Below are 288358 nucleotides of genomic sequence, written 5' to 3' on the forward strand. Positions count from 1 at the left end.
ACAAAAAAGTAATATGACAACACAAAGACACAGTCATTTTATCTTAAGCACTTGATACACCCTCTTTACTGCTACTGTAGTTAGAGATATACAGAGGTTTAATTAGTGTTCAAATAAAACTACGTTTTTCAATTGTAAAAAACAAATCTGCAATATTTATGAGTACAGTACGGTATACACTGATGTCATCTACCACATCTTTACAAAGACAAGTTTTAGTAAAACTCCTCCATATTCATTCACATTCAGCCTTGTTACTATGGATTATAGTGTAGGACAGGGGCGCTCAATACTTTGATCGCGATTGACCAGTCGATCTCCAAGTACGACTATATTGGTACTTCGCATGACAAGGTGATGTGAGATTGTCTTGAACTGACGCATATACAAATAAAGTTCAGTTGTTTTGAAAATTAATTCGACATCAGCCTATCAGCCATACCGTTCTTGATTGATACACCGGAAAACCAATCAGATGACATGTCATTATCACGTCGTACACTGTGGGTGCTCAAACAACACCCCTGAGCGTTGCAAAGTTAACAATTAGATTAGTCGTTAGTTACAGCACATCGTAATTTTTCGCTCGTTTTTTCCTCTTAAACAAAATATAAGGTATAAAATGCGTGGGGGAGCTGGACCAAGTACGAAAAAATGGGATGGGGGGAGGACTTTTTTCACGATGACATTTTTCGAAGTGAATTTGTCTCGTCTGTCAGTTATCAGAGTGTTATACTATATCAACATACATCCACAGTTGCAATAATCCTAAATATATTTCACCATGAATATAATTGGTACATCGTTTTGACTTGGTAATTTTAAAAGTTGCTTCCAAACTGAAAAAAAATGTGAGCACCCCTGGTTTAAGGAATGAGATGACGAGTGAAAATGAACTTCCCACAAAAACATTCCCACGTGATTGTATTGGCTCCTCCCCCTTCTTCCCTTTCCTCCTCTTCCTCCTTCCTCCAGTCAGTGTGGCGTACAATAGCGTCAGAGTATCCACGCTGTTTACACGCACTCCCGTTCCAGCCCGACCAAGGACATTTTTGGACACTTTTACGCACCACTCGTTGTCTTCCAATGGAAATTAATCGCGTGCGTGTAACTTTTGCGTCGATTCCTAGAACGCTGTGATTTGAATTTTTATTCCTTTTGTTTGCGGGGGAGAAACTTTCGATGCAAACATGCCGGAGAGAATCAGCATTTCTGATTTTGTGGATCTGACCAATGAGGATCTGTCGTCACCGGCCACGTCCACTTTTCAGGCCAAAATGAGTGACTGCCGGAGCACAGTGTCCGCCGTGGAAGAGGTGAGTGACCCTTGTGAGTTGGGAGTCAGAGGAATACAAGAGGTGTTTACCGGCGGCGTGACTGTTGTGGGACTTTGCTGCAATACAGTACTCACCTTTAGACTGACCTACTTTTTGCTGGCCCAATTACGCTCACAATCTACGCTCATATGCCACGTTGGGCTTTTGCATTGGTAAAAAAAAAATGCACAGGTGTGTTGCCATACATTACAACTTAAAGGACAACCGATGTCACTTTTTTGTTTCTTAACAGACATCAGAAAAACGTTTTATAGCATCTAAAATACCCAAAACACGCGGTATGATATTTGTATTCAAATGCAAAACACCAATAAAATGACTTAAACTGTCCAAAATCTGCAAAAAAAATTGAGCTGCGAATTGGGAAAATTGCATTTCAGAAAGTCCAGCCCCCAGTTCGTGAAGTCACGCCAAGACGTCTTGCATTGCTGGAGAATCAAAACAATGGCTTCAGATTCGGAGAAAATGCTTTCTTGTCACACATCCAGTTATGAATATGATTCAAATAGTTCTGAAGAGGAAAGCATACATGTTTGCAATCGATTAAAGAATTTATTCCGTGCCATTTTGAGGCAACATTGAGGAGAAATGTCTCACCGAAAAGACGCACAAAATGGCGACCTCCTGTGGCCACCTCCTTTTCCACAGGCTGATAAATTCCTTAGATGGAGCTTGGACGCCCTCTTCTAGCGGCTTTTGGGTGCAACACGAGGTCCCCAGACCAAACAAGTACAGCAAAATACATTGACATGATGGAAGGACTGCTACAATGCGTGTATTTTTTTTCCGTCAGGGGCGGTCCTTTAGTGACGTCACGTACAGACTCGTCACCAACTTAAAAACAAGACTTCCTGAATATTCAGCGCGAGTCTTAAAACGTAAAATATCGCTATATGCGGTGGAATCTTATTAAAATCCGCTCAGTAGAAGTCATTTGAAGCCATTTTACAAATTATGGACACAACTTGTCCGGAGACGTCGGTTGTCCTTTAAGTGTTAATGAATGTCTGTCGAAGTAACTTTATGTTAGGTTCATCGAGCAAGCTGACTGGTCTTCAATGTTTCCTGACGTGTAATCGATTTGACAACACATTTACTAAGAATAATAAAAAAAAAAAATAGTCCTTATTGTTGTGGGATGGGACTAACAACAATTTTCCCCAAAAAATATTTTTGGTTAATTGATCGGCTGTCAAAATGTAATCATTCTGAGCCTATTTGAAATGTTATCTGTATCATCCATACGTGTGAAAGTTGGCCCAGGGTCGATTTGTTTGTTTATATTTATGTATTTTTGTGCCGTTTGGTTTGGTGTTAGTGACTGCATGTTTGGACTACGGTGGGATGAAAGTAATTTCATCTGTGCTGTATGTTGCACATAGACTCTATTTGCTCTAGTAGAGCATATTTGACAAGTTTGACTTGACTTGTCTGTCATCCAGTTGAACTAACCTCATCACATGTACAGTATGTTCCGTTCATGAAATACTACTGTAAATTTTCTTCAGTGTTAACAAATGCACATGTTCATCATTGCATTTTCTGTCATGTTGCTAAAACTAAGATGGTTTAGGTCGTGTGAGGACTGGAAATAGTCTTCAATTACGCTTATAAATGAAATGTATTATTACAAAACTGTATGCTAAGTTAATTTCCAGACTGCCTTCATTGTTAAAACATGTCTGTAATTGAGGAGCAGATGGCATCACTGTCTATAAGCAGTTAGATTTGGTTCTTTGAAGACATCAATGTTGCCAGAAAATAAAATTTTTATTCTAACTGAGGACACAAACACTGTGTCTAAAAGTGTGGTTCACTGTTTTTAATGTCAGCTTTCTAGCTTTATAAATTGACTTTGGTGACCATGAGAATGTGTGTCAGCATAATCAAAGACTAAAAGAACTTCACTGATTACAATTATGTATAGTTTAGACAAGTAAATTTATGGCTGATTGCAACCACGACACACCAATTTAGATGATTCTTTAAGATTAATTTTAGGATAGCTGAAAACTCAAATAGTCTTCCAATGATCATACCAGACTCCGCCTCTTTCCCTAAAATGTCACTGAAATCTGACAAGTTTTTTCCCCTTCATTTGTATATTAGTCTAAATGCTGTTCTTACAAAGCTTCTTTGGCAAAGGAAGAGAGGCAGGGAGGCTGCCGTGAACTTTGCCATAAAGTAAATAATCTGCACCAGTTAGTCCTTCCTGTCCTATCTTGTACAAAACAAGGAGTCAAGATGAAAGATTCAGGGACATCATTACATTCCTGATGTGTCAGCAAAAATATCTTGGCATATGTTATTGAAACACGTGAACATTTTGTTTTCTTTTTTTTGCAAAGCATCTCTGTAAATAACATTTTTATGGCTCTGAAAGTAGTAGCTTCTGGGTTGATAGTGCATGTTGAAGGTAATGTCCTTCATATACTGGTTATATTCAGTCTGGTACATATTGATTGACTGTGTTTGGCAATTCTTGCTCCCTTCTCCCTCTCTCTTGTACACTCTGTAGCTTGCTTTCTCACCAACTACATGATGATGCCTGCTATTCATTCTTATAAATATAACATACGAAATGTGTCGCTATCGTTTCCAGCAGCTCCTCTCAAAAGGAGATAAGTAATCGTGAAATAGTACACTGTCAAGGCTTAAAATAAATGGTTTTGCATAAAAGTTTGCGATATTTTCTCACTCATAAAAACGCATTGATGAGCAAAACTGAAAATTAACCACCAAGACACTCGTCAAAATAAAGTACAGGAAGAAGAAGAACCACCAAAATTGCCTGGAGTAGATTTGCTCGGCACAAATAATCTGCTGGGGTTAGTCAAGAGAAGTCCTGTGCATTTTCACAGAATTAGCCAGCTAGTATCAGCTTTGGCTATCAGTGCACTGAAAAACATTGCCTATTCACATCACCTTCGTAGAGGTGAATGAACTATATTTCTGATATGTGTCATACTTTTGAAGAGATACTGTTAAACCTGTACCATATTTTCACAACCATTTGGCGCACCGTGATAGAAGTCGCACACGCTAGCTTAATAAATATGGTTGTATGCATGGATACTATCATATGTTTTTAAACAAGCAGTGGGAGCAAAACTGAGTTTGGTTGTACTTTATCGAAGTATTTAACTTATACTTCTGATCTGGAAGCCAAATTAGGCCGGCAGAACAGCAAAATAATGGATTAAAAGAAAGCGCCTTTATTGAATGTAATGAATGGGATGCTTTTGAATGGGAGGCCAATGTTGAATAAATATTTTTTAATTTATACTTGGGCACCATTTAATTCAGGTTGGTTTACTCATGTGCCAATCTGGGCTCAAGCACAGTAGTACACCGATTTCACCCAACATTTTAAATTGTAATGATTGAATCCAAAGATGGATGAAAATCAAAACATAAATCAAATAAAATAAGCATAGAAATACAAAAAGGATGAGCAAATTGGCGTAAGGGATACCAATGTCTGAAACTCATGACAAAAAGTTAGCGGACACCCGGGCAGACATCTCTGAAAAGTTGCCTGCCCGGCCATAAAGTTGCCTGCCCCATTTTTCACAACTTGAAACACAAGACGACTAATCGCAAAAAAAAAAAACATTGTTGCGAAGTATAAAGGAGTATGCAAATTGAGTATGCAAATTGCCAAACAAATGTTTGTTTGTAAATTTGCATACTGTTTCGCCTGTTTCGTGCTTCGGACTATACCGTGACTGTAAAGTGTACTTGAGAGTTTTGAAAGGCGCTTAGAAAGAGGAGTCCACGTGGCTTGTAGCGGTTTGCATGTAGCTTTTGCTTTATTGAATAAAACAAACCTTATATTTGAAAAAAATATTATTTTTTTCTTTAAGAAGTTGTTGGCCACCCAGGCTGAGATGGGACTGGTGATACACACCCAAATGTGTGTTACAGAGCGGCGTGCCCTGATTGATTGTCTGCCCACATTGGAACCAAACTATAAACACTGTACAGCTTCTTCCTACTGTGTTTATCCGCTACCACACAACAACCCCCACAGTCTCCACACTTCCATCACTTTCCCATTCACAGAGTCACATTTTACAGCATCCATTTAGCCTTTTATTTAGCGGACCCACGCTTGAGGGTTGTTGGGTGTGTGGCGGGAGCAAAAGGCCGCAAAAATGGCACCACCTAACAACACAGTCTCTCTTTGGTCTGAATTTCGGCCTCATTAAAACTGTTTCTGACATGTCGAGGCAGAGTAGTACCTCATGTGTGGCTCAGTGGAAAAACCGAGTCTGTGTGAGGTCCAGTAAATAAGGAACCATAATTGTTGGGGGAGTGGCGGTGGTTCTGGGGGGAACAAAGCTCTTCCACATTTGCCATCCCGTTGGCTACCTGTATATCAGAAGACTGTGTGTGTGTGTGTGTGTGTGTGTGTGTGTGTGTGTGTGTGTGTGTGTGTGTGTGTGTGTGTGTGTGTGTGTGTGTGTGTGTGTGTGTGTGTGTGTGTGTGTGTGTGTGTGTGTGTGTGTGTGTGTGTGTGTGTGTGTGTGTGTGCGTGCGCGCGTGTGTGTGTGTGTGTGTGTGTGTGTGTGTGTGTGTGTGTGTGTGTGTGTGTGCGTGCGTGCGTGCGTGCGTGCGTGCGTGTGTGTGTGTGTGTGTGTGTGTGTGTGTGTGTGTATATACACCAGAATCAGAATCATCTTTATTGCCAAGTATGTAGAACACACAAGGAATTTGTTTCCGGTAGAACACGCTGCACTAGTATCGTTGTCAAAAAAAACTGCTAAGTGGCACTATACAGTTCCATTTTGGCTACTGTTGAAAGAGTTCAAAGAGTTAATGGCTTGGGGGAAGAAGCTGTTTAAATGTCTGCTGGATTTGGTGCGCATGGATCGGTAGCGCCTGCCTGAGGGGAGTAGCTGGAAAAGGTGGTGGGCAGGGTGCGGAGGGTCCAGTAGGATTCACCTGTATATTTATAAAAATGTGACCTGAGTTTTCTTCTTAATTCGTTTTCAAATGCAATTTCCATGACGCTAAGAATGCTGGAATCTTTTGTGGTGGAGGATGAATGTAGAAGACTGATACATTGTGTTGTTTTGACAGTCTCTGGAGCTGGATCACACGACCCTACAAAAGATTAAAAAGATGATCAAAGCCATCTACAACTCTGGAATCAGTGAGTATGTCGTGTCTAAAGTTCACTGCCTCCTGCTTGTGCGTTTAACGTCGTCACACCGTTACGCGCATGCCAGACGTCGCTTCGCTTGTTGTGTGTCATTTTGTTGATGTTGACACTGCGCTTATCATCTGTGCTGACTAAGTGTGAAATAGAAGAAAAAAGACATTTATGACGTCAAGTCATGCAACAAGGTCTCTGGAGCAAGAGAGGGGGCAATAAAACATTGGTTGTTTTGTGAAGTAATGGCAGATAGCCAAGGTCAATACTAGATATCACACTGTCCATTGGGGTGATTTTTGACTCTTGCCAAGTACATCAACATAATTGTCTATGAAATTACATACAATGCTACAGATGTTTCAAAATGCACATTAATAGAAGTATGATTCACTCTTCAATCATGTCTGAGAAATGCTTGTGGATATTCTCATTCTCATTTCCGAGAAAAGGGTATCAGTATTTTTATTTTTTTGCAGCCCCTTGTTTTTCCACTTCCAGATGTCAAGGCAAGGTTGCATCAACGCACCCTGTGACCTCAATATGACTTCTATTCCTTATGTTTAAGATGTACGATTATACACATGCTGGTTTACACTTGCCGTGTTTCAATCACGATTCCCCACGTTCATTCAAAAACAAATAAGTGCGTGCTCCTGGTGGATGTTGCTGGCATTGAGGGTTTGCCCCCAGACCTTGCTTGTTACTGTATTACTAACTTGTTGAAAAACCCTTTCACGGTATCTAAAGGCATTGCGCCAAGTTGGACGGTATGAAATAATGTGTGAACATCGATCCATCGGGAGGCTAACTTGTAAATGGGATGTGATTCCTTCAACTGTGAGTCATTGTGTCTGCATCTGTGTGTGTGTCTGATCCACTGGAAAGGAGGCTTTCACCCTCTCCTCTTTCATCTAGAACTGCGTCTTGTAATAAAGTAGTAAAGTCAAACGTCATAGAGTACATGGGGAAAGTCGTTAAGATTGCACAACTGTCTGTTTTTATGTTCCTGTTGTGTTTCATCGATGAAAAGGTTTCTTCTTACGACTGAGAGCTTACACAGACGGACTGTTGTGTTTATTATTTTGCTTTGTGTTTACTATTATGTGAAGCGCTTTGTTAGAGCTGCAGCTGTAGTAAAAGTGCTGTATAAATTAGGATGTCTTGTATTGTTTGTGTGTGCGCATGTGTACGCATGCGTGAATGCCTGTCATTGAGAAACACATACCATCCTCAAGGAAGTGTATGCTTGACGCTCCTCTGAACTTCCCATTCTGACCCAGAAATGAGTGAGTCACAGATCTGCTGCCCAGAATTTAGGCAAGCATCCAGCATAAATTGCAGATGGAGAGGGCTGATCGTAACAGCCCGCCTTTGACTACCATGGGGTTTTTTTTCAGTCTTTAATCACCCCCGATAGAAATCCTACATCAACACTGAGTCACTTCGCCTTCTTGACACCCCCCCCCCCATGTTCCCAGTGACTTCCAAGCCGTCACTGGATCTCATAAGGCACATATCTTGCCTCACTGTACGTGACTACCAAGTTGCTGTGTGTGGCTGTGTCTCAACCGATGAGCTGTAAACATTTGTTTTAATTAGTGCACAAATAAAATTTGTGCACGTTGTGTGATAGTCGCACGCGTCGTCTGTTTTCAATTTTAGAACCGCCATATACCCACTACCAGGAAAGGAGACCACAAAATGAATTTTAACAGTCAATTTATAAAATAAAAAATAAAAAATGTGAATGCGTTTTAACTCCTTCACTGCCATGCTCGAATTTATTTGGGAATTGAAAATATGACGTGGAGCGCCATTCCCGAATTTGTTCAGGTTTTGTTTTTTTTTTCTTGCAGGGGGTACCGATAAAGCGCCGATTTGACCTCTGGCAATGTTTTTTCCTTTCTACGAGAGGGCAGCATTTGCCTTATGTACAGCACGCCCCCACTTGCACCTCATGTTACTCCGGAACCAAATAAGCTAGAAATGAACTTTTTTTTCCGATGAAGGAAGAGAGTAAGGTTTCTTATGCAATATTGAATGTTTACGTAGTCCTAAAACTCAATATTCTGTGGGTCCTCCAATTTGAGTGAAAATGACAAAAACCCTGGCACTGGAGTGACACATTTTTGCTCATCGTCTGGCAGTGAATGAGTTAAAAAATTTACAAAACACAAGCTTTTAATTCATTTTATATTGTACAACAATAATGTGTACAGTGGTTCTTTGAATTATAAGTTTAGCTCATTATGTGAAGATTTCAAAATCATCTTTCCACCTTCGAATGAACATAAATGTCATAATCTGTTTCCAAAATTGGTTTGTGTTCCCAAGTACAAAAAAAGTAAAACTTAACCTGCATCTAAACCAGGGTAGCTCAATATGTCAATCGTGATCGACCAGTCGATCTCCAAGTTACTATTGGCCGACCAGTGACAAGGTGATGCGACATTGTCATGAACTGACACTATACCAATAAAGTTGAGTTGTTTTGAAGAAAAAAAAATTGACGTCAGCCAATCAGCCATCCCTTAACTTGATTGATACACAGGGCAACCAATCAGATGACATCTCATTATTTTGTACACTGCGTGTTCATACAATGACCCTGAGTGTTGCTAAATTAACCAGCGAGTCGTTAGTTACATCGTAATTTTTCGCTTGTTTTTCCCCTCTTAAACGTTAGAAGGGGTATAAAAATGAGTGGGGGAGCTGGACTAAGTGAGAAGAAAAAAAGTATCACTTTCATCCATAATGGGAGAACTTTTTTTCACGATAACATTTTCAAAGTGCATTCGTCTCGTCTGTCAGTTATCAGACTGAACTCAGGTAATAGCAACAAATGAACCTCATTATTTTGCGGTGTACAATATGTGCGGTTATACATCAACATAAAATGCAAGAATCCTGAATATATTTATCAATAAATAAAATGGGTAGATCATTTTGACTTGGTCATTTCAAAAGTAGCTCCTACGCTGTAAAGGTGTGAGCAGCCCTGATCTAAACATTCAGATTGTTATCCCTAAAAGATTTGTCTGAAAAAAAGGATTCTTCCTGACCTCATCCAGAAAAAAATTCCCACAAAATGTTCACTTTCTACAGTTCATTCCCTTCCCTTCATTAAATCCAAACCCTTTTAAGTTGCCTTGTGTTCTATGGCGGGACAACTAATGGAACGCACATGCTGCTTCGAATGACACCACATCTATCCTTGCAGCTCACGTGGAAGCTAAGGAGCAATACATAGAGGTCCTAGAGAAACTGGGCAACAGCCACCTGAGCCAAGACAACAATGAGGTCTCTACGGGTTTCCTCAACCTTGCCGTGTTCACCCGAGAAGTCACAGCCCTGCTCAAAAATTTGGTGAGGAATGAGTGGGGATGAGGGGTGAAGTTCACTTGACGTTTGGGTAAAGAAGTAAATCATTTTGATAGCATGTTGCCAGGTGAACTGCAAGCTGTCGGACATTTTAGCGGCTTCACCAACGTAATCATTTGTCCTTTGCTGATTTTAAATCGTGCATGGCTGTGTGTGAAACATCTGCACAGGGAAGCTTCCCGTTGATCTTTGGAGATTTTAATTAAGAACAGAACTCTGTGAGTGATTCAACACAAACATAGATGAGAGCACTTTATCTCACTCCGCTCTCTTATTCATATGTGTCAGGTCCAGCCATGCAGGGAGAGCTTTCAACGGGTTTGTTTGTTTCCAAGCATTACTCCTCGTAGGTAAACTTGCTGGCTGAAGAATTCTACTGTGATGACTCAACAGAAACAGTCCCAATAGCACACTGGGTTATATAACCGTGAACCAATTCAAATGCTTGGCAAATGCACAGCAGCGTGAATAGAATAATTGTTATTCTTCTTTGAAACAGAACATATTTCAGTTGATTTCCCCTTTTGTGATAAAAAAAATCTGCTGGTTGTAGAACATTATGGAGATGGCAAGTTACATCGTCTTTAATTTTATAGATAAAATGTTAAAATTTTTGGGTTCTTTTTGTATTTTTTGACCTCTTCGGAAACTCTTCGTAATGCAGACACACGTGCGTGCAGACGCACACACACAGAGTCGAAAACCTGATATATTGTGATTGTCTTGGGCTCTGACACGTTCCAGGTGCAGAACCTCAACAACATCATGGCGTTCCCTTTGGAAAATGTGCTGAAATCGGAGCTGCGCGACAGCAGATTGGTGAGCAAAAAGTTCTCTTGATAATCTCCAAACAAATGTTCAAGCCTCTTACTGTTAAATGAACTCTCATGGGACAAAAGGCACTTGAGGAGCCGTCAACGTGTTTCCTCCCAAATCAGTGAGTTGATTTTGCGAACAAAAATATTGAAACAAAGCATAATACAACTTGATTGAACAGTATTTTTAGCCATTAATTTAGCATAGTTTGAAACAAAAGTGCTTTTGTGAAAAAAATGGAAATTTTATCATATTGCATGGATGCAACTGGTCCGCGCCTTTGTGCCATTTACGCATCTTGACAGCCACCGGCGCAACTTTGTAACTCCACTGCGCCAGCACCAAAACTGCCGAAAGAGATATTTGAATACTGTACAGTGAGACCTCAGTTTACGAACCCCTTGGCTTACAAACCTTTCCGCTTACGAACGTTACATTTATGAAAATTTTACCTTGGCAGACGAACTATTTTTCGGGATACACACGGAGCTGCCACAATGAGTGATGTGTCATTTGAGAACGAGCCCGTTCTCCTAACAAGAAAATGGTGGGCACCGTGTTTGTCCTCTATTCCCCACCCCCAGTCTTCGGTTAAAGCCACGTGATTGGTCAAGAACGCAGCAGTGGGAGATCGGGTTACAAACAGAGAGAGAGTGAGGCCTTCTCCAAAAAACAAAATAGCATCTTCGGTTAAAGCCACGTGATTGGTCAAGAACCCAGCAGTGCGGGGGGGGGGGGGGGGGGGGGGGGGGGTGGAAGAGACAGGCAGACAGAAAGAGTGAGAAAACGCACATACACACACACACGAAAGGGAGATGACAGTTTGATACAAAAAACAAAAGTGTGAGAGTGTGAGAATAGTGACAAAATGGATAGAAAGCAGTTAAAATATATGGGATATTGTAACTGTTTTCTATCCATTGTGTCACTATTGTCACACTCTCACACTTTTGTTCAGGCTCCACAAATAACCCGCACAAGTCATCTGTACACTTGATGCAAAAAGCTATCAACCCAGCTAAACAGATCACAATTGATGAAGAACTAGATACAATTATCACGGAGAAAGCACCTACAAGGGATCATTCCTCAAGATGATGAAAGAAGCCAATGTTCCTCATCAAGTGTTTAATGCTGAGGAAACCGGACACTCCATTCCATCAAGCCATTAACGACCATCACAAAGGTAAATAAAATTACTTTATTGTACAGTACAGTTTATTTCTTTAATCATTATACTAAGGCGCATTTATTATACATAAAATAATGTATATTTTGTGTAGTTTTAAAGCTTAGACAATTAGAAAGTAGAAAATTATGTTTTATGGGGACCTGGGAATGGATTATTCTCATTTTAATGGTTTCCTATGGGAAATTAATTTTCAGGATACACACTTTTCGCCTTACACACTGTCTGGGAACCAATTAAGTTTGTAAGCCAAGGTCCCACTGTATTCAATTACCCATGGTGCATTGCAGTATTTACATCACATCGCGGATGGCAGCAGTCTGGAGCGTGAGAACTGGAGTAAAAATAAGAGACATTAAAAACAGGCAGCGAACCAGCATATTCTCGTTTTTTAAAGAAACAATTTAAGTCTGCCGTGGGTAGTGACAATTTATTGCAGCAAACTACTGTTCATGATTTGAATTTAGTGGATGATGGGAATGATTTCAGAGCTGTTTCAGTACATTGAAAGTCTTCAAAGAAAATAAATTTAAGTAGACACAAATAAGAAATATTATGCAAAGTCTGTTCTGTTTGTCTTCTCTGTTATACCATACAATATCAAAATAGCACAGGATTGATTGTGTTGGACCTAAAGAAAATGTAAAATGTTTGCTTATTTTATGTATAAATAAATTGTTTCACTTGAATTTAAATTGTTTAATATATTATTAGAAAATATATTTTACTCAAATAATTATTTTTCATTTGCAATTTAGAAAAAATCTCATGAATGTATTTTGGTTTATTTCAAACAATTTTGTGTTCTGCGGCAATCTCGTAAAATCGGTCCCCATCAATTTTAGCATTTGGCCCCCTTTTTTAATTTCCCACATGCATCCCTGTATTTGGATATAATCATTCAAACAAAACGCCTAAACCCAAACTATAAATGCCCCTCAAATTTAGTGGAGTTCCCCACATGCTACTGTGAATTGGGAATTTCTCCAATGTGGGACGAATAAAGGTTATCTCATCTCATTATCACCTCATGAATAGTCATACTACTTGTAAAGATGAATGGAAAAATAGCCATGTACCGAGCAGATCTACCCTGCTTATTGTTTAACCAAGATTCACCATGGGAATAGACAAGCAAACGAGTTACCTCACAATTCTGTAAGCTACTGTCACTGTGTACTGTATTATTCAGACAAACGATGGCAACCGGCATAAGCCGGTTTGGCCAGATAGCAGACAAGTTGTGTTAGCTGAAGCCCAGTGACGCTCTGTGCAGTTTTTTGAATGTCATATTAAAGCTGTGCATTGTATTGTGTTTTTCTTCAGGAGCTGAAGAAACAGATGGAGAGGAGCTGGAAGGAGTATGACATAAAAATGTAACTAATGTGGTCTTAGCCTTCAGTCTTCAACTTAGCTTGCTAACCACTATGACATTAGTTAAGTTTACTAAGTAGCGTACCGTTTTGATTTGTGGGGTAATGACCACAGCATTATAAGGTGCCGCTGTTTATTTTAAAATGATTCTAAGACATATTGGGCCTTGGGTGTTATGAGACAAAATCACCATCGCAATTACAGTGATACCTCAGCTTACGAACTTAATTGGTTCCCAGAAAGTGTGTGTAAGGCGAAAAGTTCATCTGACAAACATTTATTTCCCATAAGAAACCATTAAAAGTGACAATAATCCGTACCCAGGTTCCCATAAAATATAATTTTCTCCTCAAAAAGCTGATGTAGTTGCCTCTTGGCGATAACACCCTCATTCACACTGTCCCCTGCTAGCTGCTTTTCGTTAATCCAAATCAACAGAAGTTTTTCAATCTCTTCTATTGCCTGAGACCGTTGCTTCGAAAACACAGAAACACCCTTAGCCACACATAGCAATGGTCGATTTAGCATACTGGTACTGAGACGCTAAGTCACCTTGCTCATGGTTTTTGATGATCTCCTTCTTCTGCTCGACCGTAATTTTCTTTTGTGTCCTCTTCGGCTTAACACTAGCCTGTGGTGGGGTCTTTTTCAGTCCCATAATCGCAAAAATACTCCACTCGATAACAAACGACATCTGCACTCAAAGAAAAGTGGTGACGAAAACTAGTCCGCCAGCCACCGTGGCGCTGTTCGACCGTGTGCTTTGGTGTCCATCCGCCAAAAACTAGTTCGTATGCCAAGATTATATTTATGTTCGTAAATTGAAATTTTTGTGAGCTAAAGCGTTCGTCAGCTGAGGTATCACTGTATTTTGATTGATTTTGAAATAACAATGCTGTACGTAAGCAATAAGCTAACAGCGTGTCTAAAGTCCGGCTTATTTCAATATAAAATTCAATGTATGGAATTATTGCTGTTGTGTCTTTAGCTTTATCCACAAAAGAGCTTAGCTCTCGTAGCATTGTTTTCAAAATAATACACACACAACTCGCACAAATTTCACTTTCATTCCCCTTAACTGGCTGGAACTTCATATTTTGAGTCCTTACTCTATGTTCGTGTTACTCGTCTGCCATAGATCAAAACTGGAGAAAGAGCGCAAAGAGAAGAGTCGACAGCTCATCCGGACAGAGGGATCGGACAGTGGGGAGGACATGGAGAGGGAGAGACGGACCTTCCAACTGCAGATGTGTGAGGTGAGTCACCAGCACAAACAACACCTTGCACATACCTGAATTGCTCTTTACCTACATGGACATGGGGGTTCTTCATTTCTTATTTTAAGCTTCCAAATGAGGCTTCCAAGTTGTTTTATGGGGAAAATATGCACTGAGGGGAGTCTGGCTGAGTTCCAATAGGCTGAATTACTGTCATCCATTCCAAAGAGTGTTTTGCTGTTTTATGGTACAACTTAATATAGAAGGATTTCATTTACAAAGCACAGATGGACCTGACTGTTCAGTATCTCAAATGTTCGATACACTACAGTGAAGGTTATCTAGCTAGCAACTAGCTAATTATTATGCTACATAGGTTGGTAGATAGCTATTTAGAAACTTACCTGTCCATTCACAGTTGTTTTTTTTCTAGTACCTTTTAAAGATTCAGGAGCTGAAAGTCCGCCAAGGCCCCGATCTCCTCCAGAGCCTCATAAAGTTCTTCCAGGCCCAGCTCAGGTCAGCCATTTTCTCAGTTTTGTGTACTTTTTACATGTATGAAAGGGGAGTCACATATGCTGCTGGGGCTGAAGGAACACATTATCTCATGTTCTTCTTGGCTTGGAAAAGTGACATATGCAATTTTTATCCCCGCTGTTGGTTAACTATTTTGCCAATTGGAACCAGACCGGCGGTTTGAAGCGGACTGCTTGAGCGTGTGATGTTGTTTGGACGGTAGTGACACCATGACTCAGCCTTTCTTCTTGCCTCCCCCCCTGGTCTCAGTTTCTTTCAGGACGGCCTGAAAGCTGCAGAGAATCTTGCTCCCTTTGTGGAGAAACTGGCGTCCTCGGTTCACACGGTAATAATCAGTCGCTTTGTGCTTGTCCCTTTTTTTAACCCCTGAAATGCTGATATGAGAAATAGATTAAGGATTGTAACTTTGTCACATCACAATACGTATTTGTAATGTGCAAGATGGATGTCGTCAGTGTTATTTGAATAGATGCCAAGTTTTACATTTCACCACAACATGTGTGATGTTTTTCACTCAAAACGGCCATTGTTTTTCTGTTTCACTTGATGCGAACTGTAACACCCTGTAATCCTGCACGTTTTCAATTCACTATTCACAAATTCTCTTATTTGCTTCCCCTACTCCCCTAAAAGCAATCTTTTCTCCAATATTTGTGCGAGTATATTGAAATAATGGATAGGGACTGAGCTTTGCATGTTAAGTCAAACAATGCCAAAGAGTTTTGTTTTTTTCTCAAAAAACGAACGAAATCCATCCATCCATCCATTCATTTTGTAATCTGCATCTCCTCACAAGGAACGTGCTGGAACCCATCCCAGCTTTCTGTGTAGGCATGAGACACCCTGAACTGGTTGCCAGTCTATACTAGGGCACACATAGACAAATTGCCGCCCTCATTCACACTCACTAACATCAGGGGACAATTTAATGTCTTCCATTAACCTGCCATGCATATTTTTGGAATGTAGGAGGAAACTGTTGCACCCAGACAAAACCCACGAAGGCCAGAGAGAATATGCAAACTCCACACAGAAAGGCCCAAGCCATATTCAAACACTGCAGCTGTGCACTGTGAGGTTGACGCGCTAACTCACTGCGCCGCCGTCAAAGTAACATACAAAAAAAGAAGAAAAAAAAGAACTTGAGGTTGATAATATACGAAAGGTTTGAACCGTTTTGTGATCAGTGTCTGTTGTATTTATATTTACAGTTTAAATTATTGTTAATTACTGGGTGTGCTTTTAAAATGGGGTGCGTCAACCACTCAAGGTTTGTTACCATGGGAAGAAAAGCTCGAGAGAGAATTCACACAATATGAACCAAATTCACTTAAAGGATCACCACCGGGAAGTGTTTCCCTCGTTCTTTTCCACTGCAAGCCAAAACTCTTCCTGTGCAAGCACAAGCAAAGATTGTTATTGGAAGACATATTTCCCCTGTCATCACACGATGAAAAACCAAAACTTTCTCTCATACTTTTCCACCAAACTCTCCCGACTTGTTCCGCTCTGCTCAGACCTGCCTTGGCCCGATGGCCGAAGCAACAAAAAATAACGTTGGAGGGTTGGCGCGTTTTTCTGGTTTGGCACAGGTGGCAGAATGTGCCTCCGCTCAGACTCGCAGTCGAGTTTCTAGATACCATCATGTCACTCATCGGCCATCCCGGAGGGCTTTTCAGTTAAATGGATTTGTGTTACGCTCCGGATGTCATGCACTATTGTTGTTTGTTGTATTCCAATATAATGTGTGACGAGGTCAGCGTCGGCCTTTTTTTTGGCTGGATTCTGTAAAATCCAAATCTCAGTTTCTGATTCACCTCCTTTGATTTGATGATGATTTGTGGTACTTTCGCGGTAGGTCCGGATCGACCAGGATGAGGAAGTCAAACAGCTCACTCAGTTGAGGGATTCTCTACGCTTGCTCCTGCAAGTGGATGGCAAAGAGGTGAATCTTGAAACGCACCAGCATAAATTGAGGCCTGTTTTGAGACATGTGCTTTAGCCTTTTTAGAGCACGGTGGTGCGAATAAAAATTGTTTCTTATTGTAGTTTTTTTTTTGTGATAAACTGCATTTTTTTCCATAGCTTTCATATCCTCAAAAGTACACAAATTATACTTGCTTGTTTCTTCTTTTTACATAACCTTACGCAATATAAATACACATACGGCTATACAACAACAATGAAATCAGTTTGTTTCTCATGCCAGGAATACCTAAACAGGAAGAACTCAGGCAACGGCTACAGCATCCACCAGCCGCAAGGAAACAAACAGTATGGAACAGAGAAATCGGGCTTCTTGCTGAAAAAGAGCGACGGGTGTGTGAAAGATCATCGCCACATGTGAATTTTATGTCATGTTGGAGCACAAAGATGAATGCATGGAGCAATAATGGGGGAGGTTGTGGTAGTAGGGATGGGGGGGGGGGTTACGGAGGGTCTCATACTTGCCCCCTTCCAGCTGGTATCCATTACCCTGACAAGAAGATTCAACAGGGGGCCCTCCTCTAACTTTTTTTTGGGGGGGATAAGTGGTTTTGTTGAGTGGACCCAGATTTTAGAAACAAACACATGAAACACGCACGCACCTACAGACCATATATAGCGGGGGGTTCACATGTGACCACGGCACTTTTAAGGTTTGAAATGTGAGGCTTGTTAGAAATGCTCATCAATGCCACTTTTTCCCCCTCTGGCAGAATCAGAAAAGTGTGGCAGAAAAGAAAATGCGGAGTCAAATTTGGCTGCCTGACCATCTCTCACAGCACGGTGAGGACCACAAATAAAATCAAAGCCTTTACTTGTCCTGCAATAATGAAAGTCATGCTTTACAACACCAAGCAACAATGACGATGCTGATAAGGGCAATGTAAAAAAAAACAACTAAAAGCTGTCTGTCTGTGCCTGCGTGTTTTCAGATCAACCGACCACCAGCCAAGCTCAACCTCCTGACCTGTCAGGTGCGAGCAAACCCGGAGGACCGCAAAGCCTTTGACCTGGTGACGCGTGAGTTTTATCTTTGACCTTGACTTCCTTGGCGTTCTATACAGCGTCTTCACTTTCAGGAGTTTTCCGACTTCTCATCAAGAACTCGTCAACTCGGCGCTTTAACTTTGGCAGTTGGAAGCTTTGCTATCAGATTTCATCTCTTTTTCATTAACACCACTCCTTTTTTTTCAACAGATAACCGGACATACCATTTCCAGACAGAAGACGAGCAGGAATGTGTGATGTAAGAATTAGATTTTGCTTAAACGTTGAGGTCCTTATCTTGTACTCGCTGCATGGGTAATTTTCAATCTAGGTGTGGGTAAAATAACAAAAAAAAAAAAACGAAATGAGAGCGACAAAAAAGGCAGATTATTTTTGTAGTTTGTGTTACTCATTAGGTGCATTCAGGATGTCATCAAGTCTGTACAACAATGGTGGGAAAGTAAAAAGGACATTGAAAAGAAAAAGAAAGTGATATTAATAGGATCACTTTTGTACAGATGCTTTTTCGGTGGGAATTCCCTCTGTGCTGATCATGCGAGGAAGCTTTGTGCATTTTAATGTGGAAATGGAGAAAAGTGCATGATGGGTTTTTAGGACGTTGTGTAACAGCATAATTACTTTCATGTTTTCTGGTGAGTCGTTGAATTTTGATTCCCTGCTCCACCCACGTGCACTGTCTAAAAAATCCCCATGATGTGATTGTTCCAAATGTTGATAAACTAATTATCAGAGTGGCAGCTCCACTTCAGTGTGGGACGCGGCAATGTTAATTTAAGAAATGAAAGCCGTTGATGACTCAAAAATAAAGAAAAGCAATTATTTCTTTGTGAAGTGAAATGTATCAAAAATATGGTTGTGTATGTGTGTTGGTCAGATGGGTGTCGGTGCTGCAGAACAGTAAGGAGGAGGCCCTTAACACAGCGCTGGGAGGAGACCAGCTTCACCTCCAAGACAGCGGCCTGCAGGAGCTTTCCAAAGCTATCATCACAGAACTTCGCCACATGCCCGGCAACGACGCCTGCGCTGACTGTGGCGCACCAGGTCAACAGACTTTTATTTGAATGCTTGTTTGTACTTTTTTTAACATGCAGGCCACACATACAGTATATATACCATATATATGTTGTATATATGAAATTGAAAATGTTGACCGTTCTTTTCATCATAGATCCAACATGGCTGTCTACAAATCTCGGCATCCTGACCTGCATCGAATGCTCGGGGATCCACAGAGAGCTGGGTGTCCACTACTCCAGGATCCAATCACTGACCCTGGACCTGTTGAGCACCTCTGAGTTACTGGTACGACTGTTTTTACAGTAAATTGAGCACACACCCCGAGTGGAACATTGGAGTTATATTTGAGCCATCTTGATACCGGGTGTGCTTGGGAGGGCTCCGTTTTTGTACTCAAGATGGCGTGAATGATGTCAGATTTTTATTTTACTAACCGTCACGCTTCTTTATGTCGTTACTCATGATAATGCGCCTCATGCTAACCTTCCCTTTGCACGGTCGAAATAGAAGGATTTTAAGTTATCCACAATCAAGACTAGAATGTGAGGTCACGTGCACCAGTAATGTCCTTCAATTAGTACAATTACTTTTTTATGTTAACCAGCACCTTGCGCAGAAGAAATAAACGAGTGGTGGAAATGCCCCAAGTCAAAAAAAGCCCGCGCAGGTTCATATGCATGCAGAATATCCAGTACATGTATTACAAATGAAAATGCTGAATGGAAATTAACAGCAGGACTTAAAATAATTGACAGTCAATACATTTCACGGTATGCTTGTCCCACATTCATCGCAGTAATTAATAATAACTGCTTCCTGGCGGAACAGAAATAAACCAGAATTGCTGGCAATGTCATATCGGAAAATGAAACGATGGTGTTGCGTCACACGAGTGTATGATTTTGAAGTGCGCTTTTCAACACTTTCATGTCTTTCAATTCCTTGATCTCCTTGATGTGCGTATCACCCTGACGCATAGCACACGCTTGCAAATTGTATAAAAGGAGCTGTCGCGGGACAGAGAGATCGGGCGAACCACGGGCCAGAATCATATCAGACTCATCTCGGACTCACGCCCGGCTCACGCCGGGCTTCGGACAGACATCACGGCACGACTTGCTCAACTCCACGCCACGATCAATCTCTGCGCGTCACCTGCCTGGGAGATCTGACAACGAACCTACTTACAAATAAAGAGAAACATCAAACTCTTTAATGGCTCCTCTTGCTGCAATAGAAATAAACCCGATGCTGCAAGTAACCCTCCACCAAGGAAGTCCCGGGCATACTCAAGTCACGCATGTGCTTACTTATGTACCATCAATCTCTTTCAATTTATTCGTAACTACCACCTTGCACAGTATTCAAGACACGGCTCAAGTCAATTCTATTCATAGAGCACTTTAAATAAACCACTGCAGCTGAAAAAATAAACGTTGAATGAACATGAGACAATTAAACATAATTTACAGTAGAAAAAAATGGGACAAATGTAAAGACATTAAAACACTAAAATAAGGGCTAAAGTCTTGCGCCATGTGGAACACCAAATTATTGAAATGGCTTTTAAGGTGCGTTTTAGAAATGGGGTTTGCGTAATGTGCACCTACTGACAAATAATTTATCTGTGAATGTCTAACAATCTGCGCCTAGTAAACTGTTAGCAATGGTTTTGTGTGTGTGTGCCTGTGCGTGTTTGTGAGGCAGCTGGCAGTCAGCATTGGCAACACAAGATTCAACGACATCATGGAGGCGGGCCTTCCAAATGACACTGTCAAACCTTTGCCACAAAGTGACATGTAAGTCGTTTGTTTTAATTTTCAAAATAAAAATACATCCTGAATCTAATTTGAACCCGGTCTTCCAGGAATGCCAGAAAGGAGTACATTGTGGCCAAATACGCCGAACGCCGCTATGTCGTGCACAGGGAGACGACGGAGTCCGGCCAGCTGTACGACGCCGTGAAGAGTCGGGACCTGACGTCTTTGCTGCAGCTCTTCGCTGAGGGGGCGGATCTCGCTAGACCGCATTCATTGGCTGATGGACAGGTGAGGGCTGTTGACGTCACGGCACATCATGTGAGTGGTGCTGTGATAGCGTCAGAGGAATTTCAAGAAACTCTCCTGGTAAAGTAAATTTTGCAAATCAAACTGGTGTCGCCAATCAACAAGGGTTTTAAGCTTGAGTTATGGTGTGTCACAAGGGTCAGGATTTCAAGAGTTCAGGTTAAACATATTAAATTGGCTCAACACCAATTTAATTGAACTCATTCACTGTCATGCATGTGCAAAAATGTGTCAATAATAATAATAATAATAATAATAATAATAATAATACATTTAATTTCTAAGTGCCTTTCAAAACTCTCAACTCCAGTGCCAGGGTTTTTGTCATTGTAACTCAAATTCCAGGACCCACAGAATATTGAGGTTTAGGACTACATAAACATTCAATGCAGCGTAAGAAACCTTAGACTCACTTCTCTCATCAGAAAAAAAAGTTAATTCCTAAATTCTATGGGTCTGGAGTTATATGAGCTTGAAATGAAGGTGGCTGTCAAAAATACAATGCAGTATTGGTTTACTGTATATAGCGCTTTAACATCAGCTGGAGCTGGAACAAAGCGCTAACATCGATGAGAAGGACTAAAGTAAACTTTAGTTCGCTGAAGAAGCATCTTGGATAAGAAGCGAAACGTCCGACACCTTCAAAAAAGTACAGATGACGGCTGAAGAAACCTTCTCATCGATGGACCACTCCTGTATGACTGAGAGCTTACACAGACGTAAAGCGCTAACATGAAAATAACATGGAAATGCTGCCCCCTTGTGGAAGGGAAAAAAGCATTGCCAGAGGCCACGGCCAGCGCTTTGTCAGGACTCAAACAAGACAAAACCTGAACAAATTATGGAAGGGCGCTCTATGTCATATTTTTAATTCCCGAATAAATTTGTGAATGAGTTAATGTGTTAATTAGAAATACTCCTGACATGTCTTCCTTTTATTTTCTCACCAAGGCTCTAAAAGAAACCGCTCTTCATCTGGCCGTGCGTCTGGAAGAAAGAAGCTCACTGGCCATCGTGGACTTCCTCTGCCAGAACAGGTCAGACATAAACAATCGTCAGACTCAATGTCACAATTCACCAAAACATTCTGTCATTTCAACAAGAGGGAGGGAGGTTGCGGTTGGAATCTTTTTTTTTAACGTGTATTTGGTGTACAACCCAGCAAGACATTTGCTGTCCAGTGAAATTCATCCGATAATCTGGGTTGCGGTTGATGCCGCAGCTCTTTGCCCGGTGGGGCAAGATGCACACCAGCCTTTGCCAGCCATCGTCCACTCCTTGTCGCATTTTATTTCTTTCTCTGTTTTTCTTTCAATATTATGAAAATCTGTATCAAACAAACTCCCATCGGATTTGTGCTCCTACAGCAACTGCTTGGAAAAGAGGACAGCGGAAGGGAATACAGCTTTGCACTACAGTGTCCTCCATCACAAGCCCGAATCGCTCAAGTTGCTTCTGAAAGCCAAGGCCACTCTTCACATAGGTACCAATTACTCAATGTCTTCATACAGGGACATTGGAAATGAAATGATTGATTTCTGTTTAACTGTTGTTTCTAGTCAACTCTGCAGGAGAGACTGCCCTTGATATCGCCAGGAGGCTGCAGCACACGCAATGCGTTGACTTGGTAAGACCTCACTGCATGACATTTTGACACAGGCCCTGTAAAAATACCCACACTACCCCAAGGAAGCGTACACCCATAGTATCAGTGCACGTAGTATTGGAGCACATATGTTACAAGAATTTTCACGCACTTGATCTGCACCACTGTCTTGTTAACATTAAATTTAGTGCAGTCAAATAAAGTGAAGCAAAACCTCAGGCATGGACTCCTCATCGATGGCAGCCCAGATTTGTGATGCATTATTTGGGAAACACTAAGTATGGCGGCCGTACTCGGACCAAATATACTATTTAATGTTACAACTTCAATTTAAAGTACCATATTTTCTGGTGTATAAGGTGCACCAGAGTATAAGTTGCACCTAAGTTGCGATGGTGTATTTTCAAACTTTTTCCATATATAAGGCACACCTTCAATGAATGAAAAAAAAACATTATATAATATAGAAATATAGAAAAGTTTTGCAAATATAAGGAACACCACATTATAAGGCACTACGGTAGAGGCTGAGTTTATGCACTACTTCTTCTACGGAGGCAAATGGAGTCGGTGGCTGCTGACAGTATTTGCGAGACCTGCTGTGGCTCAATATTACTTCGTAAAATGAAGGCTTTTGGGTGTGCCTTTTACACTGAAAATACAGTACATACGTGCATGTGCGTGTGTGTATGTGCGTGTGTAGTTGGAGCTGGCCCACAATGGGAAGTTCAACTCTCAGATTCACGTGGAGTTCACATGGGACACTCAAGCTCAGGATATCTACGACAGCGAGGATGACCTGGACGAGAGGGTAAACATCTTACCACACTTTGCTTTTACTGCTCAACAGATTTTACATTAAAAATGTATTGCCACAAGAAGTAGCTGCATTTTTGGGCCAGCAATATTTGTTGTTTTTTTTGCAGGTGAGCCCAGTACCTAAAAACCGCTCGCCGGTGTCGTCCAACGGAGGTGTAGTAGCTCGCTGGAGTGTGTTGAGCAGCACCGGCGGTAGTCCAGCTAGCAGACCTTGTCAAACCTATGAGAACCTGGAGTTCCTCTACAGAAATCCCCCGGCCAACAGCGCCCCCTCTGGCATATCCATGCCACCGCCGCTGCCCGCTAAATCCGCCCCTAAAGGTAACAACTAAACGGAGTCACAGTGACTAAGGAATCTGAGCATCACAACCACCGCTAGGCTTCCGATGCCTTCCTCACACTCAGCATATGAAGTGTCCAGCAAAATTGTCATTTTGTATTGATCTTCTAAGGTCGCTCCGACCCTCAACTGTCGCTCACAACGCCGGACGTTAGCCTCCAGCCTCCCAGACGTGCTTCCAACCCGTCCTCCAGCACGCCCGGTTCCCAGGCTCAAGCCAGAGAGAGCCCCCCATCCCCAGCCACTGAGAATCAGGTGCCGGCTGGAAAAGCAACCAGGGGAAGTGGGCTGTGGCCTCATAGACATTCCGGGGAAGTGCAAGTCGGCACTACCTGTGCCTCTCAAAGCGCCGCCACGTCATTCCAGAACCACATTGGGCCTGTTAGGTAAGTATTTAAATAGTTTTTCGGGTATCTAGTCATCCTTTAAATATTTATTTTTATGAATTAGTGACCTTTATACTCATGTCAATTTCAGTCTTTATAGACGCTCCCCAATTTACAAAAATTCGAGTTTCAAATAATGGTCCATACGAACATTTTTGTGGGTACATGTTGTAGAAAAATGTTCGGACAGAGATGCTGTCAGTTAGATTTTGTATTGGGCGCCTTTTTCTGGCCAAACTTGCTTGCGGTTGGCTGTGTACTGTGCTTCACACGCACGAACACAGACACAGGGGTTTTAACGGTTTAAAAAGTGCATAACAAAAACGTAATTACTGAATTATGTGCCAGCAGCTTCAGTAATGGCTTACTGAAGACCAAAAGATATATGTCGCTGTACTATAGCCGGTGTGAATTTATCTTACGGCTGTTAGAGCATCTGTGTTTTATACATCCCTGTTCAGTGTTTGACTTAAATATACTTTCCATACAAAATATAGCACTGAAGCAACTGACCCACAAATTCACCTTACGAACGACCGCTCAGAACGTTTCACGTTCATAAGGTGGGGAGCGTTTGTACATTTTTTGCCTGCTGAAATTGTGACTGTCGTCAAACTTCTTTCCAGTTCCGAGAAGACCACATCATATCGGCGCACCAGCAGTGGAGGAAACAACCATAGCAAGTGTGCCGTGTTGCCTCCCACCAGCAACCAGGAGGAGCCATATTGTACTGTGGGTGGAAATTGCGCCGGCCTCGGCCCGGCACCCACCACAGTTGCCCCGTCTTCTTCACCTGGCGTCACACCTGCTCTGCGGCCACGACGGAATGCTATGGTACAATTAAAATTGGCCTCTTAAGCCTTTGATCCACTGAAAACGTCTTGCACTACTCCCAAAATGTTTGGGATAATTGGCTTTTAGGCGAAATTTCAGGATACATAATTCGGTTTCCCATGTCCAACGGTTCAATCCTGCTTGTGATTCTTTCCTATTCCCCAAAAAGAAGTAAAATTGCAAATGTGATAGCATATTGAATATCTGAGACACTGTGAGGTGCTCTTAACCAATTGACATGATCATTTTAAGTTCACCCTGAAATTTCACCAAAAAGCCAAATATCCTTTTTTTAATGGCTTTAATTCATCCCATGTGACTATCAGATGTCAGGCAACAGACACCACCAGAAGCGGGTAAAGGCCATAGTGGATGGCAAACCCACCAATTCAGAGCAGCTGACATTTTTTAAAGATGAGACAATCGTTGTCACGGTCTCTACTGACCCCCACTGGTGGGTAAGTGTAATTTCCTTTTTTAACAAGGTTGTATGCAGTATTTGTCGCACCAAAAGCTGAGATGATTGCTAATGCACTCCTGAACTCATTCACTGCCAAACGTGCAAAAATGTGTCCACTCCAGTGCCAGGGTTTTTGTCATTTTCACTAAAATTCCAGGACCCACAGAATATTTAGTTTTAGGACTACATAAACATTCAATTTAGCATAAGAAGCCTTAGACCAGGGGTCTCCAAAGTCGGTCCTCGAGGGCCGTGGTCCTGCCTGTCTTCCAGCTCTCCCAGGAGCAACGCACCTGATTCAAATTGTCAGGGCCATTTTAATGTTGTTTCAGAGCTGGCTGATCATTTGAATCAGGTGTGTTGCTCCTCTGAGAGCTGTAAAACAGGCAGGACAGCGGCCCTCAAGGACCAATTTTGGAGACCCCTGCCTTAGTATCTCTTCTTTCATCAGAAAAAAAAATAATTAATTCCTAAATGATATAGGTCTGGAGTTATATGAGCTTGAAATGAGGGTGGCTGTCCAAAATACAATGCAATATATACATATTGGTTTATATAGCGCTTCAACAACAGCTGAAGCTGGAACAAATCATGGAAAAAAGGGAAACGATGCCCCCTCGTGGAAGGGAAAAAACATTGCCAGAGGTCTGGCCAGCGGCAACCCCAGCAAGAAAAAAAAAATTGGGAATGGAGCTCGACATCATATTTTCAATTTCCGAATAAATTCGGGAATGGCAGTGAATGAGTTAAAATAAAAATGTGTATTTTCTATTTAAGTGTCTTCATGCGATCAATGTGGCCTTACTCTTGTGCCCGGAAACTCTATTGGTTCTTCAATGTCAAGATTAAGAAAGAAAATGTCATGACTTTGCCTAAAAATAATAATACTAGCAATAGCAAGATGACCTTACCCACCTTCTCCTTTATTTTAATTCAACACAAAGCTAATCAGTCCGCTTTTTTGAAATACGGCATGAATCTACTCATTTCTGCTGTTAGAAAGCTACACAACTTTTTCTTAATCATGTCACATTAATTTTGTAACACGTGCCCATCTTTTAATTTTGGTACAGTAGCTTATTATCCCTGAATATGTGAGGCGATATTTGCATTTTTCTCCCCTGTTTTCACAGGCTGGTTACATAGAAGGCGACTCGTCGAGGAGTGGAACCTTCCCTGTCAACTACGTCCAGAAACTGGCAGATTAAACATTGGATGTGCATGACAAACTGAAGCAACATCACATGCTCGTTGGCATTTTTGACATTTTTAGCATGCAGGTGGACTTTTATGCTGTTGTCCAATACGGATTTACTCAAAATGGAACACGGTGAGCGGATTAAGGACATTTGCCGCCAAAGACTACACAAAGTGATTTAAAATTGCTGAAAAGGAATAACAAACTTTTGATAATCTTCATGAGGTCATCCATCCTTATATTGAAGTTTTCTCATGTTTTTAAACATTTTTGTTGACAGGTACGGACGACATTAGCCATTTCATAATTTTTCCAAACCAATCGCTTTTAAAAATGCACTTTAACCCCATGTGGAATAATTCCATTTAAATGCATCTTCATATGTCAAGGCCAGGTGTTGTCTCAAGAAGTTGTTAGTTGATGTCATGGATTTAAATCGGAAAATATGTACTTACATCAGAAAAGATCTTCAATAATTAGGATTAGGCAGAGACTATCCGGCTAGATTTACACAATAGTTCCAAGTGTCCAATTCCAATTAACTCATTCACTGGCATGCGATGTGCAAAAATGTGCCCATTCCAATCGCAGGGACACTCGAATTCCAGGACCCACAGAATATTGAGTTTTAGGACTACATAAACATTCAATGCAGCGTAAGAAAAATTCATCAGTTATTTCCTATATTATATGGGTCTTAAACATTCAAGAGACAGGCAGACAGAGAGAGAGTGAGAAAACACACACACACACACACACACACACACACACACACACACACGAAAGGGAGATGACAGAGCTTGAAACAATAAAACAAAAGTGTGAGAATAGTGAGAAAATGGATAGAAAACAGTTAAAATATCCCATCAATCAGGCTCCACAAATAACCCGCACAAGTCATCTGTACACTTGATGCAAAAAGCTATCAACTCAGCTAAACAGATCACACTTGATGAAGAACTAGATACAATTATCACAGAGAAAGCACCTACAAGGGAGCATTCCTCAAGATGGTGAAAAAAGCCAATGTTCCTCATCAAGTGTTTAATGCTGAGGAAACCGGACACTCCATTCCATCAAGACATTAACAACCATCACAAAGATAATTAAAATGACTTTATTCTACAGTACAGTTTATTTCTTTAATCATAATACTATAACACTTTTATTGTACATAAAATAAGGTATATTTTGTGTAGTTTTAAGGCTTAGAAAATTAGAAAGTAGAAAATTATGTTTTATGCGGACCTGGGAACTGATTATTCCCATTTTAATGGTTTCCTATGGGAAATTAATTTTCGGGATACACACTTTTTGCCTGACACACTCTGTCTGGGAACCAATTAAGTTCGTAAGCCAAGGTCCCACTGATAGCGTTACTTCCTTTTCTTTATGCCGACAAATTTCAATGATGCGGTGCACAACTGATGCATATCTCTTTAATGTGGTTGAGTCCTGATGATAAATTTTTTAAGATATATGCTCCATTAATTTTTTTACGCCCTCTTTTCGCCTCAATTGTCCCATTTGAGAGACACAAGTATTTGGTCATTGGTGTAAATCCAGCCTTGCGCATATTTGCTGATTGGAATGATGCGTGAAAATACTTATTCTAAGTATGTGCACATCATGGACACGCGATTGCACTTGCTTTACATATTGTAACTAGCGCCTTGTATTTCGAATTTTGTATGGACAGTTCCCGAAAAAATATCATTGGGGCTTACTGTACATGCGAATTGATGTATATAATGGTCTAAAATGCCAATGGTGCGTTTGTCAGTGAATATTTTTCCCTCAGCGGCCGCAATATTAGACACACTTGCATCTTGTGTGTTTGTTACTGGACTAAACTTTACATTTGTTGTCAATCATGAAAATTTAATGTGCCTACTTAAGCGTCCCACTGTTACATAGTGGACATTTTATTAAGGACATGTTCACACTGTCTGAGGTGTTGATGGTTGATTGTTTCTATCTCATTTTGTTTGCAATGGTGTTGTTTCTGATTGCGGGTGTACCGAATATTGTGGCAGTTGAGCGTAGAGTGCCAAAGAGGTCGCCGTCGTTACGTACCAGAAGCAAGAAGACCCGAACGGCATGGAGTACAAAGCTGCTAAGTGCTTCTTTTTGCTTGGTACAAGAACAAATCAATTCAATTATTCAGTGCGGCCGGCGCTGGCTACATGGGTTCAAAACAAAGCCGTCTCTCTTTTACTTGTGAGCGTTGCAGAAAGCTCAGAGTAAAATAAACACAATTTCACGCCTGGAATCTCCCAAAGTATAGTAACATTAACTCATTTGCTCCCATTCTTGAATGAAAAGTGTGATGTGCAGCGCCATTCCCGAATTTGTTGGGCTCCTGGTTTTTCTGGCGGGATGTGACAATAAAGTACTGGTCAGACCTCTGGCAATGTTTTTCCCTTCCACGAGGGGGCAGCATTTGCCTTTTGTCCATGTTAGCGCTTTGTTAAAGCTTCAGCTATTGTTAAAGTGCTATATAAATCAATATGTATGTATTGTATTTTGTACAGCTGCTCCCATTTCAAGCTCATATAACTCCAGACCTATATAACTTAGGTTTCTAACGCTGAATTGAATCTTTATGTAGAACTAAAACTCAATATTCGGTGGGTCCAGGAATTTGAGTGAAAATGACAAAAATCCTGGCACTGGAGTAGACACGTTTGCACATCGTCTGGCAGTGAATGAGTTAACAATTAGCCTCTCCGTACTTTACTTGAAGAGACACAATGAGGAACTTAAAATGCAGTTGCTGAATGTTTTATTTTTAGTCCGCACAATGTCCCCAATGCCAACAAACTGACCCCAGCTACAGTGTGTTGAAGCCACCCGGTTTTGTTAATTACGGAGATTCAATCCAACTTTAAAGGACAACCGATGTCTCCGGACAAGTTGTGTCCATAATTTGTAAAGTGGCTTCAAATGACTTCTACTGAGCGTATTTTACAAAGATTCCACCGCATATAGCTATATTTTACGTTTTAAGACTCGCGATGAATATTCAGGAAGTCTTGTTTTTGAGTTGGTGACGAGTCCATACGTGACGTCACTGAAGGAACGGCCCTGACCGAAAAAAGGACACATTGTAGCAGTCCTTCCATCACGTCAATGTATTTTGCTGTACTTGTTTGGTCTGAAAACCTCGTGTTGCACCAAAAAGCCGCCAGAAGAGGGCGACCAAGCTCCATGTAAGGAATTTATCAGCCTGAGGAAACGGGCTGATTAATTCCTCACAAGTCGCCATTTTCTGCCTCTTTTTTGGTGATATATTTCCCCCCAATGTTGCCTCAAAATGGCACGGAATAAATTCTTTAATCGATTGCAAACATGTATGCTTTCCTCTTCAAAACTATTTTAATCATATTCATAACTGGATGTGTAACAAGAAAGCATATTCTCCGAATCGGAAGCCATTGTTTTGATTCTCCAGCAATGCAAGACGTCTTGGCGTGACGTCATGAACTGGGGGCGGGACTTTCTGAAAATGCCCAATTCGCAGCTCAATTGTTTGCAGATTTTGGACACTTTAAGTCATTTTATTGGTGTTTTGCATTTGAATAAAAATATCATACTGCATGTTTTGGGTATTTTAGATGCTATAAAACGTTTTTCTGATGTCAGTTAAGAAACAAAAAAGTGACGTTGGTTGTCCTTTAAATTGCTCCTTTAAGCACAGACACATGCTCCTGACTTGTTCAATCTGACATCTGCCGTTGCCTTGTTAATATTCCCATCATACCTCCGTAACCTCCTCTCCGAGCGCCGCTGTCTCCTGGCAGCTGCGGTCCGCCGTCCAGCACGATGGCATTCCAACCTGTCACTTATGTAACATAGCTGAATAATATTAACAGCAGCTTTTGTAGCAATACGAACGGCCCCTTAACCCTGTATGGAATTATGGCATTAATGTGTGCATGTACAACAGCACAGTGCTGGTTGCTGCACTAATCTGCAAAAAGCGAGAATGAATAAATCTTGGTTATATTTAAGTGTCGCTTGAATACACGATTAGCGACTGTGTTTAAAAGCCGTCTGTGATGCGTAACCAACATAATGGAAGTGAGAAGATTCCCTTACGTGCAGCCCGAAATGCACCCTTAGTAAATCCAAACAATTAGGAATTCGCAGAAAAAAGCTCGGTATCTTATGTAACATTTTTAATCATTAATCCAGTTTAATCCTAACGATGTTTCCTCTTAGTCTTGTACATTGCAGCGCTGAGCTTAAATAGTCAAAAAGTAACATGGAACAAAATTCAGCCAAAGGAAGCAGAAAATGAAGCAACAGTCAGTCTTTGCACTGTGCCATCGAAAGCTTGTTTTCCAAAGTGATAATAATCATAATAATACATTTCATTTATAAGCGCCTAGATAAAGGTTGATTCCATTCAAAAAGTGTGGCAGTAAGGCTCTAACGTGTTGAAATGTACATGAATAAATGTACAACCACCGCGAGGGTCAGACGAGAGCAAAACATTCAATCATGTACAGCAAACTGCTTTTAAACAACCAAAAAAGGAAATCGGTGCTTAATATACAGCATATCTGAATTATTGTTCTCCCAATATGACAACATCTTGCCAGCTAGTGGCCCAAATGAAAAATAAGAACCCCAAATCATATGTTCTCACAGGAAAAAAATCTGAAATATTAAAGGTTTCAGTACATTCACAGGCTCTTTGGGAAACATAGTCTTAAAACTTGAGGAAACAAACAGTGTCCCATTTGGAAGTTTCATTCCTTCAAAATGTGTCGACTTTGTCAGCAGTTATCATTGCCAATGCACCAACATTGCATAAGGCATACGAGAAGCGATAGAGGCCAGATTCCAGAATGCAATTTCTACACGCTGCACATACAGGACCGTAATGTCACATACATTAAGGCCTAATCCTGCGTTAGCTCTGCATTCAACATAATAATCGCTTATCGTTTGGTAGCACAGAGCCGGCAAGTGGAATCGAGAATGAGTCAAGCATAAGGTCGTAATGGCTAACGTTCGTGTGACAGACAAGAATTGGTCCTCTCCGCCCTGCTCAAACATGTTCTCATGTCACAGTCTTGATATGGAAAAATACATTCCCATTCTCTTTTCCAAATCTGTGACATGAATTTGAAGTGTTTAAAACAAACCAGTCTGTTCGGTGTTAAAGCAAATGAACAGAAAGGGCACTCAGGTCCAATTCTTTTCACATTCGAGGACTTTCTGTTCCGTTTCAGGTGTGATGTAGTAAAAAAAAGTGACATAAACCACTTTGTTCACACTGCGGTGAAGATTAGATTTGACTCAAGATTGAAACCAATTTGGTTCATTTTAAAGTACAAATAATCCCCACAAATAGATCAAGACTCCAAGGGTTTAGCCACATTAAAAATTATTTTGAAAGATAAACCTGTTCTCATTGTTCACATCTGATGCCAATCCAAACTCAAGTGAACCTTGACCATTTTCTGTTCATATTGCCCACACGTTGTTTAAACCACGCTGATGACTTGAAGCGGATTGATTTGGTTTGTTTAAAAGTGCTCTGGATCATTTTTGGGACCATTTACAGTGGTGCAAAAAATGCTGACTTAGGTTCGATGCAGCGTAAGTCAATACTGTATAAGGTCCACTTAAACCAGACCACATTGGATAAGAAACCCCTCTGAGGAATTCAAGCAAATCAAATGAAGACCAGTTTGGTGGTCGAAGCCCTTTTAGACCGTCCATGTATACGCAATAGAAAACAAACAATTTCAAGATTAGAAAGAGTTCACATAACAAGTAGTTTGGAAAAAAAGCATGAATCTTTCAGAATTATTCCAGGTCTGATTAGATCCACAGCAGGACATAGTAAAATAAACATGCACCAAGTTGTTGTTACCTTGACTGTATAATTCCATCCACTGTGAGGACTTGACGCAAAAAACAAAATTAAAAAAAAAAACCGAGAGCAGTTGACATGAAAAATTCTTTTAAAAGAGGAAACTGTTCTATTTCAGATCCAACTTGGACTGATAACAACACAAAGCAAACGAAATCTGAACTGCTCTTCGTTCACGTTTAACTGCGCTGTGGCGTTGAAGCAGAACCAGATTGAGATCAAATGGGTTTGCTTCAATCTGGTTTGAGGGTTCACATATGCACACATGTGGAATACACCCCATTAAACACCTGACTATGCATCGCATGTCCCATTCCTGACATTTTCACTATGCAGGTTCACCTGTCACATATCCCATAGCCAGTGGCGGACCGTCTAGGCCTGCAAAGCCTTCTCCGCCGGCCTAAAAATATCTGAATCACGGACTAACGTTAATTTATTTTGTCCATGATTTTTTTATGAAATAATTCCAAATTGTCTTTCAGTTTCCTTTCATTACTTTCCCCCTGTTGCTCTGCTTCCGGACATGTGTTTTCGCATTGAAGCATTTAACCAATCACATTTCAACCATCATTTTTTACCAAGGTCAGAAATCTACCTGGATGCCTTCCCAATCAGTTCTGCAGGCCCTGTCGCATCAAATGTGTCAATCAAACTGTTGCTTTAGCCAATCAGATTTCGAGTTGGCAACCCAAAAAGGGTACCAAAGCTTTCTTGAAGGCACTGGTCAGCGTCAGAGTTTTTGCAAACTATGATGGGCTAGACACTAGTCCGTCATAGTTTGCGAAAACGGCTCTGATCACGAGTCGACAGTGACAAGAGCATACTGGCCAGAGCTAGCATACCGTATCGGTAGTGAGCTGCAGAAGCAAATATTTTCTGTTAATTTAATAGCAGTTTTGTCAACCCACAATGGCCAAAGGAGGAGAAAAAATTATTTGGTTTGAGATTTCCTGTTAAAACCATTTTCAAGACGGATTTTTCAAGAAAAACTGGACATCATTAGGTAAGGTCAGTAAATTATTTCCTGGCTAACGGTACTCTCTAGTGGACTTGTGGTAAATCACACCACACTTTTCCTCAGTCTGAATTGATTCACACGGAGCACTGCTGAAGGCAAAACAATGAAATCCACGGCCCGCCACTACCCATAGCAGTGACCAACGCGACTAAAATATTGATGCTCTAACACGGTCCAGTTTCTTGTCTCGCTTGTGTACTTGACCAACCCCCATATCGAATTCTGAAAGCTGAGAGCTTGCTTTGCATTGACCTTCGAATGCCAGGAATAGACGTTCCTGGCGCATCCACTCTGCTTCGTGTACCCACACTCGCCAGCCATAACTTTAGGTACACCTGCAACGTTAGGACCAAGATGAAAATGCAGTATTCATTTTAACACTCCAACCCGAGTTAAAGCTAAAAAGTTCTGCTTGATACTTGAAATGAAACAAATGACGATTTTGAAAGGCTGAGACATGTACAATGGGGACATACATACATTCCGGTAGCTTTTACACTAATTGCGCATGTGTTGCCTTTGAAATCCAAAGCGTGTTTGTTTTCATTCAAAGCGTCCATTGCCTCCCGCCTGGTAGGATACATTCTGTGTAGCTGTGTGAAGACAAGCGAAGAGCAAACAGTGGTTGTCATGGAGACAGGAGGCAACAGGTGCAGTCATCACCTACTTGTGTCGCATCTCCTCCTCGACCTCCAACGTGATAAATCAGAGACGTCAAGGCACATCTTTTGTCTCTGTGTTGCTAAGTCCTGTTCCAAAGATGTCTCGAGTTGGCATTTTACAATATAGTGAACCGCTGTTATATCGCAGTCAGGTGGGTGCGAAGGAAAGGGGGGCGGGGGACTGTCATTAACTAAGCCCCTAGTCATCAACTGTCCAGGAGAAGAAGAAGAAGCCGAGAAGTTTCCCTACTAAGCAAAAAGAATATTCATATATTTATTTTGTAATCATTATTATTTATCCGTTTCGTATTTGGAACCGTCGCGGCTTGGAATTGAAGCGGATTTACGTGGGACAGGAAATTTCAGACAATCTTTTTTCATCAATGGATGCTACAGCCTTGTGTTTGTTTTCAAGATTTCGCTTGTAGCAGACGTACACATTCCACCATGACGTCCGTGATCCACTGGTGAAAAGGATGCTTTTGATCCTCTCCTCTTTCATCTCAAACTGCTTCATATTACAAACAGGGTGCCGAAAGTGCTTAAGATTGAATGACTGTTGCTTTGCGTTGTCATATTTGGTATTTCGTTTTTTTTTTCTTTTGACTTCAAGAGCGCCACGAGAGTGGCTGCCTTGACAGCAGCATCTGTTTTTGTTTTTCTACTTCTTTTCCTTCCCTCTTGCTTTCATCACTTTGCTGCTGTGTAATGTAAATGTAACCAGTATGAGACTAGGCTAATCTAATCTATTTCTATGTTGTAATACTTTCAAATGGAGTTTTAATCGATTTAAATATGTTTAAAGCGTGTGGGAAGGGAGAAATATTTTCATCTAAAAATGGATTTTTATATGGTTGCTCTCTTCATTGTGTTTGTTTAACCTATCTCGGGTGCACCTGCACCGTAAATAAATCAAATAAAATATTAAGAGATAACCAGGGGTTCACTGCACACTATGCCGGTTAGGAATTCGATCATACGTGACTCATCCATGCAGCACCGTGCAGTCTCTTCCCATTCTCGCCTCAGTGTTGAAAAAGAAAGCAGCAATGTTTCCATGACAACGAGGATGAGCATCACTTTGATTGATTGACTCCTGAGCTCCTTTGTGCAGGCACTCCAAAGACCTGAAGGACCAGCCTCAGGATACTAGAGAAAACACGCATACGCACAGATGGTGGAAAATAGTTCATGTTCTTCGGCCTTACTTGAGCTTCACAGGCCAAGGCAGGCACGTTCGGAGTCCCAGCATGGAGGAGAAAACGATGGCGGGCCGGTGTTTCTTGAACTTGAGTCCCTTCTTCAGACGCTGGCTGCCCTCGGCCGCGTATATTTCGCTTTGCTGGGCGGCACCAGATATCCGGGCCAGCTTCTCTCCATGCAGAACCACCTCCTGCTCGGAGCGTACAAACACCTCACGGAGCTCCTCTAATCGCCGCTCCATCTCCCGTACGACCCGCTGACGCTCCTCTACCTCCAGGAGGCGTCGGCGAGCCGCTTCGAACTCCATGCTGGAGCTCGGCGTCACCAGTTTGGAGGACGGCGCCGTGGCCGAGGCGGATGTCGGCTCGGAAGCAGCGAGCATGGCCCCCGTCACCCTCCGGAAGTCGCCCATGGAGATGGAGCGACGGGTGGCTGGCGAGGCCAGAGCCAGGAGGGCGGACGCCGAGGCTGGCATGGCTGATAGAGGCGAATGAGATGAGGAGCAGGAGGATGGAGGCGAATGTGCACAGAGCGGTAGGATGTCCTCGGTACGGTCTTCATCCTGGTGGGTGATTTGTCGTCTTTTCATGGCCGCTTGCGGTTCGCCTCCGATGACGAGGTGTCCCTGGTGCGGCTCCATTCATCAGTGATGAAGAATGTGAGTCTGTCTCACCTCACGCTGGGATGGAGGGTGTGGCCGTCGGAACCTCATCGCAGCCGATTGGCTATGGGGAGAGGGAGAGGCCTACCTTCGCCTACTGGTTTCTGATTGGCTGGCCGGCCTCTGTGCTGCTGCTTTCCCCTTGCCAGGTAGTGTTGGCGAAAGATCTTTTATTACTCCTGATATTTGATTAGTGGTTATAGGTACATTTGTCTTAAAATAAGATTAAACTGCCATTGTCATCAAGGCATTCTACACGATTTATAAATCTGATTCCCCAGCCAGTATTTAATTTTATTTATTTATGTTTTACATACAGTATGTATACAAAAACATTTATTTTATTTTTATATTTCCTATTTCTATATTATGCCTTGAACGGAGCAGCTCTAAACTGATTTCAATGCGTCGAACAGTTTATTGCAATGAGAGAAAAAGTATCAAAACTGCAAACTAGACAGCTCACTTTACAAGAACAGATCATTATAATTAATTTGCCTATCAGTTACATTAAAGTGATAAACACATTTCCATGTCTTGTAAATGTTATTAATTTAATTTATACGTCACACGTACTGTATGAGGGTGGCCCGGAAGTCGAGTGGTTAGCACACCGGCTTCATAGTGCAGAGGTCGCCGGTTACCTCCCGGTCCGGCCTCCCTGTGTGGAGCCTGCATGCTCTCCCTGGGCCCGCGTGGGCCCCCTCCGGGTCCTCCGGCTTCCCCCCACACCCAAAAATCATGCATGGCAGGCAGATTGACCACCCTAGATTGTCCCGAGGTGTGAGTGTGAGAGTGACTGCTGTACGTCTTTGTGTGCCCTGTGATTGGCTGGCAACCAATTCAGGGTATCCCCCGCCTCGTGCCCGAAGACAGCTGAGATAGGCTCCAGCACCCCCCCCCCCCCCCGCGACCCTAATGAGGAATAAGCGGTATGGAAAATGGATGGATGGATCTCCTGTATGAATCACCAGCTAAATTAGCTTTGCCGCTTCCACAAATAGTTTTTAAATCACACAAAGGCTATGTTCCAAGTATGTCAAACAACATTCTAAAATAACCATGACACACACTAACAACCAGATAGAGCAACTGTGGCTTTTACCAAATTCTTAGGGAGAAAGTAACATAACCGCTGTTCGTATATATGCTATAATATTGCCTTTTACGGAAGGAAGATTTGTTTGGTTGCGCAAGATAACCTCTCGCACCAAACTAATCAACATGTGGAAATATCACTGACCAACGTTGGGCACACAAGCGACTGCTTTGCCTACAGATGCATGCCAATGTGTGCTCACAAGGGTAAAAAACATGCACGGTGCATTAGACATTATAGTATACTGTAATCGTAATGTATTGTGTTGTGTTGAATTGTATGAACCACCACTCAGTATTTTTGCATCTGTAATTTATTTAGAAAATAAGCGTGTCTTATTTTGAATAATTTGCACCGGATATGACGTTTATTTTGAGGTTGTTATTCAGGTGTTGTGTCAGGAACGACAGAAAGGCGATGTCATGTTACGTCTTCGATACATTCTAGCTTCACTAACATGAGAATAAACGGTAAAATAATATATTGCTTCTTTTTACGTATTTTATTGTTAAAACCTGTTTCTGGTAGCTGTTGTTATTTCGTCGTGAACGTCTATTTTACGATGTTAGCTTGCTCGGCTTTGTATACAAATAACTTTCGCGGTAAGACAAGGTGGCTTACAATATTTGCTCGTTTCTGCCTGAACCCAACTCGAGCAGATGTTTCACACCCCTTTGGAGAATACTTTTGTTTGACTCGTTGTTGTTGTTTATATTTAGGCTGTCATGCATGATGTCGCTGTTTGAGAGCCGCTTGGAACTCGTCGCCCGAGAACGCAGCGGACATAGTGCGGTGGTGGAGGGCGATCGGCTGTATGTGTGGGGCGGCTACATGGTAACTCAAGGCGCAGGTTACAATACGTACTTTCCTTATTATTTCATTTTTACCAGTGTTCTGTTCATACGTGATCTAACTTGAAATTGAGGACAAGTAAGAGCAAAGAGAATGATTTAGCTAAGCAATGCGAACCCTGTGCCTTTATTAAAAGAGATTTCTGCAGTGCGACCCCCGTGAGGAAAAAAAGGGGGCGTGGAGTATACTGTACGCACCGTAATTCTTGACACTTGGGGTATTTTGATATTAGCAATCAGATGTGTTATTAAAATACATACAGTGTTCCTGCAAACTTTGAAATAGCCAATACATTGTGTCCTTTAAATAAAATGCACAAAAACGCTCATCATACAATTTTGTTCGTTTTTTTGGTCATATGTCATGCTCGCTTGATGTCAATGAGTCATGTTGTTTTCCACAGACTGTTGAAAATGATGAAGTGTTCATACCCAGTGATGAATTGTGGGTGTATGACCTGGTACAAGGTGCATGGTAAGAATGTTACATCTCTATAGTGGAACTCACAAATCAAACACATTCCTTTGACTTCCAATTGTAGTTAAAAAATATTGTTCTAGAGTCAAATGATAATGTAACAATGTAACGACTTTATTGAAGCAGCACTCACTGTTTTCGGGGCTATCTTGCCTTCCTATTGGTGGTCTGCAACAAGAGTGGTTTCCCAACTTTTTAAGAAAATGCTCAGCTCTCAAAATGTTAGCATGAGCAACATTAAACTACAGTAGCGTAGTAGGCCCAAGTGTTCATCAGAAAATTTCATTTTCAATCTAATACCATCATAGACAACTTAAAAACTTTAACATCATGCTTGCTTTGCATGAACACTTTTCATCATTTTTTCATCAGTAAAACATTGCTTTAACTGAACTACTAATTTTACAATTTTTACACTTTTTAAGTTTATATCGGGATTTAATTAAGACTGGGATAGTGACTTTTCAGCCAGATTTCCCAGGGTTTTTATCCGCTTTTACGCGTTTTGTTTCCACTGTGAAAAATGAATTGAGTGAATCACTCAACCACATAATTTTTCCTTTACTCAAAGGCAGGTGTTCCACATGGCAGGTGAAGTCCCGCCCTCCATGTCTGGGTCCTGCAGCTGTTCCCTAAATGGTCACATGTACATATTTGGAGGTTGTGATGACAACGGTCAGACCAATCAGGTGAAATTTCTAACACAAAGTAGATGTCACAAATACTTTGCATTGGTTATCAAAAGTCTCCACACCCCTGTGCGAATACCAAGTTTTTGTGCTTGTACTCTCACACCTATTTTTGTGATTATTCATCCATTCGTCTATTTTCTGACCCGCTTATCCACAAAAGTGTCGCTGGACCACCTGGCTGCCTTTTATGATGATGATGATATAATACTCAAGTCACATCAGACAAAAATCATTAAAAGCTGTATATCCACCCTTAAAAAAAGTCCGCTAAAGGTAATAAACCGTGTGACTTTCCAACAGATCTATCACGTAAAGCTGACAGGTGATCATTACGCATGGACCAAAGTCGTGCACTGTGCCGGTTCGGCACCATCGCCTCGAGACAAACTGTCCTGCTGGGTTCACAATGGAAGGTAGGCACAGTAAAGAGAGGTGACCACTTCACTTTCAATTTTTGAATGCCTGCATCTATCCTGCATTAATTTAAAAAAATCTGCTTTAGGATCATCTACTTCGGGGGATATGGTCACAAATTGGTGGAAGAGGTGGACAGAAGAAACAGGAGCTTCATTGTAGATGATTTATCAGAGGTAATTTTAAGGATCAGCCTTTATTAGTCTCACAGTGGAGAAATTTACAATTCACAGCAGTAAAGTGATGAAAGTAAGAGGAAAGGAAAGGAAAAAGTAGAAAAACAAAATACAGGACCTGCTGGAAAGGTTGCCATTCTTGCGGCACCATCTTGAAGTCAAAACAACAAAAAAGATAAAATAACAAATAATGTGACACAATACAAAAGACATAGACAGTCATTCAATCTTAAGCACTTTCTGCACCCTCTTGAAAGAGGAGAGGGTCAAAGCGTCCTTTTCACCAGTGGATCAGGGACATTATAGTGAAATGTGTACAAGCTAAATATAGAAAGCAAACACGAAGCTGTATCATCCATTCACAAAAAGAGACTCACATCTCTTGCCCACATAAATCCGCTTCAATTCCAAGCCGCGGCAGTTCCACAGTTCCTTTCTTCTCATCGCGGGCTCCTCAAGTCATGCATCCTTCCGGCCGCAGACCTTTTCTCTGAACAAAGTTGGGCTGTGAAAATGCTGCCTCGGAGCTGTACAATAATGACGGTCAAATGGCACTGACATTCATCCAGAATCAAAAACAGTGTTGGAATATTCATGCTGCCGAAAAGGCGCAACCGTTCAGCAAAGTGGTTCATCCTTGACATTCATCTTTGATGAATGTCGTGGCCAAAAATGCTGAAAAACAATCCATATCCGTTCCACACGATGCACAACAACTCAAAGTGACAAAAGAAAACACAAAAACAAGAAAAAAAGCCAGGCTCATTAGAGCACATGCTGACGGCCGCCTACTCGGGCGCCATCTCGGACTTCTTTGGACTTGAATGAATTAACATGTGTTGGTGAGTGTGTCTTGATTTATTTTTCTTTCTTGAGCTAAACATTCCTCAGATGGTTTTGGTCTTGTTTAAGGGCGTCATGTGGGGATGGAACAACGAGGTTCACATATTTGACCCCACGCAATCCAGTTGGGGTCAACCTCAAACACACGGCCACGCTCCGGCCCCCCGAGCGGCCCACGCCTGCGCCATGCTCGGAAATCGAGGCTACGTTTGTGGCGGGAGAGTTAAGGTGTGAGCCGTTGTTCAGTTCTCGTCTCAATTTGGAGATAAAACGTGTATGTGTTCCAACATCATGTTTTTTTCGTGTATACAGGAAACCCGAAAAAATGACATTCACTGCTTGCACCTTGACTCTTGGACGTGGTCAGAAATGTGAGTCACTGTGACATGTCACTCTTTGATGGGCATCCACGTGCTGAAAATGAGTTTTGTCCAGAGTCCCTGTGTCCAACGTTCCAGTGGGCCGGTCATGGCATTCACTCATAGCCGTGTCGGACAGCAGCTTGTTTTTATTTGGAGGTCTCAGTATGGACTGCAAACCTATGAGTAAGAATGTTTACAGGAACACGTTTGTTGAAGTTCCTTTTTTTGGGGGGGGGGGGGGGGGGGAATGCAAAACAACGATGGAGTTTTTATTCCAAGGCAGCATTTTCCATAATTTTGTGAATCCTATTCATTTGTGTTACAAGGTGATGCTTGGCTCTTCGATGTGGAGACAAAGACATGGGGGGAAATGGAGCATCCTTTTAAGAACAAACCAAGGTAGAGTTGCTTTAGCCATGATATGTAAAATGTTATGCTTGGGAAAAAAAAACAATCATCCTCTGCTTTTTAAGGTTATGGCACACGGCTTGTCCCGGCAAGGACTCTGATGTCATTGTGTTTGGGGGCAGTTGTGATTACATCCTCCTTGTTGACACTGTGAGTACCAACAACACGAAAATATTTGTGGCAAGTGTCAGTCAGTCGTATATATATATTTTTTTTACCCTAAAAAAAATGATGTGATAGCAGTGTCTCAAACTCATGACCTAAAGTAAGCGAACACCCGGGCAGACAACTCTGAAAAGTTGCCTGCCCCATTTTTTACAACTTGAAACACAATAAGATGACTAATCACAAAAAAAAACATTGTTGCGAAGTATGAACGATTTTCTTTTAATTAAACAAGTACCTACTACAAATGCTCCCTTGCTTAATTTATGGTAAATATCCCTTACTGAAGATTTTGCTCCAGTTGTCATTTGTTGTCATGGTGCACAATGCAATGTTTGCATTGCGTTGTCTGCTAAAAGCCACATGGACTGCTATTTCTAAGCGCCTTTCAAAACTCTCAAGTACATTTTACTGTCACGGTATAGTCCAAAGGACGAAACAAGCTTCTGATTGGCTGCAGTGCCGAGTTTGCAAATTGCCAAACGAACGTTCGTTTACTTGAAAGTTTTGAAAGGCGCTTAGAAAGAGGAGTCCACGTGGCTTGTAGCGGTTTGCTTGTAGCTTTTGCTTTATTGAATAAAACAAATGCTTGATTTGAAAAAAAAAATCATATATATTTTTTAAATTTTCTTGAAGAAGTTGTTGGCCACCCGGACCGAGACGTTTTGAAAGTTGTACGCCTGACGTAAAAGTTGTACGCCCCGGGCCTCCGGGCAGACGTAATTTCAAACACTGGTCATAGGCATCTCCACATAAGGGGAACGATTTGATTTGGTTTGATTCAACGCACTCACATTTTGAAAGTCCCACCCACTTTTATTTCAACACTTCAAAGTCAAAAAGTCAAAGTCAGCTTTCCACTTTTTGTTGTTTTTGTGCAAAATTCACCAAGCACTAACCTCTGCAGTGGAGGTCAAAAGGAATGTCACCGCTGCTCTGGACCTCATTACGGAATAAAAATTCTGATCATCCCGCTATGGATTTTCTATGACGGAAGTCATTGAGGTTCTTCCGACATGTGCCTTCATGAGCAACGTGTTTGTAACAAGTACAATGTCTGTTTTTTTAATTATGGCAGTGACAAAACACTGTAGTGCCGACAATGGGTTTCTCTTTAGGCCAGTGGGGGGGAGGGGTTCTCTCGTTTCGAATTACTGGAGCCAATAATACCAACGTTGAGGCAGTACCGTAGACAAAGAAGCAAGGTAATAGTGGTAAAAACAAAATAACTTTATATTGAACATAAATACATGACAGTAAAATTGTTAGCACAAGAACACAGTAAAAAAAACTCACTCTCGTAGCTGTTTCTTTTAAAGTAAATTAAGTTCATGACAGTGACGTGCGGTGAGGTTCATGGCTGGTGAGGCACTGACGTCATCACAGTCAGATTTACAAACATATAAACTTTACAGAGTCGTTTATTCACCATTTGATTGGCAACAGTTAACATGTTTTGTTGAAAATATCATGTCAGCATTCTTTATATACTGTATACAAACTGTAGCATAGAAAAAATTAATTACAAAAATGTTATTATCGTGTTACTTTTACTTATAAATGAAGTCCATGTGCCGCTCTTTCTGAAGAAAGGCATCGATAACTTCTTTGTAGAAGCCTTCCTTATCTTTCTTCAGTTTCAAAAGTCTCTCTATTTCTTTCAATTTAGATATGTAATCCTCCATTCTGACAATAAGGCCAAGCAACACCAAAAAATGACTGGATGGTTGCACATAACTTGCTAACTGTTTACTGTAACTTGCTCTCATTCTATTATTCTGCAGCCAAAGAGGCGCAAGAAGAATCTGTAATCACCAGCGCCCCCTGTCATGAGGCAGGAGAACTGTGTGCCTCACCTAATCACACAGTTTTGGTAAAAATTAAATAAAATAAACACTGTAGTACAGTGTTTATAATGTAAAGTGACTCTACATTATATACACCAGCTAAACTGTAGAAATTTAGTTCATATACTAAAAGTGTTTGAACACTTTAATAGCGTTATGCAGAGGGACAGCAATGCGGTCTCACTGCAGAGCAAGCCAGCACAGTTCGCAGAGTCATTGCGCAATCCATGGTGAGGCTCAGCCGGCTGCTGCCTCACCGCTCGTCTCTACTTGGTATTTGAACGGTGAATGTGCAAATTCAGCGATTTTGAAAAAAAATCCAAAAAAATGGTGAAGTTAAATGGAAAAGAACGTTAAAGTACAAATCACTAAATAAATATAACTGTTTACTTTATTTTTTCATTTGATATTTCCATGATGACAGGTGAGGCACGGCCTCAGCTGCCTCCCCTGACTGCACGTCACTGGTTCATGATCACCCTTTTCAACACCGGTGTAGTGTGTTTTTTTTTTTTTTCTTCAGTCTGACATATCTGAACAAAATTGTGCCTTGCTAATCCCAGCGTTATGTTGTCTGGGTCGGAAACTCAGCATAAAACCCGGCCAGAATAATGTCGAAATGAGCTGGCTGGAAATCTGGGCATATGGAAGCTAACAGCTATGTTAGCCAGGAACAGTGCTCGACGTTGCATAGAACGACTCTCTCGCTCTCCCGAAACACCTCTTTAGAATATCCGAAGAGTACGTCTCGTCAGAAAAAGCGCGACATTGGTTGCGTAGCCAGCTCTTGATGTCACAAAGGTGAAATAAAATCGCCACCTCACTAATATTCTGTGCCCTGATTCGCCAAGGCTACAGCAATACTTTTCTGTTCTCTTGTTTTTCTTTCAATCTCTTTGGTAGTATGAAACATATCCTCTTCTAATTTATCACGTCTATTCCCCCCATTTCCTCATGCCATAACCCGGGCTACATGTTGATTCGGAAAATAGACTAAAAGTAAAGGCGTTGTCACTTTGTACAGGGCCACTGCAACGATGCACTCGTCTTCCAGATGGCGCCATATCCACTTTTCAGGTAAATATTCTTACCTTGACAAAAAAAGTTTGAACTGTGCGGCAGGGCGCAGTCACTAACCCGCAAAGATGTTAAAGGTTTTTATCATACTTTGTTCCTTCCCTGACATAGATATGAAAAATGTTGCTTTTTATGCTTCCCACACACAGAATTTGCGAGGACTACATCGCAAAGAACGCACACGAATATGAGGTGCTCGGAAAACAGCTTCCACGTCTTCCTCCCAAACTCTGCGCATCAGTGAAGAGGAGAATGTCTTTCTATAGGCCTTCAAAGAAACAACACACGCAAGTTTTCTGAATGCCGACAATAATGCAGTTTATTATGAGTATCATTATTGCATTTTTCAAATTGAAATCTTGTGATGAGTCTTGTGATGTATTTTTAACATTCAACCAATTCTATGTTTTTTTTTTTTTGCACAAATGTGAAATGATCTCATGCTGGCTGCCTGCTGTCATGATGATGAGGATTAAAAAGCACGTGAAAATATTGAGATACAGTTACATTTTTTGGAATGAAAATCCCAATATGCGTTCTGGTGGAAAATTATTGGTTGTTAATTAGAGCTGAGGCAAATGAAACGCTCAATGCAAAGAAAGAATTGAAGTAAAATAAAAGACGTGCAAAAAGAAGAAAAAGTCAACTGAGTATAAAACAAGTATTCCCACTCACATAGGAAACATTAGATCACATGTGTCAAAGTCAAGGCCCGCGGGCCAAATCCGGCCCGCCACATCATTTTTTTCGGCCCGCGAAAGCAAATCAAACTTGTTAAATTCCATGATGATTGCTAAAATCTGAGCCAAATGTTCATATTTTTGGATGTCAACCACAATAAAAGTCATTATTCTTGACTTCAGATTTGATAACGAGTTATTCATTAATTTGCTGTGTGCTCTATATGTAATATTTGAAGGGATTTAAACATTCTAATGGGTTCCCCAAATTCATAACGGCCCTCGAGAGGAAACCATAACTACAATGTGGCCCGCGGCAAAAAAATGACTTTGACACCCCTGCATTAGATGAATAAACCTATATTATAACTTACTGGTGACTTTACATGACATGACGGATTGGTTGCTGAATGAAGCCAATCACAGAGCAAACAAACTGCTTATCACATTCATTATTCGCACATGTGGACAAACGAAGATGAACGTTTTGGTAAGAAACTACACTTTGGGGATTATGAGCGTTGTCATCAAATGGTGAGTACAGTTTTGCTTTTTTGAATGTTGCTGTGCCGATGACCATTTTGTGTTTGGGAGCCTTTTACTGAGCCAGTTGCTTGTTCTGTAGCCACAAATGGACAGAAGTCTCCTTGTGCCGGTCCCAAGCTCGGATAAATAGAGAGGATTGTGTCAGGAAGGGCATCCGATGTAAAAGCTTGGCCAAAACAAACATGCGGATCAAACCTCTCAAGATGGAGGTCACTGATTCGCTGTGGCGACCCCTTGACGGGAAAAGCCGAAAGCAAAAGAAGATAACTTACTGGTAACAATTCTTGAAAAGTATTGACTTCAAGGATGAATTAATGAAACATTTATTTTTTTATTTACCAAACTGCTTGACCTGACACAATTTGATTTTTTTCATAACTTTTTCCACTGGAACCATTTTCACCACCACTAAGTGGCAGCACAGCCCAATGCCCAAACAGAAAAGCCATGGATGCAATTATGAGGCATTTTATTGGCACACATTCCTTTCTTCAATGGGTGGAGAAGTGCTGCTTTTACTGTGGTCAGGAAGGAAACCTTAAATAAACACGGCGAGCGGTACACGCCTTCCTTTTAGCCGCCTGGCCTTGCGAATAATACCCCAAAAAATCCCTTCCACTGCCGTCTATGCTGTTCATGCTGCAAGACTTCATTCTCAAATGCTACTCGGCTAATATCATTTTATTTATTAGCAACAGAATGGTTTTACATTAGCTTCCTATTTCCAAAAGTACACAACAATATGGCGAGTGCTACAATACAAGTTGGCTAAGTGTGCAAAAAACAACAAACAATGAACTTAGCGTTCAGTGGAGGTGAGGGTGGGGGTGGTCAACTAAATTCCCTCTCAATGGTGTCCATCAATTCTTCCTCAGAGCCGTCGTACATTATGACTGGTGTGCTGAGGGGAGGCATTCTGGGGCCAAAAGTGCTGATGACAAAGAGAAACAAAAGTGAAAAACATTTGCCATTGTAACATGTGACCTGCAAAAAACATTTCACCAGATCCTATTGAATGTGTACTGTCAAGAATTGTGTGACAAAATAAAGCATAGTAATCCATGGTGGGCAAAGAAGATGACAAACTGTGTAATGTTTGAATCGTTTTCACAGTGATCGCCATTGAGCATAACTGACAGCAGCAACCAGCGTAGCACTGCTGTCACTGTCGCACAAGGAGGATTCAGTCAACCCGGGAGTGACATGACTTACGCCTGCGTTTGAGATAAGGTGCCATCTTCTTCTGCTGACCTTGTCAAGAAGGCCTGAGTAGAACACTGACCAGGAAATAAAGATAGAACAGTGTTAAGAGGTTTCAAATTGTTTTTTTCTTTTTCAGATTAAAGCGTCACGGTCATCCAGCTGCGTCGGATCATCATTGCATTTTATATTTTTGGATTCCATACCTGTCAACCTTGGCTAATAGCCACCCTTATAAATGATTACAATTCCGGTATAAAAGTTGGAGTACGCCGTACATTTTTTGAAATGATAAAAAAAAAACGCTAACACAAGCGGAAATGCAGACAGTTTATTGCACATGCGCACATTATGCTTTTATCAATCTGACTGTAGCGATAAAAAATATACGATTTACTGGTTTGCTGGTTTGCCGTGACAATAGTAGCGATCGGTGGCTGCATTGCCGTTGGCTACCAGCAGTTGAGATGAACTGAATTTGAGCCTCAAATGGTCTTTGCAAGATCAGATATATAAAATAACTCAAATTGATAAAAAGCTAGCTGGCTAAGAGATAGCTAATAATAATAATAATAATAATAATAATAATAATTGCTATTATACATTACATCTACAAGCGCTCTTTAAAACTCTCAAGGAAAGGCGCTTATAAATGAAATCCATCCATCTTCTGTACCGCTTATTCCTCAGTGGGGTCGCGGGGGTGCTGGAGCCTATCTCAGCTGTCTTCGGGCACGAGGCGGGGGACACCCTGAATTGGTTGCCAGCCAATCGCAGGGCACACAGAGACGTACAACAGTCACACTCACACCTAGGGACAATTTGGAGTGTTCAATCTGCCTGCCATGCATGTTTTTGGGATGTGGGAGGAAACCGGAGGACCCGGAGAAAACCCACACAGCAACCGGCAACTGTGAAGCCGGTGTGCTAACCACTCGACTACCGAGCCGCCTATAAATGAAATGTATTATATATTTTAGTCACCGTACGGTTGGATTGACAAGCATAACGTGCTCATGCGCCATTAACTGTCTGCATTCCCGCACGTGTGTGCGTTTATTATCATTTCAAATGATGTACGGCGTACTACAATTTTTATATGGGAATTGTAAACATTTATAAGGGCTATTAGCCAAAGGTTGACAGGTATGGAAATATCTAAAACGGACAGAATTGGGGGCCGAACTTGAGCACTTTGACCTTACAAAAGTTTGACTTGAACTTGACACTTTAACCTAAAAAAGGAAGCCGTCCTTAGTCCTTACATGAGGCGGAGGTGCGAAGGCGTGATGGCTCCTGTTGTTTTTGTTGCCTGCTCCCCGGGAGCCATGTGGCCCCTGTGCCCCACCGAGGCCGGAGGTGGTAGAGGAGGAGGAAGAGGAGGACGCCCCCTGCTGCTGCTGCTGCTCATCTTCCTCCCCGCTCCTGAAGTGACACAGTCCGTATGTCCTGGTCCTCACGAACGCCTTCTTGGACGCCGCCTGGTTCTTCTTCCCCTTACGGCACACCGCCGCTGCCGCCTCGTCGAAGCCGCCCAGCTCGGCGGCGTCCGCGCCGTCGTCGTCCCCGGAGAGCTCCGAGTCGTGGCCGGCGCTGTGGCACTCCACCGGGGCTCGACGGCGGGAGTGGACCCGCAGAGCGTCGACCCGATCCCATCCCGACCTTTAGCGTCTACTTAAGTCATCTTCAAGTCATCGCCAGAGTCGTAGTTCAAATGAGATGTGACATAAAAGTATCAAGTCAGCCTTAGTTTACACTTAAATGTCACTTTGTTGAGCGCATGACCCAAACGGAGCTCCTCAAAGGACGTGAAGCGTCGGCTTGGTTACATAACGCGACTTGGACCCAGCAGCAAAAACCCACTCCGCCTTCTCATAAAAAGACAAACATTCATCGTTGAGTTTTCCAACTTTTTCTCTCTCTTCTTCTTTGGTAGCGAGAAAAAAAAACTAACGTTCTTCCGAGATAAAAATAACAGTACCAGGATGAAGCCACAAAAGTCGTAATCTTACAAGACTGGTGTTTAATATCGTTGCTCATTTCCAAAGTCGAAATTGTTTTAGGATAAAAAGAGATTTTTTCAAAAAGACAACGGAATTCATAAGAAAATTGCCATATTTTATGGCAAAAAATGACAATCTCTCTACGTTTACAGTGTGACTTTTTTCTTGGAAAAAAGAAACCTCAAAAAGTCAGATTCATGAAATAATGTGACAGCTTTTATCTTAAAAAATCACAAATTAAACCAGAAGAGAGGAATAATTTTTGGATGAGAAAAAGTAACAAAATGTACACTTTTTGAAGTTTTGTCTGCAACAATATTCATGCCAGTGATTTAAAAAAAAATGTTTTTTAGAAGAACAAAAATTGTGGAAACGATCATTTTCATTTAAGGCAGGGGTGTCAAAGTTATTTTTTACCGCGGGCCACATTGTAGTTATGGTTTCCTCTCGAGGGCCGTTATGAATTTGGGGAACCCATTAGAATGTTTAAACCCCTTCAAATATTACATATAGAGCACACAGCAAATTAATGAATAACTCGTTTTCAAATCTGAAGTCAACAATAATGACTTTTATCGTGGTTGACATCCAAAAATATGAAATTTTGGCTCGGATTTTAGCAATCATCATGGAATTTAACAAGTTTGATTTGCTTTCGCGGGCCGAAAAAAAATGATGTGGCGGGCCGGATTTGGCCCGCGGGCCTTGACTTTGACACCTGTGATTTAAGGGATCTGGCCATCGGTGAATCTCCAGAATTAAGAAAATTGGCACAGATTTTTAATAATGACAGGATGAAGCCACAAAATTCATAATAAGACTGGCGTTGAATCTTGTTTCTCAGTTCCAAAGTCGAAATTGCCTTAAAATAAAGAGAGATTAAAAAAAAACAATGGCAATTACAAATTTTATGGAAAAAAATGGCAATACATATCACGAAAGTTTATATTGTGAATTTCTTGGAAAAAGACACTTTAATTCCTCAAAAAGTCAGATTTATATTTATTATATATTTTATATTTTATCTTTTTTTCATCTATATATTATTTCTTTTTTATCTTTCTTTTATCTATATATTATTTATATTTTATCTTTTATCTAAAGCAAAAAATTTTGGATGAGAAAAAAGTAACAACATTTTAACATTTTGAAGTTTTATCTGCAAAAATATCAGTGGCAGTGATTACAAAAAGGCATTTTTTTTAGAAAATAATTTTTAGAGAAAAAAAATTGTGGAAAAGATTTCACTGAATTCCCAGAATTAAGGTAGAGGAAGTCATTTTTGATAAAAAAAAAGTGCAATTTTGTGAACACTGAAATGTTTTAAGCAAAATTAATATATATATATATATATATATATATATATATATATATATATATATATATATATATATATATATATATATATATATATATATATATATATATACAGTAAAGTCTCGTTATATCGATACTCAAGGGAGTCCGAAAAAATATCGATATAACCGGGACTATCGATATATCCGACCCTGTTTGCATGTAATTTTCTCAGTGCGTGCATAGAAATAGTATCGATATAACCGGGACTATCGATATATCCGATATCGATATAACGAGACTTTACTATATATATATATATATAAATAAATTGTAAAATAAAGATACATTTGGAGGCAATCTCAAGTGACATTTCTACCAGAGTAAAGGTGCATAGCTCTAACAAAAATATTATCATCAGGGAAGAATACCGTATTTTCCGGTGTATTAGGCGCACCCAAAAGCATTGATTTTCTTCAAAAGATGACCCTGCGCCTTATACGCAGGTGCGCCTTATATATGAAGTAATATTGAGCCACAACAGATGTCGCAACTACTGTCACGAGCCACTGACTCCATTTCCTCCTGTAGAAGAAGTCGTAATCCCAGGCTTCTACTGTAGTGCTTTATAATCTGGTGGGCCTTATATTTGGAAAACTTTTGTATACTTATATATTGTATTTGGAAAACGTTTTTCATTTATTTAAGGTGCGCCTTATAGTCCAGTAAACCTTACATATGGAAAAAGTTTGAAAATATATCATTCATTGAAGTTGCGCCTTATACTCTGGTGCTCCTTATACACCAGAGAATACGGTAAATAATGTTTTGAGACTGGGAATTATAATAGTCCTAAAGCCCGAATGGAAAAAAATCAAAAATTGCTCTGGTTTTGTTGGAAAAAAGTATCTGGAGATGGCCCATTTGGGACCTCTGCTTTATCCTGTAGCAAGCAAAGCAATGACATCATCCTGCAGTACTCAAACAGTCAGTGTGATTTACAAAGCACCAGATCATCTGCAAAGAGAAGCCCCTCGCCAGCCTGTGCTCAGCTAATAAGACTTTAGTGAGGTCAACTGTGAGCCCCCATCCACTCGCCTTGTTTTTTTTTTTTTTTAATTTAGAGAAAGAAGCAACATTCCTTACTGACAGTATATTCATCATGAAGCTTTTTTTTTAGGGGGGCTCTATGTGTTCGGTCCACTTGGATATACAAAGGACACAGCGGGGGCATAAAATGGGCCAAATAAAAAGCCCTCACCCCCACCCTTACATCCCTCCTCCCAAAACCGGATCAGTCAAAGATGTTTGCTATGTTTCATTAGCGGGCCCCTGCGTTTTGTCGCACATGTATGCGCGTTATGAACCGTGACCGAGTCAAAGGCACCTGCACAACCTGTTCAAATGTTCCCAAATTGTGGACAGGGAAGCAATTTGAACAAAGAAATTGTGGCGCAAAATGTCACTCGAGGGAATGGTCTCGTACACTTATTTGGCTTTTAGAACCAAATGGTTGGATTTACAACCAAATATGTAACAGTCTTTGTCTTTTGTGGTTTGATGCTGGTTGTAATACAGACATTCCCCAACTTGCGAACTTTAGAATTCCAAATAACGGTACATATGAACATTTTTGCGGATACAGTATGTCGAAAAATGTTCGGACCAAGATGGTGTAAATTAGATTTTGTATTGCGCACCTTTTTAAGGCCGAGCTCACTCCCGATTGACTGCGAACTGTGCTTCCGGCACAGACACATTGGAGGTTTCAAGGGAAGGATGTTTACACGACGGACACCAAGGCTGACCAATTAGCGCTGAATCTATGCTGAAGCGTTGCCAATGAGTTCATGCACCCAACAGCCGTGCTCGCTTATGATTGGCTGTGTAGAGTATATGGGCGGGGAAGAAATCCCTCTTCCCAGTTGACGCTCCAGGAGGACGCGATGCATAACAAAAAGTAACGACTGCTGGCACCTATTTCAGAAATTTCCTGCCAGCAGCTTTAGTAATGGCTTACTGAAGACCCAAGGATATATATATTGTCATACTACAGTAGGTGTGATTTTGTTTTACGACTGTTAGAGCGTCTGTGTTTTATACTTCCCTGTTCAGTGTTTGACGTAAACATACATTCCATACAAAATTTAGCACTGAAGCAACTTACGACCAAACTCGTACGAACGATCGCTCGAGAATGTATCTCATTCGTAAAGTGGGGAGCGTCTGTAGTACCTAAATATGCGGACTACACTGTTACTTGAAAATACAACACACGATACCACATCACCAAGCTGACAACTTTGTTGGTCAGTGGCAAATTACGCTTAGGAAAATGGAAGGAGGCCTCGATATGTGACGGTGGGCCGAGTTGTGACTCTTTAGGTGAAAACTGAATTCAATACTTGCTCTGAACACGCACTTTCTTCCATAATCCGTGTCAAATCTTTATGTCACTTTCATTTGGGCAGCGCATGTTTGCTGCTTTCTATGTGGTCGTGGTTGTGTTGTTTCTACACTCCCCCGTTTTTGATTGTGGCTTGTTATAAAGAGATGAGGCGCACATCTGGACAAAACGTCAACAGCTTCCAGACGAGTGGGGTGGAGCCTTTGGAACAAGAGGAACACCATAACCCTGCGCACTGCATAACTGTGGCTTTTTTTTTTTGGTCAGCCTCACTCTGCTTCCTGAACACAAGACTCATTGCATTCAGGAAGGAAGATTCAGCATCCACATGGATTTCTATGCGACTTATTTTTATTCCATAAATGGCAAACAGTATAGGTGTCGTATGGGTTTATGGTGGAAGGCGACATTTGAAGCTCCAAAATACGATTGCTGTGAGGAATTCAGTTGGCAGCGGGACTCCATTAGGACTCCAGTTAATGTGTTTATACAATACCATTCATTTATAATCTGCTGTTGAGAGCTGTTGTAAACAGGTCAGAAAGAAGCTAACATGTGGCTAGCTCAGTCAGGCTCTTGTTTGGGTTTGTTTTATTTGTACGGATTGAGAAGGTTACCTTATCTGTCTGAATTTTCCAACTTTTTGGTCAAATTTATTCCAAGTTGACGCCCAACAAGCTGGAGCCAACTTCATCCGGCTAACTTCTTTCGGCTGTCGGCCTCTGACTATTGTGGCAGAACGCCAGTAGGTTTCTTGGAAGCGTCAAACTGCCAATGTGGAGTAAACACATGAGTGGAAACTTGTTTGAAGGTATTGATTAAGCCATTTGAATAAAATGTCATGTTTTAGCATTTAACTTACTATGTTTAACCAATACAAACAATGTTAGTAAATGCTTTCAACCGACTTCACACACAGCAAACCTTATTTTAGCTATTTATTTATTTATTTATTTATTTATTTATTTATTTATTTCATTTTAGCTAATTATTTAGCTAACTTTTACTGGCTAATCTAACAAGGCTAACTTAATCATGTTATACTTACAAATACTTCATTAATCGTATACGTGGCATTCCACTTTGTCCTTTTCTCGGGGGGCTTGATGCTTTGAACCTCTCCTATTTCATATATAACTGCTTCATGTCACAAAGAGGGTACAGCAAGTGCTGAAGAATGAATGACTCTCTGACTTTGTGTTGTTATATTATTTCTTATTTATTTATGTATTTATTTATTGTTGTTTTTTTTTTTTTAATTGAAGATGGCACCGCGAGTGTGGCTGCCTTTCCAGCAGCTCCTGTATTTTGTTTTTCTACTTCTTTCTTTCCTTTCCTCTTCCTTTCATAACTTTGCTGCTGTGTTACTTTCAGGTAGAGTGAACGCTGGCGCAATATCCAGCTAAATTGATTGAGGCTATTGAGGCTAATTAAATCCAGTTATACTCATCCATGTATGTATGTATGTATGTATGTATGTATGTATGTATGTATGTATGTATGTATGTATGTATGTATGTATGTATGTATGTATGTATGTATGTATGTATGTATGTATGTATGTATGTATGTATGTATGTATGTATGTATGTATGTATGTATGTGTTATTGATTTATATAGTGTGTATGTAATCGTGAATGCATGAACGAATTAATAAATAAAATAAAATCATGCATGTATGTGTTAGTTTATTTATTGATGTGTTTATTTATTTCACGTTGGCTGACTCACAGCTATTATTGGGTTTCTATTTGTTTGTTATGGAATTATTACATCAATAATTTTAATTAAATGAGTTGGATTATTTTCAGGTACAGAATGTTTTGTGAAACTAAAGCAGAACTCAAGTATACGACTGGACTTGTGTGCACAAAATGCTTCATTGCAGACAATTTGGACTCACAAAGGCTGACACGAAAAGACGTAATGGAGAGACTTGCCTGGAAAAGAGATGTTAACTGGGACACAGTTGCCACGGTAACAGGCAATGAGTCCATGGGGAAAAATAAGTCAGTGCCAGCTTTATTTATCTTCCAGGTCATCCGTATTTATTAATCGCCTACCTTACGACATATAAATGTACACTTCTGACGTCAAGCAGATGAACCCGTGACCTCTTGCAAGCTTTATTTTTATTTTTTATACTTGTTGTGGAGCTGCTAATTCATTGCGTTTGACCACCAGGAAACCGGGTGGTGGCGCCATAGCTCAGTGTAATTGAATGTACGTATTTGAGTTGAACATGGATAATTTTCTACTTTTTCTACAAGAGTCCGTTTTGTGTAAACGGCCATTGAGTCATTATATTTGTTTTTAAATGTGTTATAAGAGCCATATTACCATCACCGGCATCAGAAAGTATTCAAAATTCGAATGGCTATTTTTAGTCATGATAGGCATTGATTGCATAGTTATACTGTGACTGTAAAGTGTCCTTGAGAGTTTTGAAATGCGCTAAAAAAATATTATATAGTATATATTCTTCTTCTTCTTCTTCTTCTTCTTCTTCTTCTTCTTCTTCTTCTTCTTCTTCTTCTTCTTATTCTTATTATTATTATTATTATTATTATTATTATTATTATTAGTAGTAGTAGTAGTAGTAGTAGTAGTAGAGTACACTGTTTTTCCCTCCCATGTTTTTGTGACGTTATACGCAGAACCGTCATCCTCTTCCATCAAAAAGGCCCAGCAATCCACACAAAGCAACAGGAAAGCTTCTCCAGCCTCTGCGATTAGTAGCGTGTGCTCACATACTAATTACTTACCAGGCGAGAGAATTCATTGTGAGGGCTGTTGGGGAAAAAGTGGCTACTAATCAATTTGTGTATTACACCCAAGCCTGTTTGGTCAGCATCCAAATGTGTCGGACCGCTCCGTTAAATTAGCTTCCTGCTTTCACCTGCGTGTCTATCAATGTCGTCCAATTACACTCCTGTAATTACTACTCCGATGTTTCGTCGGGCTTGATCGGAATGATTTGAAGAAGCAATGCTCTCGCGACGTACAGTCTTGGGAGATGATGAATCAAGCCTATTTTAGTGTGCATGTGATGCTAATTGTTTTTAAACTTTCTTAAATTTGAAAACAAACTGCTCGAAGTAAATCAAATGCAGTGTATTGTGACCTTGATTTTCTTCAGTGGATTTTTCACAGTTGTGGCCCATCAGGGCCTGCAAAGCTTTCTCTGCTGGCCTAAAAATATCTAAATCACAGACTTTGTCGATGAATTCTTATGCAATAATTCCAAATTGTCTTTCAGCTTCCTTTCATTGTTTTTCGCCTGTTGTGCTGCTCCAGATGTGTTTTTTCGTATTTAAGCATTTAACCAATCACATTTCAGCCATCATTTGTTACCAGGTTCAGAAATCTACCTCCAACTTCACAATCAGTTCTGCAGGCCCTGGAGCATAAAAATACATGTCGATGAAACAGTTGCTTTAACCAACCAGAGTTTGAGTTGGCAACCCAAAGCCTGCGGGCAGGCACAGGAAACATCAGAGTTTTCGCAAACTGTGATTAGCTAGTCACTTGATTGGCTAGTCACTAGCTGCTAGTGATAAGCACATACTGGCCAGAGCTAGCACACTCTATCTGTAGCGAGCATTTTTGTGTTGATTTAATAGTGGTTTTGTCAACCCATAATGGCTGAAGGAGGAGAAAAAACAGATTTTGTTGCGGATTTACTGTTAGAGCCATTTTCAAGGCGGACTTTTCAAGAATAGATGGACATAATAAAGAAAAGGCTGGACAGTTGTGAAGCTAGTAAAAATCGCAAATAATAGAGAAATTTTATATTATCATTCATAGTAAGAATTCGACCAGTTTAATGACAGTATTTCGTAAGTTTCTTCAAGTCACCAAGTTATTTCCTGGCCGATGACATCCTCTAGTGGACGTGGAGTAAATCACACCACATTCACAGCTGCAGACACGCACGGGCCAGCCACTGATTTTTCCAGAAGAGTGGGAACTCTCTACTGTCCCCTGCTGTCCACTATTGACCTCAGGCTTGCATTGCGAACATTGGCTTGATTTCTATCTTGTTTGCGTTTGTTTCGCATAAATAAATAAATAAATAAATAAATAAATAAATAAATAAATAAATAAATAACCTCAACCATGATATTGGGGTGGGGGGCACCATTTAATGATTCTTCACTTCACGAGCTATCATGAATGTTACCACAGCTTGACCATGGAAAGGATTACCATTACAGTATTTTCAATACAAAACACACACACACACACACACACACACACACACACACACACACACACACACACACACACACACACGCACACACACACACACACACACACACACACACACACACACGCACGCACGCACACACACACACACACACCGACTGGCATCATAGGTGTTTTCTTCCCTGGTGCTTTCTACTATCTTTGTGACTGATTTATTTTCTGTATATGATGTTGAGCGCTTTGTTCCAGCTTCAGCTGTTGTTAAAGCGCTAAATAAACCAATATGTATTGCATTGTATTGTATTAGTGAGCGTATGAGCTCAAGACACGCAAACAGCCCAAGATGTTGGTGAGGAAGACAAAATGTTTCCATGACAGCCAAGAGACAACATGACTTGTTTGTGTTTTTCTGTGTCAATGTGTGTGTTCCAGAGAAAGCAACTGCGTGGGCAGCGGGCTCACCTCTATTATCTTGCCCGTAATGAACACCTCTGCACTGCTCCCCTTCAAGGAGACATGTATACTAAACAATATTACCTACCTGAACAGCCACATGACATGAAGACTGAACATAACGTGAATTTTGGGGAAAATTGGGGGAAAATAGAGAAAAAAAAGACAGAGAGAAAAAACAGAAAAGAGATGGAGGAAATAAAGAGAGGAGAGAGAGAAAAAAGTCAGAGAGAAAAAAACGAGAAACGAAATGAGAAAAAGGGAGAAAGACAGAAATAAAAGAGGGAGGAAAAAAGAGGAGAGAAAAAAGACAGCGAGGAAAAAAACAAAAGAGGGAGGAAAAAAAGAGTACAGTGATACCTCATTTTAAAATGCTTTAGCTCACAAACTTTTCGCTTTACAAACATTAAATTTGCGAGAATATAATCTTGGCATACAAACTATTTTTCGGCGGACGAACCAAACCACACGGAGCGCCACGGTGGCTAGCGGACTAGTTTTCCACAGCCCCTTTGAGTGCAGACGTGGTTTGATATGGAGTAGAGTACTTTTACTGTTATGGGATCAAAAAAGACCCCACCACAGGCGAGTGCAGTGGTTCGTAACCTGGGTTCGATCGAACCCAAGGGGTTCAGTGAGTCGGTCTCAGGGGTTCGGTGGATCCTCCGCCACAGAGGTCCACCCCTCAGTCTAGTCTGCAGTTAATCGGCACAGTAATTGGAAGAAGGGTTCTGTGAATGAGCATATGAAACTGGTGGGGTTCGGTGCCTCCAACAAGATTAAGAACCACTGCGCTAGTGTTAAGATGAAAAAGACACAAAAGAAAATTAGGGTCGAGCAGAAGAAGGAGATCATCCAAAAACACAAACCAGGTGTGCGTTTGTGTGACTTGGCGTCCTAGTACCAGTACGCTACGTGTGGCCAAGGGTGCTTCTGTGTTGTCTCAGCAACGGTCAAAGGCAATAGAAGAGGTTGAAACGAAACGAAGTTGATTAACGAAAAGCTGCTAGCAGGGGACAGTGTGAGTGAAGGTATTATCACAGATAAAGCACGGCAACTTCACTCGGATATCATCAAGAGGCAACTACATCAACGGCCATCACAAAGGTCAATAAAACGACTTTATTATATAGTACAATTTATTTCTTTAATTACAATACAATAGCACATTTATTAATGATAATACATTTTATTTATAAGCGCCTTTCAAAACTCTCATGGTCACTTTACAGTCATAAAATAAGGTATATTTTGTGTAGTTTCAAGGCTTTTTTAGGAGGAAATTATGTTTTATGGGGACCTGGGAACGGATTATTCTCATTTTTAATGGGTTCTTATGGGAAATAAATTTTGGCAGACAAACTTTTTGCCTTACACACACTTGCTGGGAAACAATAAAGTGTGTAAGCTGAGGTATCACAGTATATAATAAAGGCACAGAGAAAAAACAAACAAAAGAGGGGGAAGAAAAAAAGAAAAAACAAAAAAAAAACAGAGAAGAGAAAAAAGAACAAAAGAGAGGAAGGATAAAAGACAGAAGAGAGAAAAGAGCGAAAAAGACAGAGAGAAAACAGATAAAAGAGGGAGGAAAAACAGAAGAGAGAGAAAAGAGACAGAGAAAAAGAAAAGGGAGTGAGTAAAACAGAAAAAAAGAGAGAAAAAGTGAGAGTGAGCAAAAGAGCCTCTTTTTCTCCCACTCTTTTCTTTGTCCCTTTTTTCTCTCTTTTTCAGCCCACACATTTTTACATCTACCTCATTAAAAACACACAATCTTTAACAAATGAATGTTAGTTTTATCATTCCATACTGCCACATTCACATGTAATATTTTACATTGATGACAGCGAGGTTTGCTGAGCAATCACAATCAGAACATCCTTGAACACGAACATCACTTTATTTCTTGGATGTTTTCTTTTACAAAAAAAGTCACAAGTCAAATTTCATATCAGACCCTCGACCGAAACAGCAGGATAGCATCAACACATTTCTGAAAAATAGCTTTAAAGGACAACCGACGTCTGCGGACAAGTTGTGTCCATAGTTTGTAAAATGGCTTCAAATGACTTCTACTGAGCGTATTTTACAAAGATTCCACCTAGCTATATTTTACGTTTTAAGACTGCCGCTGAATATTCCGCAAGTCTAGTTTTTGAGTTGGTGACGAGTCCTTGCCCTACGTCACTGATGGAACGCCCCTGACTGAGAAAGAACACATTGCAGCAGTCCTTTCATCACGTCAATGCATTTTGCGGTACTTTGTTTGGTCTGAAAACTTCCTGTTGATCCGTGTTGATGGCGAAATTAGAAGGAAAACATAAATAACGCGATGGTGAATCCTTGTGTGTTGTGACAAACATTTTGAGCCCATGTATTATTATTACACACAGAGCTTTGTCGCCATTTTCTGCCTATTTTGGGTGCGACATTTCCCCCCCTATTGCCTGAAAATGACACGGAAGAACTTCTTTAATCGATTGCAAACACGTATGCTTTCCTCTTCAGAACTATTTGAATCATATTCATAACTGGATGAGTAACAAGAAAGCATATTCTCCGAATTTGAAGCCATTGTTTTGATTCTCGAGCAATGCAAGACGTCTTGGCGTGACACCACGAACAAGGGGGTGGGGCCTTCTGAAACTGGCCACTTCCTGTTTCGATTTTTTCGACTTTCATCACAGTTTTAGTCATTTTTATTGGTGTTTTGCATTTGACTAAAAATATCACACAGCGTGTTTTGGGTATTTTAGATGCTATCAAACGTTTTTCTGATGTCAGCGAGGAAACAAAAACATGATGTCGGTTGTCCTTTAAGCAAAGAGAAAATCAATCGCGGTGATCCTTCAAGAATACATTCAGAGTTTGGGATGCGTCTGTGTGCTTAACGGAGGCTTTCCCTTTTTCAATGAAAACCCTTGATTGATTCCCATTAGAAGTCGTGCGGCAGTCGAATCAGGATGCTGCTTTCTCCCGTAAACACGTCCCCCTGGTTGGTGAAATTGTGCCTCCTTGAGAGTTAACCTTATAGTGAGAGACAAAAGAGGCATCAGGCACTTTTTGAATTCATGAGTTTTTGTTTTGGGGGGATGGGGGGGGGAGGTGATGTCACCTCCATGACCAATTTAGGCTTTTTGCTTTAAGCCGCTAGACTTGCAGTAAGACTTCAAAGTCAAAAAGCCCCCAAATATCGATGCAATTAGGAATCCCAAAATATGCCTTGCTGTTCAAGAAGTCATTATGGAGTATGTCAGAATATTTCACGAGATTTTCTCACCAGTTTAACAGTTAACTCATTCACTGCCATTCCCAAATTTCTTCGGCAATTGAAAATATGACGTAGAGCGCCATTCCCGAATTTGTTTGGGTTTTGTTTTTTCATGCTTAGGTGCCGATAATGCGCTGGCCATGGCCACTGGCAATGTTTTTTCTTTTTTCAATAAGGGGGCAGCATTTCCTTTTTTTTCCATGTTAGCGCTTTGTTCCAGCTTCGCCTGTTGTTAAAGCGCTATATAAAAGTTAATTCATAAATTATACTGTATGGGTGTGGAGTTATCTGAGGCAAATGTTGCCCCCTTGCCAGAGGTCTGACCAGTGCTTTATCGGCACCCCCACAAGAAAAAAATAACAAACAAAAAAAACGAACAAATTTGGGAATGGTGCTCAACGTCACACTTTTCAATTCCCAAATTAATACAGGGATGGCTGTGAATGAGTTCAATAAATGACAATAAAATGTAATAAATGAATAAAAATATGAATAGAGGAATTGGCTCACGAGCCTTGACTTTGACCTGTGGTATACACTGTTGAGAGATGAACGCGCACACACGCACGCACGCACGCACGCACACACACACACACACACACACACACACACACACACACACACACACACACACACACACACACACACACACACACACACACACACACACACACACACACACACACACACGCACACGCACACACACACACACACCCACGCACCAGCCACAGTTCTTCCTGAAAAACAATTTAAGGAAACTTCAAATATATTGAAACTGAACTGCTCTCTTTCCACAAGTCAATTCAGAATTACTGTAAACTCCTCGAGAAAAAGTCTGTTTGTTTGACATTGTTCATTCCGCACAATAAAATGCGAAACACGTAACAATATATCGTGGTATAAAATGTATTTTTATTTCTTTTCCCACAAGTCATTGCGAATCTTCGTGATGCATCCGAGGAGAGGCGCTATTTTTAAAACATTTTTTTAAGTCACCATTGGCCTCGTCCTTTTCATACATTCAACCCAATAATCCGCATATTTGCACTCCCAGTCTTAGAACCCCCTCCCTGATCCTCTTCCCGATGTTCATCCGCCGACCGGTCGCCCCCACCTGGGCGGCCATTGGCTACTATTGATCTGCGAAGGGTTCTACAAGGTGGTGTAGATGTAGACAAAGATGATGACCAACAAGTTAAGAACGGTCCCGATGATGCCCAACATGGCCAAGATGGTCTCCTCCTTGCTTTCTTTGTCTTGGCTTCCTCTTTCCTCATCGCTGTAGACTGAGTTGATCATTTTCCCCGGAAGCATCTGGAGTTTGCGCCTCACACCGCTCTGCAGTCAACACACAACGTGTAATATCCCATTTGATGTTTTAAATAGAAACATTCTGCCGACAAAAAAAAAACAACAAACCCAAAGGTCAAAAAACCATGGTGCAGATATCATGTATACGACAATATACAATAAAACCATAAATTAAGAACATTAAGAACTTGACTGGTACTCGTAAGAGGGAACATTTAAATATTTGACAACAAATAAAATGATCTTAAAAAGAAGTGTAAAATATATCGGGAGCCAGTAAAGGGATGACAGAGACCAGGGGTGTCAAAGTCATTTTTTGCCGCGGGCCACATTGTAGTTATGGTTTCCTCTCGAGGGCCGTTATGAATTTGGGGAACCCATTAGAATGTTTAAATCCCTTCAAATATTACATATAGAGCACACAGCAAATTAATGAATAACTCGTTTTCAAATCTGAAGTCAAGAATAATGACTTTTATTGTGGTTGACATCCAAAAATATGAAATTTTGGCTCAGATTTTAGCAATCATCATGGAATTTAACAAGTTTGAATTGCTTTCGCGGGCCGAAAAAAAAAAATGATGTGGTGGGCCGGATTTGGCCCGCGGGCCTTGACTTTGACACTTGTGCCATAGACGGAGTTATATGCTCCCTCTTATGAGTACCATTCAAAAGGTGAGTCGCAGCATTCTGAACCAACTGGAGACGCTTAATGGAGGATTAGCTGACGCCAAAGTAAAATGCATGTCACAAAACAAATAAAAGAACAAAAAATTGGGGCTTTTCGGGGGCTGAAATCAACAACTTTTCTTTTTGTTTTTATGGAACAGAATTAAATAACCTGGACAGACACACGCCACCCCAATTTGCAAGTAGCAAATAACTTCACCGTCGTTTTGCCTCTCGCATGTTAAGCCGCCGCCTTAGCGCCGTCATGTTTTATTCACAACGGCGAGAAATATTTTCCCATCAAAAATAAATTACGGTGAGGCGTTTTTCTTGAATAGAATATCAGACATTTTCTCCATTGAGGGTGTGGCTTTGACATACGATTTCTGCTGGAGACGGTTTTGCATGAAGCACCGTTTGTAGCCACTAAAAACGACGCCAGGCAACAGATTTTCAAATAGTTCTGCATGATTTTTTTTCATGGAGTCTGCAGTGAGGAGTGTACAAAAGGTATCTTTTGTATGCCTTTTTTTCTTGTTCTATCCCAGAGGCGCAGCAGTTTGTGCAAGTCGACATCAGAAAAATTCTCCGGAGATTCGTGTTTTCTCTTTGCAGGTCAGTGGGTTGCACACGGCGACTGTCGGCGGCAAAAGCTTGTCGGCTGATAGCGGACTAAAAATAGGCTTGCTGACAGCAAGTGGAACAATAATTAAATAATCGGCAATACATATGCACCTCAATGCTCGCAACCACTCATTCGATGACAATGAGGTTAAAATCTTAGCAAAAGAAAATAGATGGTTTGAAAGGGGAGTAAAAGAAGCTATTTTCATAAGACAGCAAAATCCTTCCCTAAACCGCCATGGTGGGGTGAGGTTCAATTTGATCGTTCGTAGAACAGACTGCTTAAGCAACATAGGCTTAGTTATGCTGATAAGGTGATACCAGAGCAAATGGGGCAATCAGGCCAGTCGTAGACCTCATACTCAGGCAGGACAATAGAAGTAATCAGTGGAGCCGCAGGGAGTAGTCCTCTGCTCCCCCAAACCTGAGAGCAGGGACTAATCATAGCAGAGTCCGGCACCACCAAGTCTGTACAGAAGAGATATATATAGGGCCAAAACTACCAGTAAGACTTTGCTGACGAAGCATCTTGGATAAGAAGCGAAACGTCCGACACCTTCAAAGAAGTACAGATGACGGCTGAAGAAATATTTTCATTAATAAATAATGAAATAATAATAAAAAAAGATAAACTAGACATATTTTGGCCATGAACGCAAGGACTGTCCGTATTTGCCATATAAAAGTCTTACTTTCTCCACATGAAGCTTTTAAATTAACTTCGAAGTACAGTGATACCTCATCTTACAAACTTAATTGGTTCCCAGAAATGTGTGTAAGGCAAAAAGTTTGTCTTGCCAAACATTTATTTCCCATAAAAAACATTAAAAATGAGAGTAATCCATTCCCAGGTCACTATAAAACAAAATTTTCAACTAAATAAGTCTTAAAAGTACACAAAATATACATTATTTTTATTTATTTATTGTAATTAAAGAAATACATTGTACATTGTTTTTTCTTTGCACGATTTTCTCATGCAAAGTATGTGCTTTTTGTATGTCACAATTTTGTGTGATACAAAATATTTGAATATTTTTTTCGATATTTAATATATGAACATGAAATTGATCCAGTCTGGAAAAAAAAAAAAAACCTTAGGCGGGTGCAAGATCGTTTTCCTCCTCTGGCAATCACTCCGATTGATTTGACTTTTCCCCATCCGGAAGAATTACGGAGGATTCCGTTATACTCTCTTTATTGATTGCTCCCTGTCAATCATCAGCTCATTTGAACACTCTCATGCCTGATTAATCCGATCGTTGTCAAGGCCGCTCAACTCTTTCTTTTTTTCCCTGAGTTATTATCCTTCCGAGACTGTGATGGCGCCTGTGCAGCAACAAGCTCGCAGGCATTTCAAACAAAAACAAGATTAAAAAAATAAGAGAGAGAGAGAGCAGACACAAAAAGTGATGCCAAACAACAAATCCCAACACTACCGTACTAGTAGTACCAACTACTACCGCTGGCTTGCGCCTAATAGAAGCTAACATCCGCAGATCAGTGGAGAGTGAAACCGTTTGCCACGTGAATAATCGCCCGCATGTCAAACAAGAGGGGGGTCCCAGATGCTAACGCGATCCGACAAGGCACGCTCGCTCTCGGCGTTGCGAAATGCGCATGCAGGTGCACGTCCACGCCGACACACTTGAAGATTCGAAAACATCTCTTACTGTCAACCGGAATCAAGAGCTAAGACGAGATAACATTTGAAAATGATTTTTGGAAAATAAAATACAACTGGCTAGGTGTGGATACGAACATGGCCAAGTGAACATCTCCACTAATAACCCAGGCTTCATTTAGCTCCTCGGCAAGATGCAAAGATTGTTTCTCAGTCAAGATGGGGTACATTAATTCAACACTTTACAAGATGGACCACATCAATTTAACAATAACTCTGTTTTTTACAAAGATCTTGTTATCTTCAAGGATTCTCTCAGAAAAATAAAAAGCTAACGGATACATTTGTAGTTGGTGAAACATGAAAATGGAGGGCATTACAAGATGTGTCACCAAATTTGGATACTGCAGATTGCAAAAGGGCTAACTGGAGTTTGATACACACTTGTGAAATGACCAGTGGTGGGCCGTCAGGGCCTGCAAAGCCTTCTCTGCTGGCCTAAAAATGACAATCACAGACTAATGTGAATTATGATTTGTCCATGAATTCTTGTTAAATAATTCCAAATTGTCTTTCAGTTTCCTTTCGTTACTTTTCCACAGATGTGTGTTTTCGTATTTAAGCTTTTAACCAATCACATTTCAGACATCATTTGTTCCCAGTCTCAAAAATCTACATTGACGCCTTCACAATCAGTTCTGCAGGCATAAAAATCAATGTCGATGAAACTGTTGCTTTAACCAATCAGAGTTTGAGTTGGAAACCCAGGGCGTGCTGGAAGGCGCTGGCAATGTCAAATTGTGATTGGCTAGTCACATGATTGGCTAGTAACTAGTTAATCATAGTATCACTAACCACTAGGTGATTAGAGCATACTGGCCAGAGCTAGCACACCTGAACAAATTCGAGAATTGCACTCCATCTCACATTTTCAATTCTCGAATTTGGAAATGGCAGTGAATTAAGTTAAGATAGCTGAAATAAAAAAAAAAATAAAAAATAAAAATAAAAATAAACGTGAAACACAGAATGGCTCTGTGAAATTTCAATTCATTGCTGTTCTACTATATGTGAAGAACGTATGACAAGGTTGGCCCCCTACATTTTTAACGTGAGTCTTCAACCTTCAGTCACGTCTGAATCAGTCTGATTCTGATCAGCTGTGAGTGTGGTGTGATATTACTACATGTCCACTAGAGGGTGTCGTTGGCCAGGAAATAACTTGTGATCAAATTTTTTTTGATTGTAACAATTCTTAAGGTTCTGAATTTGCTTCATTTATTCCATTACAGATTGAGGAATGTCTGTGATTATAATTATCTTCTTTTCCTTTGTGCTTTTCCCTTCAGTGGTCGCCACTGCGAATCAGTGTCTGCCGTCTTCAGAGGTTTGATTGGCATGTTTGTTTTGGCCAAGCTTTTACGATTTTCAAATATGCTGGTGGGTAGTGCAGTGCTCCTTTGGAGGGATGTGGAGTTTGCATGGGTGTACTCTGGCTTCATCTCATTTACCATTTTTTTTGCCTTACAGAACAACCGACACCTCCAGACAAGTTGAGTCCATAATTTGTAAAATCACTTCAAATGACTTCTACTGAGCGTATTTTACAAAGATTCTACCGCATATAGCTATATTTTATTTATTAAGACTCGCACTGAATATTCAGGAAGTCTGTTGAGTTGATGAGTTGATGACGATGCCTGACGTCACGTCACGTCAGGAACGCCCCTGATCGAGAAAGCGACACACAATGCATTTTGCGGTACTTTGTTTGGTCTGAAAACGTCGTGTTTATGCGTATTGATGGCAAAATTAGAAGGAAAAACACATCAATAACGCAATGGTGAATCATTGGGGGTCGCACCAAGACTATCAATTGCGGAAACACCATACACAAGTGGACACAAATTTCCAGCAGACAAATCAGACCATTTCCAATGGAGCTTGGGCGCTATCTTGTGCATTTTCTGGGCGCTACATTGGAGTCCAGACGGCTTGAATTGATACGGAAGAACTTCTTTAATTGATTGCAAACATTTATGCTTTCCTCTTCAGAACTATTTGAATCATATTCATAACTGGATGAGTCGCAAGAAAGCATCTCCAACATCTCAACAGTAGGCAAAATGGAACTGTATAGTGCCACTTAGCAGTTTTTTTGACAACGATACTAGTGCAGCGTGTTCTACCGGAAACAAATTCCTTGTGTGTCCTACATACTTGGCAATAAAGATGATTCTGATTCTGATTCTGATTCTGATCTCCTCCGAATCTGAAGACATTGTTTTGATTCTGGAGAAGTCCTGGCGTGACGTCACAAACTGGGAGCGGGACTTTCTGAAAATCGCCAATTCGCAGCTCATTTTGTTGCAGTTTTAGCACACTTTAAGTAATTTTTCTTGGTGTTTTGCATTTGACTAAAAATATCAGCCTGCGTGTTTTGGGTATTTTACATGCTATGAAACGTTTTTCTGATGTCAGTTCGGAAACAAAAAAAAATGGTGTCGGTTGTCCTTTAAGTATCGATATCTGACAGCTCTGATAATTACTAGTATGGCTACTCACTCAAACCTAGTTATTAACAATAATTAAATTACTATTTCTTGAATCACCCCGAGAATAACGACCTACTTTTTACACAATGCAAAGTTGTTGTGCGTTGAGTAATTCAGGGCAATAGAAATACAAACAGAGAGGTTCTTGTAATCCACTGACGTTGGGCAGCACAGTGGAAGCATGCTTAGCACAACTAAGGTTCCGGGTTCAAATATCGGTCATAGTTTTCCTGATGGGAGGGTGACGGGGGGTTGAAACTGCATCGTCCATGATGTAGCAAAGGTAATGTGGGAAAAGTCATGGAGCCCCCCTTCCATGACTTTAATTGACGTCAATCCCCCCCCCCCCTCCCCCCTTGATTCAGGAAAGAGTAACTTTAACCTGTTAAGAGCAATGAATGACACAACGGGCACCACTCCCCAGGCTCCTTTTTCATTTTTTTGATAATAATAATAATCATTGTCATAATAATAATAATAATAATAATAATAATAATAATAATAACAACAACAAAAACAACAATACTAATACTAATACTCATACTCATACTAATACTAATCATCGTCATAATAATAATAATAACAACAAAAACAACAATACTAATACTAATAATAATCATCGTCATAATAATAATAATAATAATAATAATAATAATAATAATAACAACAACAAAAACAACAATACTAATACTAATACTCATACTCATACTAATACTAATCATCGTCATAATAATAATAATAACACCAACAAAAACAACAATACTAATACTAATATTAATACTAATATTAATACTAATACTAATACTAATACTAATACTAATAATAATCATTGTCATAATAATAATAATAATCATTGTCATAATAATAATAATAATAATAATAATAATAATAATAATAATAATAATAATAATGAAATTCATTTATAAGCACCTTTCAAAACTCTCAAGGATACTTTACAGTCACAGGTAAGTTTACCCTCATGAACAAGTTAATCCCCAAAAAAGCTAGCCTGACTCATGGTGTCAATGTTTCTTTTGTGAGGTACACAGAACCTCACACCATACACAAATTCACCCCCCACGACGATTCAGTAAGCAGACCTACCTTGCAAAGTATCAGGAAAAAGACGGACATGCCGGAGGCAGCCACTTCCCACGAGCGCTCAGACAACTAAAGTGACAGCGGACCCCTGTCATCCTTCAGCGCAGGTGGGGAGCTCACAGATGGTTGGAACGCTCCCACTTGATTGTTTCCTCCCTCAACTCGTCTTTTTTTTGTCTGAGTGGAAGGATGATGTCGAGTTGACAAAAAGGACGACGGTTTCGTGTGGGCGGTGAGAAAGAGAGTGAAAGCGGAGATGTATTGGCTTTCAACACCCCCCTCGTTTTTTTGGTGTCAGTTCTGTAAAACAAACAAAGGACCTCAAATGAAAGACTTTTTCAATCAAACTTTGAAGCACCTTTTGTCAAGAGTGCTACGAAAGGCACCCGTCACTACATGCTGCTTTCAGACATGAGGCATGACCCCCCCCACCCCTATATTAATGCAGCTGTGGTTGCCGGGCAACGCACTCGAGGGGGTCTTTCTCTCTCTCTCTCTCTCTCTCTCTCTCTCTCTCTCTCTCACACACACACACACACACACACACACACACACACACACACACACACACACACACACACACACACACACACACACACACACACACACACACACACACACAGCCTGGCGACAAGAAGTGATTGTGACAGAGGCCACGATGAGGAGCGCAGTACTCTGGTCTGTTTGGAGGATGAGTGTGTGATGTGATGCGCAAGGGATGAACAAGATTGAAAAGGTAATCTAAATGTGGTTTGTATTTATTTATTTTGCAATTGAGATTTTTTATGTTATTATTATTAATATTATTATTATTATTATTATTATTATTATTATTATTAGAATTCTTTTTAATTTAATGAAACTAATTCACTGCCATTCCCAAATTTATTCAGGAATTGAAAAGCATGACATGGAGCGCCATTGTCGAATTTGTTCTGGTTTTGGTTTTTCTTGCGTGGGGGGTGCTGATAAAGCGCTGGTCAGATCTCTGGAATCGTTTTTTTTACCTTCCACTAGGGGGCAGTGTTTGCCTTTTGTACAGCCGCCCCCATTTCAAGCTCAGATAACTCCAGACCCATATAACTTTGGAATTCACTTTTTTCCTGATGAAAGAGGAGAGTCTGAGGTTTTTTAATGCTGCGTTAAATGTTTATACAGTCCTAAAACAAGGGAAGCCAAGACTTCCCTCTCCTCAGCCACTTCTTCTAGCGCGCCCTGGCGGATTGCGAGGCGTTCCCAAGCCAGCTGGTAGGCATAATCTCTCCAGTGTGTCCTGGGTCTTCCTTGGCGTCTCCTGCCAGTGGGGCATGCCCGGAACACCTGACCAGGGAGTCGTCCAGGAGGCATCCTAATCAGATGCCCGAGCCACCTCATCTGGCTCCTCTCAATGTGGAGGAGGAGCGGCCACTCCCGGATGAACGAACTTCTCACGTTATCTGTAAGGGAGAGCCCGGACACCTTACGGAGAAAGCTCATTTCATCCGCTTGTATCCGGGATCTGGTTCTTTCGATCACGACTCATAGCTCGTGACCATAGATGAAGGTTGGGACGTAGATCGACTGGTAAATTGAGAGCTTCACTTTTTGGCTCAACTCCTCCTTCACCACAACAGATCGGTACAAAGTCCGCATCACAACAGACGGCGCTCTGATCCGTCTGTCGGTCTCTCACTCCCTCCTCGCCTCATTCGTGAACAAGACTCCCAGATACTTAAACTACTCCACTTGGAGCAAGATCTCCTCCCTGACCCACAGAGGGCACTCCACCTTTTTCCGACTGAGAACCATTGTCTCATCCAACCGCTTCACATTCGGCTGAATGTGAACAGATGTATATACAGTTTATATTTTCACTTAATGCTTGGTCATCAGCTCCAAAATGCTCACATTGTGAACGCTTTCAAAATTTCAATTGCCACTCATTACCTCACTATAGCGCCATCCAACGCCAGCAACGTCCCGGGATATTTTACAAGGCAATGAAGTCCTCGGATGAATCGGCCGTCCTTTTCTCCTTTGCCTCACTTCACCTCTGCCAGACAAAAGGACGCCGGCTTTCAATGTTGTCTCTCAAGAAGAAGAAATGACTCACACAAAGGCCAGACTGAGCATTTCTCATTTGAAGACACTTTCGCGCCTTGAATATTTATTGTTCTTCATAAGCTCACACAAAACCGAACAGCGGCATCTTAGTGAGGGCACTTGCAGACGATTTTGTTCCAGGAGAATCTAATACGATCCAACACAAGAGTAGGATCATATTGTGCCTTGACAGAGCTTTTTTTTGTGTATATTTCAAGAGACATGTTTTGTTTTTGTTACCAGCAGCTATGTTTGAAACGTGAAACCGAACATGCGCTTTGTGCGCCAAATTACATGCAATGTCCAACAATTAAAAATAAAAAATAAATAAATAAATAAAATGGAGATGTAAAAATTGCGTCTGTGAAGTGGCGCCGTCGGCGTGCATAATGCGATATCTCACGGTGTCACGTCCTGCAAGGACATTAATGGCAATTAATCTGGCTTTCCATCAAATTTTGGGGACGAATCTGCAGTGCTCTGAATACATGCAGATAATCCATCGTGTCACAACAAGGTTGTTCCAACAAGCCGATATCGAAATAGCAGTGTGGAAACAGGCACTGGCACTTGTGTACATTTTTTTTGTTGACTCAATCATTTTCACTCGTTCCAGCTCATGATTTTCAGTACAGTGGCAAAAGAAAGTGGGAGGCCAATTTTCGGTCTTGGGACTGGACTCGCTTAGCTAAAACTTGTCTTAAAACTGAAAATTGATAGCTGACAAATGCGATGCAAGTCATGGCATCACACGGTGTAAAATCCGACTACAAAAGAAGGACCTTCCTTCCAACATCAGAGGAGATCTATTTAGAGGGGGTGACAACAAAAGCTCAAAATGTATGCTTGATAAGTGCGTTGAAGCAACCACGGAGAAAAGTGGCGAGGAAAATCCTTTGTTGTATAGAAACGCAGTGCACTGGGGAAAAAAAGGATTTGTCAAATAATAATAAAATACCTTGAAAACTCAAAAATTGGCCGGAGCTTCGTGCTGGTAATTCTAAAAAGCATCTGTGTCAAAGTCAAGGCCTGGGGGCCAAATCTGGCCTGCCACATCATTTTAATTCGACCCGCAAAGGCAAATCAAATTTGTGATATTCCATGATGCTTGGTAAAGTCCAAACCAAAATTTCAAATTGTCCCAAGTAAACCACAATAAAAATCATTAGTTTGACTTCAGATTTGAAACCTAGTTATTCATTCATTTGCTGTGCGCTCTATATGTAATATGTGGAGGGGATTAAACAATTTAATGGCTTCCCCATATTCATGATGGCCCCTGAGAGGAAACTAACTGCAATGTGACCCACGGCAAAAATGTGTCTAAAGCTAAGGTGCGAGGTAGCACATACCACAGGTCAAAGTTTCTAAAATGTGGAAAAATCATTCCTTATAATTCTATTTTTGGCAATGTTTAGCACATTGTGATCGTCTCCCGCCAGGCTCCTTTCATGACATCCACAAAACATGTAAATAATTCCGCTTATTTTTTCCCCGCATCTTACAAGGAATAAAGGTGTGTAATCGTTCTTTTGACAACAACAAAAAAACATTCAAGGATAAAAAAAATATTAAATACTAAATATAGCAAGCAAAATCCCTTCTGTTGGCAATGTTAAATTAGCTCATCTTTCAGCAGTGCCAATCGAATCTGGTTTAGTTCCTTTCACATGGACAAGCCGTGAATGTGTAAACACTCAACAAAGAAATTTAAAATGTCAATCAAGCATGAAGATAATACTTGGGAATAATTGTTAGCAGGATGATAAGTGGCTCCTGAGAAAAAAATCTTATCCCCATAAGTAATCCTTGAACTCCTTCAATTAGCTACCCTCATATATTTTCAGGATTATTGTACCGACAATTGGATGAGGTCTCTGAGGCATTTATTCTTGCTCTGGCCATCTTCATTTTTGGCACCCTTGGCACACGTATGAATTGAATCGATTTCAGAAGGTAGAGTCACATGTAGACTAAGATTCTATTAGAACAAGTTAACATTTAAAAAGTTTGAAGACATCGTTAGTTTAGCTGAAAGATGGTGACGAAAAACAGCTTTCTTAATCTTCTTCTTAATGCTTTTCGATTCTTGAATAAATTTGGGAATGGCAGCGAATGAGTTAATCTTAATTTTAATTTGCAGTCACGGAGACGGAAAAAAAACACTGCAGGTCAAACTGCCAAAAGTGTTTTGCAAAACACTTTAAGTAATAATAATAATAATAATAATACATTTAATTTACAAGCGCCTTTCTGAACACTCAAGGACACTTTACAACAAAGACAACACACAAAACAGTAAAATCATGCATAAAGCAATAAATAATAAAACAGCATAATAAATTAGACCATGTAAGCAAGTTTAAAGAGGTGGGTTTTCAGGTGAGATTTGAAAGTAGGAAGGGAGTCAATGTTGCGGATGTTGGGTGGAAGTGAGTTCCAGAGTTTAGGAGCGGAGCGGCTGAAAGCTCTGCACCCCATCGTTGTGAGACGGGCAGAGGGCGTGTAGAGGTGGAGGGAGGAAGAGGATCTGAGGGCCCGAGTAGGAACGGAGATTTGAATTAGGTCAGACAGATAGGGGGGGGCAAGGTTATGGATGGCTTTAAATGTAAACAGAAGTATCTTGAATTCAATACGGAGTTTAACAGGGAGCCAGTGGAGCTGTTGGAGGACAGGAGTGATGTGGTGAAATGAGGGGGTTTTTGTGATGATCCGGGCTGAGGAATTTTGGACTAGTTGGAGTTTATGGAGACATTTTTGATTGACCCCGAAAAGAAGTGAATTACAATAATCGATTCATTGGAAAAGATAAACTTCCCTAAAAGACTTTTTGTGGAGTAAGTGGAATTGGTAAACATCTCTTGCAAAACCCCAAAGAGGGATTGTCTCGGAGATCCAAATGAATGACCATGTAATGAGCAAGAAACACACATTTGCTCTTCTTCCATTTGTCTCTAAGACCGACCGTCCTTTCTTATTTGTCCTTCAGAAATATTCCGCCCTAAAAAAAATCAACTCCAAGGTTGTAACGTTTAGCACAGTGATCCTTGTATTTGTATTACTGGAGGAAATAAACAACAGTGCTTAGTCAGGATTGCTAACTGACTTTACAGACGCTCCTATACTTACGAACATTCGAGTTACAAAATACAACATACGAAGTACTCTCTCCAGTTGTCCATGTACATATCTTTATAGAACATGTATTTTATTCAATTTTTATTTTTCAGAACAAACCAATACAGGTTACTTATACAAGCCTGGAACATATTTATATAAACCTTAAACATACTTATACTGTATAAGCCTTAAAGTACAACCGACGCCTCCGGACAAATTGTGTCCATAATTTGTAAAATCACTTCAAATGACTTCTACTGAGCGTATTTTACAAAGATTCCACGGTATATAGCTATGTTTTACGTTTTAAGACACACGCTAAATATTCAGGGAGTCTTGTTTTCGAGTTGATGACGATGCCTGACGTCAGGTCACGTCTGGCACGCCCCTGACTGAGAAAGCGACACACAATGCATTTTGGGTACTATATTTGGTCTGAAAACTTCGTGTTGATGGCGAAATTAGAAGGAAAACACATATAACGTGATGGTGAATCGTTGTGTGTTGCACCAAGACTACTATTTGATACTAGTTGACACAAATTCCCAGCAGACAAATCAGCCCATTTCCAACGGAACTTGGGTGCCATCTTGTGCATTTTCCGGGACACTAGATTGCTGTCAGTGACGGCTCGAATTGATATGGGAGAACTCCTTTAATCGATTGCAAACATTTATGCTTTCCTCTTCAGAACTATTTGAATCATATTCATAACTGGATGAGTAATAAGAAAGCATCTTCTCCGAATCTGAAGCCAATGTTTTGATTCTAGAGCAAGGCAAGACGTCTTGGCGTGGTGTAACGAACAAGAGGGCGGGACCTTCTGAAACTCGCCATCCTGAGGTCATTTTGAAGTAGTTTTGGGACACTTTAACTTATTTTTATTGGTGTTTTGCATTTGACTAAAAATATGAGCCTGCGTGTTTTGGGTATTTTAGATACTGTAAGTTTTTCTGATGTCAGTTAGGAAACAAGAAAATGGTGTCGGTTGTCCTTTAAACATTCATTCAATACAAAATATAGCACTGAAGCAACATACGAACAAATTCACCTTATGAACGACCATTCGGAACGTATCTTGTTCGTAAGTTCGGGAGCGTCTGTATTTCTAAGTGGTTTGACTGAAAAAATTAATTCCATTCTTCGTGTGAATACATTCCAGACCAACTCCTATATCTTCAATATGTGTGGCATTTTATTATTAACATATTTTTGAAGATTCCCAGCTCAAATCAAGATGTAGTTGGAGATAAAGTGTGCCTGACATGGTCCAGCGGCATGACATCACTCATTGTAATTAGCCAACTACACGAGGGCAGAACGGAGGAAATGGACAAGAGTGAAATTTAAAGTCAACAAGATGATTTTTTTTTCAGTGGTGCCAGGAGACGGATGAGCTCCTATCGCAGACCGCGCCGTGCAAAAGCATTTTCGTCGGATGCGTCGCTCGGAATGCGATGCTGAGGAATTGGGGGGAAAAAGCGGGAATCCAAGGAAAGCCATTTAAGATTGACATTTGATTAAAGTCTCCTGATATTTGATCAAATAATACTAAATAAATAAACAAAAATTGAACCGCCGGACACACTGAAAAGGCAAAATCACTCAAAATGACTTGAAGTAATGCTTTTAGTCTCAATTGGCTAATGTCTGCAGCGGGCGCGCCCAGGACCAGGCATTTTGTTTTATTCGATTACAATTATTAAATGTGCAGCTTGGTAATCAAATAAGACACCGCCTGTGTACTGGAAGTTAGATTTGACTTCAGTTCGGGATTGTAGCAGTCCGCGATATTTGCCAGAAATTGCCGTTTACTGTAGATATACTGTATTTTTACATCAATGACTTGTTTCAATTATGAAGTGAACCTCACCTTTGGAAGGTTTTCAGCAGGAGGTGCACTGATGCCTGTCTGCCAAAGTGACAGAATAAAATTAGCCCTCCCCCTCGGAATTTTGTTGTTGCTGTGAAATTGATTACATTTTTCAAACATTCTTGGTTTATTATTTAGGCTTTTGTTAATATTTCTCATCTGAGAAAAATAATCTGGTTATTGATCACAAATTATAAATTTACATAAAAGTTCCTGAAAATAAATGTAGAATATCAAGAAAAAAGACATTAAAAACTTTTGTATGGTCTATAATATAAATATATTAACTTAACTTAACAAAAATGTGTCCACTCCAGTGCCAGGGTTTTTGTCATTGTCACTTGAAATGCAGGACCCAAAGAATACAGAATTTTAGGACCACATAAACATTAAATGCAGCGTTAGAAATCTTAGACTCTCTTCTTTCATCAGAAATAAGAGTTATGTAAAATTCATCTGAAGTTATCTGAGCTTGAAATGGGGGCAGCTGTACAAAATACAATGCAAGATATTGATTTATACGTTTAGCGCTTTAACAACAGCTGAAGCTGGAACAAAGCACTAACTGTCACGATTTGCAAGGTGGTGGGTGGTGGTGGTGGACCCCAAAAGTGCAGGCAGGAGGAAGGAACAGGGTGTATTTGACAAATTGAATTAAATAAAGTCGTCGGGAACAAAATCTTCAACAACAGTCATCAGAACAAAAAGGTCCAAAGTACCAAACAAAACCATGAGTAAAACTTGACAAGACGAAACAAACCTGACAGGGTGAAAGAAACAATGACCCGACACTGAATGGTCGTGCCACAAGTACTTTCAACTGCCACTGATTAAAACAACCAACACCTGTGCAGCTGCAGGCAGGGCTCTACAGTGCCACCCGTTGGTCGCAAACCAAAACGTGACATTAATATGAACAAAAGGCACATGCTGCCCCCTTGCGGAAGGTAAAAACATTACCAGAGGTCTGACCGGCGCTTTATTGGCCATTTATTTGGGAATGGCAGGGAATGAGTTAACTCTTCTCCACAGCCGCCATCCATTTGCACCAACGTGCCGAGAAAGCCAGGTACGATGCATCCCTGATAATGAGGCCCCACGAAACACCCGCACGTTCGCAGCGTCTCGAGGGACACATTGGGCGTAACGGCAAATGCCGCGCTGGAAAGAGAGACACCCTGGCGGCGGTTGGAAACTAATGAGAGCTTTGAAGGCGTTCAACATGAAAGCGTACGACAACGATTCGAATAGCTTGTACGGCTTTGGTGTTAAGCTACACGTCGAGATCATAAAGCGAAAAGGATGCTTCCAACTCTTAATGCATTCAAATGTCTTCGAGTTAGTGGAAAGCAAAGACAAGGCGTAGAAGTTTGGATTCTACGGCCTTGTTCATGATTCAGAAGGAGGTTCTTGGGGATCATCTTTTGTTCCCCGAGAGGATGCGTCGCTCAAAGCGCTCTCGCTAGCTTGCGGTAAACAAAACTTGAAATGTTTGTCGTTTCTCGCTAATCAATGGAAATCTGTTAAGTTCTTGGTACCCGAGTTCTTTTGTGAGTTGTTGAGTCTATCTGGCAACTTTTACAGACAAATGGGAAACGAGGCTCCCAAGTGAGGTATTGTTTAGGAAAATACCTTCACCATAAGCATTTATTACTTTTACTGTCAGTTTTTTTCATTGTCCGTCAAGTTTCAATGTAACTTTTTTTCCCCTATATTTATTTTTACCCCCACGTCCCTCCAACGGCAGTCTTGCCACCCGCCCCCATAAAACACAAGGTTCGAGCAATATATCACGTGTTATACAAAAACAAGGCCCTCACAGCTCAGGGCTACACAAAAATAGAGACGTCGGGAGCTCCGAGTTCTACCCCTTTTAAAATCTTTCAAAAATTATCAATTCGCTTATCCTTCCATGCACATCGTCTACAAAGACTTTTTTCCCCTCTCCATCCTGATGCAATAAAAAAGTCTCCTTCCTCTCTAAACAGACACATCGCTAATAAATAAAATATCTAATAATGAAGGAGACAACTGTTTTAGTTGGCAAGGTGTACAAGCGGTTTGCCCGTCCACCTCACATTGCAGAGGCGCGAGGTTTGATTCCAACACACGAAAGCCTCCTTGAAGTACTGTATTTTTCCGGTTTATAAGACGCATCCAAAAGTCTTGATTTTCTTCAAAAAATGACCCTATGCCTTGTACAACGGAGCACCTTATATGTGAAGTAATGAGCCACAACAAGTCTTGAAAGTACTGTAGTCAGTAGCTACCGACTGCATTTACGCCTGTAGAAGAAGTAGCGCGTAACCCCAACCTCTACTGTAGCGCCTTATAATGTGCTGTGCCTTATATGTGGAAAACTTTTATACATTTATAATATATTATATTTGGAAAACTTTTGTCATTCTTTGAAGGTGCACCATAGAGTCCGGTGCGCCTTAAATATGGAAAAAGTTAGAAAATACATCATTCATTGGAGGTGCGCCTTATACTTATATTTCATATAATCATGACCCCTCTTCTTTGTGAAGAGAAGCCTGCCTCGGATATTAATATTTATAGTTATTAATTATGTGAGGGGGATCGGTCACTTGTGACTTTGGTCATTGTGGCGCCCTTTAAAGAACAACCGACAAAATGTTTTTGTTTCCTAACTGACATCAGAAAAACGTTTTATAGCATCTAAACTACCCAAAACACGCAGGATGATATTTTTAGTGAAATGCAAAACACCAACAAAAATGACTTAAAGTGTCCCAAAACTACTTCAAAATGACCTCGGGATGGCGAGTTTCAGAAGGTCCCGCCGCCTTGTTCGTGACATCACGCCAGGACGTCTTCGCCTTGCTCTAGAATCAAAACAATGGCTTCAGATTTCGAGAAGATGCTTTCTTGTTACTCATACGGTTATGAATATGATTCAAATAGAAAATTGGTTCAAATAGGGAATTTGTGTCAGCCAGTATCAAATAGTAATCATTGTGCAACACACAATGATTCACCATCACGTTATTTATGTGTTTTCCTTCTAATTTTGCCATCAACATGGATCAACACGATGTTTTCAGACCAAACAAAGTACCCAAAATGCATTGTGTGTCGCTTTCTCGGTGAGGGGCGTTCCATCAGTGACGTCACGTCAGGAATCGTCACCAACTCGAAAACAAGACTTCCTGAATATTCAGCGTGCGTCTTAAAACGTAAAATATAGCTATATGCCGTGGAATCTTTGTAAAATATGCTCAGTAGAAGTCATTTGAAGTGATTTTACAAATTATGGACACAACTTGTCTGGAGGCATTGGTTGTCCCTTAAATGTAATGCTGAGAATACACGCAAAAAGCTTTTTGCTAATAAGAAATTAGGATCCACCGCAATTTGGGATTCTTGTTTGAGCATTCTTTCGAACTTCCTCTGCAGTGATTTGGAGGGTGTACTTTGTGGCTTTTGTTCAACTTGGATAATAGATTTATGAAACTCAGACAAAACCGCTTGGGGTGTTCTTTGGATTGCGTGGGGGGCGAAGTCGGGGGAGGGCGGCAAGATCAAAGCAGAAGCCGCATTGGCCAGAAGCACTACGAGCTTCATCTGCCCTCCAAATAATACGACCACAGCAGCCAATTAATGCATCAAAGCAATTCCACTGGATTCCAGCCAACCCCTCTGAAAATGTTTTTCGCTAAGATTTACGGGCACTCCTGGAAAAAAAAAATCCTAATTGAGTGACTCAAGGTATACCAACAGAGGCAATGTTGTCATTTTAATAAGTCTACTTTTAGCCATCCACCAATTAAAATTCCCCAAAGAAGATGACGTGTCTGTCAAGACGGAGCCTACCAGCTAATGATTCAGTCCCTTGACTGCTGAGAAGCTTTCAGTATTCTTGCATGGAGCGAAAATGCATACACGTTATTTATTGGCTTCTTTTTTCCTCTTTTTTTTAGCATCGAAGAATATACATGCAAGGGATGCCCTGACATTTATCGAGGTCTGTTTTGCCATCCCCTTATCGCATCACATGCCAATCAAAATACAAATCAGTCATCGTTAATCAGGTTGGATTGGATGAGCCTTTATTAGTCTGGCAGTGGAGAAATGCACATTTCCCAGCAGCAAAGTGTTGAAAGTAAGAGAAAAGGAAAGGAAGAAGTAGAAAAACAAAATGCAGGAGCTGCTGTAACGGCAGCCACTCTCGCGGCGCCATCTTAAAGTCAAAAACATCAATAAAAAACTAACAAACAATGTGCCACAACACAAAAGACACAGACAGTCATTCAATCTTAAGCACTTCCTGTACCCTCTTTAGTACATGAAGCAGTTCTAGATGAAAGAGAGGATCAAAGCGTCCTTTTCATCAGTGGATCGGGGACATCATGGTGGAATGCACGTGCGGTACAAGCTAAATGTCGAAAGCAAACACGAAACTGTAGCATCCATTGACGAAAAGATTTACGAGGGACGCCTGTCCCTCGTAAATCCGCTTCAATTCGAAACCGTGGCAGTTCCACATACGCATCATGATTGTTGGACGGATACTGGCAGGGAAGTCTTCAAACGTTAGCAGCTATCTTTAGGGCTCATGTAGATGGTAACATGAAAAAAATGGTAATGTCACCTTCACAGCTTTAAAAATAAATCACAATTGTCAAACAGTAGCAAACTCAGTAGCGGGCCACATTTTGGTTAGCATTTCTGTTGGAGGGACTTTATGACTGCAAGAATTCTCCCCCCCCAAAAACCCTTCCATATGACAATTTTACACTTTGGTTGTGATTTAGTAAATTTCATAGATGTTGACATGTTTGAGTTTCTTTCTTGGACATTAAATGATGTGGTGGGCCAGATGTGGCACCCGGGCCTTAAATTTAACACCTTAAACCTTGGGGGTTAAAACAGTCACACAACGGAGAAAAAAACAGTATGCTATTGTGGCAAATACATTTTGTAGATTCGACCAGCAATCGGGGCTATATAGTCCATGTCGCTGAATGACGTACAAATGTTTTGAAAGAGTCAGAGGTATCACTTCTTCATATTTCCTTGCACGGACAATTTATGAAATTTATTCAAAAATGAATAGCTTTTACAGAGTAAAATGGTGTATCATATTGTTTCATCTTCAAATCAAATTTCCACTTGCACATCTGATTTCTTTCTGTGTTCTGTGATTTGTTTTCGTACTTCAGAGTGGAACATCCAGTTCCCCAAAACCATCAAATTGATTGCATTTGACTGCATCATCGACAGCACCATGATCACATTTTCTCATATGTCTTCTCAGGAGCTCACGTCCTTATGCTCCTCGATCTCATCAGCACATTTTGACACTTTACGCACTTGAAGAGATCACCCTCATGTGTAATAATAATAACAATAATAATAACAATTTTGAAGGTTTTGGACGTTTTCGCCTCCTATCCAAGAGGCTTCGTCAGCGACGAAGCCTCTTGGATAGGAATATTTTACAAAGATTCCACCGCATATAGCTATATTTTATGTTTTAAGACTTGCACTGAATATTCCAGAAGTCTTGTTTTTGAGTTGGTGACGAGTCCTCACCCTACGTCACTGAAGGAACGCTCCTGACTGAAAAAAGGACACATTGTAGCCGTCCTTCCATCACGTCAATGCATTTTGCTGTACTTGTTTGGTCTGAAAAATTTGTGTTGCACCAAAAAGAGGCAGAAGAGGGCGACAAAGCTCCGTGTAAGGAATAAATCAGCCTGAGGAAACGGGCTGATTAATTCCTTACACGGAGCTTTGTCGCCATTTTCTGCCTCTTTTGTAGTGCTACATTTTCCCCGCCTATTACCTCAAAATGGCACGGAATAAATTCTTTAATCGATTGCAAACATGTATGCTTTCCTCTTCAGAACTATTTGAATCATATTCATAACTGGATGAGTAACAAGAAAGCCTATTCTCCAAATCTGAAGCCATTGTTTTGATTCTCGAGCAAGGCAAGACGTCTTGGGGTGACGCCACGAACAAGGGGGCGGGACCTTCTGAAACTGGCCACTTCCTGTTTCAATTTTTTGCATTTTCAGCACACTTTAAGTAATTTTTATTGGTGTTTTGCATTTGACTAAAAATATCATACTGCGTGTTTTGGATGCTATAAAACGTTTTTCTGATGTCAGTTCGGAAACAAAAAAGTGATGTCGGTTGTCCTTTAAGGCTTAAGTATGAGAAAATTATAGTTTATAGGAACCTGGAAATGGATAATTCTCATTTTTAATGGTTTCCTGGGGGAAATTAATGTTTGGAATACACACTTTTCACCTTACACACACTTTCTGGGAACCAATTAAGTTCGTAAGCTGAGGTATCACTGTAATAATAACATGGTTTATTTAGTCCATCATTGTTGTTGAGAGCACTTATAGTTAGTGGAAAAAGATTAAAAAAAATCAGCAGAGGTAGATTGCTACTGATTTTCACCCAATGCAGATGTGTCTGAGATTTTTCCCTCGCGATGAGTGTGGGGATAGGAGTGGGGGTGGGAGGTGTTATACTTCTATTAAAATTGTAGCCTGAGGAGAATCTGTCAGCCACTAGTGACAATAAACTTGGTTATGGGGGGGTGAATGGCCCTCATAAAAGCCTTTTTGGATTGATATTGACACCTTTGGTTACATGAACAGCTAAAGATCAGCAAATGTTCATCTGGCGCAGGCACGGTCACGAGGACCCCGGAGCAGCGGTCCAAGCGGTGGAGGGACGTCAATAAGAGTCGTCCAATTAAAATCAGTCTTCATTTAAATCTTGATCTCCATTGATCTGCCTTTCACACCTCATAAGCTACACTAGTCGACTGCCTCCAAGGCTTCCCGGGACGCCTTGACGTCTGCACTCTGGCGGCGCCCTCTCAACAGAAGCTGATGGGTAGTTCCGTTCTCTTTTTTATAGATTGGGTGAAAAGTAGGCTTCATTTGCGTAAGGATTATAAACTGTAAGCACAAACAAACCTGCATGAAGATGATTTGGCTGCCCATGTTTGGATTTGACAGGGAGGTAGGCGGGCACATCCCATTTCGCTTATTCAGCATACCTTTGATCTGGTTTTACTTCCTATGTCATTATTTTCCGACCAACAAAATAAAGGAATAAATCACCCTATCCGACAAATTATATGATTTGCATCAAATAAATTCAGTTCATGATTGAGCATTTTGGGATCATAGTTTGTATATCAACGGCAGGACAGGATTTTTCCCCTCATTAGAAAAAAAACATGTTCGTTTTCCATTCTGAATGAATATTTAAAGATAGGTACTCACATTAGATGACTTTACTGCCAGTATCCGTCCAACAATCACCTGATTAACTCATTCGCCGCCAAAAATTAGATCTGGTGTCAATTTCAAAGGTAAAAAAATGAAAAGGCAAACCTCTTGTCAAATCCTCAACCATGTACTGAATCCATCACCAGTATTTTACCATCAGAAATTGAACCTTTAGCCCCTAATACACAAAGCTTAACCGAAACATGCATATTTTAATTTATCTTTGGTTTGATTGGTTGTCCACCAAGAATATTTTTCAAAACAGCTCATACAGTTCAGAATCAAAAATCCTTTAACAGCCCCACAATGAGGAAATTTGCAATTCAATCATTAACCTGAAAAACAAACGAGGCATATATAAAAGGTGGACAGCTGTGAAGTTGGACTGATGCAAATTAGGATGTTTCAAAACATGGTGGAGGTCCGTTTTCCAGACCTCTTTTTTTTGCGCGACGGCACAAACGTGTCCATCAAAATCAAAGCGGCTCCCTATCAACGATCAGCACCGTTTGAAGGTCAAACAGGGGAAAGACATTTGCCCACGGCGCCGTTTTTCTTCTTTTTCTCACAATCTCTCTCTCTCTCCCTCCTACTTCAAAAGGCAGAGCAAGGGGGGTGGGGGTGGTGGTGACTTGACATGAATTGTAAATGAGCAGATTACAAAAAAAATTGTGGCCGTGAGCGCACGTCTACGCAACGCTGCTGAAAAGCTCCCATTTTTCTCCCCCCGCCTCTTCTGTTTCTGCTTACTTTGATTTAATAGTGACTGGTAAGCACGTCTAAATATGAATAATTCCAGCGCTTGCAGATACATTTCTCCAGTCTTGCAGACTCCAAGGCCTTGAACTCACACCGTTTTCCCTGGAGAGATAGTGCACTGCTTCAACTTTCTGCTTCAGCAGCTTTGAGAATAATCTGACCTCGCGAGTGCGATGGATTTGGGGAGGTTTTGGCGCAGCATCCCAATGCCCGTGACCTCCCCTCCTTTCTCTATTCTTTCCTTTTTAAAAACTTGACTATTCCAAGGGGTTTTCTGAAACAACAAAGCTCTTCTGATGTTATCTTTGACAGCTTCATCCTGGAGTGGGGCCGTGTTTTTGTGTTTCGCCGCCCTCCACAAATCCCCTCAGTTCACATTAAAAGCTGGTTCCGGATGCCACCGCTGCTCTCATCATCATCTGATGACAAAGAGTACCGTGTTATAAGGTCACTTTGACAAGGTGAAAAGTCGCAAACATTAACACAAACACACACACGCACGGTGCTGTTGGACAGCCTGCGGCTAGTGGACGCATAGCTTGAGGAGCCCGCGACGACAAAAAAGTAGCGTCAGCGCGGAGCGCCGATGCTTATGTGGAACTGTCGCGGCTTGGAAGTGAAGCAGATTTACATGGGACAGGAGATGTGAGACAATCATTTTTCGTCACTGAATGCGACAGCTCTGTGTTTGCATATAACTTTTAGCTTGTAGCAGACGTGCACATTTCACCATGATGTCCCTGATCCACTGGTGAAAAGGATGCCTTGATCATCTCCTCTTTCATGTAGAACTGCTTCATACAACAAAGAGGGTGCAGAAAGTGCTAAAGATTGAAGACTGTGTCTTTTGTGTCAAGACACATTATTTGTTATTTATATCTGGTTTTTGACTTCAGGATGGTGCAACATGAGTGGCTTCCTTTACAGCAGCTTCTGTATTTTGTTTTTGTTGTTGTGAAATGTTAATTTCTCCACTGTGAGACAAATAAAGGCTAATCTAATCCAATCGAATGCTGCATTGCCGGGAAGATAAATGCAAGCAGAGACATTCAAAAAGTAGACTCAGATACAAGGTTAGTGTGTGACTTGTGTGACGCTTATGACACAGAGAGTTAGAGAGAGAATGAGACAGTGGGAGAGAGAGAGAGACAGAGAGAGAGAGAGAGAGAGAGAGAGAGAGAGAGAGAGAGAGAGAGAGAGAGAGAGAGAGAGAGAGAGAGAGAGAGAGAGAGAGAGAGAGAGAGAGAGAGAGAGAGAGAGAGAGAGAGAGAGAGAGAGAGACGTGCATGTGACTTCCATTTCAGTCCTATGTCACGGGTCCAGTTTCTATTTTAGCCAATCTAATCCTGTTGATGTTTGTGTGAAACCTTTGTTCCTATCAGGGGCCATTTCAACTGTCATAAAGTATTCCGTGGCCCACTCCCTCATTGATGACATTCAAAGTCGGACATCATCCAATATTTACAAAATGAGAAAGCTGTGCTCACTTTATAAGGTAAAACAGAGATTGCCGCGACATGAACGTTCAACCGCCATCGGATGGTGGAACAACGTAGATTGCAGCATAAATGCCAATATCGGAGTCATCGGAACCATGGCAACAATTTATCCCATCACCCCGTGGGATGCGGCGAGTGCCGATGTTCCTGGTGCCGCCTTGTTTGGTCAATGATTAATTACCACGCTGATGAGATTCGAAGGCGGTGAAAATGTCACGGGGGGCCCACATCACGTCGAGACGCGCGCCGGGTATCAAACGGCAGCTGCTCGCTGCTTTTTATGCAGCCAATCTGCCTTGGCAACATGATTCTGCATGTCGCAACGAGGAGCTAACCTCTTTAGCTTAGCTTGCTCACGCCACAGTTAGCGACTACGGGCTAATTATTGTCAAATACAGTTAGCATTTTGGTTGATGAGATCATAACAATAGTGGTGTACTGAAATTACCAGTTACCTAATTCACAATTGAGGAAACAAAGGTGTCAAATGTATCCCCAGCCCAATTAACTAATTCGCTGCCATTCCTGAATTTGTTCAGGTTTTGTTTTTTTCTTACTGTGGGTGCTGATAAAGCGCTGACCATGGCCTCTGGCAATGTTGTTTCTTTTCCACAAGGGGAAGCATTTCCCTTTTTCCATGTTAGCGCTTTGTTCTAGATTCAGCTGTTGTTAAAGCGCTATATAAACCAATCTGTACATATGGATTGAATTGTATTTTGGACAGCCCCCCTCATTTCAAGCTCATATAACTCCGGACCCATATGATTTAGGAATTAACTAAGCATTGAGTTTTTATGTAGTACGAAAACCCAATATTTTGTGGGTCCTGGAATTTGAGTGACAATGACAAAAACCCTGGGCCTGGAGTGGACACATTTATGCACAACTGGTAGTGAATGAACCACAACACGAAAAAGTTGATGTAAACTTTGTCAGGAACATGCAAGCAATGATGCAGCCTGACGAAAAACAAGAAATGGACCGATAGACACGAATGATTTAGCCCGATAAAAAGCAATGTTTTACTGTACAGTGATACATTGGTTTACGAACTTAATTGGTTCCCAGAAAGTGTGTAAGGCGAAAAGTGTGTATTCCAAAAATTAACTTCCCATAGGAAACCATTAAAACGAGAATAATCCGTTCCCAGGTCACCATAAAACATAATTTTCGACTAAATAAGCCCTAAAACTACACACAATATAGCTTATTTTATTTATAATAAATGCGCTATGGTATTGTCATTAAAGAAATAAAATGTACAGTATAATAAAGTCGTTTTATTTTGTGATGGTCGTTGATGGCTTGATGGAATGGATATATTTTTGCATAAAGTGTCTCAAGGAGCTCTGGGTTGTACATCTTGGAAGTTGTGATATTGCAACATCAACAGATTGGAAACTTCATTAACCGCTGGTTCCCTTGCTTGTATGTTCTCTTCAAATTGTACAGATGGCTTGTGCGGGTTACTGTGGAGCCTGATTGATGGGATATTTTAACCTTGCAGTCTACACTCTGCCTTGGAACTATCAATAAAGTTGATACGAGTCTAAATTTCACTGTGCTCTGTCTGTGTGTGTGTGTTTCTGTTTCTGTAGCCCCAACCCCAGCCCGCTCACTGCTGCTGCTGTGCGTGTGTCCCCTCCCTCCTCTATCACGGACCTTGACCAATCACGTGCGGCTTTAACCAAAGACTGGAGCGGAGAATATTGGACAAACAAAAAAGTCGGCTGCCATTACCAGCTCCTTGTTAGGAGCTCCAAGAACCGGCTCGTTCGCGAATGACACATCACTCATTGTGGCGCGTCCGTGTGTTTCCCGAAAAAATGTTCGTATGCCACGATTATATTCTCACGAATTTAACGTTCGTAAGGCGAAAAGTTCGTTAGCTAAAGCGTTCATAAGCCAAGATATCACTGTATAACAGGACTGGTGATAAATAAAAAAAAATCTTCTTTTTCTTTTCCTTTCGGCTTTTCCCTTCAAACGGTGGCCACAGCAAATCAGTGTCCTCCACCTTTAGAGGTTTGATCCGCATGTTTGTTTTGGCCAAGCTTTTACGTCGGATGCCCTTCCTGACACAACCCTCTGTATTACACAAAATGGTCATCGGCACAGCAACATTCAAAGAGGCAAAAACTATACTCACCATTTGATGACAATGCTCTGATCTCACCATGAAATTATATATATATATATTGGATTGGATATGCCTTTATTAGTCTCACAGTGGAGAAATTTACATTTCACAGCAGCAAAGTGATGAAAGGAATGAGAGTAGAAAAACAAAATACATGAGCTGCTGGAAAGGCAGCCACTCCTGCGGCGCCGTCTTGAAGTCAAAAGAACAAAAAAAAAAACTAAATAACAAATAATATGACAGCATAGAGACAATATGACAAAACAAAGACACAGAGAGACATTCATTCTTCAGGCTGTATATATCGATACTATTTCTACGCACGCACTGAGAAAATTACATGCAAACAGGGTCGGATATATCGATAGTCCCGGTTATATCGATATTTTTTCGGACTCCCTTGAATATCGATATAACGAGAGCTTTACTGTATATATATATACATTTGTTGCTTGAATGAGTGATGTTAATTTTCAATAGACAAATCACAGCTAACTCAACAAATCGATATAAAGTTGCAACAAGTGGGCAGTAAACAACTGTCAATTATCACAAAGCCTGATTAACTCTGCAAGCAAAAAGATGTCTGCGGTGTTCATTTTTAATCATAGAGGACCAAGAAAAGAGAAGGATGACTTGATGAAAAACACAAATGACGAACCAAAGTCCCCCGATAAATGGCTCCGTTTAGTGAAATAGAAGGAATTGATGTAAAGGATGCCCAGCGGGACAGAAAATAGTTCAGCTCAGAATGGAGCTGCGGCTTATTTGTCTTAATCATAAGATGTGCAATGATGTGCTGACAGCCTCCTCATCCTGATTTGATTAGACTAAGTGATGTTTTCTTTGTGGATTCTTTGTCTAATTAGCTTGGGACAAAAACCGGAACAAAAGCAATTATTCAAATGAACAAATATGATTTTTCTTTTTGGATGTACATGCCATGTGTGCTGTTTGGGGTTATTTTAACACATTTCAGCGTATAAACTAGATTTGGCCAAATCAACAAGAATAAAGAGCCCACCAAAATATAGGAATTAAAATTGCATGCAATCGTATTTTGAATGTGTTTGAATATTTGTCAAGCAAAAACGGAACAAACTCCAGTATAGACAATTTGTGACAGTTTGAAATCAATATTGTCGAAAAAGACATTTTTTTTTTAATCCAGTTTTTTTTTCCAGCTTCAAGGCATTTTAAAAGGTACAGGAATGATAATATATATTTTGATTTACTTTCAATTATATTGACATTTGTAAATGTAATTCTTATATTTAAACGTGGGCGGCCCGGTAGTCGAGTGGTTAGCACACCGGCTTCACAGTGCAGAGGTCACTGTTTCGCGTCCCGGTCCGGCCTCCCTGTGTGGAGTTTGCATGTTCTCCCTGGGCCCATGTGGGTTTTCTCCGGGTCCACCGGTTTCCTCCCACACTCCAAAAACATGCATGCCAGGCAGATTAGCCACTCCAAATTGTTCCTAGGTGAGTGTGAGAGTGACTGTTGTACGTCTTTGTGTGCCCTGCGATTGGCTGGCAACCAATTCAGGGTGTCTCCTGCCTCGTGCCCGAAGACAGCTGAGATAGGCTAGGGCGATATCTGAACTGCCTCAAAGTACTAAAATCTAACAGTTTGGTGAAAACCGCGGGCTATTTTGCTATGTTTATATCGATACAAAAGCAAATTAAGGTGAATCGATATTTGCTTAGGGGTTTCTATACAGTACCACCATTATCGAAATCTGTATCGGTCGCGCCGTTGGTCAGCTCCCGTGTCTTGCGTAGCAGACGCTATTTTCTACCAGCTTCCATGTTTTGAACTGTCATACTCGAGCACAATAAAAAAGGCGTAGCAGAGCTTATATACAGTACAGTTGTTTAACACCAATTTAAACCATGGGGAAACGTAAGAATTGTGACCTCGGAACGAAGTACAAGGCAATAGTGGCTGTCGAGGAGAATCCAACAAGTAGCAAATCCTCCATCGCGAAAGAGTTCGACGTGCTGCAGAATACTTCATCAACGTAAGTAATGTAAACGTTGCAGTTTTCGTTTTCCATACATGTATTTAATTGTGTTGTATTCAGTTATCTTTATCGCTTGCAACAATCACTGTTTTTCATATGTTTGTACATGCTGGCGTTCGTGGTTTCGTGTGTATGTGAGGATTTTGCATTGGTTGCATTTTTTAAAGAATTAGTCATTAAAAAAGTGTAAAGATGTTTTTATTTTCTGCATAAGTTTATTTTTCACTTCACTACTAGACAACAAGCATGCTAGATACGCAATCCATGAACCCAATGATAAAATTACATGCCATATCAAAGATCCCCCATTTACGTATTGCCCCCCCCCCCTTTTTTTTTTAATGCAGTTCGGCCAATGACGGATATATCGACAGTACGGTTATATCAACAAGTTTTCCGACTCCCGAGAATATCGATATAACGAGAATTTACTGTACCTAAAAACAAGTGGATAAGGTGGCAAAGGAAGTGAATACTTTAGAAGGTGTTATTACGTCATTTGAAGTTTTGAGTTTGGATTTTGGCAAGTTCCATTAGTGTGTCTTTTAAATTAGAACTTTCAGTGTTTATTTTATTTTATTGTAATTTGGTCTTGATATTACAGGTTTTACCTGTCTGGTGAGGGTGAAACGCCATCGGCACTGATAAACGGCGGTTGTTGGAAATATGCAAACATCAGCTGCACACTTGGCTGAACAAAGCAAAGATGGCCGACCTTCTTTGGTTCACACTCTGCAAGGGACACACACACACACATGAAATGTAAAGAAGCAGCACAATGAGGGTTTAGCTGCTGATTGGGGCTGCATGGGAAGCAAAAGAGGGTTCGCTGCCCCAGTGGCTCGAGTTTGCTTGGGGATCACTGGTCATTAATCTTTGCAGAGAGTCTCCGACTGCACTTTTTAGCAAGGAAAAGGATTGCTGATCTAAAAATATACAATGTCTGTCTGTGAGGATCAGGGGAAATTTGGCTGGCTACTTCTTTTCTCGTTGAGAGCTCAACCAGAGGAACGCAACTGCTGTTGTTTGCATTAACTGATTATAAATATACATGTCAAATGATTGTGCGTATATAAAATGGCCGCCAACTATTATAGTATTAGAAGTACAACACAGTTAGATGGAAATTTCTCAGTTGTAAACTGAATGCAAATGTTTTACTTAATTTATTTTTTTACTTCTCAGTATAATTTTTGTACTCTCTGAAGGTATTGAAAAAACATTGGCAATACAATACAGTCTGTGTACGTGTGTGTGTACGTCTGTGTAAACTCTCAGTCGTACAGGAGTGGTCCATGGATGAAAAGGTTTCTTCAGCCGTCATCTGTACTTCTAACAAAGAAGTACAGATGACAGCTGAAGAAACCTTTTCATCGAAAGTATCCCAGTACTTTTGATAACCAGATGCAGAACTACATATTAAAATGCTACCGTGTCCATTAGGACACCAATAAACCAAACATGTCATTCCACCAAATATCATAAAATGTAATCCCCCCCCCCTCCTCCCGAGACAATTTGCCACAAAACCAACCAAGAAGCAATGAAAGAGAATGCTGTGAAAACTATTTGAGCCATAGAACATAATGACTTCACTGTGTTCAGAGAGAGTACTTTAATGAATCTGCACATGTAATAAAAATAATAATCCTTGTATGTGCCACCCACACAAGAAAATAATGGGACGTTTTAAAGAGTTACAGGCGGTATTAGAAATGACGCCCAATTCTCACACCAAGAGCAGTGAAACCGAACAAAACAGCATCTTCTTCGAGTCGTAGCCATTTTTGTGGTCTCCTGAAAAGTATAAGGAACCTACCCAATATGCTTATGACTCACTGACAATTGGCCCACTTATGTTTTTTTTGGTCCTCTCTGCTTCTTCTTCAGGCTATTGTGTAACATATTGCTGTCACCTACAATGTAATGCCTCACACCGTATTTCAATTATGAGACACAAAAATACTAATAATGCTAAGGTCCAGCCAAAAAAATACAAAAATACAAATATGCCAGTGGCCAAGGGGGAAATGAAAAATGATGATTATTATTATCATCCCTTGGTCAATTTCATGAGGAAAGCCCAACAAGAAAATATTTTATATATTGGACTCATTCATCACTAAGTGTAATTAACGGTAGACTGGGGGGAAAAAAATCAGCCTTTTCTGAAAGTAGATGTGGATATCCATTTTTTAATACTAAATAACTATGTTCATCTTTTTTATCATGTAAAACATAGTAATTTGTATCTATTGCAAAAATGGGAACATTAGCTTTTCCAACAAACTAAAGTAAAACAAAAAGCTGCGACAGAAATACTTCAATAAATAATGCATTGTATAACAAGTAAAACAACCAAAATGCATCATATTTAATAAATATTAAATAGTATAGAAATATTTTCCTTTGAGGAAAATAAAACATCAAAATAATGTGCGAGAAATAATTTGTCCCCCTATTTTAACTAATTCACTGCCATTCACAAATGTATTCAGGAATTGAAAATATGACGTAGAGCAGCAATCTCGATTTTGTTCAGATTTTGTTTTGTTTTCTTGACAATAAAGCACTGGTCAGACCTCTGGCAATGTTTTTCCCTTCCACCAAGGGGCAGCATTTCCCTTTTTTCCATGTTAGCGCTTTGTTACAGATTCAGCTGTCGTTAAATCGCTATACAAACCAATCTGTATGTATTGCATTGTATTTTGGACAGCCGCCCACCGAGGCGGCTGTCCAAAATCTAAGGAATCTAAGGTTTCTAACGTTGTATTGAAGGTTTTTGTAGTCCCAAAATTCAATATTCTGTGAGTCCTGGAATTTAAGTGACAATGACAAAAACCCTGGCATTGGAGTGGACATTGTCTGGCAGTGGATGAGTTAAGTAACAGAAGGATGTCGACGGGTAAAAACGAAAAAAAATATTGAGTCTGTGGGGAACACCTCCACAAACCCCTCCATGGCAGGCAGATTGACCACTCCAAATTGTCCCTAGGTGTGAGTGTGAGAGTGAATGTTGTACGTCTTTGTGTGCCCTGCGATTGGCTGGCAACCCCGCCTCGTGCCCGAAGACAGCTGAGATAGGCTCCAGCAACCCCCGCGACCCTAATGAGGAATAAGCGGTATGGAAAATGAGATGAGATGAGATGTATGTGTCACGGTTTGCAAGGTGGTGATGGCGGGTGCGGATCCCAAAAAGCAGGCGGGAGGGAGCAGGAGGTTGTATGACAAATTGTATTAAATTAAAGTCAGCAGGAACAAAATGTAAAACATCAAAATCATCTGAATGGAAAATATACAAAGTATCAAAAGAAGACCAAAAGTAAAAGTCCGCCAAGGTTAAACAAACACATACACAATGCATGCAGCAAACAAGCAGCAAACAATGAACCGACACCGGATGGTCGTGCCGGGTGTCCTTTTAAGTGTCAGTGATTATAACGACCAGCACCTGCGAGGCTGTCTGCAGGGCTGACGTCACTACCCGTTGGTCGCCAATCTGATCGGGACGACCAGCACCTGTGCAGGTGCAGGCGGGGCCGACAGCGCCCCCCGTTGGTCACCAACCAGATCATGACAGTACCCCCCCTTCAAGGGGCTGCTTCCAGAAGTCCCAACAGTCTCCCAAAAGGTCCACTCGCCAGGGAACGGTCGGTGGAGAGGGCAACCGCTGCCTCTCCAGCATACGACGGGCAGCGGCCTGATGGGAACGGGACTCGGCCTGGGGTGGATGAAGACGCGGCACGGATCGTCGTGAGCGTGAGTGCGATCCCTCTCGCACGTTCACGCGACGGCGCATGGCTCAATGTGGACGTCGAACTGCCAGGCGCAGAATGGCACCCCGTACGGCCATATGGGACCAGGTCTCGGCCGGGCGCCGACGTGGGCGTGAACTGCCCGGCACCGGGGGAACGAGACCAGTCCAGAGCCGCTCCGGGATCCAGCGGTGAGTGGGGTCTCGGACTGACGTTGACGCGGACATTGCACGGCTCGTCGTGGATGAGACTCAATTCGTCATGCACGACGACAGCGTGGCTGGACGTGGGCGTGCACTGCCAGTCACCCAGTGTCACCCTGGATGGCCACCTGGAAGGAGGTCTCGGCCGGACGTTTACGTGGACGTTACGGCTCGTCGAGTGACGCAATTCAAACTCGATGAGGCTCGGGCTAACGTGGACGCAGCATTGCCAGGCACAGGGTGGAAATGAGACGGGTCCGATGTACCTGCGGGATCCGATGGATGGTCGGTTCATTCTGTCACGGTTTGCAAGGTGGTGATGGCGGGTGCGGATCCCAAAAAGCAGGCAGGAGGGAGCAGGAGGTTGTATGACAAATTGTATTAAATTAAAGTCAGAAGGAACAAAATGTAAAACATCAAAATCATCTGAATGGAAAATATACAAAGTATCAAAAGAAGACCAAAAGTAAAAGTCCGCCAAGGTTAAACAAACACATACACAATGCATGCAGCAAACAATGCATCGACACCGGATGGTCGTGCCGGGTGTCCTTTTAAGTGACAGTGATTATAACGACCAGCACCTGCGAGGCTGCCGGCAGGGCTGACGTCGCTACCCGTTGGTCGCCAATCTGATCAGGACGACCAGCACCTGTGCAGGTGCAGGCGGGGCCGACAGCGCCCCCCATTGTTCGCCAACGAGATCATGACAGTATGGACACATCGATGTTAGTTTCTTGACAAAAGTGTCCTCCATACTTATTTCTCATGTCGTTTTTATGATACTAGTGCAGTGTGTTCTAGCGGAGACACATTCCTTGTGTGTTCTCCATACTTGGCCAATAAAGTTGATTCTGATTCCAATTCTGAAAAAAATGAATCATTTGGGGGCAAGCTACCCTTTTTTTCTTGAAGTAAAACAAACGCAATCTCCACTTGTGCATGCGGACTGGGTAATAAATCACAGCGCTATATTGACACCGTTTTCACACATGCAGAAACTACGCATCTTGTGTGGCTGTGCATAAACCGAATTAACCTTAACCATATTGTGGTGTTCCACCATAAAAAAATCATCGTCCACAATAAAATCCTTCATTCAGTTTGTTTGGAAAAAAATTCAGAGTGGAGAGAGAAAAATAATGAAGTGCATATGGATACTTGGGAAGCCATCAGTCTTAAGAGAATTCATTTCGAGTAAATGAACTTTTCAATTAGAGTGTGACACAATTTCCGAGCACAAATAATCATCAAAAGACAATTAAGGCAGATGGGGAATTTTAGTTATTACAACCGCACGACTTTGTGTTTCTCTGAATAATTCAAGTCCATATTAAGATGTTGCCTGCATTCTGTGAATGTTCTCAACGTAAGGGCAGTTTAAGGTGACCCATCGCTACACATCTCATCTGTGAACACATGAAAGACTCAAGGTGGATGTGACTTGAGCCCGACGCGCCAAATAGTCTCATTACTTCCATACATAGTCACGCTCCAAAATCAGGAACGGTACAAATGTCCCTGCTAAGACTGCGCAAATTGCATACATTCTTTTGTTGATTCGGTGATTTGTCGCGATAATGAATTTTGATAAATACATAACTTGAACTTCGCATGATAACCCCCTTCGCTCCCCTATGCCGCCGCACAATGCAAATTTGTAACGTGGGCGAGAATTAGCATCTAAGTCTTGCTGTATACAATAGAGATTATTTATTTTCAGCATTTTGGTGCATGCACATCATTTGCTTCCGTCATTTCAGTCCCTTAGCAGGCTTGAGAATACAATTACATAACTTTCAACAACACAATGTTGACATGCTCTCAAACTCCAGACAAGGCGATAATTGGTCTTCAGATGCCTTTTGTTTTTGTTTTTTTTTTGTTTTTTTTATTATTTTTTGGCTGGAGTGTGTCAAATAGAGGTCGGTGTCAAATAAAAATCAGACACAATAAATCTGTGGAGCATTTTCCTAATGCACTCCATTTCATTAAAATACCCTATTTTCCAATGTATAAGGCGCACCCAAAAGCCTTCATGTTCTTCAAAAGATGGCCCTGCCCCTTATACGTAGGTGCGCCTTATATGGATTGCATTACACTTTATTAGTCTCGCAGTGGAGAAATGTACATTTAATTTACATATGTGAAGTAATATTGAGGCACAACAGGTCTCACAACTAATGCTGGCAGCCACTGACTCTATTTCCCCCTATAGAAGTTGTGCGTAACCCCTGCCTCTACTGTAATGCCTTATAATGTGGAGTGCCTTATATTTTGAAAACTTTTATAGATTATACTTATTTGGATATACAGTAAAGTCTCGTTATATCGATATTCAAGGGAGTCCGAAAAAATATCAATATAACCGGGACTATCGATATATCCGACCCTGTTTGCATGTAATTTTCTCCGTGCGTGCACAGAAATAGTATCGATATAACCGGGACTATCGATATATCCGATATCGATATAACGAGACTTTACTGTATATATATTTATTATATATATTTGGAATACTTTTTTCATTCATTGAAGGTGTGCCTTATATCTGGAAAAGGTTTTAAAAGACATTATTCATTGGGGGTGTGCCTTATACTACGGTGCGCTCACTAAAGTAATTGTGGGAACGAGATATGGATGTGGATCTAAATGTAATTACACGTATGGATCACAAGAAAATCAACGACAGTTTGATAGTTTTGGTAGAGGTCTTAGCAAGCATCATTGAAGTACTGTAGTGTTTATTTTCTACGGTCCATAATAAAATAATGTGGTGGGCCAAATCTGGCCCCCGGGCCTTGAATATGACACTTCTCGGAGAGACTGTACGGGTCCTTTTTATTTGTATTTTTGCCCAAAGTGTATACTTTTAATGTTACGAAATAAGCTGATAAAAATGAATCATTTTCAATGACAACTTTCAAACCGGTCCAATATATTGAAAACCAGGCCATCCTTTCAACATCAATTTTGAACACAATCATTCACCTTTTAGATCCTTTCTGAAAAAAAAGTTACTGATGGAACTGTATGATTGAGGCCAATGGAAATTCATCCAAACAAATCAAGATGCACCGCACAAGCTCATTAGTTAAAGCTTACCGGTAAACTTCAAGCTCTATTATTGTGAGGGTGACATTTGACTCCTCGCTCTGAATATTCATAAGTACTTTGTTTTCGCAAATGATTGGAGGGCACGGTCACGTCCACAATGTTAGGAAATGAGTGGAGGAATGAGGTCTAGTTTTCAACAAGAGGGTTTCCCTAGAGACAACGTGACAAAAGGAATGACATTAAACAATGGATGTCCTTGAGAGACAAGGTATTGTGGTAACGGAACAATATTACTTGATATCATCACATTTTCTTTGTAGGTGAATTGGGCCCGTTGTGAATTGCTGTCACTGCGTTTCTCATTTCTCCAACAATCTTTTTCAAAAGTGGCTTTATTTTACAATCGGTCTACAATAGTCCATTTGATTGTGTGATCGATTTGATCTCACAATAAATTAAGCAATATATTAGCCAAAAAACAAGGGCTAATATGTGGATAACAATGAGAAGAGGGTAGTACCATGAAGAAATGCTAAATACAAACAGAGGTTAATACTGTATACGACTAACAGAGGCTAATAGATGTTTAACATAGCAATGAACGAAAAAGGGAAAAACACCTTACAGACTGATCAAGTGATTAACAGATGACAATTTAACATATCCGAGAAAAAAATAATGTTTTTTAAATAAAGTGCCTTTAGCTCAGACGACACATTGCTCACAGACAGGAAAAGAGGCAATCACTATTAACGAAAGCTAGCAAAACAGGCTAACTCCAAGTTAACATCAGTCAATAAACAGCTTGGAAGCGTTAACTAGCCACAGGCTACATAATTGTTTTCACAGTTTAGAAATATCAACAAAGCTTAGCTTCATGCTCTATAGCATGTTGCGCTCGTCCCCATAAAGAATATCGAATTTGACTATTTGGCGAGGTTGGATTCAGTGCTTCTTCAACCAAGAGAAGTAGTTAAGTAGGTTAATATTTATTTGAGAGCCTGACATCACAAAACTTTTTCTTCCTAATCCGAATTGATCTCCCTCAGTATTGTGCAAAGTCTTACTTTGGGAGATTTCTGTCTGAGCCTCAGCTTACTATACTGTGATGGGGCTTACATACATAAATCTCTGTTCAATGTATGCTAATGCCATTGGTGGAGTATTCTCCTTGGGATATATACAGTGATACCTCGGCTTACGAACGCTTTCGCTCACGAACTTTTCGCCTTACGAACGTTAAATTCGCGAGAATATAATCTTGGCATACAAACTATTTTTCGGGAAAAACACGGAGCGCCACAATGAGTGATGTGTCCTTCGCGAACGAGCCGGTTCTTGGAGCTCCTAATAAGGAGCTGAAAATAAAAGGCGGCTTTTTTTCCCCCCTCGATTCCCCGCCCCCCGGCTTCGGTTAAAGCCGCATGTGATTGGTCAAGATATGTGGTAGAGGAGGGAGGAGACACAGTGCAGTGAGCGGATGGAGGGGTTACAGAAACACACACATGAAAGAGATACGACAGAGCTTGAAAAAAAAAACAAAAGTGAAAAGGTGATAACATGGATAGAAAACACAGTGAAATGTGGACCCGTTTCAACTTTATTGATATCGATATAACCGGGACTATCGATATATCCAATATCGATATAACGAGACTTTACTATATATATATATATATATATATATATATATATATATATATATATATATATATATATATATATATATATATATATATATATATATATATATATATCACCCCAATTTCAAGCTCAGGTAACTCCATAACCACCACAAGCATATAACTTATAAATTAACTTTTTTTCTCATCAAAAAAAAGAGTCGAATGTTTCTAACGCTGTATTGAATGTTTATGTAGTGCTAAAACTCAATATTCTCTGGGTTCTGCATTTTTAGTGAAAATGACAAAAACCCTGTCACTGAAGTGGACACATTTTTGCACATCATCTGGCAGAGTTAAACAAAAAAAATAATTAAATAGCACTGTAATAATAATCTTTTCTGGATATGACCATCAAGTCCATTTCATACTGATTATTGCTTTCACTTTAGCGCAGTTTTTAGCGGAGTTTAATCGGTTCTATTTCTTTTAGTTTTGTGACAAGACGCAGGCAAAGCTATGACCAGAATGGTCACAGATAAGCTCAGCAAAAATGTTTTTGCTCTTCCGCTGATTTTTTTTCCCGCCTCTCCATTTGATTTGTACCCAGAGGAGAGCAATGGCTTGGTGCTCCCTGGCCGGATGATTAAGGCGAGGCAGAGTCAAGGGTTTCAGGCAAGGGGTGGAGAAAAAAAGGCTAGCTGACCAGGAGCAAGTCATATTCAAGGGCTGAAACACCCCAGTGCACTTCAATCAGTTCAGCCGCCAAGGTTCATGGAAGCTGAATGTGCATTTGCACATTCCTGATGTTTGAATCATCGGCTATAAACATGCCGCAAAAACGTGAAAAAAAAACTAGGTAACCGCTGATGTATAACCATGCGTCTTCCCAAACAACCAGGTGCCATGGAAATAAGTGGATGAGAGTTGAGGAGATTCATCAAGACACAAGTGGTCAATTGCAATCATTCATTATTCACAACAGATGGAGAAGATTGTTTTTTTTTACCTAGTCAAAAAATATCAAGTGCACAAAAAAGCTTGAATCAGACCGTGTTGCGATGTATTGTGCATGAGGGAACCTTGTTTAAAGCTTCCCATACTTTAGTAACAGATGGCTTCATTAATGAACTGATCAATACCCGGTTGGCTCTCCGTTCCCTATTTGTTGTTGAGTAATGGACAATGGGTGGATTATAAATGAATGACAATCAAGTGGCCAATAGCAATTATGCAACGGTAATACACTTCCCTCATAAAAGATACATCGCTGGCAAACCGATCCCTCACGGAGGCTTTTCAAAGCGGTCGACTTGGAAGAAACAAGCACAAAAACACACAGCAATGTTGATTAACTTATTAGGGAATTGAAAATATGATGTGGAGCGCCATTCCCAAATTTGTTTGGGTTTTGTTTTTTTCTTGCAGGAGGTGGCAAAAGTGCTGATGAGACCTGTGGCAATGCTTTTTGCCTTTTGTACAGCTGCCCCCAATTCAAGCTCATATAACTTCAGATAAATATCACCTAGGAATTAACTCTTTTTTTCTCATGAAAGAAGAGAGTCTAAAGTTCCTAACGCTGCATTGAATGTTTACGTTGTCCTAAAACTCAATATTCCGTGTGTCCTGGAATTTGAGTGACAATGACAAAAACCCTGGCAATGGAGTGGACACAGTTTTGCACATGAATGATTTAAGATGGTAAATTGATTATTGTATTTATTTTTTTAATTTTTGTTTTATTTTATTTACTCTTGCAAATCAGAGGTGAAAGGCAAATTCGGAACTTCACCACAGAATATCATTGCAACAGTGTTTTTTTTTCCCTTTAATTATTTATTCGTTTTTTTTTCATGCTTGGTAAAAGGGATTACACGACTTTTACCAGAAACGCTCCAGTCACACTTGAACAAGCCCCAAAATCGCATGGTAGCTTTATTGCTTATAGCTTCGACCGAGCTTCAGGACCTTCATCTGGCTGGAAAAACGAGCTATGCCGTGTGTGTGTGTGTGTGTGTGTGTGTGTGTGTGTGTGTGTGTGTGTGTGTGTGTGTGTGTGTGTGTGTGTGTGTGTGTGTGTGTGTGTGTGTGTGTGTGTGTGTGTGTGTGTGTGTGTGTGCGCGCGCGCGCGCGCGCGTGTGTATGGGGGGAGGGGTCAGATTCAGGCTGTTTTGGCAGGCTTTTCGATTCAGGAGAGGAAAGAAGGAGATACACACTGTCCCCTACTGGTAGCTACTGAGAGGGCGAATCCTGTTACCAATTGAAATACGCATTACTGTACTTTGAAATGTGGGTGCATGTATTCGAACCATCTCCTCTAAATATCTGATAACTCATCAGTGACACCCGACACAAACCCCAAATCAACAGCATGATATTAAAGGTTCTGTTTCTTTTTTTAATGCACCGCCGTGCTATTATTTTATCTTTGTCAGCTGCTGACATCTAGCTGGCAGTGAAGCAAGTACACATCGACCCAAGCTTCCCGACCGATCGTTGCCACCAACAGACGGATTACAAAAGGGTAAATGAATTAAAATACTTTCATCGTGTGAACAGACTGGGATTTATGAGGTCGTTTTCAGAATTTCAAAGTTTGGAAGTGGAGTCATGATGTGCTAAAATAGAGGGTGGGAGGGAGTAATTTGAGTTTAAATCCTTGCAGTACTCAAACATCGTCAAATGATTCAACACACAAAGGGGGATATTGTAAGACCAAATCCTACCTAAAAAAACAATGTTCCGTAATGACAAACTAATAGTATTATAACCACGTTTGTTCATGCACATAAAGTGTAGATCAGGGGTGTCAAAGTCATTTTTTTTGCCGCAGGCCACTTTGTAGTTATGGTTTCCTCTCGAGGGCCGTTATGAATTTGGGGAACCCATTAGAATGTTTAAATCCCTTCAAATATTACATATAGAGCACACAGCAAATTAATGAATAACTCGTTTTCAAATCTGAAGTGAAGAATAATGACTTTTATTGTGGTTGACATCCAAAAATATGAAATTTTGGCTCAGATTTTAGCAATCATCATGGAATTTAACAAGTTTGATTTGCTTTCGTGGGCCGAAAAAAATGATGTGGCGGGCCGGATTTGGCCCACGGGCCTTGACTTTGACACCTGTGGTGTAGATGAAAAATTTTGCACTCAAATAAATATTAAAAAAACAACTATTTCCTAAATTGTCCTTGATGTTAAATACAACTGAAATAGTTAAATAACATGTCCTACATTTTTCAACTCGCATGAGGGAGTTTGCTATTTTGCATTGAGGGTCCACCATGCGACTAACTTCAGTTGTGCAACGCTCGCAATTAACGATGATGAATTATTTGTGGATACAAAAGGAGGCACTACATTAATCGCTCGGCCCGATGACGTGCCACGATCTCGGCCCGAGTTAATGGAATAATCATCCCCTCTCATCTAGTCACCGGCGGCAAATGAGCGGAGGAATGAAAATCACCCGCTCCAGAAGGTCGTGTTTCATTTTATTCTCTTCCAGGGGTAATTAGGAGGTCATGTTCATCACCTTAGTCTCATTAAAAATAATAATAAAAAAATAAAATAAAGGCTCCCATGCTGGTGACACATTGTTTGTACTATCGACAATCTCCACGATACTTGGCACTCATTAATGCTTGTGAATTGTCATTTAACCTCGCTGTTAACTTGGGAATTAACTTTTTAATGCTGTTTCGACATCAGCATGTTGGTTTCCAGTTTGTTGAACAGATTGTTCTTCAGGCGACTGCGCGCCCTTTCGCACGGCATCACAGCAGCAGGGGTGTGTTAAGGAGGTGAGCCAATGGGGTGGAAGGCCACCGCTTTTTTGGGACATATCTGAATGTCGATGAAGTGACTGAGACCCAACACGGCATGCCGAAAAGGAAACAAAATTGATTGATGGACCTCTTTCCTTTACTGAACCTAACCCTTGTAAATGATTGAACCTCAGATGTTTTTTTTTTTTTAAAGCAACTTCAAAACTTTTCGTGTACACAACAGACGCAAAGCTGACAAAGGGACAAAACATTTTTTTATCTTCTGAGGGGTGCCTTTAACTCATTCACTGCCATTCACAAATTTATTTTGGAATTGAAAATATGACGTAGAGCGCCATTCCTGAATTTGATTGGGTTTTGTTTTGTCGTGCTTGGGTTTCCGATAAAGCACTGGCCAGGGCCTCTGGCAATGTTTTTTTCTTTCCCACAAGGGGGTAGCATTTCTCTTTTTTCTGTGTTGGTGCTTTTTTCCAGCTTCAGCTGTTGTTAAAGCACTATATAAACCAATACGTCTGTGCAAGCTCTCAGTCGTACAGGGGTGGTCCATCGTTGAAAAGGTTTCCTCAGCCGTCATCTGTACTTCTTTGAAGGTGTTGCACATTCAATGCAGCATAAGAAACCTTAAACTCTCTTCTTTCATCAGAAAAAAAGTTAATTCCTAAGTTATATGGGTCTGGAGTAATATGAGGTCTGGACAAAAGGCAAATGCTGCCTCCTCATTGGAGGGAAAAACATTGCCGGAGATCTGACCTGCGGCTTATCGGCACCCCTTGTTAGAAAAATGAAAACCCGAACAAATTCGGAAATGCCGCTCCATATCATTTTTAAAATTTCCGAATAAATTCGGGAATGGCAGTGAGACTCACAACTTTCCCTATCCTGGTTATAAATGCACAACAGAAGAAGACCAAAGCACACATAGAAGACACAAAAACAAAGTACATAGCTCACAAAACATCGGCTATTATGAGCTCAGGCAAATTTTGGGTCGGCGGGAACTTGAAGGTACGAATGTAAACGAATTAGCAAAGCCGCGCATGTACACGCACGCAAGTTGGGAAGACGTTCACAACGGCATGCTGGGAAACAGCAACGCGCGCGCACTCATTCACCGCTGAGTTTCATGCACGGCTGCAGCCGACATGAGAAATGCATAGCAGATCGCGGGGCCCACCGCGATAAAAGCCAGAATGGCAACACGGGGGCACGCAAGCGACAGCCTCTCCAGCCAGCCGCCTGCATCTTTGTCATATTAAAAATGAAGCTGTTACGTCTTGTCACAAGGCGCACTGCCTCTCTGTTTCCTGTTTTTTTTTGTGTGTTTGCCACTTGGGAGGAAGGCAAGTTGTGGAACTGGCACACCTTCCTCCCCTCACACAGAAGGTTGATAGCGAGACAAGTGCTAAATTGATGACACTTCATCCGGATTAATAAATTAGAAGACCAATGTTGTTCTGGAAGCCATTTACATTTAGATGAGAATACGGCCCTGACACACAAACTCATTACTGGATTCCTTTGCCTCCTCGTTCTACTTGGGTCAGATGAAAAACTATGCAGAGTGCGCCAGAAACAAATCCAGGACCGGTGTCGCTGGAGACCCACTCTCAAGTTTTCACCCTTGAACGCCGCAGAAACAATAAAACCTTGTCTGGTTCGCTCAGTGTGAGAGGAGGCAATCATCCAGGCCAGGGAAACCGATGAACTGGTGAAGGCCCGGCACAGAAAGCTGAGAAAGTGTATCGCTCTTGTGTTCAGATTGAAGCACCGAGACCTGTAACTTTTCTGACAAACTTGATACTCACGCTAACTGGTGGGACAAAATATGCCATGAAGTGTGAAATTTGCGGTTGAAGGACTATACAAGATGCTGATTGGCTGTCACGTTTTGGTTTGCGACCAACAGGTGGCACTGTAGGGCCCTGCCTGCAGCTGCACAGGTATTGTTCGTTTTAATCAGTGGCAGTTAAAAGGACTCCTTGCACGACCGGTCAGTGTTAGGTCATTGTTTCTTTCTTTCACCCTGTCAGGTTTGTGTCATCTTGTCATGTTTTGTTTTAAACATGGTTTTAAACATGTTTTAAACATGTAAACATGGTTTTGTTTACTCCTTTGGACCCTTTTTTCTCTTGACTTTGTTGTTTGGGACTTTGTTCCTGCAGTGATTATTTAATACAAACTGTCAAATACACCCTGCTGCTCTCTCCCGCTTGATTTTTGGGGTCCACCACCAACACCTTGCAAATTGCGACATTGGCTTTTCAGCGGGTGTCATTTCAAAACAATCATCCATATAGGAAATAATAGTATATTAATTAATCATCAAATCAATTTTTCATTGAGTGTTCCACCACTATTTCACGATAGGCATTTTTTAACAAGTCTACTGTACTTACAAAAGTTTATTGAACACCTGAAGAATAGTAAAACATAACAAGCAACTCAGACAGAAGCTGCTGTTGGCAACAGCTCTCACCCAGCCACTCACACAGAGAATGCAAATGCAGCAGGATTTTCTTGCATTTTTATTCATTTATCTCTTTCAATAATTGTCTCATTGATTTAGTAGAAACACACTGGAATACATGTATAAAGTAACCATTTTAAATGGGAATCTTTATGAATCTATTCTGTTTTATTTTATTAAGAATTGGTTAGCAGGTTATCTACAGGATCGTAAATTCAGTGGCGGACTGTCAAGGCCTGCAAAGCCTTCTGTGTTGCTTAAAAATATCTGAATCACGCACTGATGTTAATTATATTTTGTCAAAGAATTCTTCTTCTTTTCCTTTCGGCTTTTCCCTTCAGGGGTCGCCACAGCGAATCATTGTCCTCCATCTTTCCCGGTTTTGTGCATCCTCTTCTCTCACACCAGCTACCTTCATGTCCTCTTTGACCACATCCATAAACCTCCTCTTTGGTCTTCCTCTCGGTCTCCTGCCTGGCAGTTCAAGATTCAGCATCCTTCTCCCGATATAGTCACTCTCTCTCCTCTGGACATGTCCAAACCATCTCAGTCTGGCTGCTCTGACTTTCTCTCCAAAGCCTCTAATATGAGTTGTCCCTCTAATGTACTCATTCCTGATCCTATCTAACCTTGTCACTCCCAAAGAAAACCTCAACATCTTCAGCTCTGCTACCTCCAGCTCTGCTTCCTGTCATTTCTTCAGTGGTACTGTCTCCAGTCCAAACATCATGGCTGGTCTCACCACTGTTTTATATACTTTTCCTTTCATCCTAGCTGAAACCCTCCTATCACACATCACACCTGACATTTTTCTCCAGCCGCTCCAGCCTGCCTGGACACGCTTCTTCACCTCTTTTCCACACTTTCCATTGCTCTGGACAGTTGACCCCAAGTACTTAAAATCCTCCACCTTATTTATCTCTTCTCCCTGTAGCATCATTCTTGCACTTGGATCCCTCTCATTCACACACATATATTCCGTCTTGCTGCGACTGATCTTCATTCCTCTCCTTTCCAGGGCATATCTCCACATCTCTAGTTTCTCTGCCACCTGTTCCCCGTTCTTGCTCCAGATCACAATGTCATCTGCAAACATCAAGGTCCAAGGAGATTCTTGTCTAACATCGTCTGTCAGCCTGTCCATCACCATAGCAAATAAGAAGGGGCTCAGAGCTGACCACTGGTGGAGTCCCACCTCCACCTTGAATTCCTCAGTCACACTGACAGCACACCTCACAACTGTCTTACAGTCATGATACATGTCTATATTTTATTATTATAATAATTATTGGAATTATTCAATAACAATTCTTTGATATTTTGTCAAAAAATCCCAACTGCAAAGGGCAATCGACTTGAGAGCTGGCCCATCAACACCTGTCATCTCGCTTCGAACCCTCCGGATGTCTCCCAAAATGTCTCATGACGCTCATTCATCACCCAGTCAAAAGTCATAGCCTTCTGCTTGGCGCTTCCTCACACGGCGTCGGCAAGAGAGGGGCACGGGAGAGGATTGTAGCTGTCGGCTAGATGCATAGAAAAGGCAAGGAAATGTCTGGTGTTTATGGTTTGTGGCAGGTATTCAAGACAAATCGGCACTGTTAAGGACCCTCGCGGGTGGCTGGCCGATGGACGGGTTATGTTATTTCCCATAAATCATAACAAAGTTCGCCGTGGGAAATGGCTCATCAGTACAGCACAACACTATTAAGATCAACTTCTCTTCTTTTTTTTCTCAGATGTCGCATTTCTTTTACGCCGATGATACAATTCTTCCAATTTGAGAGAGAAAGTAGCATTGCATCACCAAAGTTGAACTACATTTAGAATGTAGGAGCAGCTTGATCAAAATACTTTCATGTGGCGCATGATGAAAGAGAACCCGAAAAAAAGCAGGGAGGCGGGAGAAGTAGGGCGCATCGAACCAAATGTATGAACAAAAACAGTTACAGAAAAACTACAACAAGAGCACTGACAAAAACTTGAAAAGATCAAAAGTCAAAGTAAAGACAAACTTCTCGGCAGCACGGATATGCCTGCACTGTTTTTGATTGAGAGGAATGTCGGTGCCATTTGACTGTCATCGCTGGACAGCTCTGTGGCCATTGTGCTTTTTTGCGCCTGAAATGGGCAGCATTTTCACAGCCCCGCCTTGTTCAGCGGAAATGTCTTTGCTGTTGGACAGTCTGCGGCTGAATGGATGCACGGCTTGAGAAGCCCGCGATGAGAAGAAAGGAGCGTCTGCGCAGAGCGCCGAAGGGTATGTGGAAGTGCCGCGGCTTGGAATTGAAGCGAATGTACGTTGGACAGGAGATGTGAGACAATCTTTTTCGTCAATGGATGCTATAGTTTCGTATTTGCTGTCAAAACTTAGCTTGTAGCAGATGTGCACATTTATCATGACGTTCCTGATCCACTGGTGAAAAGGACGCTTTGATCCTCTCCTCTTTCATCTAGAACTGCTTCATGCAACAAAAAGGGTGCATAAAGTGCTAAAGATTGAAATTTGTTTGTGTCTTTTGTATTGTGTTACATTATTTGTTATTATGTTTTTTTTTACCTCAAGATGGCGCCAAGAGAGTAGCTGCCTTTACAGCAGCTCCTGTATTTTGTTTTTGCTGCTGTGAAATGTAAATTTCTACACTGTGAGACAAATAAAGGAACATCTAATGTAATCTAATCTAATCTAATCTAATCTATATTAAAACCCTGCGACAGTAGGACAACAGTAGGCAGTCGGCATGGCAGCAGGGGTTTGAATTTTATGACCCAGAATACAATTTGAGGTTGTTTCAACTGCCGTACATTTTTTCGTTATTGTTGTAGTATAATCTATCCAAATGTTTGCCCTATTTTGGGGCATTGATGAGCAACTTTAAACCTCATCAATTACTTGAAAATATTCGATCCTCCTGCATTTATTAATGTTAATTGTTACCATTGAAGCATATATTTTGCATTGTATCACAGTTCAGTGCTGTAAACTTGTAAATATTGTGTTTTGATAATCACCCAAGATTCTAAATCAAATGACCTTGAGACAGTCGGGAGCAGTTCATCAAGCAAAACAGACACACTCACTGACGCAATGGCTCCTCCGGCTAAGTAATAAAATCAAGAAAAACAGACTTGTAAAACACACACACACATACACACAAACTCCAAAAAAGCGGCATATTTCATCTACTGTTTTGATTTGCTCCGATGAATCAATCACCCGTTTTGCTTGAGTGCAACTTGTGGCTCACCGCCACCCCAGACCTGGCAGGCAAGCCATTTTGAATTCCTATAGCATTCGTAAAGTTATTGTTCACACAGCAGCAGAGTGTAATATGAGAATTATACAGTGGCGCGGAGGCCAGTCAGTGTGTCAGTTAGTTTTATTTGAAAGAGCTTTGGCCAGCAAAAACTAAATAAAACAATGTCAGGGGACAGCCTCTGTCAGATCGTTGACATGTTTGTGTTGGCTTTTTGAGGAGTGATAACAGCCACCCTTCGAGATCATGAACACATCCATCCAGTTTGATGGATAATGGCACAAAAGGCAAAAGGCCCAGTGATGCGCTTCACATCAGTAAAAGGTCGCATTGTTGTTGTCATATGGCTAACCACATTCTGTTCTTGTCAAAATTGCCTTACGTCTGCAGTGACAGGGGCTGAATGTCATGAAAACACAGGGAGCTCCAGATTTTGTACTTTTGTTTGTTTATTTTCATCCAAGATTTTTTAATTCTGAATCAAAATCTATGAGATCTGGTCATGAGGTGCATGCAGCTGACACATCAAAACATATGACCTGGAGTTTTAACTCAAGACTTTTTAACTTTTTTTCCTCCCAATCTTTAAATGTGATATCATCTTTTTTTCTCTTGTTTTCAGTTTTTGAGGATACTTTTTAAAAATAAAATTCACTCAGTATTCATATCACAATACAGAAAAAAATACAAACAGCTCTGGTGCGGTACATTACTGTGCCACCAGAACTTTTTCAATTTCCCTTAATGGGTTTGAAAATAAACATTTATTAACAATTGCGTATGGTGTAGCTATTCATCTAATTTTGGCAGCAACGTATCGGCAGAGGAAGAACAACTCAAATATCGTCTATCAAATTGTGTCCAATGAATTTAAGTGTTGTGACTTTTCCAACACAATAATATGTTTGCATTCATTTAAACTTGAACGGAGAAAGTACATTTCTGACTCAGCTGATGTAAGATTTTGGTGGTGTATCGTGAGATTTTTTTGGCATCTAAAATGTGCCTCGACTCAATAACGGTTAGCAAAGTGGTCAAGGCAATCTCTAATCCCAATATGTAATATCAATAAATGATTTTGCTGCGTTGTTTTTTTTTATGCATATTAGCAATTTTGCTTCAAGTCATGCTTAAAATTCATCAGTTTCATTTAATGACAGACTGACGGCCTCCTCGCCCAGGGGAAATCACAGCAAAAGGCATTTCCTTTTGGTGTGATCTTTTCCTTCGATTTCCAAACACTTGAACCCTACACGCAAGCACTCCATGTTCATATTCATATATGAGAAGAAAGGAGCATCAGCACAGAGCGCCGATGCGAACGTGGAATTGTCGCGGCTTGAAATTGAAGCGTATATATATATATATATATATATATATATATATATATATATATATATATATATATATATATATATATATATACCTATCTAGCTATTTACCTAACTAGCTATTTAGTTGGCTACCTATCTACGACTTTATTTGCTCTCTATTAGCTATCTAGCTGGCTCATTAGGTATCGAACTAGCTATTTATTAGCTATCTAGATGGTTCATTAGCTATCTAGCTAGCTATCTATTAGCTATATATTAGCTGGCTTCCGGGTTGAGTGAACGCTGGCGCGTGTTGCTGCCGGGGCTCACCCACAAAAAAACTTATCCTGTGGCTATAAATTGACATCGAGAGTTTTGAAAGGCGCTTATAAATGAAATGTATTATTACTATTATTATTGATTTTTTTTTTTTTTTTTTTTTTGACTTCAAAATGGTGCAGCGATATTGGCACCATTGAATAAAGGCTCATGTAATCTAATATATTCATAAAAATAAACAGAAGTGCATCAAAGCCCACAGATAGCCAGCTCATGGCCTAATATGTGCCCAGATGACAGAGCACATCAGACACACTGCAGGCAGTTGAAATGTTAAGTCCAGGCAGGCCGACGAGGTGGCATGACATTATTCCAACTCATTAGCATCAACCTGGAAAATCCCAATATGACAAGATCCCTCATTATTCATCTATTTTTACCAATTGGAGGTTGGGAGGCGGGGAGTGGGGAGATAAATGTTCTGTGCTCACAACAACCCCTCCACTCCCTAAAATGGCTGCAGGACATGAAGAAAGATAAAAGTAATTGAGTGGATAACAATATAGGTGCCACGTTTGAACATGAAAGTAATTATAGAGGACATTGAATGCATTTTAAGACATCTTCATGAAATAGAAGGGATAGTTAAAACTACTGGCAAAGCAGTGAAGTCCTTACTGCGGATGACAGGAGTGCACACTCAGCACAGAAAGGATATAAAAAACTAAAAGAATGAGAAAAGGATCTGAAGTACAGATGTCAAATGATGCTCCTTCCATCTCACCGGTCAAATGCTACAACGAGAGTTAACATTAATATTTCAATGACTGTTTCTGAGCTTGAAAGTAAATCCTAGGTCATTATTTGTACAAGTGTATTTTTAGAATAATGTGAAATTAGGACACAAGAATACAATACATGCCACAGATTCCAAGTTCTCAGTTCTGATATTTCACAGATTTTTATTTCTGTTACAATTCCATATTGTTGTTAGTAAATTGTAAGTGTAATACCACTGTTGGCCACAAAATTGTGTCACACATTGTTTCAAACTGTGCACAGAATTCTCTGGTCTATAAGGTGCATCCAGAAGCCTCGATTTACTTCCAGAGATGATTTTGCGCCTTATACGCACGTGCGCCTTATATGTGAAGTAATTTTGAGCCACAACATGTCTCGCAGATACTGTTTACAGCCACCGAAAAGCAATACACATCTGTTCCACACGACGCACAACAACACCAAGTGACAAATACACAAAATACACAAAAACAAAACAAATAAAAAAAGCAAGGCTCGTGAGAGGACTTGTTGACGGCTGCCTACTCGGGTGCCATTTTGGACTTTGGGAAAATGTGATTTTTTTTCAAACATCTATACTGTTAGAAGTCCACTCTTTCAAGAAAAAAAACTGTAGGGAGAATTAAAGAAAAATTAAATGGCTTCTAAATTTGACTCCCAATATCCACTACTCTGTCATATATATATATATATATATATATATATATATATATATATATATATATATATATATATATATATATATACAGTAAAGTCTCGTTATATCGATATCGGACATATCGATAGTCCCGGTTATATCGATACTATTTCTATGCACGCACGGAGAATATTTACATGCAAACAGGGTCGGATATATCGATAGTCCCGGTTATATTGATATAATTTCGGACTCCCTTGAATATCGATATAACGAGACTTTACTGTGTGTATATATATATATATATATATATATATATATATATATATATATATATATTTTTGTCTCTCGATTCTGCCATCTTGTGGCATCGACTCTAAAAGCCATTCAATTTTGGGGTGTCGCTTGTGGATTTTCACTTTTCACGACAAGGTTGGATCTCTATTTCCCGACAAATTGCGGGGCTGGAACGCACATGTATTAGAGTTGAGTCTTCAACCCACATCAAAGCATGAGATACTATACATGGGGAAACTACTGGTGGGAGGCAAAATATCTACAAACACCATTGACGGAATCAGGCCATTGAATTCAAATGTTCTGATCTCATTTGCATATTTTCTCGCTGGAAACGCTCAATTTCGCTTGACCTCGACACAGAGGAGAGTGAGACCATTATATGTCAGGGCGTCTGGCTCCAATCTCCAACACATCCTCTCTCGCTGGCTGTTGCATCCACATCTTCGCCTCCATCTGCTGCCTCTGCTCCCTCTTGTTCTTTTTTTTCCTCCCCCCTCCTCCACCTCTTCCTCTGCCTCCATCCTCATGCCCATGCGAAACGTGCAACGCCACTTGCGCGAGTGCGTGCGTGTGGGTGCGCGCTTCCAAACGGGGGGAGCAGATTAAAAACAAAAAGCAGGTGCACATGCTCAATGAAGAGGTGAAGGAGAAGAAGAAGAAAAGGAGGAAAAGGAGGAGGAGGGTAGAAGCTGCGCAAAAGCATTTTTCATTGAGTGCCTTCGCCTTGAGCCGAGCAACAGCATGGATCTCTCCTTCATGGCCGCGCAGGTGAGTCTACATATTGTAACTTTTCATTTTAAGAGTGTTCTGATGGCCGCACGTGAGATTTAAAGAGCATCAATCTTCCTAAGCGGCAACTAAATGGCACGCCCCAAACTACTTGAAGCCACTTGAACTGTGGTGTATAATATATGATATACTTTGTTTGCCTTTGTTTGCCACATCTGACAATAATGCGGCTGACAATGACCAGTAGAGGGATTAGAAATCATGTCTTGAATTTACAATGCACGCTCCAACAGCTTCTCTCCCATTTCTCAACAACATTTGTTGATTTGTATACTGTACATGTGTCGTGCAATTGTTTGGCATTCAATCCGGTGTGTACTTCTCCACTGCCTACCCCTAAAATCAGCCTGGGTACACAATCATTCGATGTGACGTACTGTAAAATAAAAATTTCTGCATTTTCTGATGATATTAACTAATTCACTGCCAGACATGTGCAAAAATGTGTGTACTCAAGTGCCAGAGTTTTTGTCATTGTCACTCGAATTTTAGGACCCACAAAATTTGGAGGTTTAGGACTACATAAACATTCAATGCAGCGTAAGAAACGTCTCCTTTCATCAGAAAAAAAGAGTTAATTCCTAAATTATATGGGCCTGGAGTTATTTGATCTTGAAATGAGGGCAGCTGCACAAAATACAATGCAATACATACATATTGATTTACGCTTTAAACGACAACCGACGTCACTTTTTTGTTTTTTAAGTGACACCAGAAAAACGTTTTATACCATCTAAAATACCCAATACACGCAGTGTGATATTTTTATTCAAATGCAAAACACCAATAAAAATGACTTAAAGTGTCCAAAATCTGCAAAAAAATTGAGCTGCGAATTGGGCATTTTCAGAAAGTCCCGCACCCCAGTTCGTGACGTCACGCCAAGACATCTTGTATTGCTTGTGAATCAAAACAATGGCTTCAGATTCGGAGAATATGCTTTCTTGTTGCACATCCAGTTATGAATATGATTTAAATAGTTCTGAAGAGGAAAGCATACATGTTTGCAATTGATTAAAGAATTATATGTGCCATTTTGAGGCAATATTGGGGGAAAATCTCTCATCCAAAAAAAGAGGCACAAAATGGCGACCTCCAGTGGCCACCTCCGCTTCCACAGGCTGATAAATTCCTTATATGGTGCTTGGACACCCTCTTCTGGCCTTTTGGAGGCTTTTGGGTGCAACACAAGGTCCCCAGACCAAACAAGTACAGCAAAATACATTGACATGATGGAAGGACTGCTACAATGCGTCTTTTTTACGGTCATGGGAGGCCCTTTAGTGACATCACGTACGGACTCGTCACCAACTCAAAAACAAGACTTCCTGAATATTCAGCGCGAGTCTTAAAAAGTAAAATATAGCTATATGCAGTGGAATCTTTGTAAAATACGCTCAGTAGAAGTCATTTGAAGCCATTTTACAAATTATAGACACAACTTGTCCGGAGACGTCGGTTGTCCTTTAACAACAGATGAAGCTGGAACAAAGTGCTACCAAGGAAAAAAAAGGAAATGCTGCCCCCATGTGGAAAGGAAAAAATATTGCCAGAGGCTATGGCCAGCGCTTTCTCGGCACCCAAACAAGAAAAAACAAAAAACGAACAAATTCGGGAATGGTGCTCTTCATCGCATTTTCAATTCTTTAATAAATTCATGAATGGCAGTGAGTGAGTTAAACGTCGAAAGGGAGTTTGATTTTGATAGTAAATTGAATGGACAACGCAAGGTAATGATGGATGCACTTCACACGGCCAAAAGTACAACGTCGAAGCGTATTTACAAACCGCTATGGACGATCAAAGGCATAAGGCAAAAAAAAAGTAGCTTGCTCATCATTATTAGAATGCAAAAGATATAAAGGCATTGCAACATATAGAGGTAGTAAACAATTAAAAAGTCTTTTTTTTTTTTCAAATGACTGACTGTGAAATGGCATGCAGCATAACAGCTAAATGTCACCGTGTTTGTTTTGGAATCTTAACTCCACTAAACACCCGGGCCCGGAGTCGTCAAGTCCTTCTGGGTTTTTATGTACCGTATCTTCCGGTGTATACTGCGTACCCCCAGTGAAAGGTCTATTTTCTTATAACTTTTTCCATATATATTTATCTATGTCCCTGTTTTGTGATTGTAAAGTGTCATTGAGAACGCTGAAAGGTGCACATAAATAAAATGTAGTATTATTATTCTGAAAAAGGTTTTCTAAATATAGTATATAAATATATAAAAGTTTTCCAAATATAAGGCGCTCCAGTAGAGGCTGGGGTTACGCACTACACCTGGGGGGGGGGGGGGGGGTGTGGAGTCGGTGGCTGCTGACAGTAGTTACGAGACCTGTTGTGACTCTATATTACTTAACATATAGGGTGCACCTGCGTATAAGGCACAGGGTTATCTTTTGAAGAAAATCAAGGCTTTTGGGAGCACCTTATACAGCGGAAAATATGGTAATTTCATCCATAGATGCAACTCGAGGCCTCCTTCACCTTCATTTGAGTGCATAAACAACTACTATTTGCTCAAATACACATCATGGAAGTATGTGCGTTCCCAAGACTATCAGGAAGTACAGTTGCAAAATAAGGGATGCTCAATTTCAGTAATTAAATGTGACTTGCCATCATGTCATCATGTCTTAATAGGCGCCGCTTGATTAATTTTATTGTGGAATATCACGGCTGCCGTGTAGGCGCGTCGTCCAAATGCCGAAATGCTATAGAAACGCACGGGAGCTTAACTTCCTCACAATATGACGTGACGAGCGTCTCCCATTCTCTAACTGTGCAAACTCTCCGTGAGTGGAAATATCAAAAGTGGTCAATTATTCATCTCACGGAGACACGCACGCACACACACCAAAAATGTCACCGAGCTGCTTGGCTTTTTAACAAAGCAAGAATAGCAACAGCAGCGGCTGGCAGGACTCTCGGGAGAAGAATGACTGAGGGGCATTACTTATAATCATATTCATAACTGGTGGACGGTTGCGCATCACTGTGCGCAGTCGTCGGTCATTGCATGCACATGCGCACACACTGTGCAGGCCCACGGAGTGTGTTGCTTTTGGAATACTGAGAAATAAATATGTGGTGTAAAAGTGCCCACCGCTTCACCCTTTCAGGGACAGCGGTTATGACAGTGGACATCTTATCGTGTTATCAGGTTACAGGATGCATGAAACGGTTAAATAAATTGTCGAGTAAAGCCATCCATTGCAAAATTTGAATCTAATAAACACATTAAGGAAGCATACAGAAAAAAATGGTTGGTGATTGGTCATCCATCACATTCTCGAGAATGAATCCCACTTCTCCATTTGACAGGAATGATTAGCTCAGTTAACAACACCGCCGTGCTTGTACGGCCCAGCGGTGGGCGCCGTCAAGGAGATTGCGGTAATTGTGGTTTAAAAAGGCTTACGTATGTCCTATGGGGAGTTTGGTGTTGCTAAATGCAAGCCTGAAAACCAAACGCTCGTGTGTGAGTTGATTTTCCACGTTTTTATTTTTTTTCTTATGATATCCATTCATGTCATTAGAATCTATCCGAGCAGAATTCCGGGCAATAGATGGGGTGATTACGGCAAATGTGAAGCAAACAACCACCACAGATGATTAACCAACCGTCCATTTTTTGGGGAATGGTGGAGAGAATATGGAAATTGAATGGAGGAGAATTTGAGTATAGATTTGCAGCACACATGCTGACCATGAGTTTAGAATTTTCACAATGAAAATTGCTTTTCGTGCTTTCGGATTTTTTTTTGGGTGGGGGCATTATACTTTTGAATATTTTACCCTGTTTATCAGCGGTTATCCGTTTTGAAAAACAATTTTGTTTTTGCATTGTTACAAAAACCCATGACCCACAGAATATTGAGTTTTAGGACTACACAAACATTCAATTCAGTGTAAGAAACCTTAGACTCTCTTCTTTTGTCAGAGCAAAAGAGTTGATTCCTAAATTATATGGGTCTGGAGTTATCTGAGCTTTAAATGGGGGTTACTGTACCAAATACAATACATATATATAGCGATTTAACAACAGCTGAAGCTGGAACAAAGCGCTAACATGGAGGAAAAAACAAAACCCGAACAAAACCCGAACAAATTCGAGAATGGCAGTGAATGAGTTAAAATTGACATTTTTGGGTGATTTTTGTCTACATCTTCAGTGACGACAAAATATTTATGAGAGAGCAAAACCGTTTATGGTGGGACATTGGCCCTCAAGCAAAGTTGCCAATGTTCTTGTTACGGATTCTGCCATTTTTCAAATTTGTATTGTTTCTATGGTTAAGCAGATTTGCCTGATTCAAGTTGAACTTACTTGCTGAGCCTGGGGCGACGGTGAACCCAAAACCTCCGCCATTGTTTTATCTCTTAGAGATGACAGAATCTTCTCATATTTGTCCTCCACTTTAGGAAGATCCAGTCATTGAAAAGCGTCATTGGAGAAACTGCAAGGAGGAAATGACCATTAAAACTCCAGACTGTGACACCGAGTGATGTTCATTCGTACTATAAATACACTGAGGAGAAAAAAACAGTCATCCCTGAAAGGCAAACAAAATAAAAGTAAAGAATAGCGCTTCAAACTGGGAGCTTGGATCACCACATTCATCACTTCCTTGAAACACATTACGGTCATAAAAAGGTTCATGACCAGGATTAGGATACTGTATTTTCCGCAGTATAAGGCACTACAGAGTACAGTCAAACCTCGATTTTCGACCATGATCCATTCCAGAAATCTGTTCGAAAACCGAATTGGTTGAAAACCAAAACATTTCCCATTACAATCAATGTCTGCTTTTTTTCTAAAACGTGATTCAGCAATACAAACACGCCTGCTCACAATAAAATGAAACACGAGGAAGAGATGTATAAGGAAGCAGAGGGCAGTCGAGTGATGCATTCAGGTGCGCTCCGTTTGGTCGAGAACCAATTTTTGGTTGCAAACCAAGGCATAAAAAGAAAAAAAAAAAAAAAATTTGGGTGGAAAACCGAATTGGTCGAGAACCGTGACGTTTGAAAACCGAGGTTTGACTGTATAAGGTGCACATTTAATGAACGGTCAGTTTAAAAATACAATTCGATATGGCACAGCTGTGGCATGTGTGTATACCTTGGTGCACATCTCTCATAAGACGATTCTACCCGTACCGTATCTTGATATATGATGTACATGTATATATGGAACCTCCCCCTCTGGATTCAATTTGGTTAAACAATAAGCATGCCTCCCCCAAATTTTCATTGTTCAGCGTTAACTCAACGTTTGTGTTTTATTCTGTTAAACATTTAAATGATATTGATTTACTGTTTCAAGCGTGTTCGTTTTTATCCGGCACGTGATCGGTAGAAGGTCGAAGTCCGTTGGATGCAGAGATGGTGCTTTTTAAATATTCTACGAATAGAGCTGAGTTGAATCGTGATGGCCAAACCTTGGGTCGAGATCACACGCATGTTTTAGCCAAGTGTAACTTGGTTCCTGGGCAAGAAGCAGTTTGGAGCAAACGCACAGTGTCAACCACCTCAGGGCTCTCGGTCAGGTGCATTCATCGGTGTCTTTTTTGTTTTTGTTTTTTCCTTGTGGTGTTTTCCTTGGCTTTCCAAACATGTTTGTTGAGTTGGCGTAGGAATGGCAACGGTTTGCATTCTGGCTTCAGGTGTATTGTCTCCATCGGGTGGCATCCTCTCTCATGGTATCACCTTCTTTGGTGAAGCAGCCATGGCAGAGATATTCTGTCCAACAGAGGTTGTCTGTCTCGGCCCTAGCAATAAAATGAGAGAGACAGAGAGAGAGACAGGGTAAATCATAGCCTCACAATAAATCTTTGGCCACATTCAGACAAGTGAAGACCATCTACTTGGATAATCAGACAATCGCAATTCACGCACGCAGATGTAAGTTTGGCATTTTGGTCAAACGCGCTCACGAGCACAATGGCAGCTGTGACGCGAATCAGACTGAGACCGCGGCATCTCAATTCAATTTGACTGTCGATGGTTCATTATACGAGAGCAAAAGCCCCGGTTGCTAAAATTGAAGCTCATTTCAGGGATGTAATAAGTTGTCTAACCAGAGCAGACAGTCTTCCCCTTTCCCCCCGATTGGTTTTCCGTGAAGTTGCTTGTCTTGTGATGAAGAGATAACTGGAGTGGCACTCCATTGCGACCTACGTCGAACAGTGTTAATGTGGCTGAGCACTGACTTAGCCTCTATCACGTTTTGCGAGGTGGTGATGGCGGGTTCGGATCCCAAAAAGCAGGCAGGAGGGAGCAGGAGGTTGTTTGACAAATTGTATTAAAATAAAGTCAGCAGGAACAAAATGTAAAACATCAAAATGATCTGAATGGAAAAAAATACAAAGTAGCAAAAGAAGACCAAAAGTAAAAGCTCGCCAAGGTTAAACAAACACGTACACGATGCATGCTGCAACCAAGCAGCAAACAAACAATGAATCGGCACCGGATGATCGTGCCAGGTGTCCTTTTAAGTGTTATTGATTATAACGACCAGCACCTGCGAGGGTGCCGGCAGGGCTGACGTCGCTACCCGCCAATCTGATCGGGACGACCAGCACCTGTGCAGGTGCAGGCGGGGCCGACAGCGCCCCCCGTTGGTCGCCAACCAGATCATGACAGCCTCTCGTAAATGACATTCAGATTCATATGGCATTCGCAAAGAAACTGTGAAAGGGGGACAATTGGAAAACTCAAAATAAAACATGGATCAGTTCCTTTGAAGCAATTCCACACCCTTGATGGAGGTCGGGAAGATAAATGTAATTACTTTTTCTGGTTTACCCTCTTCTCCAAACATCTTTGTGGTAATCAGATCAGTTTGTGTATTTATAACAAAACTAAATAACTGACAAAATAAATAGCCCCCAAATATTATATTTCCTAATAATAAAATTCTGTAAGAAATAGAATAGAAATACAACGTTTTTTTGATACACGGTGAAGATGGCATCCTTGCTAAGCCCTCAGTGGAGGATTTTGTTTTCCACATTGATGGGTTGAAGGATAGGTCAGCCTCTGCCTCTTCACAGCTCGCTTTCACACGATTGAGTCATCGTGTTTCTATATTGTATTTGAAGATTCCATAATACCCACCATTGATTTGAGTTTTCTTTTCTCACCACCATTCCCATCGTCACATATTTATTAAAAGCAGTATATTTTTTTAAGTTGCCGCGCTTATCAGGCAGCCAAAGGCTGATTGGACTTATGGGAAAGTATTGCAAGAACTGACTGAACAACAACATGATTCATTTTTAAATTAATATTGATGGCTTGTGGAGTTTTGGTTTATTTAAATACTAGGCTGAATCTTGAACACTGATTGTTTGAATGCGTATTAAATGGAAAAAAAAGACATATTCGTAACGTTTCTGGCAAACACACAAACGGTATACGTTGACTTTTGCATAAAAAAACATGCTGTAATTTGACCCATTTGCTACCTTGGAATTTATTCTAGATACTAGTAGTTTGTTGATCTTGAAAACAGAGGGGTTGAAACACAATATTAGCTGTGAATGACTCAGTTGTAAATTGTTTACTTCTCAAGTGAGTGAGATGGAATGTTGTAAACCTTTCCTGTGGAATTCCAAAAGACTAAATTAAAGGCTCAAACTAGATGTTACAATTTTCACATTCATTTTTTAAATCAATTTTTGTCTTTTCTGTCAATAATAGCAAAGAGATTTCAACATCACATAGCTACAATTGCTGTAAACTTTTAGCAGCAGTTTTTCTGCCACTTGTTACAAATTACATGCTATGATTAATTGAGTCTTTGTGAAATAATATATTTTCCAGTCAAATATTCATGAACATTTTTTTGATTGTAAAGACAAAAAGCTACCTAGCTAGCGAGCTACAGAGATAACATCTTTAGCATTTCTGGCTAAATTGCAGGTCATTAACTACACACTATAATTAGCTAATTCTCTTTTTAAATCACTCTATAGATGTGGCATCATAACCCATAAATAGCACAAATTTGACTTTTTATTCATGACAACCACATTATTTTGTTGACTTTGTTAACAAGCGCCCACAGATGTAAACGTTCAGCTATAGACTGTTGATTTACAGGTTGCAAACAAATGTGATCATATTATTCTTTAAGAAGTAAAGACATGAGTTAAAATTCATGAATTGGTGAAAAAGAGCGCCAACTATTTCCTGCAGTATTTCTGCTGGCTGAAGGACTCGTATCCTAGCTAGTTTCATACAACGTATGATTTGGAAGTCACAAATTGGTAAATGAAGACATTATTGTCCAGCAATAATGAGAATGACTCTTGATCAACTGCAAAGTATATGGTAATTACAGCTTTGCCCTAATCGACTGGACTCTGACACTATGATGGTTCCTATTCTCAGAACGGCACCTTTGGTGACACGGAACAATGAATTTTGCATCCTGGAATAATTGATCTATTTATACACATGGGATTATTACCTAAACATTGCCTCGTATTGATATCCAAACTAGATCTATGATTCAAGATGAAATAATGACAAACATTCTTATAATGCAGCTCCGGATTCATTTGTGTGCCATTAAAATGTATCAAATGCAAATATGAAATGAGAGCCCGATTGGAAAAAGAAACACAAATGAGAGTTTGATAAGTGGGCGGAAGGCGGCGACTGATTAAATCGAGATGTGACCCAGGCGACACAGATGAAATATGATTGTGGCTAACCGTCAGTCTGGTTGCTTGAAATATTATCATTACACATTTTAGAAGCAATAGCGTGTCAAACACAGGTACATAAAAGTTCACCGGTGCAAATGCTCGTTTGAAAGCATTAGAAGAGCTTTAACAAGGCAGTCTTGTGCACTTTTGGGAAGGGCTAAACTTAATTGGTAGTACATAAAGATGACTATGCCGATGGGGCCTCAATCGGTGGGCCTCAATCGGCAGTACATTTGCACCTAAAAGCTACTAACCACTCATTTGACGACAATGAGGTTAAAATCTTAGCGAAAGAACATAGATGGTTTGAAAGGGGGGTAAAAGAGGCGATTCTTATAAAACAACAAAATCCTTCATTAAACCGGTCTGGTGGTGTGAGGTTCAATTTGGATCGTTCATACAATAGCCTGCTCAGGCAAAACAGGTTAGGCAACTTTCGCAATGCTGATGAGGGTCGTTATGCTGATGAGGTGATACCGGGGGGAGTGGGTGTAATAGGCCAATCGTTAGTCAGGAATGTAGGAACAATCAGTGGGGCCACAGGGGGGGGCCCCGCGCCTCCCCCAACCTGAGAGTAGGGACCTATCATAGCTGTGTCCGGCGCCACCAGGTCTGGACATTAGGGATATATAAATGGGGCCGATACGACCAGTCAGACTTTAGTTCGCTGACGAAGCCTCTTGGATAGGAGGCGAAACGTCCGAAACCTTCACTTTTGTACAGATGACGGCTGAAGAAACCTTCTCATCGACTATGCCGATGATGTTTGGATCTCGTGTTTCAATGCCAGTGTAGTCATGTTCAAACTAGTGGAGACTGAATCAAAAATTTCTCATTTAAAACTCTTTGTTATTGCTTTCTTGAAAAAAAATTGGATTGGATTCGCCTTTGTTAGTCTCGCTGTGGATGCATTTACATTTCACAGCAGCAAAGTGATGAAAATAAGAGGAAAAGAAAGAAAAAAACAGAAAAAAATACAGGACCTGCTGTAAAGGCAGCTACTAGCTACAGCTAGCTACAGCTAAAACTAAAGAACAAATAATGTGACACAACATAAAGGACACAGACAGTCATTCAAATGTAAGCATTTTTCTGCACCCCCTTTGTTGTATGAAGCAGTGCTAGATGAAAAAGATTATCAAAGCGTCCTTTTCACCAGTGGATCAGGGATGTCATGGTGAAATGTGCACGTCTGCTACATGCAAATTTTTGAAAGCAAATACGAAGCTAAAGCATCCATTGATGAAAAGAGACTGTCTCACATCTCCTGTCCCATGTAAATCCGCTTCAATTCCAGGCCGCGACAGTTCCACAAACGCATCGGCGCTCTGCGCTGACGCTCCTTTCTTCTTATTGTGGGCTCCTCAAGCCATGCATCTATTCAGCAGCAGACTGCCCAACAGCGCCCACATTTCTGCTGAACAAAGTGGGGCTGTGAAAATGCTGCCCATTACAGATGCAAAGAGCACAATTGCCCCAGATGACAGTCAAATGGCAATAACATCCGACATTGCTCCCAAATCAAAAACAGTGCTGGCATATTCGTGCTCCCGAGAAAGTGCAACCGCTCAGCAGTCTCCTCCTTGATGAATGTCAGGGCCAAAAATGCTGAAAAACAATCCAGATCTGTTCCACACGGTGCACAACACTAATCTACCCATTATCGTGGTTTATATAAAAGGTAAAGGTTAAACATCATATATCCTCAAATCGTGCAGATTGTCAAATCGAACTCCTTTTTTAATATTTTGTATCTCTCCCCCACACTGTACAAAATTTTATGCAAGCATTAGTGTGAACAAAATGCAGCTGGACAATATGTGCTAATTACAGTTATGTCAAGTTGTCGGATCACTTCCAACTTCCCGAAGGCAGATCCATACTTTTCAGTCATTATTTTATATCACACCTTATACATTAGCTCTCCATTATTTCAGCCTGACATCTCATTTGTGTCGACGGCATGCGATAATTTCAGTTACAAATGGTCTTCGTAGAAAATGTCAATTATACCCCATGTGTTGCTTTGGCATGAGGAGATTTATAGAAGTTATTTTCCATCGTGCTCGTCATCATGCTGAGCTCTCGGCTAATGGTTTATATTAAGCCCACATGACGGGGGGCCGTCTCATTTTGGATACATGCAACTTTAATGGCGAGGCGATGAATCAGGCACTTATAGTACAGCGAGTTGTATTACATACAGACATGATTCCGGATGCACACTGCCGGCATGCTTGAGTGCTGGTGAAGTACACTAACTTTGATTTTCCTGAAAATGTTACATTTTTCATGGCAACGTTTTCCCTCCTGCTCACCCCAATCCACCACATCCCCCCCAATGCTTTCCTGGCTAGGGCTATTTTGCTGAGCTAAAAAGTATGAAATGTGCATTCTCGGGCTTTAAATATGGATTGCTCGGCAGAATAGTCCTTTTGTACCACATGTACCACACCCGCTCTGGAAATGAGAGATTAAAGAAAGCAAAATGTTTTTTTTTCATCTCATTTTGAATAAATGAAAATGTAAAAAAAGGAAAGGTCAAAGTCAGACAAGATGAGACATCTGACACTTGAAAAGAGGATGTATCTGTATGGTATAAGCAGAGTGAGTGTTACGGTGTGTAGTAGACGATGTGCTCCCCCCTTTTTCGTTAACGTCATTTTTATTCTGCATGGAGGAAATCAAAACCTAAACGGCACAAAACTTCTTGAAGACAGAAGTGAAACTGGTTGGTCCCAGTGGCCCATCTACATCTCATCCTGTACACTTGCCCCCGTGGCTTTTTATCTGAAGCCAACTGTCTCAAACTGGGGTCTTAAACTGGACAGTGACTTCAAACTTGACCAATGATTTGGTGCTATTGTTAAATCCAGCTTATTTTATTTTAAGCAGCTGGCTAAAATAAAACCTCTCCTTTCTCATGAGCACGTTGAAGCAATAATTCATGCCTTTGTCAAATCTTGGCTCGACTACTGCAATGACAGCTACTTTGGAGTTAGCCAATCCGACATGAAGCGTCTGCAGCTGGCCCAGAATGCTCACCTCTTGACTAGTACTCGTAAGAGGGAGCTCATCACTCCTACTCTGGCATCCCTTCACTGGCTCCATATACAATTAAAGGACAACCGACGTCACTTTTTTGTTTTTTAACAGACACCAGAAAAACGTTTTATAGCATCTAAAATACCCAAAACACGCAGTATGATATTTTTAGTCAAATGCAAAACACCAATAAAAATGACGTAAAGTGTCCAAAATCTGCAAAAAATTGAGCTGCGAATTGGGCATTTTCAGAAAGTCCCGCCCCCCTTTCGTGACGTCACGCCAAGACATCTGGCATTGCTGGAAAATCAAAACAATAGCTTCAGATTCGGAGAATATGCTTTCTTGTCTTGTTACACATCCAGTTATGAATATGATTCAAATAGTCCTGATGAGCAAAGCATACATGTTTGCAATCGATTAAAGAATTTATTTGGGCCATTTTGAGGCAAACGGGCGGGGGGAGGGGGGGGGATGTCTCAAAAAGAGGCAGAAAAATGGCGACCAGCTCCTGTGAGGAATTAATCAGCTCGTTTCCACAGCTCTGATACATTCTTTCCATGGAGTTTGCCTCCCTCTGCTGGCAGCTTTTGGGTGTAAGACATGGTTTTAAAAAAAAACAGTACAGCAAAATACATTGACGTGTGGAAAGACGCTACAATGCGGTTTTTTTACGGTGAGGAGGCTGTCCTTTTCTGACGTCACGTACGGACTCGTCACCAACTCAAAAACAAGACTTCCTGAATGTTCAGCGCGAGTCTTAATACGTAAAATATAGCTATATGCGGTGGAATCTTATTAAAATACGCCCAGTAGAAGTCAGGTGAAGCCATTTTACAAATTATGGACACAACTTTTCCGGAGAGGTCGGTTGTCCTTTAAGAGTTCTTTTCAAGATCTTATTATATGTCTTTAAATCTTGAAATGGCCTCGCTCCTCCTTACCTCACCAAACTCATCCGCCTCTACACACCTTCCTAGTGCCTCAGGTCTGCTGACCATCCATTATTAGATGTGCCAAAACTATTACTCAGAGAGGATTGAGCCTTTTCCGTTGCTGGTCCACTAAACATTCGGCAAGCACCCTCACTGCCCATCTTTAAAACCCGCCTCAAAACTTACTTGTACTCTTTGGCATTCGAATCCGACTTGATCTTGGTTTCACTACTTGGTGCTTTCTACTATCTTTGTGACTGCTTTATTTTCCTGCATATGATAGCTGTCCATGTAAAGCATCTTGTTACAGCTTCAGCTGTTGTCAAAGCGCTATATAAATCAATATGTATTGTATTGTAAAAATAAACGGATGGATGGATGGATGGATTGATAAAAAAACTATCCAAGCTGTCGTTGTGTACGGTACTAGGCGGGGGACACCCTGAACCGGTTGCAAGCCAATTGCAAGGCAATCAGCGACAAACAACCATCTGCGGTCTCACATTCTATGGACAATTTTGAATGTTCAATCAACCTGACATGCATGTTTTTGGAATGTGGGGGGGACACTGGAATACCAGGAGAAAACCCACGTAAGCACAGGAGAGAACATGCAAACTCCAGGCAGGAAGGCCGTAGCTGGAATTGAAGCCGGAACATCAGCAATGTGATGTTAACATGCTAACCAGTAGACTACCGGGCTGTTTCCTGATAACTAAAGAAAGAAAATACCAGAAACATTTTGGGTTTTTTTTGGGGTATTTTGTAGATTTGTACATCTGTCCAAATGCTGTAAAATTAGCAACGATACAGGCAAGTCCAAATTTAGGCGCTATGCTTTGTCTTTATTGATAGTCCATGCAAGGTAATGGATTCATCATGCCTCATGCTTGCACTTTTTACTCACTGCAACATTCATAAACACTCAAGATCGAGGGCATGCCTCTGAAGTGTTGCACTACGTGAAATACCGTATCTAGGCCAACATGGTGCACATGTGACAAACTCCAATGACATAGCCCACGTACCCCGCCCGCCACAATTCCCGCTCCCCAACTCTTGTGGCTCATCTTCCCGCAGGGAAATATGTGCAGCAATCATTCACAAACGTCGAAGCCCACCTGCCCCAAATACACACTGTGCTATCGCAGCTACGCCCGCGCATTAATTTCATTTTACAGCTGTTGTGTTGGCAGGCTATTTACCACGACGGTAACACTAAGTGTCATATAATATCATGTTTTGAGGAAAAGACGGTTGACTGACACAACTTTGTGCTGCGACCACATGTTAGAGTCTAGCGGAATGTTAAAAAAATAAAACAAACATGTCGGAAAAGGTATATTATGGAGAAAGGGAGGTGCCAATGTGCTCATAATGTGAATCCCACCCATTAGTTTTCATTAACTACAATTACCTTGGTAGCAACCATACTTGGGGGAGGGATAGGGGAATTTGGATTATTTTCAACATTTCATTTTTGCTCATTGGTTGCATGAAATAAATTTAAGTTCAATTGAATTTTATTTTTATTATTGTCTCTTACATCTTTACCATCTTTATTGGCCAAGTATGTAGAACACACAAGGAATTTGTCTCCGGTAGACCACGCTGCACTAGTATCATCATAGAAAAGACATGACAAATAAGTATGGAGGACACTAATACAGGCTAATCTAAATCTAATTCCTTAGTGTAAGTGGTAAAGTGGCAAAGTATCAAGCAGACAGTTTTTCAAGTGAGTACAGAACTGGCGCTACATTGATTCTAACGGGACCTGTTCCACAGGGTTGTGAAAAATTGCAAAGAGGCACTACACAATTATATTTGGGTTATTGTTTAGAGCGTTAATGGTTAGGGGGAAGAAGCTGTTTAAATGTCTGCTGGATTTCGTGCGTATGAATCGGCAGTACCTGCCTGAGGCGAGTCGCTGGAAAAGGTGGGCAGGGTGCGGAGGGTCAAGTAGCATTTTCCGCGCTCTTGTCTTAATTACAGTGTGAAAGTCCTCGAGAGTGGCTAGGGCGGTGCCAATGAGTATTTCATTTAGTTTTAACATCCAATTTCACTGAACAAAAACAACATTGTACGACAATATTTTTCCCCAAAATACCCCCACGCCACACACCCCTCCCTATTCAGTTCACCTGATTCAGTTTATGGATACATCTTATGCATTTTCACATCTAAATGCATCAAACTATTTAATAATAGACACAGTATTTGAATAATAAATGCAGCCCTCTCCTCATGGCCGATATTAATGTGACACATTTGACGTTGCAACCTGGATGAGGAGAGGTTTCGGTGTCCTTACTCAAATCCAACACCAGGAAAGCATGAACAGAACTTAGTCGGCATCATCATCATCATCCAAAATAAAGAGATTTTAGATTAGCCAAGATTTTTTTTCAGGAGGTTGAGGGGCTGGAGTTCAATGACTGCATTTGCCGCAATATCAGGTGCACTTAAAGGCATTCAATATTCTTAAAAGATGATAGTGAGCCATATAATCTGATGCACTTCATATAGGATGAATATTCTGATGTTCTGTCAAGCGCTTTGTTACAGCTGAAGGGGTTTGTATAAGGACTATGTAAACAGAACTACATTTCATAATATTGTATTTCATTTAGCTTAGTTACGTCTAGTGGATGCCTAAATACAACTGGAGTGATTATGATAGCTCAAATTGTATGCATCTCTAGTTTGACTACTTATAATATGGCGTGCCTAATATTTAGAAAGGTTTTATAGATGTATTCATTATAATTGGAAAACTTGTTTTCATTATTGGAGTTGCGTTTTATAGTCCGGTGCGCCTTATAAATGGAAAAAGTTTGAAAATAGACCATTCATTGAGAGTGCGCCTTATACACCAGAAAATATGGTAAAATGCACCGTTCATTGAAGGTGAGCCTTATATTTCTGATAGTGCGGTAAATACGCTAACTTTTTTTTGCTATTTGCCGTACAGCTCAGCTATCCTCGCTAAATGATAAGGCATGTTAAGGTGGAGTGAGCTCTCGCATGAATAATAACTTCTGAGTAGAGTTCAATGGGAAACAAGGAGCTGAGCCGCGTGATGACCCTCCACTCGTGAGATATTGCGCTCCCGCCGAGTACAATTCACGCAGCCGCAATTTGACGATTCGCAGTGTCGACACAAAGTGGACGGGCACTTTGTAAATGTCTAGCCAGGGCCAATTTTAACATTTATTTGCTCTGATTCATAGATCCATTACCTTTATTTAGTTTTGTTACCGTGCAAAAAGATGACCTGCAGACTTGGTCAGATTTGGGTTTACAGAGACGAGAGGAGGTGCGATTGTTCTTGAGGAGGTGTGTTAGCATAGCGCGTGATAAGCAGCGAGGGTCGTGCAGCCCTCGGGTGTCAGGCGAGAAAATGATCGCAAAGCAATCGTGACAAGGTTGCAGCGTTTGGCTGAAGCTGCGAGTGGCGTTCGTCACAAACCCAGACGGTTTGTTGGGAAGTTGTTGTTCTGTACCCTGCGAGAGACAATTGTGAAGAGGTCGAAGTCAAGGCAACCTGCAAAGTCATTTCGATAAATAGACCAAAATGTTCCCTGGGCATCGTGTTGCACAGTCTGGCAGGACAAAGTTTTATGTGGAGGTTTTCACATCAGTGCAGCTCCAAGGCGTTGCTGCCGTCACTTGAGTCCACCATGTAAATGTGTTGTATGCATATTTGTTTTGAATTTCTGCCAGGGTTATCAGAGAGTGATTGCTCAGTAACACAGGAGTTAGAGTCCAGGCATTATATAAAGAGTAGACAATAGCTTATACATATAAAACACACACACACACACACACACACACACACACACACACACACACACACACACACACACACACACACACACACGCGCGCACACACACACACACACACACACACACACATGCCGTAGGGAGCAAGTCTCCCACCCACCACCATCTTTCCACCCACTCACACTTGACCAAGTCTTACATGACTGGAGATTCAATTAAGGGCCTCCATCACAATGCCTGGAATGTGTTTGCACTGCAGATGAAGATGGGCTGGTTGAAGTCTTTTTTAAAACTTGAGGTAGGTTGAGGCTTATTTATCAACTGATCACATTCTGATCATCACATAAACATTTTGACATGATAAACAATGTCAGATATGGTAGATACAAGAAACGCTACTTCCACTTTCCTTAAGTATTCTCGTAAAATTCAATATATGCCTACTGCTAGACTGAATTTACACAGCTTGGTTGAATCTGTCAATGTTTCCCTAACTTAAAAAACAGTGTATGTGTGTGCGTGTGTGTGCGTGTGCGTGGGCAAGTGTGCGTGTGCATGTGTGTGTGCATGTGTGTGTGAGTGTGCGTGTTTATGTGTGTGTGAGCGCGTGCATGTGTGTGTGTGTATGTGTGTGTGTGTGTGTGTGCGTGGGCAAGTGTGTGTGCATGTGTGTGTGCGTGTTTATGTGTGTGTGTGTGTGTTTCCATGACTTACGGCATGTCTGTTTATCTTTCACTGACTAATCAACACCTGTTCTACCTGCTGCCCAAGGGCGGAGGCAAATTGTTGGAAAGTTATTGGTGGCTAAAAGGGTTTTGAATTACCTATATCGCAAGATGGCAAAGAGATTGTATTTGTTCCTCAACTGATTTCAAATACAGTAAAGTCTCGTTATATCGATATTCTCGGGAGTCCGAAAAAATATCGATATAACCGGGACTATCGATATATCCGACCCTGCGCGCATGTAATTTTCTCCTTGCGTTCATAGAAATAGTATCGTAATAAGCGGTACTATCGATATAACCGATATCGATATAACGAGACTTTACTGTAGTTTACTTTTGCACCTGACGGGACCTGAGTCGAGAAACAACAAGTCAAGAAAAACGCAGAGGACATGATCCAAACTCCAGATGGGCGAATTTGTGAATGCCAAATGGCAACTATACGGTGGCTCATTAGTTTGCTGCAGCCCCCCGCCGTTGACAAAAGTCTCTTTTCCAAACAATTTGCCTCCTCACAAGGGAAGTTAAACGCATGAGAGCCTCGATCTATCCATTGTTGTCATGTGTCAGCATGCCTCGCTCCCACCAATGAGTAAGTCATCTGAGGTTTACGGAACCGTAATGCCCACTCTATGTAATCCTTTAATGTTCAATTCTGAGTTAACATACGGTCACTCATCTTTCCCGGCTTTGTTATTGTGCAGGCGCTTGCAATAAACAGAGCCTGTTGTTCTGCAGAATAATGACAAAACGTCAGTAATTACTGCTGCGCTCGTATACATGCAGAACGAAAGAAAAACAAAGCAAACGAGAAACAAAACGTCCTGGACAAAATGCCATGAGGTCAGGAAGGAACCAGTGCTTGATCATCATTTTGTTATTGTTTTTTTTGTCTGGCTGTGAACGTCACTTTTTCTCCACAAGAAACAGCCACTGTGTGCACAAATTCACATTTTCTCATTCATACTCTCAGGATTTTACCGAGTTCCATTTAAAGGCCATGAATGACAAAATAATTTCTAACTTATTATCATGTAGATTTTAAAAAAAAAGTTGTTGGCATTATATTTTGTTACTTCAGTAAACGTCAATATTTTTAAATAATATAAATGAGAGAATAAAGCACTGAGTGGATTACAGTACTGTTTTAAAAATTTCCATCACAAAATATTAAGAAATAAATACAATTATATTACCACTACATATATTACTAATAGGAAATAAATTATTATATTTTCCAATTTATGAACGGTATTTTAATATTTTATTTTCATAAATAGTCGTGGTGCATTGATTTTATATGGACTAAAAAAGTAAAATCCAAATGTCCTATTGCACAATGAATATATGTTGGGGGGAAAGTACATAATGTGTACACATTTATTTGATAGATGTCACTTTGCTTCAAATAATTCATGATTAAATTATACACATTTTATCATTTCTAGAAAGATGGTGGTGACTACTTTAGTTTCTGTTGTACTGAAAGAAAAAAAAGAAAGAAAGAAAGAAAGAAAGAAAGAAAGAAAGAAAGAAAGAAAGAAAGAAAGAAAGAAAGAAAGAAAGAAAGAAAGAAAGCAAAAAAGCAAGCCAAAAAAGCAAGGCAGCAAAAACGAAAGTCAGAAAGAAAGAAAGAAAGAAAGAAAGAAAGAAAGAAAGAAAGAAAGAAAGAAAGAAAGAAAGAAAGAAAGAAAGAAAGAAAGAAAATAGGTTGGTAATGTTTAATGCAGCAAGTCCTGTCCCCGGCCGGCACTATCCTCCATATACAGTATATGTCCCAGCAGCCAGCCAAAGAGAGGTGGCATGTGACTTTGCTGTTGAAACAGCATCACAATGCAAGATGCATGAGTGGGCTTTGCGTATACATTTGAAAGGGGTGTGCGATATCGCAACACCGGAAATGCGGTTCCCGCACCATGATATGCTTCTATGGTGTAAAGTGTAGCATAAAACACATTATCCGCACCCGACTGATGCATATTTAAAATATGTGCTTTGATGAATGATTCATGGCCTTTGGCTTTGGAGGGGAAAAATATAGCATACAAGTCATGGATACGACTGACACAAACACATTTGCTTCACTTGACATTTTCGCAACATTTTTTTTATCATTTCAATTGAAACTATAAAATGACCTGTTGTAAAAAATGTTTTTTTTGTTGTAGCCACAGTAACCCTGGATCATTTTTAATAGCAGTAAGATAATATTGATGGAGACTGGTCACTCACTCTTGTTTTATATTAGCACTAGCATTAGCGCTACCTTCACTTTACAGACCGACAAAATTTTAAAATAATAATAAAAAATAAAGCCAACTGTAAGAGTCCTTAGGCAAAAAAGGCTTTTAACATCAATGCACTTACATATTGATTTAATTTTTGGTCGTACTTTTGTCACACATTAGGTTAGCATTATTTATTGTGCCCTACTTTTGTCAGAGTTGTGTGCAGTGTTGCAAACTTTCAAGATATGAGGTTACGTGGTTTATTTACTTAAGCTTTTTTCTCATGACCTGAAAAAAAGATAAAAAAATATGGATACTGAAACGTAGATGTGATTTGATTGCATGTTAAATTATGCACTCATTTAGATTTCATATCAGCTAGCTTTCATTGTACCAAATTACAATTACTTTTTTTCGCGGGGGGGCAAGTTGTTTGTTATTAACAAAAACAATATCCTAAACGCATATATTGCATTGCTTTGTCAATAAATAGAAAGATAAATGTCCTTTGTAATATTCAGTGTTTTGTGCTTTAGCAATAAAAGGCAATAAATCGAATAGATGATAATGGGTTTTCCTTGCCACACAACCTCCATGAAGGTGAATGTAATACAATCTTATTCAATAAGCGCTCTTCAACACCAGAACTTTAAAGAGCTTCTGTATCACAAATATTATTCCAACAAGACGTGGATCAAATTAAATTGAAGAAAATGACTTTAGTTCGAGCCAAGCACTGAGGGAGTCACCAAAGGCAAATTCTGAAGGAGGACACTAAAGACATATCAGACATGGCCTCTTCTTTTCCTTTCGGCTTTTCCCTTTAGGGGTCGCCACAGCGAATCAGTGTCCTCCGTCTCATCCTCTTTTGTGCATCCTCTTCTCTCACACCAGCTACCTTCATGTCCGCTTTGACAACATCCATAAACCTTCTTTTAGTCCTTCCTTCCTTCATTCCAGTTCAAGGCTCAGCATCATTCTCCTGATATATTCACACTCTCTCCTCTGTACATGTCCAAACGATTACATTCTGGCCTCCCTGACTTTCTCTCCAAAAATATGAGTTGTCCCTCTGATAAACTCATTCCTGATTCTATTCAACCTGGTCACTCCCAAAGGAAACCTCAACATCTTCATATCTGCTACATACAGCTTTGCTTCCTGTTTTTTCTTCAGTGGCATTATCTCCAGTACAAACAGTTTTATACACCTTTCCTTTCATCCTAGCTGGAAGTCTTCTATCACACATCACACCTAACATTTTTCTCCAGCCGCTCCACTCTGCCAGGATACGCTTCTTCACCTCTTTTCCACACTCTCCATAGCTCTGGACAGTTGAGCCCAAGTACTTAAAATTATCCACCTTCTTTATGTCTTCCCCTGTATTATCACTCTTGTACTTGGGTCCCTCTCATTCACACACATATATTGTATCCACATGTTCCCTGCTCTCACTACAGATCACAATGTCATCTGCAAACGTCATCATCCAAGGAAATTCCTATCTAACATCTGTCAGCCTGTCCATCACCATAGCAAATAAGAAGGGGCTCAGAGCTGATCCCTGGTGAAGTCCCACCTCGACCTTGAATTCCTCCATCACACCGAAAGCACACCTCACAACTTTCTTACAGTCATCCTGCACCGCTCTGACATATTTCTCTGTCACTCCAGACTTCCTCATGCATTACCACAGTTCTTCTCTGGGTACCCTGTCATACGCTTTCTCCAGATCTGCGTGACTAATAAAGGCAAATCCAATCCAATCCAATCTACAAAGACACAATGCAGTTCCCTCTGACCTTCTCTGTACTTCTCTATCGCCATCCTTATAGCAAACACCGCATCTGCCGTACTCTTTTTTTGGGATTAAACCATAATGTTGTTCACAAATGCTCACTTCAGCTCTTAGTCTAGCTTCAGCTTCTCTTTCCCATAGATTTGTTGTATAGCTCATTAACTTTATTCCTCTGTAGTTACTACAACTGCACATCTCCCACATATAACCACACCAACCATATTTGGGACCACTTGACACTTTGAGTCACGTACAATTGGCTAGGTTCCATACACTTCCCCTCCACTGGCGCATCGGAAAGAGCAAATCGATTTCTTGAGTATGAAACACTAGTGGTTGACTTGCTACTATCTTTTCTCATCCTAGTTACTAATACGAATGAATAAGGTTGTGAGGCAGACAAGCTTAACAATCGACCACTGTGTTGCTATCATTGACAATGACGTACTAAATTTCATATTAAATTTTGTGTTCCACACAAGGGCAGACAGGCCCACAATGAACTCAAAATCCAATTTCTCCCGATGGGATTTCCCAAAGTCATACAATATACATGCTTTCACACACCGCGCCGTAGTTCCCATCTGGCAAGAACAAGAAATCAGTTTTTGTTTGTGGGATGTGGTGGGGGTTGTGGGGGATGATTCTCCAGGTTCATAATTAATGCGCTCGGTCGCATTTCATACATGTGAGTTATCGTGCGATTGCAAATTAGCGGCCATGTATTAGCGAGTGATGAGGCCAAATGTGAAAATGCACTCACTGTCTCTCTCACGTTTCATAAAAAGCACTCCTCACACACTATATTTGTTTTGTGGTTACCGTGCCTCCACTATGCCTGATGATTCAAGAGATTATTTGGCCACTATTCCTTCTGTACAATTAGCTTTCTGCATTCAGAAATAGAGTTATGAAGAGGAAGACGGATAGTCCCCCGGCCACTTCATGCAAATCTTATAATGGGATTTAGAGGCCAGGCTATTCTGAACATAAAATAAAAACATCAATCTGTTCTGTCTTCCATCCTGTGGGACGTGCCTGGTAAACCCCACAAGGGAATTGTTCTAACCAGGTGTCTGAGCCGCTTCATTTGGGTTCTCTTGAAGCGGAAGAGCAGAAGCTCAACTCTGAGTTACTCCCCGATGACAGAGCTATTCATTTTCTAAGGGAGAGCCAAGAAACTCTGAGGAAGGAAAGCCATTTCGGTTTCTTGTATTTGTGATCTTGTCGTTTTAGTTATGTCCCATAACTCGTGGCCAAAGGTAATGGAGGGGGTGTGGGGTAATTGTATCTCGACTGTTAAAATCTCAGCTTCAGTTCCTTCTTTACCATGACAGAACAACGTTGAACCAGTGTGCCTGGCAATATTCTGCTCCATTCGTCTTTCTCTCGTGAAGAGAAGCACAAACTGCAAGATGCAAGATCTTACCCAGGTTACAGAAAGGGCTCTTCTGCTTTCTTCTGACCGAGGATCATGAGCTCAGTTCTCACTCAGTTGTGAACTGTTCCATTAGAACTTTAGGAAGGCATCCTATTTTATATACACTGAAATGGCTGCTCAGTTCCCCTTTCAATGATGCACTATTGTTTCTCGTACGTAAGGAATATGTGGGAAATAATAAATGTGGTATTCCAACAGTGAAATGTGTATCGGTGGTGGGGAAGTTGGGGCTAAAAATCAATGAGAAGCGATGCTGTAAATCTGAGCAGAAGGGACCAGGCTTGAAAGTGGAGGTCTTAACACGACTGAGAGGGTGAACAAGCTTCCTTAAAAACCACCCTACAAATCTCCTGGCAGATTTACGGCCAGCTGTATCGGCCATATACTACCGAGGAACGCTACACACATTGTACGTGCCCGTTTGTTTCCGCAAAGCATCGGTGATGATTTCCAAGCAGTGTGCCTGTGCACATAAACCCTTTTAGGGACAGCAGTTACTACAGTGGACAGCTTATTATGTTTTTAGCTTACAGGGTGCATGTTGGTGTGCTGGGAGGGCTCTGACGTTGTGTGCTAAATTTCACTAATTGGTGAGAAAACGACGTATGAAAAACCAAATAATGTCCATCTATCCATGCTAGCAATTTAACTTCACTGCCCGTCGATGTGCAAAAACTTGTCCACGCCAGTGCATGGGTTTTTCGTAACTTTCAGTCAAATTGCAGGACCCACAGAATATTGAGTTTTATGACTACATAAACATTCAATACAGTGTTACAAACCTTAGACTATCTTCTATCATCAGAAAAAAAGTTGATACCGATCTCATTTGGCTCTAGAGTTATCAGCAATGGAAGTGGGGGAGACTGCACAAAAGGAAAATGCTGCCCCCTCATGGAAGGGAAGAACATTGCCAGAGGTCTGACCGAAGCTGTAAATACAAGCAAGAAAAAACAAAATCCAAACAAATTCGGGAATGGTACTCCACATCATGCTTTTCAATTCCCAAATAAATTTGGGAATGGCGGTAAATAAGATAATGCGACTGATGGAACAAATGTATAATTGAATACAGTAGTAAAAATTATGTAATGGATGTACATGCGAATCAAACCTCTGAAGATGGAGACACTGATTCGCTGTGGTGACCCCGAAAGGAAAAGGCCAAAACTAAAAGAATAAAGGTTAGGAAACAATTGACCTCAAGTATACATGTGCACGTTTTAATGCAGATCCGTGTTCATCTAATTTATATATCAGCCATTTATTTGTTTTAATGCTGTAAAACGAGCGTCATACGTGGATTGTTGAAAATTCACTCTGAACATTTTTATAGAAGAATTTTACTTGCCGTTTTTTGACGACAGAACTTTGGCTGGTAGATGTTATAGGGTCTTTGTACAGCAGAGCTAGTGTTAGTAGTAAATTCAAAACAATCGCATGATCCACCGTGAGAACAAAACTTGTCTTGCAGGTGAAAAAAAGTAGAGGCGGTGCTATCCTACAGCTGCCACGTGCTCTGTCATCAACAGAAAGAGTTCTATTCTTCACACTACAACGGTCCATCCCAGTGGCTGCTTTGCTCGCCCACCTCCTTCCGCCGAACAGCTTGTTTCCTGACGAGGACAGAAGTACCACCCCTCCCCCACCTTTCATAACATCATCGCAGCAGGCAGCAACACAGTCACATGGGAGAAAGAGCCGCTTGTGGATTTTTCGATTCCTTCTCCCATACATTTACATATACGCTTTGTTTACGGCGGCCATATTGTGAAGTCAGTTGAGCAAGGACTGAACTGGTGGTGGAGGAAATTACAACTCAATCGAGTTCACTTTTACCCGCATACGTGTCTGTTGATGTTCGAGGGGGAACAAAACAGAATGGAGTCATTTATTTTTGGAAGTATCAAATGTGTTCAATGATAGCAACTTGCTTCTTAGCTGCTAGCCAAGTGCGCATATTTACTCCATCAAATGACTCTAGTCCAGTGGTTCTTAATCTTGTTGGAGGCACCGAACCCCACCAGTTTCATATGCTCATTCACCGAACCCTTCTGTCAATGACTGTGCCTATTAACTGCACACTAGACTGAGGGGTGGAGCTCTGTGGCTGAGGATCCACCTAACCCCTGAGAGCGACTCACCGAACCCCTAGGTTTCGATCGAACCCAGGTTAGGAACCACTGCTCTAGTCAATCAGAGTCCCTCTTCTATCCTTGCTTTGAAAGTTGAAATAAATAGTATTCGTGAATAAATAAAAGAAGTGCTAAGCAGAAAGCAATAGTCGCAAATTGAACACACGGCAAAAACGCGCAACTGACACATAGCCATGTCTTCTGAAGATGGCCACAAGACTCTATGGTCCTTGGGGTAATGTTTAAATGTGCCTTCAAAATAAAACGGACCGCAATGAAAAATCTGACTCACCATCATTGCATACTATGCAAAGTCGGATTGGATTAGCCTTTATTAGTCTCGCAATGGAGAAATTTACATTTCACAGCAGCAAAGTGATGAAAGTACAAGGAAAGGAAAAAGTAGAAAAAAATGCAGGACCTGCTGCAAAGGCAGCCAATCTCGCGAGGCTATCTTGAAGTCAAGACAACAAAAATAAATAACAAATAATGTGACACAAAACAAAAGACACAGTCATTGAATCTTAAGCACTTTCTTTGTTGTATGAAGCAGTTCTAGATGAAAGAGGAGAGGGTCATGCATCCATCCACCCGCAGACTGTCCAACAGCACAAACCTTTCCGCTGAAAAAAGCTCGGTGCATCGGAATCTGACGTTGAGATTAATCCGTATTTTAAGCAGGACTCCTAAAACTGTTGATTAAATGCACCCTTTTTTTCTCGAAAGTCATTGCTGTTTCCTGGCTGCTCCCCCCCTTCCCAAAGAAACCTTCGAAATAGTTTTTTACTCGTTTGGCGAGCTACTGGGTTTGATTTTAACATGTCACATGACCGAGTAGGGCACCTTAACCCGCTTCAAGAGTGACATACTGTCGACAAATTTTCAAAGAATCAGGTAATGTTTAAAAATAAAATTTATTTCAGATGCCAAAAGAAATGAAATGTAAGTTATTGATGATGACGGAATATGAAATATATTTTTCCAGTCAATAACAAGGACCTTATGGGTACATAAGGTCCATTCTGTGGGAATTTGACAGATGGATTACTTTCATGTTGTAAACGGGGAGAACATAATGTGACAGTAGCAGCTGCCAGGAGTCATTCCCCTTGCCGCGGATCACAAATAGTAAAGCGTCTGGCTAAAGATCACAAGAAACCTACCCGAGGTAGGCAAGCGGCTATCGGGCTGGAAACAACAGCGGCCCGATATTTTAGTGAGCAGTGTCTGTCGGTAAGAATTGTAAAATTTGTGTCACTCCTTTTGGAGATCATACGTGGGGGTAACAGGATATGACAGGAGCGTTTCTTGCTGTCAGCGTGAGTTCCTTCCATGAGAACGAACAAATTTGGGATATCCGGTTGGAGACTGCAGGACGTTTCAGTTTAAGTGAAACGAACGCAGAGTGTGTATGCCAGCACTTTTTCGCCACTCACGTTGAATGCGACCTGACAGAATTACTCCCAGAATGCATTGCCACTGTGATGACGAGCAATTTTTGGATGCTATGACATGTCTATGAGTTTTATGGGATATCGATATGGCATCTTGAAAATCCCTTAGGAGAGATAAACAATCACGCTGCTTTCAAGGACTGCTCTCAAGTCACAAATATTACGACTACACTCTCAGTGAGACCTGCTAACAACTCCATCTTATTTGATTTATTTACACTTTGCAGAATAGTGAACCAAGAACACCAGCAAATCAAGGTTAGATGAGGCTACATCGGTTGGGTCGGACTCCTTCAATCAGAACATGAGAATTCATTCTCATCAGACTTCTAGATTGCAAATTTATTCACAAATGAACCACGGAGCAGAAACAGTTTACTCATTTACGGCCATTCCCGAATTTATTCGGGAATTGAAAATACAATGTGCGCCAATCCCGAATTTGTTGAGGTTTTGCTTTTTGTTGCTTTGGTGCCGATAAAGCGCTGGCAAGACCTCTGGCAATGTTTCTCCCTTCCACAAGGTGGCAGTATTTTCCCTTTTTCCATGTTAGCACTTTCTTCCATCTTGAGCTGTTGTTAAAGCGCTATATAAACCGATATGTGTGTATTGCATTTTATTTTGGACAGCCACCTTCATTTCAAGCTCATATAACTCCAGACCCATATCATTTAAGAATTAAATCTTTTTTTTGATGAAACAAGATAGACTAAGGTTTCTTACGATGCACTGAATCTTTATGTAATCATAAAACTCAATATTCCGGTGTTCCTGGAATTTGAGTGAGAGTGACAAAAATCCTGGCACTGGAGTGGACACATTTTTGCACGTCTGACAATATTTCTCAAGTTTCTTCAAGTCACAAGTTATTTACTGGCTAACGGCATCGTCAATTGGATGTGTATTAAATCGCACCACATTTGCAGCTGTGGATTGATTCAGACGTCGTATGACTGAAGGCCGAAGGTTGACATGCATAGCCTGCCAATGGTTAAATTATATGAGATTGGCCTCTCACCGCTCCACTCCACAAAAAATATATAAATACATGGACATAGGACATTAATTGTTTAAAATTCAACTTTCAATTTGCCACTGCGCTTCACCTGTCAGGTTTCGCCTTATCTTTTGGAGGGACATCGCCTACACTGATCCATGAGGCCACTGATCCATGAAATGTCAATAAGCACGAGTTCACTGCCAGTAATGCACAGGGGGGTGACCTTCTTGGAGCCACTTAAGAGCGAAGATACTTGCGAAAGGCCCACGTCTCTGCTGTCGTCCCCTCTGTTCCATTAGTGATTAGTCTCTTGTTGCACTTAAGTCTTGCTTGACATGCTCATGGGATTTCTGACAGTAGAAACGTATAGCTACGGATAGATATATTTAGGCATCGCAGCCATTAAAAAAAAAGACGTAAACCCCAACAATTAAATATTTAGAAGCGTGCAACGTCGACCTGAATGTCTTTGCGCGCTTCATTTTATTCAGTGCACTTCCCAATTTGTGCAAACAGCTCGCTTCTGAGGACAATGAGTTACTGAATAAAACATAAATATAAAGAATGTAGACAGGGTGGAGAGCTTCCGTTCACATCAAACCAAATGTGGGAGACGGTCGGCATAACAGACGCTCATTCTCACCAAATCAAATCAACCAAACCCAAAATGAACAGGATGATTATTTTTGTTCATTTACACTCAATAAGACCACCCCCACACTAATTTTTTTGTTTGCTTGGATCTATTTTCCCTGAAGAGTATGGATTCCAAATTATGTTACGGGGGTGAAAAAATATAGATTGAGCATATTGTTCAATGTCTTTGTCCATCAGATGACATTTTACATAATGTAAAATGTCAGGTAAAATGGGATAATTAATTGATTTAAATATAAATAAATAATTCAATAAATAAAATTTACAAAAAAAATAAACATTGACAGTTGCAGAACAAACAGACTAAAAGATTGCATTGACTATCTCTGTGTGCGTGTGAATCGTGCATGTCTATAAGGGGGGTTTTTAGGGGTGAGGTGGGGGCATAGGGGGTTGATGTGCAGGTTTGCTCGACGCACTGCACGCCTGTCTGCCTCCATCACGCTCATGTTCACAGCAGGCGCTCCACGGGATGTGTCTTGTCATTATTCACCACCAGGGGCCAATGGAGGGGAGCGGAGAAGAGAGCTTTCCAAACAGTGTTTCCCGGGCCTGTGTGCCAGGGAAGACCTGAAGCGTGTATCCGTCTGTGTCCATCTGTGCGTGTCTGTGTGAGTGTGTGTGTTAGAGAGAGTGCATGAGAGCGAGAAGGTGAGCAAATGAAGAAGCGGGAATTTCTGTTTATGTGTAACATGCCTCGGAGGTATTTTTAGCGTTGGTTTTTAAATAGCGACCATAGCCACTCCAACGAACGGAAAACACACGGAACAAGTATACACTCACGATCAACAGAAAGTTCCTTCTGCTCAAATGATTGAGGCTACAATTGTCCAAATCTAAGTCTCACTCGCTTGCCGTGTGCGGAAATACGATTGTATTGGATTAGCCTTCATAAGTCTCGCAGTGGAGAAATTTACATTTCACAGCAGCAAAGTTACGGTAGAAAGAGGAAAGGAAAGGAAGAGGTAGAAAAACGAAATATAGGAGCTGCTGGAAAGGCACCCACTCCTGCGGCGCCATCTTGAAGTCAACAGAACAAAAAAAAAATAAATAATATGACAACAGAAAGACACGGTCATTCAATCTTAAACACTTTCAGCACACTCTTTGTCGTGTCTGTTGAATGAAGCAGTTCTCGATGAAAGAGAAGAGGATCTAAGCATCCTTTTCACCAGTGGATCAGGGAAGTCATGGTAGAATATGCACGTCTGCGACAAGCTAAATGTTGAAAGTAAACACGAAGCTGATTGTTACATCTGTTGTCCCACGTAAATTCACTTCAATTCCAAGCCGTAACAGTTCCATTGGCGCTCTGTGCTGACCCTCATTTCTTCTCATCATGGGCTCCTAAAGCCATGCATGCATTCAGCCGCAGACTGTCCAACAGTACCGACCTTTCCACGAAACAAAGCGGGGCTGTGAAATTGCTACATATTAGAGGCGCAAAAAAGCACAATCGCCCCAGAGCTGTCCAGCGATAACAGTCAAATGGCACCGACATTCCTCCCAATCAAAAACAGTGCTGGCATATTCGTGCTGCTGAAAAGGCGCAACCGCTCAGCACAGATATAAATATGAATTTAAGGTGAATCACGCATGGCTTCCTAATTGTATGCACACGCCCGCATCTGTGTCTGTTTTTTTTTTTTTTTTTTACCAGACCCGTTGCTACGGTTCTAAGTCTGTAATATTTTGCCTGGGTGGATTTTTATATTTTTTTGGGTATTTTCTTAGACGAGCGCATGTAGAAATAGTCATTTGTGCCGCTGTGAGAGAGAACATGGCACATTCACAGCCTTTTTCTTAGTGCCACCCATAATTCGGCACGGTGAGAACCACATGGTCTACATGGCAAAGTACATTTCAAAGGAACCACAAGATATCCAGTTGCGGATGTGGACACTGCCTTAAACCTCTTGTCAGATTTGATTTGGTTCGTCAAATTTAAACTATTTTTTTTCTTAATTCGAACAATTTTTTGCTACACCCATACTTGTAAGCATTTTTTATTTTTATTTTTGCTACATCGATAATTGTTAGCATTTTTTTATTTTATTTTTTGCAACATCACTACTTGTTAGGATTTTTTTTGCTATATCACTATTTGTTAGCATGTTTTATTTTTATTTTGGTAGACCATTTTTTATTTTATGTTTTTCTACACCAGTACTTGTTAATATTTTATTAATTATATTTTTACTACATCACTATTTCTTAGCATTTTTTATTACATTTTTTTTCTACATCATTACTTGTTAGAATTGTTTAACATTTTTTTTGCTACATCACTACTTGTAAGCATTTTTTTTTGCTACACCACTACTTATTAGATTTTTCTATTTTTATTGTTCTACACCACGACCTATCATTTTTTATTTTTTATTTTTTATTTTTTTGCTCCACCACTACTTGTTATTTTTGTATTTTATTTTTTGCTACACCCCTACTTCTTAGCATTTTTCATTTTATTGTTTGCTATACACCTTGTATGTTAGTTTTTTGCAACACCTCTACTTGCAACACCTTTTTTTATTTGTTTCAGTGCATCTGACCAGGTTTGTTTTTGATCTCCCCGCTTTCAGATCCCAGTTATGACGGGAGCCTTCATGGACTCGTCGCCAAACGACGACTACAGCGGCGAGCACTCACTGTTCAACTCATCGGCCAGCGTCCACGCGGCTGCCACGGCGGCCTCGGTACACGGACAAGCGGACGAATCGCAGTCCATGTCCAGTGATGCCATTTGGCTCTGGATCGCTATTGTGGCCACGATCGGAAACATTGTGGTGGTGGGCGTGGTCTACGCCTGCACCTTCTGAGGAACACCCCTCTCCAACCCCCACAGACAAAATTCATAGAGTTCTTCTAAATTTTGGGATCCGCTCGCTCTTTCGAGAGTGAGTACGCCCCTTCTGCCTCCCCCACAAGGGAATCATAAACGTCGACAACATGAGTGCAAAAGACTCTTGCTTTTGTTGGATTCTACGATCTGAGGATAATGCGCCGTCGCTAAAAGGAGGAAGCCTGTTCACTCCGCTAAGAATCAGAGGAATGTTTCTCCCCGCCCTAAGTTTCTTTCCATGTCCCTCCTAAAGAACACGCTCTCACTTGCCATGCGGAGATGCGAATGGAGGTGAAATGGGGCTTGAGATTTGGGTTTATCCGAGGGACGTCGCAAGCCTTCGTTCGCCACAAAGCAATTTAGGGCACCGCACTTTAATTATGCCCCGGAACACGGATGCCGGATGTTAAAACATTTAGAAAGGAGCAGGATTATTTTTCATCCGAGGCAGCCTTGAAGCGTGTTGCCATTAGGGCACACGTAAGGAGACTTTGTGGGGCAGATCTGCCACCTACACACCAATGACTTGATCATCCGTGCAATTCACAGTGAAGAAAAAAAAAAAAAAAAAAACCCACAAATATCAAATCGTACTACTTACAGGTTATAAAGGCAATAATGCACTTCAAACTTTGGCTTTGCCCCACTTTATCTTATCCCGGTCACCGATTTCAGCCATTGCTCATCTTTGACAGGGTGTCAGGACCTACAAGGAGTGAAGCTTCTCCTGCTTTGGAAGCAGTTCAGACAATCTCCTCGCTGTGACCTTGATGTGTTCTTTCTACGCCATTAGCAGTAGAATCTGTTGTAATTGTTTTATTTTGCTTTGTTCAAAAAGGTACAGAAAGAGTTGTCGGCAGACCAAGTAAGGGTGTGTACAGTTGACCGGGATTATAGATTAATTAAATGAGATCCAAATACAAGCCCTTTATTTTAAACTGAAATATATGGAACCAAAATATTAATTCATTCACTGCCATTCAGGAATTTATTCGGGAATTGAAAATATGATGTAGAGCGCCTTTTCCGAATTTGTTGGAGTTTTGTTTTTTCTTGTTTGGTGGCTGATAAAGTGCTGGTCATGGCCTCTGGCTCCCTTTCCACAAGGGGGCAGCATTTCCAATTTTTCCATGTTAGCGGTTTGTTCCAGCTCCAGCTGTTGTTAAAGCGCTCTCTAAACCATTATGTATGTAATGGATTATATTTTGGACAGCCGCCCTCATTTCAAGCTCATCTAACTCCAGACCCATATAGTTTCGGAAATAAGTTTTTTTTTCTGATGAAAGAAAAAAGTCTAAGGTTTCTTGCGCTGCATTGAATGTTGATGTACACCAAAAACTCAATATTCTGTGGGTTTTGGATGTCAAATGGCAATGACAAAAACCCTGGCACTGGAGTGGACACATTTCTGCACATCGTCTGGCAGTGAATGAGTTAACGACGGCTCTTGGCCAGGATGCAGATGGAGCTTTTTGTATTGGACCACATTAACTTGTGATAACTGTGATGACACCAAATGTTATTCAGCAGTAAAAAAAAATAATTACATAAATAAATAAACAATTATGGTGCGCCATTACACAATATTTTGCTGATTCTACGACGGGGGGAAAAAAAGAACAATCAATTCATTGATTGTTGTTTTTACACTGGATGGCAGATGCCGTTTTATAACCACCAGATTTATTTATTTTATAAATTTCCACTTATAAAACGCAACAGAGGCATCACAACGCTTTCATTCAGCAATTGCAATTAATTACGTCAATCCTGCATAATTGATAATATCCCGGAATGGAATGGAGTAAAAATCTGCAGATGTAAAATAGAACATTGCATCAGTTTCCTACCTTTGATTGTGACGAAGTATAGTCCGTAATGCCGGAATCTGATTATCGGCATCCGGGATGCTGTGTTGCTGTGTGAAATGGTACGTGGTTGCTTCAGTAGCCTTTCGCTGGTACTGACAAGACAAAATGAGGATAAAGATTATGACATTGCGATTTATTGGCATAATTTTTCGCTTTTAAGCATCACTTCTGAGCCGTAACAAATGCAGGATGACGCCTAAGTGACAGCGGAGTGAAGATGAACACTCACTTCCCGGTTGTATTGAAACCAATGGTTATACCACATCGTTGATTATTGTCATGATCAAATACTTTTTTTGGGGGTGGTGATATGTTCCATCACCGTCTGAAATCTTCATTCATGTCTTCGATGCACCAATATTGCGGAATCTCTGTGTGAAAATGATTACTGCATACTAAATGTAACCAAGTTTTAATCTCCCAGCCAAAGATGCCATTTTATTCTGACGTACACTTCACTCTCGTAAATACGCAAGCTTTTGCCTTTGTTTAAGATACACTTATTTGATGTTTGCGCTTTTACAATTTGTCATTTTCACCCCCTCGAAGCAACTGCGTCATTCGAGTTCTGTCAGCCTACTTGGAATCTGTCGCCACATGTTTTACAATGATATGAATCGACAATAACCTACATTGTTCTGAGGTTTTGTTGCAACTTACCATGGTGTTCTCACTAAATGCTACCAAGGGGACTTTTCGGCCTTTTTTTAACTACTGGTTGATGTCTACGACTCTTTAGACGTGATCGTGAACCACAGACACGATGCTCCTTTTGTAAAGACCTAACGCTTTTAGAAATAACGCACCCTACCGTTTTTTGTCCTCTGCTGACACCAAGCTACAATGTAATCAACTGTTTTCCGAAAAGAGCTGTGGCGAAGTTTTGACGGCGGCCATTTTGACACGGGTTGTTTCAAAGTCATATTCAAGTGCCCCGCATCCCATTTGTAACCATCCGAAAGACGGACGGGGCACGGAACATTTTCAGCGGTAAAGCAATGTAACATAATCTTGTGTTCTAGTGAAAAAATAAAAATAACAATCTGTCTCTTGATTTGATTTTCCGATAAATCGGAGGAAGGCCAAGTATGGCACAGACCACCCAATCTTTTCTTTGGCCACAGTCCAGACTAGTTGCCAGCTAGTCGCAAGGACATTCTCACATTCACACATACGCGCTGGAAAATGTTAAATGGAACACAAACAGGCAGAACATGCGAACTTCACACTGGAAAGCCGGAGTTGAGATTCAAACTGGGAATCTGAAAACGTGTCTCACACGTTTTGTGAGTGAAAACGTGTGAGACACGTGTTAACCACAAATTTGCTTGACAAATTTGTCAAATTATAAACATAACAGAATTTATTTGTGCCATTTTGAGGCAACATTGGGGAAAAATCTCTCACCCAAAAAAAGTGGCTAGAATGCGTCTTTTTCAGGGTCAAGGGCGGTCCTTTAGTGACGTCACATACAGACTCGTCACCAACTTAAAAACGACTTCCTGAATATTCAGTGCGAGTCTTAAAACGTAAAATATAGCTATATGCGGTGGAATCTTTGTAAAATACGCTCAGTAGAAGTCATTTGAAGCCATTTTACAAATTATGGACACAACTTGTCCGGAGACGTCGGTTGTCCTTTAAAACCTTACCACAGACAATGAGTCACTCACGCAGGGTTGCAAACACCCCATCCCTGAGAAGGAAGGAAGTAATGTCTGAGAGATTTACAGATCGTATTTGTAAACTTGTCAACCACCTTGCGGACAGAACAAGTTGCTTGGCCACCCCCTGTAAACTCCCTCCCCCCACCTCCCTCCTCTGCTCCCCACGCTCATAAGGCAACTTGATTCGATCTGCAACCTCCTCGCTTGCATTCGCCGTGGGGCCTTTCCCTTCCCACTCGATTGGAAGAGATGAAGGGTTGTTTTGCCGTTGCTTTCTGCTGCTTGTCGAATGGAAACGATGTGACTCCCGGAGGCGGCGTTTGATTAAAAGGATGATCACGGTGTCTACCGAGCGCTAATGTATGATAATGCATGGAAGGTTATTCCACTCTCAGGTGGGAAATCTATAGCGGCTAAGACTTTGCCGGCTTTCGATGGTGACTAATAGGCACAGATGAAAATGATTTATTGGTCTAATGCGATGAGGAAGAAGTGAGAGGAAGTGGCCTCATTCACGCCGCCTGCAAACCCCTTCCATGTTATTGATAGATTTCTTTATTTTTTTAGGCTTGTAACTGTATAAACGACATAGAATGAGGAAAATCAATGCCAAGGATAGTATTGGGGTAATGTTTACGATGAAACCCAAGATGCCAATTTGTTTTAAATAAATTTTACATTCTCATATATTCTTTATCAACCTCTCTCTGCCTATAATTCACCCGTGTAATCCTTCTTGTCATTGTCGATCAACACGTCCACCAACAGCAAGAGCGTTCGGCTAGTTCATGGGTGTCAAGCTCATTTTTGTCGCGGGCCACAACAAGAATTGAATTTGAACCCCATGTGATCGCCTGAACAGTGATTAGTGACCTATCAAAATCAGAATCAGTAAGCCTTTAACCCAGGGGTCGGGAACCTTTTTGACTAAGAGAAACATAAAAGTAAAATATTGAGAAATGTTTTTCAGCGAGAGCCACACACACACACACACACACACACACACACGCACACACACACACACACACACACACACACACACACACACACACAGGCACGCACAAGCACGCACGCATGCAAACATGCACGCACCTGATTTCAACAAAATGTGAGAATATATTTAAAATAACGTGATAATAATAATAATAATAATAATAATAATAATAATAATAATAATAATAATAATAATAATAATAATAATAATAATAATAATAATACATTTAATTTATCAGCGCCTTTCAAAACTCTCAAGGACACTTTTCAGTCACAGGATACTCAGGATTAATATGAATAGGTTTGCGTTCCTCATGATCGGACAAACGATCGGAATGAAAGTCAATTTGCCGGGTCCATTTGCGAGGCTACTGCTAGCTAGCCGGCACACTGCTCATTAGATTGCACACTTGCTTTCAGCTGTCTCTCACCAAAGTAATGTGATTTTGCAGGCACGTGATTTCAACAAAATGTGAAATTCTTCCCCCTTCTCACCGAAGTATATTGATGCTAACGCTAGCATGGGGCTTGTCAAAGAGCCACTGATATTCAACTGTTTCGTTAATGGTATTGTTTTATTCCAAATTAGAATAACGGCAGAACGTCTTCTCTCCACAAAGGCGAATCCTCCATTTTTTCTTACTTGTCAGGCTTATTTAAAAGGGGGCATTCACATGTTTTGACATCAACGGCCATAGGTCAGTATCATCCAATCAAAATTGCGCATTCCGACAACTGCCGCCCAAACAGGAAACGGACAGTGTGTACAGTATTTAGTTTTATCGGTGAGCCAGATGCAATCACCAAGAGAGCAATACATGGCTCGCGAGCTAAAGGTTCCCGACACGTGCTTTAAACCATTCACTGCAATTCCTGAATTTATTTGGGAATTGAAAATGTGACGTAGAGCGCCATTCCGGAATTTGTTCGGTTTTTAGTTTTGCTTGCCGATAAAGCGCTGGCCAGACCTCTGGCAATGTTTTTTCCCTTCCACAAAGGGACAGAATTTCCCTTTTTGCTTCAGCTGTTGTTAAAGCGCAATATAAATCAGTGAATAAGTTAATAATCTCACAATGGGGAAATTTGCAATCTTCTTATCTATCTTGGTGGTCTTTGACTATTATTCACACCCGCTTCGTTATGTCAGAGTCGATGACCGTTTCATTCGATTGTCAAGGTCTTAGAGTGTTTTGGATGCAAATAATTCATTTAATATATTTGCGATGATGTACAATGCCCCCTGCCGCTCAATATGAATGTAAAGTCTGACTACTGATTGAGAAAACGCAACAAGGCGGGGTGAGAAGTGCAACTATTTTCCAAGCTGCTTAGCGTCTTGAATGTCAAGATGTCACTTGAAAGACAGCTGAAACATACACTACTTTAATTGCACTCCCATTTTGTCTGTACGTGTTTTCAGAACAAAAACTAGAAAAAAATTCTCTTGAATTGCATTTGGTTACCAGGAATCCTGTTTGCTTATTGATGATTTCAAACGCCTACGGGAGAGATGTAGGCTCAAATAATCATTCATCTTAACTCATTCGCTCCCATTCCCGAATTTATTCGGGAATTGAAAAGTGTGGCGTGGAGCGCCATTTCTGAATTTGTTGGGGTTATTTTTTTCTTGCGGGGGTGCCGAAAGACCGCTGGTCAGACCTCTGGCAATGTTTTCCCTTCCATGAGTGGGCAGCATTTACCTTTTGTCGATGTTAGCGCTATGTTACAGCTTCAGTTGCTGTAAAAGCGCTATATAAACCAATATTTATGTATTATATTGGATTTTGTACAGCCGCCCCCATTTCAAGCTGAGATAACTCTAGACCCATATAACGTAGAAATTAACTCTTTTTTTCTAATGAAAGAAGAGAGCCTAAGGTTTATTATGCTGAATTGAATTTTTATGTCGTCCGAAAACTCAATATTCTCTGGTTCCTGCAATTTCAATGAAAATGACAAAACCCTGGCAATGGAGTGGACATATTTTCACACATGTTCTGGCAGTGAATGAGTTAAAAGTTCGATCATTTTAACTTTAATTATTCCTCGATTGTCACATGATTGATGACAGTGGCACAGCACCCCCAATGGGAGGTCGATCCAATAACTACATCAAGCATTGATTAAAACTTTTTTTTTAATATATAGGAAAAACAGCTCCAAGCGCTTGTACATCCGGCTACCATTTAACAACACTGAACCCCTCAGAGCACCTTAATACGTCCCCCCCCCCCCCCCATCACAATTACAGATATCTCCTAAACGGTGGTGGCCATCGGGGCACACAAACATGGCAGCGTTGTAAACTGATGTAATCATCGCACCAGTGGCAGACTACCCCCCACCCTAAAAGGAACAGTGGGATTTGTTCTTGATAACATTAGTGGGAAGAGAAGCTTGGCGAGAAAAGGATTTGAGGTCATATGCTGCCATGGCAACAGCAGCCGATGAGAAAGGATTTGGGTTACATCTTGGCTCGTGGCTGACATTTCTGGAACTCACTTTTGTTTGCTTCTGGCCCTTTTGTTGTTGGTTGACAAAAAAGCCTCTCCCGTTTTTTATTTTTTTTATTTATTTTTTTACAGATTCTTTTCAATATCTTCGATGGCGAGAGCGATAGCCCAGTGTTTCTATTGACAGATGGGGTCAACAATAGCTCTCATTTGTTTCATTTGAATGCAGTCTAAGGATGGTACGACAGGCAGCCCACTACACGCAGTTTTTTTATTTGCAAATATTCCCAGTCTGGAAACCGAGGTCAGCATCGCCATTTCCAAATGGATTTCAAAGACTGCTCAGTGCATACTAAAGCAACAGGGGGCGCTAAAACGATGAGTAACCATCGGCAAAACAATAAAATAAAAATCTCCAGAGTCCACTGATTCACCATCGTGAGCCTTCCCATCAGAATTGACTCATTTAATTCATATAAAATACACGGGAACACTGACCTTAATCAGCATTTGCATGTTAACAAAAGGTCAAAACGGCATAAAACCCATACATTTACAACAATGCCTTACAGTGTCATGATCGACCTTTTTATGCTTTTGCATAAAGTCGCCTGCAGACATTAAAGATGATAATGAAACATAATTAGGACTCGTACAGTAGAGATGCAGCTGAAGTTGAACTCAAATAACCTCACCACATTCTTCCATCATTCTATGAATTTAACCGGAAACCAATCTGCTCTTGTGTCATTGCGACGTGATCTTTCATTTCGTGTGAGGCATGCGGCGGTGTGGATCCGATTAAATGGTGATGACTGTGAGCTCCACAAGACGTAACAAGGCACCAAATCAGAATTCTCAACATGTAGCCTGTCACCGACGGGAATCGCGCATCACTCATTGGCAGACGTGAGCCAAACCTTGCTTAAACGTTTGCCATGCAAAATGAAAAGTGGGAAAGTACTCTGGAAGGTCAATGGAAGCAGTAGCAGCAGCAACAACAACAACAACAACAACAACATCAACAATATAAGACAATGAATGCTAATAATAGGGCAATATCCATACCTGTCAAGTTGTACGGTTTCAGCGTAATTTGTACAAGTGAATACTGATTTTTAAATGCGTATGTCGAACATTCAAAATCTGTACCTGTGTCTTTTCCATCCATGATTTTTTTTGTTTGTTTGTTTGTTTGTTTTCTCATTTTGATTGTGTCACAGTTATGGCACCGAGACAATGCACCAAATCTGTAGCCGTTTGATCACGAGAATCTCACGTTGCAATTAGCATGGAAAGCTGCAAGTCTATTAAAGAACAATTTTTGCCTCGAAACAAAACCGCACACTCATGGGATTCTGTGACAAAAGCGGAGATTTTTTTTTTCTGCCAATTTGCAAATGTTACTGATCACTTGTTCTTGTTTCTTGACTTGAAGATTGCATCAGTAGGTTAAGTTTATCGACTGACCTTTTTTATTTTGTTTTCCAAATTATTTTTCATTATGCACTGTACTTCCGTAGTACTCTCAGGTACTTCCGTACCTGAGAGTTGTTATTCTGTCTTGCGTAATTGATAAATAGTGAAAGGTACATGCGAAGTTACATTTTCAGACAGTGAACGTGCATTTTCACGTCAGAAAAATGAGCACTAACGGAAATCAATGGGAGTCGACACAATCACAAACTACCTTCAGGTCAAACTGAATTGCAAGCTGAAGTGCCATGAAGTGGAACCATCAAAAGAGATGATTGAAATGGACAACAGCGCTACATTTAATTGCAACAAAAGTCATTCTTAGAGGGCAACCGACGTCACTTTTTTGTTTTTTAACTGACATCAGTAAAACGTTTTATAGCATCTAAAATACCCAAAACACGCAGTATGATATTTTTATTCAAATGCAAAACACCAATAAAAATTACTTTTTTGTCACAAAATGGTGACCTCCAGTGGCCACCTCCGCTTCCACAGGCTGATAAATTCCTTATATGGCACTTGGATGCCCTCTTCTGGCGGCTTTTGGGTGCAACACGGTTCTCAGACCAAACATGTACAGCAAAATACATTGACGTGATGGAAGGACGCTACAATGTGTCTTTTTTCGGTCAGGGGGCGGTCCTTTCATGACGTCACGTACGGACTCGTCACCAACTCAAAAACAAGACTTCCTGAATATTCAGAGCGAGTCTTAAAACGTAAAATATAGCTATATGCGGTGGAATCTTATTAAAATACGCCCAGCAGAAGTCATGTGAAGCCATTTTACAAATTATGGACACAACTTGTCCGGAGACGTCGGTTGTCCTTTAAATTCATGATGCAGCTGAAGACATTGTTTGTTGTATACCAATAAATACATATTATTTCTAATAGAGAAAGAGTTATTTTTGTTTCCTTTTACGTATGCTAAAAAAAGCATAAGATTAGTCACCATTTTTTAAAAGACGTCATTATTTGAAAGATTGCCAACCACGTCGGGTTGACAGGTATGAATGTCAAAAGGATGGTTGAGCTTCTTCGTTTAGTAATAACCTGAGAGAGAAAAGAACTAACTGCCACACGTACAAAATGATCTGGATGTTCCGTATTATACAAGCAATGTGATACATTTTGCAGCACACATGGTAATTGAATAATAAAAAAAGTGTCTTGAACTTCGTATTAGGTGGTGTGCCGACCCCTGCTGGTCGTTTTCGGTGGAAAAAAAACTGTTCCATGCACTGTTCCATCCAATGTTTTTCAACTTTTTTGAGGGCACGTTTTTTATATTAGATTTTTTTTGCGGCACACCACGAACCAAAAATGTTATAAAATGATACCCTGAACAGTATATTTAATTACAATAATAATTATCGATTTCTTTATACTCAGTCAGTGTGAAACTATACTAGGAAACGAGCTTTTAGTGCTTTCTCATTTACCTTTGTGGTTTTTCTCATAAAGGTTGCCTTTCTCTCTGTGTTGACACGCAGGTGAACAAAATAGTCTGTCGACTTGTTTTGAAATGACTGGAGTTTCGTTTGGAGCTGGCGTTGAAACTTACTCGGCACCATGGCGCTGTTGGGAAGCTTCTCGCCATACACCAGGCATTATTGAGTAGGTGTTAATCCATACGAAATATAGCTTTCACTATACGGTATTGCCTTGAGCTCACCGCCTTTGTTTTTCTTCCCACTTTTCTTACTACAGCCGTCATCCAGGTCAGAATCTTATACAGAGCCAAATTCTGAGTTTGCAGTTGCCCTTTTTAAAAACTTCTCATTTAGCGTCACCGCGACCTCTGACGTGACCATGAAGTCTCTCGGAGGAACAAGACAATCAGCTACGTGTTGCCACACGGACGAATATTTAATTGCCCTCGCAGTCTTTACAACATGGACACTTGCTAAAGAGGTGATGTTTGCAGAAATGATTCATAAATGTTTTATATTTTTTTAGTTTGAAAACCTTACCTTAACATAACATAAAACCTTAACATAAAAACAAGCTCATTCTTTTTTTGTGTTTACTTTTACTTTGAAGAACAATAAACCGGAAACTTAATCCATTTCAAAAACGTTGGAGTACATGCGTCCCTTTCCAAATATGTACAATACACATTGATTTACTGTATGCAGGTATAGCAACATCTGAAGCTGTAACAAAGATTCATGTCGTTAATTGAATTTTAAAAATTAATTAAAAATATGATATGACATGCATCGAGAAAAATGGAAGTCACATCATACTTCACGGTTTAATAAGTCCAAATAAAAGCTGTATCAATCAGTTTGTTGCGGTGCCTGTAGTTTTCATTGGTGTGGAACTCCACTCCCTCATACAAGTGAAAGCTGTTTCTCATACTCGGTTGACCTTATGGTGAAGAGTACTGTAGTAAAATGTCACAGCATCCAGTATTTTTCCTGCACTTGTGTTTTTGAGTCAAAGAAACGTTTCAGTGACGATGATGTCGGTGGCGGCAGACGCGAAGAGGATTCCCGTCAAGAGACATTCAGTGGCCCATGCACTTCAAGTGTTGCCATATTGTCAAAAGTAATCCTATCAGTCGTGGGGAAGTCGGCCATCTGATGCTGACTGTGCCGGTTGTCAGTCCACATCACCTGCAGCAAAATAAAAAGCGCTGAAAGAAGTGACAGTGTTTCATGTATTTGTGTGAACCAGGCACTTTAGTGAAGTACCTTCATGTAAAACGTTTCTACTGTAATCCCCCACATATTTGGAGTCCACCCTTCACAAATGCAGCAATTTACATTGTTTTTTAGTCATTCACTCCCACACATGCAAAAATGTGTTCATTTCAGTGCCAGGGTTTCTCTCATTGTCACTTACATTCCAGGACCCACAGAATGTTGAGGTTTAGGACTACATAAACATTCAATGCAGCGTAAGAAACCTTAGACTCACTCCTTCGTCAGAAAAAGAGCAAATTCCTAAATTGTATAGGTCTGGAGTTACAGGAGCTTGAAATGAGGGTGGCTGTCCCAAATACAGTGCAATACATATATTTTGTATATTTTATACATATATATGTCACGATCTGGTTTGTGACCAACGGGTGGCGCTGTTGGCCCTGCCTGCAACCGCACAGGTGTTGGTCGTTCCAATCAGTGGCAGTCAAAAAGACTCCCGGCACGACCATCTGGTGTCAGGTCATTGCATTGTGTAGTGTGTATGTGTTTGCTGCACCCTGTCAGGTTTGTTTCATCTTGGCAGATTTTTACTCGTTTTTTTTTTACTTTGTATTTTTCTGTTCAGATGATTTTGATGTTTTAGATTTTGTTCCTGCTGACTTTATTTTAATACAATTTGTCAAACATAACCTGTTGCTCCCACCTGCCTGCTTTTTTGGGATCCGCCATCACCACCTTGCAAACCCGAGACAATATAGTGCTTTAACAACAGCTGAAGCTGGAACAAAGTGCTAACATGGAAAAAAGGGAATGTTGCCCCCTGTGGAAAATAAAAAATCATTGCCAGAGGCCATGGCCAACGCTTTATCGGCACACAAGTATGAAAAAACAAAACCCGAAGAAATTTGGCAAAGGCGCTCTACGTCCTATTTTCAATTCCCAAATGCATTTGTGAATGGCAGTGAATTAGTTAATTTGGAATGTACATTTGACTACTATCTTGAAAATAAAAATAAAAAACAAGTGATTTTTTTTCTTGATGTTGACGGACATTAAATTTTGAATTTGTAATTGCATCCCGCCTTGACACAATATATTTTTTACTGTTTATTCAAACAAAAAAATGTTTATCATCAGCAAAAGTATATAAATTAACTGCACATTTCATGCATATGATATATAAAACGGTTTGGACCATTGTGAATTTCTCCATTGAGTTCCTTGTTGGAAAACAGCAAGATATGAGGAAATTAAGCAAACAATTTTGATGATTTGCTGTCATCATTCGGCTTGCGCTCACACTGTATCAGTCAAGTCAAGCTAAAATAATTGTTTACATCTCACTCTATAAACGATGACCGCCCTCGGTCAGAAACATCAGCCCTCAGCGTAAGCATAAACACACTTATTTATTATTCCAGTCCGATTTTTGCGCTTCATTTTGTCCTGTAAGGACGTGACAGACACTGAAACTCAAGTCGAGGAAAGTACCCGAATGGAGACACGCAGCCGATCCAACTGGTTGTATGGAACCCCATCATTATGGTGTTTTTATATGGAGCAGTAAATATAACATGAGCGGGTGGTCTGTGTGGTTTCTGTCACTTTGCACAGCATCCAACGCATTCGGGTGAGCCTGACTTAAAAAGCCATGCCAGGTGTTTCAGTGACAGCCATTAGCGGCATCTCACGCTGTCAAATTTGCATCGAGGTTGCTTTCTGGGTCCAAACCCTGAGTTGGCTCGAGCTCTGTTTCGTCTCAAAAGCCAACTCTGGCAGACGGCTACAAAAACAGCCAACGCGGCCTGCCTGTCTGGAAAGAGAGAGGAGTTATGAAACAAGCCGCAGGGACAGGAGTGGCTGCGAGTAATCGAGTCGAGGGCCTGCGAGGCATGTTAAACGACCATACGGGTGAAATGGACAGAGAATGTTTTGGAAGAGAAGCGTGGGGCCTGACCGCCCCCTCAGCCGCATGTCCTGGTGCTCCATTACGGCCCATTACACAACGGTGAGACATGGCGCTGCGACTGCTTCCGTAATTAGTCAAGGGACTTTCAGGTTGTCATAATAAAACGGATCCAGTATGTACTAACATCATTATTAGGGCCGATACGACCAGTCAGACTTTAGTTCGCTGATGAAGCCTCTTGGATAGGAGGCGAAACGTCCGAAACCTTCAAATTAGTACAGATGACGGCTGAAGAAACCTTCTCATCGATGGACCACTGCTGTACGACTGAGAGCTTACACAGACGTATCTTACAATTTCAACTCATTGACTGCCATTCACAAATGTTTACGGGAATTGAAAATATGACGTAGAGCGCCATTCCCGAATTTGTTCGGGTTTTATTTTTTCATGCTTGGGTGCCGATAAAGCTCTGGTCATGACTTTGGCAATGTTTTTCATTTTCCACAAAGGGCATAATTTCCCTTTATTCCATGTTAGCACTTTGGTCCAGCTTCAGCTGTTATAAAGCACTATATAAACCATTATATCTGTTTTGCATTGTATTTTGGACAGTCAACCTCATTTCAAGCCCATATCACTCCAGACCCATATAATTTAGGAATTAACTCGTTATTTTCTAATGAAAGAAGAGAGTCGAAGGTTTCTTCCACGGAATTGAATTGTTATGTCGTCCTAAAACTCAATACTCTCTGGGTCCTGCAATTTGAGTGAAAATGACAAAAACCCTGGCACTCGAGTGGACGCATTTTTGCACGTCTGGCAGTGAATGAGTTAAAATCGACAACAGCATATTTAGAGCTTGGTAATTGTGGATTTGCATGTTGCATGCAATCATATGTTTGATTTGTATTGTTTTTAGAAAAAAAACATTGAATCCTAAACAGCATTTTATGATGAGATTTGGTGGTTTGTTAAAATAAAAGAAATCAATAAATTGTCACTGCCATTATTTTTTTCTTGAATTAATCAAGGGACCGCATTGACTGTGGTCTCAGGAAACAAGGCACCTGTTGCTCATCTCTGCCTTGGGTGGATGGATGGATGACAGACAAACAGATCCAGTAACCTTGTTCAACATACACATTTAAAAAAAAAAACGATCACCCTGATTGAATGTTAGCTTGAAAATGCTAATTAACGGATGACACACAACAAGCCTCCATGTGCAATCATGGCCAGTGAGATGTTGTGTCAACCAAAAATGTCTGTCAACAACCCTGAATGAGTCAAATGAATATAAGCCAAGGAAACTTCCCTCCAACAAGAGAAGTCAGGTCTAAACCTGCAATCGTGGGACAAAAGGAAGCCTAGAAACCACATCAAATGATTGAAGGCGTTCAGTCAGGGCAGATTTTTCGGAAGCAGCAACACGTCGCTCAAGATCACAAGTTAGCTCCACTCTCGAAAGGGTCCAAGAAGAGCAAGAAGATATTCTGTGGAGGACCTGTTCAGACAACATACTGCTAAATGCATGTTGCGAAGGACATATTTGTAAGTACATACGACTTTGACTGATAACACCATGAACGCAATTCGAGTATGAAGAGCTAGTTGGGAATAGCAAAGAAAGTCTTTTTTTTATGGTTGATAAAGACGAATTATGCTACTCGTCTTGTTTTTCACGTCATGTGAGAGGAGGAGTGAAGGAGGAGTGAGGCTCAAAAGCCAGGCAGGAGTTTAACATGGCAACCCGCGCGAGGAGCATTAAGTAAACAGTGCAAGAGGTTGCTAAGTGGGGGGCTGGGGTGAAGTGAGTTCTCCGGTGTTCCAAACATTAATCACAACATTTGCCTTTCCATTTTCCTCCGTCGGAACTGGTTTGTGCCTGCCGCACTTCTGCCGAGCATATTGGAGTAAAGCTTGTATTCGAACCATTTATCCCTTACAGTGACAGAAGAGTCAGACCGTGATTTCATGTCATGAAGTAGTAATTTTACAAGACAAAATGTAAACTTTATCAGAGATTAAAAAAAAAAAACACAAATTCAAATATTTTCAAAATAAAAGATCAAATTGGCATTCTATAAAAATGTGTCACTTTAGCTAGTTTACCGAGAGACTGACCAATGTTTTGTTATTTCACTTTGACATTTTTTTTCTTTTTTGCAGTGCAATTTGACTCATAGGAAATATCCAAATGAATGTAATTTTGTGTTCCTTCTCAAGAACGCAAACTAGGCAACAAAAGACAAGGAAAAGATTCATTAGATTACATTAGATTAGCCTTTAATAGTCTCTCACTGGAGAAATTTACATTTCACAGCAGCAAAGTAATGAATGCAAGAGGGAAGCAAAAGAAGTAGAAAAACAAAATACACGAGTTCCTGTCAAGGCCGCCACTCTCGCAGCACCATCTTGAAGTCAAAAGAAGAAAAAAGCTAAATAATCAATAATATGGCAACACTAAGCCACATACAGTCCTTCAATGCTACACACTTTGAGCACCCTCTTTGTCGTATGAAGCAGTTCTAGATGAAAGAGCAGAGTATCAAAGTGTCCTTTTCACCAGTGGATCAGGGACTTCATGGTGAAACGTGCACGTCTTGTACAAGCTAATTGTTGAAGGCAAACACAAAGCTGTAGCATCCATTGACGAAACGAAATTGTCTCACATCCCCTGTCCCACGTAAATCCGCTTCAATTCCAAGCCGCGGCAGTTCCACACATCCATCGGCGCTCTACGCTGATGCTCCTGTCGTCTCATCTCGGGCTCCTCAAGCCATGCATGCATCCAGTCGCAGACTGTCCAACACCTTTCTGCTGAACAAAGCGGGGCTGTGAAAATGTTGCCAATTACAGGTGCAAAAAAGCACAATGGACCCAGAGCTGTCCAGTGATGGCAGTCAAATGGCACCGACATTCCTCCCAATCAAGAGCTGGCATTTCCGTGCTGCCGAAAAGGCGCAACGGTTCAGCAGAGTCCCCTGACAAAAAATGTTGAAATAACAGTCTTCCAACTTGGCCGCCAACTTCGACTTCATGCACTCTTACCACCTCGCTGCAAGTTGGGATAAACCACACATTTTCAATTGCACCTCTAATCTACCGGGAAGCCAACCGAGGGCGAGAGAACGCCACCACTTCCGTACTTACGACAACCGAACGGCAACTTTCTGGAGCCACTCCTTCCGTCTCCATCAGCTACTCAATGAATTTTTAACAGCGTCCATGCATGTCAACCGCACTTTCTTGCGGCCGCTGGTGTGTTTTCACACATTATCCACTACTCTCGATCATGGGATCAATGCTAATCCGGAAAAAAAAAATGCTCCTTTGGGAGCAAGTGCATTAGCCCAAATGAGCTGCACTGTGATGACTCGACAGCTCACAAATTGCTGTCCTGCTAATGCAAATGTTAACCAAGATTGCTAAAAAGGGAAAATGCTAATAACGTCACTTATATTTGTGATAATAATTCAAAACTGGAGTGACAGTCTAGTTAAGTTATGTCCTTAGTGTTTTAAAAATAAAATAAAGATGCTGATGACAAAAAGGATGCATTCAATGATTGCATTTTGACAAGGATTCGGAGCCTTTGATTCATTTTTGTCAGATTTATGGAGGAAATATGAACATATTCATCCCACATATCGACGGGTTACACAAAGTTCCCCATTGTGGGATGATTAAAGGCTTCCTGATTCTGATTCTGTTCGCCTGAATGACAATCAAATCCACCAAACAACTTGGACGATCCGGTCCAAAGTTGAGTCTCAAGCTCACAGAGACCTGCGCTGACACCAAAATGAAGATGCGTCCATATTTGCGGCAGGCACACACGCGCCTGTCTCTCAAAATAGAACCGGTAATGTTTTTCAGACCATCTGTTTATTAGTCATGGGGCTACGTGTATTTCCTGGAGATGTCAGACATGAATGCTAAACCTTAATGATTTAAACATTTGCGTGATCATATGCTGGATGAAGCGCTGACAGAATCAATCTCCACCCAGTTGATACATTTGATCATTTTATTGTTGAGTATTGATTATCAGGCTGTGGTACTGGTGTAACTCGTGTTATTTAGGACGAATGATGCGGTTAAACTTAGACAAATAGTGTCATGTAACTGTGATTTGCAAGATTATTATTTTCATAAACACTTGGGCCTATGGCACTAATGTATTAGAACTTTTGTTTTTATGGTGGTACGGTCGTTTTTGCTTTTTTGAATGTTGCTGTGCCGATGACCATTTTGTGTTTGGGAGCCTTTTACTTAGTGAGTTGCTTGTTCTGTAGCCACAAAGGGACATAAGTCTTCTTGTGCCGGTTCCAAGCCCGGATAAATACAGAGGGTTGTGTCAGGAAGGGCATCCAACGTAAAAGCTTGGCCAAAACAAACATGCGGATCAAACTTCGAAAGATGGAGGACACTGATTTGCTGTGGCAACCCCTTGAAGGGAAAAGCCAAAAGGAAAAGAAGAGGAGTTTTTTTATGGTGGTACGGGGTGCAAAAAAATCTGCTGTAGGTTAGTAAAGATAGTTTCTGATTAAAAAAAACAAGACATTTAATTTGACCACATTACATTTTCTTCAGAGGAAATTTTACAACCATTAAAATAAACACCAAGCAACGTTTCGCTGATTACAGTTGAGATGTCTAAAGTTAACTCATTTGCTGCAACTCTTGCGAGGGTGCCGATAAAGCACTGGTCAGACCTCTGGCGAGGTGTTTTTCCCTTCCACGAGGGGGCAGCATTTGCCTTTAGTCCATGTTAGCACTTTGCTCCAGCTTTAGCTGTTGCTAAAGCGCTAAATGGATGTATTTTATTGTATTATGTACAGCCTCCCCCATTTCAAGCTCAGATAACTCCAGATCCATATAACTCAGGAATTAACTCTGTTTGATGAAAGAAGAGAGTCTAATGTTTCTTACGCTGAATTGTTTATGTAGTCCTAAAACTCAATATTCTGCATGTCCTGCAATTTGAAGGAAAATGACAAAAACCTTGGCACTGGAGTGGACACATTTTTGCACATCGTCTGGGAGTGAATGAGTTAAACTGTAGTTCGACTTTCAAAAGCAAATTTTTGTTTGACTCATTTTTGCCTGGCCTTGATAGTTACCATAAATTATGATATTATTGTGTAATATTCCACGAATGCAAACAAAGGCCTTCCTTATCATAAACAATGCCCACCCATTTGTAATGTATTGAATAAAACTAAGTACAGGAACTAAATTGACACAGTAAATTCGTTAGTTAAACCTTTTGTATGCACAAATAATGACATCTTGTAAAATGATAACCTGTCCATTGTAATAACCGCTGTCCCTGAAAGGGTTAAATGTGTTTTCATCACAAAAATCAAAATTCATTGACACATAAAAGGAATGTATGATGAGTAACATATCAAAAACGCAGACCTGACGTTACCGGTGAAGCGGGCAGAGTCGGGGGAGGACTGAATAGAGAGAAAAACAGAAACTGGAGTCATATTTTTTGGGTCTGACATCATTTCAGCTCCAGTTTCCTTCAAAAGAGCAAATCACAGATGAGCGAGGCGGTAAAGCCGAGGGAGGGAGTTTCGTCCAAGAGCGCAGGCGGGCATCTGCACATTTCACATCTGGATGGACTTTAGGCAAGGGGGGGAAATGGCTCTTCAGACAACAAGGTAAGTACTTTCAGATTGCAATTATATTGATATTGTGAAGCAAACGGCTACTGACCGACGATTCTTTGATCTGACCTTTTCTAAACTTAAGTAAACACTGCTTTGTAATCGATACACACTGAAAAAAAAAGTCATTCTCTGAAAATAAACATTACAGCTGCAGAGTGAACGATTTAATTATAAACGCTTGTGAAATACAAATTGGGCAGAATGTCTACCACGTTGATACAGTTGTGGGTTTTTTTTCCTGTAATATTGCCGTTGTCGGCTTAATGGCCTCGAGCAAAAACAGATTGCCGGAAGAGCGGCACCATCTCACATAATGTGCTGTACCCAATTTAAAGCCCCTCAAGAGAATTATGGTCGGCAGACCCCAAGGCAGTTGCTCGTTACCGGAGCTAATTCCAATCTACTGTAAATGGTGTGGACTTATCGTGCGCACGAGGATGCACGTAGACTGTGCATGAAAGTGAAATTGTGACGCTGTAATTGACATCCCGCAACCAACATCACACGGAAAACTTTCTACAGCTACAACTAAAACGGAGCTCGTTTTGAGATCATGTTTGCAAAGATGCTGTTCAAAACAACATGCCACGTGATTATTTATTTGGTTGTTGGTTTTGTGTGTGTTTATCTATCTATCTATCTATCTATGTATCCATTTATTCATTAATTTATTTGTTTCATTATTCATTGATTTATTTATTCATTAATTCCTTCATTTATCTATTTATTGATTTATCTTTGTATTTATTAATTTATTTATTCATTTATCCATTTCTGTATTCATGTATTTATTCATTCATTTATCTATACATTTATTTATCTATGTATTCATTTATTCATTTATTCCTTCATTTATTTATTCCTTAATTTATTCTTTTATTGCTTAATTTATTTGTTCCTTCATTTATTTATTCATTCATTTGTTTATTTATTCAGAAATCAGAAATCAGAAAACCTTTATTCGTCCCACAATGGGGAAATTTGCAGCCCACAGCAGCAATTGAAAGGGGATGGGGTGGGGGGTGAAAGGATAGAAAAACAAGATATCTAGAAATCAACAATCTAAGCATAACAATATAAAAATGTCAACTGTATACTGTGCAAATGTGAATGTGCAAAACCGTTTCATAGAAAACTGTACATAGTGCAAGTATCAAGAAAGGCATATTGATATATTGCATCAGCCCATATATACACAAGTGTCCATTTTTTTTCTTCACATGTGATCATTGAGAATTGCAAAGCCTGACAGCAGTCGGTAGGAACGAGCGGCGGTACCTCTCCTTCTTGCAGCGCGGGTGGAATAGTCTCTGGCTGAAGGAGCTACCCAGTACTGTCAGTGTGGGCAGGAGGGCGTGGTAGGGGCTGTCCATCATAGCTTTAAGCTTAGCTAGCGTCCGTCTGTTGCCCAGTTACCCTCCAGAGAGTCCTTCGAGCAGCCCAGGACAGAACTGGCCCTCTTGACAAGGCGCTCCAGTCTTTTCCTGTCCCGGGTGGTGATGCCGCCTGACCAGCAGACAATGCCATAGTGGATGGCTGATGCCACCACGGAGTCATAGAAAGTCTTTAGGAGTGACCCCTGAACTCCAAAAGACCTCAGTTTCCTGAGTAGGAAGAGGCGACTCTGTCCCTTTTTGATTAGGGCATCCGTGTTTGTAGTCCAGTCCAGTTTGTTGTTGAGAGTAACACCCAGGTACTTGTAGGAGGTCACCCTCTCAATGTCCGAACCCTGGATGTTCAACGGTGCAGGTGAGGATTGTTTCCTGCAGAAGTCCACCACCAGCTCCTTGGTTTTCCCGGTGTTGATCTGGAGGTGATTCTGCTGGCACCAGTCCACAAAGTCCTTTGTCAGTCCCCTGTACTCCCTATCGTCTCCCGGTAATGAGGCCGACAATAGCTGAGTCGTCAGAGAACTACTGAAGGTGGCAGGTTGGGGTGTTGTAGTTGAAGTCCGAGGTGTAGAGGGTGAAAAGGAATGGAGCCAGGACTGTCCCCTGCGGCGCTCCGGTGCTGCAAAGAAGCCTGTCTGACTCACAGTTCTTTACCCTCACGTACTGTGGCCTTGGATTAGATTTGCCTTTATTAGTCTCACAGTGGAGAAATTTACATTTCACAGCAGCAAAGTGATGAAAGGAATGAAAGTAGAAAAACAAAATACATGAGCTGCTGGAAAGGCAGCCACTCTCGGGGCGCCGTCTTGAAGTCAAAAGAACAAAAAAAAGGTAATCTGATGTAGGAAGGTAATTGTGAGGTAATCTGTAAATTTATTAATGTATTTATGTATTTATTTATTTATTTATTGTTCGTACGATTGGCACTATATTAAATTGAGGGTTATTTGACCACAGTTTAATGTCTGCCAAACATATAAAAATTATTATAAAATACAATACAATACATATTGATTTATATAGCGCTTTAACACTAGCTAAAGCTGGAACAAAGCGCTGAAGATGGACAACTATCATCTACAGGAAATAAAGCAGTCACAAAGATAGTAGAAAGCACCAGGGAATGAAACCAAGATCAAGTCTGAATCATGCTGAGTCGAATGCCAAAGAGTACAAGTGAGTTTTGAAGATGGTTAGCGAGAGGGGCTTGCTGAATGTTCAGAGAAGGTAATTCCAGAGGGTGGGACCAGCAATGGAAAAGCCTCCATCCCTTCTGAGCCTCCGTTTACTTTTTGGCACATCTAATAATTATTATTGTATTTATTATGTTATAAAATATATCTATACAGTGTATTATCAGAATCAGAAATCAGAAAACCTTTAATCGTCCCACAATGGGGAAATCTTCACTATTATATATTATATAATTAGTATTAAGAATAATAAGTAAAAGCTGATCTTATCGTGGAGTTTAATTTATTGCTTGTTCATTAAAAACTACATGGCGGGAGGTGGTTTGAAAATAAAATTACATATTAAAACACAATGATAACATTGGATGGGGGCGGGGGGCATTCATTGACTCATTTTCCGATCATCTGATCCTTACGAGGATCGCAAGGAGTGCTGGAACCTATCCCAGCCATCTTTGAGCACGAGACGGGGGGACACACTGAACGGTTGGGGCTGACGGGGGGGGGGGGGGGGGGGGGTGGCTGGGGCTGACGGGGGGTAATCAACATAATTTTCAAAATGGCTCCGCCAGAATCTTTTGTCAAATTGTTTTATTTTAAACACAATTATTCTATTTCCATTTCCTCCTCTAAGTATCTGCGAAATAGTATGTAAACGCCATATTCCTTGAGACAAATTTATTAACTGATCAGGGATATTTTTCACATTTGAAAGACAGTTAATAAATTGGGTTGTAGTGTTCTTACTGTGCTATGAGGTTTGTACATACTACATTTAAAGGACAACCGGCACCATTTTTTGTTTTTGTTTGCCACTGACATCAGAAAAACGTTTTATAGCATCTAAAATACCCAAATCAGGCAGGCTGATAGTTTTAGTTAAATGAAAAACACAAATAAAAATGACTTCAAATGAATCCGGAAATGGTCAGTTTCAGAAGGTCCCACCCCCCTGTTCGTGACGTCACGCCAAGACGTCTTGCCTTTGATCCAGAATCAAAACAATGGCTTCAGATTCGGAGAAGGTGTTTTCTTGTTACTCATCCAGTTATGAATATGTTTCAAATAGTTCTAAAGAGGGTGTCCCCCGCCTCGTGCACAAAGACAGCTTAGGTTAGTTGCACCATTGGTGTTTATTTTGTTGAGAATGAGGGACCAATTGCTCAGAGGTAGCGGTGAGGTTTTAGAGTTCGCATATAAGGTTAGGGTTATGGTTTACGCTTGAGATTTAAAGGACAACCGACGTCTCCGGACAAGTTGTGCCCATAATTTGTAAAATCGCTTCAAATGACTTCTACTGAGTGTATTTTACAAAGATTCCACGGCATATAGCTATATTTTACGTTTTAAGACTCTCGCTGAATATTCCGGAAGTCTTGTTTTTGAGTTGGTGACGAGTCCGAACGTGACGTCACTGAAGGAACGCCTCTGAGCGAGAAAGGACATACCTTGCATCACCTGAATGCATTTTGTGGTACTTTGTTTGGTCTGAAAACTTCGTGTTGATCCGTGTTGATGGCGAAATTAGCAGGAAAACATAAATAACGCGATGGTGAATCCATCACGCTTTGATCCTCTCCTCTTTCATCTAGAACTGCTTCAGTCATCACAAAGAGGGTACAGCAAGTCCTGAAGAATGAATGTCTCTCTGTGTCTTTGTTTTGTCTCTATGCTGTCATATTATTTGTTATTTCCTTTTTTTTTTTGTTCTTTTGACTTCAAGACGGCGCCGCGAGAGTGGCTGCCTTTCCAGCAGCTCATGTATTTTGTTTTTCTACTTTCATTCCTTTCATCACTTTGCTGCTGTGAAATGTAAATTTCTCCACTGTGAGACTAATAAAGGCATATCCAATCCAATCCAATCCAATGCTTCTGTGTGGCACCGAGCATCTATTTGATATTCACTGACAAAAATTGTAAGGAATTAATCAGCCTGTTTCAACTGAGCTATCTTCTGCCTCTTTTCGGTGCTACATTTCGCCCCCAGATGACACACATTCTGTGCTACATTTCTCCCCTCAAAATGACACGGAATAAATTATTTAATCGATTGCAAATATTTATGCTTTCGTCTTCAGAATTATTTGAATCATATTCATAACTGGATGAGTAACAAGAAAGCATATTCTCCGAATCTGAAGCCATTGTTTTGATTCTCGAGCAAGGCAAGACGTCTTGCCGTGACACCACGAACAAGGGGGCGGGACCTTCTGAAACTGGCCACTTCCGGTTTCAAATTGAAGTACTTTTTAGACACTTTAAGTCATTTTTATTGGTGTTTTGCATTTGACTAAAAATATCATACTGCGCGTTTTGGGTATTTTAGATGCTCTAAAACGTTTTTCTGATGTCAGTTAGGAAACAAAAAATTGATGTCGGTTGTCCTTTAAGGTTGGGGTTGATTTAAGTTTGACGATTATGGTTTGGGTTAGCGGTTGGCATAAGGATTCACTGCAGCGGTTTGGGATTGTGTCTACACGCCCAGATCATCCAATTCTCGCACGCTCGGCTGCTAACAAGCTCTTTGGCTAACAAGCTGTTACGCACTCATCATGTGTGCCAAGCCTCGAGGAGTCTCAAAGGCCAATCGATGATTGAACACCTTTCGTTTAAATCGACCTTTGCTTTGCCCCGCAGAATACCGGAGGTGAGCACCATATTCCCCAACGGAAGCCAAAATTCCACCGTTGAAAAGAGCTGCATCGATCCAAACGTGTGGGATGCGCTAACCAGCAGCCAACCCATCTACCTGGGGGTCATCACCGCGCTGGGAGTGGTATTGAACTCCTTCGTGTTGCTGGTGTTCTGCCTGCACAAGAAGGCGTGCACAGTGGCCGAAATCTACCTGAGCAACCTGGCGGCTGCCGACCTCATCCTGGTGTCTTGCCTTGCCTTTTGGGCCGTCAACATCGCCAACGATTTTGAATGGCCTTTCGGCACGGCCATGTGCAAAGTAGTCAACGCCGGTATCAATATGAACGCCTGCGGCAGCATCTACTTCCTGGTTCTGGTGAGCCTGGATCGCTACGTGGCGCTGGTTCACCCGATGTCGCACGGGCGAATGCGTCGGCCCAGTTATGCCAAACTGGGCTGTTTGCTGGTGTGGGGCTTCAGTTTGTTCCTGAGCATGCCGACGTTGGTCTTCAGGGCGGTGAAGTACTTCCCGCAATACAACGTGAACGCGTGCATCTTGGATTACCCGAGCCGCGCCGTCACGCTGCTCTGCGACGTGATGCTAATTTGCATTAGCTTCTTCATCCCTATCGCCATCATCTCATTCTGTACCGTCAAGATCATCCAGGCGTTGAGCAAACGCTCGGTAGAGAGGTTCAGCGGCGAGAAGAGCGAGCTGAAGGCCACCACGCTGGTGTTGGTGGTCCTGGTTGCCTTCCTCGTCTGCTGGTTACCGTTTAACATCGTCACCACCCTGGATGTGCTCATAAGGGCTGGCCTGGTGGGAGGGTGTCAGCTCGAAGCAGGAATCGACATCAGCAGACAGTTTTTTGACTACTTGGCCTTCTTCAACAGTATCATCAACCCCGTCATCTACGTCATTGTCGGCAAAAACTTCCGGAAAAAGGCACGGGAAGTGTGCAAGCAGTGGCCAGTCAGTAACGGGACGACAGTGTCCACCCGTTCAAACGCTTCGGCAACACTGAGGACGTTTACATAAAAATGAAATTCGTCAAAGGGGAGAAATCGCTTTTGTCATAAAAGGGGGGTGATGGCGCCCCTGAAAAATGATTTTCATCTCAGCTTACAGCAGAGGCATTTTCATACGAAAACACCTTTTTGCTGGCCCTTGCTACTTGTAGATAACATACGTTGTGTTATTTTATTTATTTCTTCTCACTCGCTGGAAAATTTTGAATCAATGTCAAGAGGACAGAAAAAGAACAGAGCAAACATCATCCAAAACATTCCCAAAATAATTCTCGCTGGTATGATGGGAATGTGACAGGACGAAAATATTTGGGTCAAGATTGCAAAATCCATTCTAACAAGCTACCGTATTTTCTGGTGGATAAGGCACAACGGAGTATAAGGCACACCCCCAATGAATGGTGTATTTTCAAACTTTTTCCATATATAAGGCGCACCTTCAATGCATGAAAAAACGTTTTCCAAACACATAAATAGATAAAGGTTTTCTAAATACAAGGCACACTACATTATAAGGTGCTACAGCAGAGGCTGGGGTGACGCACGACTTGGCTGCTGACAATACTTGCAAGCCCTGTTATGGCTCAATATTTACTTCACAAACAACGCACACTGGCGTATAAGGCACAGGGTTATCCTTTGAAGAAAATAAAGGCTTTGGGGTGCGCTTTATTGGATTGGATTGGATGTACTTTTATTCGTCTCGCAGTCGAGAAATGTATATTTCACAGCAGCAAAGTTATGAAAGGAAGAGGAAAGGAAAGAAAGTAGAAAACATAATACAGGAGCCGCTGGAAAGGCAGCCACACTCGCAGCGCCATCTTGAAGTAAAAAAAAAAAAACTAAATAGCAAATAACATGACAACACAAAGACACAGAGAGTCATTCATTCTTCAGCACTTGCTTTACCCTCTTTGTGACATGAAGCAAGTCTAGATGAAAGAGGAGAGGATCAAAGTGTCCTTTTCAGCAGTGGATCAGGGACTTCATGGTGGAATGTGCACGTCTACTTATACACCGGAAAATAAGGTAAATAAATATATTTTATTTACATTGTATTCATAAGCGCCTTTCAAAACTCTCAAGGACACTTTACAGTCACAGGATAAGAATTTTCTCTGCAGGTGAGCAGCGACATATAATTTCCCCTATGGAATCAATTGTTTAGCGCAAATAGTTGAAGTTGAATGTCCAGCTAATCTGACAATCTATTTTCGCTTTATACACCGGAAAATACAGTACTTTTGTGCTTGTAACATCTATCGGCTAGCTCTGCAGTCAGTTGATGAGGTATTAATTTCAAACGTGTGCAGCAATTTCAACAAAAACTGTCTGAGGAAGCCCCTCGTCAAGGACTTTCAAGGCATCTGTACATTGGAGCAGGCAAGAACGAATGACTAACCGCCCTTTGACAAACTTTCCAGTAGTGACGCACCATCACGGTGCTTTTTTGCTTTTTTTCCCCCCTACAAACACCACAAGCAAGTGACCCACTCGGTGTTGACTCAGAGGTCTGTAGGAGGGTGCACGGCCACTCCCCAAAATAAAGTCTCGGAAGACCAAAAAGGCTGTCGGCCTTAAACCACATGCCAGGGTTGTGGACGACCGCTGGAATAGATGAGGTGACCTCAAAGTCGAAAATATGGCAAACATTTGAGAAGTTCGCATTTAATTTTGCCAACCTTCCGCTTGAATAAAATCAAATATGCTTGTACCAGATCATCTGTTGATATAATAATAATTGGACTCAGGCATATGATTTTTCCTATTTATTATTACAATTGTGATGTTAATGAAATAAGAAACATGCATTAAAGCTGTGTTTGCATGATCCATAGTTGATTTCAGGTTCCATTTGTTTCCTCTACATTCACACAATATTAAAAAAAAAAGGTACAGTGATACCTCGGTCCTCGACCATAATCCGTTCCAGAACCCTGTTCGAAAAGTGATTTGTTCGAACACCGAAACCATTTTTCCCATTACAAATAATGTAAATTGTTTTAATCCGTTCCAACACCCTGAATGTTTACCTTTTCAGTACAGTATTTTATACATTATTTTATGCATTAAATTGCATATTAAAATGCTGACCAACACATAAAAAGCAATGTATATCTCAGAAAATGTTAAGCAAAATGGCAAAGACACAAAGAACAAACATAAATGTAACCCAGGCTAATCGTACGTTTGTAAAGAAAAGAATTATGAATAGGATTTTTTGCCTTTGTGGTGGTCAGCAGAAGGCGCAGGTGGACAGAGGAAGGACATTTATTGTTTGGAAGGAGAGTCCCCTTCCATAAAAAGTTCAGGGAGCTCTTCTGTCTGAGGGGTGCTCACACGTTCCAATCTCTTTGCTTCGGATGACTCGGCTACAGGATGTTCTTTTCTCTTAAAATATCTATCCAATGACACTTGCTCTCACTCCCTTAGCCACATCACTAGATTTCACAGCCTCCTTATTCTTTAATATCGTACTGATCGTAGATTTCGCCATGCTGTATTCCCTAGCCAGATCAGACACATGCACACCTCCTTCATATTTTGCTATTATTTCTTTCTTAAATGCAATAGTTGTACACACTACTTTTCTTTTTTCATTTGTAGCAGCACTTACTTTCTTTGGAGGCATGACTAGGGGCTAAAACTCTTCGTACACCTGTATTAAACGTGAGAGCAAAACGCAGCACGTCCGCAAGCGACAACAGTTGGTCACGAAGAGAGCGATACACCCGTACGCCGCTCAGCATCCCACCCTCGCGTACGCACTCACGCGTCGTACCGGCGTTCGAACTCCGATTGTTGTTTGAACTACGAAGCAAGAATTTCTCACATATTTTGTTCGGACTCTGATTTGTTCGAACTGTGAGTCGTTTGAAAACCGAGGTTCCACTGCATACTGAAACGCTCGACTCAATGTGCACGCATACTCAACCAGACAACCAAACAAAACTACCCACAAAGAAATGTGTGGGTTGTGTCAGGAAGGGCGTCTGGTGTGCAAATTGTGCCAAACACAACAATGGAGTGGCTTATTGTTGGCACCCCCTGACAAAAAGTGTTGCCACAGTTACCTTGAAAAAGGAACTTGATGACTCGACATCACCAATGATCTGATTTGAAGTTGCAAACTTAAATTACAAGTTTCAACCAGCTTTCCCAGCAGTTCAAATCCATTTCAACAATGACATTTAAGAACGAAGATTCTTTTTCTTTCAATAAACGTGAAATAAAGATAACCCTTTTTTTACTAGACATAAGTACAGTAATTATTTTTATTTTTAACAAAGTCGCTTTATGGATTACATTTGACATGACCATACATGTTAAGTTTCAGAAATCATAAATCGGGAGATGTTCATACTTGCGACTCTGTGGTACGTGTTAAAATAATGTCAGTGTTACAAAAGTGTAAATTAGAAGTAAATAAAACACAACAATACTTTCATTGTTTATTTATACATTCAATTGGTATAACATGTATTTTGTTTTTTACATTTTCTTTTGTTTCACCTCAAAAATTATTGTGGGTATTGCGGTCAAAATCAGGAGTCTGCGAAATAGAGGTGCAGTATGCGTCATCGCCGTAAGAGGTCACTGGATTGCACATACGTACGTTGTACTGTACAGTGATCCCTCGCTATTTCGCGGTTCACTTATAGCGGTTTCATTATATCGCAGATTAATTTTTTTGACTGAGGTTTTATACATGACTAGAGCTTGATTTGTTCCCAGCGCTGACGTCACCCAATAACAGCACTTGTAAATTAATAATAATAATATCGATGAAAAGGTTTCTTCAGCCGTCATCTGTACTTTTTTGAAGGTGTCAGACGTTTCGCTTCTTATCCAAGATGCTTCTTCAGCGAACTAAAGTCTTACTGGTAGTATTGGCCCTATTTATATATCCCTAATGTCCAGACATGGCGGCGCCGGACACTGCTATGATAGGTCCCTACTCTCAGGTTGGGGGAGCAGAGGACCACTCCCTGCGGCCCCACCAATTGTTCCTACATTCCTGACTAACGACTGGCCTGATTGCCCTCCTCCCTCCGGTATCACATCATCAGCATTACTAATGTTGCCTAACCTATGTTGCCTAAGCAGGCTATTGTATGAACGATCCAAATTGAACCTCACCCCACCAAACTGGTTTAATGAAGGATTTAGTTTTTTTAGAAAATCGCTTCTTTTACTCCCTTTTCAAACCATCTATGTTGTTTCGCTAAAATGTTAATCTCATTGTCGTCAAATGAGTGGTTGCTAGCTTTTAGGTGCATATGTAATATCCGTGCGATGTTGATAAAGTCTTTTTTTGAGAATTTGTTCTCAAATTTGTTCTCAATAATAATAATAATAATATCTCATGGTTTACAGTGATGTAGATTGGCTGTGCATCTTCTCAGCCTCGCCAAGCACCCCCCTCTGTTATTATAATATAACTCTACTTCTCAGATTTTCGGCGATCGTGGGTGGTTCTTATTCCTATTATCCGCAAAAAACGAGTCATTACTGTATTCTGCCTTTTCAAATTTTTTATGTTAATCGAACCAAATCGGGGAACATCACAACCCATTGAAATAACTGCACTTATCAATGTCTCCATTTATAATCTCCAACTGAGAAAATACTACTTCATTTTTTTCTGTCAAATCTAACGGTTCGATTTTCTGAACGGTTTGACCAACGGTGAGCATTTGGTATCAGTAAAGAGTTTAGGGCCGTGCAGTACTTCGAAGTTTGGGGGCTGTTCATAAACAAGCTGCTGTATCAGGATGGCGGGGAGGGGGGTGTAGCAAGAACGCCGCTCTATATACAAAAACGCTCTCTTGTTCCATTGCTCTTTTACACTCAGCGTGTGAGCAGCTGGATAAATATGGTAAGAGATTTTAAGATGAAATTATTTCTGTAGATTGAATGGTGCGATGATATTTTGTGGTGATATGATGTGAAGAAGAAGAAGATGATGTGACTGAGAAGAGGAAACATCTGTTGATTGGGTCAGCATATTTAGTCATAAATTCAGTGCATGACAAAAATCACGCGACAAATATTTTAAGATTTTGAATGTGATGCGAAAAAAAAGCTAAGTATGCTGTGGCAGCACTTTTTATCATGCTACTCAGAATGAAAAGAATACACACAGTCACATACGATAAGAGCTCATTTGGTTTAAAATGTGTCTATGTTACGGAGAAAATAGGTTTAGCTTAGGTTGTTATCACAGTTGGAGAGATTTTTGCATGTTCATTGTTTTTTTTCCTGCTGAATAGCCACTAAAAAACTCAAGCTAGCAAACAGAGGTCTTATTTTTTTTCTGAGTTACAAAGCAGTGACAGGCGCAGAGCCATCATTGCTCTCGCCAAACATTTTTTATATTTAACTCATTCACTGCCAGATTTACAAAAATGTGTCCACTCCAGTGCCAGTGTTTTTGTCATTTTCACTCAAATTCCAGGACCCACAGAATATTGAGTTGTAAAACTACATAAACATTCAATGCAGCGCAAGTCCTTCGACTCTCTTCTTTCATCAGAAAAAAGTTAATTCCTAAATTACATCGGTCTGGAGTTATATCAGCTTGATGCCCTCTTGTGGAAAGGAAAGAACATTGCCAGATGTCTGGCCAGCGCTTTATCGACACCCCCCACAAGAAAAACCAAAGCCCGAACAAATTCGGGAATGGCGCTCCAAGTCATATTTTCAATTCGCGAATAAATTTGGGAATGGCAGTGAATGATTTAAATAATCAATAAGTCATTGATTTGCATTATTAATTTGGATTTTAAATGTGGTGTTTTACTATCACAGTTTGTAGCATATTTATGGTTTCAACTACGAATATAAGCAGTAGTAAACATTTTTCGGATCGTTTCAGTTACTTCAGTGACTATTTATGATGACAAATTATCGGTACCGTTAAACAATTGTGTGTGTTTTGTTGTTGTGAAGACGATGGAGTCGGTGACTCTTCAGTGGTCCGAAAACAGCAGCCTTTCAAAGTCCCTCACATCAGTGGAGTTTGTCGCCGTGCGCACTATCGTCCCTCCGTACATCATCACCGTGTCCGCGCTGGGCCTCTCCTTGAACGCCTTCGTCCTGTGTGTGTTTTTTGCGCACAAGGATCATCTGACAGTCGCTGAGGTGTACCTGGGCAACCTGGCTCTGGCCGACTTTGCTCTTTTGTGCGGTCTCCCCTTCTGGGCCGCCAACATCCTCAACAGTTTCCACTGGCCATACGGCGACACCTTGTGCAAGCTGGTCAACTGCGCCATGACGGTGAACTTGTACACCAGTGTCTACACCCTGGTCATGATCAGCGTGGACCGCTACCTAGCGATCGTGAGGACCATGAAGACGAGGTGGTTGAGACGAACGCGGCACGCCAAGATCATATGCGTGTTCCTCTGGATATTCGGGCTCTCACTCTGCACGCCGACCATGCTTCACAGAAAGGTGATGTACTTTGAAGAATTCCAGATGACAGCTTGCATGTTGGACTACAGCCACGGTAGCTCGTGGAAGTTAGCCAACCAAATTCTGCTCAACGTCGTCGGCTTCGTTGTCCCGACTCTGGTGATCGTCTTCGGCAGCAGTTCCATTGTCAAAGCTTTACGCCGAAGAAAAGAGAGCGTTGGACTTCAGGACGTGGACGACACGAAAGCCTCGTTTCTGTTGTCTGCCGTCACGCTGTTGTTCATCCTCTGCTGGGGGCCCTACCAGGTCTTCACCTTCCTCGACACGCTCTGCGATATCCACGTGCTGGACGTCACGGTATGGTCCCACGCTCTGGATGTAGGGGGACAGGTCTCGGCTTATCTCGGCGTCCTCAACAGCGCTCTCAATCCTGTGCTCTACGTCCTCTCTGGGCAATACTTCAGGAAGAAAGTTAGTTCTATTTATCGACGGGCTCTGCGGAGTCGTAGAGGATCGGACGTGACCACCTATCAGCGCTCCGTCGTGTCCACTTACATTCACAGACCTGAACAGATTAAGCCTGTTGTCATTTAGGATGATGTCAGGATAGTACTGTATATACAGTCTCCTGTACGCTATACAATATGTTGCTTTGTGTAGGGTACAGACTGAACATTGCATTACAACATCATATGGCACAGTGGTAACGGTATACAGTAATCCCGCGGGACCACCCACAATATAGACGAAAAACAGTGATGTCGTGAACCCAACATGTATTGGTAAATGTACATGTGTATGAGTACAAAAAAAATATTTATAAGGCCAAATTTAGTGGAAAACACTACAGGACGTGCATAAAGAAAGAACAGTAAATGTTTGTAGTACAGTACAAAACGCTGATTCAATAAACAGTCTACTATCAACATACAGTATATACACAATATAATATACAATATAATATTTACAGGTCTGGTACACTTCTCATCTTGCTTGATGTAACGCACCGTGGATTCATTGACGTAATGGCGCGTAACAGCTGCATAACCACCTTCCATAAGTCACCTTCCCTCAGTTTGTCGAGTAATTTTACTTTTTCATACTGTGTCATCATTTTCCTCTTCTTTTTGAGTTCACTGGATGATTTTGAAGGAACAGGGCGTTTAGGAGCCATTGTGGGGGGGCGTTTTAAGTAAGAATGAAAATACGAGAATACGCACAGTATGTAACCTGAATTAATGCAATGTGAGAACAGGAGGAGGCATAAGCATTCAGGTAGGTTGAATGATGTCCAGTCGTGTCATCTCTCGGCCAATCAGCTTCGGCCCGAGTCAGCACGAAAACAAATGAAAAAAGAAAAACTCCAGTTGAGGGCACGTCATCACATGAAACAAAGTCAAGACGATTGATGTACAGTAAGCAAAGTGAAGACAATGTTGTTTACATGAATTGTTGACTCATTGTCAGGTGTGGCCAAATGATACTGTTGTTTTTGGTTCCTGAACTAATATTCGCTTTTGTGCATTTGCAGCACAGTAATGCCTCAAAATGTATGAATAAATACAAAAATAACAACAGTAAATCTAAAGAATGATGTATGCTGCTCTCTGTGACCTGTTGCTTTACAGTATTGTAGTGAAGTGACTTCCGCTGCCATTTGCGGCCTTTATTTCGGTTCGAAAAGATGTTATGCATCTAGGGCCGCGATAAACGAACCGTGAAGTAGCAAGGTTTTACTGTAATTGATGTCTGTTATGCAGCATTTTGACCACACGGGGCCGCTGTGAACTAAGGCGCAGAAGACGGAGTGTGAACGGTGACTTGTGGGCATTTACTGTCTTGACAGTTATGATGCAGCAGACTCATGCAACACAATTGACTGATAGCAAAGTTTGCCGTATGCCAGGGGACATTTTACACAGACATCGCATACTACACAGTGTGTGTGTGTGTGTGTGTGTGTGTGTGTGTGTGTGTGTGTGTGTGTGTGTGTGTGTGTGTGTGTGTGTGTGTGTGTGTGTGTGTGTGTGTGTGTGTGTGCGCGCGCGCGCGTGCGTGTGTGCGCGTGGTGTTTAAGGAAGTAGGGGGCCAGCTATGTTTGAATTACTCTTCCTCTTCATACCCACGTGATGGCAAATATTTATAATGCCCCGTCACAGCTTTTTTTGAGGATGTGTTTCTGGCATCACATTTTTCAAAATCAGTGGTCATTTGCAACCAAAGAGAAAAACAAATTAAGTTTATCATGTTTGAACACAAACAATCCGTTTAATAATTTCTGTGGAATTGGGGGTAGTACACTAACACAGCTAAAAGGTTTATCAGAAGGAAGCCACGTGGGAACCAATGTCCGGCAAGGAGCTTTTAAGGGTTATGTGCCTTTTTGTTCTTTTTCTTTTTATGCCCTGATGTACACAACATGATTTATTCCCTCAACATTACATTACACGCGTGACGCTTCCTAATGAGAAACGGCCTGACAGGGGCATGTTTTCGGCCATTTGGGCACTTTCCCTTCTCCTTTTCCATCCATTACAATTACAGTATTGTACTTTAACCTGGATAATAGCAAAAAGAACTGCATCAGCACCACCCAGTGGCACTTCAGCCTCAATATTCCAGTTTCACAATGTACAGTATTTCACTTTCATCACTTTGCTGCTGTGAAATGTAAATTTCTCTACTGCAGGACTAATAAAAACTAATCCAATCCAATCCAGTTGTGGTCACCTTTCTCTGTCCTCACTTCTGCACACAGTCATCTTGTGGCGATGAAGATAAATAATGATATCACTAGATTGTTTATCATAGAGTTTTGAAAGGCGCTTATGAATGACATGTATTATTATTATTATTATTATTATTATTATTATTACTGATAAATAACATTTTGTATGCACAGGTGACCGTGATGTGTCAATAGAAATTTCGCTTTTCGATGGTGGCATGTCAGAGATATGACAGTCAGACACCGTGGACAGAGACTCGGAACCAGAAAGATTGTCCTCACTGCCGGCAGGAGACGCAGTCATCAATGACATACGTCTGAATTCTGCGCCCCCCTGCCAAGCTATTTATTAAGAATACATGCAAATTAAAATGATACATCAGTAAAAATAGTTTTCTTGATTCTTGATTCTTGAGCAAACCAGGCCTCTGGGCGTTCTGAGCACCAACAGATGTAAGCAATAAAACATTGTATTTCCCATGAACTGATAAGTTTGTATCCTGGCTAAAAACCTCTCTGTGTGAAAAGAAGTTTTAAGTCCTAAATTACCCCTGATATAAAAGACTTCCCCAGGTCGTAAATGACCCCTGTGAGGCCGGCCGTTTACATTGCTGTGTCCGTTGACCCGGACTTGTGTGCCACACTTGTGTATTGAGTCAGAAGTGTTGACGAAGGATACAACAGCATGAAACTTTCCAATATGATAACTTCTTATTCTATAATCTCTATCATGGCATTAACAGGCAAAAACGATGTCTAAGTAAAAAAAAAAAAAAAGTAAGTGGGTAAATATTGTGTGCAAGAGGCATGTGTTGAAAAAAAAATACAAAATACAAGCATTATTACATTTCATGTATAGCATTGGCTTTTCAGATGGGGGGGCAAGGAATCTATATCGTGTTTTTCCCCAGTTGCAAATTTAATAAAAGTAAAAAAACCGACGACGGCGAAATTATCGTGAAAAAAACCTACCAGACGTCGTAAACTGCCATGATCAGTCCAAAAAGCTTTGCTGCGTTCATCTGACTCTTGCCGCTGTCAGTTGTATGTGTCCGTCAATGAAATACGTCCGTCAGGAAACGGTCGTTATTTAGGCAGAACAAAATCTTCAACACGCATCAGGACGCATTTGGAAATGCCCATCACCAAGTTGCTCCAATGCAAATGATTACGTTATGATTTTCTTACTAAGAGCTAATCAAAATGGGTTTAATTGGCTTTCTGTCGAATTGCCTCACACCCCAAATTTTACCAAATTGTTGGATTTGTGACGTACAAATCAACCATGGTTTGGAATATTTCCATTCGACTTTATTTCCTCAGAAAATTGACATACCCCAATTATTACTAGTGCTCATCGCATTACAGCACTGTAATTTACACGGCACTGTATGTGGAAATTTCCATTAGGATAATGTTCTATGTTCACGTTTACAGTTGTGTTTTTTTTCCATGTGCGGTTTTATTTTCTTTATCGCAATGAGATGGTATATGATAGAGGAAACATCATTCCATCCATCCATCCATATTCAAAACTGTTTTTCCTGAATGCTCAACAGGAATGTTAAAGGACAACTGACGTCACTTTTTTTTTTAACTGACATCAGAAAAACGTTTTATAGCATGTAAAATACCCAAAACACGCAGTATGATATTTTTAGTCAAATGCAAAACACCAATAAAAATTACTTAAAGTGTCCAAAATCTGCAAAAAAATTGAGCTACGAATTGGCCATTTTCAGAAAGTCCCGCCCTCAGTTCGTGACGTCACGCCAAGACGTCTTGCATTGCTAGAGAATCAAAACAATGGCTTCAGATTCGGAGAATGTTTTCTTGTTACACATCCAGTTATGAATATGATTCAAATAGTTCTGAAGAGGAAAACATACATGTTTGCAATCGATTAAATAATTTATTTGTGCTATTTTGAGGCAACATTGGGGGGACCCAAAAAAAGAGGCACAATATGGTGACCTCCTGTGGCCACCTCCGTTTCCACAGGCTGATAAATTCCTTATATGGCGCTTGGACGCCCACTTCTGGCAGCTTTTGGGTGCAACACGAGGTCCCCAGACCAAACAAGTACAGCAAAATACAATGACGTGATGGAAGGACCGCTACAATGCGTCTTTTTTTCGGTGAGGGGCGGTCCTTTAGTTGGTGACTCGTCACCAACTCAAAAACAAGACTTCCTTATGTCCAATAAAACTATTAAAAACAAATTTGAGAAAAAAACGATGTGATCAACCAATCAATCTAATTGAAGTGCAGGATGCAATTAACTTCCTGACTATTCAGCGCGAGTCTTAAAACGTAAAATATAGCTATATGCTGTGGAATCTTATTAAAATACACTCAGTAGAAGTCATTTGAAGCCATTTTACAAATTATGGACACAACTTGTCCGGAGACGTCTGTTGTCCTTTAATATTCCTCTTTAGGCTGCCTTGTCTTCCACCTAGTCGTCTATTTTCTTATCAACTTATCCTAACAAGGGTTGCAGGGTGTGCAGGAGCCAATCCCAATTGTCTTTGATCAGTGAGCAGGATACACAGTGAACTGGTTGCCAGCCAAGCCAAAAAAAAAAATAACCGTCCGCGCTGTCACTCACACCTCGGGAAATTTCAAGTGTCCCATTAAATTAAACACTAAACTCGCATGTTGATCAGATGTGGAAGGAAACCGGAGTAGCAGTGTGTGTGTGTGTGTGTGTGTGTGTGTGTGTGTGTGTGTGTGTGTGTGTGTGTGTGTGTGTGTGTGTGTGTGTGCGCGCGCGCGCGCGTGCGTGTGTGCGCGTGGTGTTTAAGGAAGTAGGGGGCCAGCTATGTTTGAATTACTCTTCCTCTTCATACCCACGTGATGGCAAATATTTATAATGCCCCGTCACAGCTTTTTTTGAGGATGTGTTTCTGGCATCACATTTTTCAAAATCAGTGGTCATTTGCAACCAAAGAGAAAAACAAATTAAGTTTATCATGTTTGAACACAAACAATCCGTTTAATAATTTCTGTGGAATTGGGGGTAGTACACTAACACAGCTAAAAGGTTTATCAGAAGGAAGCCACGTGGGAACCAATGTCCGGCAAGGAGCTTTTAAGGGTTATGTGCCTTTTTGTTCTTTTTCTTTTTATGCCCTGATGTACACAACATGATTTATTCCCTCAACATTACATTACACGCGTGACGCTTCCTAATGAGAAACGGCCTGACAGGGGCATGTTTTCGGCCATTTGGGCACTTTCCCTTCTCCTTTTCCATCCATTACAATTACAGTATTGTACTTTAACCTGGATAATAGCAAAAAGAACTGCATCAGCACCACCCAGTGGCACTTCAGCCTCAATATTCCAGTTTCACAATGTACAGTATTTCACTTTCATCACTTTGCTGCTGTGAAATGTAAATTTCTCTACTGCAGGACTAATAAAAACTAATCCAATCCAATCCAGTTGTGGTCACCTTTCTCTGTCCTCACTTCTGCACACAGTCATCTTGTGGCGATGAAGATAAATAATGATATCACTAGATTGTTTATCATAGAGTTTTGAAAGGCGCTTATGAATGACATGTATTATTATTATTATTATTATTATTATTATTATTACTGATAAATAACATTTTGTATGCACAGGTGACCGTGATGTGTCAATAGAAATTTCGCTTTTCGATGGTGGCATGTCAGAGATATGACAGTCAGACACCGTGGACAGAGACTCGGAACCAGAAAGATTGTCCTCACTGCCGGCAGGAGACGCAGTCATCAATGACATACGTCTGAATTCTGCGCCCCCCTGCCAAGCTATTTATTAAGAATACATGCAAATTAAAATGATACATCAGTAAAAATAGTTTTCTTGATTCTTGATTCTTGAGCAAACCAGGCCTCTGGGCGTTCTGAGCACCAACAGATGTAAGCAATAAAACATTGTATTTCCCATGAACTGATAAGTTTGTATCCTGGCTAAAAACCTCTCTGTGTGAAAAGAAGTTTTAAGTCCTAAATTACCCCTGATATAAAAGACTTCCCCAGGTCGTAAATGACCCCTGTGAGGCCGGCCGTTTACATTGCTGTGTCCGTTGACCCGGACTTGTGTGCCACACTTGTGTATTGAGTCAGAAGTGTTGACGAAGGATACAACAGCATGAAACTTTCCAATATGATAACTTCTTATTCTATAATCTCTATCATGGCATTAACAGGCAAAAACGATGTCTAAGTAAAAAAAAAAAAAAAGTAAGTGGGTAAATATTGTGTGCAAGAGGCATGTGTTGAAAAAAAAATACAAAATACAAGCATTATTACATTTCATGTATAGCATTGGCTTTTCAGATGGGGGGGCAAGGAATCTATATCGTGTTTTTCCCCAGTTGCAAATTTAATAAAAGTAAAAAAACCGACGACGGCGAAATTATCGTGAAAAAAACCTACCAGACGTCGTAAACTGCCATGATCAGTCCAAAAAGCTTTGCTGCGTTCATCTGACTCTTGCCGCTGTCAGTTGTATGTGTCCGTCAATGAAATACGTCCGTCAGGAAACGGTCGTTATTTAGGCAGAACAAAATCTTCAACACGCATCAGGACGCATTTGGAAATGCCCATCACCAAGTTGCTCCAATGCAAATGATTACGTTATGATTTTCTTACTAAGAGCTAATCAAAATGGGTTTAATTGGCTTTCTGTCGAATTGCCTCACACCCCAAATTTTACCAAATTGTTGGATTTGTGACGTACAAATCAACCATGGTTTGGAATATTTCCATTCGACTTTATTTCCTCAGAAAATTGACATACCCCAATTATTACTAGTGCTCATCGCATTACAGCACTGTAATTTACACGGCACTGTATGTGGAAATTTCCATTAGGATAATGTTCTATGTTCACGTTTACAGTTGTGTTTTTTTTCCATGTGCGGTTTTATTTTCTTTATCGCAATGAGATGGTATATGATAGAGGAAACATCATTCCATCCATCCATCCATATTCAAAACTGTTTTTCCTGAATGCTCAACAGGAATGTTAAAGGACAACTGACGTCACTTTTTTTTTTTAACTGACATCAGAAAAACGTTTTATAGCATGTAAAATACCCAAAACACGCAGTATGATATTTTTAGTCAAATGCAAAACACCAATAAAAATTACTTAAAGTGTCCAAAATCTGCAAAAAAATTGAGCTACGAATTGGCCATTTTCAGAAAGTCCCGCCCTCAGTTCGTGACGTCACGCCAAGACGTCTTGCATTGCTAGAGAATCAAAACAATGGCTTCAGATTCGGAGAATGTTTTCTTGTTACACATCCAGTTATGAATATGATTCAAATAGTTCTGAAGAGGAAAACATACATGTTTGCAATCGATTAAATAATTTATTTGTGCTATTTTGAGGCAACATTGGGGGGACCCAAAAAAAGAGGCACAATATGGTGACCTCCTGTGGCCACCTCCGTTTCCACAGGCTGATAAATTCCTTATATGGCGCTTGGACGCCCACTTCTGGCAGCTTTTGGGTGCAACACGAGGTCCCCAGACCAAACAAGTACAGCAAAATACAATGACGTGATGGAAGGACCGCTACAATGCGTCTTTTTTTCGGTGAGGGGCGGTCCTTTAGTTGGTGACTCGTCACCAACTCAAAAACAAGACTTCCTTATGTCCAATAAAACTATTAAAAACAAATTTGAGAAAAAAACGATGTGATCAACCAATCAATCTAATTGAAGTGCAGGATGCAATTAACTTCCTGACTATTCAGCGCGAGTCTTAAAACGTAAAATATAGCTATATGCTGTGGAATCTTATTAAAATACACTCAGTAGAAGTCATTTGAAGCCATTTTACAAATTATGGACACAACTTGTCCGGAGACGTCTGTTGTCCTTTAATATTCCTCTTTAGGCTGCCTTGTCTTCCACCTAGTCGTCTATTTTCTTATCAACTTATCCTAACAAGGGTTGCAGGGTGTGCAGGAGCCAATCCCAATTGTCTTTGATCAGTGAGCAGGATACACAGTGAACTGGTTGCCAGCCAAGCCAAAAAAAAAAATAACCGTCCGCGCTGTCACTCACACCTCGGGAAATTTCAAGTGTCCCATTAAATTAAACACTAAACTCGCATGTTGATCAGATGTGGAAGGAAACCGGAGTAGCAGGAGAAAACCCATGCAGGCGCAAGCACAACATGCAAACTTCACAGAGGAATGCCACAATCAAACAATTCACCTGTGCACTCAGAGGCCATATGCTCTAACCCACAGGTGTCAAAGTCAAGGCCGGGGGGGGGGGGGGGGGGGGGGGGGCAAATCTGGCCCACCACACCATTTTGTTCGGCCCGCGAAAGCAAATCTAACTTGTGAAATTCCATGATGATAGCCAATCGTCATATATATATAAACCACAATAGCAGTCATTATTTATTACTTCAAATTTGAAAACTAGTCATTTATCAATTCGTTGTGTGCTCTATTGTAATATGAGGAGTGGATGAAATCTTCTAATGGCTTCTCCAAATTCATAACGGCCCCAGAGAGGAAACCGGAACTACAATGTGGCCCACAGCAAAAAATGACTTTGACACCCCTGCCCGAACCACTTCTACACCGTGTTACACTGCCCTGTCTCCTATCAAAATAAGCTCCCCTGACAAGAAAAGTATACAGATACAGGCAATGAGCATGAATGGTTGTTTGTGTATTTGCCAATTTTTTGTCACCATTTTAAATTCAGGTATGTTCGTGTTGTTTAAAAACATGAAATGATTTATTATACACTTACTTTATTTACTCGCTTAATCTGAACACATGGGAGGTCAAACACTGAACAGGGCAAAAACAAGTTGCATTGGAATCATGAAGCAGACATATACAAGAGTTGACGTAAGATGTACGAAAATAAAAGCGGTTTCACATCCACATTGGAGAAACACACATTGACACATAAAGACATGACAACTGGATGAAAAAATACAAAAATCCCATATGGGAATACAATATGGATGAAGGTCACATTTGATTTCATGTTTTATTATGTGTTTTCTTTTGGATCATACCTCAGAAATGATACTTAACATAATGAACTGTAGGTGTCAGTAAATGGACACAAACATTCAATATGTATTTCAATACGATTGGGGTTTGTGTTTTGACATCATGAATTGTTTGAGAAAAAAAATGAACAGGATGTTATTTTGGGGGGTCATGACTTCATGCCTACGATGCAAATAACTGATTTGTTATGCAAAGTGCGACATACCGCAGCATATTTGCTGCTTGGAGGTAGCATGGGTTATTATGGTGTGGGGCTAAAACAGGATGTAAATGATTGTTAAAATTATGCAATGTAGTCAATGGCCATTTTGCAAACATGACAATTATAGGTTTTAAAAACTGAACTTTCCGATTAAAAACATAAAAAACAACATTCGTTATAAAGGAATCTCCACTGCACACTTAACCGTGTCATTGTAGAAAGTACCGGAGCAGTCTGAACCACCAAACACGAGTAGTGTGCAATGGATTTTGACGGATTCATCCCTTTTCTGTGTCACAGAATCTGCTGATGTTGATGAAATTAAATGTATCATGCTGTGTCCTGCTCGAGGCTTGACACTCAACTCTGACGATGCCACGGAAGTCCACTGGAAGGTGTCTGGTTGACGGGAGTGAAGCAGTAGATTTGAATTGGAAATATTTGTCCATTCAAAACTATGAAATTGAATGACGTGCAAACACGTGTTTTCATAACACAAAAAGGAGCTGCTTCATTCAGAATGTATTCAGATTAGAAAAGAACATGGAAGAAATTATGCAGTAAACGTGGTGGTTTGGCTTTATATCAGGATACATACTACTTAAAGGACAACCGACATCACTTTTTTGTTTTTTAACTGACATCCAGAAAAACGTTTTATAGCATCTAAAATACCCGATATTTTTTATTCAAATGCAAAACACCAATAAAAATGACTTAAAGTGTCCAAAATCTGCAAAAAATTGAGCTGCGAATTGTGCATTTTCAGAAAGTCCCGCCCCCAGTTCGTGACGTCACGCCAATACGTCTAGCATTGCTAGTGAATCAAAACAATTGCTTCAGATTCGGAGAACATGCTTTCTTGTTACACATCCAGTTATGAATATGATTCAAATAGTTCTGAAGAGGAAAGCATACATGTTTGCAATCAATTAAATAATTGTTTTGTGCCATTTTGAAGCTACATTGGGGGGAAATCTCTCACCCAAAACAAGAGGCACAAAATGCAGACCTCCTGTGGCCACCTCCGTTTCAACAGGCTGATAAATTCCTTATATGGCTCTTGGACGCCCTCTTCTGGCCTTCTGGCGGCTTTTGGGTGCAACACGAGGTCCCCAGACCAAACAAGTACAGCAAAATACATTGACGTGATGGAAAGACCGCTAGAATGCGCCTTTTTTACGTTCAGGGCCAGTCCTTTAGTGACGTCACGTACGGACTCATCACCAACTCAAAAACAAGACTTCCTGAATATTTAGCGCGAGTCTTAAAAGGTAAAATATAGATATATGCAGTGGAATCTTTGTAAAATACGCTCAGTAGAAGTCATTTGAAGCCATTTTACAAATTATGGACACAACTTGTCCAGAGACGTCGGTTGTCCTTAAAGTGATTTTTTTTTTAAACAGTATGTGGATTAAAAGTATTACATAAAAAGGAGTTGAAAACCGTTACACTGTTGCATTACCTTTCATTAAAGAAATTACTGGTAAATCTTTTTTTTACACATTTCAAAACATATAAACGTTTGAGGTGACTATTTGGACCCTGAGCAGATTATGCCGTGTAAGAAACACTGTTTCTAAATCAGAAAAATGACAGATGGAACAACAGCCGTGGAATTAATTTGTTCCGTTTAAGGTTGCAATGTGTATGGATGAATAGATTTCGTATTTACCAGTATTGAAGACATGAACATCTTGCAAGGCACCAATTGCGCTGCAGCCCCCACTCACTAAAATCCTGTTGTCGGAAACTGGGAGGGCGGCGTGAAACCTGCTCATGCATACACAGAACAGTGCTTAGTTAAGTGCAAATAATTGTCATTTTGTCGTGTTTTCAGGATCATTTTGAGTTGGCAATGTTTAAGATGCATAGTACTCCATAGTAAGATGCATAATATAGTATTTTCCGGTGTATAAGGTGCACCCAAGAGCCTTGATTTTCTTCAAAAGATGACCCTCCACCCTTATACGCAAGTGCACCTTATATGTGAAGTAATATTGAGCCACAACAGATCTGGCAACTGCTGTCAGCTGCCACGACTCCATTTCCCTCTGTAGAAGTACAGTAAAGTCTTGTTATATCGATATCGGATATATCGATAGTCCCGGTTATATCGATACTATTTCTATGCACACACAGAGAAAATTACATACAAACAGGGTCGGATATATCGATAGTCCCGGTTATATCGATATTTTTTCGGACTCCCTTGAATATCGATATAACGAGACTTTACTGTAGTCGTGCGTAACCCCAGCCTCTACTGTAATGTCTTATAATGTGGAGTGCCTTATATTTGGGAAACTGTTATATATTTATTTGTATGAAAACTTTTTTCATTCATTGATGGTGCACCTTACATACGGAAAAAGTTTGAAAATACACCATTCATTGGGGGTGCACCTTATACTCCGGTGCACATTATACAGTGGAAAATATGGCAATACATTTAATTTACAAGCGCCTTTCAAAGCAACCAAGGACAGTTTCAAATCAAAAAGAACAATGGAACAATAAACACCAGAACAATAAAACCATAAAATTATAAATAATAAATGGGTTGTTCTTGTTGCCTAAATACTCGGAGCTCCTTCTTTTTTTCCTCCACACGGTCTTTGGCGCAAGAGTTATTAAATACGTACTGTACTTCCCGGTGCTCACAACTAGACGATATGATGATGCCGCCCATTTGACACCGATTGGTTGTTGCGATGCAGGAGCACATGAATTTGGGTTAAGTGCGTGGGCTACTTTAATAATTAGCATAACTAAGTCACGACAATGGAAAATTTTAGTCTGCTGGTTTTGCATGACTTTGCATTTCAAAGGCTATCGCATGCAAAGATCAAACCACATGGATGTCAATCTTTAATCAAGGTACAGGCTTGAAAAATGGGTTTTCATGGCACAACACTTAAAATACAAGTCGCCCGTAATGTGAAATGATGAAATTAATTAGGCTGTACAGTGAGACCTCAATTTACGAACTTAATTGTTTCCCAGACAGAGTGTGTATCTTTTATATTTATGTCTTGATCATCAAGCCATAAATGACCATCACAAATGTAAATAAAGTGACTTTATGATACAATGCAGTGTATTTCTTTCATTGCAATACAATAGCACATTTATTATACATAGAATAAGGTATGTTGTGTGTAGTTTTAAGGCTTATTTAGTTGAAAAGTATATTTTATGGAAACCCGGGAACGGATTATTCCCATTTTAATGGTTTCCTATGGGAATTTTTTTTTAAATACACACTTTTCGCCTTACACACTCTGTCTGGGAACCAATTAAGTTCGTAAGTTGAGGTCTCACTGTACAACCTAATTAATTTCATTAATTTCAAGCCTTTCTTCAAAACAGTTCTAAAATATCCTAATGTGATAGAAAATATGTTGTCTCTCATTTCAAGTACGCATGTTTTCAAGTACTAAGTATGTTTAGAACATCTCAGAAACACCAAACAGTTATTTGACTGTTTTGTGTGGATTTTTGCATATGGGTAAAAATGACCCAGAACATAATCAATGTGATTTTTCTTCGCATACTATGAGGGTTAAGGTCATGGTACTCACCCTCGAGGCAGCGGTGGCATGTTCCCGAACTTAACAGCGGTGTACTCCATAAAACCTTCACACAAGAAAGGAAACGAAAAGAAAGGGTAAGGCTTAATCTGTGTAAACTTGCACAAAAATAGGGTCCAAGCACAATTATTGATTTTGTATTCTTACCCAGGTCAAGGATATGGAGGTCATTTAGATATGTGGCAGTTTTCCGACCACCAAATATGATCAGCTTGTGTGACAGAAGTGTGATCGAGTGGCTTTTGCACAAAAAATAAAATAAAAATAAGACATGAAAACACCGGTGGGGAAGAAAAAACAATAACAAAAAGCATTAGCTCTATAGTTAACTCATTCACTGGCATTCACAAATTTATTTGGGAATTGAAAATATGACGTAGAGCGCCATTCCCGTATTTGTTCGGGTTTTGTTGTTTTCTTGTTTGGGTGTTGTTAAAGCACTGGCGATGGCCTCTGGCAATGTTTTTTTTTCCTTTCCACAAGGAGGAAGTGTTTTTCTTTTATCCATGTTAGCGCTTTTTTTCCAGCTTCAGCTGTTGTTAAAGGGCTATATAAACCAATGTATTTATTGCATTTTGGACAGCTGCCCTCATTTCAAGCTCATATAACTCCAGACCCATATAAATTAGGAATTAACTCTTTTTTCTGATGAAAGAAGAGAGTGTAAGGTTTCTTATGTTTCTTAGAATTGTTGATGTAGTCCTAAAACTCAATATTCTGTGGCTCGTGGAATTCGAGCGAGAATGCCAAAACCCTGGCACTGGAGTGGACACATTATTGCACGTCTGGCAGTGAATGAGTTAATGGTACTGGACACTGACCCAAAGCGAGGAAGAGGTTTGTCTCCCTCCACGATGGGCTTATACCACAGTTGAAACTCTGGGTTGAAAATGTACAGAGCATTGCTGCATGTCTTTTCTTCAGAAGACTGACTGGGATGAAGCCCGCCAAAGACAAAAAGCTCCTTCTTATAAAAAACAGCAGAGTGATATGCCAAGATAGGAACATTCCCTTTTGCCTAAATGGAATAAAGACAATTGTTATTTTTTTCCACCCTCAAATGGCTTCCAACAAATTTAAATGTGACAAAAACACACTGTGACAAGCTTCCACTTCCAGTTGAGAGTATTCAGGATGTACAGGTCGGTGTTGTTGCCCTGGTGTTCCGTCAGTCCACCATAAACATAGACGGCCTTCGATTCCGGGTCATAAGTCGCAGAGTTTCCCCTGACGCGAGGAGGCGCGGGTCCGCCCGTAGAGGAATTCATTGGGTACCAGAAATCATGGTCTACAAAAGGGAGGTGGGGTTGGGCACAATAAAGGGGAAGAGTGGATGTTTATTTGTATTCAGCAGATCACCGACTACATTTATCACCTTCCCCTCGACCAGGTTGTACTGACCTAACTCCAGCTTCCAGAGGGAGTCCTTACAGGATTTCTCATCCGAAGTTTCTCCACCAATCAGAATGGCAGTGTCAGGGTCGCTGAGGCACATTGAGTGGCTCCATCGATTTGACGGACACACTGAAACTAGAGTAGATCTTTGTCCAAAGCAGATTTACCTTTGTTGATTTCATTTTAAAAAAGTCACCATACTTTAGGTTTCTGACCTTCTCTATCCTTTGATTTTATCTGCTCAGTCAATTCTTCCTGGCTGTTCATTCGGGATAGTCTCATTTTCTTGGGAGTCAAACCTTCATAGACTTCGATGGGACGGTCCCAATCCTCGGAGCTCCACGATACATGGGCTCTCTTGTTGATGACAGTCCGTTTAGGAGTCTCATCCTTTCAAAAGAAAGAACATCTTCGCAATAATGATACCATTATGCTCTTAGGTTGTCAAGACAGGGGTACATGACTTTTTCAAACACTCCAGAAAACCTATGAAAAAACACACCCAACTGTTTTGCATAAGAGTTTTTTTGATTCGCAATTAATGACAGTACTGCAAACAGATAACTAGCTCGCTAGCTAGGGAGCTAGCTAGTTAACTTGATTGTTAGTTAGCTAGCTTGATAGCTAGCTAACTCTATTGCTAGCTAGCTTGATAGGTAGGTTGTCAAGATAGGGATACACGTGACTCTCTCAAATATTACAGAAAACCTATGAAAATACACGCCTGTAGCAAACAGTTATCTAGCCAGCTCGATAGCTAGTTTGATAGCTTAATAAAGAATAATAATACATTTGATTTATAAGCACCTTTAAAAACTCTCAAGGTCACTTTACAGTCACAGGATAAGTTTTTGTGGGTGAGCAGCTAGCTCGATAAATACCCAGCGCCATAAATAGCTAGCTAGCTAGATAGCGAGCTCGATAGCTGGCTGGATAGCTAAAGAAATACTACACAACTCACGTGACCATGTTGAATGAAAGTCTGAAAGCTGTTCTCTTACCGTAGGCCAAAGCGAAAGTTTACTTTTCATGGTTGAAGTCCTGGTATCCACTTTATTAACCTGGACATGACCATAACAAACACAAAGTACAACAAAGAAAGATGGATATGAATTGCACTGACGGGACACACGTGAATCGCCTTCAAGACTGTCGTCTCACTGTAGTGTCTGCAACACTTAGCTGGGAAGTACATGAGAGATCTACGGCACTGAGCTGCTCTGGAAACACACATTTCCTCTGGGCCAGTGGAGTACTGCTGCTTAAAATGTTGCCCTGCTCCTGTTTCAAGGAGACATGAACAATGGGGGACAACAAGAGTACTTTGTCAAAGTGGAGAGTAACCGTATAGAAGAAATGATGGACATAAAAATAAGTAACGAGAAGACACTAGTATGGTAAACAATCACATGAATAGGACAATGTTACATCCTGTGTCAGTGTGATTCCTGTATAGCAAGTGTGTCAAACTCATTTTTTGCAGAGGGCCACATTGTAATTAGTTTTTTTTTTCTCTTGGATGCCGTTATGAATTTGGGGAAGCCATTAGAATGTTTAATCCCCTCCACATCTGACATATAGAGCGTTTAACAAATTAACTCATTCACTCCCATTCCCAAATTTATTCGTGAATTGAAAATATGACATGGAGCGCCATTCCCGAAATTGTTCGGGTTTTCGTTTTTCTTGCAGGGACTGCCAATCAATAAGGGGCTCTGGCAATATTTTTTCCATTCCACGAGCGGGCAGTATTTCCCTGTTTTCCATGTTAGCGCTTTGTCCCTGCTTCAGCTGTTGTTAAATCCCTATATAAACCAATATGTAAGTATGTATTACATTGTATTTTGGACAGCCACCCTCATTTCAAGATCATATAACTCCAGACCCATATAATTTAGAAATTAACCTTTTTTATGAAAGAAGAGAGTCTAAGGTTTCTTATGCTGCATTGAATGTTTATGTAGTCCTAAACCTCAATATTCTGTGGGTCCTGGAATTCAAGTGAATATGACAAAAATCCTGGCACTGCAATGGACACATTTTTGCATATCTGGCAGTGAATGAGTTAAGGAATAACTAGTTTTTGAATTTGAAGTAAAAAAATAATGACTATTATTGTGGTTTACATGGGACAATTTGAAATTTTGGTTCAGACATTAGCAAGCACCATGAAATTGCACAACTTTGATTTGCTTTTGCGGGCCGAATAAAATGATGTGGCAGGCCAAATTTGGCCCCCGGGACTTGACTTTGACACCTGTGCCGTATCAAGTCCCTGATTAAAATCTGGCGGCCGGTATACTCCTTGCTGTTCCTAATGAAGTGGCCAACCCAATTCGTCCTATTAATAAACTACACCCAATCCAACAAGACACACACACACAAGCCTCGAAGTAAATTGTTGTGGTTCTGCCTCTGAGAGTAACAGATTCCTACTTGATGAAAAAGAGCAAAAACGGCATACCAAAGAGCAAAAACGGCATACCATCGTAGTGTCCACCACTGAAATACAAATCAAGTACCTGTCCACACACTGTGAGCACGATCTTGCCATAAACTCCTCTCCTGCCCTTTTGTGCCGCCACGGCCACAAGATCAGGACTCCAGTCGCCTTCAAACGTCAAACACCTGCAAGTGAAGATGAGAGCGCCTACTCACTTCACCTCCTGACCACTTACACATTGACACAAACAAACAAAAACCACCGAGCGTCCCACACGCACTTGAATTGAGACGTGAGTGTGCCAATGTTCTGAGGCCGCACGTCAGCCCCGACCACGACTTCCGCCGAGATGGTGGTTTCGTCGCGAGGCCAATCTCCCAAACAGAAGATCACCAGTTGTTTGGGCAAAGGCAGCGGAACATGGACGTGGAAGCATCTTCGGTTTGATTTGCTGCACGAGTAAAGACGCCAATACATCCTCGAATCGCTTCCTTTAAAAATGACGGACGCTTGTTTACTATATGTGTTAGTGTACCTGATAAACTGTCGCGGCGCGTCACGCAGGGACCAAAGGACGTAAAAGTTGAGCATGACCATCTCTTTTTTAAGACTCACAATTTCCCATGAATCTCACGTTTCAAAGCTGTATGTGTTCGCGGCTCAATTAAAAAGACTCTCATCGTGCCCTGATTGGTTGAAAACACGGAAGCAACGAAAGGGTCACACGTGTGACCTATTTCTGATATTTGGCATATATCAGTAGACCTATATTATATTATTATTATCATTAATATAATAATAATAATAATAATAATAATAATAATAATAATAATAATAATAATAATAATAATAATACATTAAATTTCTAAGCGCCTTTCATAACTCTCAAGGACACTTTACAATCACGGGATAAGGCCTTTTTTGTGCGGGTGACATGCTGTGCATTTAGTACCACAAATGCAACAATGTGGGAACAAATAATATGCCCTCCCTTGTTTCTTCAGTTTATTTTACTTGCCAGTGACAAGGAAATGTATAATTTTTTGGAAACATGTAATGAGGGAGAAAAAATCAAAAATATGTTTATTTATTTGGGGCATATATGTACGGTGTATTCATTTAAAGGACAACGGACGCCTCCGGACAAGTTGTGTCCATAATTTGTAAAATGGCTTCAAATGACTTCTACTGATCGTATTTTACAAAGACTCCACCGCAAGTAGCTATATTTTACGTTTTAAACAAAAAAGTGGTGTCGGTTGTCCTTTAACTATTTATCTTCTGTGTATATAATTACTAATGATTGAAGCAGTGGTGGACCATCAAGACCTTTAAACCCTTCTCTGCTAGCCTAAAAATATTGGAATCACAGACTGATGTTAATTATATTTTGTCCATAAATTCTGATTAGATAATTCTAAATTGTATTTCAGCCTCCTTACATTACTTTTCCCCTTGCACTTCTTCCAGATGTGTGTTTTCTTATTTAAGCATTTAACCAATCACATTTCAGCCATCATTTGTTACCAGGGTCAGAAATTTACCTGGACGCCATCACAATCACTTCTACGGGCCCTGTCGAATCAAATGTGTCGATCAAACTCTTGTTCTAACCAATCAGACTTCGAGTTGGCAACCCAAAAAGGGTACCAACCTCCTTATTGAAGGCGCTGGTCAACGTCTGAGGTTTCACAATCTATGATTGGCTACTCACTCGCCAATCATAGTTTGCGAAAACTGCTCCGATCACAAGCCGCTCATGACAAGAGCATACTGGCCAGAGCTAGCACAGTGTATTGGTAGCGAGCTCCATAAGCAAATATGTTGTGTTGATTTAATCACAGTTTTGTCAACCCACAATGGCTGTAGGAGAAGAAATGGATTTGGTTGGAGATTTACTGTTAAAGCCATTTTCAAGACGGATTTTTCAAGAAAGAATGGACATAATTATGAAAGGTCGGTCAATTATTTCCTGGCTAACTGTATCCTCTAGTGGACTTGGTAGTAAATCACACCACACTTTTTTCAGTCTGGATTGATTCAGAAGTAGCACTACTGAAGGCCTAGCAATAGAATTCACGGCCTGCCACAAGTATCGCTAGTCTTTTTCCGACATGCAGTCAATTTTCATTTGATATCTACTTCAAAGAAGCTTAAACATGGTAACAAGGGCTGGGGGTTGTGTGTTCAACCTCTGGGTTGGGTGACACCCACTGTACCACTGATCCCTGACTGCTTGTTTGAAATTGAATCAATATACAGTCTCATCTATACTTTGGATGAAATGTAAATCCAGTAAAACATGGGTAAATCTGGCTCTGAGGTGGTAGCTGAAAATAAGCTGTGGTTTCATCAGGAACTTGGTAACGGTTACATCACTCCCGTAATGCCACATTTAATGGAACCACGGGAGACTTTTTCTAATTGTGGAGCGCATACTGTAGGCCCTTGCGAAACACAATGCCGAGATCATTTGAAACAAGTCAGGTTGTGCTTTCCTGTGCATTTCTGCAGCCTTTGCACTTTTGCAATGCCCACACAGCCAAGAAGACATTATTTTCTTTATTGTTGAATATAAATTCTTAGGAGCATCATAACTTATAAGAAAAAGAACACACACACACACACACATTAAAAAAAAGGAAGTTTTAAAGCACGTGGAATGAGATAAGGTAGTTTGCAATGCAGCGGAACACAACTATTTAACACAAAGAGTAACACAGTGAATTTCACTCACGTATAGACCTGTGCGCAAACTACAGTACATTTAGATGAAACACTACAACTGCAAATTAAACCTTGGGACTGAGAAAATGTAAATATTGAATCACTATTACATAATAAGAGCTTTATGTGATAACGAGCTGCTCCAATCCTGTCATAAAAAAGACACATACACTATCAGTGATCGCCTACTTCCGTACATTCTTGATTTATGTCCCCTTCTGACACACAACGCATTATACCAGAGCTTTAATTGAGGTGCAGTGAAAAAGAAACTATGAGTAACAGCAAATTCTACAGATATTTAGAGCACTTAAGAACACCTAGAAAGTAGATGCCGTGTAGATCTTCCCTGATAACCGCTACTTAACACACAGTATATGTTATAGATCGCATTTCTAACAGCACGCCTGCAAATGAAAGACTTCTTTAGATTTGACATTGGCAACGCGAGCTCAGTGATAAAAAATAGATATCCCTAATTGTAACCTCTTTATTTGAACTTTTAGATCATTTAAAATTGCTAAAGCATTCATAATAAGAGTAATTTCCTTCTTTCAACCATACATTCATAAAGATTTGGCATTTTTAGGCACTGTAATAAACTCTGTAGTAAAGTGTTTTATTTCGCCATAGAGAGTAGGAATTGTCAAATTTGAAGAGGTAAGTTCCTTCGCCTGGGAAGTCGTGGCTGCCACCGCAGACGCTCAAGTGGCTGTCCTGGCGATACACGGGAATGAGCTCAACAAGGTTGGAGTTGCTTTGTGCTTTGGAGCCCTTCTCCACATCTCCATTGGTGACTGGGCCTGCAATGCAAATAAACATCCAGATATAAATCACAAAGAACTGGATGACCATATTGCATATACGGTATAACTATATAGACAACTATAGATATATAGATAACTCAATACTGTATATATGTTTATGTACATAAAGAGAGAGAGAGAGCGAGAGAGAGAGACAGAGACAAAGCAAGAGAGACAGAGAGAGCGAGAAAGGGAGACAGACAGCGAGAGAGTGAGAGAGAGAGAGACAGAAAGTGACAGAGAGCGAGAGAGAGAGAATGACACAGAGAGAGTGACAGTGAGAGAGGGACAGACAGAGACACAGAGAGAGTGACAGAGAGAGACACAGAGCCACAGAGAGACAGACAGAGGGATACAGAGGGATACAGAGAGACAGACAGAGGGATACAGAGAGAGAGAGAGACTGAGAGAGAGAGAGAGAGAGAGAGAGAGAGAGAGAGAGAGAGAGAGAGAGAGAGAGAGAGAGAGAGAGACAGAGAGCGAGAGAGACAGAGAGCGGGAAAGACAGAGAGAGTGATAGAGAGGGAGAGAGACAGACAGAGGGATACAGAGAGACAGACACAGACAGACAGACAGACAGACAGACAGATAGACAGACAGACAGACAGACACACACACACACACACTACATACATACAGTATATATTGTACACACAAAGACACAGGAGAGAGAGGTAGAGGGAAAGAGAGACAGAAAGAGAGAGATAAAAAGAAAGAGACAAATAGAGAAAAATAGAGAGACAACGCCAGAGAGACACAGAAAGAGTGAAAAAACTAATGGGCACGATAATTCAACTGACTTTTTTTTGGGAGTAGAAGTAAAACCAATTTCCACTTTAGTGGGAGCGGTTGATTCTGAACACGGAATCATTCATCGTATCCAAGACTATTTATGCAACCACATTATCTCCGTTGTTTGGTTTGATGACTTGGCCTATCTTCACGATTGGGATTGATTTCACCCTCCCAAAAAAAAACACAAAACCTGCCATTTGAACAGTGCCACGTTGAGTTCTTTTTTTCTCTCTCTCCTCTCTATTGCATGCTTTTACAACTGCTGACCTTCCAGCTCCTCCTCTTCATCTTCATCATCACTCGATTCACTGATGTGCACGGTGATGGCCCGACTCGTGACGGGAGTCCAGTCAAAATAGATGCCAAAGCCAATGTCGTAGCCATCTGTAGCAAACTCCCAGCACACCTTCTTGGCCTCCGGCACGGTGGGCACGTGGACGGTCATGATGTCGCCTCGGTAAACCGTCACCATGCTGTCCTTCTCCGTTCGTAGCTTGGCCTTGAGCTCTTTAAGGGCAGCAGATGTCCATGTCGGCGGAGGCTTCAGGGGTGGCGTCTCAGCTGCGGCGGGAGCAGGAAATAACATCAGCATGTTGATCATTATTTCAGAGGATGTGTGAAGAATCAGTTAGGTATTCATTCCCTTCCCTACCAATGTGCATTTACGGAAAACACTATCGGGAACGACACATTTGAATAACACGACAAAAATGGACGCTCAAGAACACAACGTGAATACTGAGTGATTCGAACGCTAGCCAAAGACACAATCTCCTGCGTGAACCCGTGCCCGGCATAGAACAAAACATCAATCACGCTGACATACGAACCTTTAATCTCAGCGGAGAGCGGAGGGCTCCCAGTGCCGTTCTTCTCACCCTGATCCCCCGAGGCTTGCACAGCGGGGGCCTCAACATTAGCCTCCAAATACAAAAACAAGACATTTATAGCCTGAATACTGCATCAACATGTACCTCAGCAACATACACATCAACTCACCTCTTCACGCTGCTCAGATGCATCCATACGAGCTTGTTTTGGCGATTGGGACAGGTTTGCTGAGAGGTCCGTGTTTTGGAGCCTGACGTAAACAAATAACATGGTCGTTCGTGTATGGGGAACATCAGAAAGTAACATCCAAAAACTAAGCAACTTGTGCAGTTTATTTTTTGGACTAAAGAGGTCAGATTTTACAAATTGAGACAGGCAAGGACAATGTCTATACATGTCAATCCAAGAGGATGCAGATTTCGATACCTCCCTTTGTGGAAAAGGACCAGGGTGAGGATTCTACATTAACTCATTCACTGCTAGACGATGTGCCAAAAATGTGTCCACTCCAGTGCCAGGGTTTTTGTCATCGTCACTTGAAATCCACAGAATATTGAGTTTTAGGACGACATAAACATTCAATACAGCGTTACAAACCTTCAACTCACTTCTTTTATCAGAAAGTTAATTCCTAAATTACTACATGGGTTGGAGTTATGTGAGCTTGAAATGAGGCCGGGTGTCCAAAATACAATGTAATACATACATATTGGTTTATGTAGCGCTTTAACAAAAGCTGAAGATGGAATAAAGCACTAACATGGAAAAAAAGGAAATGCTGCCCCCTAGTGGAAAAGAAAAACCAGTGCCAGAGGCCATGGCCAGCGCTTTATCGGCACCCAAGCATGGAAAACAGAACCCGAACAAATTCGGGAATGGCGCTCTACGTCATATTTTCAATATGGATGTTGGAGCTTGTAACAAATACATTTGTGAATGGCAGTGAATGAGTTAATCGTGGCCCAGAGCCATAAAATCAACATATGATGGATCTTTTTATAGGGCTGGACAAGTAACAATAGCATGTATTGTATAGTTGTTCAAAAGCAAGTGGTGAATGTTTTTTTCCTCTTAGCACTCATTCCCAAAGATATTAGCCCAAACAAAATAAACTTGGACAGTTTACAGAGTCACAAACAATTTTTCTTCCCTCCATGATCAAAAACACTTATCCCCATGTGATGCAGCCAGTTTTGATCAAGTTTTCTTCACAATTCAAGAAAAAAAGTAAACGTCTATGAGACTAAAATATGTCTATGAGACTGTTCACAACCTTGAACAAATCCTGAATGATAAAATAAGATGCGTCATGTGCACGTAAACTTGCAAACCTTCACTGTTCAATGAGACACAGCCTTTAGAACAATTTGGAGCACAAGATTAACCAAATGGAAAATTGTCTTCACCTTTGATAACACTTAGCTACTGTTACTACAAAGTAGTCATACATCCATCCAACCATCCATCAATATAAAATGCCAAATATGTATTTGACTTTCAATGATAAATCTAGCCTTTGTGTGCACACATGCACCCTTTGTGGCTTCCATTCTGGCCGAAATTTCAAAATCTCCCAAGACATGACGAGGCCATGAGAATGCGAAGAGACTGATGTTAATGTTACTAATGTTAGTGCTTCAACATGGCTACACTCGTGAAAGCAGAATTTGGACAAAAAGGGAAGCACACAGATTAGCAGAAAAAAATCCACGTCCATGTTGTTTAGAGGAGATGTCGGCGCTGTTGCAGTCTTCGTTGGTGTGGCTGGATGGATGGCTACTGAAGTTACATTACAACTTTATTGTTGTTCATGTATTGCAAGGAACGTATAATGATAGAATTTAATGCTCTTCCCTTCGATGGTATGGGCACAAGGACACTAAACCAGTGTGCATCCACCTGTTGCCATTCATACAACCCAATAAAAGACTTATTGCGAGTATGATCTTTGCGTGCAATTCAACAGGCCAACATTTCATGCAAAGTCAGTCATTTTGTTACGAACCCGCGATCAGTATTCTGACTTTTTTTGCCGATACGTTTGGGCCGGCACGCTGACATTTTCTAATATAAAATGGGGGCTCGGTTCACAAGGGTCGGTCTAATGAAACCAAGTATGGCTTTCTCACAGTTTACAGTTGAGGACCAAGGAACACAAGTGAATTCAGGGACATTAAAGAAGATGCAAAATGGTGAATATTTTACAGTATCTGATAACAACATTTCAAGCTTCAAGGGAGTTGCTCACCTATCGGTCGGGTCGCTGTCGCAATTTTTGGATGTTACTCCTGGAAATGACGAGAAGGAGAGCGATGACAGCCGCGATTGCAGCTCTGATGTGTCTTCCAACCTCTCCATGGCTATCAACGCAAGACAAACACCACCAGAGTGCGTGGCTCACCAAGATGAAGCACCGCCCCACCGGATGACAGGGAGGGCCAAGTAAAAAAAGCAGCGCGAACCGGACACTGTCAAATATCAGCTGTTTTACTTAACGTTGTTCGACTTAATGTATTTGACGAGCTCACCAAGCAGCCACATAATTATATCGAACCAAAATGTTTTTTTTAACAGGATGCTATCTTATGACGTAACAGTGGAAAAACAGAGGGTGGGGGCGTAGAAGAGTCTTAGCTGCAGCCGGACTGTATTAAGAGGTTCTTACGATGCCGAAAACAATGCGTGAAGTCGTCGGATGATTTGAATCTCGACTCATGCGACGGTAAGAATCGACTTTCATGTCACATCAATCATGTGACGGATCTAATGGGAATTTGGGGACTTCCGGGTGTTTCCGTGAAAGTAGCACAGCAAAAGGCCGTGCAGTTTTACCCCTCCTCTCGCGAGATTTGGGGGATTCCTCAAAAGACACCGCATAAATATTCAGGATTTTTCTTTCTGAAATGGGATAAAATGATTTTTTGAGAAAAGCAAATTTGAAACTTCAGGTGCAATTCTATTCAGTTTTAATGTTAAGTATGGGCGTCCCTATGTTGCTGTGGCAATGTCATTTTCGATTGAGCGATTTATATCAGAGCTGCAGTGTTCACCACACCATTGCATTTACATAAATTACACAATGTTTAACATTGTACGTTTTTAATTTTCCACTCATGCTGTAATACAAAGTCAAGGAGGAACTGTACATGTATTTACAATCGTTACTTTAAACAAGGTGAGTGCAGCCCCTGACGATAAAAACAAAAACAAAATACAGTAATCAGATCTTCATAACCAGTATCTTCAGTCTTTGCATCAAAATAACTGAACAGATCCCAAATTTTGGTTTCGACAATAAAATCAGATTTTTTTGGAGCTGCCTCATACTGCATATCATTATTTCTTGAACCAAACAGTATTTTTTCAAGTTTCTCAAAAGTGCTGTACTTACACATAAGTGTACCACATCCTATATTGCCCTTCATGTATGTGCATGAAACGGTACCAATTTGACTATTTACAGAAGTCCACATTGGATACAAGCATTTTCAATGTGGGGTCACAGGTGAGATATTACTTATGACAAAGATAACGGAACATGTCATCTTATTCATTATATGTGTAGATGCTGCATCTTACCTACAAGACAACGTAACCCAATAGAGATATAAATTGATTGTGTCCCTTTGATTCAAACTATGAATTATATGTGTCCCTTTGATTAGACAAGCATGGCCATGAATGCACTGGTGAGGGAAAAGGGGACCTCAACAGTCATGAGATGCTCGTTATTTACAGCAGGACCGATGTTCTCAGTTACTCCTCGCCTTGCCTCCACTTTTGGGATTCCTCTTGGCGGGCATCGGGGTGAATCTGGTTCCTCATGCCACCCAAGACGTTGGAGGTAGCTTCTGTGGCCATAATGAGGGGCTTGACCACCACGGGCGGCAACTGACGGAGAACCCCACCCACTGCTCCAGTCATGCCCCGTTGTTCGTGTTCCCGGGTGGCCGTGTCATAGATGGTCAGTGCTGTGTCTGTGATTCCCTGAAGGGATTAACGACAATTTGCCGTGAGGAAAGGGCAGCGTTGCATGAATATTCAAACCTTCCTAAGTTACCTCTTTCACCACTGTATAGGCTTTGGCTACGCCTTCTCTCAGGTCAACGGGCTGATGAGCAAGTCCATAGTGAGAGAACCGTTTTACCCTCTTTGTGTCGCGATCATTCACAACTGGAGACACCATGTCATAGGCTGTCTCCGCTGCTGCCTAACAAAATGGAGAACACATGCATTTATTCACCTAAACAAAGTTTTTACCTGGATTTATAATGCGTGTGACAGTGCAGTTTGGATTTGCATCGAAGCAGTTTCAGTAAAACATGAATAGAATGAGATATTTTCAGATTGGAATCAGCCCTTTTCCAAATGTGCATCAACATTGTTGTATTTCAGGGAACTTCAACACGAAAATAAAAACAACATTGTATTCAGAGATTAGTTTGGGATATGTTACACAGAATTGAAAAAAAAGATCTCTTTGTGAATAGACCGCAGACATGTGCGGCATTGCTACACTTCCATATTTTAGTTGCAAAGTGTTCACACCCGTCTCGTCATGTATGCGCATCTCCCCGTGTGAATGCTCATGTTTTTAGTCATTACTGATAGAGAATAGACAAAATAGAAGTTATCGTATTGAAAAGTTTCATGCTGTTGTCGGCTCAGTTGGCCAAACACAAGGCCCACAATGGAAGCACAGAAATGCTGGGGTCAATCTGAGGTGAACAGAAGCAGCCTGTTAAACTATCATCCTCAGGTTGGAGATGTGGCCTTGGGCGGAATTTAGGACTTGATAAAGTCCTTCACAGGAAGAGCTCATTATCCCGTGTTTCAAATCTATCAGTTCATGGAAAGACAACTCATTAAAATGTCAATTTTCTGTTGGTTTATGGATATTGGAGATGTAATGTGGGATGTCCAGGAGTGTGGTATTCAAAAATCAAGAGGATTGTGTTTTACTAATGTATCACTTAAATGTGCATATACTCTCAATGAATAGCTTGGCAGAGGGCTACAGAGGTTGGGCGTCGGTCATGAATGGCTGCGTCCCCTGCCAGCAGTAAAAGACAATCTTCCTGTGTTCAAGCCTTCGTTCACAGTGTCCAAGCTCACATCTCTGACATCCACATTCAAATGTACATGTAATTAATTGGACAGTCAAAATTTGGACCTGAAATGTACATCCGATCTTTGTCAACAGAAAACAGCATATTACCTGGATGGTCCGCACCATCCTGTTGGTAAGCTCGAGGGCGGCCATAGCTGTGGATGTTCCGAAGGAGGCGGTGCCACGCTGAAAGCCACGCACAATACGACCATCTTTTCTGTATTGCTCAATTGGGAGCCACACCAAATCCCGGAATCCCTGAACTGAACAGAACATTGCATTTATGCAATTACTTCGCGTAGTTCATATCCAGCAGGGAGGAAGTAGGTGGGAAATGTACTACCAAGGTATAAATTACTTTAAGTGGTTCAATGTTTTGACAGCTTTCATTAATTCCAACAACAAGGGGAATGGGAGGATATGAATTCAATTGAAGGCGATATTTACCCAGCTGGACCAGTGAGTGAATGGGCCCCACGCCACCCAGCAGGCCCGGGAGCTGGTTTTTCTTAATGTCGTTAAGCCACTCATGAATTGCATAGGAAACGAGTTTATCCACACCTAATAAACTGCAAATAAAAGACACATTTAAAAGAGCATTACACTATTCAGGTATCAAGCTATGGCTTTTTATTTTGGGAAACAAAGATAAATAAGTCTGCTTTCCTGGAAAATAATAGACATGAAGGCATTATTTTCGCTTCGAATGGTTGATTTGACCATTTTAATATGAAATAGGGTCTCTGAATGATTATTGCTTCATTTGATAATCGAATGATTGGTTAGTCGTTGTACCTCATTCTTTTATTTTTGCAGGAAAAAAAACATACCCTTGTCTGTAGCACAGCTGTCTCAGTTTGAGCTCTGAACAGTTCAGCTGCGTCAAGCCAATGATGATCCCTGAAAATGTTCCCTGCGAGAAAACAGTGATAACTCATTCACTGCCAGACATGTGCAAAAATGTGGCCACTGCATTGCCAGGATTTTTGTCATCGTCACTCGAATTCCAGGACCCACTGAATATTGAGGTTTAGGACTACATAAACAGTCAATGTAGCGTAAGAAACCTTAGACTCTCTTCTTTCATCAGAAAAAAAAGAGTTATTTCCTAAATTATATGGGTCTGGAGTTATATGAGCTTGGAATGGGGGCGGCTGTTCAAAATACAATGCAATACATACGTATTGGTTTATATAGTGCTTTAACAATATAGCTGAAGCTAGAACAAAGCGCTAACATGAAAAAAGGGAAATGCTGCCCTCTTGTGGAAGGGAAAAATATTGCCAGACGTCTGACCAGTGCTTTATCGGCACCCCAGCAAGAATAAACAAAACCTAAACAAATTCGGGTATGGCGCTCTACGTCATATTTTAAATTCCCAAATACAGTCAAACCTCAGTTTTCAAACGTCTCGGTTCTCATCCCATTCGGTTTTCAACCGAAAATGTCATATTTTGTATGCCCCGGTGTACAACTGAAATTCGGTTCTCAACCAAACTGAGTGCACCTGAATGCATCACTCGACTACCCTCCGCATCCTTATACGTCACGTCTTCCTCATTGTGACCGACGCATTAATATTGTTGTTTTATTTTTGCGAGAATGCAGACATATTTGGTTAAGATCTCCTGAATAGTATGATTTTAAAGCAAGCAGAGGATGGTTTGAAAAGTTAGTGTGCCCTGTGATTGGTGAGCAACAAGTTCAGGATGTCCCCCGCTTACTGCCTAAAGACAGCTGGGATAGGTGCCTACACGCCTCGTGGCAGACAGAGAGAGATATTTTTATGTGCAGATGTTAATGTTGATTTTAAAAATTGGTGAACATAAAACATTACAGTTTGTTTTAATAGAATTTTACACATGACCTGCTCTATTATTAAGTTTTTATCCGGTTTATGCTGTGAAATAGTTAAAAAGTTGTTTTCTAGACTTTGAACGGAATAAGATTTTTTACATTGATTCTAATGGTAAGTGCTGTTTCGGTTTTTGAACAAATCAGTTTTAGAACAGGTTTCTGAAATGGATTGTGGTCGAAAACCGAGGTATGACTGTACATTCGTGAATGGCAGTGAATGAGTTAAGAGTCAGCACCTGCTCCAATGAGACATGTTTTCCATGATAATCCAGACGAATGGGAACTTCACAGGTGAATCTGAACTCCCTGTGGCACAAAAACACACACATAAATCGGGAGGATCTTGAAAGACTTAAAAAATAATAATAATTTATCTATCACCAACCTAAAGAATATCGGCTGGTCGGAGAACAAAGCAGTGGATGTGTCACCCTCGCCAGCCTCCTCCCGGCCACACATGGAGAAACCGTTTTGGGTTAAATGTCTCTGTGCAGGCACAGAGATGATTGGTGCCTGGTTAGAGGCAGCATGCTTGGAGAAGCTGCATGAGATCTCTGGAGTGGAGGCTTTCTTCACGGACATGCTCACTGCAGCAGGGGGAAAAAAGCTTGAAGTCAGGCAAAGTTTGAAACAGATTAGCGCAAGTAATCCGGGAGAGTCCATTGATGATGAAGATGACTCATTTACCATCTTGACTAGGTGGGGAGAAAAACTCCACTTCTGTGGAAAGACTTGTAAAGAAGTCTTTCAGGAAGAAGAGCGCATCCTTCAAAAAAAAAAAAAACTCTTGTTTGACATGTTGACTATTTTGCTTTTTAAAAAAAAATCATTTTATCACACAAACATGCTTTACCTGATCTATATTGAGGCGGAGAGGCATTAGGGCAACACGTAAGCAACACTCTTGTGGAGCCTGGCCGGACTCAGGACACATGTGGAGCGCCTTAACTGTCAACTAAGCACCAGAAAGCAAAAAAAGTTACCAGACACCACGCTGAGATTATAGTAGGTGAATAAAGACGCTCCCCTCCTTACAAACATTCGAGTTACAAACAATGGTACATACAAACATTTTTGTAGTAACATATGTAGTATTCTCTCAAGTTGTACATGCAAATCTCTTTATAGGGCATATATTTTATACAAACCAATACAAGTTACTTATACATGCCTTAAACATACTTATATAAACTGTAAACATACTTATATAAGCCTTAAACACAAACTCCATACAAAATATAGCACTGAAGCAACTTATGAACAAATTTACCTTACGAACGAATTCACCGTACGAACAACCGTTCAAACGTCCTCAACTTACGAACGAGATCCCTCTGTACTCGTGCGCCACTTTCACTCACCATGTTAGAATGAGCCTTGCGGGGCATTTCTTTGCTGGAGTACAAGTAAAGAAACTTGTTCATCTGCGAGCTTGCCAGTCGGTCTCGGATCTCCAAGTCTTGTACAACAAACACCTGGCGAAATACCGGCTGTTCTGCTGGAGAGCATGCGACCTCCTGGTCCGGCGGGTAGACCTCATGTTGAAATCTCACCTGGGAAAAAGGATGCACATAAAGTGGCTAATGGCTTAAAAAATCAAACAAACTCCTCAGCCATAATGTTTGGTGCTAACAATAATCACATTATCTTATTTAGCTACAGGATGGAGAAAATTGGCAAAAAAAATTACTTTGCTAAGTTGAATCTCCATCAGGACATCGGGGTTTCTTCCTTTTCCACCTCCAGTACGTCCTGAAACTCTGGCCTGTCGAACCGGAGTTTGTGAGGGGGAACTGTGGGGAGTAGTACTAAAATGCAACGAAAAGGTAAAAATTGTTGCTTTATCTTTGATGTTTTAAAATATATACCATATTTTCTGGTGTATAAGGTGCACCCAAAAGCCTTGATTTTCTTCAAAAGATGACCCTACGTCTTATATGCAGGTGCGCCTTATATGCGAAGTAATATTGAGCGGCAAAAGGTCTGTCAATTACAGTACTGTCGGCAGCCACCGATTCCATTTCCCCCTGGACAAGAAGTCGTGCGTAACCCCAGCCTCTACTGTAGCGACTTATAATGTTGGAAAACATTTTTCATTCATTGGAGGTGTGCCTTATACATGGAACAAGTTTGAAAATATACCATTCATTGGGGGTGCGCCTTATACTTTGGTGCGTCTTAAACACATGAAAATACGGTATATATCTATACAAATTTGAAAATATTCTGAACTCACCCCCGGCTTTTGGCAGGAGAAGCTGTGAACATTGCATGGCCAAAATCTTTGCCACCATAAAGATGCCACACAATGGATATCTCCTTGACAAGGTAGCGCACCTCCGGAAGTGGAAAATTCAACGCTCCTCGGCTGGAATCACTTCCATCCAGAGGTTGACTGAAGTGATCATATTTGATTTGCACTGGCTCAGAGGTGAAAAATTTGATGACGGGCTCCTGATCGACATCCTGGAACATATTTTGCATCTGATGACAACCTTAAGAGCAATGGAAAGTTGTAGACGGCTGCGATATATTTTCAACGCTCAAAAGTTTCGACATAATGGGAGCTGCTTCGAACAATGAGATATGTACCTCAACTTTTTTGATTCCCTAACATTTTAATATTCAGTGTTTAAAAAAAGTATTCACTTGTGTAGCAAGAGCCAAATAAGATCTGTTTATATCCAAATTGAATTTTATAATGATGGCTTTCAATATTTGACACCATCTGCTGTTTGTTCATGCACCAAACCAGACTAAAATCAATTTTTCGAAAATACAATTTAAATTCAAGTCAAATAATGTATTCATATAGAAAATAAACATTTTTAAAAAATATTTTCTTTAGTTACTACACAATCAATCCTGTGCTATTTTGATATTCGACGGTATTACTGAGAAGACAGAGCAGACTGAGCACGATATTTCTTACTAGTGTCTACTTCCGAGTTGAGTGAATGCTGGCGCGTGTGGCTGCCGCTGCTCACCCGCAGAAATTTAACCACATTTCTTTGCTTTGAAGATTTCCAATGTACTGCAACAGCTCTGAAATAATTCCCATGATCCACTAAATTAGAATTATGAACAGCAGTTTTCTGAAACAAATTGCCACTACCCTCTGTTGTTTCATAAAAAAAACGAAAATATGTTTTTTTCTGCTTGTTTTTAATGTCCTAGAGTTTTACTCCTGTTCTCTCGCTCTATATTGCAACCATCCACCATATTCGATGTAAAACAAAATGCGTAAATGTCGCAAGGGTGCGGAACAGATGCATCCCTGCGTTAGGGTAATCACAAAAAAGGGCAAGCCTGCAACAAATTAAATTAACACCCAAAAAAATATTGAAATATTTTTTTTAAGTATTTCAATAAATGAGCTGAATAAGGGGAAAAAAATCAATATATGTATGTGTATCAATGCATGTTGATATAAGAAAATGAAAGCACACAACTAGTAATCATAATGTAGTCAACAATTAAAAGGACATATTGAGATCTCAAGTCCATACAAAAAAAAAAAAGAATGACGATTGTGACCTTTGTTCTGCATTCACAAAAGCGAAAACAGAAGTCAATCAAACGTCCATTCTTCTATTGTCCAAATTCGGGTCAAGAGTGACTTTGCCTTTAGTAAAGAGACATTATACACCCAAAACTGGTCACAAGTCAAATGCAGGAGTGACAAATAAGATACAACATATTCAAATGACATTTATTGCATCAGACTGTAAAGCAAACAACACACACTCACCTCTACTCTGGAACCAGGCGTCTCCAGAATACAAAAGTCGTCGGTTTCCTGTGCCAGGTTGGGAATAGGAGTGATGAGAGGAGAGTGCACCATGGGACAAGTGGGGCTGGCATCCTGGACAGAACTTCCACTCTCATCTGGGAACAGGAACAAGTCAGAGCGCGGGGGCTCATGATCACGATTCCTCACCTCTTCAACACCTGTGAATTTGATCAAACATTAATCACGTGGCATAAAAATCATGCAGAGGCAGAATCATTCTGAAAACGTTACCATTCTGTTGTTGCCTGGGAGCATGCTGTCCATCAATTTCTTCCATCGCTTCGCTCATCAGATTCTGCAAAATTTGCTGCTCGGTCTCGGCTAGCAGCGGCGTCTGGGGGACGGGTCGGCCGGGAAAATCTGCCTGTTGGGACATAAATTCAGGTTAAGCTCCAAGATACAGTGATACCTTGGCTTACGAACTTAATTGGTTCCCAGACAGAGTGTGAAAGGTGAAAAGTGTGTATCTCAAAAATTAATTTCCCATAGGAAACCATTAAAATGAGAATAATCCGTTCCCAGGTCCCCATAAAACATAATTTTCTACTTTCTAATTTTCTAAGCCTTAAAACTACACAAAATATACCTTATTTTATGTATAATAAATGTGCTATGGTATTATAATTAAAGAAATAAACTGTACAGTATAATAAAGTCGTTTTATTTACCTTTGTGATGGTCATTGATGGCTTGATGGAATGGAGTGGCCGGTTTCCTCAGCATTAAACACTTGATGAGGAACGTAACCTTCTTCTTTCACCATCTTGAGGAATGATCCCTTGTAAGTGCTTTGTGAGAATTGTATCTAGTTCCTCACGGGAGCTCCATGTGTATCCCGAAAAAGGTTTGTATGCCAAGGTAAAATTTTCATAAATTTAACATTCGTAAACCGAAATGTTCATTAGCCAAGGGGTTCGTAAACCGAGGTATCACTGTAGTTATATAATTTGGTCATGTACGGCTGAGTTCGAAACAGTCCTCACACACTGTACTTCACCTGATCCCTCACTATTGGATTGGATTTACCTTTATTCATCTCGCAGTGGAGACATTTACATTTCACGGCAGCAAAGTTATGAAAGGAGAAATAAAATACATGCTGGTAGAAAGGCAGCCACTCTCGCGGCGCCATTGTGAAGTCAAGAGAATAATAAAAACAAAAATAACAAATACTTTTGTCTTGTTTGGGCAGCAATCAGATTTCAAATGTAAGGAGAAAATGTAAAAAGTGGTTCAGTAAAATACATGCTGAAGGATCACTCACTAAAAAATGTATGCAAGTAAAGTAACAACGAATTTAAACTTTCCACCTGTCACTGCTAACCTTATTTTTTTGTGTCGAGCTGGTTTGCTTGGCCTCTGGCTCTGCGGGAGAAAGCAAATCCCCATAGCTGGCAATGTACTGGATTAGGTTCATGAGGGCAGCACATGAGTCGGCGCATGTTCTGATGTGGATGACGTCGCTGGAGCATCGAAGTTCAAATCTCGGCTCAGTCTAAAACCAACAACGCAACAAAAAACAGGGATGCATCTGGGAAATTAAAAGAGGTCCAGTTGGCCGCCTTATGTCTGAAAAGGGGGCCAAATTCTAAAATTGATGGGGCCCGATTTAACTAGATTGCGGAAGTATACAAAACTGGTTGAAATAAACCAAAATAGATTTATTGGAGCATCATATTTCTAAATTGCAAATGAAAAAAACATTGAGTAAACTCTATTTTCCTGACATATCAACAAACAAATTTAATTCAAGTCAAAGAATGTATTCATATATAAAATCAACAAACATTTTCAATTTTATTTAGTTACTACAAAATCAATACTGTGCTATTTAGATTTTGTACGGTATTACAGAGAAGACAAAGAGAACAGATTTAGCACAATATTTCTCACTCGTGTGTACTTAAATACATTTCTTTGCTTTGATACATTCCAATGTGCTGCTATACTGTAGCTCTGAAATCAATCCCATTAGCCACTAAATTCGAATCATTAACAGCAGTTGGCTGCAACGAATTGTCACTACCCGCCGCAGACTTATTCGTTTGTTTCTTAAAAAACGAGAATATGTTTGTTTGCTGCCCATTTTTAATGTCTTTTAAAGTTTTACTCATGTTCTAACACTCCATATTGCAACCATCCGCCATGTTCGATGTGAATAATGCAATGCACAATGGGTAAATTAATATTTGATTAGCCCTTTCGGCAGTTTCCCGCACATCACTGAAAAACCCGATATCCTCTACCACGAATTTGGAACGCACTGAAACAAATGCAAGGTGATTTTGGCTAGATATCGATAAGGCAAGACGGCAGCCGACGAAAGTTAAAACCTTTGAAGGAAAACGAATAGTTTTCAATTGCTGTTTAACTACATTTGTTTCTTTAGCTATTGTAACAGATTGTTGTGGCACAGATCATGTAGCAATATGCACTAATCGTAATAGACTTGCAACGGTGCTGGCGCAGTGGAGTTACAATGTTACCGCCAGTGGCTGTCAAAATTCGTGAATGGCGCAAGGGCTCGGCCCAGATGAATGTGTGAAAATGCCAGATCCTTTAAGTCTAGTGGGAACGTCCCTCCTACCAGTTTCTCATTCACGTCAGGTTTGACAGCTGTGATCCGCAGTTCCAGAGTTCCCATGTCGAGCACTTGGACATAGTCTGGGACCAAGACAATAGGGCAAGCACTGGTTAAAAACATCTAAAACATTCGCTTTATCGAGCGTCGACTTACCACGTGCTAAATTCACAGAGACTCCATTACATTTGTCTGAGAGGAACAGAGCAGCTTCATCCAGAATGATCCTGGAACAGAGTTACTGGTTTTACTCCTCTGAAAAGAAGAGAAACTTGGATTTCCATCAAAGTCATGTCATACCTGAGTGTTGACGAAGAGTGGTCGAGGGACACGTTGCTCGAGATGCTAAATGTTTCTACCACAAGCAGCGACCGCAGAGGTAAATACAAAGGTCTGTTCGAACATTTACAAAGAGCCACATTTGAATACAGAGTAAGAGAGAAACTATTTATCTTTCATTTTGCGAGTAAGGTCTCCTTTACCTGTAGTCAAGAGAGCAGTTCCATAAATGTAGATGTAGAGTGCTGACAGATGTGGGAGGAGTGTAACCCAGCACAGGCTCATCGGAGACATTCAAAAAGTCAACAATCTGGAACAAGTAGATTTAGTTTTTGCTAGTTTTTGCTTTGCTAATAATTCAATGTCATCTCAATGTGGGAGCAGAGACGCTACCTCATCATACCACCCCAGGTTGGGAGGAACCACTCTGTGCTGGACTGTGGCTCCTCTCACTCCCACAGCGACCAAGAATTCCTGTGGGCAAAAATTAAACCAAGAAATGAGTCCAAGGAGTCCAAGATGGCGCCTGAGTAGGCAGCCGTCAGCATGTGCTCTCATGAGCCTTGCTTTTTTTTGCTGTTTTTGTTTTCATTTGTCACTGTGTTGTTGTGCGTCGTGTGGAACAGATACGGATTGTTTTCCAGCATTTTTTGGCCACAACATTCATTAAGGAGTAAACTGTGCTGAGCGGTTGACAGCACTGTTTTTGATTGGGAGGAATGTCAGTGCCATTTGACTGTCATCGTTGGACAGCTCTGGGGCGATTGTGCTTTTTTCACACCTGTAAAGGGCAGCATTTTCACAGCCCACTTTTTTCAAAGGAAAGGTTGGTGCTATTGGACCGTCTGCGGCTGGATGGATGCATGACTTGAGGAGCCCGGGATAGAAGAAAGGACCGTCAGCGCAGAGCGCCGATGCGTAATTGGAACGGATCGCAGCTTGGAATTGAAGCGGATTTATGTGGGACAGGAGATGTGAGACAATTTCTTTTTGTCAATGGATGCTACACCTTTGTGTTTGCTTTCAACATTTAGCTTATAATAGACATGGACATTTAACCATGACGTTCCTGATCCACTGGTGAAAAGGACACTTTGACCCTCTCCTCTTTCATCTCGAACTGCTTCATATAACAAAGAGGGTGCACAAAGTGCTTAAGATTGAATGACTGTCTGTGTCTTTGTGTTTTCATATTATTTATTTATTTATTGTTCTTTTGACTTCAAGATGGAGCCGCGTTTTTCGACTTCTTCCTTTCCTTTTCTCTTTCTTCCATAAATTAGCTGCTGTGAAATTTACATTTCTCCACTGTGAGACTAATAAGGCCGATCCAATCGAAATCTCAACTGAGTAAAAATGGCTGAAATAAATCCAATATATTGAAAAACTTCGACCTTGACGCTGCGCTCTGAATTCTGCGATGAGATCTTGACGGCGACAGACACCATGCTGCGGGCCTCCAAGCCAATTGACTCCGAGGGCGTAGAGGATCTCTCGGGGGATGACTCCAATTGGTAGATGGTTGGTTCCAGCCAATGTGGATGTGACATGAATGGCAGCTTCATGTCAGACGACGGGCCTCCATCTACAACTCCTGTGGACATCAACCAAAATGGAAATCACTTCATATAACGACCTGTAGGTGAAATACTAAACAGAGCAGATGGATGGATACCTTGGTGATACATTGAACTATTGGTTGTGTGGAAGCAGACATAGTGTTGATCCTTAAAGCCTTCGTGTTGTGTCACACTGAATAGCACCGCATTTTTCACTTCCAGCCAGAATTCACCGTGTTTGTTTTTTACCAGTGTTTTATCCTCCTTCTAGGGAAAAGAAAAGGAAAAAAGTATAGCAAAACTGTGATGAACTGAATTTTTAAGGAAGAAGAAGAAGAATGTACCTTAGCGTTAGTTTGAAGAGCAACCAAGCCATGGTTGATGTTGATAATTACAGAGAACAGGCTCTGCGAGCTCTTATTCTGAACTTTGGTCTTTTTCTTTTTGTGTGACCTGAATCCTTGGTCAGTAAAAGGAGGGTAGTAGTGCATGAACTCCTCTTCTGAACCACTAGAATCCTCTACAAGCATATGACAATGTGTCAAAATGTCTACATGCGTTTGACATTGAAATGGGTGAGTCTGCACACAGTTTTCAGGAGCAAGGTTTTGCCATCTTACCATCAGGACCAGTCGAGTGAAATTGGGTGAAGCTATCATGTGTGTAAGTGTTGATCAACTGACTGGCAACAGATAGACCAACGCCATAAGGCATGCTGTCCACTGTTTCCACAGGTGAAGGAGCATTGGGCTCCCACAGCAGGAGGTTATTGTTGATTCTGGAACACAAATGCTTTGTAATTCAATCTGGTTGAAACACCATTTAAATCAATCTTGATTGTTGACCTTCCTGAGTCATTATTTTTCGTCTTAGTTCATCCGGTTATTGTGCGCCGAATAAAGAGACAAGTTCTCACGCTGACCCTATTGTGGACAAGTGTCAAAGTCAAGGCCCGTGGGCCAAATCTGGCCCGCCACATCATTTTATTCAGCCCGCGAAGGTAAATCAAACTTGTGAAATTCAATGCTCATCTATTGAGCTCGCAAGTTAGTGATCAAACTCGCTAGTTATCTTTCTATTTAGCTAGCTGGCTAATCCCTGACATCACAGGTGTCAAAGTCAAGGCCCCAGGGGCCAAAACTGGCATGCCAAATAATTTTATTCAGCCCCAAAAAAGCTAATCAAGCACGTCAAGGGCCATGATGCTTACTAATGTCCGAACAAACATTTCAAATTGTCGTATGTAAACCACAATAACCCCGTAACTTCAATGTGGCCCACGGCAAAAAATGAGTTTGACACCCCTGCTATTATGCATTAAAATATTACATTTGTTTTTGAAACCCTTTGAATTTTCACTGTAGCAGTGCAATGATTGCGGTCATGTCATTAGTTCGTTTTCTCGGGATTGCTACGAGAATGTGATATAGAGGACGGTCATAGTTCTCAATTATGTGGTCAACCCGCAAAAAAAATAAATACATAAAAAAAAGACATTTGGTATCTCTTATTATTCAGATTGAATTTTTGAATGACTTACCTGTTGTGTAGTTTTTCATAAAATGCTTTGCTGGGGAAAGCTAACTGCACATTAGGGAAACACAGCTCAAGAACAAAACGAGAATTGTTCATGGTTTTTTCTTGGAACTCGGTCATCTCAGCAACATCACCGGGTATGACCATCTGGAAAATGTAAATAATAATGATTATAATAATAATTGTTTTGAAAGTGGGACTAAAGTTGTTTAGATATAGCTGCAGACCATTTTTTTTTGGGATGAATTTGTCACTTACCTCTTCATTCTCATACATAACCCGCCGGGAAGAAAAGGGCGATGGCTCCGGTTTCCCAAAGTCACAAACATCCTTGAGTGAATGGGCAGCGCCTTCCTCTTCTTCCTCCTCAAGGAAATTGTCTTCAGCCCCATCTTCATCCTCGGCCGTCACACGTTCGAGGATTGAGTGCACCGCAGTGGGGTTCATTTTCAACACAATACTGTTTATTGGGCGACATTGCGTCGTCAATGGGCAAAGATGCAAAACTGTCGAGAATGATAGTTTAAGCAATGCATACCGTGGCCAATCAAACTTGACACTTTCAGATGTTGTCATGTCTCCGTCCATGGTGTGGGACACCCTTATGAACCTTGCAGCTGGTTGATCCAGCTCTTCTTGGAACCTGCCTATGGATGGCAAATGAAGGAGAAAACAGTTTTCAGGGACTCTCTGGGTAATAGGCCACTTTCTTGGCTTTTGACCTCATCATACCAATAAGCTCTCTGAAGGTGAGCTCCATCTTGGTTTGATCTGGTGTGCTCCCACCCCGAAATTCTGTTTTAAATTCCAGGTCTTCCAACTCCAGGGACAGTACTTCTTTCTGCAAGGACTGTTTAAACCAAGGACCTCTCTCCTGATCGGAACGCAGATCGGGAATGGGAAACCGGATTGCAAGCCCCAGTATTGGAGCAGTGACGGTCACGGACACGTGACAGTTGGAAGGGGTGTGGCTGTCATCGAGAAAAACCTCTGCAAATGCCTTGTGCTGCAAAAATGCACAGAAATATCGACTTTACTGCAAGAAATCGTAAAACAAAGGTCGTTATTAATCAAGTATAAACAAAAACCAGTGGGAGCGATTGTGGGCGAAATGAGTGTTACCACTGATATTATCTATTGACATTTAATACAGAGCGTAAATGAAAATTCAACCTGTACAGTTGCATAGAACTGCTTTTGTTCACCTCATGCGATATTAGAATAGGGCCGTAATATTCAAAATGAAACTGACTGGAGATGTTTATTCTCACCAAGCTAACGTGCTTATTGTAGGACGTGTACATGTGTGAGGTCATCATCTCCGTGGTGGCCAGCTTCTGAGGCTGAAGAACAGAATTGAGACGGTCCACAATACTGATGTCTAGCTCGGATCGCACGGGGCCCAGGTCGACCTGCATATCAGCTTTTCTGGGGATGGTGCTGAGTCGCACCTGGCCACACTGCAGATGTAAAGCACAGGATAAGCTACCAGTCAGACAAGAGATGCAGTGACAACCATTTTATTAAGTTTGCATTTACCTGGGGTCCTCTGCGCTCAGCCTGTTTGTAAAGCAGGTGAAAGCAGGTACTAAGTGGTTCGTTGCCACTGGTTGCAGTGCTAAACGTCAGGAGCTAAGTTGTAACAGCGAAACACATATACAGTGAATCTGCCTCCCCCAAAAATATATAAAAATGCATGCATGCATGCATGCATGCAGAGCATCTGCTAAAATCAACATTGCATCACTGACCTCAGTGTACTTGACGTCTCCCTGAGATCCATTGACAATGCTCTCTGAAGGGAATAGACACTCCAACAACTCCATTTGCTCAAGGGAGACATCTGTGCTAAAAGTCCGGAGGCTGGATCCCTCACAGTGCTCGTAGATGATATTGAGACCCTTGCCCACAAACCTGCAAATGTAGCAACATCACCCTGAATTTTTCTTTTTCTATCATGTTGATATTGGCTTTTTAATTGATTTAAATCAGTATTGCTGTATGGCAATATAGAAGAAGGAAGGTCAAATACCGTATTTTCCGGTCTACAGACGCTCCCCTACTTACAAACATTTGGGTTACAAACAATGGTACATACAAATGTTTTTGTAGTAACATCATATGTAGTATTCTCTCCAGTTAGACATGTACATATCTTTAGAGCATAAATTGTATTAAATGTTTATTTTTCAGTACAAACCAATACGCGTTACTTATACAGGCCTTGAACATACTATGTATAAACCTTTAACATACTTAAGTAAGACTGAAAGAAACATATATTCCAGACAAAATATAGCACTGAAGCAACTTATGAACAAATTCCCCTTAAAAACGACCATTCAGAAAGTATCTCGTTCCTAATTTGGGGAGCGTCTGGCGCAACGGAGTATAAGCCGCACCCCCATTGAATAGTGTGTTGTCAAACTTTTTCCATATATAAGGCACACCGGACTAGAAGGCGCACCTTCAATGAATGAAAAAAAGTTTTCCATTATAATATATACCCTTAAGTATAGGTCTCAAGGTCTTAAGTGACCTTGAGAGTTTTGAAAGGCGCTTAGAAATGAAAAGTTATTATTATTATATAAATATAGAAACGTTTTCCAAATATAAGGCACGCCACATGATTAGGCTGGGGTTAGGCACCACTTCTTCTACAGGGGTAAATGGAGTCAGCGGCTGCTGACAGGAGTTGCAAGAACTGTTCACATTTGATGCGCAGGGTCATCTTTTGAAAAAAAAAATCAAGGTGCACCTTATACAGTACTTGTTTGAGAAATACAATGTACTTCCTTAACACGCATTCTGAGGACTTTAGCATCCGAGACATACCACGATAAAAATAAGCATTCAAAATAACAAAAATAATGTTTAAAAGTGCACACCTGAGATGATCTTGGGGACAGGAGTGATTAAAGACTGATCGAGACTGAAGGAAGGCAGCTGGCTTGAGATGGCTCGGGCCCACCACGCTGAAGAAGTGTGCAGCCAGAGGCCCAAGCGGACTTGGGGAAGCATCAAGTGGTGGAAGCGGGTCAATGTGGAGGACTGAGATAGCCAAACTGTCCAGTGTCAGACTCAACACCAGCTCTGGCCTTGATTCATCGCTGTGCGTTTTGGACGAATGTGCTGAAAGCAAACAAAGGAGACAGTTTCCATTGTAGACGAGAGCCAATGCGGGAGAGAAACAACAGCATCCTTGGCTTGAATGAAAGCAAGTACATTTGTAGTTGGCCCCTCCAAAAACACACACTTACAAGTTTGTCGTAATAATGTTTGAGGAAGTTGTGAGTCCCGTGACTTTCCAATGGTGTCGTTCTCTCTTTGTCGTGGTACATCCATATAATCCTCCCACACAGCCTGACACCACAAAAACACATTGACTCAAATTCAAAAGGCAGAATGAAGAATACATTCAGATCAGGATCTCATTGGGTTATCCACACTCGACTTACAGTCGTGTTTCCCGATGGCGATTCTCTCGGAGAGGCTGAGTAGTTGCTATTGAGTGATAAATCCAAATCCACTGTTGGTGGTTCGCCCAGAGGAGGGAGGGACGATAAGCTGTGGGACATGTCCATGTCAGCCATGGAGAAGAAGACATCATCTACTCCATCCGTAGCTTTGTTTGCAGAGAGGGAAAAAAATGACATTAGGATAACTGACATTTGACATCTAATGTTAAGCAGATTCCTTACTTACAGACAGTGTATTGTAGGTGTTCAAATACCTGACATGTTTCGGCGACTACTTCCGCCTTCATCCGACGAAGTCCGACATGTCAGGTATTTGAACACCTACAATACACTGTCTGTAAGTAAGGAATCTGCTTAACATTAGTTATCAAGTAGACAGGATGAATTTAGTACGACATTTGACATCAATTTGAATGAACTATATAGACGCTTCCCACCTTCCGAACGAGATATGTTCCGACCGGTCGTTTGTAAGGTGAATTTGTTCGTAACTTGCTCCAGTGTTATATTTTGTATGGATCCTATGTTTAAAGGACAACCGACGACTTCAGACAAATTGTGTCCATTATTTGTAAAATCACTTCAAATGACTTCTACTACGTGTATTTTACAAATAGCTATATTTTACGTTTTAAGACTTGCGCCGAATATGCAGGAAGTCTTGTTTTTGAGTTGGTGACGATACCTACCGTGACGTCACAGTAGGTATCGTCACTGACTGAGAAAGCGACACACAATGCATTTGGAGGTACTTTGTTTGATCCTAAAACTTCATGTTGATCCGTGTTGATGGCGAAATTAGAAGGAAAACACATAAATAACGCGATGGTGAACCGTTGTGTGTTGCACAAAGACTACGATTTGATACTAGCTGACACAAATTCCCGGCAGACAAATCAGCCCATTTCCAACAGAGCTTGGGCGCCATGTTGTGCATTTTCTGAGACGCATCATTGCAGTCCAGATGGCTCAAAATGACACGGAAGGACTTCTTTAATCGATTGCAAACATTTATGCTTTCCTCTTAAGAACTATTTGAATCATATTCATAACTGGATGAGTAACAAGAAAGCAACTTCTCTGAATCTGAAGCCATTGTTTTGATTCTAGAGCAAGGCAAGGTGTCTTGACGTGACATCACGAACAAGTCATTTTTATTGGTGTTTTTCATTTTAGATGCTATAAAACGTTTTTCTGATGTCAGTTAGGAAACAAAAAAATGGTGTCGTTGTCCTTTAAGTCAAACATTGAACGGGGAAGTGTAAAACACAAACGCTCTAACAGTCGTAAAATAAATTCACACCTACTGTGGTATGACAACATATATTCTTGGGTCTTCAGTAAGGCATTACTGAAGCTGCTGACACGTAATTACTGAATTAGGTGCCAGCAGCTATTACTTTTTGTTATGCATTGCGTCCTCCTGGAGCGTCAACTGGGAAGAGGGATTTCCTCCCCGCCCACATGCTCTACGCAGGCAATCATAAGCGAGCTTGGCGGTTCGGGGCCTGAACTCATTGGCAATACTTCAGCATGGCCGGGCGCTGATTGGTCAGCCTTGGTGTCCGTCGCGTAAGCATCCAGCCTTTGAAACCTCCTATGTGTCTGTGTGCGTACGTGTGCATGAACCACAGTACGCAGCCAATCTCATGCGAGCTCGGCCGGAAAAAGGCACCCAATACATAATCTAACTTCTCTGTCTGAACATTTTTCAACATACCGACAAAAATGTTTGTATGTACCGTTGTTCGTAACTCAAATGTTCGTAAGTGGAGAGCATATGTATATGACTGTTGCAAAATGTTTAGATAAATGTAGAGTTATGTTTTTGTCTCTGGAGTGGATTATTATAGTTAAAATGTTGTATTGGACATTAAGCGTTCCATTGTAGAGGTTAGTTTCAGTCATACCTCGACTTGAGATGGTTCGGGCCGTCTGGCTCTCAAAGAGTTCGGCCTCGACTCCTGCCATTGCAGTGTCTTTCTTCAGACAGCGGTTTAGTTCCATGTGAAGTCGATACTCATCCTCTTGCTGCATGGGTCGACTTTTTCTATCCTTGGCCCATTCCTGTGCACCTTTATCGCAAAGTAAAGAAATGTCCAGAGAGTTAAACACTTAAAAAAGCCTCCGTTACGACGACAAACAAGTACTCACGTTCAAAGGAAAATGCTCCAAACAAGTCTAGAAGTAGATGAACTTGGCGTGGCGAGAGCAAAACAAGTAGGGTGTCAATATGGCCGGCGACGTCGAGCTGAGAGGCAAAGAAAAGCGACAGTCCTTTTGTTTTAAATATCAATGCCAAAATCTTAATTTTAGTACATTCTTGTTTACAACACAGATTCTTTGAATCACCTTCGCTCCAGGCACGGCTAGGTTGTTTTTCAGCGTGAGTGACAGCTCAATTTTACCACAGAGACTTCCAATCTGGACGGGTTGAAAAGGTGCTGTTGAGGAAACTGTCGCTGTGAATTGCGGATGAGGCTCACAGATAATTTTGGGATTCCAACTGGGAGAGAGCTTCGGCTCTGTTACCTGTCAAACAAATACATTTAGAAGTACATGTGCATTTATTGACGAGCCGCAGGCACATGCAACGAGTTGATGCAGAATATGAAAATACAAACAGGCGGAGGTGGTGAAGATTTAAAACCAGCTTGAGACACATCAGTGAACTCGTCCCAAAATACAGTGATGCCTTCCATCTGTAGCTTTTTGTGTGCAAATGTGATTGGCTGATGGACATTCACACTTGAGCTCTCCTCCCCAGTTTCATCAGAATAAAATATCCTGGACAAAAAAAAACATAATATGTGAGACAATGTTAGATGAAAAATACATACACAAAAAGCTAACAAACATAAAACAAGTAATGAAACAGATGACCTTAGTCATAATTGCTACAGCCAAGGACTTCTTCAATCATGGATGCAGAACATTGTAGGAACTATATTTGGTAACTTAGTAAAATACATGGCACGTGGCTATACTATCAAAGCACATAATCCCTTTATTGCTTGCTGCTCATTGGAAATAAAATATATTACTAATTTCATCTTTTATATATAATTAACTTATTCACTGCCATTCACGAATTTAATCGGGAATTGAAAATATGACAGAGTGCCATTCCCGAATTGGTTGGGTTTTGTTTTTTTCATGCTTTGGTGTCTACAAAGTGCTGGCCACGGCCACAAGGGGCAGCATTTCCCTTTTTTCCATGTTAGTGCTTTGTTCCAGCTTCAGCTGTTGTTAAACCGCTATATAAAGCACACAAATGACTTTATTCTTATTTCGTTCTTCCTCTCTTCACATCTTTTTATTTATTGGACTATTCAGCTGTCTATCTACTGAGCTAACTAGCTAGCTATTTGATATCTACGGTATTGGCTATCTAGTTGCCCATTTATCTGGCTATCTATTAGCTATCTATTAGCTAGCTTTCTATCTATTTGAATTACTTCCGGGTTGTGTGAACTTACCTGTTGATTCGAACCTCAAGAGCAATTCCAGTTTTGGAATTTTCTGGAACGTGTTCAATCCTCAGAACTGTATCCAAAAATGTTACTTTCACTCGTCTTAGAACTAGAAGCGAGACAATTCAAACAGCAATTATTTGATGTATCTTTGCACTCGTTAAGTTCTAGAAGTGCTTCTCTGAGTTTCCTTAGCACATCATGTACCTGTTTCTATTGTCTCAGCAAACTTCTCCAGTCCTTCAAATGGTTGAAAGTTCTCCCCCATATCATCTGTGAGCTTTTGGCTCAGACACTCTTTGGCGAGTTGCATGCTGCTCGTCATGAAACTGGACCAGTACACGGGCTCAGTGCCGGATGCTAAAAAAAAAGTTGGCACATTAAACATTTCTGCCTTTCCAGCAGCTCCTGTATTTTGTTTTTCTACTTTCATTCCTTTCGTAACTTTGCTGCTGTGAAATGTAAATTTCTCCACTGCGAGACTAATAAAGGTAAATCCAATTTCAGACATAGCAATAATGTGTAACAATGTAATGCTTTTCTCAATTTTTGGCATTCTGAAAGTTGCTTACCAACTCTTGGTCTTGGTCTGAAGACCATCTCTAAACCTTTCACTTCTAGGGCACAGTTGTCATGCAACAAGGCTGCCCATGGAACGGTTAGAGAAATAGTCTGGATGAATCCTGCAATAATCTCAAAGGGAGCATCTGCCGTCTCAAGTAGCTCATTGAGTGACTAGAAGAAAAAATGTGTTCACTTTAATTCTAGTCAGTGCAGATCGTTTTCTGTGAAAATGAACTTACCCGTTTATCCAGAGGCACCTGTGCCAGTGATCCAGTGCCTTGGTAGAGATCTAAACTGAGTTGATCTAAACTCAATTTTTCCTGCAGAAAGTTCCCGAGGTACCGATGCAGGAGGTAACGGCATGCCCGCTTCTTAATGGACTCGGAAAATGGCCAGGGCATCGTGAGTCGATGCGTGTAGACTGTAAAGATAAAAGGAAGGTCTTTTTAAAGCTCTGTGGTTAAAATGAGTCGGTCTTAAAGACTGTTAAGGACGAGTTCGTTGTCCCATCCTGTCGAATGAAAGAAATCAAAAAACGTGATTTCTGACATCCTTTGGTGGAGGATATGATGGTATACAAAGATGTGTGAAGGCGGTGCACCATTGACTCCAGTTTCCTGCACAAAATAAACACAGGGAGCGTTTTGACACACAACGTGTATATCACATTCACAACGAGGCAATTTAAAAGAACTCTGGGGGCGTTACAGCCTCTTGCGCACCATGGCCGTTACAAATGTTTAGCTACCGTCGAGGGGGAAACGGACGTGCGAAATTTAGCAAGTTTTAGCATGTCGACATACATTGCTAGTCATTCGCTGCGTTTTTCAGAGCTGTCACGGCATGAGACAAAGGTTTGCTAACACGGCCGGCCGAGCTAACGACTCTAAGGTTATCTAGCTGGCTAGCAATATCAGTAGACGAAGTACAGTCAACGTTATCACGCCGGTTAGCAAGTTGCTATGGTTCAAGCACTACACACGCTCGTTAGTTGCCTGAAAAGCTTTAATCCGCCATCGGTCAATTTAGTGACCAAAAAATGTCAGAACAGTGTTACTAAGTTACGCATGTAAACAAAAGAGGCGTTCACACATGTTAAATGAATGTGCTGTGTTGAGGAATTTATAGTCTGTCAGTTAAATTACCTTCGAAATGTGTTGTTTACAAACACTCTCATGACTCCGCATCAAACAGAGCCTTCACACACACACACACACACACACACACACACACACACACACACACACACACACACATAAACACACGCACACACTTCTCCGTCCATCGGTGGTGGTAGGTTGAAGCAGCAGAAAACACTATGTTATAGGGCACGAGTAATTGGCCTATGTTACTGACAATCGAATATGTACACCAATTGAATGTTAAAAAAAATCACATCCCGCCCATCTTATTTTACAACCAATAGATTTCGTCCAATAGAAATTGTTACATTATAGGGTGGGATTAACTCTCTTGCGTCATAACATGGCGGTGTCACTGACAGTATATTTACTTTATCAAATTTGTAAAGAAATTAGTTAGATTCAAACGTGAGCTACAGAAAAAAAACGATATTACCACGTAACGGGGTAGTTTTAGTTATCCACAAACTAACGCATCGAAGGGGTTTAATCAACAGTCAACTCACCCACCGCGACGGAGAGCTCATTCTGGGCTGGAAGCTACCACAATCCCGGTAAGAAAAATGCACGCTTTTTGTTTTTTGTTTGTTTGTTTATTTAATTACAATGTGGTGTTCCAATGACATTCGATTGCAGTAAAATGAAACAAATGCCATACCTTAATGCTCTGCACGATGAAACACACTAATTACAGTATATATGGCCTACACTGAGTGAGTTTGTTTGCTGACTGCCGGAGCCATCAGAAACAAAATAAAAAGTGTAACTGTAAACCCGATAAATGGTGATTATTACTTAAATATTTTAAATGAAGCTCAGACAAACTATCACTGTGCAGGAATGACTGTACATTGCGTAGTGGAATCCAATGCTGCGTTCCAGTACCCTCGTAAATCAGTACTTGCTGCGAATGACGTCACACCAACTTTGAAGCAGCTTCAAAGTTGTAAAAATATATTGATTGGATTGGATTGGATTGGATTTGCCTTTATTAGTCTCGCAGTGGAGAAATTTACATTTCACAGCAGCAAAGTTATGAAAGGAATGAAAGTAGAAAAACAAAATACATGAGCTGCTGGAAAGGCAGCCACTCTCGCGGCGCCGTCTTGAAGTCAAAAGAACAAAAAAAAACAAAAAACATGACAACACGAAGACACAGAGAGTCATTCATTCTGAAGCACTTTCTGTACCCTCTTTGTTACACAAAGCAGTTCCACATGAAAGAGGAGAGGAACACATCACTCACATATATATATATATATATATATATATATATATACACACGCACGCACGCACACACACACACACACACACACACACACACACACACACACACACACACACACACACACACACACACACACACACACACACACACACAATCTATTTTAAAACGTGTCTGACAAAATTATCATGTATTCTCTGTATTTTCGCATCTTCTTTTGTAGTTTCAACATATTCTTACCTCTCTCCACATATCCCCCCAGCAGACGCTGTTCAGCATATCCCTTGAGGTAAAACATTTTACTTACTTTACACTGCCCCCTATCAAATATATCAGTTGTGTACAACGATATGGTCTGTTGTGGTGTTTTGGAATGTTAATGTTTCGTAATGCTTTGCTCTCATCTTGTGGAAATTATAGGTACTTGTAAATCTGTTGGGGGGTGGGGGAGGGGTCTAACATTATTGAGATATTGCTCTTCATAGCAGGGTTATTTTTCAAAATTTGAGGGCCCAGAAAACTATTTGTTTGGACTCCCGCCTGGTATGCAAGGAATAGACACCCATGAGCCAAGACAAGAGTCAACGTGTTGAACTGTTGAGCTGATGGGCATTGTTTGGTTGTTTCCCGGAAACAAACAAAACAGAATGAATGTGTTATTCACTGCTACTATAACTCTATTTAAGTATATAATTAACACTTATGACTAGAAGTACGGTTGCACTTGCTTGTAAGTGTAATGACACCAGCTGTTTGAGAGGTCGGAGTTTACGTCTTGTAAAGCAACATGTTTTGATGACATTGCAGTTGTTGTGTGTTGTCGGGAATGGAAGTCGACTGCCAGCCCGAGGACCCAATGGTATCTGCATTCCAAGACGAATGCGTAGAGCTGTGCCACGTCAAGGACATGAGATTGGAGGCGGATGCCGTTGTCAACGACGTCCTTTTCGCTGTGGCCCAAATGCACGTGTCCAATAATCTCAACAATTCTTCAGATGTGGCTTACATCAATGTGGAGACAAGAGAGGCCAACCGCTATTGCTTGGAACTCACAGAAGCAGGACTGCGGGTGAGGATTTTTTTCTTCTATGAGGACTCATTTCATGTTTCAATTAGTCTTCTGAGGGTCATACTGAAGTGAAAATAAAAACGGAAAAAATAGGAATGCAATGCTTAAATCAGTGTCCGAAACTCATGACAAAAATTTAGCGAACACCAGGGCAGACAACTCTGAAAAGTTGCCTTCCCCATTTTTCACAACTTGAAACACAAAAAACAAACATTGTTGTGAAGTATAAATGATTTTTTTAATGAAGTACCTACCACAAATGCTCCTTAAGCTTAATTTATGGTAAATATCCCTTGCTGAAGATTTTGCTCCAGTTGTCGTTTTTCGTCATGGTGCACTATGCAATGTTTGCATTGCGTTGTCTGCTAAAGGCCACATTGACTCCTCCTTCTAAGCACCTTTCAAGTACACTTTACAGTCACGGTATAGTCCGAAGCACGAAACGTGCTTCTGATTGGCTGCTGTGCCGAGTGTGCAAATTGTCAAACGAACGTTCGTTCGGAATATACCGTGACTGTAAAGTGTACTTGAAAGTTTTGAAAGGCACTTAGAAAGAGGAGTCCACGTGGCTTGTAGCAGTTTGCTTGTAGCTTTTGCTTTCTTGAATAAAACAATCGTTTGATTTGAAAAAAAAACATTTTTTTTTCTTGAAAAAGTTGGCAGCCACCCGGGCCAAAACGTTTCAAAAGTTGTATGCCCGACATAAAAGTTGTACGCCCCGGGCCTACGAGCAGACGTTATTTCAAACACTGGTTAAATGTAATTTTGTAGTCGAATAATAGCTGGTATGTACTTTGTAAAATTTGAGTGAGATTGACGTCACAAGCTTTTAACACGTAACCCTCCCCCCGTTTAAATAGGTTGTTGGCTATGCTTTTAACGAAGTGGATGAGGACCTGAGCACACAGTACCATGAGACAGTTTACTCGCTTCTGGACACACTGAGTCCAGGCTACAGGGAAGCCTTTGGGAATGCTTTGCTCCAGCGTCTCGAAAGTCTCAAGCAAAATGGACAGTGACACCGAAGCAAGTTGAACACGAGCCCCCAACCCGCACTTGCCGCTAACTTAAGGGCTGCCTTGCCCTATCAATTTTGCTTTGTTCTTGATTATCCATTGACTTCCTGTTCAAGAAGTCCTGGCTGGCTGCTTGGTCTCAGTTGCACAGTTTTGCCGTTGACCTTACTGTGCAAACTATTTGACAGTGCACAGGATTTCTCCACCTTTTGTATTCATTGTAAGGCAACTCTGACTAATGCTGTGACCTGCCAACTGGTATCTACAACTTCCCCAAAGTAGTTTAAGGGTCAAAGTGGAATTCCACAAATATTCTGCCTTAATGACTGTTTGATTAGGAAAGTATAACATACCTCTTTATCTACCTTTTATTTACTAAGAGTAAAAGGCATGTCAAAAATTTAACAAAGCTGGTTGTAGAGTTTTTCTGTGGCACAGCACAATGCAGCGAATAGTTGATTGGCTCTCAGTTCATTTTTGTGTCACAGTTCGTGCTATGTATTTTTTATCAGAATTCAAATGCTGTTTCATCTTACCCCTCTTTCTTGCTTTTAAGCCTTGAAAATGACCAATACACATTTCTCAAATGCGTCAGTGTTTTTTCTTCTTCTGCAGTTTGCACTCAAATTCATTGGTAATTCTTTATTTATTATATTTACAGTTTGCAATTCCTCAATAGCACAGAGACAGTCAGAAATTACAAAAGTTTGAACAGCTTGAAATGTTTGTGTAAATTCAGACTATTTTTCAGCCATTAGGACAACGTAGTGGCTGAATTAAGCGTCTCTAACAAATGTATACTGCATTGTCTGCAACATAACATTAAACACTGGTGTAGTACAATCAAACTGTGCCAAAAATATGCAATATAAAATCAGTTTGCATAGTCAGTAAAACAAGTATCTGTGTATATATATATATATATATATATATATATATATATATATATATATATATATATATATATATATATATATATATATATATAATCATTTACATTTAGTTTTTACTGGTCAAGATTACATAAGAAAAAGCAGATCACTTGTTTCAAACAATCTGCACAGGGAACTTAATGCAAAACAAATCTTGATTGTTGTCATCTCTCAGTTCCCACTCCACAACCAGCTTCATCTAAAAGTAAGAAAAATAAAATAAAAGTGAAACTGGAACCCTTTTGTAAAGGTAGTTTTCAAAAGTAAAAAGAGGTGAAAATGACATTTTGCCAGAGTTAATCAATCCAATGCGGACACAGTCAAGAAAATGGGGGTGAAATTTCTACCTTTAAGAGTGCAATGGCTTGTCATTGGGTCAAGGGTGGGTCACTGTGAGACTAATAAAGGCATATCCAATCCAATCCAATGACAATGTACATATTGGAACACTTACCATTTGTACTGTTAGAACGCAAATAGGTACAAAGGTTCTAAGCTAAAAATGATTCCACACCTGATCAGATATATGTTGATTCAGATCAATTAGTCGCACTCACACCTGCTCATCTCCAAGAGAGAAAGGGGTGGCGGGCAAACAGGTTTATGACAACCCTGCCAACGTGAAGAAGGAAAAGGGTCTACCATGCCAGCCGTTGTCAATATCCAATACCTTGGAATACGGTTGCATCAGCCTGATACTGATATACCCGGGATTGGTACTAGCTAAACCCCAAAAGATAGCACGTTTTCATCATTATCTTCAGTTTCTGAGTGTAAATGTGGTAGAATCTAAAGCACACAGACAAAATGAGAGTGCTCCTAATTGTGCACTTACCGAAGGATATATCATCTTGACTGGAAGCGTGGTCATATAATGATAACTCCCCTGCTTCTGAATGGGACATTGGATTCCAGACTTGCAACCGTCAGCAATGGGAATCGGGAAGGGAATAGGAGCGCCGCTAATGACACCATGGACAACGGCTTTGCTTGTATTGCTCTGCACAGCTACAGAAAACAAACACAAAATGAAGATAACAGTGAGAAGACATTCCTAATCAATTAAAATCACTCACCGCTGTTGAAAGTCACATTGACACTATAGGACTGTCCTTTATGCAGCTGGCAAGGCAGAGAGGGACAAGGAGTAATGTCCACAATGATCACCTTGCCTGATGATGAGCCTGAAGAGAAAACAACGTGAGTGGATTGCACATCATTTCTGAGGAGGCTTTGTGCCTGTATAAGTTTTGTTATTTTTAAAACTTTGACACATCAGGCCCGTTATGGGTTAAATGTGTTGCATTTATCTTACAGTACATACCACCCCCACATTTAGTTAATTAAGCTTTCTCTCATATTTTGGATTAATCTTATACTTACTGAAGTTTAAAACTGGCTATTTTTTCAATGTAAAATGTCTCATTAAAAAAAAAAAGATCTCACATTCACATTAGTAAGAAATATTGTGCTAAGTCAATTGTCTGTCTTTTCTGTAATACCGTACAATAGCTATCTGGCTGGCTGGCTATTAGCTATCTATTGGCTTGCAAGCTAGCGTTCTATCCATTTGACTTATTTCTCTTAATATTCTATCAGAGTTACTTCTGGGTTGAGTGAACGCTGGCGTGTGTGGCTGCCGCTGCTCACCCACAGAAAAACTTATCCTGTGACTAAAGTGACCTTGAGATTTTTGAAAGGCACTTAAAATGAAACGTATTGTTATTATTAACTGAGAGCCTGGGAATGACAAATGATCTATACATTTAAGTCCCCCACCCAAAACCAGGAGACATACACCATTATCCATATTTATGGGATATTCTGGTGCTTATAGAAACAAATCAGTAAGATCAGAGACTTCAAATTGTAGATTCCATTTAATTGCTTTCATTCATTCATTGGTTTATTCGTTTGCTTCGAAACACATTTGTTTAATTTACTCGATTGTGATGTTGTGGGTCAGACTGACCCATAAGTATAAAACTCTTCAAAAACTAACAATAAAAAATTGTGTGATTTCTCCCCCCCATTTATTTTGTATATTTTAGATCAAAAACACCTCGTGGATAGCAGTCACCAGGTGTGTACGTGTCACTGCTTAGTCAATATACTACGCAGACTTTTCCCCATTATATTTATGGAATTTCCAACAGTCACAAAAACAGTCGTTTGAAAATCGATTGCATGAGTATTAAAATAAAGTGCAATATAGATATTAATAAAAGTGGACCATACGACTGAAAGTTCAACACTAGTAACTTACCACAGTCAAAATATTTGACTGGATCCGCACAGGTGAGACTCATTAAGCAGAGCAAAACGACACATGCTGTCAAATCCATATTTAGACGACCTAAAAAAAAAAAAAAACATTTTAGACTTGCGGACAAAATACAACCTCAAGGATTCTTGTAGCACGCAGTGTTCAATCTGTGATCAATTTGATTTCTCCACAAACAAGAGACAGTCAATTTCCAACAAAGCGCACAATCACGGATACCCTTTGTACTGGCAAGAAGGGACCTAATGTTTGAATTAAACATAATAAAGACAAGTAGAATACGGTGAAACGCGTGAGAACTTAAACAGTACAGTACCAGATTTTCTTGTCCGACGTCCCGAGCGGCTTCAGAGTGAAGGATGGGCTCAAGCAACCCGCAAGCACGCTTTATTCGTCAGATCACGAGACCGAAGAATGGGAACAAAATATTTACTCAAAATTTGGTCTTGGAGGATAGATCTCTTCTAGATTAAGACTAAAACTCTGATAAAATGTTAAAATACTAAATATATAAATTACTATTTCAAAGATTCCTATAATTAAGCGTTTATAAGTTGCTTATTATTGATAGAAATAAGAAAACGCTGTATTTTATGCCTGACGGAAAGAGAGAGGGTATTAATTCCATACTCACGTGATAACGATTGGCAGGTACATCAACCAATCATTTTACGTATTGCAGTCATCCAGCGAGTACGTTAAGAACATAGAAATAGATAGTCTATGGTTAAGAATGACCAGGGCACTGACCAATAGCATCTTTCCGTTTACTCAAGGCGGAACTTCGTTTTTATATGTTATGGAAGATGTCACGAGCGGGACTAGCAATGATATCTGCGTCAAAGTCAAAATTATTAAGTTTTGCCAGGTAAAATTGTTCTTTCGCCTTTCACGATGACATCTGCATACATGTTTTTACAACCTTGATAATGAAAGATGAAAAATTGTAACTTTTGAACGTCAGGCTCACGTTCGCTCGCTCGCCCGTTCACGATATCATCGTGTTATTGTTGACAGTACTTGATCGTGTTCACCATGGCACGACTAACAGTGATGTTTTGCAGGGCTTCTACGCTCCTCGGTAACCTGGCGGCGAGACAACACTTTCCCGAGCCTCTCCGCAGCTCTCTAACCATTTCCAATGCGAGTTTTCGACCTTTCAGCAGCGCCACAAGCCAGCAGAGGTCAGATCTTGATGAAAAGGTCCACCTCACCGAGTCGTGTGTCAAGGTGAGCAGCGATTGTGCATTTACAACTGCATTAATGCACTTGAAAGATCTTTCTTCTATTCTCGTACAGTAAGAGTTATTAGGAGAGATGTATCATACATTTATTTTCTTGTTTTTTTATTGACACGACCAGGGGTGGCGTTCGACCTACATGTATATGGGCCGATAGCAAGAGCGACTTCCGTGAATATTGTAACCGGCAGTGGAGTCATGATAATGAGTGAGGTGTGGCAAACTGCTTGTCTTTCGCAGGGCCAGAAATAGCTTGCCCATCAAATTTTGAATAGTAAAAATTTCTTTGGTCAAGAAAAACTGTTTGCAACCCTTAAAATGGTTGGAAATGTCAGGCCAATATATTTCCAAACGTGAAGCAGATTAATATAATGTCAAACAACGAGGAACCATTTTAGTATTTTATCTGCAGCGGAATTTGAATGGTGACCTCGAAAGATTTGTGGTTATTTTAATTCAGAGACTTGGTGAGATCATGGTGGAAGGAGAGTACCTAAGAATACGCGTGGAAGGCGGAGGCTGTTCCGGCTTCCAATATAAGTTTTTGGTTGATGCTGACAGGAGCGAAGATGACAGGTACAGCATGCCCTTTCGGTTTGAATAATTGAATTCTCTCAATATACACTGTTTCCACGTTTCTGTGCTTTCAAGAGTATTCGAACAGGACGGAGTGGGGGTCATTGTGGACCAGGATAGCCTAGAGTTTGTGAAAGGAGCCACAGTGGATTTCAGCCAAGAACTCATCCGTGCCACCTTCCAGGTGCTCAAGAATCCTCGAGCTGATCACGGCTGTTCCTGTGGAAGCTCCTTCTCTGTCAAACTTTAAATGACACGGCACTGTCGGTCTGCAGAACATGTGTAGTGCTGCTCACTTCATATAGAGAAAATAGATTTTGCCGGTTGGCAAGTGTAAAACAGACAAGAAGTTTCATGCGCCATACAAGTGTTTTTCCCTCATAACCCACAGAGACGACCTTTAAATTTCAGTCATCGCTGGCAAAACACCACTCTAATCAACAGTATCTTGTAGCAGATTTGCAATGCATGTAAAATATGTAAATAGCCCAAATGAATGTATTTATGTGACGGCAAATAAAATAGAAACATTTGAATTTCCGGGGGTTAATGAAATGCATTTGATGCAGCAATTGACATAATGGATTGTTGGGTGGAATTGATTGTGATTTTTTGAGAAACTGAGGAAATATTGATTGGAGATGTGCAGTGATTCAAACTCGTTTGAAAAAGTAGAACTAGATATTAGCAGCATGATGTGGAGATACATCTATGTTATTGAAATGCCCCAAAAAGCATTTTGCTTGCCGTTTACAGACGTTCCCCTACTGATGAACATTCAAGTTACGAACAGTGGTACATACGAACATTTTTGCATTAACATGTAGTATTCTCTCCAGTTGTACATGTACATATCTTTATGGAGCATATATTTTATTATTTTTCAGTACAAACCAATAAAGGTTACTTGCCGGTTACAAGTGTTAAACATACATATTTATATAAGCCTTAAACATAAATTCCATACAAATATAGCACTGAAGCAACCTCTGAACGAATTCACCTTACGAACGACCGTTCGGAACGTATCTCTTAAGTTGGGGAGTGTCTGTATCTCAGCCTCCATATTTTTGATCAACATTGAAATGGTCAAACCTAGATATTTACTCTTCATATTCTTCCAATTGCGAAATTATAGAATTATATCACTCATTTATTCATACTTCTTCCAAACTCTTTGTTCCTCACAAGGAACCCGAGCCGTCTTTGGGCAGTAAGCGGGGGACACCCTGAACCTGCCATTTGGGGGGCACAGAGAAACAAAATAAGCATTTGCGCTCACACTCACAGTTAGGGTCAATTTGGAGTCTTCAATCCTTATGTTAATCAAAATGTAGGACAATGGGACTTTGTTGAATTGTCTCTGACATCAATATTTTGCCATCGGTTCACTGCAGTCAACATATTTGTAAATCACTCTTTTGGGTGTAGGATGCAACAGAAAAACCAGGAACAGGACTTACAAGCAATGAAACCGTCAACGTCAGAATGATCAGAAATAAATTATATTAAAAATAATGGATCTTTGCTCAAGTTGGTGCCAACTTTCTAAAAAGACAAACGTGGGACTTATAAGGATAACCCAAGCACTTATTGCTTTACAAATTTGCATTTGAGAAATGTAAAAAGGCGACTGAGGTAAAAGTGGTAAATCATATACGAACAGCCAAAATTTCCTCAGTTGATTATTTGTAAAAAAAAAAAAAAGTTTAATGAGCGAGATAAAAAAAAAAGCAATCAAGGAAATGTTTTTATTCATAATTGAGCACCGATAGTTTCATCACATTGGTTAAATAACATTTTCTATTTGCACACATCATGGCATCATACACTCATGGGTTAAAACCCCTTGTTCTTTTTTCTTTATTTTTTTTTTGTAATTACAGCGGCCTTTTAGGAAACATCTCACAAAAAGATACAAAAACAATATTTACAAATGATATTTACACTGATAAAAATCAACGTTTGTATTTCTTTGCACACACACACACACACACACACACACACACACACACACACACACACACACACACACACACACACACACACACACACACACACACACACACACACACACATACTGTATACATGTGTAGAGTGTGTGATTGTGTCTTGAATATATGTGTCTTATATTATATTTTGCACTTTTTTTTTGCTTAAAATAAAACATTCCATTAAGTAGTATGTGTGATGGGTGTACAACTCCGTTACATATGTCCAATTACACAAAACGCTAACTTACACGCTTCATATTGATGAAAATGTGATAATAATACACTGTAGCAGCGCACTGTAAAGTGGGTGAACATCAACTTAGTTATTTTCTGGGGAGGGTTGATGTTCTAGACAGGTTGTTTTTCCATGCATACCCACAAACAAATATTAATATTAAGTCATTAATTAAATAATGAGCGGGATTAACCAGTCAACAACCACCTGCACCACAACACAAGCACAAAAACGAACCAAGAGGTGACACAGTGACTGGGTCGGGTGTACAGTGCATAGTCTGCTTTGGCATGCTGACATCCAGAACTTAATAGTGGATGTTACATTCAGGAGGAAGGCCACACAATTTGGAATTATCAGCAAAAAGAAACAACATACAAATGATAATGTGCTCCAAAATTAAAATATGTATTTTAAAAAAAGGAAGGGTGGATCATAACACATTAAGGCGAATTGAGTTTGCTACATGTATATATGTATTTTGTTTAATGGCATTGTCAGTAAACAATAGGCCTTCAATTGTGCGACAGAAATACTTTTCGCACAATAACGCATTCCGGTAAAGCCCCTATCCCACTAATGAGCAAAAATTGCTATCGTTGGTCACAAAACGCGTGCTGATGTCAGTTTGTGAGGGTTCATTCAAGGACGCATATGTTCCTCAACTGTTTTTTTCCCCGCAAGGAATTTATGAAGATGTTCAAAACTCCCTCGAAAAGCACAGGCGAACAATTGTGTACTTGAAAAAACCGCTGACAAGAATGCAACATTCCCTCTCACAATCGTTCGCCGCTCAGTGGGTTAGGGGCTTTAAAATTGTAGTCCCCAACATTTTGTTTGTGCCACGGACAGGTTTTTCATTAACAGACTAGAATCAAAACAAATTCAAAATCATAACTCATCATTATGCTCAATGCAGTGGTTGCAATTAGGACCCCTGCACTTGTTTATCTTTGCGATAATGTGCTTTATGAGCCTCCAACTATTCTAAGCATGCGTTTCTGATTAACTCATTCACTGCCAGACGATGTGCAAAAATGTGTCCATTCCAGTGGCAGGGTTTTTGTCATTGTCACTTGAATTCAAGGACCCTCAGAATATTGAATTTTAGGACTACATAAACATTCAATACAGCGTTAGAAACCTTAGATTCTCTTCTTTATCAGGAAAAAAAGTTAATTCCTAAATTATATGGGTCTGGAGTTATATGAGCTTGAAATGAGGGTGGCTGTCCAAAATACAATGCAATACATACATATTGGGTCTGAGAGGACAGTAATTTCATCTGTGCTGTATGTCATGCATATTAGCATATTTGACAATAAAGCTGACTTTGACTTTGATATTGGCTTATATAGTGCTTTAACAAAAGCTGAAGCTGGAAAAAAGCGCTAACATGAAAAAAAGGAAATGCTGCCCCTTGTGGAAAAGAAGAAACAAAGCCAGAGGCCGTGGCCAGCGCTTTATCAGCACCCAAGAATGAAAAAAACAAAACCCGAACAAATTCGGGAATGGCACTCTACGTCATGTTTTCTATTCCCGAATAAATTTGTGAATGGCAGTGAATGAGTTAAAATTGCATTGGTGGAAGAAGAATTAAGATATATTCACCAGTTCTTAGCCACTTCACTTTTGACGTGATGCTGCTGTTGACTAGAGTTGACTTTAAAGTGCCCTTGCTCTTGCATTTCGAATGCCACGGCTCACCTGTTTTCAAAGTTTGGTCACAAATTACCCAAAACGGGATGGGCGCGTGACAATCACTTGTAGTGCGATACCATTTTTTTTTTTTTTGGTACAGCTGCTGATATTACCTCTTACCTTGTCTATAAAGAATTAACCCCTTCTGTTCAAATGCCAGGTTTTGGTGACACAATTTCTTACCTGTGAAAATGAATTTAAAAAAACATTTATGCATTGGGTTTATTATTGTACTTGGCTATGTCACCTTCTCTAAACAACCAGCACTGTCACAGTTAGCCTCCGATGAACCTTAACTACATTTTCTTTCATCTTTTCATCAGTTGTCGGTGCAGTGGTACCTCGGTTCTCGACCATAATCCGTTCCAGAACCCTGTTCGAACACCGAAACCATTTTTCCCATTACAAATAATGTAAATCGTTTTAATCCGTTCCAACACCCTGAATGTTTACCTTTTTAGTACAGTATTTTATACATTATTTTATGCATGAAATTGCACATTAAAATGTTGACCAACACATAAAAAGCAATGTATATCTCAGAAAATGTTAAGCCAAATGGCAAAGACACAAATAACATAAACATAAATGTAACCCAGGCTAATCGTACGTTTGTAAAGAAAATAATTATGAATAGGATTTTTTACCTTTGTGGTGGTCAGCAGAAGGCGCAGGTGGACAGAGGAAGGAAATTTATTATTTGGAAGGAGAGTCCCCTTCCATAAAAAGTTCAGGGAGCTCTTCTGTCTGAGGGGTGCTCACACGTTCAAATCTCTTTGCTTCGGATGACTCGGCTACAGGATGTTCTTTTCTGTTAAAATATCTATCCAATGACACTTGCTCTCACTCCCATAGCCACATCACTAGATTTCACAGCCTCCTTATTCTTTAATATCGTACTGATCGTAGATTTCGCCATGCTGTATTCCCTAGCCAGATCAGACACGCGCACACCTCCTTCATATTTTGCCATTATTTCTTTCTTAAATGCAATAGTTGTGCACACTACTTTTCTTTTTTAACTTGTAGCAGCACTTACTTTCTTTGGAGGCATGATTAGGGGCTAAAACTCTTCGTACACCTGTATTAAACGCAAGAGCAAAACGCAGCACGTCCGCTAGCGACAACAGTTGGTCACGAACAGAGCGATACACCCGTACGCTCAGCATCCCACCCTCGCGTACGCACTCACACGTCGTACCGGCGTTGGAACTCCGATTGTTGTTCGAACTACGAAGCAAGAATATCTCAAATATTTTGTTCGGACTCCGATTTGTTCGAACTGTGAGTCGTTGGAAAACTGAGGTACCACTGTATTTGTACTATTATGCTCTATTTTCTTTTGTACCCTTTTCCTGACTGTACCTCTTCATGATCCCTCTGATACTGTGAAAGCTCTCTGACGACAATGACTTTTCCTGTGAGATGGTACGCCAACAATTTCAGAAGAAAAATGTCAACTGGAACAGCTGAACTTTATTTGGGGTTTGTCACCGGCACTTTAAATCGTGGCAGGTGTGTGCTGAATATGATTGGTTAATTCTGAGCGCAAACCTATCCCCAGTGTGATAAAAGTGTGTGCACACCTGTGCAACCACAATAGTGTGAGTCGTATAGGATCTTGGTGGAAAAGATTCTGAGATAAATTGTCAAGTTTTTTTTATGTAAAAACCTGACATCTGAACAGGGATGTGGAGACTTTTTATACCACCAGAGTCTTTTTTTAGCGTGGTCATTTGGACCTGTATATGGAAGATCTCAAAAGTTTTTTTCCTCAATTTTTGGGGGAATAATTTGCTCTATTGCGGACTTACTCTTTTCATGCGATCGAAATGAGTGATATGACGTCAACCTTTTTTTTTTTTTTTTTTTTAAATGTCCCACCCGTCCACATCCTGGTAGTTGGGGACCAACCACTGCCTTAGTTGATATGCACATACAAACTGATTGAATGCACGCCACCTTTGCTCCCAATTCACACCATGATGCGCTTGTGTGAATGCATCTATTATTGAGGCAACAAGTGAGCGCCACACTTATTCCTCTCGTTAACCCCTGCCAGGCCCCCTCCCGCATCCTTTGCGCTCGACTGGAGAAACACGCTGGAAGGTGACAGGCGAGGTGATCACCTTCAGTGGGGGGCGTGGACACACCTCCACACAAAGAGACTGCAAAAGTACACATGAAACAATGTGAACATTTCATTGTGGAATGGGACATATAGTATGAGAGTAATAATTTCAAGTCATACCTCCTGTCATCTCCACCAGCACTCACCACGAAGCGGTCTCCATTTGTAATACGAATATTTGTCAAGTGAGCCGAATGGCCCAAAAAGCGTTTATGTTTAGCCTGAAATGAAACGTAATGCCAAAATATATATTGAAAAACCCCCATCATATTCCCAAATAACATAGAAATGCAATATAACCAAGTATTATAAGAAGTTTTATATATATATATAAACACACACACACACACACACACAGTGGTGTACCGTCAAGGCCTGCAAAGCCTTCTCTGCTAGCCTAAAAATAACCAATCACATTTCAGCCATTATTTGTTACAAGGGTCAGAAATCTATCTGAATGGCTTCACAATCAGTTCTGCAGGCCATGTGGCATCAAATGTGTCGATCACACTGTTGCTCTAACCAATCCGATTTCGAGTTGGCAACCCAAAAGCGGTACCAATGCCTTCTTGAAGGCGCTGGCCAGCGTCAGAGTTTTCGCGAACAATGATTGGATAGTTACTAGTTACTGCGAAAACTGCTCTGATCCCAAGCCGCTAGTGACAAGAGCATACTGGCCAGAGCTAGCACACTGTATCGATAGCGAGATGAATAAGTAAATATATTGTGTTGATTTAATAGCGGTTTTGTCAACCCACAATGGCTGAAGGAGGAGAAGAAATGGATTTTGTTGGAGATTTACTGACTTTTCAAGAAAAAAATGGACATCATTAAGAAAGGTTGGCCAGTTATTTCCTGACAAATGGTACCCTCTAGTGGACTTGCAGTAAATCACTCCACAACTTTTTCACTCTAGATTGATTCAGACATAGCAGTACTATCATGGTACTTACAAACTTGTCTGGACACGGAAAGTCAAAGAGTTTGACCATTCCAAAGTCATCGCCTGTGACTACGTTAAGGCCTGAGTGGGAGACGCAGGCGCAGGTGACATCTGCTTTGTCTGTGTTCCGTGACCAGATGCCGACCACCTCGTCCCCGAGGACGCTAAAGACAATGATGGAAGAAGGAAGAACACTCAGCAATTTCCACGCACACAGATTTCCATGTAGGTTTACCATATACAGTACAATAATAAGTTCTGCCAGGAATATTTTTTTTAATGCACTTGACAATCCTCTTAAAAACCATTGGAATATTCACTTCAACATGCAGTGCTGGTAAAATCTCATCTAACCTGGTCCAGGTGGCCCAGGTAATCCTGTCAATTTGGGACTGTTCCATGACCTGCTTCCCCGACGGCACCTCGTACACCAGCCGCTTGTAAGCACCAGTGGACACCTGATTCAAAAATACAGAGTTTTAGACGGGAACGGCCCCTGGGTCGTCTTACCTCACCTGTACAGCCGAGGGAGCCGCACCTGGATGTACATGCTGTCCGCAGAGAAGTCCATTTGCATGACAAAGCTAGGGATGTCCCGGCAACAGTTGATACGGTTTAACTGCGGTCCGAGCGACAGGTCGTAGAAGTCTACGGCGCTTTCGCAAGATCCGACAGCCAGGTAGCGTGAATTTGGACTGAACCTACAAGAGAGATGTGGTGCTCTCACAAATATCCACTGTATGGAAGAAGCCACTTAAGCAGGATACATCGACACAAATTGAAAATACTCCTTCACAGCAGGGCTACATGACCCAACAATTTAATCAATGTAGTTTATGTTTCAAGATACACTCTCACGACTTGGTCAATGCTTATTGAACTCGCACACATGCTCATTTCTCAAAGACCAGGCTCTTGGCCCACTTTCCATTTCTCACCTAATATCCTGGATAGAGGAGCGGCGGTCCCTTTTCTTGCCCCAGATTTTCAGAGAGGCAACAAGCAGGATGATAAACTCGCCATTTTTCATGCCAATGGCCACCATGTCTCCCTCAGGACTGTAGCTGATGGTGCATGCCGGGTGGCCCAAGCTCACCTTATTCAGCATCTTCTGTTGAGCCATAAGTAAAAGTACATTTATAATGAGTCGTTATAGGTTTGACAAGAGCCCCAAAACTCCACCAATGGCTAACTTTGTCATCTTTTGAAATGCCAGTATGAACAGCTAAATGTATGAGTTTCAAACCTACAATAAGATCCAATTTAATGCGGAATTGATCCATGTATTAATATTTTATCCAAGGGACCGGCCATGTCCTGATTCTACTTAACTCATTCACTGCCTGACGATGTGCAAAAATGTGTTCACTCCAGTGCCAGGGTTTTTTTTTTTTTTACTCAAATTGCAGGACCCACAGAATATTGAGTTTTAGGACTATATAAACATTCAATACAGCGTTAGAAACCTTAGACTCTCTTCTTTCATCAAGAAAAAAAGAGTTAATTCTGAAGTTATATGGGTCTGGAGGTATCTGAGCTTGAAATGAGGGCTGTTGTACACAATACAATACAATATATACATATTGATTTATACAGCACTTTAACAACAGCTGAAGCTGTAACAAAGCGCTAACATAGACAAAACGCAAACGCTGCCCCCTCGTGGAATAGAAAAAAACATTGCCAGAGGTATGACTAGCGCTTTATTGGCACTCCTCGCAAGAAAAACCAAAACTCAAACAAATTTGTGAATGACGTCACGTCACATTTTTCAATTCCTGAAAAAAATTGGGAATGGCAGCGAATGAGTTAAGCGCGTCAAATAAAAACCTTATTTCAACACGATAAATAGAATTTTCCCCCACCAATCCATTTTCTATCACTAAACAGGGGTTGGATGCATGCAGCAGCAGCAGCTTTAACACAAAAAAACCTGAATGCCCTCTTGCAACCTACTTCTTCCCATTAGTTAATTTAATTTTCATTTTTTTCTTTGATCGCCAAAGTATGACAGGAGTGACCTTCTCTGTAATGTCCCATAGTCGAACGGTCCCATCCTCTGCAGCAGACAAAAACACATCTCTGGTTGGATGTGTTCCCAATCCCCAAATTGGCCCGTCCATGTGACCGTTCACCAAGATGTTGCATGCTGCATTCTTTTCCCCGACCTCAATAATCTCTGCATTCCTGGTTCCAACCAAGATTTTACCCTGATACAACAAACAGTAAAAATATTTCGCGATAGAGAAGGGATCTTTGCGGAATGACATCATCAAGCATTATGTTTTTCCACAGTTACCTTTCCTCTACAAACAGAACGCACACAGTCAATGACCTGTCCAGTTTCCAATCGAAAGGCTCGACAGCGTTTCAGTTCCTGATCCCACAGCTTGAGAGCTCCACCTTCCTTTGACCTGTGGAGGACAACAGTAAATGTTTACAAAAAATCATGCACAGCATTAGCCTACCGTATTTTCCGGTGCATAAGGTGCACCCAAATGCCTTAATTTTCTTTAAAAGATGACCTTGAGCCTTATATGCCGGTGCACCTTATATGTGAAGTAATATTGAGCCACAACAGGTCTTACTATTCTACTATTAGAAGCCACGACTCCATTTCCCCCCATAGAAGAAGTAGCGCGTAACAGCAGCCTCTACTGTAGCGCCGTATAATGTGGTGGATTTGGAAAACTTTGATATATGTATACAGTATATTATATTTGGAAAACATTTTTCATTAAATGAAGGTGTGCCTTACTTATGGGAAAAAAATACAGCATTCATTGCGGGGGCATGCGGATCAAACCTCTAAAGATGGAGGACACTGATTTGGAAAAGTCGAGAGGAAAAGAAGAAGATTGCGGGGGCGCCTTATACTCTAGTGCGCCTTATATACTGGAAAATACGGTAATTTAATGAATTTTGGGACTACTCAAAAATGAGTAACAAGGGCATGTAACTTACGGCCTTTCCTTGCCTCCAGTGACAATGAGGCCATCTCTCAATGTTGTGTACATGGTGAACACGGGACCCGTGTGAGCTTTGGCCACTATCCTGATAAGAATGTGCTCTTTCCACACACATACATCCCCACTTATGGTACCTGTAAATGTCAAGTTATTCTGAAAAGAAAACAAATCTGCACTAATCTAGTGGTCTAAGACAGCAGAGCAAGCAATGCAAAAATCCGTTCAGCAGCATCCGTGAAAAACAATGCGGTAAAAGAAGCATTTTAAAACAAAAGCATTCTGGGATCAATGGCAAAGCCAATGCTGCTGATGAACAATGATCTCAAGTCACTTACCGCTCCAAAAGCGACAGAAAGCATGGTCTGCATGCGGGCGTCCTCTATGGCGCTCAACACTCCTTTCTTGCTGAGCAAAGCTCGCCCTGCTAATGTCCAGAAGCGGACATGCTTGATCCCCACAGAGACAAAATGAGTGTCCGAGTCTGGACGGAACTCGGCCACAAAGATCCGCTGTGTGTGACCAATTCGACTGGCCACTTTGGCACCTGAGAGACAAAGACCAAGACCACCTAAATGGCAAATCCAGGTCAGTCTGGATGAGAGCTGTCCCGTGTGAGATCAGCTTGTACCTTCCTGCCACTTCCAGATGGTGATGGTATGTTCCGGATCCAGGCCCGCAGACAGCAGGAGCTTCCCCGTGGCACTGAAGCTGACAGAGCACACGCCACCCGAGTGGAAACAGCGCAGCACAGATAACGTCTGCTTGGTCATCGCGTCCCACACGTGAATTGATGGAGATGTGGCTGAAGGAATGAGAGCACGTGGCCATAATGAGAATGTGGATTTGTTTCTTTTAAACCTCGAGGCACCTTTTCCAGTCACTTACCTGACATGTCACTAGTGTCACCTAAAAGTACAGAGAACAAGACTTTCATTGATGAAATCATTTTTTTACGTATCATTCAAAAGATATTCAATAGCACAATCGAGAAAAGGGAAAGAAGAGCCGTTGCTGAGGCAAAAGCCTTCGCCTCTCAAACATACCTACTTGGCCAGTTGCCACCACATTGGGGAATTTTGGATGTTGATTGATTGTCAGGCACAGAATGTCATCACTGTGTTCAATGTAGAAACTTTGACAGGCTTTAAGAGAATATATACAAACAAGCTGTTATTCTCGTTACAGTCATGTCAAATGATATCTGTGTGAAAGCCTACATGTGGTCAAATTGAGCACGATGCCAATTGAGGCTGTGTGGTAAATGATGTCCGACCCCTCGTTCAAATAATGCACGTTATTGCGGCAATCATTGCCACGGTAACCGAACACCAGCTCCAACACCAGATCCTACGGAGAAAGTCAGAGCAGGCGGTCAGAAAGTCAGAAAAGTGGTTGTCATGACAACAAAGACCATTCCATCATAGGCAGCTGCAGAGGTTGTCTCAGCAGTCTACATATCTAATCAGTTCAGATATGAGCATTTTTAATCATTCTTTGTACTGGAAAGTACCAGAAAGCAGTTTTTCATACAGTTTTTGTCAGGAACCTATTTACGAAGTAAGTTCCGCTTACATCAATGGGTTTCTTCTTTTTACCAACGTTGTTGGTCTGCAGCTTCTCAGGCTGTGGCAGGGCTCTGCTAACAGGAGGTCTGAAACACACTGCTGCGTTACAAATGCTGCTTATCAACACTCTGATTGCACCAGTGTATCTCATTAAGGATAAAAAAATCTTTTTTTGTGATGACAAAAACTTAAGCATAAATAAATAACTAAACATACTTTGATCAGTATCTGCTAGTGGTAGTCCACATTGTCCACATTGTATAATTGTGTGTGTGTGTGTGTGTGTGTGTGTGTGTGTGTGTGTGTGTGTGTGTGTGTGTGTGTGTGTGTGTGTGTGTGTGTGTGTGTGTGTGTGTGTGTGTGTGTGTGTGTGTGTAATTGTATAATTGTAACCATCAATACAATACAGTGCACAAATATTCAGTCAAAAATAACTTAATGAATGACAAAATGATGAAAGCCATTGTTTGCTGAACAGGGACATGTTTAACTGATGTTAATCGACAATTGAGCGTTATGTTGTGCATGTGTACAAATAACAATGATCTTACCTTGAACCTCTGAATGTAAGCAATAACAAAGAAAAGAAACCAAAACAAGAATTACTCAATGTTTGACACAGTACTCACTGATTGCTGCTCAGTGGATATGCACTTCAACAACACCTCAGCCACTGAGGACATAAAACACAGAAGTCAGCACCATGCTGTAACCATGACAACCAAAGTCCATTTCAAGGACATCCGCTGCCTTGTGCAATCTCCTTTTTTTGCTTACATAGTAGACTGTTTCAGTGATTCCATAAAAGAATTTCATTTCATTTGGGTTCATAATGTGATATATTTTGAGGTTGGTTCGAATTCCAGTGATCATACTTTGACAAACTCCAACTAAGGAATGGAGCCAAATGATCCCCAATTCAAAGTAGTTCCAGCACGCAAGACAGATAGGTCATGCTAAATTTCAAAGATTTTTAATTTGGGTTGAGCATTGGGTCAAAATTCAATTTTAAGAATTTTCCTTGTCACTGTTTACATGACTGTCATTTATTAAGTACATTTGGTTTGACTATGTGTACATGTCTACTACTACTAGATTAATAGGTTTTGATGATAACACTAAACTATGTCAATACAGTATAGTACAATCCCTACTTTATTTTAAGGCACGTTAGCTTATCAGTTAGCGTCTGGTTGTGCTCAGTGCACAAATCATGATCCATAGAAGGTATAGTTAGATTAGTTTGGCTTGGAAGACTGTTGAACATTTTATTAGGCAGAATATTAATGAACCTATTTTAATAGTTTTTCATACGTAAGGCACTTTAGGTAATAAGAGGTACTGTATGTTGTGAAGCTTTTTATGTTAATGGTTGTGTTAAATTGTAGAGTTTGTTTATTTCATAGATTTTGCTAATTTCATAGATTTTGCTAGGTTCAGACCAGAAGCGAAATATTGTGTAAATTGGTTATATTCATGTGTAATTACAGAGCGGTTGCTTCAAGTAGAGAATGACTAGTGCATCCTATGACAGACACAAAAAAGTGTCTACAGTGCCAGTTAATCTGGTCACTGGTGGTTATATTATTGGTTTGGCTCATATGAAATCAAATAAAAAAACCTTTTGTCTCATTCTGTGCTATGACAACGAAAGTGTGTGTGTTGTTAATTCCACCGGTAAAGACAATTATTTCAAATAAGACAAAGTAATAGAAATAAAAGAATAATATGTAAGGTGGCCTTAGTGGTGTCACACTCTTTGGACGTCTCATTTCACTGACTCAGTATTGCACAACAACTGATCACAGTATTAGCAGTAGTCCGCAAATTACGGTATGTCGTCAGTGCTACCGATACTATCTTGAATGCACCCAAACGAAACACAAGATCTTACCTGACCACACCTTGTCTTCAAATGGAAATAAGAAGGAAGCAGGACAATGACAGATTGCAGCCATTACAAGGAAGAAGAGCAGATAAGGTGCCAGTTATTTCACAAGGAGGCCAAGTATAGAGCTGATGTTATAGATAAGAAAAATACATTGACAAAAGAGGTCTTGTTGATGCGAGTAAAATGTTATTTGATACGCTGAAAGTTTTCCCATAGCTTCACATAATACCTCTCATCCAATGAAGGCTCTTTCAGTTGCAAATGAGGTTTGACACCAGTCATGGGACGCATGTTGGTGGATAAGGCTTTGATGGTATAGTTGATCTCATTTTCCTTTGTCACATCACTGTCATAACCTAATGAAAAACAAAATTGAAATCGAAATTCTAGGCGCGGGGACACTTGCCAAAGATGCCATTCTCACACCTCCATCATCCTCGCTCTCAATGTCTGACTCCTCGCTGTCACACTGTCTGAGCTCCCTGTGGGTCTCGGGCTCATGGGCCCAAATCATGAGGCACGTGTCCCCCCCGCCAACCGTCACCAATAGGCTGTCTTCATGGCCCCAGCGCACATTTGTAACATGTGTACTGTGAGCCACATAGCGTTTGAACTTTGCATACTTGCCCTATGAATGAAACATCTTTCATCAACTAGTCACAGTGACATAAAGCTATTCTGTGTGTGGAGCATTGTATCTTACCCTGACAGGGTATGTAAAGAGCTTAATGTATCCTAAATCGTCTCCTGTGGCAAGCACCTTCTTGTCATTACTAAGGCAAGCAGAGGTCACCTCTGTGACTTCGCTGATCACGGGCCAGATGCCTTCGACCGATATACCTAGGACACATGTCCACGAACTCCAGTCAACCTTCTCCACCTAAAACACATTGAGAAATGTATTTACTACATGATGTTCTGCTTCATAGACCAACGGATGCACCCTGCCATCCATTTTATTTACCGATTATCGTCACGAGATTCATGGGTGAACCGAAGCCTTTCTCAACTGACATTGGGCAAGAGACTTGGTAGTCAGGGACACTGACTTCCTCCGAACTTTCCAAAAGCATACATGTTGAATTAATTGTAGCTTAATTACTCATTCCTGTGCATGTAAATGTGAATGGTCGTGTATGGTACACAGTATGTGCCCTGCAATTGGCTAACGATAGTCCAAGGTCTACCTTCTGCCTCATGCCCAACGTCAGGTAGGATGGCTCAAACTATTATATAAATGACGATGAACGATAAAGCATATATATTTTTAGATTAGATAGATATTGTTTAACACTTCACAAACTTCCTCTCGCTCTTGGTCCGGTGGTTTTTCTTCTCCCATCTTACCTCTGTGGCAGGGATGGTCTGCCTCTTCCCACGAGGCGCCTCGAAGAAAAACTGCTCTTTGGCACTAGTATTGACTTGGAGTAGTTTCCCTATGAATTAAAGGGCCCGTTGTGTCACTGTGTTTGATGGTTATTGAGCAGTACCGCACAACGATCGTCAACAGAACAAAGGATATTTACCTCTCCTGTCCCAATCCAAGTGTGTGATTGAGTTGAGGCATCCTTTGCACACTCCAACCCGTTTGCTGCTCAATACATTGTAAATATCCACAAATGTGTCTCCTGATGCCACTGCAAGGTACTTGCCAGAACCTGAACAGAGTAAAGAAAACACCACTAATTGGATTATAGTCCTGTTTTCCAGAGCTGGACTTGACAATAACTAGGGAGCCACAAACCTGGGGAGAATTTGATATCTGTGATGATGTCCTTGCGATGGTGGAAGGACACAAGGTCCTCCAAGGTGTCGGCATTCACAATGAGAAAGCTGCCATCATTTAGACCGACTGCCAAGGCTTTGCCATCAGGGGAGAAGCAGCAGCAACGGCCACCTATGAAGGATTTTTGTTAATTGCCCAGGATTGATGCATCAGTTGGTGACTCACCTTTCCTGAGCTTGCGCACTGCCAACATGCAGTGACTAAGGGAGAGGTCCCATATGCGTAAGGTTCTGTCATTACTGACAGTGGCACACAGAGGGAGGTGTGGATGGGTGGCAAGGCCCCAGACTTCACCTTCCATGTGACCCTGCATGACGAAACAACAGAACGTCAGACTTCAAAGACCAAAAAGAATGTGCTGCTTGTACCTTGTACAATTGTCGAGAATGATCTGATAGTTTGCAAATTTAGGAATGGCAGTGAATGAGTTAATCACTAACCAAGAGGTCGATCTCTGTTTTAATAAGGTTGAAGACCCCGTTATATAACGGATGAGTTTTTTGAACAGAATATTCTTTCCCATCTCACCTGGACAAGTAGCGTAATGGGGCCACTTTTGTCCACCTCCAAAATCTCTCCATTCTTCGTTCCGACAAGAATGTGGCCATGGCCTAGCGATATGGCACGTATGGATGGGTTGTCTTCTAAAAGCAAGCCTAAAGAATGGAACAAAAGAAGTCATGCCAGGACACCAAGGGAATTCCTTATAGCTAGACTCACCGAATGTTGTCAGTGTATCTGGAGCGAATAGTGAATATGACTTGTGAAAGATGACCATTATTACCCTTGGAGCCTGGAGCTAGGACTGCCCTCTTGATGGCATAGGTCTTCAGGCATCTTTCAAATGTGTCATCCCAGAGTGCGACTATACCATCCTTCCCTCCAGTCACAAACCCCTGCACAGAAAGTGTAATGGCATATTCAAAGCGGAATGAACATGTCACTGGGAGACATGAAATACATTTGCACAGTGCACCCCTCCAGGAGGATTATTAATGGTCATTTATTATTTGAAATTGTTCCAATTTGCAATTGAATAAAAATCATTACCTTCTCGAGAGCATGCACACTGAAAACAGGGCCGTCATGGGCTTTGACAGTCTTCATCAAGAACATGTCCCTCCAGATGCAAATGTCACCAGTGCATGTGCCTGAGAAGACCATCTCTTCCGACCAACCATAGACGGCACACATCATTGTCTCTGTCTTCCCCATGCTCCCTTTGCGCCCAATTAGCCCACCACCTGAGAGAGTGAGAGTAGACCCTGTCAGATGCATCGCTTTGAAGACAGACTTCAGCTCGTTATCACTGCAGCTCAGACGGTCTTACCAGCTTTATGCCAAAACTTCATGTGTTTTACACCGGTAGTGATGAGCTTGTCAGGCAGGTAAGGATTTATTTTCACTACAAAAATCTTGTCCCTGCTTCCACTGAAAACAAAACAGTATTCATTATTCATGAAGCCGACTGGATGTGTTCAAAAATCTACATTATACAAAAATGTGTTCTTCCTCAGCCCAACCTCAACCTCTCCCTCAGTTTTTATGGAAATTACTCCCTTAATTTTGTGTAATCCTGTTGACAGGACAGGACAGTATGATACTAAAATTAGAGCGGGCACCCGACAAAGCCACACACAGACGTCACACTTCATTTAAAAACGTTCAACTTATTTTTGCCCATGGCAAATAGGTCAACGTCAAGACATCTTAAAAATGTTTCATAGTTTGGATTCTATAAAAAGTACAATTTGTCTTCCAGGGCACAACATTTACGTCATCAGTTTGTGATGATTCTGCCAAGTTATGTTTTGTTTTTCTTTTGAATGAAATTGCAAAATTCCCCATTGTGGGACGATTAAAGGCTTTCTGATTCAGATTCTTAAACATTTAAACTGAGATGTTTTATTAATTATTTGTTAGCAGCATGTTTGTCAAGAGTTTCACCTCACAGTTCTGGGGTTCTGTGTTAAAAAAAATCAATAACATAAAAAAAAGAAACCTTATTATGCATGGGGATTCTACGGAGTATGATGACACAAAGTACATTTACCGGTATATGATCTTAGTTTCACTCCCTGGTGCTTTCTACTATCTTTGTGACTGCTTTATTTCCTGTATATGATGGCTGTCCATGTTAAGTGCTTTGTTACAGCTTCAGTTGTTAAATTCCTATATAAATCAACGTGTATTGGCCCTGTATGAAATACATTTGACAAACCTGCTTAAATCATCCATAGGGATGAGGACTATATAAAATGGATAGCTAGATTTATAGAAACCATTTTTGTCCTACACAGAGCTAAAAAAGTACACGTTATTTGCCCATCTTTCTCCCTGTATACCATGAGGCTTCATCCTTGCACGCCCACTCTTTGCATCCTAGCCGAAGACAACTCCCAGGCCCTTTTTCTCACAATTGCATTGCATAGTACCTAATAAGGCCTGCAAAGCAGATTAGTGGTGCTTCAAGCTGTCTCTGCACTTTCAGTTGGAGACAACAGAAGAGCAAAAAACACACAGTGTTCTCAACGTGTCAGGGTCAGTTTAAATTGGGATAAGACTAAATATTAACATCAAGTGGGCTGAGCAACAAAGATGGAAAAATACAGTGTATACTATATATTTTGATATGTGGACATTTTGCAGTTACATATCTCCCACAGTGTGGTTATGTAAATGTATTAAGGCAGCTATTAGTCACAATCAGTGATTCTGTGTTACAACTTTTAAATCTAGATTTTCATTATGCCTTACTTTTGGTTACGCATTTGCTATTCTATAACATAGTTGTACCTTGGAAATATGGTCTCCTTGTCAAAATAAAATCTGACCTACTCTATAAGATAAGCACTGAAAGTAATACTCATTCATTATGGATACACTTGGAGCCTTGGGGCAGAATCTAACTCTTCAAACCTTGGCAGGTTTAAGTGTCGCAGTGGAGCAGCCTCTTAATCTAAAAGGCAATTCCCTCTCTTCCCACTGCGAACCATGAATCACACTGTCATCTAGCCACTACAAAGTGGCTCCAATTTAATCCACATTTATTAATGTCCATATTTAAAAAGAGAAGCTCCAATAATCTTAAAACTTCAACACGAGGACTATCTGAGCTCTTTAAATTTCCGGATAGCAGCAGCCTGTGTTGTAAACAATGATGGAATCACACTCACCACATGGCTGAAAGCTTTTCCCCCTTTCTCCAGTCCCAAAGCACAATGATGTGATTGTCATCCAAGCCCACTGAAGCCAGGCGCTTGCCATCAGCTGTGGAATGTCAATCAAACCTGGGTTATTGGCAGAGATACTGTAGATCGAGTTGCAGTGTCTCGAGGTGTTGGTTGAACGGAAAGAGAAATTTGGTGCAATAGATTGATACCTAAAATGTGCGATGCCTGCATGGGGGCCAATTATAGTAAAGGAATTTCTACTATGAGGACGGCTACTGTATAGCAGGGAAAATACCCAACTCTGAAACTAATACTTCAAGACATCTGTCTGGAGATTAAATCATTAGGATGAATGTCACTGCGCTTGTTCAGCTGTCAAAATTAATTTTTTACATGGCTTTTATTGTCTACAAGACATACAGTAAAGTCTCTTTATATCGATATTCTCGGGAGTCGGAAAAAATATCGATATAACCAGACTATCGATATATCTGATCCTGCGGCATGTAAATTTTCTCCTTGCGTTCATAGAAATAGTATCGTAATAAGCAGTACTATCGATATAACCGATATCGATATAACGAGACTTTACTGTATTTTAAAATAAGTTACTTTCATTACCAGTATATAATTTCTATTTTCAGAATCATAGGCTACCTTCAGAATACATGTATACAAAACGGCAAAATCATTTTTTTTTTGTTAAATCCAACCTTGATGAAGAAATGTGACAAAAATGAATGAGACTTTTAATGTGAATGCAAAAAACAAAAACCCTGATATCACATGGCAGAGTGTTTTAAAAGGTAAATATGGTTCAGAATTGAGGGGCGCATTTTATCATCTCATGTCACGAGCGTAATGAGGTGGGACGAGGTAGAAACATTTTTGAGAAATAACAGCATCCTTTCATGGAGATGTTTGTGAAAGATAAAACCACTCCATTGCACCATGTTTGGTGTTTCAAATGGGATTAAATCAAAATCCAATGTAACACTGTAACTCAAAACAACTTTGCAGATGCACGGACACGATTGTCACTAAGTCCCTCCCAAACATTCTTCCTCGACCCACGTAAAGTGCATATTGCGTTTCTGATGACGCAAAGGTACAGGTAGGACTGTAATCAACAGGCATACATTCCTAACAGCATATTACCGTATTTTCCGGTGTATAAGGTGCACCCAAAATCCTTGATTTTCTTCAAAAGATGACCCTGCGCCTTATTATCATTGAAGGTGTACCGTATACACCGGTGCGCCTTAAATATGAAAAAAGTTTGAAAATACACCATTCATTGGGGGTGGCCTTACACTCCGGTCCACCTCATACACTGGAAAATACAGTACAAAAGGTAGTGAACATGAAGTTCAATGGAAACATTCATATTTTGTGCGGTTGATAGTGACTCACCCGAAAAGTCTAAAGAGCATACACCGAGCTGATGGAAACCCTTCAACACAGACATTGGTTTTAATGTTTCTGTGTCCCATATGTGGACGGAGGAATCTCGGCCAACCTGGATAGCCATACATTATATATGAACACAAGTTTTATTTTTTTTGCATTTAAATGAAGAGACCAGACAACCAGCAGTGTAATATTGATGTATTTACACATAACTCAACAGCTACCTGGCCTGTTGCTACAAAGTCCTTGAGGGGGTGGATGGCCAGACAGAGAATGTCATCATCGTGGCCCATGTAGAAACGTTGGGTGTTCTGCTGTCTGTTGTACACAATTCCAACAGCTGCCACATGGTAGACAATTTCACCGGTCTGGGTATAGAAAAGATTACTTCTGCAATCATATCCCCGGTAGCTGCGAAAATAAAAAGAAATACAAATGTTTCAGAGGGAGTCTATTTGTCACTCAATTCTTTGAGCAATTGAACATATTATAACGCAAGTTCACCCATGAATAAAGTGCAACTTCAAACCACTCCCAGGGGCACGCTCTCTCTTCTTCATTGCGATTCCTCGATCCTTCTCCTTGCACTGCTCTTTGAGCTGAGGTAGATCTTCTTTATAAACCTGAATTTATGCAGAAACCTGAACATGTCTGCCGAGTAAAATTAAAAATGGCAGGCCCTGAGTAAAACACAAACCTGTCTTCGATATGTCATCTGTGTCTCCTGCTCAATTTCAGAGTCCATCTCAGGCACATCTGACTGATCCGAGTCTGACTCTTCGCTGTTGGAGTCTGCCAAGGTCTCTACAAACAGAGACATAGTTTCAGTATACCAAGCTGCTAATAATAAACATGAATAGTTTCAATAGCTTTGTCTTTCAAAGTCTTCATACGCAAAATGAACTGCTATCTGAGTAAATGCTACCATTTTACATATAGTAATAGCTTACGCTGCACAATGACGCTCAGCCAAGAAAAGGCAATAAGTTGGATTTAGAGCTAAAGGGAGGGCACCTCACGGAGTCCATTAGGAAAATGAAAAGCAAAGACAGTCGTAGTAGGTTTTAATTATCAAGGGCGCAGTTACAGTGAGTCTGTGCAAAAATAGTGAGTTGGCAATGACAATGCAATTGGGCTTTAAGACTTTGAACCATATCGAAGGGATGCCTTTCAATGTTATGGAGTAGGGAACAGTTCAGTACGACGGTCGAACACATCAAGACAATAAGATTGTTGGAAGCAGAACAGTGGAAAGGAGTCAGGCGGGAGTGCTGGTTCAGAGAAATACAATTCTCGCTAGCTATCTATTAGCTAGCTAGCGAGCTTTCTATCTATGAGTTATTCAGAGTTGAGTGAACGCTGGCGCGTGTGGTTGCCGCTGCTCACTCACAGAAAAAACGTATCCTGTGACTGTAAAGTGACCTTGAGAATCTTGAAAGGCCCTTATAAATGAAATGTATTATTATTATTATTATTAATTAATTAATTAATTAATGTTGAAATAATGTGGAAACTTGCACCACTGTATCGAGAATAACTATTCTAACATGTTTGTGCAATACCAAAATGATGCAATGCAGTGACCTGCTCTCAACCAGTCAAGGCATTTTTCCTTCCTCTCACCTTGTGGTGCAATATGCAGAGCTTCTTTTGATTTTCTCTCTGGAACAAACTTCCATTGGAACACAGAATGATCCGCACCACCGATGGTTATAACCCACTGGTAGTCATGCGACCATCTTACATTGGTAATATGGGCTGAGTGACCTAAATATTTTTTAACTTTCGCACCTAAAATCGAAAGAAATACAACATAAATTTAAAAAGGCAATAGGAATGACAGGTGTTTTGTTTACCTTTTTTTATACATGGATATCTGAGAAGTTTGACCAATCCGTAGTCGTCTGCCGTTACTAAGACTTGATTGTTGAAGTTCGCATCCACAGAATTAATATCATTGATCGCAGAATATTTGGGCCATATTCCATTAACTTCAGGACCTATGACACATGTCCATGAAGCCCACTGCACCAACTTCAGCTCCTCTCTGTTGGTCACCTCCTTACCACCTGAACAAAAGACACACATGTTATATCACAAGACATAAATAAACTTTTTTTTATTGTTTTGTTTTGTTTTGATGTCAAGTAACTTCATGAATGGAGCAAATAAAACATACTTGGCATCCGATAGAAGAGTCTGCGGCCGCTTCCATCATTTGACTGCAGGAACTTGCTGTCTGTAGACCAGTCCATGTGTGTGATGAAGCTGTTGGAGCCAATGCACTCCCCAACTTTCTTGTACCTCTGCACAACACCATAAATGTCCACTGAGTTGTCATTAGAACCGACAGCCAAATGGGCGCCATCAGGGGAATACTTCAGCTCATGGATAGCCTCCTTCCTGTCCTTGATGTGAACTACTTCGGTCATATCTCTGGAGATGAAAAAAAAAGATTCTTTCATAAAGCCTGAATGGCTTGACATAAAATCTTACACGTTTTTTTTTTTACTGAATTGTGTACTTGCCTGACTCTGAGAATTGTAAATGAGCCATCTTTCATTCCCAGGGCCAAATGAATGCCATCAGTGCTGACAGCTGCACAGCGGATCGGTTCTTCCATGTTACAGCGAGCTATCAATGCGTGATCAATAAGACTCCATATCCTTGTGGGCGAGGGAAAACAAAAAAGAGACAGCAAAGTTGTGACAAAATAAGAATTGTTAATTATGCACTGCCTTCATGTAATGGGCCTAGGTTACACAGATCTGTGTGTGCATTCATTCAAAATAAATGGCCAGTATTTGACAATTCAAAATCCGACATCGCATTTCAACTGTATCTTAACAAATATCATTGCTAAACCAATACTTGCATGAACTGTACTCATCTTAGAATTCACAAAATGTTTTGGTTTTGGATGACAGAACAGCGTTCAAATGTGGCTGCGTGAGCAATCAAATTTGAGCTAATTTTGCAAAGGTAATTAAAAAATGCGGATGGACAGTTCTTGCTATGAAAACACTTAACACTAACCAAACTAGTAAAAAAAAATCATGAACAGACATTCTCAACCACAGGAGGTATTGTGGTATGGAATTATTTGATACAATCTTGCAATTAATTTTCTCAACTCTCACCTGACTGAGCGGTCATCACTGCCTGTCATAGCAAGAGGCTTGGTGGGGTGCACAGCCAGCGCCCACAGCTCACCCTCACAGTGACCCTGCATGATAAGGAAAGGCTTGTTGCGGTCATGGACCACCACCTCGAAGATCTCACTATCTTGCGTGCCCACCAGGATGTGGTCTCCCCGCCAGCAAACACTACGCACAGACAGCCCTATCCAGACAGACACACACACACACACACACACACACACACACACACACACACACGCACACACACACACACATACACAAATATCAATCTAATATAGTCCAAGCCAGTTCACAGTAAACAGCCATCAACTGACTAAGGCCGACACTGAACAGAAATACATGACATCATGTTGCAAAGTGAATATGCAACTGATGCGGATGAAGGGAGCATTATCTTCACTTGATATATATATGTCTATGATATCTAAAAATATATTGTAAAACTAATTCACGATACACAATATGGGAATTGCTGCAAACGGACTGACACGGCTGCTAAATCTACCCTTATATCGCATTACCCACCTCTGCTATTTTCACTTCTAGCTACTGTTAGGTCCAAGAGACAACAAATAAAAGGAAATGGAAGAAAGAAGAAAGGGTGTATTAGTCAGGAGAAGAGAAAAGAATGACTTAAGCAGCATGGTTTAGATATGCCACTTATTGAAGATAGCCTAATTTGCCCTGCAAACTTTACTGAGTGGAGGCATTTTGACATCACCTTTATATCCTTGGTCTGTTTCCCTGAGATCAATGACAGTAATTGGTTTGAAGTTAAGATCCCACAAGCGGACACAACCATCTCTTCCCCCGGTGGCAAAACCCTCTTCACAGGCGTTCATGCTGAAAATCCCTGACTGGGGGGAAATGACAGACTGTTAGCATGCAATAAATAAGATATGACAGTACCAAAGGCAACTGTTTAACAAGGCTTTCACATCTGCCTCAATGTCACACAAAGCTAAAAGAGCTAAACATCACCATTAATTGTTCGTTACTTTCACAGCAAAGGAAAATATTTGGGTGGTATTAAAAAACACACGCACACGCACACACACACACACACACACACACACACACACACACACACACACACACACACACACACACACACACACACACACACACACACACACACACACACACACACACACATACATACATACATACATACATACATACATACATACATACATACATACATACATACATATATATATATATATATATATAATCTGAACATACTGTAGATATTAGCCCCTCCCCCATATCCTCATTCCGTAACAAAGCTGTTGATCCCATAGATATAATTTAATCCAGTGGAGCAAAAGACTGATCCTTCTGTATTGAGCAGAATAGAGCAAGCATGTGCAGCTCTACCTATCCCGGGGACCAGTTGTAAGCCATCCAAGATGGTTAGATGCAACCAACCTAAATTCTAATATTTGTTCTATGATAATTGTATTCAAATATTCCAAACAGTCTTCTCTTTTCATCCCGATTCTTTTGGTTGTTTTGGATGTCTTTTGTCATGTCTCATCTAGTGGATAAACCTTATTTTGGTCAGACTTACGCCATGAGCTCCTTGCACAGTTCTCATCAGATTGATTCCTTTCCACACATAGATGTCGCCGTTCAAGGCACCAGAATACGTGACCTCATCCTTGGCACAAGCCAGGCAGAGGATGGTTTGGAGTTCCCCCGTCTTGCCAAAAACTCCACGTTTGGGTGTGAGAGCATTACCGCATAGGCCCCAGAACTGCACACACAGACACAAAGGTGAAAAGGTGATGGTGCTGGCTAATAATCCCTCGTGTAATCCTGTTGTGACATAGCGAGTGGGCAATAACCAAGTGCTTGGATACAAATGTAATCAGAAAAATCTGTTCTTTATGGGTGGACTCACACATACAACTCCATGCCTACACACATATACGGTCCACCTTGAAAGACGCACACACGCGTGTGATATGGTGCTGTAACCATCTGATCAACATGCACAGACGCAGGCACACACTCACAGACACCAGCATGCTCATTATTTATAAGCAAGGTCATTGGGATGCATGGGCACAGCCTCCCTTGTCTGAGGGCTAAATCCATCAAAGAGGAGGAGGTGAAAGCTAAAGGGAGGCGCCCTGTCTGCATTGAGATAGGATTGCATTGAGCTTTTCAAATGCTGAGGCACGACGGTCCGTGCGTGAAAATGGAGACACACTCATCACTGGCAGGCAGTAGGAAAATGATAAGACCGATAAACGTGTGTCAGAGATATGACAGTCAGACACTGTGGACGAAGACTCGAACCCAGAAAGATTGTCCCCACTGCCGGCAGGAAACGCAGTCATTCATGACATACGTCTGAATTCTGCAGCCTTCTGCCAAGCTATTTATTGAGAGTACATGCAAATTAAAGTGATACATTAGTAAAACATATTTTTCTTGATAAGAATACCACACCTCTTGAGTTCTAAGCACGAATAAAACAAGTTCTAAGCAATAAAACATTGTGTTTTCCATGAACTGATAAATTTGTAACCTGGCTGATGACCGCTTCCTGTGAAGGAGTTTGAAGTCCTAAATTACTCTGTGATAAGGAGTTTCCCAAATCCTAAATTCTGTGCCAGGCCAGACCTCCGAGATTAAGCTGACAGTTTAACTTGCTGTGTCTGTTGATCTGATTGACCCCAGGTTGTCTGTGCTTCAATTGTGTATTCAGTCTCACATGTTGGCTAAGCATAGAACAGCATGAAACTTTTAAATATGATAACTTCTTATTCTATCTGATCTCTATCAACAAGCATTTTATTAAAAGACTAGCGATGCTTCGCTAGGTTACAAATCATTTGACAGAAACATTTTGACATAACAGATATTACAACTTCCCTCCAGACTGATAAACACTTTCACAGGGGGCATTATTAGACAAAGCTTATGAGTATGGAAACCTCCTGCCATCTAAAATGAGGACTAAAGTACAAAGATATCTGATCCTTCAACTGATGATAGCAAATGAAAATGGCTGAAACTGTCATTTGCAGCGATAGCAGCTTCAACTTTTCTGTGAAGACCACAAGCTAGATAACATGCGTTTTTTGCACAACATATCAAATAATGAATCGTATTATTAACTCACTGACTTATAATCGTCTTTCAATGAAATCCATATGTTGACATGTAAAAGTTCAATAAGTCATGACTCTTCCTCAAGTAATTGAAAAACAAAAGAGCATGTGCGTTGGACTTGTGCATGGAATTGACAACAAGGATGTGGAACGATTCCGAAGTGTATAAGGTGTTGGGTGGTTCTGAAGTACAGTAGGTGTGATGGGCCTCTATTGTACCCCAACATGTGACAGAGGCTGTAGGGATGGATGCAGTGTGACGGCACAGCCCTCCCTGCCTACAACTGATAGGGCAGCAAGCACTTGGACAGCAGCTAATCCCTTTGCTGTTTGAATTGCTGAGAGTATACGAGAAGCCGGAGGGGGTTATGATGAGGCCAGCGGCAGAAGCAGAAAATCCAGTGGGGCAATGTGGAATGATAGAAATGGGTGGGAACACATGAAGAATTCCTTTCGATGACGACATGTGCCGACTTGTGGGATGAATAAAGGTATTCTGATTCTGATTCTGAACATCCTGCAGGTAGTATTGGTGCAGTCAGTAATATTCAATAGTTTTATTTTCTACAGCAAGTTTAGGCGGCGACATATTCACGCTGAGCTATTCAAAAGTCAAATGTTGACTTTCACATGTTGACTTTCAGCAGAGAGGTTAGTGGAGTGATTCCCGTTGAATTCCCCATTCACAATCACCCTTGACTATGTGGTGATGAGTACATTGCTTTGATTATGTCAGCTTCTTTTGGCTTGCGCATTTGCATCAAAATCCTAAATGAGACAGGCTTGAGCGGCACTTTTGAAAGTCAATATTGAAAAGGCGCCATTACTGCTTTTATAATGGTAGACAACAAATTACTGCTTTTATAATGGTATACAATTAATTACACAATGAAAAAATAAATGCGTGGCAACATCGGACCGGTATTGTCTGCTCCACAAGCTAAGACGGCCTTCTTAGTGCAATTACTGCAGAGGGCAATGTACTTCATCAGCAGCAATGTTACTTTCTCAGTCTCACTATAGTAGCCCTGAGCAATGTCAGTGTTAAGTGCCATGCTACCAAGGGTCAGCAAAGAGCACTCAGAAAATGCAGACGAGCGATGCTGCAAGGTAGTTTTCTCACAGTTCTTGTCCATCCGCATTGAGTCATGCTCAATCCTGTGGCAATTCACATTATTGCTATAAAAACAGTTAATTTCCCAAACTATATTTTGACTGTTTTGAGTTGCTAAGGCTTTCTCTTGCTGAAGTTTAACATGTTTCACATCTAAGCATTTTTTATCGATTCCCATTTTCAATACAATGATGTAATTTGTTGCAGGCATTCTCATTGCATTACTGAGCTCTATATGACACTTCAGTCAAGGCTCTCTCTCATCCATCATGATTAGGTGAACCCACACAATTTAATGGGATTCAACACATCTGTACGTGTATTGATTCAACCATAAGTTTCATGATTGTGGCTGCTATTCACTGTGGTGTAGCTAATTACTGAAAGCTAAATATGAATTCCTGATCCTCCGGAGTATTTTTTTTCGTTAGCCGCAATAAGAAAAAGACACATATCTATCAGAGGAATTTTGTCAGTAAGATGTTCACGCCAAAGCTTGCGCTGTTTTGACTGAATCAATGCACAAAAAGGCTAAACAATTGTGTGTGTGTGTGTGTGTGTGTGTGTGTGTGTGTGTGTGTGTGTGTGTGTGTGTGTGTGTGTGTGTGTGTGTGTGTGTGTGTGTGTGTGTGTGTGTGTGTGTGTGTGTGTGTGTGTGTGTGTGTGTGTGTGTGTGTGTGTGTGTGTGTGTGTGTGTGTGTGTGTTGTAAAAGTGAGTAGTTTGTCCACAACCCTGGTAGTTGTCACAGAAGTTTTGTCTTCCTCAGCCCACGAGTGAGTGGATTACTGCCAGTAAATCTCCTGGATGCTCTGAGTGCTATAATCACTGAGCAAAGGCAGGGCCAAAGAGCAGATGTCACATGGTCTGCAGGGGCTGGGGAATTATGTGGGACAATTGCTGGGTTGCCCTGCCATTGGGAAACCAGCATAGAGGGAGGAGGGAGCAGACTAAGCACGTATTGAGGAGAGACAGACGGGTTCGCACAAATGAAGGTTTCTGTGCCATGGCAGTAGTAAGAGTTCAGAGTAGACACAACAGATGAGATTGAGATGAGGGAAGTGGGATTTAAACCAGCCAGTGGACCAAATGTAACACATTTGTTTGATACACTGGAAAGCAGTGAAAACACAGCAGCAAACATTGACATTTCAATTGCCATAAATAATCCTTATTCAAATTTTCATTTGCTCGTTGTTGACTGATTTCCAGCTTTTAAATCTGAAAACGTCTCAGACAGTCAATAAAATGACAGAAAGTCCAAGATGGCGCCTGAGTAGGCAGCCATCAGCAAGTGCTCTCACGGAGCCCTGCTTTTTTGTTGTTCTTTGTGTTGTTTTTGTGTTTTCTTTTGTCACTTTGAGTTGTTCTGTGTCGTGTGGAACGGATACGGATTGTTTTTCAACATTTTTGGCCACGACATTCATCAAGGAGGAGACTGTGCTGAGCGATTGGGCATTTTCAGCAGCGTGAATATGCCAGCACTGTTTTTGATTTGGGAGGAAAGTCAGTGATTTCATTTGAGTCATTTGACTGTCATTGCTGAACAGCTCTGGGGTGATTGTGCTTTTTTGCCCCTGTAATGGGCACACAGCCCCACTTGTTCAGCAGAAAGGTTGGTGTTGTTTGACAGTCTGTGGCTACTACAATCCAAAATAATATAACATCTGCATGCCCAGTGGTTGAGTCGAGTATTTTTTTTTCAAGCCAGGCTCAAGAACATCCAACGGTTAGGTTTTTCCATTTACAAATGACATCCTAACAATATTATTTGTTTTATTTTTCACACTGATCCGGAAAGTTAAAGACAACATTCCCTACATGTGTATTTAAGGTTTCGATGGAACAAGGAATTAAATGCCCGAAAACGGAAAAAGTAACTCAATATGATAAACTTTGTCTATGTCCATGTAGAAAGGTGTCTGGTTCTTTTTGATAAAATCTCCCTGATTGTCTGATTTTTCGTAGTGGTATATCATCATTTCAAACACAATAACACTGGAGTGAAAGAAAGTTAAAAACAGTATTTCTAGTAGTGATGGAGTGTGAAACAGTGGGACCCAGTTGCGATCAATTATATGCCTTGAGAATGAAATACTGTGAATGGAAGAGAATATTAACAAACGTGTATGTACGTATGTATGCCGGTGCCTGACATCTCCAGGTGGCAGACTTTCTACATAAACATGATTTACCTTTTCTAATGTTATTTTTTTTTTAGCTCATGTTATGGGATGTCCTGCAGTACTTTGATCTCCTTGCTTGTTATTTCCGAATGCCTTTGCACCAAAGTCAATACTGCAGTTTTATCCAAAGGAAAGTTTGACAGTAAGTCCGTAGATGAACTTTTTTTTCTTTTCGAATAGAATGTAGAAAAAAACGATGCAGCTGCAACTTGTACTGTGGAGAGCTGTGAAAAGCTCAATGAGGAAATTAATGGTTCATCATAAAAAGATAATATTCCTTTCTCTTTGCGGTTGAAAATTGCCGCAAAATTGAGTGAACATATCACATAATGCAAGTCACTGGCTGCATTGCTTGTATATGAAATCCTGACAGCAGACATATTTAGATTACATCAAACAGGCACTCCTGATCTACAGGCACTCCTGATATACAGTCAGTATATATGTTTTCAGATATTACACAAATCAAACTTGCCCCATGATGTGTCAAATGCAAAACAATTTTAAAGGCCAGGGGGCATTTGTACCTTGATGTGTTTGACTCCACAGCTTACGAGCTTGTTGGGCTGGTACAAATCCCACGATATGTCAAATATCTGCAGGGAGAAGGCGACAGATAAATCAGAGATGGACTCTCAACAGGACACTTGTATTGACTGCCGATTCTTGAAGCACTCATGTTGTGCCCATTCTCTTGCTTGTCAGATTTGTGACAGACAAATAAAAAGAGAGTGTTTGCGTGGACAATGTTAAAATGTGTGGGTTGTATTAGAAAACAACAGTTGCCTGTGTCGTCATCATCATAGTTGCTTGAAAGAGAAAATCTCTTGATTAGTTGAGCGGTGTTTAAAACTCACAATCAATAAGTTGGGCCTGGTTTGTTTGCCTTCATTGGATCGACCGTCAATTTTGCAAATGAGGGTGATCTATGTTCAACTTGGGTAGAAAGAATTGATTTACCCTGTCAGTATGGCCCGGTGCCGTTGCCAGAACCGTCCCTCTTCTCCAGTCCCACACACAGATTGTGTTTTTAGAGTCCAAGCCCACAGAAACCAAGCACTGCGGACAGAAGTACACATCACACGAACTGAACATATTCTCCAGTTTGTTGGTCAAATTACTAGCAAAAGCTCTCAATTACCTCTAGTGTGGCATGGCAGGCCACAATGAAAAGGGCTAATAATGGCTACAGAGAAGAGCAGAACAGTTGTCCAGCCCCTGGCACTTCCAGTGAGCTCATTGGAGTGTTTTTGCTGGAGGAGCCTCCTATAGCTGACTGAGTGAGTAGGAAGGAGCAGCCGAGCAGAAGCGAACATTGCCGCTCTTATGGAAATGTTGCTCCACTCTGCTGCCTGCTTTGCAAATCAGGGAATGCCCTCTTTGATCCACTGACTATAAAATTAGTCTTTGGATGACTCCCTCCTAATGTGTTTCAAAACATGCCCTGTTTAATGTCAACCAGCAGGAGGACATTGAAGCAAATATGTGCAGAGACAAATGGGATGAAAAATACATCATTTTAAAAATTCTAGAGCAATTTACGAGAAACGCCCGAAGGTAAAGATTGGGCTGGTGTGTCCAGAAATATCACAACAACCGTTCCATGTTTCCTCCGGTTGACCTCGCGCTGAGAGACGTCTGTGCACATTTTTTAATTGCTTTTATATTTGGACTGGCTAATCACACCCGTGGTCCCTCTGGATTGTCTTGACTTCTTTTGAATACGAGTGATGAATAAAGGTACCTCACTGGGAAGCGATGCAGCTTCCTCCTCTTTTAAATACTGTCTCTTTCCATCTAAATCCAAAGCTAGTTACCAATGCAGGAAAAGAACATGGGGTTATATCTCACGGCAAAATGCAGGAGGTATGAGTGTACTACAAGCGCTTGCATGAGAGACATGCAAAGATAAAAATCCTGAAATAGTTTGTGCATAGCACTAATCAGCCAACACTGATGTGAAAAGTCGACTGAAAGGTCGACTCTGTGCATTAGTGATTTGGCAATCATGCATTGAGCCATCCTGTGATTTGGTGGAAAAAAAAACTCCACTTGACTTAGAAAAATACTGATTACGGTGTTTCTGTATGTGCTTTTGGAGAACAGCTGTGAAATTACATTTTCAATTGCTCCACCAAGATATGTCTCTGCTCCTTATATGGCACTTTTGTGTGTCTTCTAATCCAGATGTCCCCAACGCCCGGGCCGTGGACCGGTACCGGTCCGTAGGTCATTTGGTACCAGGCCGCGCAGAAAGAATAAATAATTTACATAATTTCCATTTTATTTATCTGAGTCCGAAATATGTTTTATTTTGAAAAATGAAAAGTCACAGCTTGCTGCGCATTTCTGTGACGAGGAATGGGTCGCAAAGCTCGCTTACTTGTGCGACATATTCAAGCTGCTCAATGAACTCAATCTGTCACTTCAGGGGAAAATGACAACTGTCTTCAAGTTGGTTGATAAAGTAGCTGCATTTAAATCCAAGCTGGATTTGTGGGGACGGCGCGTGGATAGCAGTGTATTTGACATGTTTCAAACATTGGTGGGGTTTTTGGAAGAGACTGAGCCAAAGCCTTCATTCCCCCTGCTCCACCATGAATCCAGCATGCCTGTGCAAGAGGAAGAACAACTGCTGGAGTTCGCAAATGATGGCGGCCTTAAAAGTATGTTTGAGACAACAACTCTGCTGGTGTTATGGATTAAAGTGATGGCAGAATACCCCGAGATCGCCACAACAGCACTGAAAACCCTGTTGTCGTTTCCGACATCTTCTTTGTGTGAAGCGGGGTTGGACAAGACACTTCGGGTGTCATTGTCTCCCATTATCCCTAGATGGGACCGTCTCGTTGCAGAGAAACAAGCTCAGGGGTCCCACTTTTTTTTTGTCCGTGATATATATATATATATATATATATATATATATATATATATATATATATATATATATATATATATATATATATATATATACACACACACAAAGACGTACAACAGTCACTCTCACACTCACACCTAGGGACAATTTGGAGTGGTCAATCTGCCTGCCATGCATGTTTTTGGAGTGTGGGAGGAAACCGGAGGACCCGGAGAAAACCCACGCGGGTCCGGGGAGAACATGCAAACTCCACACAGGAAGGCCGGACCGGGATGCGAATCTGCACGGTGAAGCCGGTGTGCTAACCACTCGACTACCGGGCCGCCCATATATATATATATATATATATATATATATATATATATATATATATTGGATATGCCTTTATTAGTCTCACAGTGGAGAAATTTACATTTATATATATATATATATATATATATATATATATATATATATATAAAAACTTTAAACTAAACTTTATTTGTATAGCTTCAGTTCATGACAATGTCACATAACCTTGTCATGCGATCTACAAATAGTACCTTTGAGATCAACTGGTAGATCGCAATCTGCGTATTGAGCATCCCTGCTATATGTAGTAGGAAATATTTTACATGCAATTTCATTTTTTGTCCAATATATGGTGTTTAGCACCACCTCTCAGTTTTCATCTTCCTTTGACCCAAGTCACCTGGAATCGTTTTCATTTACAACCACGCTCCTAAACTAGCATTATTGAAAATGGATGCCCAAATTCATGTGAAATAGTGCATCCCTGACAGCTAACATCTTAAGAACAGATTTGTACACTATACATGTCTGTATCATTCGAGATTCCCAACTGTACCTGGCCCTCAAGGTCAAACGCCAGGCAGGCAACGCCATGACTGTGCACATCTTTGAGGATGGACACTGTCTGCACAGTGTAGGAGTCCCACACACAGATGTACGGCTCTTTGCCCACCTGCCCCGTGGCCACCAACACACGCTCAGGATGTAGAGCTAAACTGTAAGGAGAGTGGGGATGAGAAAACAAAATGTTGTATTAGCAAGGCCATTTTGCATGTTCGTCATTTGTCAGCGCGTGTGCTGCGAGAAAGTAAGAGGTCACTTCCAGCAAACTATTACGATGAAATGAACACATTAAACTCATGTTGGGGCTGAACGGCAAAGGAGAGGGGCAGCTTGACGAGGTGACATGGATGACTTAGCACAGATCCACGAGTGGGCAGGCATCGCTATCAGTGCCATTATAAAGTGAATTTTCCATATTCCATATCTAACGAAACGTTTACTTGGTATGACAAAGAAATAGCTTCATCTTCTTTAGCTTGATGCTAATACAATCTAAAACACCACAGAAGGGCTAAGGAATAACATCAATATTGCAGGATAAATAATTAGAGTGTATTCAGCCACAAACGGCGCAGTAACATATCGTGAAAAAATAATGCAAAAACTCTCAAAAGTAATGCAAAAACTCTCAAAGGCAAAAAAAAAGTTATAAAGCCAATTTTATCCAGGGGGTTTCCTCGTGTAACCAGGCATACATTTGTAACATTCTTACACAATCCTCCCCTTCTCTGCCAACTTGAAGCACTCCAGGTCAACAGCTGAGCAACAGCATGCTGCATAACGCTGTCTCACTACCCCCTCACACCGCACCCACCCTTTCAGCAGCCGCCGGTCACGCTCCGGATTCGCTGGGCAATTCATACTCTTGCTTTCTTCCTCATGGCCTATATTATTCCACTCCGGTTGAGACCACCTTCCATTGCAGTCAGTATGACTGCTTAGCCAACTCCTCTCCAGAATGGTTTTAAAATAAATTCATAGAATTTAGGAACAGACATTGACAAGATGTCCAAGGAGAGAAGCATCCACCTGGTCAATGCAAACCAGCTGAAGAAATATTTTTGAATAATAATGCCCTGACTATTTATCTTCCATATAGATGAGCTGCTACTTCTGTGTAAGCTCTCAGTCGTACAGGAGTGGTCCATCGATGAGAAGGTTTCTTCAGCCGTCATCTGTACAAATTTGAAGGTTTCGGACGTTTCGCCTCCTATCCAAGAGGTTTCGTCAGCGAACTAAAGTCTGACTGGTCGTATTGGTCCTATTTATATATCCCAAATGTCCAGCCAAGGCGGCGTCGGACACAGCTATGATAGGTCCCTACTCTCAGGTTGGGGGGAGCAGAGGCTGTGGCCCCACTGATTGTTCCTACATTCCTGACTAACGACTGGCCCATTTCCCCCACTCCCACCGCCCTCACATCCTTCCCGGGGACAAAACCTAGACACTGGTTTAGATATGTGGACGATACTTTTGTCATAATTAAAAAACAAGAAATTCAATCCTTCACAGATCGCCTCAACTCTGTAGACATCAACATTAAATTTACTCGTGAGGACATTAAAGAGAACCAACTAGCCTTCTTGGATTGTAAAGTAATTATAAAAGAGGACAGAGCGCTAAAAACAGAAGTCTTTAGGAAGACTACGCACACTGACCAATACTTACTGTTTGACTCCAACCACCCTTTACAACACAAATTAGGAGTTATCAGAACCCTCCAGCATAGGGCTAAACTAATACCAACTAGCATTGAAGGTAGAGAAAAGGAGTCAAATCATATCAGGCGAGCACTCACTAACTGTGGGTACCCTCAGTGGTCATTCAACGAAAGAATAGGGAATGAAACCAATAATTCTCAAGATACAAAAAGGAGAGGAGTAGCAGTACCTTACATTGCAGGAGTTTCTGAAAAATTACAAAGAGTCCTTTGGCAACACAAAATTCCTACTTATTTCAAACCGATAAACATGTTAAGGCAAAAATTAGTGCATCCAAAAGATAGGCTACCAAATGAAAAACAAAGTAATGTAGTTTATTCCATACATTGTAAGAATGACAATTGTAAAGAGCAGTACATTGGGGAGACTCAACAAATTCTCAAAAAGACTTTATCAACATCGCAGGGATAATACAAGTAGGCCTCAATCGGCAGTACATTTGCACCTAAAAGCTAGCAACCACTCATTTGACGACAATGAGGTTAAAATCTTAGCGAAAGAACATAGATAGTTTGAAAGGGGGGTAAAAGAAGCGAATGTTATAAAACAACAAAATCCTTCATTAAACCGGTCTGGTGGGGTGAGGTTCAATTTGAATCGTTTATACAATAGCCTGCTTCAGCAAAACAGGTTAGGCAACATTCGTAATGCTGATGAGGTGATACCGGTGGGAGTGGGGGAAATGGGCCAGTCGTTAGTCAGGATGGTAGGAACAATCAGTGGGGCCACAGGGAGTGGTCCTCTCCTCCCCCCAACCTGAGGGTAGGGACCTATCATAGCTGTGTCCAGCGCCGCCATGGCTGGACATTAGGGATATATAAATAGGGCCGATACGACCAGTCAGACTTTAGTTCGCTGACGAAGCCTGTTGGATAGGAGGCGAAACGTCTGAAACCTTCAAATTTGTACAGATGACGGCTGAAGAAACCTTCTCATCGATGAGCTGCTACTTGTAACTCAACATCCTTCCACGATATTGTAGTATAAAATGTGGAACATCCCGAAAAGGCACGCTTGGGGAGAAGATGCGACTAGATCTATCATCCGGCTCTTCTTGTTCTTTGCTTCTCTATAGATCCTCTCACCCACCTGGCATAGTTTCTCAGCTCAATTTACAAATTACATAATCACAACAATGCTGCCAGAAATAATATTCAGACACGGAGACAACAAATTGGAACACATTGAAACGCAGTGAAATCAGTTAAAAGGTGTGCACTGACACCAAAAAAGAAATCTAGTTTTGTTACATTCACTTGCAAAGAGAGTTGTAAAAAAATGAGAAATTGGTTTTCCAAATACATTTTCAAAAACGACTCCCAGATCCTTAGAGGGAGCGAGAGATCGACAGGCGCATTGGTCCGGTGTCTGATGTGATGTGGACTTTGGATTGCTCTGTCGTGGTGACGAAGTAGCAGAGTCAAAAGGCGAAGCACTCAATTTGCCGTTCGATCTACAGCCCAACCCTGATCTATGGTCACAAGCTTTGTGATTGAAAGAACGAGATTCCGGATACAAGCGGCTGAAATGAGCTTTCTCCGTCAGATGTCTGGGCTCTCCCTTAGAGTTCAAGGTGAGAAGTTCGGTCATCCAGGAGACGCTCAGGGTCGAGCCGCTTCTCCTCCACATAAGGATGAGCCAGATAAGGTGGCTCGGGCATCTGATTAGGAAGCCTCCTGGATGCCTCCCTTGTGAAGTGTTCCGGGCATGCCCCAGTGGCAGAAGACACCAGATGACCCAGGACAGGGTGGAGAGAGCTGCCCAGCTGGCGGAACGTCATGCCCGAGGTGGAAGAAGTGGCAGTTTGGCTACTGCTGACCGGCGAGACCTCGGATAACAGAAAATGGATGGATGGATGCAGACCAGTGTTCTAGGGTCAAAATTGAAAATGCAAATGCATCGCCCGAACAAGAGACTGCTCATGTCCCCACCGCTGTTTGTACATGTAGCATCTTGAAGCAGAGACCACAAAAGCTTGTGCGCTGACCAAATACCGCAAGAATGCTTACATCAGTCTTCCCGTTTAAAAAATTATTTGATGGAACTGATTTACATCTGGGTCACTTGCCAAAAAGTGCATCAATAAAACCTGCAGTCAGTATTATAGCTACACTTACATTAAGAGCACAGAAAGGTGACTCTATATGACAGACACATGGCAAAATGAACTACTGAGACATACTGTATATTCACATCTATTGATCCACTCTGAGACAGAATTACTTTGAGACTCTCAAGCACAATAGAAAGCAAAACACAAAGCCACATTCTCCAGCAGTGGTTGTCTTTGTTTCTGTTTGCCTTCATGTGATTTAAAAGGAGGTCAGGATTAAAACATTTCTGGGGACATATATGGGATTTTTCCAAAGGTTTGTCATTTTTAATCCAGTTGTCCACCAAACCTTATCTGAGACACCTGCCCATATACTAGGTATTTAAAACTAAAAATAGAAAGGGGCGATTTGGGAAAAAAACTAATTTAATTTAAAATAGTGACACATATTTGTGTGTATTTGTACCATTCTTTGTTCAAGACATTATTTAATCTGGACCAAGTATTCCGTGTCCAGTTAGGACAGGAAATTAGCGTGACGTGCTTCTTGCCGGGAAGTGTGCCAAACAAGCATAACATATGAAAGATGGGATTTGAAGGAACCTCCAGGCCTATAACTCTGGAAGGGCTTCGTTCTAAGGTTAACAACACACAACACGATATTCTACATACAACACCGTATGCAGAACTATACTCTAGGGATATTTTTCTGTCATTTCCTGGCATATAGTCTGTTGCAAAAAAAGTTGAATCCACAACACTGAGAAGTGACAAGGTGAAAAGCATTAATATCATTCAAGAACAGGAACGCTAAATTATGCAGCAAAACACAACATAAAGAAACAAATAACATCATTCTTTTGGTAGTTCAACCCAAGATGAATTTTGGAAAAAAAGGGAAGAGCAACATATGGAAAAAAGCAACACTGACAACGCATACATCAAATCACATGAAAGAAGCTTGCACAATGGTTGTGAATGAAAGTGTCATTTATCGATGTCATTGATCTGCTGTACCTGCTGAGAGGAAGAATCCGACGAATTGCAAGGGGGATGTATAGGTCTATACACCACGCACAATCACTCAACCCAGTGAACTAAAGTCATAAATATGATGTACTTTCTTTCCACTTCTGAAAGGGATAAATTGAAGACATGAAGGCCCAGAAGCACACAGCAGCGGTGAAGGTCTGCTAACCTCCATGGATTAAACTGAATTTGATAATGTCTGTGGACTCCACCAATCTGGTGGTCACCGACTAACAAATGATTTACTGTACATTCATGTACAGTGTTATCTCAGTTTACGAACTTAATTTGTTCCCAGATAGTGTGTGTAAGACGAAAAGTCTGCCAAACATTTATTTCCCATAAGAAAACTGAGAAAAACTGAGAAAAATGAGAACAATCCGTTCCCAGGTCTCTATAAAACATACATTTCTACTAAATAAGCCTTAAAACTACACAAAATATACCTTATTCCTATGTATCACAAATGTGTTATTGTATTGTAATTAAAGAAATAAACTGTACTAATAATAAAGTCGTTTTATTTACCTTTGTGATGGTCGTTGATCTTGTTGCCTCTTGATGATATCCGAGTGATTATAAGAGCAAAAGTACTCCACTAGATAACAAACAACGTCTGCAGTCAAACGGGGTGTGGAAAACTAGTCTGCCAGCCACCATGGCGCTGTTCAACCATGTGGTTTGGTGTTCATCTGCCGAAAACTAGTCCACCAGCCACCGTGGCGCTGTATGGTTTTGTTTGTCAGCCGAAAACTACTTCGTATGGCAAGATTATATCCTCGCGAATTTAATGTTCGTAAGGCGAAAAGTTCGTAAACTAAAGCATTCGTAAGCCGAGGTATTACTACATTTAAAAAGTGAAATAATTTTGTGATGGATAAAATTAAATGGACCATGCAAATACATTTTAGCCCTTCAAAATTGAGACAAAAAAAATTACAAAATTCGGAGGAGATGCTTTCTTGTTACTCATCCAGTTATGAATATGATTCAAATAGTTCTGAAGAGGAAAGCATAAATGTTTGCAATCGATTAAAGACGTACTTCTGTATCAATTCGAGCCAATGAAGCGTCCCAGAAAATGCCCAAGATGGCGCCCAAGCTCCGTTGGAAATGGGCTGATTTGTCTGCTGGTAATTTGTGTCAACTAGTATCAAATAGTAGTCTTGGTGAAACACACAATGATTCACCATCACATTATTTATGTGTTTTCCTTCTAATTTGCCATCAACACGGATCAACACGAAGTTTTCAGACCGAACAAAGTACCCAAAATGCATTGTGTGTCGCTTTCTCGGTCAGGGGCGTTCCAGACGTGACGTCTCGACAGGCGTCGTCATCAACTCAAAAACAAGACTTCCTGTATATTCAGTGCGAGTCTTAAAACGTAAAATATAGCTATATGCCGTGGAATCTTTGTAAAATATGCTCAGTCGAAGTCATTTGAAGTGATTTTACAAATTATGGACACAACTTGTCCGGAGGCGGCGGTTGTCCTTTAATTGTGGCATACGTGTAAAACCCTAAAATCTGATTTGAATGGAATTGCACCAGATATCTCTTCGTAACTGTTATTGTGTCATGTCAAACTCTGGTACAACTTTTATTTTCCCAGGCCAACATGTTTGCCTCTTGCCTCCCCGCTCCTGCAAATTCACACGTTTCAGTCGCTCAACACCCATGTGAGTTGGTTCGCCCACAAGGCAGCAAGCGTTTGGTAACACTGTAGTCGAATGAATAATGGAGCAGGAGCCCAGCCGAGAAACGACAGACTACAGTATATATTGGCTAGTTATCTCCAGGCCAACACACGCACATGTCAACGTGAGCACTGGAGCGTTGGACACATGTTATTGTTGTGTAGCATGCTGGGAGAACTGTCACCATCAACGGTAGGATGATAGAGCATTGTATTCATTTGATCAAAATATAGCTGCCTAAATATTTGATGAGCTTTGAAAACGCACACAAAGTTCTCGTGTGTGACAAAGGTGGGTCTTTTTTCTCTCAAACGGTATGAAACAATTGGATGCAATATTGTTTTTAATTATACATGAGCCTTTTGGAGGTGAAATGTTCTCCCATGACCCCTCTAAAGTTTTATTAGAGTCACTGTTTAATTTTATCTTCATACTGTATTTTGAGGACTTCATCATGATATGCAATGTTTGAGGCAAGGGTGTCCAACTCTGGTCCTCGGGTGGGTTAATTATCATTAGGGTCATGGGTGAGCGAGAGCCTATCCCAGCAGTCTTTAGGCAGTGGGCCAGCCAATCGCAGGCCACACAGAGACGAAAAACCATCCACACTCACACTCACATCTAGGGACAATTTAGAATATTCAATTAACCTGTCATGCGTGTTTTTGGAATGAGGGAGGAAAACCATAGTACTTGGAGAAAACCGGAGAGAACACAAAAACTCCACACAGCAATGCCGGAGAGATCGAACTCATGGCCTCTGCAATCTAAGGTTGATGTGCTAACCACTGGACCACCGGGCCGTCCCTGATGTGAAATAAGTCTGATGATATATATAACTGACAGTGACTTTCCACACAGTGGACGAAGTGGATCTAGTAGAATTTAATTGAGTTTTAGTTGAGTTCACCAATTCAAGGCTTCCTTGAAAGAGAAATCTATACAGCTCAGCTGCCGTAAATGCAAGGTGTTCTGAAAGTCACTGTCCATTGATCTGTACATCTCGGTCCATAAAAGAATAACAAGCATGAATAACGATTATTCTTCCTTTTAAAAAAATGAGACAATTATCTGATTCACAAGAACATCATTCAATGTGATCCTGAATTTATTCGTGAATTGAAAATATGAGAGTGCCATTTCCGAATTTGTTCGGGTTTTGTTTTTTAATGCTTTGGTGGCGATAAAGTGCTGGGCATGGCCTCTGGCAATGTTTTTTTTATTTTCCACAAGGGGGCAGCATTCACCTTTTTTCCATGTTAGCGCTTTGTTCCAGCTTCAGCTTTTATTAAAGCGCTATAGAAACCAATATGTATGTATTGCATTGTATTTTGGACAGCCACCCTCATTTCAAGCTCATATAACTCCAGACCAATATAATTTATGAATTAACTCTTTATTCTAATGAAAGAAGAGAGTCTAATGTGTCTAACCCTGTCTTGAATGTTTCTGCAGTCCTAAAAGTCAATATTCTGTGGTTCCTGAAATTCAAGTGACAATAATAAAAACTGAGGCACTGGAGTGGATAAATTTTTGCACATGCCTGACAGTGAATGAGTTAAATATATTTACAATGATTTGAATTCCAAGCATTTCCTTGCTTAACCATACAATTTCCCCCTTTTATGTCTTAATTGAAGGGGTTGTCCAGATGGAATAACCTGGGTTAGGCAGACAATTTGGGAGGGTACTGTGATGTCGTGTCCTTGGCAAAAACACTGGAGCCCCACGCCCATTCACACGCTTGTTACCTTGCACTTTGACGTACCCTCAAAAGGGACTCCAACATACCCCATCACACAAGGTGACGCCCGCTTCTTGGTGCTAAATTCAACTATTTTTAAACGCAGTGTACCTGATAATGTCATCGTTGTGGCCCAGGTAGAATTTCTGCTTGTGTTCTCGAGTGTTGTACACCACTCCCACTCCGGCCACGAAGTAGACGATCTCCTTGGCGGCGGTGTAGTAGAGGTTGTTGCGACACTGATGTCCCCGGTATCCGTACACCCACTCCAGTCTCAGGTGGCAGTTGGGAGCAGTCCTGTCAGCCATGTCCTCACTTCCCTGTCTCTCGTTGTTTCTGTCACGTAGGGTGTCTCAAACAGTGGCATTCACCGAGGAGGATTTAATTTAAGACCGTGGCTCCCATCAATTCCCCAGCGTTTTCACCAGTTCGGGGCGAGCGTAAAATGTGGCATTTTTGGGAGGTTGCAGTTATCCTTCAGGTTGGGCGGAACGACTCTATGGCTATTCGAGAAGCCGTTTGAGAAGCTGAGTTATTGAGAGTGGGAGTGGAAGTGTCCTCATACTTATTTAACTCCGTGTCGCGGTCCTCCTCTTCCACACAGGTCAAAGCTCCTGTCAAATCCGACCAACAAAGATGGTGCTGCGCTATTCTACAAGCTCCGCCTATACACATGACAGACGAGTCTTGTGTCCAATCCTACTGTGTCAGTTGTTCCAGAGCCCTCCTCAAAAAGCAGACAAGGACGAAGCTAATTGCATCCTATACTGTATACAACTGGATCTGTGTTACTGTGTTTCCAACTTAAACCAGTACCAAATTTATAGAGATCAAAAGGTCAAATCACCATAAGGTCTTACAAAGTTAGCTGTCAAATGACATTAACATTTTAACCATCTAAATGTGATAACAGCTGCATGGAACCTGCATGCATCCCCATGCACATCAAATGATAATTAATAAAATTTGACTCACCCTTGTTCAGATGCTTGGTTTGAGTGATATAAGTATTTTTTTTTCAAAAAAATTCTTCTTGTTAATATGACAATTCTTTCAATTCGGTTCAAAACAGAACTACTGTTTATCAGAATCGGACTCAGTAAGCCTTTAATTGTCCCACAATAGGGGAATTTCTATATTATGTTATTGAGAGAGAAACATGTAATGTGTTTCAATGTTTTAATGTTTGTCACAAACATGCATATCGTACCACAACTGGAAAAGTGGCATTGTTCTCATTATTAATAACTAATTATATTCAAAATCATGTAGAATATGATTTAGCACACCCCTGCCACCATTTAAAATGCCCCGAATTACCTCCTAACAAATTTCAGATATTCTGGAAGACATATTAGTAGTAGATGTTTTGTAGTGGATTTTTAGATGTAATATACACACAGTTCCCCCCTTATATTTATGTAGGAAAAAAATCACGTTGATTATGTAGAAAAAAAATCACGTTGATGATGTTATGGGGCATTTTACCCGTATGGAAAAATCCATACAAAACAGTCAAATAATAGGTGACATCAGCAACAACTGTTTCTGAGATGTTATAAACATACTTGAAAAGAGAGACAATGTATTTGGGATATTTTAGAACTGTTTTGAAGAAAGGAAAAAGAAGGTAATCTAGTACTTTTGTCAACACAAAAACAGAAACAGGTAAAATTGACTCGTAAGAAAATACTGTATGAGGATTAATGGAAAACTCTCAATTGTCCCAGGGTGTGATTGTGAATGCGAATGGTTGTTTGGCGAAGTGTGCCCTGCGATTGACTGGCAACCACTTCAGGGTGTATCCCGCTTCCTACCCTAAAACAGCTGGGATGCACTACAACACACCCATGAACCCTGTGAGGATAGGATTAGAAAACGAATAAATGAATATATCAAAATTAAATTCAGTCCACATTAGGGTAGGATTGGCGGAACAGCGCTTCGCGTATCGCTTCACATTTGTGAGGTTCAACCTTCTCTCTGTGGACACACCCTCTTCCTCACACAACCTATAAATGTTAATGGTACGTTAAATAGTCCACTATAGTGATTGTGATTTTTCTTCATTTGAAGTTTGTGACAACCAGAGGATTCTCTGCCATAGTCAGTTGGGATACGTTCCAGTTCATCTGCACAATAATCCAAAAGACCGTTTATTTACACAGTTGACAAGTATTGACAATATCCCCTGAATTTAAACCCCAGGAGGACAAGGAAATCCATACACCCACCCCAAAAAAAACCCCAACAGGGAAAAATGACAAACTTGAGGCCTAATAAAACCGTCTGGTTGTCATCCAAACTCACAGTTGTCTCACAGTTGTTCCTGAGAGGTACCACTTACATTAATGAATACAATTAGATTAGATTAGCCTTTATTAATGTCCTCTATACTTATTTGTCATGTCTTTTTTATGATGATACTTGTGGGGCGTGTTCTATCGGAGGCAAAGTCCTTGTGTGTTCTACATACTCAGTCAATAAAAAAGATGATCAAGATGTTTCAGATTCTAATAGAAACGCTGTAGACTAGAACCTGCAGACTTCGTTTTGGCTGCTGGGATCACTGAAAAACTAGCATGTGATTGAACACATTGGGTAATGTGATTGAACTTCCTCGTTCTCATCAGGAGTCTTGCCACAATATTATAAATTATGACAGCATAAATAAATAATTGCTTCCATGATAAACTTTTATAATAGGGATGGCCATGAAGCATATTTTCTCATAAAAGCCAGCTAAATTTAAGGGACAACTGACACCACTTTTTTGTTTTCGAACTGACATCAGAAAAACGTTTTACAGCATCTAAAATACCCAAAACACGCAGGATGATATTTTTAGTCAAATGCAAAACACCAATAAAATGACTTAAAGTGTCCAAAAACGACTTCAAAATGACCCCGGAAATGGCGAGTTGGTCCCGCCTCCTTGTTCGTGACGACACACCAGGACGTCTTGCCTTGCTCAAGTCCCAGACAAAAGCAGAAGATGGAGCCGAAGCTCCGTTGGAAATGGGCTAATTTGTCTCCTTGGAATTTGTTTCAGCGAATATCAAATAGTTGTTTTCCTTCTAATTTCGCCATCAACACGGATCAACACGAAGTTTTCAGACCAAACAAAGTACCCAAAATGCATTGTGTGTCGCTTTCTCGGTCAGTGGCGTTCCTTCCGTGACGTGACGTGACGTCAGGAATCGTCAGCAACTCAAAAACAAGACTTCCTGAATATTCAGTGCGAGTCTTAAAACGTCAAATATAGCTATATGCGGTGGAATCTTTGTAAAATACGCTCAGTAGTAATAATTTGAAGCGATTTTACAAATTATGGACACAACTTGACCGAAGGCGTCGGTTGTCCTTTAACGTAATTTGACAAGACCTCAACTAAGCAAGCAAAGAATGCAAATACTGTATGGACAGAAAGCTAAAACAAAGTTTATGAGCCGAAGACCATCCACCACCATCCTCATTTACATAACAAGGAAATGAAAAGGGAAAACATTTAAAACGCATTATAAAATTCCATTTATTTGAAAAAAAATCTACTTATGAATGGGTCTTTGAAAAAAAAACCTGATAAACAGTCTATCCTGATGATAGTTGAGCTTTTACAGGAACTTACGTCACGATGACCCCGCCCTTTTCTGTCGTCTCATAGCAACAAAACAAGCTTTGGATTCGCCATAATCCTTTCCCTTCGACACCCAGCCCTTTGCTCATTTCTGTCACTGACCGATCGAAGCAATGGAGGTGACGATGGACCCTCTGTTTCTGGCGTGGAGTTATTTCAGGAGGCGGAAATTGCAACAGTGTTCGGAAATTTGTTCTAAAATATTACAAGATAGCCCGTACGACCAGGTAAATGTATTGCAGTTAGCAAGCTAGCACGAATCGATAGGTTGGTTTTTCTTTTAGTTTTAATTTATAGGAAATGCGTCTAAATCCTGGAGCGGTTGACATTGTATTGAATGTTGCTCACCATCACGTTTCATCTTTTTTCCTCGCTCTTACTTGTTTGCCTTTTCACCTTTTTTTCACGTCTGTCCTCAACGTTCTACTATTAACCCGCATGCTCTCTTAGGATTCCTCCTTATCTGTTTCTGAGGTAACAATAAGTGTCTTTTATCATTATCAATCCTCATTATCGTCACCGGCATCTAATGTCTTTCGCAATCAGGAGTTGCTGGCTATTAAGTTGTACATGTATTCATGTGATCCCCCCGCCCCCCTTCTCTTAGGCTGCATGGAGCCTCAAAACTCAGGCTCTAACAGAAATGGTATACATTGATGAAATTGAAGTCGATCAAGAAGGGATCGCTGAGATGATGCTGGATGAAAACGCCATTGCTCAGGTTGCACGTGCGTAGCGACTCTTTCAGTACCTGTGTGTTGTCAGTGAGTTATTTTTCACAAAAGTAGATCTTTTTCAGGCCCTGGAACTTCACTGCGCCTGCCTGGAACAAGTCATGGGGGTGGTCCCACACCTGCTGTCAGGTACAAATATTGCTGCTTAATTAAAAAAAAAATCTTCTGAATGATTTACATGTGTTTTTTGTTTTGTTCTCCTGAAATTATAGGCCTATGACTCAGTCAGGACGTCCCATTACAGGATTTGTGAGGCCCAATACGCAGTCGGGACGTCCTGGCACGATGGAGCAGGCCATTAAGACGCCACGCACCGCAAGTACGGCCCGACCCGTCACCAGCGCCTCGGGTCGATTCATTCGTCTGGGAACAGTGGGTTTACCTGGCTGACTTGTGTGATATGTGGGAAATTGGTTGGTTTACAAGTAGTGATATTTACGTTTCATTGTTTCCTTCAGGCTTCAATGTTAACCAATCCAGAGGGGCCGTTTATAAACCTGTCAAGACTAAATATGTCAAAATATTCCCAAAAACCCAATCTGTCCAGAGTAAGTCATGTAATCTGCGCACTTAACTTCAAGCCTTTTGTGTTGCACTTGTACTGATTGAGTAACTTTCATTTCCCTTCTCAGACACTCTTTGAGTACATATTTCATCATGAAAATGATGTCAAAAACGTAAGTAGGGAATTTCAACAAAATTGTTGTGTTGTATATGTTCATAGTTGTTTTTTTGTCATTCACAGGCACTAGATTTGGCTGCTCTTGCAACTGAGCAGGCTCAGTTCAAAGACTGGTGGTGGAAAGTCCAACTTGGAAAATGCTACTACAGGCAAGTTGCCCTGAGACACAATCAAGGGATGGGATGGGATACATTAATTTTATAGTAGAACACGATCTGTTTTGTATCACCTGTAATGCATTTTGGATATGGAAGCAATTCTTCTTATAGATAACGATGTACTCTTAGCTAGCTAATGTTATACTTACAGATTCCAAGTTCACCATTTTGACTACATAAAACTCTGTCATTATTTAACTGTACAAATGTTGCTTTACCTAAGATTTTAACTTTTTTTTAACTGACATAAAATACAATCCATATTGACGTATATAGCGCTTTAAAAACAGCTGAAGCTATAACAAAGCGCTTAACATGGACAGCTATCATATATAGGAAATAAAGAAGTCACAAAGATAGTCGAAAGAACCAGGGAGTAAAACTAAGATCAAGTCTGAATCACGCTAAGTCAAATGCCATAGAGTACAAGTGAGTTTTGAGGCGGGTTTTAAAGATGGGCATTAAGGGGGGGGGGGGGGGCTTGCCGAATGTGCAGGTCATTAAAGTGTGAAAATATCTTCTAAATTGAATTTGCCTTTGCAGGCTAGGTTTGTACCGGGAGGCAGAGAAACAGTTCCGATCAGCTCTCACCCATCAAGAGATGGTGGATACATACCTTTATCTTGCTAAGGTAAATTTAAACACTGTGCAATCTTCAGCCATGTATAAGCACTGATAGGGATTAACAGAGTACTACATCTAAGTTTTTTTACATGTAATTTTTACTCTTTAATTATAGTCATCTTTATTTGCCTTTATTTTAGACTAAGCCTAACTTTAGTGTCTTATTGTGCTGGTCCCAAGCCCGGATAAATACAGAGGGTTGTGTCAGGAAGGGCATCTGACGTAAAAATTTGGCCAAAACAAACATGCGAATCAAACCTCTGAGGATGGAGGACTCTGATTTGCTGTGGCGACCCCTGAAGAGAAAAACTGAAAGTAAATGAAGAGATTTTAGACTAAGTGTAACCTATAAGACCAAAAAAATATGCGTAATAAATCAAATATTGAAATACAGATGAATTTATTGTTTGTGCTTTTTTGATTAAAAAAATCAATGGAAAGAGGACCTTCATGAAATAATCGCTCAAAAAAAGTCCCTAGCGCAAATGTGAGTGATTTTTTTTTTCAATATAATTATTTTTCAAAATTGTTCCGCTGAGCACAATCCAAGGAAAGTGCTCGACTATTTTGTGGGCAGCAAATATTTACTTTTGTACAGTTGTTGACTTCAAGATGGCACCACATGAGTGGCTGCCTTTACAGCAGCTCCTGTATTTTATTTTTGGTGCTGTGAAATATAAATTTCTCCATTGTGAGACGAATAAAGGCTCATCTAATCTAATTAATTCCTGTTTTTTTAAGTCAAAAGTGTTGACTAGTGATTGTACCTTTTATCAAAGTATCTGGAGTTTTTTTCAAGAACAGAATATAGGTTCTTCAGGCTTCTCTGCTAATCAGACATGCTTCCCCATAAGCTGTATCAGCGGCTGGATCAACCCATAACAGCCCTCAACCTCTTCAAACATGGCTTGGACTATTTTCCTGGTGAAGTCACCCTCCTGACGGGAATCGCACGCATACATGAAGTATGGAGTGTCACCATTAAGTCAATCTCCGCTCATCTTTATGAATTGTAATCGCTGTCCGTACTGTGACCGCTTTGTCACAGGAGATGAACAACATGGCGTCCGCCACTGAGTACTACAAGGAGGTCCTAAAGCAGGACAACACACACGTGGAGGCCATCGCTTGTATAGGCAGCAATCACTTCTACTCTGATCAACCTGAGATTTCGCTGCGCTTCTACAGGTCGGACAAAACCTCTCAACATCATGTTGTTCCCATTTCTTGATGATGATGATGATGGAATGACCCATTTATTGGTTTGCAAGGCGGCTTCTGCAAATGGGGGTGTATAATTGCCAACTATACAACAACCTGGGCCTGTGCTGCTTCTATGCACAGCAGTACGACATGGCGCTGTCATCATTCGAGAGAGCCCTGGCCCTGGTGGCCAATGACGAAGAGCAAGCCGATGTATGGTACAACATTGGACAAGTTGCTCTGGTGAGTGGACTAAATGAAATAATGCCATTACAGTAATCCCTCGTTTATTGCGGTGAATGCGGACCGGGATCATCCGCGATAGATGAAAAACCGGAATGTAGCGAACCCTAAATGTATTGGAAAATTTACATGTCTATGATTACAAGAAAATCTTTATAAGGCCAAATTTAGTGGAACACAGTACAGAACATGCATAAAGAAGAACAGTAAATGTTTGTAGTACAGTACAAAACTCTAAGCCAATAAACAGTCCACTATCAACATACAGTATAATATTTACAGGTACACTACTCGTCTTACTTGATGTAACACAACGTAGATTCATTGACGTTGTAATGGTGTGCAACAGCCACATAAATTTCGCCCTCCCGCAGTTTGTCGAATAATTTTACTCGGGGGGGGGGGGACTTTCAAGTACGAATGAAAATCCGAGAATACGTACAGTACTTAACTTGAACTAACGCAATGCGAGAACAGGAGGAGGGATAAGCATTCAGGTAAGTTGAATGCTGTCCAGTATTGTCGTCTCTCGGCCAATCAGCTTCAGCCCGAGTCAGCACGAAAACAAATGAAAAAAGAAAAACCGAGTTGTCAGCACGGCATCACATGAATGAAACAAAGTCAAGACGATTAATGTACAGTAAATTTTGGTTACAGTAATCATCAACTCATTGTCAGGTGTGGCCAAATGAAACCGGTGTTTTTGGTTACTGAACTAATGTTTGGTTTTGTGCATTCACAGCACAGTAATGCCTCAAAATGGCAAAATTTAAAAATACAACAACAGTAAACGTAATGAATGCTGTATGCTGCTCTCTGTGACCCGCAGTTGTTTTACAGTACTGTCCTGTGGTGACTTTCGCTGACATTTGGGACCTTTTTTTAGGTTGGAAAAAAATCTGTGATGCATCAAAGGCCGTGATAATCGAACCATACCTTACAATTTACAAGCTGTAGCAAAAATGGAACTGCGAATTGCACATAATCTGTGTGTTTGCAGGGTATCGGAGATCTGACTTTAGCCTACCAGTGTTTTAAACTGACCCTGGCTTATAGTAATGACCATGCCGAAGCCTACAACAACCTCGCAGTGCTGGAGCTCCGCAAAGGTCGCGTTGAGCAGGTAAACCTGGTTTAGTGGTATATTTGGAACCCAAGGTAAACCGGGTAAAGGGGCAAACAATCACTATGTTTTTCCCCTGAGGCATTCAGTCCTATATGTGTTTTTTTCATGTGGTAGGGTGAAGAAGGGTCTGACAATGTCAGCCACTGAATTAGTTAATATAGATTACCATTTAAAACACTTTAATACTCACATCTTGTGTGATGAAAAGTGTCACTCTTCATTTCATCGCTATACTGTACTGCTTGCTTACTCGGCTGACACAGCTGGGTTGTCCTGTCACCTGTCATTGTCGACTACTACCCACATTGGGGACACCATGACTTTTAATAGTTATGCTCTCATTTTTCATCTTCCTTGCTTCATTTCCCTCACAACACGCCAAAATGACTTTACGTATTTTTGTAAATATTGCAGCGCTCCACTAAACAAATCTAAAAGTAGATAAACGGGTTAATTTTGTCGCTACTGCCATCTAGTGGAAGAACGTATCATTGTTCTGTCTGTAGCGTTACATCATTCTGACAACTATAATAGATTATCAAAAATACATTTGTAAATAAATTATATTCAGAAAAAAATGCTGAAAAAATTAAAATGTATTTCTCTACAAATGATGTTTCTTGATAACTCACTTATATAGCTACTGTATATTTATCTCCAACAGCTTCAGGCACGAGCTATGAAGGCATATTTAAGTGGATTTCTGGCAGCTTTCTAAACAAAGCATTTTTGATAGCAGCGCTTAAGATATTAAAATTGTTGTGACCTGAATTATTTTTTCATCCTTTTGCATTCAGTCAAAAGCCTTCCTGCAGACGGCTGCCACATTGTCGCCTCACATGTATGAGCCTCACTACAATCTCTCCATTCTTTCTGAAAAGGTATTTTATACCCCCTCCACACCATTAATTAATTTAAGAAAATTAAGAACGCTTTAATATAGCTATATTTTCTTTTCGTCTGCAGATTGGAGATCTTCAGAGTAGCTACATTGCGGCCCAAAAGTCTGAAGATGCCTTCCCTGAACACGTGGACACTCAGCAGGTCTTGGTACAACTTCGCCAGCATTTTGCAGCACTGTGAACTCTTGAAATGGATTGAATGCTCCCCGTTTTCAAAACTCTCTTCCTAAAATATTTGTAAAATGAGTTTTGAAAGACAATTTGCTCTGTGTGATATAGCAGAAGATGAATAACGGAACCGGGTATTGCTCAAAGCTGTAAATTCTAGCATGATATTTAGAGTAAATTTGTAACTGTCACGTTCCGGCGGCGACAGTGGCAGCTGGCGAGCAGGAACGTGTGGTATAGGCGGTGGATCGTAGGGCAGGACAGAGGCGTGGGTACCGGCAAAGGATTTATTAACATAAAGCGCGGGTCCGAAAATACGCGGACCCGGTAAAAACTCGTGAAACAAACTCAAAATGACAACTGACGATGTTAGTGGGTGAGTGGCGGCAATCCACCCAACCACACTAACCAAGAAAATAAAGTGGCACACGGGGGTGCAAAACAACCTACGACGCGGTGCAAACAACAAACGCGTTCGTGGCTAAGATCATTCCTCGGGCGAAGCAAATAATGTACTGGTAACAAGTTCCACGTACTAGCTTGGCATAAGGCGAAGTATCTTCCGACGCTGGGTGGATGCCAGCGTCGGGTTTAAATGTCCACAGTTAATGAGGAGGGAATTGACAGCAGCTGGCGAGCGGCGGGAACGGAGGCCCCGCCCCGCTGTCAACTGGCTCATGACAGTACCCCCCCCTCAACGGACGCCTCCTGGCGGCCCACCTGGTTTCGACGGGTGAGCCTCGTGGAAGTCTCTCAGGAGCGACGGGTCCAGAATCCAGGTTCGCGGAACCCATTGACGGTCCTCCGGTCCGTAACCCTCCCAGTCGACCAGGTACTGGATGCCCTTTCCCCTGCGGCGTGAATCCAGGATCTCCCGCACTGCGTATGCCGGTCCTCCATCCACCATCCGCGGGGGGGGGGTTGGGCAAGAGGGGGGGCCAAGGGGCTGGACTCCACCGGTTTGATGAGAGATACATGGAAAACCGGGTGGATCTTCATGGAGGCGGGCAGCCGAAGTCGGACCGCGACCGGGTTAATGATGGCCTCCACAGTGAAGGGGCCCGCGAAACGCGGACCCAATTTGGGGGTTGTCCCGGCCAGCCGTAGGTCCCTTGTGGACAACCAGACCTTCTGGCCCACCTGGTAGGCTGGCGCGGAACGGCGACGGCGATCCGCGACCCTTTGGTTCCGGACTGCCGTGCGTGATAGGGCTGCCCTGGTCTCCCTCCATACCCGATGGGCCCGCCGAAGATGGTGTTGTATCGACGGGACCTCCACCTCCCCTTCCTGTGTGGGAAAGAGCGGCGGCTGGTAGCCATAAGCCGACATAAACGGTGACCGACCTGTGGCTGAGGAGACCAGGGTGTTGTGGGCATATTCCACCCACGGGAGATGGATGGACCAGGCCGAGGGACGATGAAGGCATACGCAGCGCAGGGCCGCCTCCAGGTCCTGGTTCTTCCGCTCGGTCTGGCCGTTGGACTGTGGATGGTAACCGGAGGACAGGCTGGCCGACGCCCCCATGGACCTGCAGAAACGCTTCCAGACCCGGGATACGAACTGGGGCCCTCGGTCCGACACGATGTCAGTGGGGATCCCGTGGAGACGGACGACGTGTTTGACCAATAGTGTCGCCGTCTCAATGGCGGACGGTAACTTGGTCAACGGCACGAAGTGTGCCGACTTAGAAAACCGGTCCACTATTGTGAGAATGACCGTCTTACCACGGGATGGGGGGAGGCCGGTGATAAAATCCACTGATATGTGGGACCAAGGGCGCGGGGGAACAGGTAGGGGGCGGAGCAGTCCTGCCGGAGGCTGATGGGAGACCTTGCCACAGGCGCACTCCGGGCAGGCCTTAACAAAGTCCGCCACGTCGTCGCGGAGCCGCGGCCACCAGAATCGCTGGGAGACGAGGTGCTCGGTGCGGCTCACCCCTGGGTGACACGCCACCTTGGATGTGTGCCCCCACTGGAGCACCTCCGAGCGCAGCGACTGGGGAACGAACAGTCTGCCTGTGGGACACTTATCGGGAGTCGGGGTACCTTTTAATGATTCCATGACCCTCCGTTCGACCTCCCACTGGAGCGCCCCCATGATCTGGCGGCCGGGCAGGATGGGTTCCGCAAGGTCTTCCTTGTCTGCTGGCTCGTGGATCCGCGAGAGGGCGTCGGGCTTGGTGTTCTTTGTTCCTGGACAGTAGGTTAGGGTGAAGGAGAAGCGTGTTAAGAAGAGCGCCCACCGTGCCTGGCGTGCGTTCAGCCTCTTGGCGGCCCGGATGACCGCCAAGTTCTTATGGTCCGTAAGCACGGTGAACGGCTCCTTCGCCCCTTCGAGCCAGTGCCTCCACTCCTGAAGAGCCAATACGACGGCGAGCAGCTCCCTGTTGCCCACGTCGTAGTTGGCTTCGGCGGAGCTGAGGCGGCGGGAGAAGAAGGCGCAGGGGTGGAGCTGCTGGTCGACTGAGGAGCGTTGGGAGAGTACTGCCCCAACGCCTGAGTCCGAGGCGTCTACCTCCACAATGAACGCGCCGTTGGGGTCTGGATGGCGGAGAACTGGGGGGTGAGAGAAAGCCTCTCTCAGCAGCCGGAACGCGGCGTCCGCTTCTCTCGTCCACCTGAACGGGGTCTTAGTGGAGGTGAGTTGGGTGAGAGGGAGGGCTTTCCGGCTGTAGTCCCGGATGAAGCGGCGGTAGAAGTTGGCGAACCCCAGGAAGCGTTGTAACTGCTTGCGAGAGGTGGGTGTGGGCCATTCTACTACCGCTTCGGTCTTGGCTGGGTCAGCCCGGATCTGCCCCCGCTCCACGATGAAGCCCAGGAAGGATAAGGAGGAGGTGTGGAATTCACACTTCTCGGCTTTGACGTATAGTCGATTCTGCAGCAGCCGCTGCAGAACTAGCCGGACGTGCTGGCGATGTGCCTCAAGGGACTCAGAAAAAATTAAAATGTCGTCCAAATACACAAAACAGAAAATATTCAGAAAATCCCTCAAGACATCATTAATAAGGTTCTGGAACACAGCGGGTGCATTGGTGAGACCAAACGGCATCACCAAGTACTCGAAGTGTCCCAGAGGTGTCTTAAATGCGGTCTTCCATTCATCCCCCTCTTTGACCCGAACAAGATGATAAGCGCTCCGGAGGTCCAGTCTAGTGAAGATGGTCGCGGCCTGGAGGGACGCGAAGGCGGAGTCAATCAGTGGGAGCGGGTATTTGTTCTTTATAGTTATTTCGTTGAGTCCCCGATAGTCCACGCACGGACGCAACGATTTATCCTTTTTAGTGATAAAAAAGAACCCCGCTCCCAGAGGTGACCTTGATGGCCGAATGAGCCCGGCCGCGAGCGAAGAGTCAATGTAGTCCCGGAGAGCCTGTTGTTCGGGTTGGGAAACGTTGTACAGACGAGAACTGGGAAACGGAGCGTTGGGCTGAATGTCAATGGCGCAATCATAGGGACGGTGCGGTGGTAACGACAGGGCGCGGTCCTTGCTGAACGCCTGTCGTAAGTCGTGGTAACAGGGCGGCACCCCCTCTAGGCTAATCTCCTCCCTAGGGTAGCTGTGAGATGGTGCCGGCCCACCCGCGGCCGACCGGAGGCAGTGAGCGTAGCAGAGGGGGCTCCACCCCTGAATGGTAGGTCCGTCCCACGAAATGGCCGGATTGTGGGTCCCCAGCCAAGGTAACCCGAGCACGATGGGAACCGAGCGTGAACGCATCACGAAAAACCGCCGGTTTTCCACGTGATTGCCCGAGAGTACGAGTCGAAGCGGCACGGTTTCTTGCGTAACCTCGGCGAGTAACCGACCGTCGAGATCGAGTATGCTCCGACTCGCCCCCAGCTGAACAACCCGACACCCCAACGCCGACACGACGCGCGGGTCTATAAAACAGCCGTCGGCCCCCGAGTCCACTAAGGCCCGAACGGACATTGTCCTGGTGGGACCGTGTATAACGGCATCCAGCTCCAGTCTCCGCGACGTGAACCCCCCCGCGGACCTTAAGGGAACCCGTTGCTTGTGTGGACGGGGTAACTTACAGTCACTGGGGGTCTTTCCGGGAAGCCCCCAACTGGGACAGTCCGGGGCTCGATGACCCAACTTGCCGCAGAGCTGGCATGCCGGGCCGGTGTTGCGTCGCTCCGGCGCCCGCTCAACGGCCCTTTCGACCCCCATCTCCATCGGCTCCACGGCCGCGTGCCCCCCACGCGGAAAGGTCCGGGCACCCCCTCGGGTCCCTGCTGGCGGCTCGAGATTAGCCTGGGCAGCCCGCTCCCGGGCCCTGTCTCGCATCCGGTTGTCCAGCTGCAGCGTGAGGGAGATCAGCTCGCGAAGGCTGGAGCACTCGTCGCGGGTAGCCAGCTCGTCTTTCAACGCCGCGCTGAGCCCGCGCCGAAACATCCCTCGCAGCGCACGGTCGCCGTACCCGCTGGCGGCAGCCAGGACGCGGAAGGCGACGGAATACTCCGCCGCCGATCGGCTACCCTGCTGGCAGATCCACAGCTGGGACTCCGCTGCCTGCCCACTCACCGGGAGATGGAAAACCTGCCGTAACTCGGCGACGAAGTCCGGGAAGGAGGCTCGGAGCTCCGGCCGAGATTCCCAGACGGCCAACGCCCAAGCGGCTGCGGGTCCGGCAAGCAGGCTGGTGACGTAAGCCACTTTGGCCGCGTCCGTGGTGTATACGGAGGGTTGCTGGTCGAAAACTATGGAGCACTGCAGCAGGAATTGCGCGCAGCGCCCGGGCTCCCCTCCGTAACGGGCGGGATGTGGGATGTTGGGTTCGCGGCTCAAAGTTTGGGGAGGGACGGCCCCCGCGACGAAGGCGCCGCTGGCCTCAAGTCTATCTACCCGTTGGGCTAACCGGGTGATGTCGCGGCGGATCTCCGCGATGGCGGGCACCACTTGGCCGAGCTGCTCCGCCTGCTGAGCGAGGACGGAGAAGATTCGGTTACTGTCCGCAGGATCCATGTTGGTCGGAAGATTCTGTCACGTTCCGGCGGCGACAGTGGCAGCTGGCGAGCAGGAACGTGTGGTATAGGCGGTGGATCGTAGGGCAGGACAGAGGCGTGGGTACCGGCAAAGGATTTATTAACATAAAGCGCGGGTCCGAAAATACGCGGACCCGGTAAAAACTCGTGAAACAAACTCAAAATGACAACTGACGATGTTAGTGGGTGAGTGGCGGCAATCCACCCAACCACACTAACCAAGAAAATAAAGTGGCACACGGGGGTGCAAAACAACCTACGACGCGGTGCAAACAACAAACGCGTTCGTGGCTAAGATCATTCCTCGGGCGAAGCAAATAATGTACTGGTAACAAGTTCCACGTACTAGCTTGGCATAAGGCGAAGTATCTTCCGACGCTGGGTGGATGCCAGCGTCGGGTTTAAATGTCCACAGTTAATGAGGAGGGAATTGACAGCAGCTGGCGAGCGGCGGGAACGGAGGCCCCGCCCCGCTGTCAACTGGCTCATGACAGTAACAGTTTAGCTTGCAATTGAGCCTAGAAATGCTGGCCTGTGTATAGCCTAAAGAATTATTTTATTTGAGAACATCGACGAGAAGGTTTCTTTCTTCAGCTTTCAAAAAAAAGTACAGATGACGGCTGAAGAAACCTTCTCATCGATGGACCACTCCTGTACGACTGAGAGCTTACACAGATTTATATGAGAACATTTTTTTAAGCTAATGGCATGATGTACAAACATCTAAAACAGTGTATGTAGGAAAGAACATTTTTATTGATTGTTTATAAAGAGATCAACTTTTTTCGTATAAACATCTCAAACAGTGTTATGTAGGAAAGAACATTTTTATTGATTGTTTATAAATAGATCAACTTTTTTCGTATAAACATCTCAAACAGTGTTATGTAGGAAAGAACATTTTTATTGATTGTTTATAAAGAGATCAACATTTGTAGTCTGTTAATAAATCTCATAAATTGGAACCATTTTTGACTTTCTCTGTTTTTGACAAATACAGCTTTATCAGTTAAAAAAAAGACACTAAGTGGATGACATTTCACAAATCCATTTGAGGTTGTAAGTGCATGGGGCATCATTCCAGCCTTTGAAAGGATTGTTTCTAGGGTATGTGGCTCCACAGTCCTCATTGCCTGCATCATTGGGCTCGCCGTCATTCCAGTAGCTGAAACAAACGACAGATTATATTGTTCAGCATGAAAGCCCATATTTTAAATTGCCACATATTCTTCATTTTATACTTAAAATATATTTTACGAATGACGAAGTCCCTCTTTGATCTGTAAGAGGACATAAAATGTTTCATTTGAACACCTATTGAAGTCAAAGGCTTTACGTTATTATTTATTAGTTATTCTCACATGCAATATTGTATTTTTAGCATGCACATTAATGTTAAATTGATTGTGGCTTGACTGTGCCATTTCCCATTTGCTCACACAATTCTATGCTTATTGACACAATTATGGCTCAATATTACACAGTTTTTGTATTGTCTTGTTTGCAAGAGACCTAAATAGTAACTACTGTATTTCAAATCAAACACAGTGATACCTTCGCTTACGAACGCAGTTTATGAACATTTCGCCTTACAAACATTACATTTGTGAGAATATAATCTTGGCATCTGAACCAGTTTTCGGCAAACGAACCAAACCACACGGAACGCCACAGTGGCTGGCGGACTAGTTTCCGGCGGATGAACACCAAACCACATGGTCGAACAGCGCCACGGTTTCTGGCGGACTAGTTTTCGTTACCCCCTTTCTTTGAGTGCAGATGTGGTTTGTTATCGAGTGGAGTACTTTTGCTATTATGGGACCGAAAAAGACCCCACCACATGCTAGTGTTAAGCCGAAGAGGACACAAGAAAATTACGGTCGGGCAGAAGAACGAGATCATCGAAAAACACGAACGAGGTGTGCATTTGTGTGTTACTGTGTCCCAGTACCATTATACTAAGTCGACCATTGCTACTATCCATTGACAACTACCATCACAAAGGTAAATAGTTTTTTTATACAGTACAGTTTATTTAATTACAATACAATAGCACATTTATTATACATAACACATGGTATATTTTGTGTAGTTTTAAGGCTTATTTCATATAAAAATATGTTTTATGGGGACCTGGAAACGGATTATTCTAATTTTTAATGGTTTCTTATGGGAAATAAATGTTTGGCAGACAAACTTTTTGCCTTACCTTCCCTTTCTGGGAGCCAATTAAGTTCGTAAGGTGAGGTATCACTGTACTTGATGCTTGTATTTTAATTGCAACATATCAAGGGCATGACTGCTATCGAACACATGCCCAAAATGACCTCAAGTGGATCTCCAGCATCGCCCTTTTTCTTCTTCGTTCATCAATATTTTGAAGCAAAAAACAAAAACGCTCCATCATAAACTCAATGATTGAATGCATCACTTAAGGATTACCCTTCATTCAGTCTGGTTCCGTCCAGCCACTTCCACACTCCTTCGCTGTCCACATCTTGCAAACCGATCCA

The 288358-nt window shown here is 41.1% G+C and overlaps 17 protein-coding genes and 1 long non-coding RNA gene across 33 annotated transcripts in view; 9 read left to right on the forward strand and 9 right to left on the reverse strand.

Moving 5' to 3' along the window:
• The first annotated feature begins 995 nt into the window (after window positions 1-995).
• Window positions 996-29140, forward strand: asap3 (ArfGAP with SH3 domain, ankyrin repeat and PH domain 3). Of its 3 annotated transcripts, none has more exons than XM_089004544.1 (26): window positions 996-1316; window positions 6423-6495; window positions 9719-9864; window positions 10624-10698; window positions 13211-13260; window positions 14397-14514; window positions 14909-14994; window positions 15262-15337; window positions 16871-16957; window positions 17222-17331; window positions 17712-17781; window positions 17931-18018; window positions 18196-18244; window positions 18881-19047; window positions 19175-19308; window positions 20731-20822; window positions 20891-21071; window positions 22041-22126; window positions 22457-22572; window positions 22649-22716; window positions 23399-23506; window positions 23622-23835; window positions 23967-24240; window positions 24867-25074; window positions 25401-25532; window positions 26668-29140. In XM_089004544.1, the coding sequence occupies exons 1-26, from the start codon at window positions 1191-1193 to the stop codon at window positions 26740-26742; spliced, it is 3009 nt and encodes a 1002-aa protein (XP_088860670.1). In that variant the 5' UTR covers window positions 996-1190; the 3' UTR covers window positions 26743-29140. The 3 variants fall into 3 exon arrangements, with proteins under 3 accessions (XP_088860670.1, XP_088860672.1, XP_088860673.1); XM_089004546.1 differs by having other exon boundaries at window positions 25401-25528; XM_089004547.1 differs by lacking the exons at window positions 996-1316; window positions 6423-6495; window positions 9719-9864; window positions 13211-13260 and having other exon boundaries at window positions 10678-10698.
• On the reverse strand, window positions 27354-36148 carry trnp1 (TMF1 regulated nuclear protein 1). The gene has a single exon (XM_089004551.1). The coding sequence runs from the start codon at window positions 36146-36148 to the stop codon at window positions 35510-35512; it is 639 nt and encodes a 212-aa protein (XP_088860677.1). The 3' UTR covers window positions 27354-35509.
• Window positions 36149-37615: 1467 nt separating this feature from the next.
• LOC148893614 (kelch domain-containing protein 1-like) lies at window positions 37616-45073 on the forward strand. 2 transcript variants are annotated; one of them, XM_089004770.1, is made up of 13 exons: window positions 37616-37738; window positions 37988-38102; window positions 38524-38594; window positions 39169-39286; window positions 39590-39702; window positions 39792-39879; window positions 40792-40950; window positions 41035-41093; window positions 41158-41267; window positions 41411-41483; window positions 41558-41642; window positions 44529-44581; window positions 44731-45073. In XM_089004770.1, the coding sequence occupies exons 2-13, from the start codon at window positions 37998-38000 to the stop codon at window positions 44879-44881; spliced, it is 1185 nt and encodes a 394-aa protein (XP_088860896.1). In that variant the 5' UTR covers window positions 37616-37738; window positions 37988-37997; the 3' UTR covers window positions 44882-45073. The 2 variants fall into 2 exon arrangements, with proteins under 2 accessions (XP_088860896.1, XP_088860897.1); XM_089004771.1 differs by lacking the exon at window positions 37616-37738 and having other exon boundaries at window positions 37987-38118.
• Window positions 45074-46118: 1045 nt separating this feature from the next.
• Window positions 46119-49047, reverse strand: LOC148893615 (uncharacterized). The gene is made up of 4 exons (XM_089004932.1): window positions 48989-49047; window positions 48273-48669; window positions 47020-47084; window positions 46119-46738 (listed from the first exon to the last, which is right to left on the reverse strand). The coding sequence occupies exons 1-4, from the start codon at window positions 49045-49047 to the stop codon at window positions 46639-46641; spliced, it is 621 nt and encodes a 206-aa protein (XP_088861058.1). The 3' UTR covers window positions 46119-46638.
• Window positions 49048-58574: 9527 nt separating this feature from the next.
• Window positions 58575-177514, reverse strand: tunar (TCL1 upstream neural differentiation-associated RNA). 4 transcript variants are annotated; one of them, XM_089004236.1, is made up of 8 exons: window positions 177436-177514; window positions 152267-153445; window positions 144209-144321; window positions 117034-117363; window positions 115917-116046; window positions 89922-90042; window positions 68532-68828; window positions 58575-61982 (listed from the first exon to the last, which is right to left on the reverse strand). In XM_089004236.1, the coding sequence occupies exons 7-8, from the start codon at window positions 68559-68561 to the stop codon at window positions 61797-61799; spliced, it is 216 nt and encodes a 71-aa protein (XP_088860362.1). In that variant the 5' UTR covers window positions 68562-68828; window positions 89922-90042; window positions 115917-116046; window positions 117034-117363; window positions 144209-144321; window positions 152267-153445; window positions 177436-177514; the 3' UTR covers window positions 58575-61796. The 4 variants fall into 4 exon arrangements, 2 of the variants coding, with proteins under 2 accessions (XP_088860362.1, XP_088860364.1); XR_016115975.1 differs by lacking the exon at window positions 89922-90042 and having other exon boundaries at window positions 61847-62037; XR_016115976.1 differs by lacking the exons at window positions 58575-61982; window positions 68532-68828 and having other exon boundaries at window positions 89666-90042; window positions 152389-153445.
• On the forward strand, window positions 110852-145402 carry LOC148893617 (uncharacterized protein C14orf132-like). Of its 2 annotated transcripts, none has more exons than XM_089004235.1 (2): window positions 110852-111562; window positions 142099-145402. In XM_089004235.1, exons 1-2 carry the CDS (start codon window positions 111536-111538, stop codon window positions 142333-142335), a joined length of 264 nt encoding a protein of 87 aa, XP_088860361.1. In that variant the 5' UTR covers window positions 110852-111535; the 3' UTR covers window positions 142336-145402. The 2 variants fall into 2 exon arrangements, with proteins under 2 accessions (XP_088860361.1, XP_088860360.1); XM_089004234.1 differs by lacking the exon at window positions 110852-111562 and adding an exon at window positions 128233-128373.
• Window positions 156816-168175, forward strand: bdkrb2 (bradykinin receptor B2). 2 transcript variants are annotated; one of them, XM_089004232.1, is made up of 2 exons: window positions 156816-156938; window positions 166293-168175. In XM_089004232.1, exons 1-2 carry the CDS (start codon window positions 156919-156921, stop codon window positions 167326-167328), a joined length of 1056 nt encoding a protein of 351 aa, XP_088860358.1. In that variant the 5' UTR covers window positions 156816-156918; the 3' UTR covers window positions 167329-168175. The 2 variants fall into 2 exon arrangements, with proteins under 2 accessions (XP_088860358.1, XP_088860357.1); XM_089004231.1 differs by lacking the exon at window positions 156816-156938 and adding an exon at window positions 160932-161062.
• On the forward strand, window positions 160927-176444 carry bdkrb1 (bradykinin receptor B1). The gene is made up of 2 exons (XM_089004233.1): window positions 160927-161062; window positions 173271-176444. The coding sequence occupies exon 2, from the start codon at window positions 173274-173276 to the stop codon at window positions 174327-174329; it is 1056 nt and encodes a 351-aa protein (XP_088860359.1). The 5' UTR covers window positions 160927-161062; window positions 173271-173273; the 3' UTR covers window positions 174330-176444.
• A 5973-nt stretch (window positions 177515-183487) lies between the features above and the next one.
• On the reverse strand, window positions 183488-191774 carry LOC148893620 (uncharacterized). The gene is made up of 13 exons (XM_089004651.1): window positions 191682-191774; window positions 191427-191597; window positions 191226-191331; window positions 189865-189984; window positions 189705-189821; window positions 188919-189093; window positions 188710-188838; window positions 188406-188596; window positions 188130-188326; window positions 187456-187547; window positions 187300-187354; window positions 185391-185488; window positions 183488-184111 (listed from the first exon to the last, which is right to left on the reverse strand). The coding sequence occupies exons 1-13, from the start codon at window positions 191741-191743 to the stop codon at window positions 183888-183890; spliced, it is 1737 nt and encodes a 578-aa protein (XP_088860777.1). The 5' UTR covers window positions 191744-191774; the 3' UTR covers window positions 183488-183887.
• Window positions 191775-193689: 1915 nt separating this feature from the next.
• Window positions 193690-198687, reverse strand: tmed8 (transmembrane p24 trafficking protein 8). Its single transcript, XM_089003989.1, has 5 exons — window positions 198554-198687; window positions 196474-196555; window positions 196305-196395; window positions 195742-196035; window positions 193690-194676 (listed from the first exon to the last, which is right to left on the reverse strand). Exons 1-5 carry the CDS (start codon window positions 198661-198663, stop codon window positions 194459-194461), a joined length of 795 nt encoding a protein of 264 aa, XP_088860115.1. The 5' UTR covers window positions 198664-198687; the 3' UTR covers window positions 193690-194458.
• Window positions 198688-199387: 700 nt separating this feature from the next.
• atg2b (autophagy related 2B) lies at window positions 199388-221816 on the reverse strand. 3 transcript variants are annotated; one of them, XM_089003986.1, is made up of 43 exons: window positions 221682-221816; window positions 220776-221153; window positions 220545-220707; window positions 220180-220332; window positions 219979-220081; window positions 219124-219286; window positions 218852-219031; window positions 218654-218750; window positions 218410-218574; window positions 216479-216645; window positions 216281-216383; window positions 215909-216152; window positions 214772-214934; window positions 214560-214652; window positions 214292-214480; window positions 213753-214026; window positions 213559-213667; window positions 213279-213480; window positions 213025-213167; window positions 212105-212262; window positions 211829-212004; window positions 211601-211751; window positions 211320-211519; window positions 210319-210399; window positions 210129-210235; window positions 209947-210039; window positions 209803-209873; window positions 209653-209729; window positions 208390-208560; window positions 207297-207429; window positions 207024-207223; window positions 205509-205738; window positions 204963-205080; window positions 204634-204825; window positions 204126-204227; window positions 203960-204038; window positions 203658-203859; window positions 203509-203578; window positions 202246-202328; window positions 201863-201984; window positions 201524-201678; window positions 200366-200515; window positions 199388-200292 (listed from the first exon to the last, which is right to left on the reverse strand). In XM_089003986.1, exons 2-43 carry the CDS (start codon window positions 220935-220937, stop codon window positions 200062-200064), a joined length of 6225 nt encoding a protein of 2074 aa, XP_088860112.1. In that variant the 5' UTR covers window positions 220938-221153; window positions 221682-221816; the 3' UTR covers window positions 199388-200061. The 3 variants fall into 3 exon arrangements, with proteins under 3 accessions (XP_088860112.1, XP_088860113.1, XP_088860114.1); XM_089003987.1 differs by having other exon boundaries at window positions 220776-221047; window positions 221682-221788; XM_089003988.1 differs by having other exon boundaries at window positions 220776-220957; window positions 221682-221699.
• Window positions 201652-205656, forward strand: LOC148893623 (uncharacterized). Its single transcript, XR_016115936.1, has 3 exons — window positions 201652-201762; window positions 204929-205098; window positions 205525-205656. It is a non-coding gene; the product is annotated as an uncharacterized LOC148893623 (long non-coding RNA).
• A 188-nt stretch (window positions 221817-222004) lies between the features above and the next one.
• Window positions 222005-225579, forward strand: gskip (gsk3b interacting protein). Of its 4 annotated transcripts, none has more exons than XM_089005246.1 (4): window positions 222005-222232; window positions 223127-223192; window positions 223711-223972; window positions 224833-225579. In XM_089005246.1, the coding sequence occupies exons 3-4, from the start codon at window positions 223730-223732 to the stop codon at window positions 224989-224991; spliced, it is 402 nt and encodes a 133-aa protein (XP_088861372.1). In that variant the 5' UTR covers window positions 222005-222232; window positions 223127-223192; window positions 223711-223729; the 3' UTR covers window positions 224992-225579. The 4 variants fall into 4 exon arrangements, with proteins under 4 accessions (XP_088861372.1, XP_088861373.1, XP_088861374.1 ...); XM_089005247.1 differs by having other exon boundaries at window positions 223166-223192; XM_089005248.1 differs by having other exon boundaries at window positions 223169-223192.
• Window positions 225580-225633: 54 nt separating this feature from the next.
• On the reverse strand, window positions 225634-228736 carry LOC148893625 (NPC intracellular cholesterol transporter 2-like). The gene is made up of 6 exons (XM_089005245.1): window positions 228521-228736; window positions 228187-228276; window positions 226997-227104; window positions 226756-226928; window positions 225949-226119; window positions 225634-225896 (listed from the first exon to the last, which is right to left on the reverse strand). The coding sequence occupies exons 2-5, from the start codon at window positions 228263-228265 to the stop codon at window positions 226036-226038; spliced, it is 444 nt and encodes a 147-aa protein (XP_088861371.1). The 5' UTR covers window positions 228266-228276; window positions 228521-228736; the 3' UTR covers window positions 225634-225896; window positions 225949-226035.
• Window positions 228737-228916: 180 nt separating this feature from the next.
• isca2 (iron-sulfur cluster assembly 2) lies at window positions 228917-231978 on the forward strand. The gene is made up of 4 exons (XM_089005244.1): window positions 228917-229072; window positions 229269-229434; window positions 229906-230021; window positions 230097-231978. Exons 1-4 carry the CDS (start codon window positions 228999-229001, stop codon window positions 230269-230271), a joined length of 531 nt encoding a protein of 176 aa, XP_088861370.1. The 5' UTR covers window positions 228917-228998; the 3' UTR covers window positions 230272-231978.
• A 23-nt stretch (window positions 231979-232001) lies between these two features.
• On the reverse strand, window positions 232002-271991 carry eml5 (EMAP like 5). Of its 2 annotated transcripts, XM_089005251.1 has the most exons (45): window positions 271495-271991; window positions 263129-263288; window positions 260364-260462; window positions 259931-259999; window positions 254554-254739; window positions 253702-253837; window positions 253506-253529; window positions 252960-253161; window positions 252348-252485; window positions 251999-252255; window positions 251676-251888; window positions 251443-251610; window positions 250517-250623; window positions 250324-250442; window positions 250044-250230; window positions 249823-249928; window positions 248413-248506; window positions 246567-246667; window positions 246287-246480; window positions 246021-246132; window positions 245765-245892; window positions 245402-245543; window positions 245195-245347; window positions 244977-245108; window positions 244798-244886; window positions 244154-244330; window positions 243877-244078; window positions 243680-243806; window positions 243454-243468; window positions 242111-242119; window positions 241567-241645; window positions 241212-241341; window positions 241038-241136; window positions 240880-240900; window positions 240623-240796; window positions 240330-240538; window positions 239990-240147; window positions 239325-239439; window positions 239047-239235; window positions 237964-238136; window positions 237564-237726; window positions 237380-237483; window positions 237036-237189; window positions 236203-236303; window positions 232002-236119 (listed from the first exon to the last, which is right to left on the reverse strand). In XM_089005251.1, the coding sequence occupies exons 1-45, from the start codon at window positions 271689-271691 to the stop codon at window positions 236083-236085; spliced, it is 5949 nt and encodes a 1982-aa protein (XP_088861377.1). In that variant the 5' UTR covers window positions 271692-271991; the 3' UTR covers window positions 232002-236082. The 2 variants fall into 2 exon arrangements, with proteins under 2 accessions (XP_088861377.1, XP_088861378.1); XM_089005252.1 differs by lacking the exon at window positions 253506-253529.
• A 3090-nt stretch (window positions 271992-275081) lies between these two features.
• ttc8 (tetratricopeptide repeat domain 8) lies at window positions 275082-280893 on the forward strand. Of its 2 annotated transcripts, XM_089003859.1 has the most exons (15): window positions 275082-275247; window positions 275471-275494; window positions 275628-275748; window positions 275820-275883; window positions 275967-276126; window positions 276213-276302; window positions 276387-276431; window positions 276500-276585; window positions 277138-277225; window positions 278073-278183; window positions 278267-278406; window positions 278490-278664; window positions 279665-279787; window positions 280588-280671; window positions 280757-280893. In XM_089003859.1, the coding sequence occupies exons 1-15, from the start codon at window positions 275134-275136 to the stop codon at window positions 280871-280873; spliced, it is 1542 nt and encodes a 513-aa protein (XP_088859985.1). In that variant the 5' UTR covers window positions 275082-275133; the 3' UTR covers window positions 280874-280893. The 2 variants fall into 2 exon arrangements, with proteins under 2 accessions (XP_088859985.1, XP_088859986.1); XM_089003860.1 differs by lacking the exon at window positions 275471-275494.
• Window positions 280894-286361: 5468 nt separating this feature from the next.
• Window positions 286362-288358, reverse strand: part of LOC148893629 (C-type lectin domain family 4 member G-like) — a 5248-nt gene continuing 3251 nt past the window's right edge. Inside the window, exons 5-6 of the mRNA XM_089003863.1 lie at window positions 288288-288358; window positions 286362-287010 (exon numbers count right to left, since the gene is read on the reverse strand). The exon at window positions 288288-288358 is cut by the window's right edge and continues 66 nt beyond it. Coding sequence (XP_088859989.1) covers window positions 286869-287010; window positions 288288-288358 — 213 coding nt within the window. The 3' untranslated portion in view covers window positions 286362-286868. The remainder of the gene's footprint in view (window positions 287011-288287) is intronic.

Source organism: Hippocampus bargibanti, linkage group LG09 (assembly GCF_051943395.1).
Source record: "Hippocampus bargibanti isolate YZ-2025 linkage group LG09, ASM5194339v1, whole genome shotgun sequence".
NCBI lineage: Eukaryota > Metazoa > Chordata > Actinopteri > Syngnathiformes > Syngnathidae > Hippocampus > Hippocampus bargibanti.

Bases quoted from the DNA above. Each gene is read 5' to 3' on its own strand.
- asap3 (XM_089004544.1), top strand. From the start codon at position 1,191: ATGCCGGAGAGAATCAGCATTTCTGATTTTGTGGATCTGACCAATGAG. The intron at 16,958-17,221 runs GTGAATCTTGAA...TTCTCATGCCAG, and splicing joins TGCAAGTGGATGGCAAAGAG to GAATACCTAAACAGGAAGAA. The intron at 22,127-22,456 runs GTCAGACATAAA...GTGCTCCTACAG, and splicing joins GACTTCCTCTGCCAGAACAG to CAACTGCTTGGAAAAGAGGA.
- trnp1 (XM_089004551.1), bottom strand. From the start codon at position 36,148: ATGGAGCCGCACCAGGGACACCTCGTCATCGGAGGCGAACCGCAAGCG.
- LOC148893614 (XM_089004770.1), top strand. From the start codon at position 37,998: ATGATGTCGCTGTTTGAGAGCCGCTTGGAACTCGTCGCCCGAGAACGC. The intron at 40,951-41,034 runs GTGTGAGCCGTT...TCGTGTATACAG, and splicing joins TTTGTGGCGGGAGAGTTAAG to GAAACCCGAAAAAATGACAT. The intron at 44,582-44,730 runs GTAAATATTCTT...TCCCACACACAG, and splicing joins GCGCCATATCCACTTTTCAG to AATTTGCGAGGACTACATCG.
- LOC148893615 (XM_089004932.1), bottom strand. From the start codon at position 49,047: ATGAGCAACGATATTAAACACCAGTCTTGTAAGATTACGACTTTTGTG. The intron at 47,085-48,272 runs GTAAGGACTAAG...TTTCCTGGTCAG, and splicing joins CCTTCGCACCTCCGCCTCAT to TGTTCTACTCAGGCCTTCTT. The intron at 46,739-47,019 runs GTAAGTCATGTC...CTTTGTCATCAG, and splicing joins ACCTTATCTCAAACGCAGGC to CACTTTTGGCCCCAGAATGC.
- tunar (XM_089004236.1), bottom strand. From the start codon at position 68,561: ATGTCCGTCTTTTTCCTGATACTTTGCAAG. The intron at 61,983-68,531 runs GTAGGTCTGCTT...TGTTGACTGCAG, and splicing joins TTTTCCTGATACTTTGCAAG to AGCGGTGTGAGGCGCAAACT.
- LOC148893617 (XM_089004234.1), top strand. From the start codon at position 128,275: ATGACTGGAGATTCAATTAAGGGCCTCCATCACAATGCCTGGAATGTG. The intron at 128,374-142,098 runs GTAGGTTGAGGC...CCCCGCTTTCAG, and splicing joins AGTCTTTTTTAAAACTTGAG to ATCCCAGTTATGACGGGAGC.
- bdkrb2 (XM_089004231.1), top strand. From the start codon at position 161,019: ATGGACTTTAGGCAAGGGGGGGAAATGGCTCTTCAGACAACAAG. The intron at 161,063-166,292 runs GTAAGTACTTTC...TTTGCCCCGCAG, and splicing joins ATGGCTCTTCAGACAACAAG to AATACCGGAGGTGAGCACCA.
- bdkrb1 (XM_089004233.1), top strand. From the start codon at position 173,274: ATGGAGTCGGTGACTCTTCAGTGGTCCGAAAACAGCAGCCTTTCAAAG.
- LOC148893620 (XM_089004651.1), bottom strand. From the start codon at position 191,743: ATGGTCATGCTCAACTTTTACGTCCTTTGGTCCCTGCGTGACGCGCCG. The intron at 189,094-189,704 runs GTAAGAGAACAG...TTCTTTTGAAAG, and splicing joins AACTTTCGCTTTGGCCTACG to GATGAGACTCCTAAACGGAC. The intron at 188,839-188,918 runs GTCAGAAACCTA...GATCTACTCTAG, and splicing joins AAAATCAAAGGATAGAGAAG to TTTCAGTGTGTCCGTCAAAT.
- tmed8 (XM_089003989.1), bottom strand. From the start codon at position 198,663: ATGGAGAGGTTGGAAGACACATCAGAGCTGCAATCGCGGCTGTCATCG. The intron at 196,556-198,553 runs GTGAGCAACTCC...TGTTTACGTCAG, and splicing joins GACAGCGACCCGACCGATAG to GCTCCAAAACACGGACCTCT. The intron at 194,677-195,741 runs GTCAGCAGTTGT...TTTGCATTGCAG, and splicing joins TGAAGAGGAGGAGCTGGAAG to GCCCAGTCACCAATGGAGAT.
- atg2b (XM_089003986.1), bottom strand. From the start codon at position 220,937: ATGCCCTGGCCATTTTCCGAGTCCATTAAGAAGCGGGCATGCCGTTAC. The intron at 220,708-220,775 runs GTAAGTTCATTT...TTTTTCTTCTAG, and splicing joins AGGTGCCTCTGGATAAACGG to TCACTCAATGAGCTACTTGA. The intron at 203,860-203,959 runs GTAAATGAGTCA...CCCCTGCTGCAG, and splicing joins CTCCCCACCTAGTCAAGATG to TGAGCATGTCCGTGAAGAAA.
- gskip (XM_089005246.1), top strand. From the start codon at position 223,730: ATGGAAGTCGACTGCCAGCCCGAGGACCCAATGGTATCTGCATTCCAA. The intron at 223,973-224,832 runs GTGAGGATTTTT...CCGTTTAAATAG, and splicing joins TCACAGAAGCAGGACTGCGG to GTTGTTGGCTATGCTTTTAA.
- LOC148893625 (XM_089005245.1), bottom strand. From the start codon at position 228,265: ATGGATTTGACAGCATGTGTCGTTTTGCTCTGCTTAATGAGTCTCACC. The intron at 226,929-226,996 runs GTGAGTGATTTT...TGTTTTCTGTAG, and splicing joins CAATGTGACTTTCAACAGCG to CTGTGCAGAGCAATACAAGC. The intron at 226,120-226,755 runs GTAAGTGCACAA...TCTTACTTTTAG, and splicing joins TCAAGATGATATATCCTTCG to ATGAAGCTGGTTGTGGAGTG.
- isca2 (XM_089005244.1), top strand. From the start codon at position 228,999: ATGTTATGGAAGATGTCACGAGCGGGACTAGCAATGATATCTGCGTCA. The intron at 229,073-229,268 runs GTAAAATTGTTC...GATGTTTTGCAG, and splicing joins AAATTATTAAGTTTTGCCAG to GGCTTCTACGCTCCTCGGTA. The intron at 230,022-230,096 runs GTACAGCATGCC...TGTGCTTTCAAG, and splicing joins GACAGGAGCGAAGATGACAG to AGTATTCGAACAGGACGGAG.
- eml5 (XM_089005251.1), bottom strand. From the start codon at position 271,691: ATGGCTGACAGGACTGCTCCCAACTGCCACCTGAGACTGGAGTGGGTG. The intron at 245,544-245,764 runs GTGAGATGGGAA...TTCGTCATGCAG, and splicing joins CCATTACGCTACTTGTCCAG to GGTCACATGGAAGGTGAAGT. The intron at 239,440-239,989 runs GTAAGTTACATG...TGTCCTCCACAG, and splicing joins ACTGGAGGCAAGGAAAGGCC to GTCAAAGGAAGGTGGAGCTC.
- ttc8 (XM_089003859.1), top strand. From the start codon at position 275,134: ATGGAGGTGACGATGGACCCTCTGTTTCTGGCGTGGAGTTATTTCAGG. The intron at 275,248-275,470 runs GTAAATGTATTG...ATGCTCTCTTAG, and splicing joins AAGATAGCCCGTACGACCAG to GATTCCTCCTTATCTGTTTC. The intron at 276,303-276,386 runs GTAAGTCATGTA...TTCCCTTCTCAG, and splicing joins AAAAACCCAATCTGTCCAGA to ACACTCTTTGAGTACATATT.